Raw genomic sequence first — 260,237 nt, forward strand, 5'->3', positions numbered from 1 at the left:
TTAACACCCCCTCTTCCCGCCCCCCAGCTACTCGGTCTCCTTATAACCCTGCTATGCCAGGCATGCTCACACTGTCTCTCGTTCTCCATTTCTCTTCCCCTCTCTCTCTGTCTCTCTGCTCTACTCCTGCTTCTCTCCTGCCCAGGTCCAGTCTGGTGGCCATGTTCTGGCTACTGCTTTCTTGCTCTGCTCTAGACTCTCCATCCTCGGCCTGATCTCCCTCTCCTTCCCCTTAACCATACGATGGAGTGGCCTTGCCAACCGCTGGGTGAGAAAAGGAAGCCAGACCGGCAGGTGCTGACTGCATCCAACTGTGCCTTCTCACCCATGGCTTCGCAGTCTTTGTTCACGGCCATTGGGTTGTTAGTGTAGTCACTTTCCTCTTTGTGGCAAATTACCTGACCTAAGAAATTCAAGGGAGAAAGGACGTATCTTCCCTCCTGGCTTGAGGCTGCCATCCATCTTGGTAGAGTTGGTGGGCAGTGGCTGCTTGGAGCACAAAGCAACACATGGTAAGTACCCAGCTCATTTGCTCTGTGCTGTCCAGGAGCACAGCCAAGGGAATGGTGCCACCCACAACAGGCAGGGCTTCCACCTCAATTAATCCAAGATAATCCCCGATAATCCCCGATAATCCCCGGGAGACATGCTCAGAGGTCCGTCTCCCGGGTGGTTCTGGATCTCATCCAACTCACAGTTGAGATTCACTATCATAGATGTCAACCTGTAGCCTCACGATCGTCAGATGATTGCTAACGTGTAGGCATTGCATTCACATCCATGACTAAAGGTAAGCTGACAGGAAGGGATGTCCCCAGCTGAGCGTGTCCCTTCTGTCAGAGACAATGGCTTACTAAGAAACCACTCATCTCATTGGTCATCGATCCCATAGAAAATGAGGCTTAGTGACCAGGAGAGAAACTTGAGAAACTGTAGTGTCTGGGGTTGGAAGGAGTGAGAGAGAAGCACGGAGAGAGGTGTTGGCAACCAGTGCAGAAACCCTGTGGCTAAGTGCGTGTTTTAAAATCCTTGTTCTGTGTGTGGAATAGAGAGACTAGGAGCCAGACAGACACCTTGGTAGTCAGACAGATAGGGAGAGGGGCCGTAGCTAGTAAAGATAGTGAACTTCAGGGTGACCAGCTGCTTCTTCACCCTCCTGAGCCGAGACAAAGGCCTAGCAGCTTGAACAAAAGTCTTGTCCTCTTTTGACTCTCAGCAGCGTGCCCACTGCTGATGGGCTGGACCAACCCTGATCAAGGGCTGGATCACAACAAGCTTCCACACAGTGTAGGTCAGTCAGCCATCCTGTCTTTCCTCAAACCAAGCAAACTTAAATTAGGGGAGGGAGATGTTAAAACCCCAGGCCGTGAGAAGAGCTGGATGTTTTTGATTTTGAGTTCCCAGCTCTGCTTTTGCTGAGGGCCTTTTTCTCTGTGTGCATCTATGGTGAGCCGGTGTTTCACCCCCAGAACCTTCACCACTGATTCTGTCTGCTCCTGTTTGCCGTACCCAAGGTTTCTCTGCTGATATCTGGCTCTGTTCCATATGTTCTATGCCTTTTCATCCTTCAACTGGCTGAGAAAATAAATCTGATCATGACCTAGACTGTAACATTTCCTTACTGGGTACGGGAGCGATGCTGAGACAAATGGTGTAGAACTCATCCAAGATGTATCTGTCTTGAACCCTGACACCACAACTGCACTGGGTTGGAGGAAAGGTTCCTTCCACCTGTCTTCCTCGATATCCGGCGTGTTATGGCCATTCAGGGGAGGCAGAACACAGCCTGTCATAGGGGTCTCTAGGTGTCGTCCTCTAAGAATGGATACATTTCGAGGATCTCTGATTTCCACGGGGCTCTGGTGTAGCCTGAGCAGCCAGTGTTTGAGCTCTCTGAGGGGAAGCCGGTGCAGAGCAGGTAGGCGGGGTCTCCCACTCGACCCGTAGCAGCACAGTGCCAGCCGCAGGGGCAGCCAGCTGTGGTGAGACAAGTACTTGAGAGAAAGCTGTTCCCAGAGTGCTAGCGCTCAATAGAGCAGCCACTCTCAGACGAGTTTCAGTGAAATAACCCCTGCTCTTTATTCCGTGTGGACAGGGACCTTATAAACATTTTGGGAGTAGGGTGGGATCCGGGGCTAGATGCTTCACGTTAGCTCAGTCCGAGGTGTTAGGGATGCTCTATTTGCACGGAGAAGTACTTCAGGTGTTGTCCCTACATGGCTGGCAAGGAGCTGGCTGCACAACTGCCGTTCTCAGTTCTGAGATTCCCCCGGGGTTTGAGCCTGTTCAACCTTACCAGTTCTACGTAGTAATAATATTTCTAATAAATCCGGGCACGGGGTTACTGCCCACCTTAATGGCTTATGTTCCCGAAAGAAAGACACGCACGTGGCCTTTATATTTAACAGACCTTACGCAGCACAGTAGCTGGGACACTGCATAACCTCCACGCTGTTAGAATCCGCCTCCCACCCAGAACTCCGAGTTACTACTTATTAATTACTCTGCTCCATCTTGGCTGCTCTTGACCCAATTGAGCTGCCCTCTGGGTTATGTTCTCTTGGCCCCTTTATATGGCGCCTCTGCTTCTCCCTCCTGCACCTTATCACCCTTCCATAGCGACCTCTGTGTCTCCTTCCTCCTTCCCCTCCCCCTCCCCTCCCCCTCCTCCTCCTCCTTTTGCTCCCAAGCCCAGGAACCCTTAACCCTGCCTATGTTTCCCCTCCACAGCTATTGGCTGCTGGCATCTTTATTTGCCAATCAGAGTTAAGTAGGGGCAGGTTCCCAGAAGCTACTTCAGCAGGCCCTCCCATGCAAACAGTTTTGCGGGACTCAATTAGCTTTAGAATGTAAGCAGCTTGGGTTCTTCTGTCCCGTGGCACAGGTCCACTCACCCCACAGTTAAGAGTTCAGAACTCAAGGCAAGAGCCAGGGGCAGACTGGGAGGGGAGCACCCAGACCTCAGGGTGATGAAGGCAGTGTTCTGGCTGTGATGACTTTTGTCAGAGTCCTGAAGGTCTCCACCCAGCTCTGGAGAGGATGCCAGGCTCTGGAGGAAAGGCACATTGTTTGCCAGTCAGAGGTTCGATCCTCTGAAACTGCCCACAAACCAAAGGTCTTCATCTGCAGCCCCCAGCAAGTTTTATGTCCCCTTTCCCAGAGCAGGACACACTCAGGCCATTCCCTTCTTGGGGAATGTGTGTGAGTCCTGGAGATATGACCTAGTGCTCTGAGCTAGGCAGGAGACACAGGAATGCTAGAGTCCCCATGTGGGGAGGGGTCCAGAAAATCCCAGTGTGCCCGCTCCCCTTTGCAAGCCCTACGCTGCCTTGGGGCCCTGGATTCGCAGGACCCCTTTATGACGTCACCATCTTGGCAGAAGTGTCAATACCTGAGAAGAAAGTTGCCCTCTTCCCTTTGACTACCACACCACTGAGGCCACGGACCTCAAAGTGGGGATTTCCTGGGACTCTCATGCTGGGAAAAGCAAAAGCCTAAAGCCTGGTGCCAGCCCAAAAAGGGGCCATGTCTCCAGAAAAGAGAGCTCACAGTTCCAACAGTTGGTCATCTCTAGGGCCGTCTTGCCTAAGGGACTGGAGCTGGACTTGAAAGCGCAGGAATTCTGGGGTAGATGAGACGGAAGAGGAAGGCTAGGTGAAGCCTCTTGCCAGCAAGAATATAAGAAACCAGCTTAACTAAGAAGTAAGTCTAAGTCCTTTCTCACTTCCCAGTGGTAAACCTTCAATTCTCTAGGAATTTCTTCAGAAACCCCATTCAGTGAGGGCCATGTCCTAACCCCTTAGGGCTTATTGTTTTCATTTATTAGATTACAGTTCCATTTGAGGCATTGCCACCGTCCCCCCCACCCCGCCATAATCTCAGTTACCGAAAGAGATTTCCCGTAGACAAACACCATCAGCCTGTCAAGCCACTGATTGGGGACCACAGGTAGCTGTTGAAGATATTTCAGTAAGGATGACATTGGAGGAAAGGTTGGAGAGACAGACACACAGGGGGTTGGGGGGAAGAAGGGAGAGAGGAACAGGATGGAACAGGGTCTGAATACAAGTAAGACGTACAGAAACAGGACAGAAAGGGGAAACTAGAGGAGAAAGAGATGAATAAGGGGCTGGAGAGATGGCTCAGTGGTTGAGAGCACTGGCTACTCTTCCAGAGGTCCTGAGTTCAAATCCCAACAACCACATGGTGGCTCACAACCATCTGAAATGAGATCTGATGCCCTCTTCTGGTGTGTCTGAAGACAGCTACAGTGTACTTATATATAATAAATAAATAAATCTTTAAAAAAGAGAAAGAAAATAAGATAGAAGCATAGAGGGAAAGAGCGCTGGCTGTTTCTGAAGGACCTGGGTTCGATTCCCAGCACCCACATGGAGATGCACAACTGCCTGTAACTGCAGTCCTGAGACAGCCGATGGCTTCTCCTGGTCTCTTTAGGCACCGGCCATGCAGGTGGAGTATACACAGATATGCAGGCAAAACACCCATATACTTAAAAGTAAAATTAAAAATTAAAAAGAGGGCCAGAACCAAGACAGGGCAAGGTGAGAACTTGAGGTTAGAATGAAGAGGAACCAGCAGGAGAGGGAGAAGGCCCTGAGGGAAGGAGAGGGGGTCAGCAAGGGAGAGCTGGGAGAGAAGCACAAGAGTGGGAGGGGCAGGGGGACATTTGCAGATAGAGCACACTAGGTCACAAGCAGAGAGGCTGTGGGGAACTCAGCCATGTTTGTGCTGGGACCTGGAACACCTGAGTCACCAAGCTCTCCCAGGCTATATCCCTTACAAGCAGGTGGCCAATTCGGGCTGTTTGTTTTTAAACAACATTTATTGCTTTCTAACAACAAAATAAAAAGAAATCAAAACAGCTCAGTGGTTGTAGGGGACTTGCCTCATGTGTAAGAGGCCCTGGGTTCCTCCTCTAATGTGTGTAGGCTGGGACAGTGGGAACAAATGTTTCAGGACCGAACTCTCCGCAAAGCACGAAACACACACAAACCTGGACAGCGTTCTTGTAGACACGTCACCTCTGTTGTTCCTGGTAGGAGACATTGTTTAGTAAAGATTGTTTTAGTCAACTGTTGGAGCTGGCTGTTCTCTGGCCAGTTTTAGGTGAATCTCCAAGGTATCAACCACTAAAGTGCACACTCATCCAGCTTTAGTGGCCCAGCCACCTCGCCAAGCAGATGGAAAAGTCCACAGCCCTGGACTGGGGAGGGGGCCTGGGCTGCAGGGCTGAGGGCATCAGACTTTGGTCACAGACATACTGGAAGCCACAGACCCTCTCACAGCCTAGACCATGCTGTCGCTTTGCTCCAAGGGAAGAGGAGAGGTGACTCAGGCCTGCCGCCTCCATGTTTTGCACCTCCTTGGTGGACAGGAGTTTATGAAGCCATCTTATGACTCAACAACTTCTGGCAGGGTGCAGCCGTTCACCCTATGGGGTAGACACAGTCTGACAGAGGTTGGCCTGGACAACTTGCTTCAAGAGCAACTCGTTTCCGTCCCGCAATTGGGGGTGAGGGGAGGGGGATCTGGCCTCAAGAAGAGCCAACCCCCATTCTCACAGACATAGGCCTCTTGTCATAGCCAGTCCTACTTTGGTGGGACACCCTTAACCCTGCCCTCCTCAATATAGCACAGCCATGTCCTCAGGCCAAAGTTTCCTATCTCCTTCCTACCTCAGAGAAAAGGCTAGCAAAAGCAAGAGTGGACCTGTCCTGACAGCCAAGCTGGAATCGTGGTCAAGCCCATCGCAACCTCACACCAACAGTGTCCCAGCATTTTTGTTCCAAATGGGTTCTTACCATACATGGGAGTAAAGAAAACGCAAGAGCTAAGAATAAATAATTTATTGAAACTGGAATAAATATGTGGACATGGTTACAAATAACTGTAAAAAAACAAAAACAAATCATTACACACACAAACCCAGGCACACACACAAACACGGTCCTTGATTGAGGGGCAGGAACTCTCTGTGGGAGGTTCCAGGACTTCCTTGTTCTCCTGCGCGGGCCGTGGGCGCCCCCAGGAGGTAGAGGACATATTTACAGCGGAGAGAACTGCCGGAAGCTGCTCATCTTCAGATCCCAATTTAAGAGCTCCCTGTGTCCCCACTGTCCGCCAAGCGCCCTCGCAGCTGCACCCCTTGCACGATCCTCTGCACCCAGGGGCGGTGAGCTAGGAGGCTGGTGTACACACCGGGCCGGTTGCGCTCCGCGCAGCCCTCTCCCCAGCTGATTATGCCCGTCAGGAGCCAGTGGTCATCCACCTGGCACATCAGGGGACCTCCAGAGTCGCCCTGCCGAGAAGAAGGGAAGTCAGGAAAGCCACGCCTGCAGGCAATGTGTGCCTCCGAGGCTGCAGTACTGAGCCGACCGTTCTGCGAAGGCCCTAGAAGAACAGGCTTTCCAAACAGAACCACTTCCAGTGGCATGCCCTCCCCACAACAGGAGATAAGACTGCTTCTGTTTTACAGGTTTAAAAGGTTTACACCATTGGCAACATGGGCACTGCAGCCAGGCCAAATGCTGGCCACCTCAGGGCTAACTACACCACCATCCTACCATCCTCATTTAGTCATGTGACTAGCCCTTGAGGTCAGGGTTCTGAACCACTGGGCCCTCCCCAGAATAACAGCTGCCAACCCACGTTTTACTGCTGAAGTGCTCTGTACACAACCCATGTATAAACAAGAAAAAGTCCAGACAGGCTAAAGGGGAGCCAGCCAGAGAGAGGTGAGACAGGATGTCCCCGGGAGACTCTGAGAAAGGAGGCATAAAAAGAGGTGGGTGGTTTCCCAAATGGGGCAGACAAAGGGTGGCACTCACCAGACAAGCATCCCGCTTCCCTTCCAGGTAACCAGCACACAGCATGTCCTCGGTGATGGCTTCCTGGCCAGCTCCCCGCCAGTACAAACTTTTGCAGAGTTCAGGGTCGATGATGGGCACCTTCAGCTTCTGAAGGGTCTGAGGGCGGGGCAGGGGCACTGGGGAGGAAGGAGAGAGTCAGGCCCCGTGTGAGCATCTAGTCCCCCTTTCACCCAGCAGCATGTCTCAAAGGTAAGTGGATCTGCTCCTCAGAACCCTAGTCCCAGACTCTCCAGCTCTTGAATTCAAATTGGATGATAGCCCTAGATTCTGCCTTCAGTCAGCTCCCTGATGCCCACGGGGGCTACACAGCAGGATGGTGGTTCTGGACTTCCTGCAAGGGCAGTGTGTTTGGTAGCCCCTAGGTTCTGAATTGCATCTGCCCCACACCCTCCCTAGAGTTAGTCTGAAGACCCCAAAGAAAGGCTGCGACTGCAGAGTTCTAGCACCTGCCCATGCCTGAGCGACTCTGGACCCAGATCCAGGCTGTCTCCCTCCCTGTTGTCAATGCCCTGCTTCTCCTTCAACTCTGTCTTCTAGGTCTCGGCCGTGTTGTCTTCCACAGATGACTTCTGTTTGTCTGGGCTTATCCCAGGCTCTGTCTACCCCAGTCTCTGTCTGTCTGTCTATCCCAGGCTCTGTCTGTCTACCTCAGACTCTGTCTATCTATCCCAGGCTCTGTCTACCCCAGTCTCTGTCTGTCTGTCTATCCCAGGCTCTGTCTGTCTACCTCAGACTGTGTCTATCTATCCCAGGCTCTGTCTATCCCAGGCTCTGTCTGTCTATCCCAGGCTCTGTCTGTCTATCCCAGGCTCTGTCTGTTTGTCTAGCCCAGTCTGTCTATCCCAGGTTCTGTCTGTCTGTCTATCCCAGTCTCCGTCTGTTTATCCCAGTCTCAGTCTGTCTACCCCAGGCTCTGTCTGTCTATCCCAGTCTCTGTCTGTCTATCCCAGTCTCTGTCTATCCCAGGCTTTGTCTGTCTACCCTAGGCTCTGTCTGTCTATCCCAGGCTCTGTCTGTCTATGTCTGTCTAACCCAGACTCTGTTGGTCTATCCCAGGCTCTGTCTGTCTATCCTAGGCTCTGCCTGTCTATCCCAGGCTCTGTTTGTCTAATCCAGGCTCTGTTGGTTTATCCCAGGCACTGTCAGTCTGTTTGTCCCAGGCTGTCTGTCTGTCTACCACCTGCCTCCCTCTTGCTTCTCTTCTACTTCTGCTTCTCCTGTTTTGTGATCGTAGGTGATATTTTCCAAACCTCCAGACTTGGTTTGAAAATTGGGCTTTATAGGAATAAACTACTTTTCCTTCTAGGAATTTTGCTTGCTATTCACAGATGCTGCCAGCAGGAGTGACCATTCCCACGTGTGCTGGCTACATCACCATCTTGCCAGCCTGCTCTTCACTTCTACCCATTCTTGTGTCAATAGCTTTGCAAATGCCTCTCTGTCTCTCTGTGTGTGTCTCTCTGTCTCTGTCTATCTCTGTGTGTTTCTCTGTCTCTCTATCTCTCTGTCCCTCCCCCCCTCCGCCCCATAGGGTCTATGTAATCTTGACTGTCCTAAGAACTCTCTCTGTAGACCAGGCTAGCCTCTAACTCTGAGTTCTGCCTGCCTCTGCCTCCTGAGTGCTGGGACTGAAGATGTGTGCCACCATGCCCAGCTTTTTCTTCCTTCCTTCCTTCCCTCCTTCCTTCCTTCTTTCCTTCCTTCCTTCCTTCCTTCCTTCTTTTCTTCCTCCCTCCCTCCTCCTGCTCCTTACCCTCTTCCTTGCTGCAAGTCTCTATTGTGCTTTAAAATATGGTCAAAGATTGAACTAGACATGACCTAAAAATTGGCAGTTGACTTTTTGTGAGTTCACTTCTCCAGTCCCCAAATCATCTTTTCTCTCCTCTATAATGTACACACATATGGTCTCTACCCTCTCCTATCCCTGGAATCTGATCTGAGTGGCATCTGCCCTCTATCCCCAGCTATCCAAGATCTCTCTGGAGTTAGAGGGAAACTGCACGCACCTCCGTCCTGGATGCTTCCCCAGCCGGCAATCCAGCAGTTAGTGTTGGGAAGGAGATGGACAGAGGAGTCAGGTAGGCAGATGGGCAGGATCCGCTCAGAGAATTGGATGGGGCGTTCCAGGCGCACCAGGGCAATGTCTGCATGGGTCCCCTCCTTCCGAGAATACCTGGGGTGGGGCAGCACCGAAGCAATGCCTACTTTCTGAGACCTTGGGCCTGGGTTCCCTAGCTTCCAGGCCCCCAACAATACTGAGTACGGAGATGGTTTGTCCATATTGCTGGAAGGAGAAAGAATGAGATGTCAGAGAGGGAGAATGCCTGGTCCAAGGGCGTCAAGATCCCTGAAGAGAGGCCTGGGCAGCCCAGAGCCTGAGGTAGAAACTCTGGGTCCCAGAGAGTCGAAGGCAAGCCCGATTCCCCGTACCTGCTAAAGCAGTGTGCGGCTGTGACCACCCAGCGGTTGGTGAGCAAGGAGCCTGCGCAGTGGTGGGAGCCGTTCTTGAGGATACTAACGATCCAAGGCCACTGGGCATCCGTGCTGTCCTCACCTCCCACGACCCTGTTCAGCTGCTGCGGCTTCCCACAATCTGGCGACCCTGGCAGAATGGATGGCATCTTCCATCATCTCAGTAGACACGGTTGCCTTCTGACTTCCCTGCCAACCACCCCTGTGCCCTCCGAGGCCTCAAACCTGTACCCAGCCCAGCATGTGCCCAGCACAGTCTACTGCTGCAGGAGGCATGCTGCCTGCCTGCCCTGTCCCTGTCCCCTTCAGTTACCAGGGACTGGCCCTTCTCCTCTTCTCTCCTTTATCTGGCCTTCCCTCCCACTCCCCTTAACCTTGATTTCTTTGGTTCTGTTGGCCCCTTCTGTCCTCCCAGCCTTCTCTCTGCTCGGTCTGTCACCTTGCTAAGTCCTTCTCCATCTCTTCTCACCTGTATCCATCCCTTCCCCCTCAATCTCACACTCCCCTCTGACTGGGGTCCCCACTTCTGACCTGCCCTTAGAGTCAGACACGAAGACCATCCACACCACAGCCCCACCCCCACCCGCCCAGGCAACCTGCTCACACTCACCTCGGATGTTGGCTGCACTGACTGTGGCTGAGGGCAAGAGAATAAAGAGGGTTAGGCCTGGTGGTGATGAACCCCGTGCCCCATGCCTGGGGATCCCCTACCTTCAAGAACAGACTCATCCTGGGCCCTCCAGCAGTGTTCGATGTCCCTCGACCTGTCTCTCTCTCTCAGTCTCTCTGCCCCCCCCCTCTCTCTCTCACACACACACACACAGATTTTCTCCCCCAGCTCCCATGAAAGCTAGGGCAGCTGTCCTCCTGTTCCAGAACAGAAGGAGACCCAGGATGGAAACCGTGGAGGAGGAAACAGGAGATGGAGGACATAGGGAAGCGACGCTGACAGGTATGATAACCCACGCAGATGAGAGAGGAGCTCGCGTGCATTCAGTCCTCATAGCTGCTAGGGAAACTGAGGCATGGGCCTTGGGGTCAGACCACATGCTAGAGGAAGGGGAACAGAGACAGAGGCATGGCAAGATGAAAGGAGACAGTGGCAGGGAGAGAGAAGGAACTCAAGGGAAGGAGCTGAGCTGAGCTGAGCTGAGCTGGCAAACAGGAGGTGACTGTAGGCAGGAGGGAGGAGAGGACGTGCGGAGGAGGAGCAGGTCCTCGGGGCTCACCTGTGGAAGTCAACAGCACCAGAAGGATTAAGGTCCTGAACTGGTCCCCACCCAGTGCTAGGGGAGGTCTGGAAATCACCATTGCAGGTAGGGGTGGAGACCCAGCAAGGCTGCTGACCGTCTCAAAGCACCTAAGGGCTGTGTTGGTTGAGACTAGCAGGACGGGTGGCTGTAGTGTGTAGGGTTCCCCACAGGTGGCCCCAGGTTTTATCCTGTGAGGTGGAATGCTGTTGGACCAGTCCCCCGGGTGGCTGAGACTGGGCCACCCAGACTGTGGGTCAAGGAGGTGGGGCTGCCGGAAGGAAGCAGCTGGGCTTTAGGGGTGACACCAGTAGACTGGACAGGGTCTCTGGCTCCGATGTATGCCCAAGGTGCACCCTGCAGTGGGGTAGGAAGAGACTTGTTGGCTGTCTAGGGCACGGCTTTTACACCGACTGTCCAGGTAGGCAGGGAATGATCCCTGTAGCTTGCAGAGTGTTTGGGGTAGGAAGTGACTCAGTCTGGAATGGCCTTTGGCTGGGGTTGCCAGGGGGACCTTGTTCCTTAACGGCCCATGTCCAGGGCCCTGGTTGCTTCCATGACTCAAGCCAGACACTTGGGGCCCTGGAATCCCGTTAGCCCACTTCCCCGAAAGCTATGACTCAGGCCCCAAAGGGGTAGGCATGATGTCCTCTTGGCCATTTGGCCAAGCTGTCCCTGGCACTTCCTCTCAGTTGTCCCTGTAGGTGAACTTCAGGTGACTCATTTCTCACCTGAACTCCAGGGAGCAGGCCAACCCCAAAGCAGAAGTCACAGCCTGTGCACCCCAACACACACTTGAGAAGAACTAACCCTATGGTCACGTTCACCCCATGGGACCCCCCACAAAGGGCCAGGGAGCTGAGCTTTGGGAAGCTGGGGTGTCGTAGGCTGGTGTGAAGTGTCCTTGACTCGTGACACCTTCACCTCAAGCAGGAACCAGCGACATCACCCCAAACAAATGTGTCCCTCTCCCCAGGATCGGATCTGGCTGTGAAGGAAATGGGGCTTAATGAAACAGTACTGCAGTCTGAAGCTGTGCCCCCCACTTTGTGCTGTCCCCAAGTCCCCTCATTACCCAAGAAACCCAGGCCAGCTCATGGAGCTCAGTAGACTAGCCGCTGGGTTGACTTGGGAACTTAGTGCCCCACCACCACCACCACCACTACCACCACCACAGGATCGGAGGTGCCCGACCCTCCTAGGGGCAGCCCACAAAGCTTGCTCTGAAGAAAAGGCCATGACTTTAGCTGCTGAAGAGTAAGTGTGGGAACGGATACAGTAAAACTGCACCCAGAGAAAGAAAGAGAAGTTGGCCTCTTTCCACTTCTGGCCCAGCCACAGTTCTCTTGGGAGTTCCCTGGCCTAGGTCTCCAAGCTGCCCAGAGCTGAGACCCCGCATAACTTTGTTTGGATACTGTGAGCTGCAAGCAGGCTGAGGTGTGTTCTATGGGTCACTGTGAGGGGAAGGAAGCAGGTCAGGGTTAAACCTGCAGGCAAGATGAGACAGAGAACCCCTGCCCCACCCCACACCAAACATGCAAAATGTGTGGCCTCAGGAACCCCAGTGGTGCATTCTTCCCCTCCTAGGATTGTGGGTGTCACTACAGGAGCAGCCAAGATTCAGCCAGCTTCCCTATACACCCCCAAGGCTATAGAGCAAATGTGGGGGGAGCACTCACTCACCTAATCACATGTCCCCCTCGGGGCCACTTCTGCACCCTCATCTGCTCCCACACTACTCTAATCCACTCCCTGTGACACGGAGGGCCTTGGTCACCCCAACTCACTCCACAAACATTTCTTGGGCCCCTGCTGTTTGGCATACCCTGAGCTGGGGTCACTGGGACACCCAGCGAGGAATGAGGCTTCGGTCCTTTCACACCACATAGGAAACTCACATCTCCCAGGGGTGGGAGGCGGGAGCTGAGTAATAACATTGAGGTACTTGAGAGGTGGGCAGAAGCATGGGCCTAGAAGTGAGCCCTGGAGGAAGGGGCCTCTCCCCCAGCCACTCTCTGATCCAAGCCTGCTCCTTGCTGCACACTGGGTTTCAAGAGATGTTTGTCGAATGAATACACGATTGTGGAAGATACAAGGCTGGAGATCAATAGCCCCAGCATCTGCATTTCCTCTTCCCTTCCCGGGTTCCTGACTCACTGTCCTGGGGACCTAAGAGGCAGACACTTCCCCGGTATGTTGCCTTCTTTGAGAAGGGTGATCAAGAAGAAAACCCCAGCAGAAGGACTCTGTGGGAGTCATAGCTAGATGGAGATTTCCTGGTATAAGCTCTGGGAGAGATACTCTCCTCCCCGGGGAACCACTGGATACTGCCCGTTTCCTAGGACAGAGTGAAGAGTCGGTTCTCAAAGTCCCTGGCATGATTCAACATTCAGCAAAATATTTACCGAGTGCCTACCATATGCCAGACTCACAACCAGCATCCCAGCTGGGCATCTTCATGCTATGCAAGAGATGGATGAGGTAGGTGCCCAGCCCTGCCACCCACACCACGGGTCCCTGCCAGCCTGCTCAGGGAGACCAGCCAATTCACACTGAGGTGTTGATGGCTGACGGGGCTGCTGGAACATTAGCTTGGTAAGAACAGCTGCAGCCAGCAATGCTGAAACCGAAAAAGAAAAAAGACGGTGACTCAGATGTGGGCCCAGGGAGTCAGGGGACAAGGTTATCTATTCTTTATCCAACCAAAGGCTAGAGGGCAGCGCCTACTCCTGCTGGACCTTGTACAAAGTCCTGGAGTCATCCACAAAGGGAATAAAACACAACCAGTTAGGTCAGTCACCAGGCATTATTGAACATGGTGGGGGGTGTCAGAAGGGGGAGGGTCAGGAGAGTTGGGGGGCTTGGAGAGGTCTGGGAGGTTGGGGTATGGGGGCAGGGCACAAACCAAACCAACATCTGCTCTGGTGGCTAAAATGGAACTGGAAAATAAGTGAATTGGCCAAGGCGGTGTCTCCTGTTTGTGATTCTAGCACCCAGGAGGCAAAAACCAGAACATCTCTGCAAGTTTGAGGCCAGCCTCGGCTATACATAATGAGTTCTAGACAGGCCTGGGCTATGACATGAGAGACTGTCTCCACAAAGCGGGGGTGGGGGTGGGGGTGGGGGTGGGGGTGGGGGTAGGGGTGGGGGTGGGGGTGGTGGTTCGTGGAGATGTAGCTCAGTTAGTGAAGTGTTTGGATTGCACGAAGTCCCGTTCTGTCCCCCAGAACCACAAAAAGCTGGGCATGAAGCCACACGCCTGGAATCCCAGCACTAGGGAGGTAAGAGCAGGAAGATTAGAGACTCGGGGTAATCCTCGGTTACATGGTGAATTCAAGGCCCATCCTGGGCTACATGTGACCCTGACTCAAAACAAACAAACAAACAAACAAAAAAAACCAACATGACAAAACAAAGTCACCTCTTCTAGTGGGTGTCCGGCATCACCCAGTTGATTTACACCTCATTGTACCCCCAACCCGGGCCTCAGTTCATCCTCCTGTGAAAAGAACCAGCCTGCAGTCTCGTGGCCTCCTGAGAAAAGGCTGTAGGGCTAGAAAGGGCTGCCGGCCTTAGTCTTCATTGGCTGAACTTGGAATCACCCAGGAGACACGCCTCTGGGTAAATCTGTGAGGTGTTTCCAGAGAAGTTTCACTGAGGGAAGAATCATCCTAAATGTGGGTGGTGCCATCCCATGGGCTGGGGTCCCAGGCTCTCCTATTACGTCTTCATGGACATGATAAAACACTTTGACATGGGTTGGGGATTTAGCTCAGCGGTAGAGCGCTTGCCTAGCAAACGCAAGGCCCTGGGTTCCGTCCCCAGCTCCGAAAAAAGAGAAAAAAACAAACAAACAAACAAAAAAAAACACTTTGACATGAGAAAACTTGAAGGAGAAAGGGTTCTTCTCTTCCTTCACAATCCAAGGTATAATCCATCGAGGCAACAGGAGTGGGAGGAGATCACGTGACACCCACAATCTGGAAACAGGGGGATGGAATGCATACTGGTGTTCACTTCCCTCTCCACAGTATACAGCCTGGGATCCCCTGACTAAGATGGCTTTCCCCACACCAATTAGTACAATCAAGGTAATTCCCACAAAGGCTTGCCCATCTCCCTGGTGGGAAACTATCCTATCAGATTGCCAACACAGACAGGACTTAAAGGGGAAAAGGAAGTGGCCAGCTGAGCAACATCATCCATCTCTTCCTGCTTCCTGAAACATCATACCCAGACACCTCACACTCGCTGCTACACCTTACCGGCCATGTGGACTGTTTCCCCTCAAACCATGAGCCCAAACCAACCTCTTCCTTACGTCCATCTGTTGGGTTGTTGCAAGAGCTGCTCCCTTCTGGAGATGTAAACAAACGTCTATCCCCTCCTTCCAGGGTCCCAGTGACAAACCAAAGTACACTACAGCCCAAGTTATGGACCCAAGGAGTTTACTAGGTTCATGTACAGATCACAGATCTTACTTTATAGAAGCACAGGTGGCCTCAAAGCTGCCAGACTACTGGAAAACCTCACCCCTGAGTGGCTGTTGAGAACCCCACCTCTTAGCTAATCCTCCCGGCCTGTGGACTCTAGCATCAAAGGACACACGCAACTAAGGTAGAATTGCATTCACATGGCCAGACAGTGCAGGAGGGGACAGCTCTCTCAGGAGAGAGTCTAATGACCCTGTCCACCCCTTCCTTCTATAAAGCAACATCAATCAAGCCTGATCTCGGGGTTTCTTGCAAGTCGTCACAGCAATCCTGGTGAAGATGGGGGCTATTACACCCGGAAGCACGCGTATCTTGTCCCAGGGATGAGAGAGGTAACTAAGGTAGAAAATTACTACCAGTGAGAGGGTCGTCACTGTGAAGAGCGTGACCACGCAGGCCTCAGGACTGGATTGTGAGAGGGCAGAATGGCAGCCATTTTCAGCCAGAAGAGAGCGCAAAGTGGCTCAAGACAAAAAAGCAACGGACTAAGGTGTTTAGTAGAATGTCCGACACGGCATTCAGGCTGCAGCATGGTGACTGCTCGCTGCTTCTAACCAGTTCTGCCAGGGGAAAGTTCTAAATAGGAGGGAAATGCGCAGTTTGATAAGAAAACGGTCCAAGTTTGAAGACGGAGGAAGGATAGATACAGAATGCGGCCGTGGATGCAGAGGTTAGCACCGCTCTGGAGAGACCCTGAACTCCACCCTGAGACAGACCCTCTTTGAAAACAGGACCCCGTCATAGTGAAGGCTGTCAAACGTAAAGGTGAGACTTCACGTGAGCGAAGGGAGCCTGGAAGAACACCACGGAAGGGCTCCCTGCTAGACAACTGCGTGGGCAAGTTCAGCTGATAAGACTCACGGAGACAAGACAACTTCCATTTTATGTCCAGATCATGGAAGCCTGTACCAAGGCTCCAGAAAAACCACTGAGGTCAGGTAATGTGTGGCAAGGTTGGTTTCCCTGCAAGGAGTCTATTGTGCAACGCTATGAAAGTGAACCCTAAATTGTACCGGAGCCCCTAGGGCACTGGTTCTCAACACACAACCCTTAGGGATCCCACAACCCTTTCACAGGGGTCACATATCAGATATCTTGCATACCATATATTTGTGTTACAATTCATAACAGTAGCAAAATTACAGTTAGGAAGTATCAACAAGAATAAGTTTATGGTTGGGGTCACCACAGAATGAGGAACTGAATTAAAGGGTCCCGGCATTAGGAAGATTGAGAACCATGGCTCTAGTTGACCATGCCAGGGCTCAGACATCCACCAAGGAAAACTACAGGCACAGAACAGACCTGACCTGAGAGAGGCGTATATGGGCCGCAGGCTACAGAACTGCAGGAGGGGACTACCTAAGCCTATTGGAACCCACACGCTGCTGCACAAGCTCCAGATGCCAGACACGGAACTGTAGGGTTTTCCCTCAGAAGTCCCGACGTCGCTTTGGTCCACCTCTTGCCTGCATTCTTCCCTTATGGAATGGGACTGTATGCTGTGTGCTGTTCACTTTTGCAGATTTACGTAAGCACAGATCGAACACGCAGGTGCACCTATCTGTCCGTTGTCATCACTGTGCAGCCTGGTGTTGGCATCAGTGACTCCGATGGTCAGCCATGCTGCCCTTTCCATGATGGCTTCTCGGTTCTTGGAGGAAACTTTGCAAATGACTCAGCACAGTAAAGTAACCGAGGCACATCGGGAGGACTTCCAGCTCCTGCTGAGGAACAGAAACTTCCTGAACCCAATAGGCAGCATGCGTTTGGTCTTCTTGTTCTCATAGCCAATTTTGGGCATCAGAACCTTGCCCTTGAGTCTTCTCCACACCCAGCTGCTGACACTTCGGGATTCCTGCCAGCCCTGCTTCATTTTGACACATCCGTCTGACTGGTGCCAGGTGCACTTCTTGGACCTCTTTTCAATGATCTTGGGCTTCCTGGGAGGTTAGAGGGCAGCCATGATGCTGCACAGGAGGTCGCAGCCACCTGGCAGGCAGCACGGAGGGAGAAACTACTCTGTAGCATTTTATATTGGAAATGTATAACATATATCTTTATTTTACAGGGATTCAAAGAGACAGGTACAAGTCTCAGAAGAGATTCCAGCTTTTCTTTTTTTTTTTTTTCCGGAGCTGGGGACCGAACCCAGGGCCTTGTGCTTCCTAGGCAAGCGCTCTACCACTGAGCTAAATCCCCAACCCCTCCAGCTTTTCAACAATATTGGAACTATTAAGATTTTGGGGACTCAGCCAGGCTTGATGACACGCACCTTTAATACCAGCACTCAGGAGTTAGAGGCAGGTGGATCTCTGAGTTCAAGGCCAGTCTGGTCTACAGAGAGAGTTCCAGGACACCAGGGCTACAAAAGAAACTCTGTATCAAACAAACAACAACAATAACAAAAACGACTTGGGGCGGGGACTCATACAATGAGTAAATGTGAGTCTTGAGGGAAAGGCTGAAATGTTACAGATAAAGTTAATTGGTTTGGGTATCAGATTGAGGAGGAATGGGCTTTTGATTGTGATCTTCATTGTCAACTACATCAGATTTGGAATTACCTAAGAGACACACCTTGTGGCCTGCCAAGGGTATTTCCAGAGAGGTTTAACTGAAGTTGGAAGGCACAACTTGAACATGGGCATTACCATCTCATGACCTGGGGGCCCAGCTTGAATAAAAGAGGGCCTAATGACCACCATTCTCTTCTCTCTGCCTCCTGACTGACAACTTGACACAACCAACCTCCTCACATGGCCACAGGCTGTGAGCCACTCCACACCTTCATGCTGCGAGGGACTGTATTCCCCCCGAACCACAAGCCTTCCTTAAACTGCTTTTGTTGGATATTTTGTCCCTGTGGTTAGACAATAAGTAATGCACAAGCTGAGCATTTACTGATCCACTTGGGCAATGAGCTTCAGGGGCCTGGTCTGGTAGACCCTAAGAATACTGGGCTACCACTGAGGTGCTCTCCAACAGCCTTTCATCACCTTCACATGACAATGTCATGTCACCCACTTGATCACACTCCCAGCTGGTCTGGTAACCTGTTTCCTTGGGAACCTACATGGCCCTTGGGCTTCTCTACCTCTCTAAAACTTGGCTCTATCAGGACCCCGACCAGTCCTAGGTTGTGGTTCCGTCCCCTCAGAACCCTCCAATGTTCCCATGCCCTTGACCTCATGTTTTCTTAGCCTTTGTTTAGGCTCTTCTAGACTCCCAAAGCTCTGCCCCTCCTCCCCTTTCCCCAGAAGCCCACTGTATTAGCTACCTTTCTGCTGCTATGATAAGGCAGCCCAACCAAGACAACTCATGGAAGAGTTTGTTTAGGGCTTACAGTCCAAGAGGGTTAGAATCCATGATGGCAGAGCAGAGGCAGCAAGCGAAAAGTGGTAGGATCAGACGCAGAGAACTCACATCTCCAGCCACAAACAGAAAGCAGAGAGAGCTCATTTGAACCTGTAGGAGTCCTTTTGAAACCTCAAAGCCCACCCCCCACTAACATACTTCCTCCAGCAAGGATGTACCTTCTAATTCTCTTCTAACAATCACTAACTGAGGACTAAGTTCTCAAATGCTGGAGACTTACGGGAGACATCTTATTTAAACCACCACATCTGGTCCTACGCTGCTCCTTCCACAGCTCTCCTGAAGGGTGGGGATGCCAGGATGGGGGCTGCCCAGTACATACCCATGGGGCTGCAGATACCTGCGGGATCCTTTCTGTCCTCTTCTACTTTCCAGTGCTGGGCTGTGTGGTCTGAAACCTTCCCACCTCTGAGAACAAAGCTCTCCCTGACCTATCACATGACTGTCGTCTCAGCGTTTCCTACAGGTGGAGATTAAGCATCTCTCTCCCTGCTCAGCCTTCCTTCCTGTCCTCTCAGGGATCCCTCCTGGTGGGGCCCTTAAACTCCATCATCTACCAGCCCCTACCTTCTAAACACTTTAGAACTTTAGCTGTCCGACTCTGCGGATGCTGGGCTTCTAGAAGCTCCATGTTATGTGACTCCCATAGCATCAGGCTGGGGCTGCCATTCTGGAGTGGACAGTATGGCGGCTTCTTCCATTTCCCATGTGTTCACGGCTGCACTCATCCCTGCCTTTGGGGGCCCCTTTGAGTCCCTACTTTCTCTGTCTTTCATAAGCAGCTTCCCTGTAAGATCTTGCCTTCCAGAAACTGCCTCAAAGGTGTGTGTCCAGCCTCTGTGTCTTGGAGCATTGACCTAAGTCTGGTGTGATGATCTACACCTGCGGTGGTCCACACTTGGGAAGCTGAGGCAGAAGGATTATGGGTTTCAGCCAAAGCTAAGTAAAAAGTCCTATCATGAGAGAGAGAGAGAGGCGCATTTGATGTTGAGATAAAAGCTATATAAAATAAAAAAAAAAAGAATTGCTGTTAGAGTTCTGAGACGTTTACCGCCTTTTTCCACATTGACTTGTGCTTCTCCTGGACAATACACAGCAGCCTGGGATGGGCTCTGGAGAAGAAAGTGACCAATCCTCCTGCAAGAATATTATTGAGCTGTTCACCGTGGGCTCCAGGACCCTCATGCTCCTCCCAAATCCCAGCCTGCTCTCTCTGCTGGAGGAAATAACTATGTGCTTCTTTGTGGGTGATTTGCATGATCTTGGGTGAGCTTAGAGTTCCCTTTTCATCTTGTTTGCCCTTAAAATCACAGGCTAATTAAAATAATGCATCCTCTGAGGGCGGAGCTCAGTGGTAGATAACTTGCCCACTACGTGGAAAGGCCCACATCCCATCATGCTCAGCACCATGACACATTTAAAAATAGACAGACAGACAGACAGACAGACAGACAGATGTAGGTGTGACCTCAGCATCCAGGAGACCAAGGCAAGAGGACTGCAGCAGGTTTCAGGCCCTCTGGCCAGTCAAGGCAGAACCCTGACTCAGTAGCATAGAACAGTAGTAACTTGTGATGGGCCTGTCGGCAGGGACCGAAGCTAAATCTCCAAGTATTTTGCAAACTTCAAGTGGTTGGCATCACATTAGCATCTTGATAAGGCAGGACAGCAAATGCCACAAAACTGGAGGACAACCCCTGAACAGAGCCAGAAGGTCCAGGGGGAGGCAGGCACAGAATCCAGCCGGGGAAATGACCCAGAGAAAATGGGCTACAGATACACAGGGGTGCCCTTGGCCAAGATAAACTGTTCCTCACACTCCTGGTGACTCACGCTGACTCACTGGACAAGAGGTAGGGCCTATGGGTTCTGAGACAGAGGTCATGGCCGAGGTTATCGCCTAGCCAGTGTCTGATTCTTACAGAGCAGTAACTGACTGGCCACGTGGGGTTTTAGCCTGACTGGAGGAGAGGTACAAAGCAACAGTCCTGCTTCTGTTCCCTGGTGAGCTGTAAACATAGCTGAGAACTTCAGGTCTCTGTCTTGGGGGGCACCTCTAAGCCACGGCCTAGCTGTCCTCCACCCCAGGCGTGACCTGGGCAGCCACGTCATGCCTGCCACAGAGGAAACATGGAGAAACCAGCTTGGGCCACCCCCACAGGGTGGGAGCCACTTCCCAGCCTGTTCCTCCTCCCCCTCTTCCCTCAAGGGAAATGAGTGGTTCTGCTAATTGCTACTAATGAGCCACTCCGGGCCAGTCAGAGTGGCTGTTTCTGCAGCCAGGAGGCTGACAGGGTGGGGAGCTGCAGGTGTGAGGAGCAGCAGCCTCAGGGAGTGGCCGCCCTGGGTGCTGGGTGGTCCCCGATCCCCACCTTCCATACCTGTCTCTTCAGGCGTGACCTTCGTTCTGGGGGACCTGAACTCTGAGTAGACGTCTCAAAGAGAGTCCTTTGAATCAGATGCTCAGAAATTGGCACCATGCTCCCCATTGCTCAAGACACGGGTTAGGGAATCATCCTTGATTCATTTCTTCCTCCCCACCTACATCTGTCTTCCACATTGCATGAACACTGCGAAGGCCTGGAAGATCCCAGTGGATCCGGGAACTTTCCCCATGGCCACAGACCCCACGGATAAACCCAGACACTGCAACAGCCCCATGGCTCAAGCTGTTCTGATGAGTAGAGAAGTTTCCCCAGTCAGAGTGTAGCCACACAGGAGGTGGAGCTCAGGGATCCGTGCAGAAGAGAGAGAGGAAGGACTGTAGGAGCCGGAGAGGTCGAGGACACCAGGAGAACACAGCCCACAGAATCACCTGAGCAGGGCTCACGGGGGCTCACAGAGACGGAAGCAGCAAGCACAGGGCCTGCGTGGACTGCACAGGCATCTGCCTATGCTGTGGTTGCTTAACTTGGGGTTTTTGTGGGACTCCTAGCAGTGGGAGTGGGGTTCTGTCTCTGACTCTTCTGCCTGCTCTTAGGACCCCTTTCCTCCTACTGTGTTACCTCTTCCAACCTTGATGTAAGGGTTCACGCCTGGTCTTATTACATCTTATGATGTCAGCTCTGGGTGATATCGCCAGGGTCCTGCTCTTTTCAAAGGGAAATCGGAGCTCGGTGGATCTGGGGGAGAGAGGAGGTGGGGGCAACTGGGAGGAGTGGAGGAAGGAGAGGCTTCCCTCTGGATGGATCGTATGAGAGAAGAGTAAACAAAAAGAAAAAAAAGATATGCATTCGGGCCGGTGTGGTGGTCTTTAGGTTAGAACGGCACGCGCTGCCGGATCTGACAGCCTGAGCTCTACGCTAGGACTCACACGGGGGGAGGAGAGAGTCAAGTCCTGTAACCTGACCTCTGTTTTCTACATATATGCTGTGGTGTGCCAGTGTTAATGTGTATGCACATGCATGAACACACACACACACACACACACACACACACATACACACACACACAAATGTAATTATAGCAAAATTTTAAGCCATCCTCAGCTACGCAGCAAGACCCCAGGCCATTCTAGGCTCCTGGAGGCTCTGCCTCAAATAAACAAACTTACACAAACCAAGGTTAAATCTAGTTTTCCAGTAAAAGCCTCCTGTAACGCTGCTTTGGGAGGGGTCTAAGCCGTCGGCCAACTGACCCTTCTGACTGCTCTGCCTTCTCTCCTTCCTGCTCTGGGCTCTTTCCTCGGCAGTCACCCTGAGTCACTCTGGTCCTGGATTTCCTCTCTGCCCCTTCCAACCCAGGGCCTTTGCATATGCTGCAGTGAGGCTGAGGCAGTGAGGCTGAGGCAGTGAGGCTGAGGCAGTGAGGCTGAGGCAGTGAGGCTGAGGCAGAGTGGCTGAGGCTGAGGCTGAGCAGTGAGGCTGAGGCAGAGTGGCTGAGGCAGTGAGGCTGAGGCAGTGAGGCTGAGGCAGTGAGGCTGAGGTGACAGTGAGGCTGAGGCAGAGTGGCTGAGGCAGTGAGGCTGAGGTGACAGTGAGGCTGAGGCAGTGAGGCTGAGGCAGTGAGGCTGAGGCAGTGAGGCAGAGTGGCTGAGGCAGTGAGGCTGAGGCAGTGAGGCTGAGGTGACAGTGAGGCTGAGGCAGAGTGGCTGAGGCAGTGAGGCTGAGGCAGTGAGGCTGAGGCAGTGAGCAGTGAGGCTGAGGCGACAGTGAGGCTGAGGCAGTGAGGCTGAGGCAGTGAGGCTGGGGTGACAGTGAGGCTGAGGCAGTGAGGCTGAGGCAGAGTGGCTGAGGCAGTGAGGCTGAGGTGACAGTGAGGCTGAGGCAGTGAGGCTGAGGTGACAGTGAGGCTGAGGCAGAGTGGCTGAGGCAGAGTGGCTGAGGCAGTGAGGCTGAGGCAGTGAGGCTGAGGCAGTGAGGCTGAGGCAGTGAGGCTGAGTGAGGCTGAGGCAGAGTGGCTGAGGCAGTGAGGCTGAGGCAGAGTGGCTGAGGCGACAGTGAGGCTGAGGCAGTGAGGCTGAGGCAGTGAGGCTGAAGAGCCTCAGCCGTGTCCAGAGTTGGCCTCTTCTCCTCAGGCTCAGTGCGAGTGGCATCCTTTCTATTACTCATCCCTGCTTGGAAAAGCAAGGAAGGCTTGAGGTAGAAGACGAAAGCACCGGGTAGGAGCCACCAAGGACAGGTTGCAGCGTCAGGCTGCACAGGCTCATCCCTCCTTTGACCATGAACATGAAGTGATTTGAGTCCTCTTTAGAGCACGTCATACATGTACCTTTACAAAAGGCTTCATGTATTTTTATGTGTATGACTCTTTTGTGTGCACAAATGTGTGTGTGCTTGGGACAGTCAGAAGAGGGCATGAGATCCCTTGGAACCAGAGTTACAGACAGCAGTGAGCCACCGTCTAGGTGCTGGAAACCAAGCCTGGGTCCTCTGCAACAGGAGAAAGAGCTTCTAACTGATGAGCCATCCCTCCACAGATGCTGCACGTCTTAGCAGGCTCCTCCACTGACTGAGGAGTGCCGTCTCCACGGTGGCCTTAGGGAAGCCATCATGGTGCCTTTTGCAGACCATTCATTTCTCCCATTAAAGCTTTGTTCATTAGTTTATTTATGACGGCATCTTGCTAGGTAGCCCTGGCTGTCCTGGAACTCACTATGTAGACCAAGCTGGCCTCCCACTCACAGACATCTGCCTGCCTCTGCCTCCTGAGTGCAGAAATCAAAGGAGTGCACCACCACACCAAGCTCATTAAGGTATTCTTTTTTTTAAAGATTTGCTTATTATATACAATGTAGCTGTTTTCAGATACACCAAAGAAAGCAACAGATCTCATTACAGATGGTTGTGAGCCACCATGTGGTTGCTGGGAATTGAACTCAGGACCTCTGGAAGAGCAGTCAGTGCTCTTAACCACTAAGCCATCTCTCCAGCCCTCATTAAGGTATTCTTAAAAGTGTTGTGAGTTTTTATTTGTTTTCGAGACAAGGTCTTACACTGTAGTAAAGGCTTGCCTATCTCTTGCCATGTAGCCCAAGCTAGCCTTGAACTTGTAGCAATCCTCCTGCCCCGGCCTCCAGAGTGTTGGGATTACGGGTGTAAATTAACAGGCCCACAGTAATGTACTTGTGGTTAACAAATTTACTCTAATTGCGGTCTCCGTGGTCTGAGCACAAGAACTGACTTTGAAAGGCTTTGAAATGGTCACAGGGTTCCGTGAATCATCCTTTGCAGGAATTTGGTCTGCAGGGTTGTGTGTGTCTTTGTCTTCTGCTCAGCTGTTCATCCCCTTCGTCTGATAACGAAATTATTTCAGGGGGCAGAAGATGGCTCAGCTGGCACAGGTGCTTGCCACACAAATCTTGCTGGCTGAGCTTGACCCCTGGAACATACAGAAAGAGACAACTCCACTGAGCTGTCCTCTGACCTCCGCGTGTGTGCTATGGCACACACACACGCATTTTAAAATGTCACACACATGCATTTTAAAATGTCACACACATGCATTTAAAAATGTCACACACATGCATTTTAAAAATATTCTAAATGCTGTCTTTGATTGCTCTGTAAGGTAACAAACAGTTTTAAGATTTATTTTTATTTATTTATTTTATTTACTTACTTTTTTTTTTGAGGCAGGGTTTCTCTGTGTAGCCCTGGCTGTCCTGGAACTTGCTCTGTAGACCAGGCTAGCCCTGAACTCAGATATCTGCCTGTCTCTGTCTCCTGAGTGCTGGGATTAAAGGTGCCACTACATCCCGCTTGTTTTTATTTCTGTATTTGTGTGTGTGTGTGTGTGTGTGTGTGTGTGTGTGTGTGTGTTTATGTGCACATATCCAATGTATGTGGGTACCCAAGGAGGTCTGAAGAGTGCTGGGGTCCCTGGTGCTGGAATTAGAGAAGCTTGCAAGCTGTCCAATATGGATGCCAAGAACTGAACTTGAGTCCTCGAGGAGAGGGGTAAGCATCCTTAATCAAGCCCAAGCCCTGCCTGGCCCCCCAACCTCTCTCTGATGCTTGTAGGTTCAGATGAGTGCCCTGAGATGCTGCCCCAGCACCATGCCTGCCTGTCTGCCGCCATGCTCCCAGCCATGATGGTCATAGACTTACCCTCTGAAACTGTAAGCGAGATCAGAATGCGTTCTGCTCTAAGTTGCTGTGGTCACGGTGTCTCTCCACAGCAGTAGAACAGTGACTAAGACAGACAAAGCACACATGCACATAAAAAAGTCTAAAACAATTAAAACTCACCAATAAACAAAAGGAAAATTTTTTCAAAAATTTTACTTAATTCAACAAGCTATAGACTGTATATTCTATATATTTTCTTTTTATATTATTAGATGCATACTACTACACTAATTGGATTTAAATTATAATATAACCTGGCACCTTCCCATGCCACAGGGCCATTCATGACATGGCTATTAATGCCTGTATAACATGCCACTGTAAAATGCAACAGTGTTTACTTAAGCTTGTATCGTCTCAGACTGGACAGACATTCCTTTGAACTGTTACATATAATGTCTCAAGAAAACCTGCCCAAAAATCCTTGAAAGCATCTCTAGTTACTTCCTCGAGTTGGGAAATAGTTAGGTCAGAGGTAATACATGTATTTGCACCTGTCAATAATGTATTTTATCAGATCATGCTCAGGAAGGAATAGCAATTCCTCTCTCTGTCTGTCTCTGTCTCTGTTTCTCTGTCTCCCTGTCTCTCTCTCTGTCTCTCTCTCTCTGTCTCTCTCTCTGTCTCTCTCTCTGTCTCTCTCTCTGTCTCTCTCTCTGTCTCTTGTCTCTCTGTCTCTCTCTGTCTCTGTCTCTCTGTCTCTCTCTCTCTCTGTCACACACACACACACACACACACACACACACACACACACACACACACACTTTTCCTCTTTTGACAAGATATCACTATGTGTCCCAGGCTGGCCCAGAGCTCAGGACCATCCTGCCACCATCTCATAAGTTCTAGACTTGCAGGTGTGTGTCATCCTACATCTTCTTTTTCTTTACCACAAAAAAAAAAGAAAGAAAAGAAAAAGAAAAAGAAAGGAAAAAAGGGAAAAAGAAAAAGAAAAAGGAAAGAAAGAAAAAATAAAAGAAAAAATATTTTTTTTCTCATATCCTGGTGAGGTTTGAAAAATTTGTCTTTCTTGCCCTTGAGCCAGAAGTCACTTTTGGGTGGCTAGTGATTTGGCCACAATGCCTGTGGAGAGAAGAACAAGTCTGAGGGCAGAGTGAACAGAAAGTGCCTCTCTAGGAACAGAAGAGGCAGCATTTCCTCAACTCCAAAACGGAGGGTCTGATGCTACAAAAGGAACTCAAACACTCAGGAATCCCTGGAGCAGATGTTCCAGTGACAGATCCCAGCCCTTAGGAACCAGAGGCAGGAACTGATCTCTGATCAGAGTCAGTCCCTCGCCCGATTCTGCTCTGCACGGGCTGCACTAACAACCTGAAGCTGCCGATTCCCGTAGTCCCACAGCAATGTTCAGCCATTGCTCTCAAAGGGCTAAACTGGATGGCAACAGTGACTTGCTCAAGAGCCACTTCCGGGGCTGACACAGGTGGCTCAGCAGTTGTCAGCTGAGCACTCGTTCCTCTTGCAGAGGACCCAGGTTCAGTGCCCAGCACCTACAGGGTGGTTCACAATCATCTGTCACTCCAGTTCCAAGGGATGCAGCGCCTCCCTCTGACTCCCCTGGGCACTGGGCGTGCATGTGGTTTGCACACACATATGCAGGCAAAACACTTGCACACAAAAATGAAATTGAAAAATCTTAAAGACATTTTTAAAGATGAGCCATTTCCCTAAGCCTCCCAGTGTCCCCTGGTGCTCAACTGCCGTATACGCTAGACTTCTCTCCGATTTGCCACGAGAGTGAATACGGCTGGGTGAATGTGGTGCAGGCCTTAAATCCCAGCAGTTGGGAGGCAGACACAGCAGACAGAGTTCTGTGAGCTCCATGGCAGCCAGGGTTTCAGAGTGAGACCCTGTCTCAAACTAACAGCTAAAAAGTAAATAGATATCTAGTAGATGCCTGCTCAAACGGGGACTTCCAGCGTCTACTGCAAGCCTGTTCTGAGAGCTCTTGGCCTGTAAAAACCCTGCGTGCTGAACACTGAGTACAAGAAGTGACCCAAAGGAGTCCCAGACGTCGTAAGCTGGGATAATGGTTAGTTTTTCTAATTTCTTCTGCTTCCTCTCAACCTGAATTACTCCAAGTCTTTCCAAAGTTGCCTCCTATGGGCCCGTGATCTCCCACAAGGTTTGTAGTCTCATATTTATAGTTTGCAGGACTGAGGTGCCCCCCGGAATCATCTGGAACTCTGTTCAAAACAACCGAGGCAGCTATGCTCCACACAGCTTGCCCGCTTGACCACTCTGTCCAAGGTGCCACCTCCCCTGCTGTATACCTGAAGACATGAGCTCAGAAGAGCTGGCCCAGCTCACACGGCTTCCTAGTAGGAAGGCTGAGACTCACACGTTCAGCCATTTTAAGATCTTGACAAGCCCTAGGAAGCGCAAAGCCCTGGGTTCGGTCCCCAGCTCCGAAAAAAAGAACCAAAAAAAAAAAGATCTTGACAAGCTTGAGGAATTATAGTTTGGAAACACCCTCAAGTAGCCTCTGTACAAAGAAAACAGTGAGCTCCAGACTTTATGCCTTGTGTTGCGGTTCACAAGTGGACACATTGTGTTTGGAAGACATTTAGCAACAATTTGTTCGTTACTTTGACACAGAAGTAAGTTTCTGAGTCTTAGACCTTTGCATCAGCCCTTCTTGGTCCTCATAACCAAAAAAGAAGCCTGAAACCTTAGCCCAATCCATGTATACACCTACTCCTCCCCTGCAACTGGGCTCACTGTAACAGGATATCTCTGTTACAAATAACAAAGTCCGTCTTACTCCCCATAATGGCAACAGATAAGTAAAAGTGCTGGCTCATGCTGTGTCTCTGCCCTAGGGAGGCGAAGGAAAGAGAATTAGTTCAAGGTTAAACTGGGTGTCTTAGTCACTTTTTTTATTGCTGTGATAAGAAACCATGACCAAAGCAACTTATAAAAGAAGGCATTCATTTGGGGCTTGTAGTTTCAGAGGGTTAGAATCCTTGGTCATCATGGGATGGAGCACAGCAGACGGGGAAGCAGGCAGCAGGCAGGAGCTCGGTGCTCACACCTTGAGATGCTAGGCAAGCCTCTACCACTGAGCTAAATCCCCAACCACCTGGGGAACCCATTCTCACTCAAACCACCACACTGGACTACAGAGCAAGTCTGAGGCCAGCATGGGCTCAGTGAGACTGTTAAAAGAATGAACCAAACCCACTACGTGAAGCAGTATACTACGGATGCCTTGAGACTTAACTGGTCCAGGAAACACTTGTCCAGGAAGGCAAACTTTGTAAATAACCTTACTGTTGAGTGCAGGAAAATCCTCAACCACAAGACTTTCCCAAGACTTGGAGGCCCTCCCACCATGATACACTAACATGATCCTACCCAATCCCCCCCCTCTCCCAGGCCTTGTAACAAAAAGCCCACCTTAAAGCAGACCCCCAAACCGCGGTCCCCCATCTTTTCCCTCTCCATCTTCACTCTAGGCAGAGCTCTTTTTAACCCGGTGCACATCAAACCCCACCGTTGGACCAGCCGGTTGTCAGTAGTGTTTTCTAGAAGCTAGTTATCTGATGGGGTTTAGACACAGAAGCAGGCATCTCTGTGGACGAAACCTTGACACAGCAAGTTAAACGCTCGGCCGGAGACCATGAAATGGTGGGAGCTCCTGGAAAACCCGGCCTTCCTTCCCTAAACCACCTGCCCCCGCTGAGCAGGGGCCTGTCCTGTGTTGCCCAGGTGCTGTCTGTCGGGGTGACTCAGGGGAAGTGCTCCTCCCTTCGTAATCCTGCTGGGCAAAAATATAAACTAAGAGAAGGTGGTTAATTAACTCCAGCCAATTAGTGTCTGGACTCTGCAGATGCCCAGACAGGAGGAAGAATGGTCACCGGGAGGTCACACCGGGAGGTCTGATGCGGGCTATCAGAGATCAAGGCAGCTGATGGGTAATAGCTACAGGGACGGGGGAGGGGGGCGGCTATTGGGGCGTTACTCGAATGCCAGGGGTACTTAGCAAAATGCTCATAGAGAGCCTGATAACCAGACTGAGAATGAGACCATAAACTGTCTTTGGACGTCCTCGGATCCCCACCATCTCTGTGCATGACCCAGAAAGGCATAGCCCTCTCTCTGGAGAACAGAGCAGGAAGGGAAACAGCCAGCTACCTGGTCTCAGGTTGCCAGCTGAGAATCTGTGTCTGTTGCCACCTAGCGGCCGGGTGCAGTCTCAGGCCTCGCTGCTCGGACGGCTGAATCCCTGATGCATAACTGAACCTCTAGAGCTGGTGGTTAAATTATAGTGAATTTTGCTAAACGGATATTAAAAACATTTTGAGAGTGTTAGCCTAGCATGCTCAAAGCTCTGGGTTTAATCCCAAGCACATAACACACTCACACATTTGAGGGGCTCCAGGAATAGCTCGCAAGTGGAACACTTGCCTTGAGCCTGGTTTCCATCCTCACTACTGCAAATATAATTGTGTACGCGCGTGCGTGCGTGCGTGCGTGCGTGCGTGCGTGTGTGTGTTAAATATTGAATTAGGATGCTGGAGATTAGGCGCACTGATTGCTCTTCCAGAGGACCGGGGTTTAATCCCCCAGCACCCACAAGGCAGTTCACAACTGTCTGTAAGCTCCAGGAGATCTGAGGCCCTTTTCTATCCTCCTTGTGCACCCGGCACACATGCGGTGCATAGAGATGTATACTGGGCAAAACACTCATACACATAAATAAATATCTCAAATTTTACATTTCATTAGAAGCCAGGCATGGGGGCTTCATGCCCCTAATTCCTTGAGAGGCTGAGGCAAGATGATTGCTGTGAGTTTAAGGCCAGTCAGTGTTCTAAGCCAACCTTAGCTCCAGAGTAAGACTCTTCTCAAAAAGGAGGGCGGGTGGTGAGCCAGGTGGTGGCAGACGACTCTAATCCCAGCACAGAGGCAGGTGGCTCTCTGTAAATTCCAAGCTAGCATAGTCCACTGAGCAAATTCCAGGACACCCAAGGCTACACAAAGAAACCCTGTGTGGTGGTTTGAATAAGCTTGGCCCAAGGGAAGTGGCACTATTAGGAGGTGTGGCTTTGTTGGAATAGGTGTGGCCTTGTTGGAGGAAGTGTGTCACTGTGGGGGCGGGGCTTTGAGGGCTCCTAGTGCTCAAGCTCCGCCCAGTGCAGAAGAGACCCTCCCCCTGGCTGTCTTTGCATCAAGATGTGGAACTCTTGGCTCCTTCCTTCTCTAGCATCATGCCTGCGTGCACAATGCCATGCTTCCCACCATGATGATAAGGGACTGAAATCGTAAGCCAGACCCAACTAAATGTTTGCCTTTATAAGAGTTGCTTTGGTCATGGTGTCTCTTCAGAGCAATCAGAACCCTAACTAAGACACCCTGTGTCTTAGCCAACGACAGCAATAAAATATGTAGTGAGTTTGGGGGCGGGGGGACATGGCTGTTTCCAAGCAGACGGCAAGAGGAGAATATTTTGAAATGTCTGGAAAATGAGGAGGAGAAAAGTCAAGGCAGGGAAGGTACTTGAGGTACAAGGTGAGGGCGAGGAGACTGGTCCCAGATCCGCATCTGTGCAAGCCACTTCTACAGCAGAAGGAGCCAAGGGTTGGAGTCAGGATGGGGCCGTCACCACTTTGGGCTGCAGGCTTTGGTTGCAGGCATGCTCTTCCTCCTCCAACCTCAGTGAGTCCAGGGATACTGCGTTTACACTGAACCCATGCTGACCCTCTGTGAGCTATGAGCACTGGGACCTGCACAACAGTGACCAGCAATGGTATTCTGTGGCTGCACCGTGCGTCATGTGCAGTCCGGGGGTGGAGAGGAAGGACTAAGACCTGTGTATGCCTCCCTCTGTCATTTCCTCTCTGGTTACCTTGCCTGCACGTCTTTCCTGCTCCTAAGATACCACTGGCTTGAATGTGTTTGGGCATTTGGAGGCCACTGAGGGAGGTTTGGAGAGTCCACGTGCTATACCTGGGGCAGGGGGATGGCAATTGACAAGATGGGAAAAGAAAACACAGAGCTTCAGGTTTACCGAGGACTGCAGGGAACGGCGGATTCAGCAGAAAGTTCGTTGTCCAAGTCAAGCTTTCGATCATGAGGGTAAGGATAGGCTCCCTGAGCTAGCAGATACTAACGGAGAGCCTGGGTAAGCATAGAGTTTTACATAAACAAGGAAGTCATTAAGTATAAATACACCCCAGGTGGACAGTGTCTCAGACATAGCGTCTGCCTCTTAAACTTGCTGGGGCACCTGGTTTTTTTATTTTATTTTATTTTTTTAACTCTGTCCATTTCAGAGCAGTGTATACAAGAACTACATTTGGCAAACGGACAAGTGCTGACTCAGATTCAGTCCAATGAATGCTTCCCAAGGGCTGACCTGGGAAATATTAGTGCAGGGTTAAGTGCTTGGGCCTTCAGGATCTGCCCTTGAGGCTCTCTGTCCAACAGAGCGAAAGGTAGGATGAAGCATCTGGCTTGTAGGCTATGGGGAGATGGGCAAGGGTGAGCTCCTGGGAACCCCACAGGAAGACACTGCATCAGCTTGCAAACCACAGAGGCTTGCTGGACGGGGAGATGACTGGCTAAGTCTAGAAGACAAGTATAAGTTAACCCTGAAAAGAAGGAGATCTGAATTAGTGTTACTATTGCTGCACTAAATCACCATGACCAAAGCAACTTGGGGAAAGGGTTTATTTCAGCTTTGTTGCTACATCACAGTGTATCTTCAAAGAAAGCCAGGGCAGGAACCTGGAGGCAGGAACCAATGCGGTGTGTTACAGCATATCCAGCAATAGCCCCTTCTGTCCGTGCTTCTTTGCTAGCAATTGCTCATTGCAGTGAGTCATTGGTCTGGCTAGAGGCCTCTGCTACATCATCGATTCTGGAACCTCACTGGGACTTCTCTCAGATATCCTATGTTGCCCTGTGTCATGGAGATCCTGTAGTTTTGGATCTGTTGGGACTGACCCCTTCATGACCTCCAGCAGTTCATCAGTGGGTAGATGTTGGAGTGAACCAATTCAATGCCCTGGATCTGGGCCTGGGAGATATCTGAGCTAGTCAGCCTGCCAGTTCTCCCTACTCACCCCACCAGAGTGAGCTCTCCTGCCCTCAGGCCCTCAGGGCTGACTCTACTGTGCTGCCCAGGGGAGGTGCAGGAACTGCTCTCCTGAGTGCTGCCGCTGGTGAAGGACCCTAGCAGGGCCAGCTCTCCTGCCCACCACAGATGGCAAGGGCAAAAGGGAAGGGAGGGGATCTCCCCCTTGTGCACGCCACCACACAGCTGACAAGAGATGGGGCCAGCTTTCCCATGCTCACACCCTCCAGGTCAGCTTGCCACTACCAGGTCTACTATGCTGCCCAGGTGAGGGGTAGGGCCAGCTCTCCGGCTCTCACGACCCTAGGACAGCTTTTCCAACTGTCACAGGTGGAGAGGGGCAAGCAGGGAGGGTACCTCTCCCTGATTCATGCCACTGCATGGGAGACCAGTGGCAGGGGTGGCTCTCCCATACTTACAACCTCAGGACCAGCTCATCCACAATTCCTGCAGCCAGGACCAGCTCTACTGTGCTTCAGGGGCCCACTCTCCAGAATACTGCAGCTCCCACAATGCCCAGTCAAGGGGTTGGGGCCAGTTTTGCATATCCCTCAGACATCATGTCCCCTGGCAGCAGTCCAGACCAGGGACATTTGCCTGGTCTTTGGTAGTAACAGATCTCTGCTCCTGTAAGGCCATGGACCCAGACGTGGCCCCAGGTGGCATCACTGGCCATTCATTCACATCAGGGTGTTCCTCACTACCCCCCAGTCTCCAGTTCTACCTCTCTTCATTGGGCACACTTCCCTCTGTTTCTCTCTCTTCCATTTCTCTACCACTTACTTGCTCCTCTTAGTGGCACGCAGGGTCTCTTGAGTGTCTGGGGTCATCTCAGGAGTCTTGAGGGTGCTCTTATGGCCCTGGGCAGGGGTCTTCTCAGGCATGGTTTGTTCCCCATGTCTGCTTTTTTTTTTTTTTTCAGAGCTGGGGACCAACCCAGGGCCTTGCGCTTGCTAGGCAAGTGCTCTACCACTGAGCTAAATCCCCAACCCTGTCCATGTCTGCTTTTTATCAGGGACCATTAGGCTACTAATCATTCGGATGTTCAGTGAGCATAGACATGGCCTGTCCCCTCTGCCACCTACTGATACGCCTGTGACATGGCAGCCATACCTGCCACACCTCTAGGGGCAGTGCCTGCAGGTAAGTCTTATGGAGGCATTTTCTCCATTTGGAGTCCCTCTTCTCGAATGACTCTAGCTTGTGTCAAGTTGACACAAAGCTAGCCAGCACAACTGACTGCTTGTCAACTGGATACACAAATGCAACACTATTGAATAGCCTTTCCTTCATCTCCACGACCTCAGGTTAACATCACAATAGAGACGTAGTACATATAACTCTAAAAGTTCCACAGCCTTCAAATTTTCAATACTTCAAAAACTGTCTCTTTAAAATATCCATTGTTTCTTTTATCATCCAAAGCCTTGACGGGCTTGGGGGCACACACGTTTAATCCCAGCGCCTGGAAGGTAGAGGCAGGCAGATCTCTGAAGTGAGTCTGGTCTACACAGAATTTCAGAACGGCTTAGAGCTACCCAGTGAGTCCCTCTGTCTCAGAAAAACTAAACCAAGCTAAACTAAAACCAAACTCTCTCTCTCTCTCTCTCTCTCTCTCTCTCTCTCTCTCTCTCTCTCTCTCTCTCTGAAAATTCAAAGTCTCTTCTTTCAGGTCAGCTTCTCAACCGGGCTCCTGTAAAATAATTTTTTTTAAAAATCAGTTAAATAGTTTCTTATTTAGAAAGGGAGGAACCAGGGCATTTCAACCATCTGAACAGGGCAAGTCCAAACTCCAACAGTATAAATAGCTCAGGGCCCAGTGTCTGGGATTTATTCGTGATCTTTTCTCCTCCAAAATGGCTTGGTCACTTCTGCAGCTCCACCCTCTGCAGCCCACACAGCAGCTTGTCTTTCTAGGCTCCGATTAACTGGATGCCACAGCTGCCGCTGTCCTTGGTGGTCGTCCCACGGCACTGGCTTCTCCAAAATGCTGGGATCTGCTCCAACTGAGGTGTAACAGGGCCCTAGAGCATTGCAGGTCCCCATAACTTAGCACAACTGACTCCATGATGGAAGTACGATTCAGGCTGTAAAACTCAGCACGTAGACAGCGCCGCCTGACAAAACCAAAGCAAAGACCTGATCTATCAGCGTCCATAGTTCTGGGGAGGTCTCTAAATGAACTAACCTTGTTTTTGGCTTCCGTAGTTCTGATGCTGGCTAACTATTCTTGCTAACTGAAGTCTGTCAACCAAACACTTAAAAGCTCATCCTGAGAAAGACGCTACACTGGAATCCTTAATCGCCGGTGTAATTGCTGGCCAGCTAATAAAGACCTTCTTTTGGTTTCAACCCATCTCTCTGGTGGATACCCCAAAACAGATGCTGCACCTCTACCAATGGCTCATTCAGGGACTCCAGCTCTGCCACACAGTATCAAACCTCAGCTGTTCTCCATGACCCCTGCAATCCTTTCACACCCTCAAAAGCAGTAGCACGCGGGATACGCTCACACATCACCAGGTTTCGGCTACCAGCATGAGTTGCTGCCTTTAGGCCACACAGCTCCCTTCATGTACTCATGTACGTGCTAACCCTGAGAAAACACTTCCCAGAAGGTAGATTTCACCCCAAGGATGCTGGTCTCTCTCTCTCTCTCTCTCTCTCTCTCTCTCTCTCTCTCTCTCTCTCTCTCCTCTCTCTCTCTCTCTCTCTCTCTCTCTCTCTCTCTCTCTCTCTCTCTCTCTCTCCCTCTCTCCCAGCTCCTTTTTATTGTTTCATTCTCTCTCTCTCCTCTCTCTCTCCTCTCTCTCTCTCTTTCCCGTCTCTCCTCTCTCCTCGGTCCCTCTCATCTTCCCTGCCCCTTCATATCTGCTCTCTACTCTTGCAACGTGCCCCCCCCTGCAAAAAAAAAAAAAAATGAAAAACAAACAAAAAAATAAACAAAACAAAGCATAAAAACCACCTCATGGTGGAAACTGCAGTGTGTCACAGTGGATCACACAGACCATCCCTCTGTCCACATTTCTTCACGTGCAAAAGTTCATTGCAGTGAGTCACTGGTCTGATTGGAGACTTCTGACTTCTGTGACACCATCAATATTGAGTCCTCACCGGGACTCCTCCTGGTTATCCTGTTGTTGCCCTGTGGCATGGAGATCCTGCAGCTTGGGAACAGCAGGACCTGCCCTTCCACATGCAACAACCGTTCACAGGTGATGTAGACTCTGGGGTGGGCCAACTTAAAGCCCTGGATCTGGACCTGGTTGGGAGATGATCTGTATAGCGGCCAGCTCCCGCTATCCGCACCACCAGGGTGAGCTTGTCAGCACTGTCCTGGTTAACCGACCCAGTGTGGACAGCAGCAGAAGGCAGGGTCAGCTCTCCTGTTCTCATGCCCTGGGGGCTGGCTCACCCACACCCATGCCTCCAGAGCCAGCTCCGCTGTGCCACCCAGTTGAGCGAGGTCCAGGACACGTGCTACCAAGTGCTACGGCCACCGAAGAGCAGAGGCAGCTCTCCCACTCTCCCGAGACCAACCCTAGAGCCAGCTCTCCTGACTGCTACAGGTGTGGAGGAGGGAAGGGTATCACCTCTCTGCCAGCCCCATCCCTTATCTGAGGAGAGGTGGGGCCAGCACTCCTGTGTGCAAGACCTTGGGCCAGTTACCTACACCCCTGCCACTAGCGCCAGCTCTGCTGTGCTGCTCTGGCAAGGTGCAGGACCTGCTTACCCGAATGGTACAGCAATCAGAGGGCTGAGCGCTCATGATCCCTGGGCTAGATGCTGGTCTCTTCTTAATCACATGTGACTCAGACTCCAGACTCAGCCGGGCAGCATCCATTGTTCCAGCCAAGCAAAGTTTCCACCTTAGTGGTTCTGGTCTCTTATTAATTGTGGCTGATTTTTTTTTTTCAGTCCAGCTAACCAGGACCACGGATTCTTCTTTTTTTTTTTTTTTTTTTTTTTTTTTTCTTTTTTTTTAGGAGCTGGGGACCAAACCCAGGGCCTTGCGTTTGCTAGGCAAGCGCTCTACCACTGAGCTAAATCCCCAACCCCAGGACCACGGGTTCTTAATTCATAACATCGAATGGTTCCCATAATGTTTAAGGGTCTCTCAAATTTCACCCTAAAACATCAAAAGCCAGGCCTCCATCATCTGCATTTCTCTCAATACCCTTATCTTCCAAAGCTCCCATCAAATAGTCCTCTGAGCTCTGGCAGCACAAGAACCTGGAGGCAGGAGCTGATGCAGAGGCCATGGAGGGGTGCTGCCTCCTGGCTGCCCCCACTCTTTTCTTGCTCACCCTGCTCTCTTACAGCACCCAGGACTGCCTGTCCAGGATGGCATCACCCACAATGGGCTGGGCCCTCCAGTATCCATCGGTCACTAGGAAAATGCACTACAACCTGCTTACAGGTGGATCTTATGGAGGTGTTTTTAAAACTGAGAATCCCTCTTCTCAAACGGCCCTAGCTTGCGACAAACTGACATAAAACTAACCAGGACAAAGGCTGAGAATGTAACTGGCAGAGAGTGCCTTACCAGAGAGGAACAAGCTAAGAGCAAATGTCAGAGCAGCCGTACCAGATGCCTACTGTGAGGGGGAGAGCTGTGGGATGAGAGGCTAGGGAGACCAAGGCAGGGTAGGAAGGGGATGCGGAGATGAGGGTGAGCCATGGCCTAAGGCCCTGGAATTGCTAACATGAGATGGCAAACAATGCATTTGATAAGTTTATTGGTTAAAAAATCCATCAGAAACATTAAGAATTATTATTATTTTTAAATAAAGAAGCCTCTGCATATACATTACAGCCATGAAGTTTGGTCTTGTGGGAGCAGGGGCTGTCTCTGACTATTTGTTGTTGGGGCCCTTTTCCCCATACTGGGTTGTCTTGTTTAACCTTAACTATGAGGGGAAGTACCTGTCTTATTACAACTTGATAAGCCATGTTTGGTTGAGATCCCTGGGAGGCCTGCCCTTTTCTGAAGAGAAAGGAGGAGGAATGGATGTAGGAGCTGGAAAGGATTGGGACTGGAAAGAGGAGGGAAGGGAAAATGCAGTCAGATGTAAAAGAAATAATGATAGATGATGATAGATAGATAGATAGATAGACCGACAGACAGATAGATGGTAGATAGATAGACAGACAGACAGACAGATAAATAGATAGATAGAGACAGATAGATAGATAGATAGATAGATAGATAGATAGATAGATAGATAGATAGATAGATAGATAGATAGATAGATAGACAGACAGACAGACAGACAGACAGGTAGATAGACAGATAAGAAAAGGTCCAGGGTACAGATGTATACCTCAGTGATAGAACACATAGCTACCATGTTTTCAAGGCCCTGGGTTCTATCCCCAGCATCACAGAAGAATAGAAATAATGTAGAGAAGGAGGAGGAGCAGAGGGAGGAGGAGCAGAGGGAGGGAGCAGAGGGAGGGAGGAGCAGAGATAGAACACACAGCTACCATGTTTTCAAGGCCCTGGGTTCTATCCCCAGCATCACAGAAGAATAGAAATAATGTAGAGAAGGAGGAGGAGCAGAGGGAGGAGGAGCAGAGGGAGGAGGTGCAGAGGGAGGAGGAGCAGAGGGAGGAGGAGCAGAGGGAGGAGGAGCAGAGGGAGGAGCAGAGAGAAGAGAAGACAAGGATGGAGTAGGAAGAGGAAGCTGCAGCCCACAGCTATGGAGGTGAAGATCTGGGTCTGTGGAACCCTGAACCCCTGAAAAGGCTGAGGGGAGGTGACCCTGAAAAGGCTGAGGTGAGCAAGATGTCTGGCCGCAGGGCTGGTCCTTAGGAAGACGGTGTGCTTAAGCTCCACTCTGTTCTGCTCTTCCCGCCTTCCTGCTGTGTTCTGGCCAGAAAAGCAGCCTGAGACTCCAGGACGGCTGAGGGTGTCTGACACTACATCGATGCACACGACAGTGACAGACAGACAGACAGACAGACAGACAGACAAGCTTTAACCAGGTATGGTGGCACACACCTACAGTCCCAGCACTAGAGAGACGGGGGCAGAAGGAGTCAGTGTTTGAAGCCAGTCTAGATTATAGAGGGAGAGCCTGCCATGATAGATAAAAAACCCTTCTCCAATTTAAAATTAGATCAACAGAAGACATCTCTGTGACATCTGCCAGGGTTTGAACAGGAATGTAATCTGGAATAGGAGTTATGTGTAGGGATTTGTTGTGACACGACTTCAGAGGGAGGGTGGGGAGCTGCCACTCAAAGACTTCTGGCACCAATGTGGAGGAAACTCATGGTAGCCGAGAGGACAGGCAAGGAAACATTTAGCACAGTTCTGGGGTCGGGGAGGGGAACTGGAACCACATCTGATCTCTACCTCCAAACATGATGTCATGGGTGACATCAGAGCAGAGCAGGCAGAGCAGCCCACCCTCACCTCCAGGCTGCACCCTTGCTGTGCCTGGACTCTGAGCAGTTCCTGAGGAGAACTCAGATGAGACTACATGTAAGGAACGGTGAACATTTTTTTTTTTATGGGGCTGAGGACATGGCTCAGTCAGTGAAGTGCCTGTTTTGAGGGTGTGAATTTAAATCCCTAGCACTAGGTCTCATGTAAAACCTGGGTGCCACATGTGTAATTTTAGTGCTGGGATTGGGGCAGAGGCAGGGACCCCTGGAAGTCATTGGCCAGCCAGATCAACCCAATCAATGAGCTGCAAGTCCAGTGAGAGACTCTGTCTCAAAGAGTAAGGTGGAGAACAGAGGGTGGTGACACACACATTTAATCCCAGCACTTGGGAGGCAGAGGCAGGTGGCGCTCTGTGAGTTCTAGGCCAGCCTGGTCTACTTAGTGAATTCCAGGCCAGCCAGAGCTACATAGTGTTGGAGTCGAGGGAGGAGTGGCTTCCCTAACGACACAAACACCAATCTCAGTCAGACAAGGACGGCTTATTGCATGCACACCCTAAAACGGATCGATCAGGGCTGTAGCTTAGAATTCCAGGCTGAGGCTATGACCGCCAACATTTCACATGAGCTCATGTGCAGGTGCAGGAAACGATGCCCTGGTTGGTCGGCTCTGACTCAAGCTATTTTGACGAGGTAGACAGAACCGTTCTAACTGACTTTTATTCTGATGGGTTCTAAGTGAAGCTTATGGTGGTCAAATTTCTTAAGATTAACAAACCTCAGAACATACAGAGCATAACAGGGGATGTGGTCAGCATGACCCTGCTCTGAGTCAAGTTGTTTTTCTGTGTCAATGACTGGCAGGCAGATTACCGCAACAATATGAAATATCTGGTGGGCATAGAACAAAATGGCTTCAGCTATGCTAGGGCAGGACAGGGCTCAACACATAGTGAGACCTTATTTTCGGAGAGAGAGGGAGAGAGCAAGGAAGAAAACCAATATCAACCCCCTGGCCTTCACAGGTACATATGCACTTGAACACACACACACACACACACACACAAACACACACTCACGAACATGTACACACATTCACATATTTTTTTTTTAATAGAAGGAAGAATGGAAGCAAAGAGAAGGAAAACCATTTTCCAGGCAGGCCTCATCTGAAGCAAGCTACTCCTAACAGCACTAACTGCAGCTCAGAGAACTCCATCTTGGAGCTCTTTGAGTTCTTTGAGCTCTCCCATGGCTCTCTGGTTGCCACTGTCCCCTCTGACCCTGCTGGGGTCTCATTTCCTCTTCCCCTGGTTTGGGTTCCTTTCCTTGCATCTCAGGAATTCCTCAGCTGAAATCTTGTGCTGGAGCGAATCCTTTAGTAATCTCATCCGGTTAAAAAGTCAGCGCAGTGGCAGAGTGCACAATGGTGCCAGTCCTCTCAGACCGGAAACTCTTAAATCAGCGTCCCAACCTGTCGGATTGCAACCATGGGAGCACTGTAATGGGGGGGGGAGGGATTGCAACCCTGGCAATTGCCCTCCAGCATCCCTCACCTTGCTATTCTGGTGGTTCCTTTTGTCATCACGGTGGGAACCCTGCTGCTCCATTGTTTTTGTTTTTTTTTTTTTTTTTTTTTTTTTTTGGAGCTGGGAACCAACCCAGGGCCTTTTTTTAATCCCCAACCCCTTGTTTTGTTTTTTAATAGCCTCCTTCTTCTGTTTACTTGGTTTCTTCAGTCGGAGGCTACCTTTCCTCAATGGCGTCCAAGAACTAATTGTGTGTGGAAGTTTTGGGGTAAAGTTTTGGGGAGTTTCATGCACGAAGCAGTCTCACTCACACCTGAGAGACTGATGTCACTGCTCCTCAGTCCCCAGCACCCTTCCCTCTGCCCCATTAAAAACTCCTGCACTGTGGCTGTGTGAGCCAGTCACAAAGCCCGAGTGAAGCAAAGCTGGAAATGCCCTGCCTTGGACATTTCCACAGGATAGAGTGGGAAAGCTTTGCTCCTCTGGGCTGGGATTCCCTGAGGACAGTGGAGCCGGCAACAGGCACCTACCTCAGGGAGTCACCTCAGAGTGCTGTGCTTGCAGGCGCCCCAGAGGTAGGCCCTAGGGGATGGGATAGGTGATACATACCCCGTCCCTACCCTGAACTCTCCAGTTCTTCCTCCTGTTAGAGTATCACAGGAAACCCCAGGATCCCACAGCATGACCACCCACCACAAACCCCAAGTATAGGTTAGATTCCTATCTTGGAAGGGAGTCACATGACTTCAGAACGGCTTAGGTATGGCCAGACAGAGTGCAGACTTTCTTCTTGGGTGCTGTTGCTGCCAATGTTATGAAACTAAATTTTTTTGGTCAGGTAGGGTGATGAACAATTGCAATCCCAGGAATCAGGAAGCTGAAGCAGGGGGTTACCACAAGTTTGAGGCCATTCTAGGATACATAATGAGTACCAAGTTAGGACTACATGCTAAGACACTGTTAGCCGGGCAGTGGTGTCCCATGCCTTTAGTCCTAACACTCAGCAAGCAGAGGCAGGCTGATCTCTGTGAGTCCAGCCTGGTCTACAGAGTGAGTTCAGCATCCAGGGCTACACAGAAAACTCTGTCTTGAGGGAGAAGAAGAAGGAAAAGGATCGAGGAGGGGAGGGGAAGAGGGGAGGGGAGGGGGTAGAAAACAGGAAGAATGGAGAGTGTTCAATTTCAAACCCCTTACAGTGCACTGAGCTGTCTATTTACCCCCATTTATCATATCAAAGCAGACCTGGCTTCCAGTTTCTTTTCAGCAAACCTACCCTGAACTCTCTAGCCCAGAGGTCCCATAGAAGTTCTTCCTTATATAATCCAGACATTTTGGTTACGTGGCTGCCATTTTTGTACCTGTGGCCTCGTGGCTACTGCATCTCCCACCCCACCCCACCCCACCCCACCTCTATGGACCAGTTCAGTATGGTCAGGTCCACTCTGGACTCTCCCAGACATCCCTGCCCTGCTCATGCTCTCCCACATGTCTCTAATAAGCTCTCTTCTCCACCACACCTAGGAGCAGCCAGGTTCTTTCCTTTTTTCATCCACCAGATGACAGAGAAGAAGAAAGGAAGTGTTGATCCCACTGGCTGAGAACAAGTTCCCTAAACAATTTAAAGCCAAATTTGAAGGAAGTTCTAATTAAATACTGGCCAGGTCCAGATCCAGGTTCCCAGGAAAACGGCCCTGGTCACATTTTGCAGGGTCTTAAAAAGGCAAAACCCAGAATTCACCACATTTCTCACCAGATCCAACCAGAGGCAAGCACACGCTCTTACATATTCCCCACCTACGGACCTCCTTGCCCACGCGTGATCAAGCACATCTGCTGTAGTTGGAAAGCAAACTTGTTTAGGGACAGGAAACACTTACATGGCCTGTCGCCTCCCACAAACAATACCATTTCAGGGAGCATCTGTCCTTGGGCAAGGGGCTTACAGGTTACCAGGCATTTTTGTTACAGGGATGTCTCAGGCAAAGTAATTAAAACTTAAAACGTAACTTTGTCTCTCACAGAAGGAAGGCATTTTAATACTTTTTTCTATTCTTTTTCTTTTGTTTTTGCTTTTTTTGTTATTGTTGTTGTTTTATTTTGTTTTGTACTTTGAGACAGGGTTTCCCTGTGTAGCCCTGGTTATCCTGGACACTTCGTAGACCAGGCTGGTCTTCAAACGCAAAGATCTGCCTTCTGAGCGCTGGGATTAAAGGACTGTGGAATTATTAAAAAAGATGTGGGCAAGGGGTCAGGGTACCTTTGGCAGGGAAGGGGGACAAAATGTACCCTTGAGAAATTACGCCACACAACAGATCAGATGTAAGAGGTTTATTTGGGGAAGGGAGAGGAATGGAGACCTGGGGGATAGAGGCTGAAAACAGGGAGACAAAAAGAGGGGGCAGAGATTGGAGAGGCCCCCTCCAATCTGAGAGAGAGAGAGAGATCTGGGGTGACTGGAACCCTTTTATCCAAAACACATACCTGATGCACCTGGCAGGTGACAGATGACGACCTAAGTAGCTGGCAGGTCCCTGAGAGCAGGCCAGTGGAACAGCATGTGCCACCATCGTGTGGCTGATTTAACACTATTTAATAGGGGCTAGAGAAGTGGTTCAGCAGTTAAGAGTTGCTTTTTCAGAGGACCCGAGTTCAGTACCTGTTAAGTCCGAAAGCGCCACATGGAGACGACCACCACGTATGCAATTGGCAAGTGTTCTTATTTCCCAAAAGCAAGAAGGCTGTGCACAGGGGTTGGCCACTTACAAAAATGGCGACAACCCCAGACACCCCAGACTCAGGCCTTTTCATGGGGAACTAGGGGAACTTTAGCTAGGGTTAGGTAATCTAGAACTTCATTGGTAGGTGCTGGGGATGTTATGGGAGTCTGTTCTGACTGGCTTGCGTCCAGGTGATCAGTCGACTGCATTCCTGCGTCATGAACATTTAACCACAGGCTGAGATACACAGGCTGGTCTTTGGATGGGGGATTTTATGGCCTTGTTCCTGAAATGTATAGTCTGTTCCTGGAGATGTTGACTTACGGCCTAGCTCCCGGGACTGATGACTTAGGCGGGTTTATGGTCAGTCCCTGAAGTGGATGACTTTTCTTCTGAAGTCAGTCCTGGCTCTAACATGGAGCACACATCATCTTCTCAGAACCCAGGACCCACACCCGGGGTAACCGCCTCTCACCCTAACTTCAGGGAACCCAACTCCCTCTTCTGGCCTGAGCACTTCCACATATGTAGCAGACACACACACATAAAAGAAAAAAAAAATATAGAATAAATCTAATCTTTTCACAGTTGTACTTTCTGTAAACCTGTTTTTCCTTCCTTCCTTCCTTTCTTCCTTCCTTCCTTTCTTCCTTCCTTCCTTCCTTCTTTTCCTCCCTTTAACTTTTGGCTTTTTGAGACAGGGTCTCTCTTATCTATGTAACTCTGGCTGTCCTGAAACTGACTGTGTAGACCAGGCTGGCCTTGAATTTACAGGGATCCACCTGCCTCTGCCTCTGCCTCTGCCTCTGCCTCTGCCTCTGCCTCTGCCTCTGCCTCTGCCTCTGCCTCTGCCTCTGCCTCTGCCTCTGCCTCTGCCTCTGCCTCTGCCCCTGCCCCTGCCCCTGCCCCTGCCCCTGCCCCTGCCCCTGCCTCTGCCTCTGCCTCTGCCCCCGCCTCCATCTTCTCTGCTTCTGTTTCTGTCTCTAAAACAAATAAACAAACAAACAAAAAATTGTTTTGTTTCAGATAGGGAAGACCTCACTATGTAGCCCAGGCTAACCTTGTTTGTTTTTTGTTTATTTGTTTGTTTTGTTTTTATTATTCTGCCCCCAGACTCTTGACTGCTAGAATTATAGAATTACAAGCAGGTTTAGTTGTGCAAATGTAACATCTTTAGTCAAAATGTTTTTTCACAGCCTGGGCTACATAGTAAGTTCAGGGCTAGCTTGGGCTACATGACCCTTTCTCAATATAAAAAACAATTCCCCAAGGCCAGTTCCATAATCACTCTTTGACCCACTTCCCTGCAGCCTTGCCTAAGAGCATTCCTCCGGGCTTTGCTAACCAGTGAGTGACAACGGCCGTCCCTTTGCATTTAATTTGCATTCATTTGATTACTAAGGTGAACATTTCCCGCACTGTGTCAGCCAAGTTAGCTTCCTCTCTGTCACTTGTCTCTTTCCTTCACCCATCTCACTTCTAACCTTGGCAATGCTCTAAAAGACCAGCGAGACAGCTCAGGAGGAAAAGGTGCTCTCCACCAAGCTTGCCGCCCTGAATTCCATCCCTGGAACACACATCTGGTGGAAGGAGAGAGTTGATTGATGCATGTTGTCCTCCGTCCACCCCCCTCCCTCACATGCACACACACGCTTTCATGAACACACACTGAATTAACAAACATAAATTAAAAAAAAATTTAAAAATTAAAAAAAAGACCAAGTGCTCCAGAGAGCTCCTTATGGCGGAATCCCTCAGATCCTTGTGTGGCGGTCAGTGTGTAGAAGCATCTAGCTTTTTTGTTGTTGCTGGCTGTGTATTCCAGGTGCGGGGGATGGGAGACGGGAAGGAGGGGTCCGGCCCACGGTTAGTGGGAGGGACCCAGATGGTTTCTCAAGCGTCCAGCTTCCTCTGGACCCACACGCTCACTTCTGTTGCTCACCTGACTTCAAGGCAGAGTCGTATGCAAAGTATTTGCTGTTAGGGGAGGAGGGAGAAAACTAGAAAGGGCTCTGCAAGGAAGCCCTTAGCTTCAAAGAGTCAGAAACTGCCTCAGAGTAGGGCTAATGGGTTACTGGATGTCTGCCTGATGTGTGGCCATGGTTGCTTTGAAACACTTTATACCGTTTATAAGACCTTTTCCCTCAACCGTTTATGTCTCCTGGCTATGCCCAGGCTCCAGGGTGAGTCCTCTATTTGCTTCTGTGTCTTCTTCCTAAAACTACTGGGAACCTAGGTACCTCTTATCCAGTGCTTTCATGAACATGCTGGGGAAAATGAGCAAATAGACAGAAACACTTGCCAGTGGAGGAGGCAGAGGCGGGTGGATCTCCGTGAGTTCGAGGCTAGCATGGTCTACAGGGTGAGTTCCGGCCCAACCTGTCTCAAAAACAAAAACAAAAACAAAAACAAAAAAAGAAATAACAATAATTAAAAAAATCAAAACAAAACAAAGAATAAAGTAAGGAAGAAAGGAAAGAAGGAAGAAGGAAGGAAGGAAGGAAGGAAGGAAGGAAGGAAGGAAGGAAGGAAGGTAGGTATGAGTCCAGAGTTCTCTTCCCACAGCTTTGTTTTCTAGCATTAGAGGTGCCTGGTGTCCGAGCACCCACCCTGAAACACAGGGACCTGGATGTGTAGGAGTTGTAGGGGAGGTGGCAACCACTGGGGAAGTCCTGGATGCGGATGCTACCGCCTCCAGGCATTATGGGACCTGGAAGAACAGATTTGTGGTGCAGAGATGTGCACAGCAGACAGAGACCACACAGGAGTGGCGACGGCCACCAGAGGGCCCCACTCTGCACAGCAAGCCCGGGAGACCAAGGCCATTGCACTTCATGGGACCCTGCGCTGCTACCCTGTTGGACGACTGACCTCCCCTGGCTCACACCAACAGGGTGGTGCGACGCTGCACCCTCTGCACCAGAAGGGAAACTGAGGCAGAGCTAGGCCCGCTGTCCAGTGCTGCTCCCTGGCCTGGCAGGATCTGCTGTGAGACATTCAGGATATGGTCCTGCATCCTGACTCCTCGGCTTGGAGGGAGTGGTCTTCGGAACTTCTGTCCAGCTCCGCCCGATGTCAGTCTCGTGCCCCAAATAACTTCCTCCCAGGGATACTTCCGCCGCGGCCTCACGTCCCGGAGCCTGACGGGCGCACCCAGGGCAGGAACCGGACAGCCACCTTGCCGGTCACTATGCCGCCTTCCCAGAACAGCTCTTGCCGCGCCCAGAAGGTGCAGCTCCCGACTGGCAGGGGCGGGACAAAGCTTCCTATTCCCTGAGCCAATCTGCAGATGTGTGTTTGTGTGTGGTCCAGAAGCATCGGCCGGGGCTGCGAGGGGGGGGCCCTCTTGGTTGCACAAGCACCCTCATCTTAGTTCTTCAATGTCTACTCCCCCATCAAGGCAAATAAATCAACCTTGGGCCACAGGTGTCAGATTTAAAAAGTAGGTGCTCAAGTATTGAATGAATGAATGAATGAATGAATGAATGAATGAATGAACGAACGAGTGAAATGGAAGGCCTCTTGGATGGAGTAGACTCTGCCAACTTAGGTGGAGCCTATGGGCAATTGAGGAAGGCAAGGAGTCCTCTGTGGTCAGCTCATATGGGGGGGAGCAACACCTTGCTACCAGAATCCTGGAGTGTACAAAGTAAGGGGTCTGGCCCCTGGAGTTCAGGGCCGGGTCATGGAGTTGGTGTTCTGGGCACCTCCTTCCTTCTAAAGAGGAGCTGGGCAGGCAGGGTTGACAGGTTGGGTGGCATAGCCGAGCTGACACTCACCTCCGGCATAAAACCTCACTTCATGGAGCCTGCACCTCTGTAGCACTAGGGAGAGCTTCTGTCACTGCTGACCAGGACTCAAACGGCCACCAAACCAGAGACCATGAGGCAGCCCCACATCACTGCCCTGCTGCTGTTGCCGCTGCTGCTGAGACCTGGTGAGTTGCAGTGTTGGAGCGGACGGCCCTGCTGCCATCTTTCTCTGTAGGGACCCCTCTGTTCTGCTCTGACTTCCATCGGAGACCCCCCAATCCCTGCTCCTGTCTGAGACTGAAAGGAACCTTCTCTTCCCAGAGAATACACTCAGTTCTCAAATATTCCACCTCAAGGACCTGGCTGGGGAAAGGGCACTGTGGGAAGGTCTGGCAGAGTATGTGGCTGTGGCCTTGAGAGGACCCCCAAGGCAGGGCCTTGGCTAGAGTCACACTACCATCTTCCCAGAGTCTCACTGTGTGCCATGCTCTGAGCTTCGGGCTCCCCTAGAAGCCGCTCTTCCCATTCCACAGATGATAGAGCCTCTACACCTATAGGATTTGAACCTAGGCCTGCAGACTTCCAAGTCCCTAGGCTCACGTGAATTGTGCTTGCCCTCTGAGACTAGGAGCCTTCAGCCAGATTCTGAAGGCTCGACAGAGGGCTAGGGACAAGAGCTGCAAGCCGCAGAGGGTCCCAGCTCCTGCCTTGAGAAGGAGAAGCAGACGCCCCTGTCCATTGTGAGCAGGGGTCAGCAAGTTCTAGTCAGGTGCTCTGCCTACAAGGTCCTTTTCTGTGGGCTGGGCTCCTCTTGACTAGGGAAACTCTCCCACATTCCTGGGCCAGATGGGCCAGCTCAGCAGCCAGCATGCTTCCGTGTCCTCACTTCACCTCCCTGGGCCAGCCCAAGTTACACCAGACCATGTCTCGGCCGGGGCTCTGGGGTTAGGAGGACATTCGTGGGCATCTCTGTGGGGATGCCCCTACCTCCCCCGCTGTCAAGGAATGTTTCTGTCCATGGCCTCTAGCAGCAAGAATGATAGCATTGAAAGCCCATCTCCATTGGGTGTGACACCCTGCTGGCTCCCGTGGGTGGATCAATGGAGGTCACTGCCAAAGCACAAAGCATCCTGCCTTTGGCTCACAAACTGCTGTATCCTGAGGCTGGACCCCTAGGTGACATGCTCACTTTAGCCCAGGGTGACCAGCACCCCAGTAGGCTGCTCTCGCCTTTTCTCAGCCACTCCTATTGGAGGTCCAGGACGGACACAGACTGTCCTTAAGACTCGTAGAGCCTGGGAGCCTCAGCCTGAAGGACTAAGCTGCAGCAGAGACAACGGGAGATGGGACTGGCTGGAAGGAGAATGCATAGAAGGCTCTTGCAAGTTCCAGGAGGAAGGAGGAGGAGGAGGCTTGCAGTGGATCTGTGCCCTTGAGGTCAGAGAGCATCAAGGCAGTATTGCAAGCTGGCTCTCTGGGCCTGGAGAGATCAGTTCCAACTGAGTTCTAACAAGACGGCCGCTCTCTTTGCTCACATTTGCACTTTCGTTTTATAGTATCTTAAGATTTTATTTTTATTTATATGTATCCCTCTTTCGGTCTCTGTCTGTCTCTTTGTCTCTCTGTCTCGTGTGTGTGTGTGTGTGTGTGTGTGTGTGTGTGTCTGTGTGTGTCTCTGTCTGTGTGTTTAAGTGAAGGTTGTTTACCTGTGGAGACCCCAGAGGGGTTGCTGGATCCCCTTGGTGCTGGGAACTGAACTGGGATCCTCTGTAAAAGCCAGAGATGCTCTTAACCAACAAGCCATCTCCCCAGCCCTTTATTTACTTATGGATATTTTTTTACTTGTATGAATGCACAAATATTTGCATGTTTGTGTGTGCGAGGTGTGCATGTAGTGCAGAAGAGGGTCTCAGATCTGCTGGAACTGGAGTTACAGACGTGGGTGCTAGGCCCTGAACCCAGGTCCTCTGCCAGGACACTAGGTGCTCTCAACCACCCAGGCGCTTCATTTACATAGAGACAAGGTCTTATAACATTGCTTCAATCTCATTGTGTAGCTCAGTCTGGCTTTAAACGCCAGCCAATCCTTCTGCCTCAGCCTCTTGAGTGGTGAGCACTGGGTAACGGCTGCGATGGACATACACTATGCATTTCGTTGTAAAGGATACCTTGTGAACACGAGCTCACAAGCACACAAGCCAGAAGTGCAGAGCACAATCCCTGCTTCCCACGACATAGGCCCCTATCTGCTTGACATCCTGCTTTAAGAAACATCTGGTCTGGTCCCCAGGACTCGCTACCTCTTGTTCCTCTATGTTCTGGTTCCTCTGGGTTTCTGGCACTGTGATAAAATACGACAAAATGTAACCTGGGGTGGGTGTGGGAGGTAAAGGGCTTATTTTAGCTCACTCTTCCTGGTGACAATCCATCATTTTAGGGCAACAGGAACCTGAAACAGTTGGTCACATCCAGAGTGGGGATAAATGAATTCATGTATATTCACTTGCTTATGTTTGCTCAGTTCAGGACCAACCCACCCCCTGTGCCTAGGGAATGGTGCCATCCACAGTGGGTTGGGTCTTCCTACATCAATTAACTTAAGATAAACACCCCCGCAAGGGTAAACCCACAGGCCGACCCAATGGAGATGATCCTATATTGAGACTGTTCCCAGCTGATTCTAGTTTATATGCAGCTAATCGCCCTGTCCACAACTGAACCCTATCCCATCACCAAGCCCACATTCTGGATCTTGGCTTCCTGTAGCATTGCAAGCTGCATGGCTGGGAGCCTCCCAGGGAAGACAAGTCCAGTGACATCCTTAAGGGCTCTGGGCACTGCGGGTCATGTATGGATCAGTATAGCCATTTGCTGTCCCTTTGACCCTCCGCATCCTAGAATGGTTTTCTTTTCATCCATCCCTCTGGGCTCAAGTGGTGGGGCTTGGAGAAAATGTGACTAAGAAGGAGGAGGGACCTGACCATGCTGAAACCCCATCCAGTTCCCCAGACCTAACCAAGGGATCAGTAAGTAGGAGAATACAGCCAAAGGTCTGGGGGAATCTGAGGCTGGAATGAAGCTTATGGAGGTTGAGCAAAGGGTGATGAACCCTAGGAATGGACCCCATTCCGATGCCCTCAGAGCTGTGCTATCCTCTTCTCTGTTTGTCCCCCCACCTTGATGGTGGTCCAGTGAAGATGGTCAATATGGTCATACTTGGCAACAGGGCTCAGTCCTCAGGAAGTACAGTCCTGGGAGGTGGTTGCTAAGCCAACTCTACTCCCTGGAGAGCAGAGAGTGACCATGGATGTCTGGACCTCAGTTGGATTTAGAGAGAAGAAGACTTGATCATTCTGAAAGACTGAGAGGAGCCCTGATGGACAATCTGTGGAGGCAACCTCCAGGGTTTCCTCTGTTGTCCAGAGCTGAGCCTTCAGAGAGTAAAGACAGACAGACTCTACATCTCTAGGATTTGAGGCCTATGCACTATCCGCACCTCTGTACTTCAAGACAAATACTGGGGTGCAAGGTGGAAGAAGAGGTCCCTGTGTGCACAAGAAGGGTGTCAGCCTGCCCCGAGCAGGAGGTCAATCCCCTGGTTGTCTCTCCTTGTCCTCAGTGGACAGGGACCTGCGATGAGGCAGGGGCAGGGAGGAACAGACCTTGGCTTGGTAAAGTTGGCTGATGACCCCCCCCCCTTTTCTAATTTGCAGGGACTGAAGGGGCCGAGGCTATGAGAGGTAAGTGGGATCAACTGAGGCACAGGAGTGGCTGGACATTCACATGCACACAGGCGCGCGCACACACACACACACACGAGGAGGAGGATAAGACTAGGAGAGATGCATGGGGCAGCAGGAAAGCCAGTCAGAGTGGCCAAGCAGAACTGGAGTCCAGAAGGCAGCGGAAGAAAAGATCTCCCGTGGTAGAGGCATGAGGGACAAGTACCAGGATAGGTGACACCTACGCTGCTGAGCCATGACTCTCTTTTGGCTCACCGACCCCTTGTAAGACATGACATACAGCCACCTTTCAGGGACCCATGTCCAGCTCTGGGTGTGACTTTTCCTTGTCACATCAACCTTCCTGATCCCGGATTGGGTCTTGTCACCTTGTTATAAGTGAGAGGTCTGAGGTTCATGGGAAGGCAGAACTAGAAAGGGCCATCCTGTATCAAAAGCCTCTGGCACTTGGGCCTCTGATCTGCCAATGTCCTGAGTGGCTCAGGGGCCAGAAGAGGCAGAAAACTGACAAAAAAGTGAGAGCTGGCAGGTGGGGTTTGGGGTGGAGCTGGAACCATGGAACCAGCCCCCTCCTTCAGAGAGTGATTTCATGTTCTTCCAGCCTGTGGGCATCCAAGGATGTTTAACCGGATGGTGGGCGGGGAGGATGCCTTAGAAGGTGAGTGGCCCTGGCAGGTCAGCATCCAGCGCAATGGAGCTCACTTCTGTGGGGGCAGTCTCATCGCACCAACATGGGTCCTCACTGCTGCACACTGCTTCTCCAAGTAAGTAGCCCTGACCCTTTCAGCTTCTCACCAGTGGTTGGGACAAGACAAAGCCTGTGCGCACAACTGTTCAGCACCACGGACAGCACTTCCAGCTGCACACCCCACCCCCACCCCATGCCTGGTCCAGTAACACCCTCCATCTTCCAAAGTTTTCTTTTACGGAAAGGGACAGACAGCCCAGTGTACCGGCTGTTCTTGTAGAAAACCGATGTTCAACTCTCCACATCCCCATGGTGGCTCACAACTTTCTATAGCTCAATTTCAGATAACACCCTCTTCTGACTTAGGCAGGCTTCAAGCATGCACACAGTGCATGGACAAAAAACATTCATAGACATAAATAATTTAAAGTTTTCCTTTGGCTCCGACCCTGTGCCTGGAAGCTGCAACTACTGCCCAAGTTCCTGCTCTACCCGCTGCTGTCAGTGATATCTGGGCTCCTGTTCTTGCAGGCACAGCCCCGCCTCCCTTCACACCAAATGAGAGCTCTCTCTGGTTTGGGGATATCAGATAAGCCTAAGATTTGGAACAGAATGTCCCTCTTCCTCAACCCATTTAAGACCATCTCAGAGGATAGTTCCCAATCCACACGTCCACGTGAGGCACTGGCCTTGGATTTTCAGGGTCTCCAAACATTACACCTCTTTCCTCACAGATCTGAAATTCCTCTCTTCCTTTTATTTATTATTGGGTGTTTGGGGGTGGGGCACGTGTCCCAGTGTGGAGGTCAGAAGACAACATTTCAGAGTCGGTTTTCTCCTGTCACTACGTTTTTGTGTGGACGTGATAAAACCTGGGCATTTAGGCTTGCACAGAAAACACCTGTACCTACTGAACCATCTTGCCAGCCCCTGCAATTATTTTAAAAAGCTCAAAGGTGGCCTACCTGGAGCTCAAAGGCAGGCCTTGGGCTCACTGTACCTCAGAGGGGTGTGTGTGTGTGTGTGTGTGTGTGTGTGTGTGTGTGTGTGTGTGTGTGTTACAGTAGGCTTTTCAGGTAGGATTCTTAGTGCTCCTGTCTTACAAATGAGGAAACTGAGTCACAGGGAACTTGTTAGGTCACCTGGCCACCTGGTAGCCAGGAAAAGATGTTGCAGGGGGCGGGGGGAGGATTTTCAGATTCTACAGTCTTTATCAGGGAGATGACATTTTACTCATGCAAAGAGAAGTGTCACATACTGTGGGTCCCTGTCCTCGTGGAGGAGAGTACTCACTCACACCAGCTCTGCTCTTTCCACTAGCACATCAGACATATCCATATACCAGGTCCTGCTGGGGGCACTGAAGCTGCAACAGCCAGGACCACATGCCCTGTATGTCCCCGTGAAGCAGGTGAAAAGCCATCCTGAGTACCAAGGCATGGCTTCCAGTGCCGATGTGGCTCTGGTGGAGCTGCAGGTGCCTGTGACCTTCACCAAATACATCCTTCCCGTGTGCCTGCCTGACCCCTCGGTCATCTTCAAGTCGGGCATGAACTGCTGGGTCACCGGCTGGGGCAGCCCCAGTGAGCAAGGTGAGGGGGACTGAGCTAGGGGAAGAAGGGAGATAAGTCTGAAGAAGGGCCAGGTCAGCTTTCCTGTTGATGCTGGCATGCATGGTTTCTATTCACATGGGTGGGTGGGTATGAGTGGAGCAGGAGCTGCAGAACTGCTGTGCACATGGGAGACAGGAGAGGGAGGCATGCAGGCCTGGGTCTACTACTGAGGGAAGAAACAGTCCCATTAAGTTTTGAGGAAACCCAGGGAGGGGCAATGAGCTGTGGTTCTTGAGAACCCAGAGCCTCGGGATCCTGACTAAGACTGTCCAGAGCTGCAGGCTGCCTTTCCCTCCCCAGACCGACTACCCAACCCACGGATCCTGCAGAAACTGGCTGTGCCTCTCATTGACACGCCCAAGTGCAACCTTCTGTACAGCAAGGATGCTGAGGCTGACATCCAGCTCAAAACCATCAAGGACGACATGCTCTGTGCAGGCTTTGCAGAGGGCAAGAAGGACGCCTGTAAGGTAGTGTATTATGGCAAAGGCGTTAGAGAAGCAGTTCTCAAACTGTGGGTCCTGACAACTTTGGGGGTCGAATGACTTTCACACGGGTCACATGTGAGATACCTTACATATTCAATGTTTACAATTCCTGAGTGGCAAAATCGGTAGCAATGAAAATGACTTTATGGTTGGGGGTCCCCACAACAGGAGGAACTGTGTCAAAGGGTCACAACATTAACTGGGTTTGGGAACCACTGTTCTAGAGGGAGCTCAGCCCAGGTCAAGGGGTAGACTGGGTTCCATTAGCTGGCAATGATAAGCAAGTCTTGGGTCTGAAATGGGGGCCCAGAAGCTGCATTTCCAACAAACACCACACTGGGTGTATGCAATGTGCAGGCTTGTCCGTGAGAGAACCAGTGGGGAGTTTCCTGGAAGGGGGCTTTGTGATAAACACACAAGAGTACACAGGACCTCTGTGAGGCCAGGGTGGGTTCTGATGGACCTCTGCTTCCCCACAGGGTGACTCTGGAGGCCCACTGGTGTGCCTTGTGGACCAGTCATGGGTGCAGGCTGGGGTAATCAGCTGGGGAGAAGGCTGTGCCCGCCGGAATCGTCCAGGTGTCTACATCCGTGTGACTTCTCATTACCAATGGATCCATCAAATCATCCCAGAACTACAGTTCCAGGGGAGAGCCGGCAGCCAGCAGCAGCAAAGAGACCCCCGAGGCTGGCAGCCCCTGGCAGAGAACTCCGCCCCCTGCCTGGCTGCCCATGCAGTTTTGCTGGCCCTGGGAGCACTGATGCTTGGGATCCTCTAGGGCTGCTCAGCCCGGCAGGTGGAGCCCCACCCACTGTACATTTGTAAATACTGTCCCCCATCTTACATCCCAGCCACTTTTATTTATGTTCACCTCCAGAAAAAAAAAGAAAGAAAAAAGAAAAAGCACCACGGACTGTGTGGGGATCTTTGCGGGGCTTTGGAAGCTAACCTACTGTGAGCTGGGAAGGTTTAGAGGGCTTGGTTCCTGGTGAGGCAGGACCCTTGCAGGCACACCCAAGCCAGGATGCTCCTGACCCACTTGCCCTGTTAGCACCCCACAGCTGCCTCACCACCTTGAATACCAATGGCTGTCCCATTTCAGCACTGCAGACGGTGACAGATACGGGTGGGAGGCAGGTCACAAAATGCCAGAGGCTTCAGTAAGAACCACACAGAGGTTGGGCAGAAGCACATGCTGGGGGCACAGCCTCCAATCTGACCCAACCTCTCTAACATCATCACACAGAGGACCCGTCCACTCTTACACTTCAGGAGTCCCCTCCAGGGGCAACACAGACTTTATGTTCTTCCCTCGAACGAGCGCTGAGGCTCCTTTCTACTGGTCCATTCCTGAACCTCAAACTCCTCACTTTCTAGTAACACAGTAGTGGGGTGGAAAGGACCAGACACTCACAAACCCCACCCTCTCACCGTGCACATTCACATGTGTTCACCTATGCGCTCACGGGCAAGCCTGACTTGCTGCAGGCACTGTTAATTACCAAATGGCTGTCAGGTGTGGTGGCGTATCACCTTTAGTCCCAGCATCCAGGAAGCAGAGGCAGGAAGAACTCTATGAGCTTGAGGCCAGCCTAATTAATATCAGGAGTTCCAGGCCAGTCTGTTCCAAGCTACAGAGTGAGACCCTGTCTCAGGAGAAAAAAACAAAAAACAAAACCCCAGAATGGATCACTTAGCACTTACAATATACCAGACATGCATGAGGAACCCCTAGTTCCTCTTCCCACTGTCTGCTCCGTGGTCTGAGGATGGGCTGTTGAGAGCCTTCTCTAGAGCAAACTGAGTGTCTGGCCTAAGAGTCGTCTACTCTTCCACTCTGCAGAGGAAAGCTGGTGCACTGGAGCCCAGATGAGGGTTCGGGGCAGGTTGTAGGAACGTAAGCTCTGGTCCATCACGCTCAGTAGGCATGAGTAAGTATGAGTAAGTATGAGGCACGCAGGCATCAATTGTGGGTTTGCCCTAGGAAGAATGGCTCTGTCCAAAGGTGGTGGGTGATGCCTTTCCACATGGATTCAGAAAGCTGCATGTGGGCCTAGGCTCACTGTTCCTTTGGGCCCATGGGTACCGTCCAACCAGAGGCGTGGTCCTGTCCACAGGAAGCACCTTGGTAGAAGCTCAGGCATGGGCTCTGCACAGAGTCCGGTAGCTGTGGACTACCTGGGGAATGCTGCACACACTGCCTTTCCTGCCCAGACTGCTAGCTTCCCAGAATCAGCAGAACTGCCCAAGCTGTACCCTTAGTTCCAGTCCAGATAGCCGTAAGGCTGGAAGGCTCTCTGAGGGTGACAACAGACTGCCTGCCTCTGTGCTAGCCTTCTTCTCAGGCATGCCATGTTCTGGGCTAGCCTTCTTCTCAGACATGCCATGTTCTGTGCTGGGAGGCAGGTTGGCATTAGAAGACCTCTCAGAGCAGAATCTAGACCCTTACCCTACTCAATCCCAGGAATTCACAGGATACCTCATGGCCCAGATAACTGAGCACTGTATAGCAGCCTCACCCATATCTCAGCTTGGGCAACAAGACAGCCCTTGTTGGTACCCTTGGGCCAGCGGGTCACCAACCCGGCTGGGTTGACTGCACAACAGGACACAGGATATACAAGCCTCAGGGGCTGCACAGCAGAAGTAGGGAGCAAGTCTCAGGAAACCTGGAAGAGGTTTTGCTCTAGAAGCAGGAGCACACCATACTGTCCCCCAATCTTCTGGATTGACAACACTCCTTCCCCACACTTCACGACATTAACAGCTGCTGAACACATTCATAAATACACAATTTTATTTACTCTTTCCAGGGGAAACTTAGGCATTAAACAGTAAGCTGATAAAATACGGATACCTAAAAAAGTATAAAAGTATAAATATCCCCTTAGAATTTTAGTGAATTAAGTTTTAATATCATTAAATTAAAAAAAAAAAAACAGAAACAAAAACCCCACAAGCCTATCTATTGTCAGAATCATAAACCAAACAATGCTAAGTGTCCAGCGACTCCCCAGAATATTTCCCACGGCCAACAACAGAGCTACTGCCCCAGAGTATGCTGGGGAGGACAGGGCTGCCAAGGCTCAACCAACCCCAGAGACAAGTTTTTATGAATCATTAAGCCAAACATTTAACAACAGACAACAGACCTTAGGAAAGGAAGAGGTCAGTCCTAGACACTGGAGAACTTGATTAATCAGTTACTGGCGGAAGAGAAGGAAGAGGGTCTAGGCAAGAAATTTCTGGAAGCATTTGAAACAAGCAGTGTTAGAGGCCCTGGCGTGCACATGGGCAGCCATGGCGGTCAGTTTGCACAGCTCCCTTGGGAAGCCAGGGGTCAAGAAGCACAGAGCTTGCTTGCTTGGGCCAAGTGTGTGGCCTGCTACAATCCCCTAACCAGCTGAGAAAGGTCTGTTTCAAGCCAGCAGGCGCAGCCTCTGCAGGAACCTTAGCAGCTCCAATGTCGTATCAGATGAACAGAGCCCATGCAGGTTGTGCAAAGTCCCAAACACTCCAGAAATACAAGAGAAGAACTGCATAGTTATACAAGGAAATGAGAGCCAGTGAGGAGGAGACATGTTTGCACTGTAAACATCCTGGAGTGTCCACGTGACCTGGAGTGTCAGCTCCAGAAGCCAGGTGGACAGGCCTCCCGCCCCAGCCTCCATCCCAGGCACAACAAAGGCACTGGTAGGCGCCAGCTCCCCCATGAGCCCGCAGGTGAGACATCTGAGGCAAAACCTCTATCTCCCTCCCATAAAGGATTTAACAGATCAATCCAAAACGTAGCAACACTTTTTAGGCATTTCTAAAGAGTATAAACACCGGGTGGTCTATCCACACTTTAAAAAAGGGATACAAAGTCCTCTTGCCTGGAAAATACAAATTAAGAAGCCTTGATGACCCCGGGCCAAGCTGACAGGCCAGAACAAGAGCCTGGCTCTGAAGGAGTCCAGTCCAGGGAGGTGCCCAGAAGTAGTGATAACGTGGAGACTGCCTTTGTCAGGAGCCTCAGCCGAGGTCGAGAGAAATCAACCAATCATGCGTGGAGGCAGAGCAGCCTCCCTGACTCAAGGATGTGGGCCTCTTGCTCAACAGTGGTGAGCGGCACCCACCCCCCAAGCCACAGTGCACTGGACAGGAGTTGCGGCTACTGCTCCTCCCTCCTGGCAAGGCCCAGGCTGCTTGTTGCAGGCTGTGTGTAGCACCAAGGACCCTGTCCTTCAAATCATCTTCAGGAATGCACAGGCTGGTCAGCAGCATCCTGCCTCAGTCCCACGTAGCACTCAGAAAGAACAGTGAGACCAGAGAGACTGCCGACCCAGCCCTAGCTGCCTCCCTCCCGGTGGGGACGACTGGCTCGACAGCTGGGCTGTCTCTCGCCACCCACATCTGAGGCAAAAAAGGATCCACACCCAGATCTCTAGAGAAATGATCAAAAGCAGGTTTCTTCTCACAGCCATGCTTTCTGCACATGGCGGCTCACTTTATCTTGGGGAAAAGAAAATCATTTCTTCAGCTGTCAGCATTCCTCACATCCTTGAGCCCCGTTCTTGCAAAATCTGAAAAATATCAAATGTAGAGTGAGCATGTAGGCTTTGACCAAGTACCCTGCTCAGAAAGCAGAGCCTGACTTGCTTGGCTCAGCGTTCAGAGGGAACCCTCAACTGTAGGCCAGGACCTCTGCTAGCTGACATAAGCCTCCAGGTCCCCTCATGTCCACCAAATCAACGCCAGCATCCCATCCATTAATGAGAAGTAGGTACGCCCCACTCCATTGGTCCCAGCCCTCTGCTCACCTCAGAAAACCTTCCCAAGCAAGGTCACGTGGCTGCCCTCTATAATTCAGTCTGCTAACCTGTGGCACCTGCTGTCTCCTCACTCTCGGCTCCCTCCCACTCTGGCTGGAAGGCCTGGCCTCCTTAACTATTATACTGCAGTCAGCTGTGTTACCCAGTTGGATGAAGTTCTTGGAGGCCTTTTAAAAACAGGCTGGAGCTGTGGTTGTGCTGTGGCTGAGGCTGAGGCTGAGGCTGTGGCTGTGGCTGTGGCTATGGCTATGGCTATGGCTGTGGCTGGGCTGTGGCTGTGGCTGTGGCTATGGCTGTGGCTGTGGCTGTGGCTATGGCTGAGGCTGTGGCTGTGGCTGTGGCTGCTGGGCTGGGGCTGGGGCTGTGGCTATGGCTATGGCTATGGCTGAGGCTGGGCTGTGGCTGTGGCTGTGGCTGTGGCTGTGGCTATGGCTATGGCTATGGCTGAGGCTGGTGCTGTGGCTATGGCTGAGGCTGTGGCTGTGGCTATGGCTATGGCTGAGGCTGTGGCTGTGGCTGTGGCTATGGCTATGGCTGAGGCTGTGGCTGTGGCTGTGGCTATGGCTATGGCTATGGCTGAGGCTGTGGCTGTGGCTAGGGCTTTGGCTGTGGTTGTGGCTGTGGCTGTGGCTGTGGCTATGGCTATGGCTGTGGCTGTGGCTATGGCTGTGGCTGGGGCTGGGGCTGTGGCTGTGGGTGGCTGTGGCTGTGGCTGTGGCTGGGGCTGGGGCTGTGGCTGTGGCTGTGGCTGTGGCTGTGGCTGGGGCTGTGGCTGTGGCTGTGGCTGTGGCTGTGGCTGTGGCTGTGGCTGTGGCTATGGCTGAGGCTGTGGCTGTGGCTATGGCTATGGCTGTGGCTGTGGCTGTGGCTGTGGCTATGGCTGAGGCTGTGGCTGTGGCTATGGCTATGGCTGGCTGTGGCTGTGGGTGTGGCTAGGGTGAGGGCTGTGGCTGTGGCTATGGCTATGGCTATGGCTATGGCTGTGGCTGTGGCTGTGGCTATGGCTGAGGCTGTGGCTGTGGCTGTGGCTGTGCTGTGGCTGTGGCTGTGGCTGGGCTGTGTGGCTGTGGCTGTGGCTGTGGCTGTGGCTGTGGCTGTGGCTATGGCTGAGGCTGGGGCTGGGGCTGTGGCTGGGCTGTGGCTATGGCTATGGCTGGCTGTGGCTGAGGCTGGGGCTGTGGCTATGGCTGTGGCTGTGGCTGTGGCTATGGCTATGGCTGAGGCTGGGGCTGTGGCTGTGGTGGCTGTGGCTGTGGCTGTGGCTGTGGCTGTGGCTGTGGCTGTGGCTGTGGCTGTGGCTGTGGCTATGGCTATGGCTGTGGCTGTGGCTGTGGCTTGGGTGTGGGCGTGGCTTTGGCTTTGGCTGTGGCTGTGGCTATGGCTGTGTCTGTGTCTGTGTCTGTGTCTGTGGCTATGGCTGAGGCTGTGGCTGTGGCTGTGGCTGTGGCTGTGGCTATGGCTGTGGCTGAGGCTGTGGTGGCTGGGCTGTGGCTGTGGGCTGTGGCTGGGGCTGATGGCTGGGGCTGGGGCTGGGGCTATGGCTGTGGCTGGGCTGGGCTGGGCTGGGCTGTGGCTGGGCTGTGGCTGTGGCTGGGCTGTGGCTGTGGCTGGCTGTGGCTGAGGCTGTGGCTGTGGCTGTGGCTATGGCTATGGCTGAGGGGCTGTGGCTGGGGCTGTGGCTGTGGCTGTGGCTGAGGGCTGTGGCTGTGGCTGAGGCTGGGGCTGTGGCTATGGCTGTGGCTGGTGCTGTGGCTGTGGCTGTGGCTGTGACTGTGGCTGTGGCTATGGCTGTGGCTATGGCTGTGGCTATGGCTGAGGCTGTGGCTGTGGCTATGGCTATGGCTGTGGCTGTGGCTATGGCTGAGGCTGTGGCTATGGCTGTGGCTGAGGCTGGCTATGGCTATGGCTGAGGCTGTGGCTGTGGCTGGGCTGTGGCTGGTGGCTATGGCTATGGCTGTGGCTGTGGCTATGGCTATGGCTGAGGCTGTGGCTGGGCCTGATATGCTACTAAGCCAAAACCTATAAAATGAGCCTCTAGTAGCCTCTAGGGATGGGATAGGATATGACCCCAGGCAGAAAGCCTCAGAGCTGAGAAAACCCCACAGGTAGCCACTTGGTAGCAGCTGTCAGAACTGTGAGCAATCTTCCTTTTCTGTGGTAGTAGGGAGATCTGGCTCTGGGGGGCTATTCGTTTTAAGGACTCAAGAGCAGACCATGTTCTCTCAAACTGCTCCTGCATACCCACCCACCAGCACCCTAAAAACCATGTATGCCCCTAGGAAAGAACCAATAAGAGCTGTGGGGGGCAAACATTGCCATTCTAGCACTGCAGGGAACATCACAGGTCTATGAGACAGTGTTGTCCTCTAGTCTGACAATGGCAAGCTCCACAGATGGGTAATTTCTGAATTCTCTAGGACATATGAAGGTGACTCTAGGTGCCACCCTCTTACTGATCAGCCAAGGTCTCAGCTACCATCAACCCTGAGCAGAGGAGAGCAAGCATGGGTGAGGGCATATGCTGGCAGAAGTGGCAATGGGTCTCTGACAGCAAGACCACCGACCCACACGCTGGGGCTATGCAGCACTATCTGCCTGGATAGCGCAAGTCTACCTCCTGTATGCTCCTGCCTTTCAGTCTCCACAGAGAGGCAGTTTCATCCATGATCTCTGAGAGCTGGGGCCTGCTCCAGGTCTGCCTTGTGGGCACCACTATTTCCTTCCCACAAGCCCAGAACCTCAGAGCTAGAATGACCAAAGCACGTTCTATAAAGACTCTCAGGAAGTCTAGGGCTCAGAAAGACTCTCTCCAAAGCCTGGGCACCTCCTGGTGACCTTCTTCTCCAGCCAACCTGATGGTAGGTATGGCTCCCTTGAGAGTCTGTCAGTCCCACCATGCTTTAGGTTGAGCACCTGCCATAGCTCACACCCAAGGCAGGTCACAGTTGAGTCTCCTACCCAGGTGGCTGCAGAACCCCTCCAAAGGAATGTCAGAACTGAGGTGCTGAAACATAAGCCATAGCCCTAACTGCAGATACTGGAAAGTGAAAGGGGACAGGAAATGTACCGCACTATGGCTTATATTAAATTATTATCCTTTCAGTCAGTACAGTGAGACATACCTAGAGCCAGCTACTGAGGAGCTAACACAGGAACGTCATTGGCCTTAGGGATTTGAACAACCAGTCTAGGCAACAAAGCCGGACTCTATCTCTTAAATTTCATATTTCCTTTCACCTTTTAAATATATTTATTTATAGACAGGGTCTCACTGTGTAGCCCTGGCTAGCCTGGAACTTACATAGACCTACTGCCTCTGCCTCCAAGTACTAGGATTAAGTGTGTCTCATACCTTGTCCTCTTAACTTTATCATCATCATCATCATCACCACCACCACCATCATTGTAATCTATGTACACATGTCACACTGTGTAGAGGTCAGATAACAACCTTCAAGAATTGGTTCCACCCTTACACGGGTTCTGGGAAGTCACAGTTGGGTCACCAGGCCTGCAAGGCAAGTGACTACCCACTGAGACATTCCACTGGTCCTGTTTTGTTTTGTTTTGTTTTGTGAAAGAGTTTCACTACGTAGCTTAGGCTGGTCTTGTACTCAGAATCCTCTTGCCTTAGCCTCCTAAGTGTTGGGATTACAGGTGTGTATCCATCCCTGTGTATCCAACCGTGGTGAACTCTCTTAAAGGGCTAGATTGTAAATATGTTGAGTGTAAAGAGACAAATATACAGCTGCTATATATACACTTACACAATGACTTAAAAGTCAGAAGGCAGGTGTGATGGCCCATGCCTCAGGAGGCAGAGGCAGAAGCAGGCAGTTCTCTGTGAGGTCAAGACCAGCCTTGTCTCCATAGCAAGTTCCAGGCCAGCCCGAGCTACACATAGTGAAACAATGTCTCAAAAACAAAAAAAAAAAAAAAAAAAAAAAAAGGTACAACTCCAAATGGAAAAAGACATAATTAGTTCCAGGGCTGGGATCTAAGACCACTCCTCCCTAGATACTCCTTGCTTTCAAGATGCCAGCCCAGATACCTGGATGGCCAGGTGTCTCCCCACACTCACTGTGCACTGAACAGCTCAGGGCAATAGTGAGTGCTCCCAGCCTGCAGTTGCACTGCAATGCTCCTCTTAGGCAATGCTTATGTTGCTAAGACTGGTCTCGCTCCCACCTACGCAAAGGCAATGGTCCCTGCATAGGAACCAACAGGTAGGCCCTACTGAGGTAATAGGTCACTCGGGTTCTAGCATAGATCTGGCCTTCAAGATGTAGATTGTAACAACAGGATGAGAGGACTGGGTGGAGGAGAATGTGGGGCTGAGGGCCTGTTTAATCCTAGTGGAGATGGACCTGAGTCCCTGAGATGAGAACAAAACCCCATGCATTTTGACATTGTTATACCAAGTTATGTGAGGCTATGATCTTATGACTGACAAGATGGCCACCCAGAGGCTGCAGGTGGAACTGAGTGAGCACTCATTTCTCAGCCCCAGGAAACTCCTGTGTTCACACCCTCAGCCCCAGGACATACCTGTGTTCATTCCCCCTGCCTCACATGACCCAAAGCCCCCATCCTGTCCATGGTATCCGGGGAGAGACACTATGACAGAGCAGTACCCAGCAGCACCAGCATTTCAGCAACACCTCTACCCTTGTCCCTCCTACAGGGAGCTCTATTGCAGATACATAGGTACAACTAACTATCAATGTTTCTGTCAACTACAGGACATACAGAAGCACAGAGGAGAGGTGGAGGCGAAAGTCACCAAGGGTTACGGGGAAGGAGACTATAGTGCTGGGTCTACTTAAAGGGCTGCAGAGCTCACCGTGACATTTACGTTTAATCTGAGTCACTGCCTTGGTGCCTCGTCTCCGTGTCCTCTCTGTCACTGGTGTGAACGGCAGGAAGTAAGGAAGAAGACAGCTGTCAGCCCAGGCCGAGCAGTGTAGGCCTGCAGGAGGGCTAACCAGTATATCATCCAGGGAAAAACCTTGGGGGATTCTAGGTTTGGCTGAACTGTGTAGTCCTTCACCTGCAGCAGGCACTTGCCCTTACAGCTCCCAGGCAGGCCAAGGAGCTGTGCCCTAAGGGGGCCTTTATTGTAGCCCTGGCTCCTGGGAAATGACTTAGTGGACCTGGCTCCATCAAAAGCCTACTCACTGCATGATAGAGGTGGGACCTTGGTCAAAGGGGCCGACATGGAACAACCACTGGGCAGATGTTAAACAGCCCATCAGTAAATCATGCTTGTAGAAGGGGGTTCCAGATTCACATTGGGCCCAGAGAGGTTCCCTCATAGGTGAGGTACTCTGTGTCACACAGGGGAAAGACTATACCTGATTACACAGAAAGCTCCCTTGCAAGATCTTGGCCCCAGAAATCTCCTCTAATAGCTAAGGCTATTAATTCTCTGAGACAAAAGGAGGCCCTGAGCCTGAGGGCTCTCACTGCAGCTGGTACTAGAGGCAAGGTCCTCACTCACTTGGGGCTTCCCTCACACTCACAATCAGCCTGACTCCTCACAGAAGCTTGGCCCCAACAGCCCTTACTCCTACCAATCCCATTTGAAACAGGAAAACACTGTGGCAGTACCAGGTGGTCACATGCTCAGGGGACATCTGTAGACAGGGATCAGTGTGAACATGGTAGCTGCTGACCATAGAGGACACACGTCACAGAAGGATGGCTCAGTGTGCACACGCTCCCAAGCTCCTCTCCCCTAGATCTGGCTCTCAGGGTTCCCCACAGCTTTGGGGCCCTGGGACCTACTGCTGTCAAACACACTCAGAAACGGTGCTATTGCTCTATTCAGAGCCACATATTTTTGAAGTGAGAAATAGGGACAATGAGACGACTTGGGGCCATGCCCGAAGCCTCCTCATAGTCAGAGTAAGTCCTCTTGGCAGCTGTAAAGCCATGAGGAAGATGAGCTTTGATAGAGAAAGACGGGCTGTGTTGAGTTTCATTATGAAAGCCGTAAATTTAGGGAGGAAAAAGGCTTTAAAAAAATAAATGTATGAGAGAGTCCTGGCAATGCTCACAGACAGGAATGCCCATCTACGGTTAGTTCAGAGACTCTAGAAGGTAGGGATGCCCACTTGACCTAAGACACAAGGGGAGGTTTGCCCCAAGCCGGGTGCTGGGACTCTGGCCTCCCCAACCTGCTGCTGAGCCTGAACTCTTAACACAACTCAAGCCATCCTCTGCTGGGGCAGCAGTGGCAGAGGGGCTAAGGACACAGGCTAAGGACAGGATCTCAGGACGTTCTGAGGGTGTACTGTACCAGGCAATGGTAAAGACACCTGTCACATCACAATGTGGGGTAATGTGGGAACACTGCTGAGAACTAGTTTCCTGGAGATCCCTGGAGAACTCTGCCCTCACCCCCATTTCTTAAGTCCTCACCCTAAAGACCAGGAAAAAATGGAAAGCCCTAGGGAGATAGATGCTACCAACTAAGGGTCAAGTTGCCATCATGCCTCTGAGTAAAGCTCACCATGTTCAGCCTATTCTCTCCCAAACTCATAAAGCCCCCATCAACGCCCTGGGCCTTACCATGGTCACCATGACCTTAGATTCCAGCCTAAGCAAAGCTCTTAGACTCCAAGCTCCTACTGAGCGGACTGCAAGGCTCTACAAAGCCACTACGAAATGACCCCAATGCTCAGGAACCATCCAGTCCAAACCAACAATGTACACTGTGGGGACAGGTGCATCTGTCAGCCTGAAGGCCTTCAGAGGAAAGGTCACGGAGAGTGGTCACTTGAGAATAATCTACAAGCAGACGAGGCAGGTTGCCCTCTCACCCTTGGCTAATACTGCTCTCTACAGAAGACAGAAGAGCCCAGCGGCCTGGAGGACAGGACTGAAGGACAATCTCCTTTACACACTAAAGCAAATGTGAAAGACCAATGGTGCAGCCAAGGCAGCTGCTGTGCTCTGAGGAGCTGCCCTCAACTTATGTCCCGAGACCTCCCGTGACACCCGAGGCTGCTTCCAGAGAAAGCAGCCACAGTGAAGTCCTACTGTGGAGGCCAACCAATTGGACATGAGGCTTAGACACTGGTAGGGGTGACTCTGTCCTGTGGCTGTGGAAATGCGTGCTAGAAAGACACCTGGGTTCTAGCACAACAGGTGGCTTCATGGGAAGAGCTTTAGCCACCGAAAGACCTCACAACTAAGAGTTTACAGGAAACAACTAAAGTCAGTGAGGAAGAAGCAGCGAGAAGCAGCCCCCAGTGCCTGCCCCAAGGACAAGGCCTGTCCTACGGCTCACCTTGGCTTTCTCACTTGGTTCACTGGTCGTGCCATACGGGGTGTTGTGCAGCTCCTTGGAAACCACGCACAGGAACTCAGCCTGATCTTCATTTCCATAGTTGTAAGAGGAGCCAATGCTGACCAGCTAGAAAGGAGATACAGCCTGTGACAATGTGCAGTGGCTCAGGTGTACCTGGCCCTCAGGAGGAAGAACATGGCACAAATTGTGGAAGCTCAGGGAAATGAGCGCTAGCTGTAGCCAGAAGGTTTTTCCATAGACCTAACGGGAAGCAAACCCCCAGTGCACCGTAGGAGCCCACACCTGCACCCCCACATAATTACACAACATGCTAGGACAGGCTCTCTCTGCAGATACTGAGCTTCTCTTGATGCTCCTGGCTGGGCCTTAGGGGATGATGACAGGCTACCCTGGGTGGAGGAGGGGGAGTAGTACACAGGTTAAGGTAGGTAGGTGAGAGCTGATGCCGGAGTTCATGGACAAACACCACTTGAGGACCTATTGCTGGTTGTTCTTCTATCTGACGGCAGCCAGCAACCCTCCTGGGTAAGCAGGACCTCTGCAGGCGAAGTCTAGTGTCCACCTGAGGCAGAGAATCCCAGGGCTGGGCTAGGAAGAGGCAACAGCACTAAAAGCCTGGAGCACTGAATGAGCCTGACCCTGACAGACATTGATGGTGGTATCTTGCACTTCCCTATACTCTCATATGTTCTCACACGCCTGCCTCCTAAGCCTCCAGGTCACCAAGTGTGCTACTAGGGCCAGGACCACGTCCATTACTCCAGCCATGAGTCCGAGACAAAGCTCAAGATAGACATCAAGCACATTTGTTCCTTTAAACACAAAATAGCTCAAGATAAACTGAGACCATAGCAAGAATGCCAATGTCACACTGAGGAAGCAGGAGTGGCTCAAAGGCCACTGTGGTCTCTGCTCATTTGTCTATACATCAGAAACAGAGGGCAAGAGAGAATCTACCACATGTGTAAGCTACCATACCAGTCCCTCAGCAATGGGAGACCAAGTGGTTGGAAGGGGTGGACCCCACCAGGTGAGACTGACTGCAGTGGTGCTGGTCTGGATCAGGTAGCTGTGAGAGGTCCCATTGAGGGAAAGCATAAGCCCCTGTCCCCCAGAGATTCTGTATCCTCACCAGGCAGTTCTGTTTTGACCTAACACTGCCCCTAGGTGTTCCTAGACTGGACTGGCCACTCAAAGGGACTGGGTTTCATCCTGGTTCTCTGAAAGCTTGTCACTTCAGTGCTAGTCACACTTGAGGAAGCAGAGTGTAGTTTACGAGCCAGCATGACTCAGGCTCTCTGGGTTTCACCAGAAAGAACTGATAGCACAGAGGTCCAACCAGGGAGACTGCACAAAGGTCAGAATCGAGGGGAGAGAGGACTGCCCGTGCTTTGGGTCTAGGATCTTCCAGGACAGCTAAGGACAAAGTCTTGAGGTTGGTTATGGGAGGAGACTCTCTTGCAGCCAGAAGTCACAAGACTTCAGAGCAAATAGCACTTGGCTACAAATGAGGCGACCCAGTTCACAGATCTAGAAAGGGTGACAGCTGCCTTCCAGAGCACAGCCTTTCTTGGGCCACATGCCAGGGACATGATGGGTAGGTTTCTGACGTGATTCTGATAGGGTCTGGGCACAAGACACATGCATACTCAGCCCATAAGACCTGCCAGGCCCCCCAGGAGGACAGAGACCAGGCAGGAAGCACTTAATTCAGCTCCACACACAGAGTAAGTACTGGACATGGCACACAGCATCCTCAGCGGAAGAGCTGGCATTAGGAAACCACCAGAGTCGGAGAGGACAGGGACTAGGTAATGGTCCCTGGGACCTGAAGGTTCCCATGAGCCCCCACTCCTCACCTGCTCAAACTTCCAGCCGTCTGACATGGTGGACACCATCTGTGTGAGCTCCTCCTCCTGGCACTGCAGCACACGGTACACGTGCTTCACTGGCATCTGTAAGGACAAATGCCCCATGAGGTCAGGCTCCATCATGCCCCAAGCAACCCTAGCCTTATACCATCACAGGCCAGCGTTCAAAGCAACCTTGAACACATCCACACAGCCAACCCACAGCCTCGGCAGCTGCTCCTGCAGCTTTTCTGTTCCCGTCAGACATTTCTACTCCTAACTTCCAAAACAAAATGACTCACGTTCCTCAACTTCTCGGAGCACCTGTGGCTAGATATGAACACACAGAAAACCTTTGTACCCTCATGCAGGGCTACACAATTTCTTGCTTAATCTTCCCTGCCCAACAGGGATTCTCCTGGGCAGTTCCAGGCAGACTTTGGTCTTGGATGTGGGGTGGCAGACAGCCAAGAGACAAGTCTGCTCTTCCCCCAGCACGTAGAGCACAAGGGTCCCGGGCTGCTGTTACTCAGGTGGCACTTCATGCTAGTGGCAAATGGGTATCAGCAAACACTGGCTTTGCTGTCACCCAAGTGCATCGAGTGACAATGGCTGTCACCTTTCTGTGAGGCCTGGCCCGGCCGGGAGGATCTTTTACCTCCACAATGTAGAAAGAGACTGAAGTAGTCAGATCACATAGTCCTGAGTGGAACTGGGGAAAAGGGGAAAGAAGAGGCAAACCTGGGGGAAGCTGGGGGGTTATGGGGAATCTTAGGACCTTTCTAAGGCCCTGATGATGAGGAGCCTCCTCCCTTCTAATAAACGGAAGGCTTGGTCAGACGAGCATATGTTCCACTCCCAGCCATCAGTGAGCCAGACAGGCATGGTCTAAAGGTGTACAATGGGAAAGTGCCCAGGAGACAATGAGAGGCCTTTCAGTGGCCCAAGCCTGGGTGTTGCCAGGATGCACTTTGTGAGCTGGGTGAGAGGGTGTAACCACTCTCGAGTGCAGAGCTAGTTTGCTGATAAGACCAATGCTGAGACCTTCCTCGAGGTGGGGCACTGCCTACCTCACATGGCACTCAAAGCACATACACTTGCTGGGCAGCAGAGGCCTTGAGAAGCCCAAGTCTGCCCAGCATCTGTGCCACCTGCCTCCCAGCTCGTGCTGCTCTCCTCTCTGCCATGCTGGCCACAGGCCTTTGTGCTTGCAGATCAGGTCTTGATATTCTCCCATCAGAGCCTCTCTGCTCTCCAGAATCTTCCTTCTGCTCACAAGGCCTCCCTCTCCTCTGTGCACTCACCACACAGCTTCCACAGAACTGCCTATCTCCACTGACTGCATGGACTCCCTGGCAAGGGTCCCTTCATGGCAGAGGAGGAAGAAGTCCTGGGGCACCAGGATGCAGATAGGACAATTCTGGTCCAAGGTCACATACAGAGAAGCCACACCTGCTTACATACTAAGCCCAGAATCCACTGGCGGATTAGTCACTCATCTCACCTGGGATGTTTTGCTGTCTCGTTCTCTAATTTTGTCCTTTACAAGTTTTATTAGTGAGGTGATATTGTAAAATTCTGCTTCCTCCAACACTCCTGAAATAGAGGTAAAAAAATGTGATTTCTACTAGAGCAGACCAAAGCAAGTAAGAACCTCATCCCCGCCCCGCCCTAAGCCGAGGCTCTTGCACACAGCTTATCCCAGCATCGTCACAGACCTTTCCGTTCTCAGCGCTCAGCACAGGACTGAAAATGTCAGTTTACCAGACCTGGCACCGTCACTCCAGGTGACACATGCCGGCAGGAGCCCTGGTCTCAGCCCAGACACTGGGAAACAACTGACATTTTTCTCTGCAGCCTGAAAGGTGTCTGTCTGTCCTGGCTCTTCCTGTTGAGAACCTGAAGACGCCAGAACCATGTGGAAGCCATGGACTCCTGCATGTGTCCCAGCCACAGACGCCCCATTTCCCTGCCCAGAGTCACTCCTGGCTCCAGAGCTACCCCACAACCTGCTACCTAATGTCTCACAGGTAGGACTCAAAGGTCCCAGAACTGCAGGAGCCCGGCTTCAGGGTGTGCTCATGTGCACAGCCGATGTGCACAGCCTTCAGGGTGTGCTCATGTGCACAGCCGATGTGCACAGCCTTCAGGGTGTGCTCATGTGCACAGCCGATGTGCACAGCCTTCAGGGTGTGCTCATGTGCACAGCCGATGTGCACAGCCTTCAGGGTGTGCTCATGTGCACAGCCGATGTGCACAGCCTTCAGGGTGTGCTCATGTGCACAGCCGATGTGCACAGCCGATGTGCACAGCCGATGTGCACAGCCTTCAGGGTGTGCTCATGTGCACAGCCGATGTGCACAGCCTTCAGGGTCTGCTCACGTGCACAGCCGATGTGCACAGCCTTCAGGGTGTGCTCATGTGCACAGCCGATGTGCACAGCCTTCAGGGTGTGCTCATGTGCACAGCCGATGTGCACAGCCTTCAGGGTCTGCTCACGTGCACAGCCGATGTGCACAGCCTTCAGGGTCTGCTCATGTGCACAGCCGATGTGCACAGCCTTCAGGGTGTGCTCACGTGCACAGCCGATGTGCACAGCCGTCTTTGTGTCTTGCTCTCCTACTCCTACAGGGGAGCCACACTAGACCAGGCCGGCTCAGAGTAACCCATGGCATGGCAACATGGGAGAGGTGGGGAGGGCTGAGGAGTGACGGATGAAAGGCTGCCAGGCAACAAGCATGGCTAGGTCTCCATATGACAACCGACACAGTACCAGGTCATCAGGGACCCTATGAGACCCTAAAGAAGGGCCACAATTCAACCCAGATTGACTGCCAGATACAGGAAAGGTGTCAGAACTTCCTAAGGTCTTCTTAAAATGGCCCTAGACTTTCTGAGTCAAGACAAACTAGCCTAGTGCTGTGTGTCCTGTGCTCTGTGACCAAGCAAGAAAGAATGGTGGCCAGTGAGGAGGCTATGCAAAACGCACAGGATCCCTGAGTTGATCTGGAAGAAGAGCAGGCAGGGGCTCCATACTCTACTTCCCAGGACACAGCCACATACTTCGGAAACCAAAGTGGCCATGAGACCTGGGAGAACCAAGACACCTGAAACTGTCTACACCACAGCCTTTGGCCACTTGGTGCACATCTTGGCTCCTTCAGCAATGCAGTCCCTGACGGAGGCACTTTCAAGTAACCAGCCAGCACGTCTGCCAGGTACAATGTGGAGCTCCTGTGCCTGTTAAAAACGGACAGCTCACCTTCCTCTGCGAGGTCTCTGTTAATAACCAACTTCCCGTGTCTCAGGTAGTTCAGCACAGGCCCAAAGTAGGTGGGGTCTCTGTCGATTAAGTAGGCGCCCGTTTCATCCTGCAAAGAACAAATGCTGTCAGTTCCTGTGTAGACACCAGTACTTCTGCAGTCAGACTAAGGCCAGACCACACAACAGCGCTAGCTGTGAGGATTCCACAACTGCACATGCACCTGTCTCAGGGACCTTTGGAACACTCTGCTTCTGCTATGGTCTAAAGCAAGTCAGACCGTTATCTAGATTACCTCCCTGTGTCTACTGATCTGAGCCAACCAGGTATTCCTCCAGCTCCAAAAGCCTCTGAGAAAGAGCTAAGCAGGACTGATAGCCACAATTCAATCCCTCCCCTGCCCCCATCACAGGACTGGACAGCTATGCTGTTTAGGCCAGGATGGCTTATGACACTGCCACGTAACCTAGGTAGGCTTCCGATTTGCCATCCTCCTGCTTCAGCCTCCTGAGTGCTAGGACTAGAGGTGTGTGTACCATACCTTGCTCCATACTCATTTCTAAGACTCTGGAGACTTGGGTTTTGGCGACCCACTCTCCTTGTTTTAGAGCATCTTGGAGCAGAGGTCTGAGACTGGGAAGTCCAAAGGGCAGTCCAGTGGAGAAAGCACCTCTAATACTGAGCCCCAAAGCCTACTCTCAGGAGTCTCCTACAGCAAGTGAAGCCTGGGGCGGTGGCATGTGTAAGTGACCACACAGGGTACCTTCATTTCTTGCCGAACCACAGTCCTCGGGCTTTCACAGTGACTACATTCTGTGATCAGCAGTTTGTGGGACAATATATGCACCAGCCCACTAACTCGGACCTGGTCACAGACCTGGCTGGGGTCAGAGGAAGTGTAGCATTGGGGACTACCGAAGAAGGTGATGCATAGAAGCTACAAAGACACATCCACCCCCAGGGTGTGGGCCAGTGAGTGTCTAAGGCACGGCCATCACCCATTTTCCCATCAGTAAAGCCATGCCAAGTACCAGGGACAGAAATTGACTTCATAAATGGGAAACACAGTGGCTTCCCAGACCAGAACACCGTCAGGGGCTCCTGTAGGTTCAAACCATGGAAAAATGCTATACTCACTGCCCTGTGGGAGCAGCCAGTCAGTCTAGGCACAGAGGTACAGAGGAGTATGGGGCACATGTATGGGGTTCCCTGAAACCCTTGGATATAGCTGCTCATGGGTAGCAGAGCTCATAGAGGTCTCAGCCACAAAGCAATAAGCCTTCAGGGGCTCTGTCTTCACAGACATCCATTTCTGTATTTGGGGCAATAAAAATTGGGGTTTTCAAGGGTTCTTCTCAACACTGACAGACACGGAATGATAGAAACTCACTTTTCTTAGATCAAAGGGAGAAGCCTGGGAGGCAGGGATAGTGGAAGCCAGTGGCTTGCCCTAAGTTCTCTCCTCTTCCTGGGTTCCTGTTCTACCTAATGTGATTGTCCTTATACCCTAGCCCTCCCAATGCCATCCTTGTCCCCTCATCTAAGGACAACAGGTCATACTTCCACAGGGCTCCCCATTCTGCCACCCTTTATTCTTACAGTCATAGGGTGGGGCAGGGGTGGGGTGCCTTGTGGACCCATCATCGGAGCAGGCCAAATGAAGGAGGCCAGCATTCAAAAGGGCAACGTCAGCTATTCCCACATTACAGAAAAAAGAATGGTCCTACCACAAGAGCTCTCTGCTCTGTTTATGTGGAAGTCCCCTGTAGTGTGACATTTCCACATCACCATGCTCAGGAATATTCATAGCACAGTGCCCCCTTGACAGACCACTGGTAAGTCAAAAAAAAAAAAAAAAGTCAGTGGGGCGGGGCTCATCCTGGGGCCCGATACTCTTGGGGCCTCTCTTGCCATGCTGGCCATGGCTTCAGAGTCCAGTCTCCCCTGGCAACAAGAAGCCTAAAGTCCTCCTGAATAATAAGGGGGAAGGTGGTGAGGGGGGAAAGGAAGGAAAGGGAGAGGGAGGAGAAAGCTGTCTATTGAGTGCCCTCACTCAGCGGCCTCCTGGAGGCTTCCAGAATAACAAGTGGCACAAGACTATATGAAAGTGACCCAGGCCTCCCAAGCCCTAAAGGATGAGCCATGGGCCATTATGACGGATTAGAGGAGCCATTAGCACTGGATTTGCTGGCTCTGGCTCTTGGCCTGAAAACCATGAAGTGGTACTGAGCCTCAGCCCAGCCATGTTCACTTGCACAGCTGGCCGGCTCATGTGGCTGGCTCTCACAGAACATGCCCTGTAGGAGGCAGCCTTTGGACAAATGCTTTCAAAGATCTGCTCTCTAACGCAAAGCCCCTCTGGCCTAGAAAAGGACACGTGACCAGAGGCCTCTTTCAGGCAAATGATCAGTTAGGATGACACTGTCTCAGAGCACTTGAAGTGAGATCCTGGCCACGTATGAATGTCTAATAGCCGAGGGCTGCTTCTCTCTGTCGTAGAGCTGAGGGCTCATCACCATGAACTGAAGACTTAACTACAAGTTCCAGGAGTGGCAAAGTAGGGACATGGGGACAGCAGTCCAAGGAAACTTCTTACAGCTTCAGACTTTCTACCCAGTATCCTGTGCTTGGAGCCCAGAGTCCTGTTTGCCTTAAACCCAGCCATAAAAGAAGGGCAAGTCATGTACTTCGTGGGGAATCTCCATTTGCATCCAGTAAAAAAGCACTTTAGATGTGGAGACTTCCAGAAAAGCAAGACAAAAGTAACTCAAAAAGTTTGCTGAGCTAGGCTAGAGGGCAGGATGAACCTAACACATCCATAGTCCTATGTGATTATGAAGGTCCCAGCACCAGGCCTCCTGGTCACCCAGGGAAAAGAGCACGTGCCAAGGATGGCAGGACAGAAACACATTGGAAATGGAGTCAGGGAGGTATCAGGCACAGAGTCTCAGAACACCAACTGTCACTGGCTGGAAAGTAAAGCAGTGGTACCAGGTGAGGCAGTGTGGCCTACACGGTGCTGTGTCCAGAGGGGTTCATGTCCATCATCGAAAGCAACCCGAGGAGAACAGGGTTTACTTGTGCTTACAGAGACGGTGGAGGAGTGCTGCTCAACTGCTCGTTCTCATCGCTTGCTCACCTCCTTTTATAGCTCCAGCCCAGGGGGTAGAGGGCACCACCCAGTGAGCTGGGCACTCCTACATCATTCACTGATTATGGTGGAAAAACAAAAACAAAAACAAAAAATCTGACCACAGGCTGGCCCGCAGGCTAATATGATGGGGATAATTCTCTCCAGTGAGGTTCCCTCTTCCCAAACGACTCTAGATTGTTGTTGCAAGCTGACATAAAATTGACCAACAGGGTTGGAGAGAAGGCTCAGAGGTTAAAAGCACCTGCTGCTCTTGCAGAGGACCCAGGTTTAGTTCCCAACACACACATAGTAGTTCACAACCAACCACAAGTAACTCCAATCTCAGGGGATCTAATAACCTCTTTGGCACCAAACATACACACAGGGCATATACAAAGTACAGACAAAACACTCATGAAATAATAAAATACTTAGCCAGGCAGTGGTGGCACACGCTGTTAATCCCAGTACTCAAGAGGCAGAGGCAGGCAGATCTCTGTGAATTCAAAACTAGTCTAGTCTACAGAGTTCCAGGGACAGTCAGAGCTACACAGAGAAACCATGTATTGAAAAAACAAAATTAAATTAAAAAATAAGATTAACCAACACAATTGACCAGTTGTCAACTTGACACAGAAACACATCACTGTTAAACTATAACCTTTCCTTTCTTGTTGTCCTCAAGATGTCATTAATATCGAAATCACAATATAAAACATAATGCAAACTTTGAAAGTTCCAGTCTATAAATATTCAAACTTTAAAAGTCTTGTCTCTTTTTTTATTGGATATTTTTATTGGATTTTTTTCATAAAAGTCTTGTCTCTTAAAAATATCCATAATCTCTCTAAAACTCCAAAGTCTAGGCTCACACTTAGACACTCATAGGAATCAAGGGAAATTGGAGGATCATTTCCTCTACATTTCATCTCACAGCTCTCGGGCAGTTTCTTCTGGCGGCTACTCAGGTCAGAGTAGGTTAGCTGCTTCAAAAGCCACAGACCACAGAGGCCAGAGGCTGAAGAGGTAGTGGAGTATGAGCACCACTCACCGATTCTTTAGGAGCTGTAGGTTGATGTCATCATGCAGGTGAAGGCACACAAAGTAAAACAAGGCCTGACATTGGACGAGAAGGAAGGGGGCGGGAACAGAGGTTAAAAGGAGCGAGAAGCAGGAGGAAGGAGCTGGGAGAGCATGGCAGCACATGTTAAGATTCTTCCCTGCGGGGCTGGGGATTTAGCTCAGTGGTAGAGCGCTTACCTAGGAAGCACAAGGCCCTGGGTTCGGTCCCCAGCTCCGAAAAAAAGAACCAAAAAAAAAAAAAAGATTCTTCCCTGCGCACAGATACAGGTTGTTATGAATGTTTTTAAGGGATGGGTGTGTACAGGAAAAGTGCTGTCTAGGGGTTGGGATTTAGCTCAGTGGTAGAGCACTTGCTAGCAAGCGCAAGGCCCTGGGTTGGTCCCCAGCTCGAAAAAAGAAAAAAAGAAAAAGAAAAGAAAAAAAAAAAGTGCTGTCTAGATGGGCAAATTATATCTTATCAATTGGATCAGAGTTTAATTGAGTTCAAGAGAAGGTGTGGTGGCGGGATGCACCAAGTCCGCCACCGAATTGGGATGTGTGAGCCTGGTGTGGTGAGAACCCGCCAAGGGAACTGTGAGTGAAAGCAAAGCAGGGTGGCAAGGTGCTGCACTGGAACGGCTCGCGGACCGTCCGGTTAGAGAGTCCCATGGGGGTAACATGGAGCGGCTGAGATAAATCAGCGCTAGCTCTCATGGCCCACCGGAGCCGGAACTAGTGAGGGTGTGACTGCCAGGTATGAGGATGTGTCTGTGGGAGACCTCAACTCCATAGGCCAGAGTCCAAGGCCAAAGCCCATACCCCAGTTCCCACCAGGATACACATGGCAATGCAGCTTAGGGCCCACTGTGGGAGCACTCCGGGCGATATTTATGCTTGCAAGGCTGTGCTGGGAGAGGGACTGGTGAGCTCAGCACTGCAGTCCCAGTGTTGGTAATAGAGCTTAGGGCCTCCAGCCTAACACAGCAAAGAAAACCAGGAAACACACGTCCAAATACAAGACTTCAGTTCACTCACATAAAATCAGTAAGATGGCTGTCTGTCTGTCTTATTTTTGAGGCGGTATCTAATCATTATATAGCCTTAGCTGACCTTGAACTCACTGAGATCCACCTGTCTCTGCCTCCTGAGTGCTAGAATTAAAAGTGTGCTCCTTCCATGTGGCCCCCAAGAAGGCTAGATGTTGACTACAGTAATTTGGGCCAAATGAGACAGGGACCCTATCATCTTCTATGCTAAAAGCATACAAGATGTGGAAGGAAACCAGTTTTGAAACTCAGCAGATTCAGAGTAGCCAGGAAGCAGTCAAGAGATATCACTGGGGTCTTTGTTTTCTCTTCTTCTCCTCAGTCCTGACATGAGTTAGGGAAGCCTATGTTGTATTAGTATGGTGGGAAGGGTTTGTTTCTCCATAAAAGCACCGAGTTAAGACTGCTTTCTCCACAACCATTTACCAACCCCTCCTCCCCACTTCTCAGTGGATCTGTGTCTGACCTACTTATGGCAGTACTGGCTGGAATATGGCATAAAAAAGGGATCAAGGACTTAGCTCTGAACATTCCGTGAGAGCCAACCCCCCCCCCACGCATACACACCACCAGCCCACACATGCAAGATACACACTACCAGTCCACACATGCAAGATACACACCACCAGTCCGCACATGCAAGGCAGGTTGCTGATGCCCAAGTTGGCACTGAGTGGGCGTAATATGGAGGATGAACCCTAAGCCTGAGCTACTGGCCACTGAGCCAGGAAGGGCAGTTTTCAGGCCTCTGAGGTGGTTCCCCTGGCTGTGTCAGAGTAGCTGCCTGTGAGCATCTTCCCCAAAGGAGCAAATGGGCAAAGGCCAGGTTAGACCCTCATCAAACATGCTCCCAGGAGGCCTAACTCCACAAATCAATTTCTAAAGGAATTAGACAACCTCCAGAAACAAACCTGTCTTAAGCCTTGTCTCTGGTGGGGAAAGACCTAGTGAGAGGATGACCATTAGTCATTTAATCAATACACAGTCCCAGCTGGAGTCCTTTAGGGCATGACCCCAACACAGCCTCTAGATTGTGGAATAACGTGCAGACAAAGGTTGAAGTCACTATGCCTCGGGCAAGCCTCTAAGTTGAAGATGCAGCTGGAGAGTGTCACAGAAGGTCTGTGGTAGCTCCTTGACTCACTCTCAAGGCTCAGGTGCACCTGCACCCATCCCAATGGAAGGGACAAGGCGCAGCCACTAAAAATGAATTAAAATAAAGAGTGGAGTGTTGTGAACTCAATCTGGAAGAATACTCCATCAACTGTCCCACTAAGTCAAAAGGGCATTGAATTTTGTATGTGCCAACATGCATAATCAACCTACTTTTGAATGCGAACTCTGAAATTATCCCTTTCCAGTGACATAGCCACATACAGACCTTGGTTTGCTTTATACATATTTGCCGTATCTTTGAGCCAGAAGAGGTCTTAGACATCACCAATTGCAAATGAGGAAACTGAAGTCCAGAGACCCAGAGCTTGGGAGAGACATTCAGATTTGTAGAGTGAGGCCGGAACTGCAGACTCCTGCTTCTGGGTTTCCACTGCACACCAGCGCCCCTCCCCACTCTTCTCAGCTTTTCCCTCCAAGTACACTATGGTAAGGAGAGCTGAGCTCTCATTTCCCTCTCCTTGTGGAACCCATGCTGCCCTGAGTTTACCTGACTACCAAAACAACCCCGGAATGGGGAGGGAGGGGACCACAACACAGAGGGCAGACTTCTGAGTGAGATTTGGGGGTAAGGGGTATGTTAGGACTCTAGCTCATTGTGACCCTTAGTGTGGCGTGGGAGATCTCTCAGATTTCAAGAGTCATGACTTGAGGGAATGTATTCCTGCCCCGGATGGCACATTAATTACTCCTGTCCCTAGTTGAGAACTAGAATTGAGGACAGTGGCAAAGCTTGCAAGATGTGAGATTTGTAAACTGGACTCCACAAATGAGGCTTCTGAGACTTTCTGTGGAACCAGAATGCTTGGAATTCAGCTCCGTGAGCTGAGGTCTGTTGCAGTGTCCTAAGGATTTGCTAGACAGGAGCCTTCATGGGGAGAGACTTCCCAACTGCACCAGAGCCCACCTCTGTGTAAATAACTGCCCTGAACATCTGCATGGCCACAGGAGGGTTCTCCACTCTTCAGGTCCCTTGGGTGGTCTCCCCACTTGTACACTGGGTACTGAAGACTACACACAATCCTCACACACTTTCTGCCAGTGAGAGTGTGTGCTTAACAGGGTGCTGCCGTCATCAGCCAGACAGCAGAGAGGAGAAACAGGAGATGACACTGACAAGGATTGAGGCCAGCTGTGCCCAAGGGGAGCCTTTCCTGGCTCCAAGGTCTTCAAACCCGAGCACTGGCCTCTCATTGTTGCTAACAGGTCAGCAGTCCAGGGCACCCTGGCCGGGACAGCCCAAGCAGAGGTCCACAGCTCACCTGTCAAGTCCCCTCGTTTCTCCTCTCCCTTCATTAAAGACTATCCAGCACCCAGTAGGGCTTACCTTTCCTCATCTGCTTGAATCATCAACATCAGCCTGTAGTGAGGAGCTGACCACTCAGGCTTCGTTTGCAAAACTAGGTCCAAAAGTGTGAAGGTCAAGTGCCAAGCGAGAACCCCCAGAACAAGGGCAGTGGGAAGCTGGGGCACATCTACCCTGAAATGTTTCGTGGGCACTGAATGCTGCATCAAGGCTCCATAGCTGTATTTCCTAAGCCTAAAGGCATCAAGCATCTTCTAACAAAACAGTGCTAGACAGGGCAGCTCTGCTCCTTCCACAGCAAGCTGAGAACAGGCTGCCCCCAAGCAAGGCCCGGTGCCAGTCAGCTCGCACCTAAATAGGGGCAGCCCGCTGGATTTAGCCACACAGACTCTCCCACTGGCTAGTAGCCCAGGGGATGCAGAGGAGAGAATCACTGAAAAAGCAAACTGTAGACAGCTCTGAAAAGGAACCACCGTGAAGCCTGCACTGATGCCTGGGAAGCAGTAGATGCCTCCCTCCCACCCCTAGGCCTCTGCTCCTGGAACCAGGAGCAGACTCTCTGAGAAGGGCTGGCTGGCAAGTGTCTTGGCCTTACTGTTTTCTTCAATCCTGAACTTTCAGAGCCAAGCATCCATACCCCACCCGTAGGGGAATGACTAGCTCCAGGCTCTAAGACACTTGATGTGGCAGAGCTGGCTGGTAGCCAGCGTTTCTGATCCCTGTGCAAAATCAAAGCAGGCACTGCTGTGCTGGCCAAGCACAACTGCACTGCACTAGTAGTGGACGGAAGAACAAGGGATTTGCACCTGGCAGCCACCTCCCTGTCACCTCAGAGGATACCCTGAGACCCTCAGACAGATCCAACTCCTCATGAGATGACAAGTTCTCTAGGCCTGCTCAGGACTGAGAGGCTTCTGAATGAGGAACATTGACAGAGGTGAGCAGACATAGTGAGAATGGGCAACAACTGCAAAGGGGGCGAGGGCACACCACCAGGATGCACCATCAGGACCGAGAATACTCAGAGCCACATCCTTTTGCACCAAAGAAATAAAACACATGCGGGCCACAGACACCCACTCACAGCCTGTGGCCAATGCCACTCTGTCCAGTGCCCAGGATGCTCATGGGGATTCTGCTGGCTAGTTTCTCTGATTTAGTTACATAGAACAGCATCTGCCATTTATACTCTAAGTAATCCCCACTTCTCTTGCCAAGCCACTGATTCAAAGATAGTTTCCCCACCTACATTCCATCCTTAGTCTGTAATATTCCTTTCATATCTTTCTAACCCTAAAACTCACCAGTACCAATTGCACCCAAAGTGGACACAGAGAAGGACTGTAGGGACCTGGCTGTAGTAACACTTTCCAAAGACCCACCTGGTGTAACTATGTCTACCAGCTCAAAACCGGGACAGTGGGCCTATTCCAAGGGCAGAAGTTTATATGCAGGTGGCGTTTTCTCTAGATGTGCCTCTGTCAGAGACAGAACTCTGTGTAGTTCAGGAGAGCTTCCAACCATACAGTATTTGCTGCTGTCCTTTTCCTCCTTAAGCATTGTCACACTAAATCACAGGCCAGTTGAGCTACAAACAGCAACTCTGTTTCCAACCCACCATGGGATGCTGAAATATAACCAAAATGGATCAAATATCAAGCCTTTACAAAGCACTTCCCATGAACAGATTAGAAATATCACACCTGGCCTATCCCCAAGGGTAACACTGGAGAGAAAATGACACACAACAGCAGATGCTCAAATGCACAACACAGCCATAGTCCCGCTGGAGAGTGTCCCAAGAGGAAGTAAGAATTCTGTCTAGAAAAAGAACAGAGCAATGGGCTCAAAGTTGGCCCCTGAAATAATAAGTCAAAGGTCTAGGTATACAAGGCATGGTGTGTATAGTTAAGTCCCCATGCTGGGCCATGAGGACATGGGGAACAGGTATAGCCCAGAGGACTGGATATAAAGGAAGCCCTGAATGTGTTTGTATTCTATCCCTTCTCTATCCCCTAGCAATCTGTCAACATTGGAAAGTATCTTCCAGAAACTTATTTCCCCATAGTAACTTATGGCCTACCACCCCAGATAAAGGTCTGTCTTTGGTGCTCTCCCATCGTGAAACCCAGAATGTTCCTTTGGGAACTTCTCCCCTTAAATCTGCTCACCAGGTCCCATCTTGGCATCACATTCTGCAAAGGTGGGCACTTAATAAACATCAGTCAGATGCTGTAGGAATCTTCCAGCAGGTCCTTGTTAAAGTTCAACTCTAAGGAGTATTTGCCAGGTATCCTTTCCTTGATCTTAACTATGAGGTCAGAGCTTTGAGAGCTTTCCACGTGAATCAACATCCTGTTTATCTTCCATCATGTAATTAATGGCCTCCAACTGTTAACACCCCTTCCCTTCTAACCTCCTTAGGACTTAATTATTAAGGAGGAATCACTTGGGACACTCTTTCATCAGAACCTGGTTGGAGGCATGGGCACACTGCAAACACAGAACATTTATAGATTTTTCCTATTTGAACATTCTACTAACACAGCTAATATGAATTAGAGCTAATCTTTCAGGTAACCTGTGACTAAAAGAAGCACTATCGACCATGAAACCAAGACTGTATCTATTATATTTTTCTGGAGACATGGTCCATGTAGCCTAAGCTAGCCTCAAACTCCCAATTCTTCTGCCTCTACCTCCCCAAATGCTGGGATTACAGGTGCTGCGCCTTGTGCCTGCGGCTGTTACATTTTTATGTTCTGAACTGTAGTTTTATAACTCAAAAATTAAATGTTACTTAGACAAATACAATTTAATTTATCTTACATTATGTGTATGAGTATTTTAAATGCCCATGCGTTATGTGTAACATGTACGTGCCTGATGCCAAAGGGGTCAAAGAGAGTGTCAGACTCCCCAGACCTGGAATCATAGATTGTTAAAAGCCACTATGAGAAGTTCTGAGAATCCAACCTGGGTCCTCTGTAAGAGCAAGTGTTCTTAACCACTGAGCCAGCTCTCTAGTTCCTAAATAATAAACTTTTAAAAGCAACTAAAATATATTCGGATAATCTTCCATTGCAATAAAGAAAAAACGCATATCCACATAGACACACACACACACATTTATTTATGTATGTGTGTGGGCACACAAGTACCATAACAAGCAACGAGAAGTCACTGTACAATTTTTTTTTTTTTTGGAGACAGTTTCTCTGTATAGCCCCAGCTATCTGGGAACTCATTCTGTATACCAGGCTGGCCTGGAACTCAGAAATCTGTCTGCCTCTACCTCCTGAGTGCTGGGATTAAAAGCAGTGCACTCCCACACCAGGCTTTTTGTATATGAATTTTTAATGACTTATTTTATGTGCATTAGTGTTTTGCTTGCATATGTCAATATGGGTCTCGGATCCCCTGAAACTGGAGTTACAGTTGTGATGTGGGTGCTGAGTATAGAACCCAGGGTCTCTGGAAGAACAGCCATTGCTTTCAACCACTGAGCCATCTCTCCAGCTATTTTGTTTTGTTTTGTTTTTTTTGAGTCAGTGTTTCTCTGTGTAACCCGGCTGTTTTGAAACTCCCTCTGTAGACCATGCTGGCCTCAAACTGATATATCGGCCTGCCTCTGCCTCCCAAGTGCTTGAATTAAAGGTATGCACGGCCACTGCTCAGCTCAGAATATAACTTTTCAGAGTCAAGTGTTTCTCCTTCCACCTTGTAGATCCTAGAGACTCTAAGTTGTCAGGCTTGATTGGCAGCTTGTGCCATCTCACCAGCACAATAAGGATAACTTATAAAATAATCTTAAAAGACAGTAAAATGAAGAGATATATTTGACTTGAACTGTGCAGAAGTCAAACAATTCTAGATCCATTGTTCCAGTGCTAAGTAGGCAAAAGACACCAGAAGCCAATGGCCAAGGCTGATTTAAAATTTAAAATCTGATTTAAGAGATGCTTGAGTAGAAAGACAAGAATGATTATAAATGCCCACTGTTTGAAAAACCAACAGTAAAACATACAGCCTCAACTATAAAAAGAAAACACCAATGACCAAAGCCTATTTCTATCCTTCAGACTTCTGTCATCTTCTAGGTCAATTCTCTACGAGTAAAGAGATTTGGTCAACTCAGAAATGGGAACAGCTGGGAGGAATGATATGAGGGATATCAGTATATCTCAAACCCTAACTTCGTGATTATTTTGCAGTAACTCAAGAATTCTTATTTCCTGATCATAATGCCAGGTCTCACTGTGAAGGTGCTCTGTCAAGCTGTTTAAAGTACAGCGGGCTCCAATCTTTCTCGAAAACCTCCTGAGTGGAAACTTTCAGGTGGCAAGGCACAAAATCAAGTGCCATCACGTAAACTGAACCAGAAAACTCAGTAAACTGTCTAGGAGGAAAGGGGAGAGAACTATTTTTCCCTATATTTCGGTCCTGCACAATACTTATTTCTCAGTTATGCAGTATATCACACAACTTTTGTAATGATAATAATCGAAATACCTTCTATTACCACAGGTATAACAGTATTAGCGTTTAGTTAAATTAAAACTAAACAAACCACAAACTAAGCTGGAAATTCCTACTCTTTTCAAAGTCAGTGGGGAAACAAAGTCTGAAAAGCAGATCGAAATGGATTCTCTCTACCTGGTCTCTCTTTCACAATCCTAAGGTTTTTCTACACCTGGCCCCGAACATAAATTCAATACAAATAATTCATATATTAGAAGTAAACTGACACCCTTGAACATTTTTACTCAGGAGGTACCTTCTAAGAGCTGCGATGCCTGTTCTTATTATGGATGAGAAGGATGAAGCACAAACTCTGCAAGTCACTGGAAAAAAGGTAGCCACTGTGGCAACCCTCATGGCCTACGTTTATTTAAACGTCTGGAATGTGAAAAGACCAGATGAATGCAAAGGGCTCTCAGGTTCCAAAGCCAGCAAATAGTTGGGCGGTGGTAGTCACACACCCTGGGCAAAACAATCTAGGGAGAAGAAAGTAGGGACACAGCAAAGCTTGGGTCTTTCTCGACCGAAGAACATGAAAAGCAAGAGAGGCACTGTTAAACCTGAGGCAGGTGGGTACAAGAGTGCCATCCTTCCCCCGGCCCAGGACGCTAGGCTGAGTATGCCCGCTTCGCTGGGCGCCCTCAGTGTGGAGAGAGGTGTGTGCCGCGAGTGGCTACCGGGCGGCCAGACCCCTGTTGACCCGCGAGGCCCTCACCTTGTCCGAATCTAGGTCGGGGTCCGCCTGGCACAAGCGGTACAGGAAAGACTTCGGGTCCCGGCACAGCGTCTGCCGGGTGGTGAGGAAGTAGGTGCCGCCGACGTTGAGACGGACCCACTTGGACACGCCACTGGGGCGCTGAGCCAGGGCGCCGATCCCAGCGCTGCAGCGGCGGCACAGGCCGCCCCCCAGCCCCGCCCCGAGGCCGCTCGGAGCCGGCGGTAGCAGCTCGCAGTGATTCTCCGCCATGATCCTAACAAGCCCCGCCACAGCGCCCCTTCGCCGGAAGCGTCCGTTCTTTAATACAGTCCCCCGAGTTGGCCCGCCCATAAGTACGCCCCAATAAAGTGCCCGCCCAGGTCTCATGTGCAAGACGGAAGTTCCGGCTCGAAAAGCAGACCGGAGATTACAGCTTCCGGCTGGAGCAAGCCTCGGGCTCTCACGGGCATCCTAAACTCAAGACCCGCCCCCACCCAAAGAGGATCCAGGACAGAAGAAAGTGTACACTCTACATGCTTTTATTACAAGACTACCGAGCATACGAGGGAAATCCATCATCCGGTAATTACATCTAAAGCACAGATATTTGAAAAAAAAAAAGAATAGTTGTTTCATTAAATTATATGATTAAACCATGACCAAATAGAAAATTTATATAATAAAGCCAGGAAAAAAGTTGTAAAATATAGTTTACAATAATTATTCACATTCAAGGCTGTACATCAATACATACAACAACGTGGCCCCAAACATGAATTCAATCCAAATAATTCATATATTAGAATTTAAATAATACAGACTGAACTAGAGGCCGACAATAGCCAGCAAATAACCTTATATAAGAATAAAAATACAAAAGTGTATATCCTAGTATCATTGCATTATCTGTTTTCATAAGTATTTTTAATTTTTCCTTTGCCTGTACATCACAGTTACAGCTACAGACCAGGTAGAGAATATTACATATGTTCTAACTGACTGCCACCAACCTGAATGACAGCAATAGACTATTGATTCATCCTACTGTATGTGGCTAGGGAATAGCCGCAGCAGCTCTAAATACTGTAACAGTTTTTGATTTGTGCCATGTTCAATCACACTATGGTCATAATGGAGGCTTTCGCCTGCACAGTGACCCACTTGCAGTCACTAACCCAGATGATTAAACTAGGGTGGACTACATGAGGAGGGGAAATTTTGCCATTTGTAAAAATTTCTGTAAAGTTTGGATTCTTCATATGGAAGAAATGAATTACAGGGAATTTTCAGGTATGCATATTGGCTAGTTCATTTGCTTACCGCTGCAAACGTGCTTGAAAGAGCTTCCAAGGCCATTGTTCCACATTCTAACCTACAACCCTTAAGTGTTAGGCCAGAAGCCACTTATCTTCAAAGGTTCTGAGAGTCGTCCTAGCCCCGTCAAATCTGTCAGGACCCTTATCATACACTCTGCCTAAGAGGCGCTATACCCATTGGCATCACCATCAGTTTATGTTGGGTTTTGCATTAAAACAAGTGGAAAAAGTGTATGGCAGCATCTTTGCCATACTCAAGAGTTGCTGTGGCCTCCCAAGTCTCAGCTATGAACACCCTGGGTCTATGGAACAGTGGGGAGAAGCCTTGAGGCAGAGAAAGGCAGAAAACTGATTTCTGCACATCTCCAGCCCTAAGCTCTGACAGAGTCAAGTAACACTGAGTATGGTGCCCAGAAAATCTCTGCTGCATGTTTCAACATTAAACCTGCAGGCCCCAACCCAACAGAGACGAAGATCTTATCCAATTTGGGTGGACACTGTAGTTACCTGCTGCAGCACTGTAGCACACAAGGTTTACATAGCGTCAGCTGGGACAGCCATGCTTAGCAATGACAAAGCCTGGCCACTGTGCTGTCCTGAATCAAGACCTGAAGTGTGGAGCAGGGACATTCACAAGTGTACTTCTGGTAAACCCAAATCATCTGTGTGGTTTCTTTTCCAAGAAGAGCTTTGTTATTCTGCTTTGCGACTGATTCCCAAATGGCCCAAATGCATTTGAGTCTATAAACTTAATTATGAATTATCCATTAGGCATGTGGCAAGGTCAGTTCAACACTTTATCTCTGCTGACTGTGTAGAAGCAGATTCAGTACCATCGTGGACACAAAGTACAAGATTCTGAAAACATCACCAAGCACTGGGAAGCCTTAGCAGCGAGGATGGAAAGTTAACATGCAGGAGTAGATTGTTGCAATGAAAATGAAGAAACTGGCTTTTGGAAAAGATCTGTCACAAAGGAATCTGCAGTAATGACATTTTAGCACTAAAAAGAAAAGAGCAGTCCTAGTCACACTTTCTTGGGAATACACAGCTTGGTAAGAACTGATGTGTTCAGAATCTGTAGGACACAAGGAAGGTAGGTTTGTAACTGGAACTCAAAGCATCTAAACATCAGACCAAGGAAGAGGAAAAGCTGTGAAATGAACAAATTATTTTACCCAAAAATACCACTTCAGGTATGTGAGGAAGGGGTAAAATCAGAATAAAAATCAAAGGCTTATAAGTATACTCACCACAGCATTATTTAAATAGCAAAAAAACAAAACACAAAGAAAACGCAAAGACCACCTGAATGTTTTACAACAGGGAAACAATTGGATAACTTATAAATTTACAACCATTTGACTTTACAATTATCAAAAACATGCTTTTGAAGAACTACTCGTGGCATGGAGAAATGCTCAAGAGGAAATGTCAAGTGAACAAGCTGGATGTAAAGGATGAATGTTGTGTGTGTTCCCAGTTTGGTTTACAGAGCAAACAAGGACTAAGGATGCACACCAGTGGTAGAGCACTTGCTTAGCACTCCTGAACCTCACAACTCAATTCCCAGCACTGGAACAAAAAAGTTAGGGAGAACAGGATCTACATGAAAATGCTCACAGTGGTCTCTGAATGATGGGCCTTCCTTTTTTCTTTTGCTTTCAGAAAACATACACTTCTTTAAAGAAAGCACACAATTACCTACAGCCCCTTGCTGGCACTGGGAGTGTGTGCACACAGCTGTCTTCAAGGTTACTTCAAGCATGGATCTCAAACACTAGGGTGGCCCACAGAGGGCTGCAGCAGGTGAAGTTTCTATCAGCTTCAGCCTAACACAAGCCATCTTTCTCGAAGTGGTTTTTACTGCATCTACCAGGTTTTAGCTCAGAATGACAGTTTGAGCCATGATGGCACTCCGTGGAGTGGAGAAACTCAGCTCTACATGGGGAGCCCACAACCCAGCTGGAGCACAGAAAAACAGGTAGAAATGACCCATTTAAGCTAAGTTTCATCTGTGATGCCAAGAGAAGCCAGTGATCAGTGGGCTGTGAGGTACAGTCTACTGTACCTAGGTAGGAGAAGCCAGACAGCAGTCTTCAACTTTATTTCCATCCTTGCCATTCTTAGGACACATGATTTCTAGAGGAACTATTAGGGCATTTCTTTCTCTCCTTACATACATCCTCCATTTACTGCTGTGTACACACACACACACACACACACAGAGAGAGAGAGAGAGAGAGAGAGAGAGAGAGAAAGATGTACAAACTGACAGCCACATCCTGTCCTACAAAGTAAGGCACCTGCACACGGGGTGACCGCTCTAAGGATGACTGGAAAAAAAATGAAGGTGATTTAAGCCAGGGTGAGAAAAGAAAAAAATCAAGGAAAAGGGAGCAGTAAAGACAAAGGTGACCCAGGAAGAGTTCGGCTGTTGTAGCATAGGGTGGCCACCTATTACTAACTTAGCTGAACCCTGATTTTGGAGGTTAGGGTGGTGCTTGGTAAAGCCCAGGAGGTAGTATTGCTCTCCAGGGAAGGAAGCAACAGAGGATCTCCCATATACAGCCAGCCATGTGATCTAATTCAAGCGAAGCCTCAGTCCTGTGGTCCCCTGTAGTTAAGTGCCCTCAGAGATGCTTTCCCTGTGTCTGCATCCACTGGAGAGGCAGGAAGCCACTCTTACATGTGCAAATGTAGGATACAGGGCACTCTGAGGGCTAAATGGCCACAGGCATGAACAAGAACAGGACTCCAAGGAGAAACTAGACAAATGTACTTAGCTAACACAGGCTCTTCAAAAACCAAGAGTGCCCACTCTCACTTATAGGCTGATAGTATACTAGGCCATACCTTTTCCCTGGGTTCTACAGGCAAGTGATGCCCTGCTCCTGGGTCACCTAAAGTTCTTATCACACAATCGAGCTAAGTCTAAATAAAATCTCTGTTCCCATCCAGCACCCCTGCCACAGCACAATGGCTGGCTTTTTATCTACACTCTACCTCAGTTTAAAAGAATCACTCTTAAAGGTTTGAACATAGAATCTTTCCCCCTCTCAGTTTAGATGGCCTGGCCCACAGGCAGTCACTGTAGACAAAACCGGGGTAACCTCTGTTGTGGGTATTTGGGAGTGTCTTTGTTAAAGTTAACAGAAATGGCAAAATTGTTGCTGCCTTTGGAACACGGGAATCTGAGGTGTTGCCGTCGTCTGTGAGGGCAGATGCCCACTGTTCCCCACTAGACCAAGGGCCAACTTAGGGACATCTTAGTCAAAGAGAGGTACAGCCAAGTCCCTCAGAAGCATTAAGCAAGAAATGCCAAAATATCCCAGGCCATCTATATTATAGAACAAAGCACTGTCAGTTTAGCATCAAAGAAGTGTCCCAACACTGGCAAAGAATGCCAGCATAGACAGGCTCAGATTAAGAGGGCTGTTCTGTGAGCAAGACAGTGGTAACATTCTTTCCAGGCAAGGCCCACACTTTATGGTAGTAGGTGGTGACCAGGCAACATGAGAAGGTTTTCAGATTTTCAACAGTTGTGAAAATGAAGCTAGCTGAGAAATGTTTACCCACAGCATCCCAGGCGACACTTGGAGGGATACTGGCACACACCCTAGAGTTTTCTCAGTGCCTGCCTCATAGGGCATGTGGTCTACACACTTAGAACTGTGCATAAACTCCCAGGAGGGGCTGCTGCCCCACTTCTCTACATGGAAGTGGTGGCCCAGGCTGGATTCTCCATAGTACTTCCAGCCTTGCCCAGGTTCAGGACAAGATTCTGTGTCTGAAAAGGATCTAGTTGGTGTTACCTAGGTGCTGGTATGACAGCAACCCTTTTGGACATGTGCTTGGCTTGGTGTCTAGTTCACGGGATAAACTTCTAGGAAGTGGAACGCTAGAGCAGAGCCCAGGGAGGGCACCTGTAACTACAACAGCCTTCATTCTTCTCACCATACAACCCGCCTACTATAAGGCAGGAGCGCAGAAATCCTGTCACCAGAAACACACCTGACCAAACCTCTAGGGCCATACAAGGGATTCAAGGAAGGGAAAATACACACAAGCTAAGAGCCCTGTACCCACAGTAAGCTGGTGACTACCCCAGCAGAGGAGTGAAGAGGCTCCTGGTGAAGGATTCTGCAACAGTTGGTGTAGGCCAGATACACTCAGTCCCTCAGTCACAGCAGGAGCTGTGTGTCAGGTGGGGAAGGGTAGAGGCAGGCATGCGGTTCCTGTGGATGCTAGGAGGGGCTGGTGATGCCAAATCTGGCCACTGGTCTGGGCAGAAGCTGGGCTACCGTGCAAGGAGCTGGGTCTCCATGGTCACAGCAGTGCATGGAAGCCACCACAGAGCACAGAGAGCAAGCAAAGCGACCCTGAATTCCTGTTTGTTGGCTATTTGTTTTGTTCTTTGTGTGATTGGGTTCTTTTTTTTCTTCTTTTCTTTTAAATAAAAAAGCTGCAAGGTTTTTGCCATCTATGTTCTCCTTGAGATGGCTGGCAGGTGGTCTGGAAGCGTCCTGGGTGGCGGCCGAGCCGCGCTGAGGCAGGTGTCCTGGCAGCGATAGGCAGCCCGGCCGCAGGCCACGTCACTGCACAGCAGCATCTGGATTGCTCTGGTACTGTTGCCTCCAAACCTCCTGGATCTTTCTGCACCACTTGTGAGCATTCCCGCTTGGATCCATCAGGTAATACGTCCTGTTAGGCTGCAAAACAGAGCATCTGCTGTCCCTCAGGGAGTCCCCCCACCCAGCCTGTCTTGCTGTCAATACTGCCAGCACCTTTTTGAAGCCAGTGGGCACAGTGGGCTTCTCCACTCTGCAAGTGCAGAAACTGAAGTATGTGGGCAGGTGACCAAACAAAAGTAAAAATCAAGCAGAGAATATCTCCTGGCCCAATTCATGCCTAAGTTGTTCACATAGGTCTGTCTCTAAGACACAAGAGGCTGACCTGAGCCTAGATGCTTCCTTGGTCAAGCAAGGTACACTTCCAACAGAGATTAGAAGCCTGTGATGAGACTACAATCATACGCCTTATAGGGACAGACTCACCGTGTGGACGAAGAAAGTTTTAAAATTCTTGGCCTCTGGTCGGAGTTCTTGTGACCATGGAATTTCACCTTTTAAGACCTTGTTGACAGGATCGACATAATATAAATGTGGCCCTTCTGTGAGTAATAACTGTCGTCGTCTTGCAAATAAACCCTAGTACAAATAAACAAACACAGATGGAACCAACTTGTAAGTCGCTCAGGACACAGTGACTGCCAGTCACCTCCCCATTCACCTGAGAAACTTCCTCCTCAACCTGGAACCTAGGTTCAAAAGATTACATCAGGCAAACATAAGCACAGGTCGCTGCTGTTTAGCTCACAATGTCTAGCTTCAATGGCTAGGTTGTAGAGCCCTGGCCCCTCAGCTTTTCTAAGGCACAGAGTCCAGCCCTTGGCAGGCCAGGTCTCAGCCCACCTTCATGGAGATTCTCATTTCTTAAGTATACAGAGCCAAGAAGGGTGTTCAGAAGGTTCCTGTTAGCAGTCTAATGCATTCTGCACTACCTGATGTCCAGAAAATGTAATAGACCACAACCTCTGTATTTTCAAATCTTCTAATGAAAAGACTATTGGCTGGGTTCTGAGAAATGATCTATCCTCCTCAATGTGACAGAAACTTTAGCACAGTGAGATGGGCCTTGTGCAACCATGCCCTGTGGTCAGAGCATAAGGCTGGTTTTCCACAGGGCTGAAATGCTTCCCTAAGAGTCTGAGTGTTCCTGGCTTTAGAAAATCTAGAGATGATCTCCAAAGATCATGCCAAGATGAAGAATGCCATATCTAGCAATTCATGGCAGGACCCCAGGATGAAGAACTGACTTGAGATAGAAGCAGTAAGAAGTCACAGGATAAAGAGGATCAGGAAACCGACTCACCTTTCGCTTATCCACTGGGCCCATTTTTAATATTAGATTATTTTCTACAAACTGGTGCCTAAAAAGAAAGAGGAAGAAGAATTAGGCTCTGCAAACCCACAGGGCCTCTGTACACTTTGTATCTGTCACATCCTGTCCTCACCCCACTCCAAACACACACTCTCTTCAGGTCTAGGAGATACCCCAGATGCAGTGACGCAATGTGGGCAGACTCTATCTGTGAGTAAGGGCCATAATCTATTCCTGAGATCATCTTCTAGTTGGAGATACCTGCACAGTAGAGGAAGGTTGGGGAGATAGTGCGCAGAAACAAGAAACCACCACCACCACCACCACCACCACCACCACCACCACCACCACCACCACCACCACCACCACCACCACCACCAGCACCAGCACCACCAGCACCAGCACCACCAGCAGCACCAGCAGCACCAGCAGCAGCACCAGCACCACCACATCAAAAAAGCTGCAGTGAGCCTGGGTGTGCTGGCAACAATTTTAATATCAGAACGTGGGACACAGAGGTCAGAAGATCAGGAGTTTAAGGTCAGCCTGCCTATATATCAAGTTCTAGGCCAGCCTAGAACACCCCTCGTAAAATAAAGAGCCAAAACAAGACATGCTAGATGAAAAAACCTTCACAGAGGTTTGGATACCACTGTAAATCAGTATTAGAATCTGTAAATTACTTTTCAAGCCAGGGCACCTAAGAGTGCCTAGAATCCAAAGTTATATAGAATCACAAATCCTTTAAAGATAGCTTCAGATGTGCCTAGTCTTACTGCAACTTGATATGCCAAGGCTTGATATGCAACTTTGAATTCACACAGGGCAATGTGACCCTCCTAAAGGAGGCAAACTCTGTCATCAAATGCCAAAGAGATGAAGACGCAGAGGCTAAGGAGTCCATGCTTCACCCATTGCAACTACATAATGGCAATGCAATGCAAAACTCCACAGCCTGGTTCTCTTTTCTGCTATCCACACAGACCCCAAGAAGACTGTCTAAGGACCTGAGCCTGAGGCCCTCGGAGCTTCACTGCTTCGATGCAGTATCTGGAGTGCAGTGCAGGTGTAGAACTGAGACTGGCCCGACTGGCCGACATCTCTACTGAGCTGGCTGACTTAGGTAAGGAGACCTGTGATGCTGTACAGCAGGCACTAATCTAGCCTTCGGGCCTCGTGTCATTTTATTTTACTTCTGTTTTTAAGATTTATTCATTCTCTACATGAGTGTTTTATCCGTTTGTACACAATGTATGTGCTTGTGCATCAGACTCCTGGAATTAGAGTTAATGGATGGTTGTGAGCCACTGTTTGCTAGAAAATGAACCCGTGTCCTCTCTAAGAACAGCGCAATCCTCTAAGCCACTGAGCCATCTCTCCAGCACAGGCCTCATAAACTATATTCTCCTCTAACATTCAAGGGATGTTAGCATTATTCCCTCTGGATTGTAGCTACCAATAACACACAGTCCAGAAAACTTCAGCACATGCTTGCAAGTACCCACTCACCTTTGTTTTTTTGTTTAGCTTTGCCTAGAACCATCCCAGACCTGGCCTCAATCCTCTTGCCTCTGCCTTCTATGTGCTGGGATCATGGTCATATATCACCATTCCCAGTCTCAATTATTTTATTTAACTAAAAATAATAAACATGCCAGGCAGTGGTGGTGCACGCCTTTAATCGTGCACTTTAATCCCAGCACTCAGGAGGCAGAGGCAGGCACATTTCTGAGTTCAAGGCCAGCCTAGTCTACAAAATGAGTTCCAAGACAGCCAGGGCTATAGAGAGAAGCCCTGTCTCAGGAAAAACAAATAAACAAGCAGGCAAGCAAGCAAACAAACAAACAAACAAAAAAACAACTCCACAAAAACACAGAACAATTAACCTGAACAGCAGAAGGACTCAATGGTTAAAGGCCCTTGCCATTAGGCCTAACTTCCACAAATGCTCTGTGGTGTGCACATGCACACACACACTAAGATTTATTTATTAGCGTGCACTCATATACATGCCTACAACTGATTTACTCTATACTGCCATATCATAAGTGCATCCTTCTGATTCATTTTTTAAACCGATAATTTGCGGAAATAGCCATCTGAAACAGTTTCATCAGTCTTGTTTCCTGGTGATAAAAGGCACCTACTCAATATTCTTCAAAGGAATGTAGGGGCTAAAGAGATGGCTCAGCAGTTAAGAATACTGACTGCTCTTCCAGAGGTCCTGAGTTCAATTCCCAGCAACCACATGGTGGCTCACAACCATCTGTAATGGGATCCAATGCCTTCTTCTGGTGTGTCTGAAGACAGCTACAGTGTTCTGGTATAAATAAAATAAATAAATCTTATTAAAATAGAAAGGACTGTGATAGCCAGTGCTTTATTTGTGGATCTTCCCCGTCTCTTACAGGTCTACTTTCCCCCAGTGTACTATTTTACAGTGTTTTCAGAACTTCTCTCTTCACGGTGAGATGCTCCTTTGCATGTCATGGACAGCACAGTCTCTGCAGTGATTCTACTGGACTGGGTAGGCTAATTCTACTCCAGTGGACTGCCACCCTGGTTCTCTAGTGTTCTGACGTCCTTAGAAGGTACGGCTATGATATAGCCTCCTTACCAATGTGTTGTTCTGTGAGGGTGGACAGTGTGAGCCTGAAACACTAACCTAGTTCTGCAGTTCTTACAACCATGTCTCCTGTGTGTGTGCAAACACTGTAGATGTGTAAGCCGCTATCAGGTGTCTCCCTCATCTGATGCCTCTTCTTGTCGCTCTGCTGCTGTGTTTTATGTACCTCCACCTATGGAGGTTTGAATGAGAACGGCCTCCAAAGGCTCATATATTTCAATGCTTATTCACCAGGGTGTGGTACCATTTGAAAGGACTATGAGGTATGGCTTTTTTTGGAGGAAGTATGTTATCAGAGGTAGACTTTGCGGTTTCAAAAGCTCACAGCTGGGGTTGGGGATTTAGCTCAGTGGTAGAGCGCTTGCCTAGGAAGCGCAAGGCCCTGGGTTTGGTCCCCAGCTCCGAAAAAAAAAAAAAAGCTCACAGCTTTCTCTCTGTGTCTGCAGATCAGGATGTAAAGCTCCCAGCTATTGTTCTAACTCTTACCTGCCTGCCTGGTCCCATGCTCCCAACCATGATACTAAGCCCTTAATTAAATACTTTCTCTTATAAAAGTTGTCTTGGTCATAGGAGCTCTTCACAGCAATAGAACAATGACTAGGATACTACCTTATCTTTTTTAGATTTATTTATGTATATGAGCCTACATGTATATACATGCATCATGTGTGCCTGGTACCTGTGACAGTCAGAAAAGGAACTGGAGTTACTGACAGTTGTGAGCCATCCTATGGGTACTAGGAATTGAATCTGAGTCCTTTCTGCAAGAGCAACAACTGTTCTTAGTCACTGAGCCATTTTTCCAGGCTTTCTCCACTAAACCTGGAATTCACAAATTTGGCTAGACTGGCCACAAGCCCCAGAGATCATGCTGTCTCTGCCTCCCCAACACTGAAGATTCAAGTGTGCACTGCCACATCTAATTCTTTATGTGGTTGTTAGGAATTGAACTCAGGTTCTCGAGATTGCACAGCAAGAATTGTACTAACTGAGCCATCTCCACAGCCACTTACAATTTTTTTTAAAGATTTATTTATTTATTTTATATATAAGTACACTGTAGCTGTCTTCAGACACATCAGAAGAGGGCATCAGATCTTATTACAGATGGTTGTGAGCCACCATGTGGTTGCTGGGATTTCAACTCGGGACCTCTGGAAGAGCAGTCAGTGCTCTTAACCACTGAGCCATCTCTCCAACCCCACTTACATCTTTTTAGACTTAAATGGTGATTCTGTGACAGAGAAAAAAAAATTTAAGTTATTATCCATGCTCACATTTGTATTATAAATGTTCAGTATCAAATTAATTGGTTTAGATAAAATGTACAGAAGTTTAATAGTACTTTAATATTTTTTAAATATTATTGCAAAAGAGACCAACAAACTTTACTTGTATTTCTATATAGGCACATGAATGGTCAGGATTATAAAGTAATGACTTTAAAATTAACAAATTAACTACAGCAGGTATAGCTGAAGATTGCTAGTTAGAATATAGTAGAACTATATGAATATATTAATCTCAAAAATATACATCTTTAAGCCATAATCCTACTACAGAAAATTCAAAGATAATAACATATACATTCTACGTACTGTCAAGGTGATGTCCACCCTCCAGTACATGATCACTGAAAAAGTCCACTGCACACTAGCAGCAAGTAACAGTGAGAAAAAGATAAATATTTTCTCAGATAGGAATTCCCTGAAGCTCTGCAGAGACATCACTTTCTACATAGAACTAAATTTTTTGTTTGTTTGTGACAGGGTTTATCTGTATAGCCCTGGCCGTCCTGGAACTCACTCTGTAGATCAGGCTGGTCCCAAACTCAAGAGATCAGCTTGCCTTTGCCTCCTGAGGGCTGGGACTACTACCACTTGGTTTAAGACTGGAAAGGATAGAGAATCCTAAAACCCAAGACAGCAGGCAAGACATGGTAGACTTCCTGTTCTGTCTAATGTTCACAACTCCAGGCAAAGGCAAGACCAAAAACACACATACCCATGAAAACAGTGCTTCTGGCCAGGCTCTAAGAGGAAGGGCTCCTGCATGAGACTATTGAAAGCAGGACAACTGGTGAACTCAGCATACAGAAGCCCAGGATGTCCTTATAAAGCTCCTGCTTGGAACTGTACCTAACAGCTAAAATTATTTTGATCAAAATCTTCCCTAGATTTCATAATGGGAGAAATCTTTACCAGCCAGACTTTACACAGGGATCAGTAATATCTGGAATATATAAAGAACTATAAGATTAAAGACTTAGAGAACTCAAACTGTGGCTGGAGAGACGGCTCAACAGTTAAGAACACTGACTTTTCTTCCAGAGGTCCTGAGTTCAATTCCCGGCAATCACATGGTGGCTCACAGCCATTTGTATGGGATTAGATGCCCTCTTCTGGTGCATCTGAAGACAACAACAGTGTATTCGCATAAAATAAATAATCTTAAGAAAGAAAGAAAGAAAGAAAGAAAGAAAGAAAGAAAGAAAGAAAGAAAGAAAGGAAGAAAACCCAAACTGCTGATCAATAAGTCAGTTGAACTAAACAGAGCATTCTAAGAAGAAATACTAATGGCTAAAATATGCTTTAAAAATTATTCAACAGGGGCTGGAGAGATGGCTCAGCTGTTAAGAGCACTGTCTGCTCTTCCAGAGGTCCTGAGTTCAAATCCCAGCAACCACATGGTGGCTCACAACCATCTGTAATGGGATCTGGTGCCCTCTTCTGGCGCGTCTGAAGACAGCTACAGTGTACTCATCTATATATAATAAAGAAATAAATCTTTAAAAAAAAAAATAAATTTTAAAAAAAGTATTCAACATCCTTAGCCACTAGGGAAATGTAAACTAAAACTATTTGAGATCTTATCTCATCCGAGTCAGAATAGCTACCATCAAGAAAACAAATAATGATGCTCGGTGGTGGTGCACACATTTAATCCCAGCACTCTGGACCCAGCACTCTGGAGGTAGGCAGTTTGAGGCCAGTCTGGTCTACATAGTGTGTTCTAGGACAGCCAGAGTTAGAGAGGAAAAGAACAACTCTGACTTACGTGCTGTTTAGCGTAGAAATTAGTATGGAGGTTTCTCAAAAGAATAAAATTATAGGGGCTGAAGAGATGGTCACTGGTTAAAAGCACACTCTATTCTTTTGAAAGGACCTGAGAGCAGTTCCCACAACCCGTATCAATCAGTTCAAAACCACCTATAAGTCTAGCTCCAGGAGACATGATGCCCTCTCTTGAACACTTCAGGTACCCACACACATGTGGCAGATACAAGTACATGAATAAAAAGCTAAAATTAAAAACAAGACTAAAACTCAAACTGCCACATGACCCCTTATCTCACCCCTACGATATACACAGAATGTCCATCACACAGATGCATATCCAGGTTTACTGTTCCATTATTTACAACAGCAAGAAAATGGAACAAGCCTAGCCTACATCAAAGGATGAATGGATGTGAAAAATTGGTCCATGGTGGCTCACACCTGTACTTATAACACTTCAATGGCTAAAGCAGGAGTACTGCCACAAGTTCAAGGCTACCTTGGGCTACACAGTTCATTCTATCTCAGTTTGGGCTACCAAGTGAAACAGTGTCTCTAAATACAAAAAGGAAAAGCTGCAGGAGATCATGTTCTCTCACGTGCGGATCCTAGTTCTAATTTGTGTGTGTGCATGTGCTTACATGCATGTGTTCATGTGCATGTACATATACATGTATGGGGTGGGAACTTGTGAGGACAAGTATAGGTTGTGAAACTAGAAAGAGAACCATAAGGGGCAAAGGAAAGGGGTAAGGGAAATTTCAAAAGGGTTGAGGTTAGGGGTAACAGAATAAATGTAATCTGAGCCAGGCTTTGGTGGCACATGCATTTAAGCCCAGTACTCGGGAGGCAGAGACAGACGGATCTCTAGGAGATCTAAAGTTCTAGGACAACCTGATTGACAGATAGCGTTCTAGGACAGCCAGGGTCACACAGAGAAACACTGTGTGACAGAAAAAACAAAGACTACATGTAATCTGAAAGCAGGATACTACTGGAGGTAGGAGGAGTACAAATCTGGGGGTGGCAAGGGAATGGGAGGGAGGATCAATAAAAATAAAACACATGGAAATACCATAATGAAACCATGCAAATTAAAAGATGAACAAATAAGGAGCTGGAGAGAGAGCTCAGTCCTTAAGAGCATTTATAGCTCTTCTAAAGGACCTGAGGTTGGTTTCCACACCAGGTGGCTCACAAACACTGCAATTCCAGTTCCAGGGGACCCAACACTTCTGGCTTCCTCACACCTGCACTCATGTGAACAAACACACACATACAAGTAACATTTTAAAAAGATAAAAATAGAGCAAAAGCAAAAATCCTTTTCTGTTATCCTTAATAGTACGAGCACCTTAGGAAAGAAGGAGTTAAGAGACAAATTAAACTCCCTGGAATTGTAGATTGAACTAGGAGCCAATATCTATATTTAATTTTTCTAGAGAAAATACAATTTGTCTTAGCCACCTGCATCCCCCAGGAAAAGCTACTCAGGGTTCTCCTCCACGTAAATCTTCTGAGTTTTGCACATTCTTCCCTCCGGCCTTAATAAGTCCTCAATTTTCCTCCTCCCATTACACCCAAATACATATTCCAGAGAGAACTCATTGCCACAAAAAAGGTCAAAGTATAATGGGGATAGATATGCTCAAAATATATTATATACATGTATAAAATTGTCAGAGAATAAACTTTTAAAATTTTAAAGGTAAAAGCATAAAAATACTAGAAAAAAAAGTCAGGCATCATGGTGCACATCTTTAATCCTAGCATTTGGGAGGCAGAGGCAAGCAGATTGGTATCAGTTTGAGGCCAGTACGGTCTACATTGTCAAAACTTTTTGTCCAAAAAGGGGGGAGAGGGGAGTTGCCAAGTAAAACTACTGAAGACTCGGATTTAAAACAGGAACCAGTTGGATGAACATTGTAAAGTTACAGCTAAAAAACAAAACCCATCAATAGACTGAAGAAATGCTGGCAAAACAGAGAATCACTTTCATAAAGATATAAAAAAAAAATAGGTCTCCTAATAACCCGGGAACTTCGTTCCTTTGAAAAGCACTGGTGAGGTGAGGTGAGGCAAGGACAACTAACCCAGCCGTGTCTGGCTCCCCGCACATCCTGTATTCTAGATGGGGCTGCTGATGCCTATAGTTCTTACCAGGGGTTTCCACCGGCTTGCTTTTCCAATAACAACCTTTTTTCATCTTCTGAAAACTGTAAGTCTAGTTCAAAAGAGTTAGTGTCCAAATCATGAATGTACTGCTCTATGTTGCTGCCCGACCTCTGGGGCAGGCTGGCATCCACCGCAGACAGGGAGTGGGAAGAGGAGGAGGATGACACCTGCATGCAGCCAAACTGGCTCAGGAGATTGTCGTACTGCAGGGAAGAAGGAGAAGAGAAAGCTACCTTAATTTGTCTTTAAGGCCCAAGACCCCTCCCACATTACCTGGCCCCACAGGCATTCATAACCTGGCAAGCTTACATACACTTCAAAGGCAGATGGACTGCCTGTCCCTTTTGATGTATATAGACAGATTCTTTTCCAATGGCTATTAGACCACTGAACCAAGGCAAGGCTGGGCCTTCTGCTACAGGTTCCTCTTCTGATAGAAACAGAGGTCAAAGATGGGCTATACTAAATCCTTCATCTCCAGGGAAAAGGAACCTGACACCCTTACCCAGCACAGCACCCAAGCCATGCCCCTGGCAGGGAACTAAGTAATCAGGTACACTTTCTTTTAGTCCAGGGGTCTTAGGTTTTAGAGTCACTGCATAACTTGATTTAGCTTACATTTGTTTTTAAAAATACAAGCCAGTGGTGACACAGAAAGCAGAAGAACCATTCACAACATGCTACATGGGCAGCCCAAATTCTATCTAGTACACTCCCCAGCAATGACAGGGCAAAGATTTTTGAACATGCTAAAGTTAGGTATGGCCACTCTAGACAGACAGCTAATGCTGGCTGCAGGCCTCACACTTCTGAGCCCTACCTTCCATACCCTGAGTTTCCAGAAAGAGAGCCCTGGCTACAATTCTACAGAGATCAGCCTCTACCCTCTGTAGATTCTACAGGCCCTGTGTCTACCTCCTTGCTGTTGCCCAGTGGCCCTCTGCATAGTTTAAGCTTGCACAGCCCCACAGCAGCCACAGCTCCATCTTGCTGACTTCAGATTCCCATACTAGCACTGTCTCCACTTCCTTCATGAAGGTTCTCCAGCGAGAGGAATGATGTCTCTGCTTCCATTTACATAGATCACTACCATACTTCTACTGCAGGGAGAGGTGTTCCCACAGAAACTTCAGAGCCAGTACATGGCTTCAATTTCTGACACAAACAGCACTGAAACTCAGAGTCATTTTCCTCTAGCCAACACTCAATTTAAAACCAGCACAAAGCTGCCATCCACACCACTGGGCTACCCCAACCATGTAGACGAGTCTGTCCCAGCACTCCCAAGGTCCAGTCTCACTATCTAAAGGTGAACGTTGATACAGGGAGCTATATGCCTAGATGCTTACATAGTCCTTAAACCACACTGAAAGAGCTGAGCAGCCACCCAACAAATCCAAATTGCTGTCACTCAGAGCCAGATTATACAGGTAGAAGTCAAAGCTTTCAATTAAAAAAAAAAAAAAAAAAAAAAAAAAAAAAAAAAAAAAAGCAATATCCTCTGCACACAAAGAAACTCTCCTGGCTGCTGAGACTAAAGATAACGGAGTTTATGCTTTCCTTAAAAATCACTGCCCTTACTAAGCCACTACCCAAAGACTACACATGGACTGACCCTGGGCTCCAACCTCATAGGTAGCAATGAATAGCCTAGTAAGGGCACCAGTGGAAGGGGAAGCCCTTGGTCCTGCCAAGACTGAACCCCCAGTGAACGTGATTGTTGGGGGGAGGGCGGTAAGGGGGGAAGGATGGGGAGGGGAACACCCATATAGAAGGGAAGGGGTTAGGGGGATGTTGGCCTGGAAACCGGGAAAGGTAATAACAATTGAAATGTAAATAAGAAATACCCAATTTGATAAAGATGCCCCTGAATGATGGGAAGAAGGCAGAGAGACTGTAAGCTGAAGGATTGCCTCCCATTGCTGGTTAACTTCTGCAAGGATGACAGGCCTAGCTAGTAGAGAAGATTCCACCAGCACCCCCTGACATGACCCAAAAGGACACCACCCATGAATATTTGAGAGGCTTTGGGAGGTAGGAATAGGAAATCCGGGCTCAGGGCCTACCTTCTCTGCAGGGAGCACACTACACAGAAACTGGCCAAAGTCAGCATACATGCACTTGAGTTTTATTCCCTATAAGTCTGGGCACAAAGAACATTTTAGGAAAAAATGGAGATATGCCAAATAGCAATGGCTTTAATCTAGCTTTAGAACACCCTCTTTGGGTTTGTTTGTTTGTTTGTTTGTTTTGCTTTGTTTAGTAGCCAGACTGACCATGAAATTTCAATCTTTGTATTTACTATTTTATGTATACAGGACTTTTGCTTGCACATCTGTTTTGTTTGTTCGTTCATCTGTCCATCCATCCATCCATCCATCCATCCATCCGAGAGAAAGATCGGGATGGATGGACGGACGGACAGACAGACGGACGGACGGACGGACCATGTGTGTGCCTAGTGCTCCCAAAGGGCAGAAAAGGTGTTGGATCTTCTGGGACTCAAATTACAGGCAGTTGTGAGCCAACTCGAGAGTGCTGGGAATCAAACTTACAATCCCTAGAAGGAGAGAAATTTTCTTAACCACTGAGCCATCTCTCCAGCCCCCACTTTCAATCTTCTTGCCTTAGCCTTCCTAATGCTGAGTTCACACCCTTTTGCCCCCAATCCCAGCTGCTTTGGAAGGCTTTTAAGTAAATGTTAGAATTGCTCAGTCAGTTGAACAGAATTCTATTCATGGTAACTGGTTAGAACAAGCCAAGAAAACAAATCAAATGGGGAAAACTGACTTGGATCAATGAACTATTAAAAAATATGAAGGTCATAATGAAAGAAAAGTCTGGGTAAGTGAGACTGAAACCACGGAAGCACACTGTGATTTTTTTTTTAATCTGGTTTTGTTTGTTTGTTTGTTTGTTTGTTTATGCTGGTATTTCCCATTTTTCAAGAGACAAAGTTTTAAGTACAAAGTATATTTACAGTCTTGTGTCTGTTTTCAATTCTTCAGAGATAAGCTGCCTTGAAACCAGTGACAGCAGCTGCCCACAGACCCAGGTGGTACCCCTGGGCACGGAGTAGGCACTAACTGCTGAGCATCAAGCTACAGGGGCTGCAGGCTACCCTCCCATAGCACATCCCTGGAAACGCAAATCAGGAGCATTCTGGCTTCTCTTGGAAAAATGAAAAGCATTCCAGAGTATTTTTTTTAAAAAGTCAGAAAAGCACTGAGCTAAAAGCTAGCAATGATGAGCTTCCAGAGGACCCAGTGTCAGGAAGTAAGGGATCATGGCAGGGAACTGGTCTCTCATCTACAGGTCCAGACCACATCCTGACTCCCTTCTATCTTCCAAACAGGTAAAAGCTCATTCAACTGAAGAAGAAAGAACAGAAATCGGCCTACACAAAATGTGCTGATCATTTACTTATTATAGCAAAGCAGTCAACAGTCACCGAGTCCACAATATTCACTCATACATTTTAACCAGTGATAACAAAAATTAAGGCCCCAAGTAACCATATTCACACAGCATGGCAAGCAGGATCTCTTTGCCGGGGCCATTCCCCGTGTGTGCCAGCTTACATTGCCATAGCAGTCTTCGTCATCTTCTGACATGGCTGGCAAGTAAGCTGTGAGCTTCGGAGGCGTCTGCTGGTGCAGATTCTCCCACGTGATGGACTCAAAGAATGGATGAGCTTTGAGAGGCCCGTACCCTTCCATCTCTTCACAGCCTAAACGCTTTGTGGCATCTAAAACCTTAAATGATAGCCGAGACATGTCACTGTCAGGGTTGAAATGAAATTACTTGTTTCTTTTTGTGGAAGTCTTGTCAAGCCCTCAGGCCTCCTGGAAAGCAGAGGGGCACTGTGGTCTATCCCCAGGCCTGATCATGCCATGGCAGAAAAAGCCAAGATTGATTAGGACTCTTGCCTCAGCCCACAGCTCTGCCCTTTTCTTCCCACAGGTAAAAACAAATCTCAATCTCAAAATACAGACAGAGGGCAACAACAAGTATCTTTTTAAAGTTCGCAGCTCAAAAATCTTATAAAATGATGTGACCCCTGGTAGACTGACTATACACCAGGGCAGACCCCACTCCCAAGACTAGCTGGGACTTGAAGGAAGGAAGGAAAGAGGGAGGGAGGGAGGAAGGGAGGGAGGGAGGGAGGGAGGGAGGGAAAAATTCCAAAGTTTGGGAAGGTAATAATAGAAGGAACTGGGGAGTATATATGTTGAAAATATAATGTCTGAAATTCTTAAAGAATAAGAATATTACTTTAAAAAAGAGGGAAAGAAATACTACTGGAAACAAAAGTGCAGCTGGGTGGTGTGCTGGAGTACAGGTAGATGAATCTCTGAGTTCAAGGCCAGCCTGGTTTACAAAGTAAGTTCCAGGACAGCTAGGACTGTTACGCAGAAAAACCCTGTCTGAAAAAAAAAAAATGAAGAAAAAAAAACTAATAAAAAAGCCAGACATGGTGGTGCATAAAACTATAATCATAGCACTCAGGCAGAGGCAGGAAAGTTATTAAGCATTTAGGACAACTTTTGGCCTACACAGCAAGTCTCTGTCTCAAAAACAAATAAAGGTAAAAATTTTAACACAAGGAAAAATTAACTGACTGCTTCTAAGATCAAAGAAAATGAACAATGAGGCTCTCACTGGTGAAATATATCTACACCTCTCAAAGGCTGTGTGTGGTGCAGTCACTCCTAAGCCTGCAAGGTTGAATTAAACCCATTCTCTACTGTGGAAATGAAGGAAGAGTACAGAAGGATGGCTAAAAAGAAGCAAGCCCGGGCCTCCCCATGAATATAGGACTGGCCCTGATTCCCAAGGAATGAGGAAGGAAGCAAACAGGGCTGAGATCCACAGCTTCTGAATGTAAGACGGCACATCTTTCTAAGTAAGTTCTTTCTCTCTGCCTTGTTACCTTCATCTTTAGAGTCTTCGTGTAGCTTCCTCTCTAAAGCTGGCACTGGCAGATGGCACTGAAGTACAGTTTATAGCCATGTGCCCCTGGAATAAACCCAGGCACTCAGTGGCAATCACTGAAAATGTGATGCAATGCTAACAAACATGCAAAATAATATGGGAACTTCCTGTCTCACTAAAGCCAAGAACCAGGCCCTGGGAAAGTGAAAGGGCATATGAGAAAATATTTGACTATAAAACCACTGTATACGTTTAACACATCTTTCAAAAGAATGCTCAAGAAAATTCAAAATACTTACCAAGAGTTTTTCCACAAGATCTCTTGCCTTAGGGAAGAATTTTTCTGGGAAATCATATTCCAACTTAATGATCTTCTGAAATATAAGATATTCATTTCTGTGAATTAAAAAAAAAAAAAGCTGTTATTTGGAGAAATGTTTCTCAGATCTCTAGTATTTTTATAGAACAACCCAAAGTCACCCTCGCCTCCCAGGCCAGATCTTAACTAAAGGCCCCAAGCACTGTACATCCATAAACTGTGGTGGGATTTCTGCCCAAACTGGGGACAACCAGTAGCTGTTGGCAGTGGGGTATGTGGTGATAGCTCAGAAGCCTGAGACGTGCAGGATCCCTCTTACCCGGCTCTGAATGGTGGAAGTCCTGCCACAAGCTGATAGATTATACATCCAAGGGCCCAAAGGTCTGAACTTTAAGGTAGGGAAAACACAAAGACAAATGGCATTGGTGTAATTCAATGACAAATAAGGTTCATTCTACAGTCTCTGTCTACTCCACCCCAGCTGCAGCCTCCAATTTACTCCTATTCCTTAAGACCAGAGATGTAGGAAGTTTGGAGTTTGCTTTTCCCTGTGACCTGAGTCAAATGTTACTATACTTGACAGGAACGCCAAGTGGTTGGTTTATCTCCCCTGCAGATGTCACTTCTATTGAAGGTTAACAACTTCTACCTGTCCCTTTCTCATTCTGAAAGGAGAACATAATTCACCACCAGTATCCTGCCATGCCAGGCTGCTGCAGACCAGGTATGGTGGAAGTTGCTATGGGGCTGGGAGAGACAGCTTTGTCACTGTAGGGTGATGTGCTATGACCACCTCACATACTCTATGGGCATGATTTGTGCTCACCTCAGGAGAGATGTGAGAGCTGGATCCAGGGGAGGCTCAAAAGGACCTTCCCAGGATGTCTACAATGCATGGTCTGCACCCTGTCCTTACCTTTTTGGACTCTGTCAAACAAAGTCCTGCTCTTCTTCTAAAATCATCTAGACTACTAATAGGGCTTGGTGGCACTCGCCTTTAATCTCAACACTTGAGGCAGAGGCAGGTAGAGCTCTGAGTTCAAGGCTAGTCTGGTCTACAAACTGAGTTCCAGGACAGCCAGGCTGTTTTTAAAAAAAAAAAAAAAACTTTTTAGACTGTCCATTTTATTTGTAATTATTCTTTTTTCTTGAGAGGGTCTTACTATACTGCCCAAGCTGACCCCACACTCACAAGAGTGTCAATTCATCCTCTTGCCTCAGTCTTACAAGTGTACCATTCTGAATGTCTCTTAGTAGTTCCCTCAATACAGCTATATGTTGACAGAGATGCCCAGCTACCAGGAGCCCTGAGGTTGGGCCCTCTCATGTCAAAATGCTCTCCTGGAACGTCTGGCTTTCCTGTGCTCTCTTGAGTCACTGAGATGAAATCATACATCTGAATTTGCCTTCCATTCTCAACTATCCCCAAGTACTAGGTGTATGCAGGTTTGGTGAGCTGCTAGCAGTGATGTGGGATCACAGGATATGAACAACAACCACCACTTAAGACAATAGTGCAGGCACAAAATCAAATCTTGCAGCCAAGCTCTGTCCTTGCCGGGATGTCACTAGCACTTATGAGCCAGGAACAGGTAAGGCCCTGAGATTGAACAAAAATTAGAAATCTGAGTTATAGAATTAACAGTATGATGGAATAAAAAATGATTTTATATATAGCTGGTAACTACTTTGGAGAGAGGTATTTGTTTACATTTAGTTTTTGAGACAAAATCTTATGCAGCTCAGTATGGCCTAAAACTACTGCTAGAGCTGAAGACTCACTCTAACGCCTGATCTTGCTCCTGCCTCAACTGCCAGAAGAAAAAAGTATGTGCTACCATTTATATGTGTGTGTGCACATTTTGACCGTATGCATGCATGTATGTATGTATGTATGTATGTATGTATGTATGTATGCATGTATGTATGTGCAACACGTGTATACAGTGCCTTTGTAGGCCAGAAGAAGGCTTTAGACCTTCTGTGACTGGAGTGAGAAATGTTTGTGAACCATGTATGTGCTAAGCACTGAACCTAGGTCTTCTAGAACAACAACCAGTGCTCTTAACCACTGAGCCATCTCTCCAGGCCGATCTTACTATTTTCTATGCCTGGTTTTCTTTAGTGCTTTGTCTGGGTAAAACAGGGAATGAAACAAGAAAATCAAGTAGCAAAGTAGCTACACAAAGCAGAAGAAGGGAAGGATAAAGCCAAATCACCCAAGGCCTCTCAAAGTCCCCCCTGAATGTGAGAACTTCAACAGGAAGAGCTTAGGGAGCTTCTCCTCTGTGAGATGTCTCAGCATTCCATCTTGATTTGCATTTTGGCTTTGGGAGTAGCATACCAAGGCTTTCTATAGTCTCAGCTGGGTCAAGTCTTAAAACCTTGAAGCAGGCACTGCAGAGCTCCAGCTCTGTCTGTTTCATCAGAAGGAGAGAATGTAACCCTGAGGCCAAGAGCCTGTATCATCCCCAGGGTACACATAGGTACATCAGCACTACCACAGAATACAACAGCTCAATAAATTATGATATTCTAATGCAACAGAAAAATGCACAGCCAGAATAAAGATGCATACAGATACTTTTAATGAATCAGGTGTTTCATCATCATGAAACCAAAAGAACTCATACTGGGTTTGCTCTATGACTGCATGTGTTTGAGAACGTCAAACATTCATAAATGCACCAAAAAAATGACAAGAAAAATACCAATTATCCGGGAACATACATATAGAGACTATATATTTTCTATAGTTTGTAGTAATTTATAGGCATTCCACTTAAAAATTAGGGGGAAAAAGGGACCCTCAATATTTTAGTGAGCTTCACAAGACTTAAAATTCAAAAGCAAGAGACACAGTGATGGCTCTCTCAAAACACTGTTCCTCCACCTGCATGATTTCCTCTATCTATGTCTATATATCATAGAGGACATCAACTCCACAGAGCAAACATTCAAATACATCCTCCTTGAGTACTAATGGCTCATGTGCCTGACTCCCTAGAGCCAGGAGTTGACACACTCACCATACTAGGAAGAACTGGCAGGAAAGCTGTACAAACTACTAGCTCCTGGACATGCTCTCCAAACCTTGAATCTATACCCTAATGTTGCTCCTTAATCTCTTAAAACAGTGCCTTTGACTAGAATGACCTTAAGTCATTGTCTCCCTCAGAACGGCCTCATCTTTACTCTCTAACTCTGATCTCCAAACAAATAAATGTATGGATGAATGAATAAATAAATGAGTGAATCGAATCCCTATCCCTTGGAGGCTGGAGAGATGGTTCTGTGGTTAAGAGTGGCAATTGCTCTTCTGGAGGACCATGGTACACAGGCATACTTGTAGGCAAAACACCCACACATAAAAAGCAAAACAAAACCTGTTCCAATGCCAGTCTCTACATCACTCTACACACTCAATGCTTCTACTATTCATGAGTGAGACCACCACTAAGATCCAGCCGCATCTCTCAAAAAACCTCAATGCTCTGACCACTGGCAGGCCGACTCCAGGATGATATGCTCTGGGCTAGAACTTTCTCCCTTCTGTCCTCCAGGGCTCCACTCACCTCTAAAGAGCCCAAGACTCTACAGTAAGCACATGGCTGCTAGAATCCCATGGTATGGCAGCCACATTTGTCCACTGGATGGCTTTCTACCCAGAAAGCAATAATCAGCAAGGAATTATAAAAGTGGAATGCATACATATAAAGGAAAAAGAAATATTTTTTAAAAAAGCACAAAACTGATGTCTTTGTGTCTCACTGTGTATCTCTGGCTGGTCTGGAACTTGCGATATAGACTAAAATGGCTTTGAACTTAAGAGTTGTACCTGCCTCTGACCTGGAGTATTGGAAATAAGGGCATGCACCATTATGCCCAGCCACTTTTGTTTGTTTAGCCACAAGGTTTTACCATGTATCCCAGTCTGGATTTGTACTCGTGATCCTCCTAACTCACCCTCTGAGGTGCTGGGATTATAAGGGATTCTTTGCTGTACTGGATTCATACTGCACTACTTAAGACCTACTAAAGCTTCTCTTTCAAATAGTGATTCCTTATGATCAAACCTAGTAGATACCACAGAGAGAAGGAAGGGCAGTTGTATTAAAAACAAGTTACCTTTTACACGCCGACTTCTCTGTGAGCAGCTCTGGAGAAACATACTGCGCTGTTCCTACAAATGAATTGGCCCTAGCTAGAAGGTGGGGGGAAAAAAGAAATATTCTTGAAAATGCAATCTGTGGCTCCCCATCACACTGCCCTTCTTGTGTATCCTTCAAGGTGTCCACATCTAACTATACAGAGGGAAGCTGGTCATCAGCGTAGCTGGTCACCTGGAATAGACTGTGCCATCAAAGGACCCTACCTAAGGATACCTACTGGACCCTATCCAGCCGGCACCTCCTACCTAACAGCCAAATGCAGGAAGTACTCATCATATTCATCCATTATCTTGACACTAAGCAAAGCAATGTGAGGGCAAGGGTCCTGTCTGTGGTGCACATTGCTGGACCTGTGGTACCTAAATATGCATAGGCAAGTATACAACAGGCAAAACCAACTACAGGTCAGAAACCATCCTCTTTTTAATCACCACTAGTTTGGGTATTTAGGGTAGTAGGGTAATGAGACTTAGGTTTCTAGCCCAGGGACCCTCTACATTCCACTGCCTATAATCTTGGCCCATGAGACACCTGTCTGCAAGCTAAGGGTGAATACCATCTGCTCTGAACCCACATCAGAGGTCCACCTCCCATTTATTCCAGCCTCCTGAGGAGCATGAGAACTCAGCTTCCATGTGGCAGATAAAGCAGGGCTACATTTTTATACTTTTAAAAGTGATACAGAGTACTAAGATTAGTGTTATGCTGAATTATCAAATTCTGAAGAAAAGCTACTCAAAAAAATACCCAAAGCACAGCCTAGCTGAACAGCTCATTCACATCCTACTTCCAGGTCTCAGGAAGGAAAAGTCAGCATAGGCCTGATCAGAAACAGACAGACCCTCCCAACAAAGAGTTAAGAGATGGGGTGGCTATTTGATTCAACTTTTTAATGGATAATGTTCAGACTAATATAAGGTTATACCAAGCCTATAAAGTCAGCTTTGTTGGACAGACAGATGACTACTACTTACTAGGAATGAGTCAATCAGATGCAGGTTATCAGGGCATCTCAGCAGTGAAACAAGGGACAGCAAGGGCACATACTACACCACCTGCAGAAGTCTCTTTCTGGAAAGGCAAGGCTTGCTATCCCCAAAGGGTGGGAGTAAATATGTTACCAGTACATGAGGAGTACACAGAGGTAAAGAATAGATAAAATCTGACAAAGAACATTCATGAGAACAGCAAAGTTCCCTGAAGGGAAGCCAGCAAGCCATCTCCTACAGCACCATGTGAACAGAACCTGCTTCATTTCCTGGACACTGTATTTTAGCTGCAGCTGCACTCATCCCTGGCCCCCACTTAATAGCTTGCTGTTTGTGGAGATAGGTCAGACGTTTACTGTACTGAGCTCTTGCATGCTCTTTTCCAAAAAAGCAGTCATAACCATAAAAGCGCATACTGCAAAGTTCTTATCAACTCTTCCTTCCACTAACACAACTGCTCCAAGCCTGTGGCCAACCATATCGCACAGGACCTTCCTTAATAGTCTCTCTCACATTGAGACCCCCAAGTTTAGACAAAAAGGCCAGGCAGCTCTGAAGAATAAAATGCATCTTTGACTCAAAGATCCTTTACAAGGTCATTATTACCTTTCCAGCTTTCCTTCCCCCAGAAGCATCCCCAGTGGGTTACTATCTCTACTCGGTGCTATGGCAGTCTTCAGGTGTCTAATTGTTCTCTTTTCTATACCTCCAGATGAGCAGTTTTTCTATCTCCTGAGGCAGTTAATGACAAGCCATCTTACTTTTCTGGACCAAAAAGACTCCCAACAGCACCTCCCCTAATAATAAAGGCATTAGAAGGTCACACAATGCCATATGCTAACTCTGAACAGGACTTGGAAAGTTGGTGATTATAAACAGGTAACATTTTCCCAGAGCCTCCTGAGGCTGCCTGGGCCATCACAGGCAGCTGTACATATCAGATGGGGGAGACAGAAGGGTAGGTAAGAGGAAGGCAATGGAATCCAGGATGTGCTACACAAGACATCACCTGTAACATATAAGGTGTCACCAACTCTACCCCTAGCTCACAAGTGACCTGACATGACGGCCTACGGAGCAAGAACTTTCTTTGGTCCTTCCCCTACTACTAGAGTTCACAAACTGAAGCAAAGGAGCCAAAAGGAATCGCTGCAGTCGTGACGAGGACCATACAGTGCAATGCACTGCTCTAGCCTAAGTTCAGAACAGGGCTCTGTGAAAATAAAGAAAAATTGAGCAGACATACCTTGTTTGCTGTCTGGGGATAATACTTTGGCTGTTCCAAAATCTGTGATCTGGATGTGCATGTCTTCGTTTAACAAGATGTTTTCTGGTTTAAGGTCTCTGTAAAAGAATTTTACCTTTGAGAAAACAGGTTTAAAAGTAGCAGCATTATCACATGTTCGACATTTTGATAGAAACAAAATAAAGTGATGAATCTTTACCTTTACAAGGCTAAAATCCAAGAACGCAAGCCCAAAGTTCACATCAAACAAGTCTCAACAGCACAGATATAGGCACCTCAAAATCATTTTATAGCTGTATCACTTTATATCATTTTATAGCTGTATCACTTTATCTTTATCAAGCCGGTGAGTTGTTAAACTTAACAGATCCGGCTTCCAATGGCCACCCTGGATTGTTTCGTCTACTATTTTAGGAACATATTATTGACTTAGTTTCTTAGTTCATAAAACACAGTTCCAATTTGCCTTTTATCAAAATGAATAAAAAAAGTGACCAGAATTATTAAATAGACACAAAAGTTGTAAATGACAAAATCAAAAGCACCAAACACCTGAGCTGCTAGTATCACAGGAAGACAGCACCCAAGACATGAACTTTCAAAGAGCAAGGTCCTTTTACTTCTAGCTTGTGTACAGCTTTCTCAGTGAGTCACAACTGAAGACACCTACATCATAACTTGTATAAGAGCAGCCACTGCGGAGCCCAGAGGAGCGGTGTGGATTATTTGTATACATCAGAGCCATCGGCCCGAGTCATCACAGGAGCTGTTCTGTACACACCACGCAGTGCCCATTACCTGTGAATGATGCCCTTGCCATGCAAGTACTCTAAAGCAGACACAATCTCAGCTGTGTAAAACCGGGTACAGGTCTCATCAAATGAACCGATTTTGCGGATGTATTTGAGTAGCTCTCCATTTTTGGCGTAACTAAGGCCAAAATCTGAATATTTTATGGTTAAGGAAGAATGGAAAAATATATTTCTTTTCTAAAAATTAACCTTAAAATCCAGTAAGAACTGTCTTTTCATCAAATGTAAACTGAAGGTACCTATGCTCCAAGATAAGTTGCCTTTTTGGGGGTCAGATCCGGGTCCCAGCTCCAAGCACAGAACTTCTAAGACACAGTCCCTGAAAAAACATGAACAGCACCTTTCAAGCCCAGGTGCCCTTCTAGACAAACGGTCCCAGAGGCCACTGTGGCCTATGAAAGGAAGCCTCTAGATGGCTACAGAACAGGACCCAGGCACCAACATGTGGAAGGCTTTAAAGTGCAGAAGGGCACAGTTCTGAAAAGAGAGTCCTAACAGAACCCTGAATGACTGCCACCATTGTGAGCCTTGCCTCAACTTGCTGTACTCCACAGGCTGGGCTAACAGTCCTTCTAGGCATAAAAGTGCCATGCTTTATAACAATCTTAGTTTCCCAATTCACTTCATCTATTTGAGAAACACCTGCTGGGAAGATGAGAAATAACCATTCCTGGCACCTCCATGCTGCAAAAGGCACTGAAGACTGACAAAAAACAGCTCCAAATGAGTAGTCATTTTCTCCAAACACTAAACTTGTGTTTCTTACTGGAAATCTCTAGGTACGACACCTCTCTGGCAGCCTAGGTCACAAGGGCCCAAATGCTGACTAGCATTGATGAGGCAATGATGAGGCCAAGCTTGAAATTCATACAAGAAGCCAACGTGAAATTCTTGTCCTTTGCTGGCTTTTCTCTGCCAAGGCACTGCTACCAACAACCAAGGAAGGAGCCTGAAGCTCCTCTGTAGGTAAGAAAACAAACCCAGAAGAGACAGGACTATAACCAAAGCTGGTAAAGATGCCCCTGCTGGGGTCATCTCTGACAACCTATGCCTCTCAACTCAAAGTCTGACAGACACCTGAAACATGTACTATGGAGAACAGAAAGGGTCTTAGGTCCAGTTGTATCCTGTCTGCCCCCTCAAAAGGGAGGCTGATACCTTGTCCTGGCTAGTTTTGTGTCAGCTTGACACAAGTAATCTGGGAAGAGAGAGACTCTCAATTGAAAAACTACCTTCTTAAGATTTGTCTGTAGGCAAGTTTCTAGTGCACTTTCTGAATTAGTGATTGATGTGGGAAGGCCTAGCCCATTGTGGATGGTACCATCCCTGGGAAAGTGATCCTGGGGTGTACATGCTGAGCAAGCCATGGGGAGCAAGACAGTAAGCAGCACTCCTCCATGGCCTCTGCCACAGCTCCTGTCTTGAGGTTTCTGCCCTGATTTACTGTCCTGACATTCCTCAGTGAAGGACTGTGATGTGGAACTGAAATAAATCCTTTGCTCCCCAAGTTGTTTATAGTCATGGCATTTTATTATAGCAGCAGGAACACTAAGACATGCCACGGAGCCACCAGTTCTGGCCTAACATAGGCTAACAGCAGAACCTTTCTAGTTAGGAGTCCAGGTATAAGGTCATACTCTTGATCACATGGTCAAGAGAACAGGGGTAACTTCTCACTCTTTCCAGCTTCATGGTTTTGCCCTTTATCTGACCCTTCACTGGTTCTGATTTCTGTGAGAGGAACACCTATGGGTCTCAGCTCAGAAGGGAAGCAGATGCAAGTTTTAGCTCTTAAATATAGCAGGCGCCTGGGATTATTTCTCAGGCTAATGGTTCTCTGCAGTCCTATCATTCCCTATTCCATGAGATTCTTGTAAACCTCATCAATATAATGTGTGTCCTAAGAACATCCTCCACTCCCATGCAAGTCAGTGCTCCTGGGTGGCAAGAGCTGTCACAAACTGGGTGAGCTCCTGGGAGGCCTTAATAAGGGCTTTAACAGAACCAGGGAGCCTAAAAGTCCAATATGTGCAACTGGAGGAACCTGGTTGAGAGATTAAGCAATTGACTCAAGTTCACAAAGAAAACAATGGACAGGACCAGAACCCAGTTCTCTGGTCAGAAGCAATGGTCCTTACTCTATGCTACAAATGAGGCATCACAAGGACAAGCAGGTGCAGATTGGTCTGGTGGGAACTCGAAGATAGTAAGGTAGAAAGCAGCTGAGTCTGAGATCTCTTGGTCTTCGTCTGTGTGTAAAAAGGAAGGTTCCCCACAGTTTAGCCTCTGATCAAGTTAGAACTATGCCAAGATAGGGAAGCCTTATGCCGGACCTAGCCTCTGGGCTCACTTTTCCAGGGCCTCACAGTGTATCTGATGAAGAACCCTCAGTAGTCCCTGTGTGATCCATCTGATCCAGCTGTCTGTTTTCAATCTATAGCAGGTGTCTCCAGGCTCTGCCTCATTTCAACTTGTACTGAATGGGTCTGGGTCCATCCACAGTCTCTTGAAGGTACTGAAAGGAGAATACACAAGGACTAGTCCCTCTCCTCTACTTGAAATTAATGACTAAATAAAGGGCAGTGTCATAGCATATCTGGGAATTTCTTCATGCAAGTTTCAGTATTCTTTAATAATACAGTGTATAGTAAGGATTATCAATGAGGCAGAAGTCACTGGATCTCATTCTCATGGCAAGTAGGAGAGCCATTATGACCCTTTGGGTCTCAGACCAAGAATAATATGTGCCATTAGACAAAGACCTAGAGTTCTTTCCACCTGAACTGACATGGTCAGTCCCATTTGAAAATCACATAGCAAGAACATTCTGCTCTGGCTTCTGAGCTCTGATCCAACACTGTGTCCCTGACAGAAAATGAAGTCAAGCATTTGTGACTGATTCTGTCTTGGTTACCCAGTCTTGATGAAATCTGGGTATCTCAAGGGTGCATGGGACTAGAAGACTTGGTTTCCAGGTTGTAGAAGTGTGAGGTGGTGAATCTTTAAGAAGCAGGATTTACTGACGTATGTGGATCGCTGAGCTCCTGAGACTCACTAGTCATTGGAAAGTCTGCAAAGACGACTGCCGTGAAAGAAGCAAACCCAGGCGCACCTACTCAACTGTACTTCCCAGGCTACTATATACAGGGCTACAGCATGCACCATGCATCCCATCTGGACGGCCTCCAAACTATGAACTAAACAAGTCTCTTCCCTTCAAAGAGCTAGATGCCCCAGGCATTTTGTAGCAATGTCACAAAGCTGACTAGTAACAGAGCTTCAAGGCCAATAAAATACATTGTTCTGAACATTGGCAAAAAAAGTTTAGGCCTTTAGACAGGAACAATTCTGGGTCAAAATTTTTAAGTGGGTAGGTGGGAATGGGTGGGGTAGGGTGAAGAACTCGGGAAAGGGGACCAGGAAGGGGAGCAACATTTGGAATATAAATAAATAAAATAATTTAAAAAAAAGTTTAGGGCTGGAGAGATGGCTCAGTGGTTAAGAGCACTGACTGCTCTTCCAGAGGTCCTGAGTTCAATTCCCAGCAACCACATGTGGCTCACAGCCATTTGTAATGAAATCTGATGCCCTCTTCTGGGGTGTCTGAAAACAGCTACAGTTTACTTATATATAAGAAAAAAATCTTAAAAAAAAAAAAAAAAAAAGTTTAGGCCTGGGCCTGGACCTCCATCTTGTTTGTAAGTACTGATTTCATGAACTCAAAAAGGGGTACTTTCATGCACAGGGGACATAAAAGAGGAATCAACACAGGTTCAGAGACATGTAATGAAATATAAAGAGATCACTGACGACTGCTAAGTGAGCCCTGACAGCAGAAGTGGGGGACCAGGCATACTGGGACCAGTAAGCTCTACTTGCTTTAAAGACCATCACCACCAACACATCTCTTCTCCTGGAACCTACTGAACCTTCCACCAGTACTCTCTAAGACGGCCCTCTGGAAAGAGCCCATTTGGTCTGTCTCTACTGCCTTGCTATGTCATGAACTTTGCCCCCCAAGAAACTGCCTGTCCAACTTTTAATAACTTGCTCATGGAATAATCCTCTGATCAGGCACAGACCACATACTAGACTGCCAGCCCGGAAACCTGGCAGGCCCTCATCAGAACCTAGGTGATCTGGGCCTGAGTCTCCGTACTCCCAGAGGCTTCTTCTAGGTAGCTGGTCAAGTGGGTAACAATTCTTATCTGTGTATCACCTCCTCATGGGTCCACTCAGACCTCAAACAAATGCCACGTGCAACAAATGACAACCTATTCCCATCTAGCCACTGGCCAGTCTCTCTGGGTTCAGTAACAGATGACAGTGTAGACCAGGCTCTGAAGGCAAAAAACAGCAGAAACCTAACTTTGCTTTCTCCAAGTCTGGACCAGAAGCCACCATAGTCAGAGCAAACCCCATATTCCTCCACACTAGGAGAAAAAACAATTGGTATCAGAACTTCACAGCTCAGAGAACTGGCTCACTTGGGCCCCACATGCTTCTGCCCTCCATATCTACAGGGCTCAAAGACACCCACACCTGTCCTTCCAACTGGTCCTGCTACTTGGACATTTATGACATAGTTTTTAATAGTCTGCACAAACTCTCCAAAAAGTATAATCAATTTCACAAAGAAGGAAGAGCCTTCCCTTGTCAGCATTTTACCATCTCCTTAAATGAGCCTTTGAAATGGAAAATGGGGGCTGGGGATTCCCTGTAAATGAGCAGGCCCTTTCCCCAAAAAAAAAAAAAAAAAAAAAAAAAAAAAAAAAAAAAAAAAAAAAAAAAAAAAGAACCAAAAAAAAAAAAAGAAATGGAAAAATGGATGAAACACAAGCAGTTATATAGCAGAAGCCAGAATTCAATTATAAGTGAAAGCCAGATGGTGAGAACATTGGTGCATACCTTTAATCTCAGTACTTGAGGCTGAAAGGCCAACCTGGTCTATAATGAGTTCCAGAACTGCCAAGGCTATGTACTGAAACCTTGGGGGGGTTAAAGACAATAAGCAAAAAGGAGAGGAAAGAGGAATGTGCACAAACGACTATGAACATGTGTGCAAAGTGAATCTGCTGGAGAGGCAGGCTGAACAGCTCTCAGGAGCTAGAGGGGCTGAGCAAGCCCAGCAGACATAAAACTTCAGGAAGATATAGCACCCCTGTAAGTAATAGGATAGGCTCCTGTAAGTCACTCCTAAACTTCTTTAGTCAAGCTGTCCTTCTGACAACACTCAGTAACTCGGATAGAAGAGGATCTAGAGAAGTTAGTGCTTTTTTCCTCTCGGACCCTCAACTTTTTAAAACCAGGAGTCAATAATACCTACCAGACACTCCAGACAGAACATTTGCTAGAGGAATGAAGAAACATTTCTACATCAACATCCAGCAACCACGGCTAAAACACTCCAGTCCATTGAGTACAACATTTATCAATGAACACTTCAGCACTGTGGGCATGTTGGTGCACCTCGGCCATGTGCTGGTGCTGGTGCTGGTGCTGCTGCCTCCAAGGGGGTCAGCACCCACAGGGATCTGTGCCGTGCCTTTCCTTTCCAGGAACAAACAATGCAGCCACTAATCTAAAACACAAGGTGGTTTTCAGACCATGGTTTGCACTGACCATGCAAAGGATACACAGCTTTTCGTCGTCCTGAAACGTAAAGTAAAGTTTCACAAAGAAGGGGTGATCCAGGCGTGACATCACATCTCTCTCTCTAGTTACATACGGGACTTTGTTTTCTTTTATTATATGACGTTTCTCCAGAATTTTAACTTAAGGTAAGAGAGAAGCGAGTTTACTAATATTAGAAAAATGTAAACGAACAACGGCAAAACCCAGTAAATTTATAAAGGTAACTGGCATGAACTGAAGTTGTCCCAAAACCACCCACCCAAGGTTAGAAGGTTTGCAGACTAACCTTGTCATAGATTCTAAACTCAGTACAGGCCCTGTCCCTACCCAGGCTACCATACATATGAAAGTGGAACCACCCCTGAATCTTAGACACACAGCTCATGGGACTTAGTACTTACTAGCATATTCTCTGGAAGTGGCCAGTTCTCGGGCCAGAACAACCTAGTTTGGGGAGAAAAAAGATAATGTAAGAATGAGGTCAGTCTGATAAGCACTGTCGCCCTGCACGGGCTGCCCAGCCTGTGCACAAGATTTGAAGTTACATTTAAAGTCCTACTGGATTCTGTGCGAACAAAGAGCAGAAAGCCACTGCTTGTATTCATACATTCTAATCGTTAACAGCAACATAATAGCAAACGTGAAATGGTAAACAGTGCTTGTGCCACTGTTTTCAAATGTTCTCAATCAGCCAGCTACCAAAAGTTCTCATAGTACAGTCCAAGTATAAATTTAAGAACCAATAGGTATGGTAGTGCACATCTATGATCTTAACACTTGGGAGCCGGAGAGAGGCAGGAGTCCAAGCTCCGAGCAACCCTGGGTTACACAATGAAATCCTGTCTCAGCATCCTCTATCCCAAACAAACAAAAACAGAATTTGGTTGACTGACATGTCCTAAAACAATCACAAGTGGGTACTAGAAATTTCTTTGGAAAAACTTCCAAGAATATATCTTTTCAGCCGGGCAGTGACAGCACATACCTTTACTCTCAGCATCCAGGAGGCAGAGACAGAAGGATCTCTAAGTTTGAGGCCAGTCCTGTCTATAGATCAAGTTCCAGAATAGCCAAGGCTGGATAGAGAACCCCTTCCTCAAAAAACAATAAAACAAACAAGTGAAAGAGAAAAAAAGAGAACATGTCTTCTTACTATAGATCCTAATAAAGAGCTGTCATTGACTTAGGCTTCTCATGCATTTCACTTGATAGCATGAACACAGTTAGGACTACTGTGTACCAAGAGGTAAGACAGCACAGACTCTTTACAGAATGCCCTCCATACAGACCACATCTCTGCCTGTGCCACCCACTTCAGGGACAGAGTACCGGGAAACCCTGGGCACACCTCAAGTACCAGACTAAAAACAGCTGACAGGCCCAAGGTTTAACCAGAGCCTACAAGGGGCAGCTTTGTCTAAAAAAAGCTTTTCCCCAACATAGTCAATAAATATACACGGAGGTGTTCTTTTAAGACACTTGCAATGATGGACTGACAACCAAAGTACAGAACAAACATGGCCCTAAGAAATCACTACGCCTGGGTAAAAGCTTTAGAAAGCAACAGGCGAGGGTCACTTGTCTTCTGGTATTAAGTCACATCCTATGAAACAATCCTGGAAAAGCACTGAGATGCCCACACCACCAGAACAAGGTAGGACTGTATGTATTTAAGTAGAAAGAACTCAAAAAACTTTCTAAAGGAACACACTGTATATTCTGACTCCAGCCATGAGGGTGAAGGGAGCCGGCTGGAGTAGTATACTCCTCCAGGATGAAGATTATATATATTCACACTCCTTTATGAGCATGTGTGCATGTTTTTCTTTGTATGGAAAGCACAACAGTTTATTGGAAGGGGCTGGAGGGTTGTTTTGCTTTGTTTTGTTTTGTTTTGAGATACAGTCTCACTATGTAACCTTGGCTGGCCTAGGCTGGAGCTCACTGTGTAGACCAGGCTGGCCTTGAACTCAGAGATACACCTGTTTTAGTCTTCTGAGTGTTAGGATTAAAGGCATGTGCCATCACTCCCGGCTTGTGATCAGATTTCTAAACTTAGCATTTCATAAGCAGGTTTTCCACAGAACAGAGGCTTCTAAAGAACTGCATGGGACATGTTGCTCCATGTCACCAGGGGTGATGTCATTACTATCTTGGATGTGATAGAGTACTTGGGAGCCTGTCTGCTCTCTAGCACTAATTTCAGGTAATCTGGTAACTGTGTGTCCTTTACTCCTCCCCTGGAAATCCAATTTAAGTGTTCACTGTTTCAAGAAGAGAGAGATGAATCAGTGTTACGCCTAATCTGAGATCCAGAGCTACAGATTCCAAAGAGCAGGAAGGAGCCTGCAGCTTGCAGCGCTTTCTTTCCCAGGTGCCCTCACGGCATGAGTTCAAAATGGCACTGAACAAGGATGACTGTGCCACCAGGAAGAGTGGTGCCTAATTTACAACCCTGTGAAGATAAATAGAAAGGAGTAAACTGAGGAAAAGAAGAACTTCACTAGACTATCATCTCTAGCTGAGTGCAAGACCCATGAATCACAAGCAGTTCTCTTTCTGCGAGGTGTGGTGGTACCAAGGCACAGGAGTGCTCTTCATGACTGGAGGCTCTTTTCACACAGCCACAATCCTTCTAAGTTACTTCTCCAGAGTTGCTGATTAAGACCTAAACCTTACAGTATGAGAACATCAAAGTCAACTTAAGATGAGATGTTAGGAAGGTTAAGTAAGCTATATTTCATGTTTTATTTTTTAGACTCTAAAAAAGAGTAAGTAAAAAATTTCAGCCAGTCATGGTGGCGCTCATCTTTAATGGGTGTACTGAGAAGGCGGAAGCAGGTAGATCTCTGTGAATTCAAGGCCAGTTTAAGCTACATAAAAGCTTTGGACTAGTTAGGGCTAGGTAGTGAGACCTTGTTTCAAAAAAATAAAAAATAAAAAAGACTAAATAAATCTTAAAAAGGAAAAATCTAAAGGGCTAGAGAGTGGCTCAGGGGTTAAGAGCATTGTCTGCTCTTCCAGAGGACCGGAGTTCAATTCCCAGCAACCACATGGTGGCTCACGACCATCCGTAATGAAATCTGATGCCTTCTTCTGGGGTGTCTGAAGACAGCTACAGTGTACTCATATACATAAAATAAATAAATTTTAAAATAAATTAAAAAGGCAAGAAGAGAACACAATTTCTCATATGGAATCTTCAAAAAGTCAGGTATAAGGAAAATTAGTTGTTTAGGAACTCTTCAAAACCCTGGAGTACCTATTTTAGACTAGAGTTGGAACACTGAAATCTATTTCATTGAAGAGTATTTTTAATTGGGAGTGACCCGTGCCTGGACCACTCTGCAGCAATACCCACCCACTTGACCTGGTGGTTAGAACAAAAAATCTGAAGGCCAACTCCCGACAAATACTTACCGCATAGTTTTAGTTGCTACAGCAAACGAAGAAAAACAGGCCAAAGGGGCAAAGTGAGGGGTGGGTAGATGTTACTGAATGTTACCAAAAGTCTCCAAAGAGATACTAACTCTGATTCTAACTTTCAATCTAAGGAACTTTTAGCTTCCTATGGCCTGTCCATTAATTAAGACAGGGAGACACAGATGCTATTGTTTATCTGTCTTTGAGACAGGCATTTAGTATGTTGCCAAGTAGGCCTTGAAACTTCCGGGTTTAAACTCATCTGCCTCAGCCTCCTTAGAATAAGGAATAAGAGGTATGGGCCAACACAGACAAAATCCAGTGTAACTATGCTTTCTTCAGGTGGTCTGTGAAGTAGGTATACTCCCTCCAAGACTCTAGTGGCATTCACAGCAGGAGACAACCCACAGGGGCATAGGGAGAACAACGCCAAGTCAGTCAGGTGTTCTCAGTAGTCAGTGATCCCAAGAGAACCCTGTGCTCAACAAGCAACAGCAGCAGAGGAACATACTCACTGTCGAAAAAGAGCCCTCGCCAAGAATTTTCCCAAACTTGAAGTCTTCAGGGCGTTTCTTGCGAGGCTGTGGTGGCAGCTGGGCAGGGTGCTGCTGCAAGGGGTTGGTGCTTGGTCGGGCTTCAGCTGTGGTGCCGTCCATGGTGGATCCCTGCCTGCTAACACCACTAGGAATGCCAGGGGACGAGCTGGGCTCAGTCTGGGACCTCACCATTGATGGGGATGGGCAGGAACATAGCACCACACTGGACTGAATGGGCACAGCGTCATACTGCAGACACAGAGGAAAGAGGTAAGAGTCAAATGGCTCTATTGTCCTGAGCAGATGAACCAAGTACAAGCACTTTACGATACTGCTGAAGGCAGTGCAGTACATCTGACTCTGGGTGTCCACTGGAGCCAAAGTTCCTCCCTCCCTCTCCCTTGCTCATATTCAGGCATATTCTCACATCTCTCTTAGCACTACTCCAACACTCCCCAAGGCCAGGCTAAGGAAAGCAGATATAACATTGTACATTTATAATTCTGGAGAATGTTCACTTTATACAGAGACACCCAATGCTGGCAAGACTTATGCTAAAGCAAGAATACTCATACAATTATGGCTGGCACCCAAAGCTGGTGTTACTGCTAAAATGCTTTTGGAAAGCAATTTGGCAACTGTCAACCAAAGGATTATAGAACTGTCAATGAGTCAGAAATGTGAAATATGAGAGGAAACACACAGTTAAAGTTGGAAGCATAAGCCAGGTGTGGTATTGCACACCTGAAACCCTAGCATGCAGAAAACCATGGCTTCTGAGCCAGTTTGGGTTACATACATAACAAGATCCTGAACCAAAAAAGGAGGCAGGAAGGAGTCACTGAGAAAGGAAATAAGTGTTCAGAGCTAAACTGGCAGTATGCAAACATTGCACCCACATCCATAAATGCCGTCTCTTCAGCTCTGCCTTTGGCATGTCCTCATAGTGGTGACACTATCCTAACTGTAAGACTGAGAAAATATAAGATCAGTCAGTAAATTACTTGATTTGTAAGCATGGAACCTAAATTCAATCTGCAGAATTAAAACAAAACAATGTGGGCTAGGTCTCTAACTCAGTAGTAGAGCAGGTGCCTAGCAGCATAAGGCTCTGGGTTCAGTAACTAGTACCTAACTCTCGCAACAAAATCAATAAAAATAAGAAAAATCCAAGTTAGTAGTCTATCCTTATAATCCAAGCCCTGGGAAAGTGGAAATAAGCAATGCCTGGGGTGCTAACTGGCCAGCCAACTTAAGTCTAATTGTCAAAACTGAAGTCAGGAAGACCCTGTTATATGATGGATGGATGGATGGATGGATGGATGGATGGATGGATGGATGGATATAGGCAGGCAGGCAGGCAGGCAAGCAAAAAGGTGTAAGAAAAGGGTAGACTGCACTGTTGAAGGCACATGTACCACACACCCACACACATATTATCATAAAATGAACTCAGGCTAGGCACTGGTGGCACAGACTTTTAATGACAGCACTCAGGGGCTGAGGCAGGCAAATCTCTGAGTTTGAGGCCAGCCTGGTCTACAGAGCAAGTTCCAGGACAGCCAGGGCTACATAGAGAAACCCTGTCTCAAAAATAAATAAATAAATAAATAAATAAATAAGTTAATTAATTAAAAATCAAGTGAACTCAGCATAGCCAAGTTACTTGGGTGCTGGTCTTTAACAGTCCTCCTCCCTCAAGAACTCCAGGAAACTTTCATAGCTCAGTTCTAGAATGCTTGCCTAGAATACATGAGGACCTAGGTTCAATTCCCAGCACACCCAAAAGAAAATTTAAAAATATACAGCTGGATGGAGTTAGGTCCTGAAATCATAGTTATCTCTTAAACCGCCTACCTGTTCTGTAAAACAATTACATCAAGGTTGCCACCGACCAAAAGGTGACCCATTCAAAAACTAAAAGCAGGCTGCTTGGAAAAAATAAGCTAACCCTAAGTTTTCTTAGGCCGTGAGTCCACATGTCACACAATGAGGCGGGCTGGTTCTTTTCTTTCTTTTGTTCTTATTCTCTCTCATGTGCCCACCCCATCCTTTTTTTATTTTAAGCCTAACAATATAACTCTATGGGCTAAGTAGACTAGTTAATTTATGTAAACATGGCAGTATGTCTGCGTATGATTTAATTAGGACAGACAAGGATGATTGCTTTCTAGATAAACAGAGACGAAACACAGAACCATAAAGAAGCCAGGACTCTGGAAACACAGTAGGACAGGTGTGCACACAGTAAGACAGGTATGCACATCGTAGTCAAGAACAAGCAAAGGAAAGCTCAACCACCCGGAAGAGCCAAAGGAGATGCTCATCCTGAGATGGCAAAATGCTTAAGAAATCTAGACAGGACATTTTGTGACCTAAGCATGTGAGTATGGAGGTGGAGAGGGAGAGCAGATGGTAACACGGAAGGGAGTCTTGCCCACCCCACAGTGCAGTGTGTGAACCTGGGCTTCTTAGAGCAGCCTCCCTGGAAGGCCAGGGTAGCAGCGCATACTCCTAGCTAAGCAACCACCATCAATAGCCCTGTACCTGCAATATGGTAGGGGAAAGGACTTTGTCTCTCGGGGGTGGGGGTGGGTTGTTGAATCATGCCAGGCAAAGTACAAAAATATGAAGAATCTAACCAAATACATTACTAATGAAATATGACCAACTGACTATAATAAGGACCTAAGAATCTCAGCAGAAAATTAACTTTTCATTTTCTTGTGTTCTGAACATTCTCAGTGAAATCTTCAACAAATGTAGAGTTTAGTAAGTTGAATAAAAAGGAACACAATTCCAGCCAAGTATTTTCCACACACAATACCTGTCAGACAAGGGAAATGGCTTAATGGGTAAAACTCTGTGCTGTTCAAACCTGATTATCTGAGTTTAGATTCTTGGAACCCAGGTAAAAAACCATATACATACCATTGTCTGTAATCTCAGTATTTTTATGGCAGGATGGGAAGTAGGTAGAATTCTACAGAAGCCCTTAGACCAGCTAGCCGTAAGTATGCAGTAGAGTAACCAACAGTCAAACTTTGCCTCTAACAAGGTGGGCAATGCCTACTGACACAGGAGGGTGACCTCAGGTACACCCACAGATGGCACAAACACAGAAACACACACACAAAAATAATAAACAAAAAATTTCTGTCTTAGAAATTCAACCTAATAAAGTTGAGTTAACAGCATTTTAAGAGCAGATTAAAACTATTACAAAAAAAAGGGGGGGGGCGTGGGTATGGCTGTATGGTAAAGCACTCACCTGGAACGTACAAGACCCTGGTTCCATGCTCAGTACCACTAGCGAAAACAACTTAAAAGTCTAACGTTGCTTTAGATATTACAGCAAAAGCTGAGAACTACTCAGATGCTCAAGAGAAAAGTGATAGGTAAATCAGGGTATGCATACTTAGGAAACATGATGCAGCCCTTAGATATTAAAGGTACAGAAACCTGGTTATCCAACTGGAGGAAGGTTATGTTAGAACCACCTGTGCCTTTCTGGAATTTTTAAAAAAACAAATACAAATATGAAACAACTTCTAATTAAATAAAGTCCAAGAGAGCAGCTCAGTGGTAGAATGCTTGTCTAGCACATGGATTCCCAATACTAGTGTGTGTGTGTGTGTGTGTGTGTGTGTGTGTGTGTGTGTGTGTGTGCGCGCACGCTCACACGCGGGCACAGTGAAATACATGTATAAGGCAGAACTGGTTGAATAAAAATAGTAGACTCTATAGAAAAGTGATGAGGGTGAGGGTGTTGGATTACAGAATATTGCTTGAGTTACATTTTAATAGAACAACATCGAAAACCAAATTAAGTAAATTTATTTAACTTGAGCCTAATGGTTTCAAGGTCTGTGGTGGTGAAAAGGAGGCAAGTAGTTTTCTGTGATGAACTTCTACACACTCAAAAAGCTAGACTTAGCCACATATGGCAATGCACACCTTTAATCCCAGCACTTGGGAGGCAAAGTCAGGCAGATGTCTCTGTGAGACCAGCCTAGTGTACGGAGTGAGTTCCAGGACAGCCAAAGCTACACAGAGAGACCCTGTGTAGCCAAAGCGCCAAAAGTCAGCGTGCTATGGAAAATTTCAGACATAAACTTTTGGTGTTTTGAGATAGGATTTTATGTAAGCCGGGATGGCTTGACCTCCTGATACCACTGCGGATTACAGATATGAACAACCACTTGGGCAAAACGTAATTCTCTCTTCTCTTTCTTCCCTCCCACCTTCCCCTCCACCTTCTACTTCCCCCTCCCTCCCTCTTGGGGAGACAAAGTGTGTATAGCCCTAGCTGCCTTAGAACTCTCTATGTAGACCAAGCTAGCCTCAAATTTAGAAATCCACCTGCCTCTGCTTCCTAAATGCTAATATTAAAACTGTGCACTGTCACGCCTAACTCAAAATACAAAAATCTTAAGAACTAGGTTGTGACAAGCTGACCCGGGATCTGCAGGCCTAACTACACACCAACATACTTACTGAACCAACGGACTCAGGAAAGGAGCCAACTGAGCTTCTTGAGAGCAAACCTAGGGTCTCACACATGCTAGGCCTGCACTCTATTACTGAGTTACACCCCAGGCATCCCCAGTAGGGGACAACATCATCCCTTCATATCAGGATCGAAGCTCTACAAGGTGCTGAGAGTCATTCAAGAACAAGGAGTTTCAAAGAGCCTGCCACAATGGCTGCACAGATGGTACCACAGGCTGCAGGCATTCTTCTGGAAAGAGGACAAGAGATCACAGAAGAAATGGGCCTGACAGTCCCCCATCAAACGGGTTGTTTTGGGACAGAAGACCTTGATATCAAACACCCTTTGAGGGATACAAACAATAAATACTTGTACTGCCTAAAGAACATTTACTAAGAAAAGCTATCCTTTTCCTTCAGCTCATGCTTCCTGACTGCTAATTTTACAGTTCTGGCCCTTGGAGAGCCCACTGGAAGACAAACACTGGAAGCTGATACGTGGACCTGTGGTTTTTAAGCATGGGCCTCAAGAACCTTTTTTTCTTTACCATCTGAGTGGTTTCCATGGTTACAATAAAGGTCTCCAGAACAGCTCAGAGAAGAGCAGTATGTCCCAAGATGAGTCTGTACCTGAACTAGGTTCTACTGACCCCTTGTCCAAGCACCTACCTAAAACAGTGTGACCAATGGCTCTTGGCCCCTATGGCAGCTGCTAGCCAGAGTAGGGCTCACTTCACAGAGCACAACCTACCCCAGCAGACTCCAAACACCAGACAGAATGGACTCAGAAAAGGGCAGAGCATTATTGGGCACAAACCCTGCCAACTTCCTTTTTTAACACCCATCCATACATGAGACAGCAAGTGCCACAGAAAATGCCCAGTTTACCTAAGCAAGTACGTAAGAGGTTAGGAGGTACATGAGAGCTGAGATCTGAAGAACAGGAAATCTGCACTTGTTACTACTGGTGGTGGTTATTAGAGGGAGTGTCAAGAGTAAAACTTAAAAACAGATCAAGAAAACCACAGGTAGGACATTTTTCAAAGCAGGCATTTTTTTCACTACAGAACATAGCCATCCAGATTTGGGCCAATGCAAAAGACATCAACCCTCATCCCCAAAACACATGGTCAGTTCGGATGTGCCACCAAAGCTACTTTCCCAAGAAAAGTGCCCACGTCCAGTCCACAAACAACTGGCTGGCCAGATTCTGTATCCTGCTCTTAACTGCTAACCTATATAGCTCAGCCACACCTTGAACGTTTCAGTGGAATTTTACTTTAGGCTTGAGTGATGCTGTCAGGCATCTTAAAGGAAAGTTGTCAGTGTTAAGTGTCTTGTGTTCACAGCTAGGAAATACCTGGGTTGAAATTCCTCTGGTGACAGGCTCTGGGAAGTATATGGACTATAAGTAGGCTTAGGCAGACTCCTTTCCTTTAGGTTTCTGACTCGTCTCATTTGTATTCTGGAATGGCTTGCTGTACCATAAAGAAACAGGGTGTTTTTAATGCCAGCTAGATACAAATTCTTAGGTGTCTCTTTCTTCAGTTTTGTGCTAACAGTTCACTTCACTTGTAATAAATACAATCTTAAATCAGGAAAATACTAGGCATAATCTCACAGAAAGTAAAATGCCAAAGACTGGCATTTGGAAACAGCACTGTCAAGAAGAGTTCCATCCAAATTTTTGCCAAGAGTCCAAGAGAAGCTGGACCAGAAAGTGAGGAATGGTACCTAGGTGGCACTTCCTCAGGCACAAGTCTGGGTGTCTTACTAGATTCATTGCTGGAGGTCCACAGGTGAGGAGGGAGTCCTGGGTGGAGGGGGAGTCACAGGTGAGGAGGGGAGTCACAGGTGAGGAGGGGAGTCACAGGTGAGGGAGGGAGTCACAGGTGAGGAGGGAGTCACAGGTGGGGAGGGAGTCCTGGGTGGGGAGGGAGTCCTGGGTGGGGGGGGGAGGTCTGGGTGGGGAGGAGTCACAGGTGGGGAGAAGTCCCCAGGTGGGGAGGAGTCTGGGTGGGGAGGGAGTCCTGGGTGGGAGGGGGGAGTCTGGGTGGGGAGGGAGTCACAGGTGAGGAGGGGAGTCACAGGTGAGGAGGGGAGTCACAGGTGAGGAGGGGAGTCACAGGTGAGGAGGGGAGTCACAGGTGAGGAGGGGAGTCACAGGTGAGGAGGGGAGTCACAGGTGAGGAGGGGAGTCACAGGTGAGGAGGGGAGTCACAGGTGAGGAGGAGAGTCACAGGTGAGGAGGGGAGTCACAGGTGAGGAGGAGACGGCAAGCCGACTGCTTGGCAAGGGGACAGCTCCTGCCCAGACATTTGGGCTTCTGGCATCTTTGCCAAGTATGCTTCACGCTCTGTGGTGCCACCTCAGCCTGAGCTGGTGCACCCATGCCTTTCCTCTCTGCATCTGGCATCCCTAGCCTTGAGGTCTGTACTTTTTCTGTTCTGAGGGGTGCCTACACAGTGCCAAGCTCCAGAGGAACCACAAGCCGCTGGAGACCTATGTAGGTTCTTAACAGGATCTGTTCACTTTTGGGCTTGGTCTATCTTTGTTGCAAGGGTGTCCTCTTCTTTCTAGGATGTTTAATGGGGTCACCAACTCTGTCACCTGACTGCCATTAACTCTCTCTCCCACATGTGAGAATATACCAAATCTAGTTCTTAGTAGGTTTTACGCTAATTGAGAGCCTCTGGGAAAGAATGTTTGCCAGTTTCTCAGATAGAACTTTGTGCTGTTAGTAGCATGTGTTCCTCTTGAAGGACTGGCCTTCAAACATGGTCCTGTACCTGACAGCCCTTACAATGGCTGCTTACCAAGAGGACCTTGGTTCAATTTGCAGTACCCACATGATAGTTTATAACAGTTTATACCTTCAGTTCCAAGGGATCTGACATCCTCTTTTGGCTTCCACATGGTATACAGACATATGCAGGAAAAACACCCATATACATAAAATGGTAAAATTTTAATTGTTTTTATGTATATGGGTTGCTTGCATATGTGCCTATGTACCGCAAGCAGGTAGTGCCTGTGGAGATCAGAACCAGATATCAGAGCTCCTAGTATTGGAATTGCAGACTGCTGTGAGCCAAGATGTGAACTCTAGGAACCAAACTTAGGACCTCTGGAAGGGCAGCCAGCAAGCCTCTTAACCATTGAGCCATCTCACCAGCTGCTGATTTTCTAAAATATTTATGCTTATGTATTTATTTATTTATTTTAAGTATAAAAGCTACTTGGGAGAAAAGAGTCACGCAAGGCATATTTCTGTGTGAGTTCCAGGCCAGCCTGGTCTACACAGCAATTTCCAAGCCAGTCAGGGAGACATAAAACAATGCCTCATAGATAGATAGAGATAGAGATGGGGGGTGGGGGTAGAGTGCATGCTCAAAAGTAAAAATAAGTTTTTCTTTGAAGGTACTCGGCCCTTCATTACAAATCAACAAAAACTAGATGTCTTTGCTGCTGACACATGTCGGAAGCCCCCAGCATGTCATAGGCAACTACGAAATGCTCTGAAGCCTGAGCTAAGCCAACCTCACATCAGTTTTATAGACAAGAAATAGGCTCAGGCAAAGTCAGAGGCAGGGTACATAGTAATGAAATGCAGAATTACAATGGGTGGCCCTAGAAGAACAGGAAAAACGGTACCCTGCTTGGAAGCACACCATGGATCAGTAAAGACCACCATCTACTTCTAACCTAAGAGCCCCAGGATTCTGCTGCCTTCACCCTTGGGCACTGCATTGTTTACAGAGCTCACAGCATGTCATCAACTCCACAGCCCCAGAACATTTTTTTTTTTTTTTTGGTTCTTTTTTTCAGAGCTGGGGACCGAACCCAGGGCCTTGCGCTTCCTAGGCAAGCGCCCTACCACTGAGCTAAATCCCCAACCCCGAGCCCCAGAACATTTAAGAGCCAGGATCTTTAGCATATCTGCTACAAAGAGCACAGAGCAAGGAGTGACTTCTCCAAGTATGTCACATTCCCCCAGGCTCCTTTGTATCCATTCAAACATATCCATTCATTTTACTCATCAGTTTCTCCAAGGATGTAAATTAAGGCTCCTGGGGCCAGACAGGCATGTCCTCTTGGTCTAGAACCACCCAGTTATAGTAATGCGGTGGCCACCCAAGATATGGAGAGTTCAGGGAGAACCAGGGCAGACGTGGTACTATGAGGCTAGACCATGTTAGGCAAATGTTTGGACAAAGTAAAAGGGACCCAAGGAGGGTGAAGCTACTTTTTAAAAAAGTTTTACTTTCCTCCAAGGTTTGAAAACCCCCCATAAAAAACCATTCTGAAATCAACACCAAAGTGATAGTGATAATGGAAACTAATTTCTGAAGTAATAACAATAGGTTAAGTCTCACATCCTGCTTCCTAGAATAAACACTACATAAGACTGCAGAGTCTAGTCCAGTACTCTAAACTAATTCCAATCACCAAAGATCCAAAACACTTCAAAACAACTCCAACTGCTAGTGCCGGGTAACTGTTCTGTATTGCTGCAGCACTTTGAAAGAACAACAAACAAAAGACAAAAACAAACAAAAACACCACTAACAAAGAAGCTACACATAATGACAGTACTATTTCTATGGGAACAGTACACTTTCAATCAAGAATGTCTTATTGGAGAATGGAGAGATGGTTTAGTAGTTAAGAGCACTGACTGCTCTTCCAGAGGTCCCGAGTTTAATTCCCAGCAACCACATGGTGGCTCACAACCATCTGTAATGAGATCTGATGCCCTCTTCTGGTGTGTCTAAAGATAGCAAGTGTACCTACATATAATAAATAAATAAAATAAATAAATAAATCTATCTTAAAAAGAAAAAGAAAGAGTGCTTATTGCTCTTGCAGAGGACATGGGAATTGGCTCATAACTATCTGTAACTCCAGTACCAGGCAATTCGATGCCTTCATCTAACATCCTTGTGCACCAGATATGTATGTAGTGCACACACACACACACACACACATACACACACACACACACACACACACTTTTTTTTTTTAAATAGCAGACACTCTTGCTAGGATCTGACCATATAATCAAGGGATGCAAAAGCTCAAAGCTATATTTTCTCACAGAGGACCTGCCAGTGTAAAGGCTTGGAAGGCAGCTCTCAGCTTAGCAGTCTAGGCATGGCTACTATATAGGCACTCCAAACAGAGTCTCTGGGTACCAGACAGGGACCTCAATACCCTAGGATCCCTTTTGGAGTAACTTCAGGCATCCTCTAGAATCCTAAAGAGGTAAGCATGAGACTTATCACCATAAGAACCCAAGCACATTCTGATACCAATCTAACTACTAGCTAGGCCCATATGGTCATGCACCAACCCTGGGCTCCTGATGAGCCCAGGCCATCATCTACTGGCAACCTAATGCATTCCTGGAGTTCTGCTCTTTCTTCCTGTCTTGGCTATAGTGTACCAGCTAAACTCCTCTCATGGCCTCTCCTTGGCTGAGTGATATTTACATAGCCAATATGGTTGTACCTCCTTCAATGTGTCCTAACATGCAACCACCACTATGGTTTAATGACTGACTTTACTTCTGTAGTAAAAGGTTATGACAGTTGCAATATCACATTTTAAAGCATCAGCTAAGAAATGGAATGCCTGAGGGAAAAGCCCTCGAGTATAAAGTCTATATGCTTATTGTACTAAACTGTTATTAGAAAACAGCACATCTTGTATAATTTTTAGGTGGGCGATTAAGAGTTATACCGGCTCTCTCAGACTGTCACCACACTCTATAAGACATACTGCCCAGCAGGCCACATGCCAAAGAGGTCTTGCCACCTCTTCTAACCGTTTCTGAAGAGGCCGTGCAGCCAGAAAACCTAGCTGATTTGGGTCTGGAGGTGAGTCGCCCCATATGATAACCCAAAATTATGGTAAACTGATATCTCTGATTACTCCAGAGATAAAGAAATTTAAATTTCTGGAGAAACTTAAAGCAACAAAGAGCCAGTCTACTATTCTCTTCTCTCCGGAAGTCAGAGTAGCTCATTCACCAAAGCTAGGTGTACTGACACACACGTGACCCCAGCACTTAACAGTATCACCAGCAGTCTGAGCAAATCAGCCTGAGAAAAACTACATTTCAAAGAAAACAACAATTTAAAAAAAAAACCTCTGACTAATCTCAGCATTCCAGAGGCAGAGGCAGATGGACGAGGGCCAGCCTGGTCTACACAGAGAGTTCCAGGCCAGCCAAGGCTACTTGGGTAAGATCTCATCAAAAGCAAACAAAACAAACAAGCAAACAAACAAAAAACACCTCTGCCTCAAGGCTAAGAAATGGCTCAGCAGTTAAGATCACTGGCTGCTTGCTCTTCCAGAAGATCCTAGTTTGATTCCCTGCATCCATATTGTGGCTCACAAAGATTTCTAACCCCAGTTCTAAGGAATCCAAGATATACATGGTATGCATATGTGCATCAGAGAAAATATTTGTACACATAAATGTATACACACATATATATGATACGCATATATGCATAAGAGAAAATATTTATACACATAAAAAGAAAAAACCTATGTCTGTCCTACAGACACCTTATTTCCAAAACTACATCCTCAGGCAAGTGGTGGTTGTACATGCCTTTAATCCCAGCACTAAGGAGGCAGAGGCAAGTGACTCTCTATGAGTCTGAGCCAGCCTGGTCTGCAGAGTGGGTTCCAGGACAGCCAGAGCTACAGAGAAACCCTATCTCAAAAAAACAAAAGAAACAAAACAAGCCACATTCTCTTCCCCCCCGTCACAGCCTTTCCAACATATATCTATACCCTAATTCCTAGTCACTCGCTTTTGAGATCAAGAATGGAAACTTCAGGGCTGGAGAGATGGCTCAGCGGTTAAGAGCACTGACTGCTCTTCCAGAGGCCCTGAGTTCAAATCTCAGCAACCACATGGTGGTACACAACCATCTGTAATGGGTTCTGATGCCCTCTTCTGGTGTGTCTGAAGACAGCTACAGTGTATTCAAATAAATAAATAAATAAATAAATAAACAAACAAACAAACAAATAAATCTTTTAAAAAAATATTATTAAAAAAAAAAGAATGGGGGTTGGGGATTTGGCTCAGTGGTAGGCGCTTGCCTAGCAAGCAAGGCCCTAAGGTTCAGTCCCAGCTCGAAAAAAAAAAAAAAAAAAAAAAAAAAAAAGAATGAAAGCTTCAGCTAGGCACGTTGGCACATACCTTTAATTACTTGGGAAACAGAGGCAGGCAGATCTCTGAGGTCTAGGCCAGCCTGGTCTCAGGACTACAGAGATAACCCTGCCACAACCACCACCACCACTGCTGCCACTGTGGCACTTTCACACCTAAAGTCTACTACCTACTATGCCTTAGTATCCTGGTTCTAAGTGAACTGGTAAAATATGCCTGACATTCTCTGAGAACTTCCAACTTGTCACCCAACTTGTCACACACACACACACACACACACACACACACACACACACACACACACCCAAGTACTGAGTTCAACAGTCTCATTCTCAAGAAGTAGATAGCTCAGTGAGACAGCCAGAGAGATAGCTCAGTGGGGAAAAGTGTTTGCCATATCAAACCTGATGACCTTAATTTGATATCCAAAGAGCCCACACAGTGAAGAGAAAATCGTCTCCTACAAGTTGTCCCCACCATTGTCAGAACACAATCAAAGAATTCTGAATGCTTATGAGAAAAGAAAACAAGGCCAGAGTCTTGTGACTACAGTTTCTTCAATAGCCTGGAACTGTTCTTGGAATATGTTTGTCTCTGCCGTACAGAAGTGAGTTGACTCCAGCTGTTGTCATTGGTATGTCTCTATGGAAAAACATGGTTTTGCCATGTGCGGCTTTTGCTCATGTGATTCTTCTTACCTCTGAATAAAGCTGGCTATTGTGTGAGACTTTAGTCCACCTCATTTTTAGGCTCTGCTCTCCCAGGTTCATGTATCCAAGCAGAGCAGAAAACACAACATATATGTGCCATGGCACATATTTGTTTACATACATGCACAAAATAAATAAAAATTGTGAGTATAAACTCATGGAAAATTAATGAGATGCACATTAATTTGTTTTGGGTTTTTTTTGTTGTTGTTTTGTTTTATTTGGTTTGATTTGGTTTTTTGAAGCAGGGTTTCTCTTTGTAGCCCTGGCTGTCCTTGAACTCACAGAGATCTATCTGCCTCTGTCTCCCCAGTGCTAAGATTAAATAAAGGCATGCACCACCATGCCTGCATGCCTGGTGACATATTCATTCTTTTTTTTGGTTCTTTTTTTTTTCGGAGCTGGGGACCGAACCCAGGGCCTTGCGCTTCCTAGGCAAGCGCTCTACCTCTGAGCTAAATCCCCAACCCCGACATATTCATTCTTAAAGAGATAAGAATACAGAGGGTCATGGGAATGGAAAGATGCCTCACCACTTAAGAACAGTGGAGGCTTTTCCAGGATACAGGCTTGGTTCCCAGCACCCACATGCTGGCTCATAACCAACCATCTAACTCCAGGTCTAGGGGATTCGATACCCTCTTCTGGCCTCTGAGGGTACTAGACATACATGTAATACACAGACATACACGTAGGCAAACTACTTTCATGTCCATAAAAAATAGACTCAATAGAAGAATGCCACACATTGCTGTCCCTGAGTGTTTTAAGAAATCATCTATGAAGCAACTCAAAATTGCTAAATGCAGCAAACATTTGATCAGCAAATACACTATGATACAAACAAATGATTGGTGGGTTTCTTCTCTACCTTCTCTCAAGTCACATATCAGACTTCTTGAGTCTTCTAGAGCTAGACAGTAGCTTCACTAACCCTCTGGAGACTAATTTCTAGGTACATAGCACTTATTTTTGCTAAATGTGGAACCATACAGTTTTTAAGTACCTCATAGTCCCGAAATACCTGATAGCAAGTTAACCTTGCATGGGGCAGCCTGGTCTACCCAAGGATAGAGGCTTCAGTACTGATGTTCCTGATCAAGATGGTTCTCAGGTATTTAAAAAAAAAAAAAAATCGGGTCAGTCCATGCCTTTAATCCTGTTGAGGGCTACTCCCCTGGCATAGCTGTAGCCATTTTGTTTCATGCCTGTCAGCTATTTCATATTGTTGTGGTAATATGCCTGCCAGTCACTGACACAGAAAAATACCTTGACTCAGAACAGGGTCATGCTGACGACATACCCTGTTATGTTCTGAGGTTTGTTAATCTTAAGAAATTTTTTTTCTTTTCTTTTTTTTAGGAGCTGGGGACCGAACCCAGGGCCTTGCGCTTGCTAGGCAAGCGCTCTACCACTGAGCTAAATCCCCAACCCCCAATCTTAAGAAATTTTACAACTATAAGCTTCACATAGGACCCATCAAATTAAAGGTCAATATGAACTGTTATATCTAAAATGGTTTGAGTCAGGGCTGACCACCACGCAGCACTTCTACCACCTGTGTATGAGCTCATTGCTGTTTTTGTGGTTTTGGCCTTTATAAACTGGCCCTGAGAAATGTCCAGCTTGAAGCTTACAGCTATTGCCCTAGTTGGTCAGTCTTTAGACGTGTGTTCAATAAACCATCCCTGTCTGTCTGAGATTGGTGTTCGTGTGGTTTGTGGGGCAACTCCTGGACCCCCCAAGAAATCCCAGAACTCAAGAGGCAGAGACAGGTAGATCTCCTCTAAATACAGAGTTCCAGTCAAGCCAACAGTTACATTTCTTTTTCAAAAGAAGGAAAGAGGGTACATCGATTATGCAACCACTCTAAGGAGAATTTTTTTTTTTTAAAAAAAATCCATGTGTTACTTTAGGGGAAAGTAAGACAAAAACAACATCTGGTACACAACAATCTACCAATGAGTTAACAGTGACAGTCTCTGAAGAAAGGACAGACTGTAACTCTTAACCTTAACAGCTACAAAGGACAAAGGATGTTCTGGAGCAGAAGGAACAACAACAAGAACAGGCTCTAGAAAGGAGAAGATGTGGGCAGGAGGTCTTGGTGGGGAACATACATAAGTTTCTGAAGAACCTTATTAATGAGACAACATGAGGTCCTTAAAGCCTTTTGGACTTCCAGGTTCGTTCATTCAGTTATCTGCTCATTAATTTCTTTTGGAATGAGTGATTAAACACTAAGGGATATTTGCTAAAGAACAGATAAATGAACCAGTACCTTCAGAATGCAGATTTGTGTACAGAACAGGAAGAAATCAGCAACTATGAGAATTGTTTTAGAAATAGCATGATAATTCAACTTATGGGCTTAAAATTCCATTGCCAGGCCTGGAGAAATCAGTGATTAAGAGCACTTTGCTCTTGCACAGAACCCACATTCAGTTCCCAACATGGTGGCTCATAATCATCTGTAACATCAGTTCCAGGGAATTCAAAGCCTTCCTCTGGCCTCTGTAGACAACAAGCACACATGCAGCACACACACACACACACACACACACACACACACACACACACACACACCCACACACACACACACCGGGACAGTCATACACATAAAATAAACTTTTACAGAAATTCCACTTTACTGCCAAAAAAATCTTCAGTAAAATTTAGAACAAATATCTACTTAGAAGCTTTTCTAAGTGCAAACTATTCTTAACCAGAAAACAATAATAGCAATAGGTTCTTGCTTTTGCTTTGCTAAAATTAATTAACATATTAAAGTTTACTACAAGAATAATTGTGTTTCTAATCTGAAATCACATTATACACCACTTAAACATGAATCTTTCCTTGGGAATTAAGTTCATTCAACAAATGTTTTCCCCCACAATCTAGTCTCAGAATCAGAATGATGTTTCAGGGTCTACAGGCACAGAGCACTTCCCTTCCAGATTAGAGCTCTGTCCCTAGCACTCTGTAATCAGTCTCCAGCTTTAGCCCCAGTTCCTTACAAGAACAACCTTGGTCTCCAGGACACCAAGTCAAATGCTGAGATGAACTCTTATATATGAGTACTTATTATGCAGAAAAAACCTTCTTCCAGGACTTCTAAGTGTGTGTGTATGGGGTGAATGAGAGAACACACGCATGCATGAGCAGGTATTCCCCTAGTGTCTCAGACTTATTCAACCACAGCCCTCCAAGGTAGTCTATGATCTGACAAGCTAAAGTCTCTCAGCTCCTCCAGCCATGTTATTGCTAGAGTTAGACTGCTTCTAGTCACTTACATTGACTCACTGTGCTCTCCCCTCCTACTGCCCTTCAAGTCTATCCCAAAATGCATGGCTTATCCATTACCATCAACAGTATCTCTCCAAGCAAGGTGCACGAGTCCTTGGGAACTACACAGGGCCTGTTAGAAAGTTCCAGAGTCCTGAAGACACTGTGCTTACCCAGTATTTCCCATGTATGAAAATATAACCATAGTAATATGACTATTACATTTGAAAGACCCTAAAGGGAAAATGCTGGATTGAGTCAAACTTTTGTTTTTACTTAGAAGCTATTCTGTGTTTGAAATAGAATAACAAAACCAGTCCCCAAAATACTATTTGACTAACAGAGTGAAGGCCATTGGACAGGAATTCCTTCCAGCAGAATCAAGAGCTCAGTTTCTTATCCCTAACCATCTTTCTGCTGGGCTCCTTCTTATAGCTACACATTCTGGATAAAGAAAAAGTTTCTTACTGAAGTCAATAATGACCAAGAAAAACAGTGGCTCTGTGTCACTATGCATGGCTAAGTCCAGAGGAGAATTTCAAAACATTCTCAACATATACAGAAACATCTGTAGATCTTTCTATACAAGTATGACACTCACACCTCTACCAATTTAGAATTGTTGTCACCAGAAACAGGAAGAAAAGGACAGCCTGGGATTTCACATTCTTCCAGCTAATTCTTGAGTACGTAATCACAGGTTTCAACAGACCATCTGGTCCTCTGCCTATCAGCCACTGTTGGCGAAGACCCCAATTATCAGCACCCAGAAAATGTCACCCTTTTCTCAAAATACCTCCCCATTATATGCAATGCCGGTCTATCTTCTGATCCACCCTACCTTTATGTGTGTTGTGTGTACATGTGTATACATGTGGGGATACATGAAGCCAGAGTTTGTCATCAGGTGTCTTCCTCAATCACTTCTCAACAGCGTTTTTTGAGATGTTTTTCCGCAAAACCTGGAGGTCAGCAACTAGCTAGGCTGACTGACCAATGAGCTACAGGGATTGGCCTGTCTCTAACTTCCCAGCACTGGGGTCACAGATGCTTACCTGGCATTTTACATAGGTGCAAGGGATCAGAACTAAAGTCCTCATGTTAGAGTGGCAGGTACTTTCCAGACTGAGCTATCATCCCAACCCCATGTGGAGAGGAGACTCTAGACCAACGGTTTACAACCTGTGAGTCATAAGCCTTTTGGGGGTCAAATGACTCTTCCACAGGGGTCACATATCAGATATCCTGCATATCAAATATTTATATTACAATTCATAACTAGCAAAATTAGTTATGAAATAGCAATGGAAATAATTTTATGGTTGGGGTCACCACAACATGAGGAACAGATTAAAGGTCACAGCATTAGGAAGATTAAGAAACACTGCTGTAGACTGAGACAAACAAACCAAAGCCCTGATTTTCTGACATGCCTGTCTTCCAAAATCAAATTCTGGACCTGAAGAAATTCTAGCCTTGGTCAATCTAAAAAATAAATAAATAAATAAATAAATAAATCCATCCAACAAAAAGGCTGACACAGTGGCATGGGTCTGTAACTCCAGCTACTGGAAAGCTGAGGCAGCACCACTGTGAGTTTAAGGCCATCGAGGACAAAATAGAAAAGTCTGAAAACAAACATTTAAGTTGGACACGGTGTCACAAGAACTCAGAAGCTGAGGAAGGAGGGTCTCATGAACACAACCGGCTTGGACTATAATAGTGATCGAAGTTAACCTGCTCTACTTAGCAAAATTGTCTTTAAAAAAATTTTTTTTAATTAAAAGCCTCAAACAGCCCTCACTCATATTTGTATGTGACTAAAGGCAAAGGTCATACAATAAATGGTCCTGTAGTTTTACCTGAAAACAAATCTGAGGAGGTGTCAAAGCTAACCACAAAGATCACAGAAACCAAGATCTATGCTCCCTGCTGAGAGAGCAGCAAGAGCTGAAGTATGCAGAAGTATGATGCAAAGCACCATCTCCAAATGCAGCAGGAGACAAGGATCTGGCCCCGGGTTTTTAAAAAAGAGTCTCAGGCTAGTGAGATGGGTCCAAAGGTAAAGGTACTTCATTTAACTTTTCCTTTCAATTGACTTCAATTCCTGGGACACATCTGGTAAAAGGAAAGAAATGACTCCCAGAAGTTATCCTCTGACCGTACACATGTACTGTGGCACACACATGCCTACATCCACGTAAAATAAATAAAAGTAACTTAAACCTTAATTTGTTGGGGTTTTTTATTTTTTTTAAAAGATTTTATTTATTTATTGAATATAAGTACACTGTGGCTGTTTTCAGACACACCGGAAGAGGGCATCAGATCTCATTACAGATAGTTGTGAGTCACCATGTGGTGCTGGGAATTGAACTCAGGACCTCTGGAAGAGCAGTCAGTGCTCTTAACCGCTGAGCCATCTTGTTTTTTGTTTTGTTTTGTTTTTGTTTTTTTGAAACAAGGTCTCTCTTCATAGCCCTGGCTGCCCTGGAACTCACTATGTAGACCAAGCTGGCCTCAAACCCAAGACTTGCCTCTGCCTCCGGAGTGCTGGGGACTAAAGTGTATGCCACCATGCGCAAATTTAAATATTTTTTTAAGAGAAGCCAATCCTGTCAAGAAGAACTCCACTACTAGGATGTCTCTATTCCAACCTAAGATCCTAGAGGTGTTTAAGCCTGTAGATAGTGACTGTCTGGAGAGTCTATTACAGGCCAGCTCCAACCTCCACCAGTCAGGCTCTACAAATCCCCAGTGTCCTTCATCTAGAAGGATTTAACTGGATAAGCGGGAAAGTCTCTTCAAAAATTTTAAAAAAAAATCTATATTAAATGACACACTGAAAGCATCATGGACCACAGGTTTAATTTCAGTAAAGTCCAATGACCTTCATCTAACTGATTATGACTGACGAGTCATGCAGGATCACGCAGATCTCATGAATGCAGGAGGCATCTGGATTCCATAGGGTTCCTTATAACTACTGCATGAAAACATCAGATGGGGGCTGGGAAGCTGGCTCAGTCAGTGTTTAACAGCATTGGTTGTTCTGCTCTTCTAGGGGTCCTGAGTTCAGGTCCAAACAACCACATGGTGACTTATGACCATCTACAGTGGATCTGATGCCCTCTTCTGGTATCAGAAGATATATGTCTGCAGGCATATATACAGACAAAGTACTCATATAAACAAACAACCCTTAAAAGAACAAAGAAAACATTAGACAAATCTAGATTATGGGACAGCCTACAAAATACTTAACCAGTATTCTCTCCCACACAAAAAAAATTTTTTTTTTAAAAAATCATGAAAAATAAGAAAAGTCACAGGAGCAGAGGGATGGAAGAGGCATTGACAGCTAAATACAACAATGGTGATCTGTGACAGAAAACAGCACTCTAGGGAAAAGTACGGAAATCCCAAATATGTCTTAAGTTCCTTCAGTAGTGCTGTCCAGTATGTTAACATCCTGGATTGGAAAGGTATTCACACTAGGCAAACTGAGTTGGGTGTTTATTGTAACTCTTAAGTCTTTCAAAATAAAGTCTATTCATTTAGTTTTTGAGACAGGGTCTTTCTGTAGCTGGCTGTCCTGGAAATGGGTATGTATAGACCAGCTGTGCTTGAACCTACAGAAATCTATCTCTGTCTCCCTGCTGGGATTAAAGACATGAACCTCAATGCTCAGCCCTACTTACAATTCTTATTTTTGTGGGATGGGGGTAGAGGGACGAAAATACACATGTAGAGATCAAAGGACAACTTGGTGGAAAATGTTCTCTCTTTCCACCTTTACATGTTCCAGGAATCAAACACACATGTCAAAATAAATGTAATTTAAAATCAAAATAATGATTTTTGTGTGGTAACTATCATGATAGCTTTGCATAAACTTATAGAACTTGTAAACGCTTTGGGTCAATATCCAATAACTAATTTGAATATAGGACCACTGAAAGAAAATAATCTGAAATAGAAAGGGTTTAGTATACCTTTGGTTTGGTTCTAAAAGAAAAGTGGGGAGAGAGGGTCTCTATGTAGCCAATGGTCCTCCTACCTCCAAAGTAGTGGGATTAAAGTTATGTACCACTATACCAGGCTTAGTATACATTTTTTTTCTCACTCTATTTTTTATGCTATGTGTATGGGTGTTTGGCCTGCATGTAGGCCTGTGCCAAAAACTAAACATGGGTCCTTCAGGAAAGTTCTAAACTGCTAAACCACCTATCCTGCTCCAGTATGAATTTCTTTTCTTTTGTGTTTTGTTGTTGTTTAGTTTTTTATTGTTTGTTGTTGTTGTTTTGTGTGTGTGTGTGTGTGTGTGTGTGTGTGTGTGTGTGTGTGTGTTTGTTGTTTTGGTTTGGGTTCTTTTGTTTTTGTTTTTGGTTTGTTTTTTTGTTTTGTTTTGTTTTGTTTTTTGAGACAGGGTTTCTCTGAGTAACAGCCCTGGATGTCCTGGAACTCACTACAAAGATAGACCAGAGTGGCTTCAAACTCACAGACTTCTGCCTCTGCCTCCCTGAGTGCTGGGACTAAAGGCGTGCACTACCATGCTTGGCATGAATTTCTTAACATTACCAACTTCTTGGGCTTGAATCTGCAAATAAACCCAGTCTCTATGCAAACAAGCTAAGTAACAAGTAAGGACTGCCTGGCCTTCCCAATCTGGACACAACAGTCCTTACAACTAGAAACTTCCTATATTCTTGGCCATGTCCCTACTTTTGGCAAACCAGATTGCCCTTCCCTTTCTTCCTTGAACTGTCCCTATCTAACCACTGGGGTGACCTTGAGGACTGGGTCTTTCCAGCAGACCCTCTAGAGCAGCTCCAAGAAGGCTAAACCTTTCTGGCAGAGCACCATTCTTGCCAGCCATAAACCACCTGAAATGTCAGACTGTTGACCTTTTCCTTCAGGCCATGAGGCAGTCAGTGGTTAGCTGGCCTCACAGGAAACAAACATCTTGCAAGCTGTCTCCTAAACAGAAATGTTTCTCACCCAAGAGTTTTTTTCAGGCCAGGAGCATGGAGTCCATTTTGTTTATGACCACTTCTTTAAAACTATCCACAAGGCACCTCCCTTACCCCTCTGATCCAGACATAGTACTCAGTGCCAATAGCACTGCACAGGATAGGCTATGCCTTCAAACAAAAAACAGCACCACTTAGACCCTGAGGCAAGCAAGCTAGCTTTCTTTCTTTCTGAACTAAGAATAAAAGGAATCCATATAAATAAAGTCTATAATTAGATACACATTTTAAAAATTGTGTATCTGATAATAATCAGTCATACCATCAGTAAAGACTATAATATGGATCAATGAAATAAACCATTAAAAAGTATCAAACTGTACCAAGAAAAAAATTAGTTGATAATAGAAAAAACATGCAGCAAATGTTGATTTCTGCAACTGTGCACAAAAGAAGCAATACATTTTTTCTATCTGGGTCCAGAATAAGTAACAGTCCATTTGGAGGAGATGTAGGATGGCTAAGTGCCCACATTCCATAGAGGAAGTCAGAAAACAGTAGTCAGGTCAGTAATGAACAGGTATATGCTTCTATGATTCCAACTTCCCTAGACTCTGGCTGTTGTGGCTCTACAGAGCAGTCTTAGAAAAAGCTGAACAGGCAATTCTCCCAAGGCAGTTCCGTTCCCATCAGTATCCAAAAGAAAAGCCCATGTGATGGTACTGCACAACAACCAGTGTTGAGATGCTAGCTCTGACATCTGACATAGCCTATCTTCTCACTGCACAGCATGCGGGACACACAGCATAGGCACCCACAAAAATGGCCTGCTCTGAAATAAGTGCTAGGAACACAACTACCACCAGGACCACCACCAACACAAGAACTGAGAATGTAACTGTGGTTCTGTAGGTGACTGCCCCAACCTAGAGAGCATCTACTCTTCTTGCTACCACAGAACTCATCCTGGAAATTATAGTCAAGCCCAGCCCAAGGAAAAGATTTTTTTTTTTGAACCCAAAGTAGCAGAGACCAGAGCAAGTCTTACAGTACTAAGGAAGGTAGTAGTATACTATTAAACTTCAGCAGACACACAGTAAACCAATCCTAAGGATCTTAAGGGAAGTGGCCTTTCTATAGAAGTACAGGGATTGGGCTGGTATCTCTGAAGCTTGAGGACAGTGATCCAGCTACATCTCAACTACTAAGGCACAGCTTCAGCTCACAAGACTGGTACTCAAGCTAAATTCAGCTAATCTAAGATTTTATCTAACATTTGATGGCTATAACTTCTTAGGGAAGATTTTAGTGTACAAAGTAAACAATATCTTTGAAAGACCACTTTTCAAGGGTTAGGTAGTTCCTGGGGAATGGAGGAAAACAAAACCAAAAACAAACAAACAAGCTACAACAATCAAGGTGACACAGAGGTACTAAAACTATCATGTCATCTAGTGGCTCAGAATTTAGTTACTTGATCTAGCTCTCTTGGCCATGGCTCTACAGGTCTAGGCCACTCTTGCTTTGAGGAGGGAAACTTCAGAGACTGGGGTGAGCATGTCCATTTTTCGAGCTATATGGGAACAAAGTCTGGACTGATGTTTTAGGCAAGAAATACAGCCCTCCAAGAGTTAAACTGTCAAGCACTGTCAACCAAGGGCACGCACCCAAATATCACTGCAGTCAAAGTTCTGCTCAGATACAGCTGACCCAAAAGCACCAACCTCTTCACCTCCTCCCATAATCAAGGAGCCAAAAACTAAACCCTTTTAAATTTCAATGCAACCAAATGTTCTGTCAGTTATGCACATACCTAGTCCTATCTCTTTTCAAAGGTAAAACTTGAAAAAAAGGGCTAAAAATACCATTTTTCTTCATTTATGATCTTCAGTAATGCCCTCGACAAGTTGAAGAGTTTGCTCAGTATAAAAAGCACTTGCCAACAAGAGTTTGGATCCCTAGCACCCACATAAAAAGCCAAGCAGGGGTGGTAGAAAACATGTGATTTCAGCACTCAGGAGGCAGAGACAGGGAATCTCCAGGGCAAGCTGCCTAGCTAGAGTAGGTAGAATTAAGCAAATTCCAGGTTTAGCAAGAGACCCTGCCTCAATCCATAATCGAAGAAGACATGCAAAAACTTTGAGCCTCTGCACCACTCAGGTACCCTGTACACACAAACATCCCATACACACACACACACACATACACACCATACACACACACCACACACACAAAGTACATAAAAGAAGTTTCAAGTGCCCTATAAAAATCTATAAATAACCTATTCCAACACTACTTTCAAGTTGAGTTTTATTGCCACTGTCGTTGTCTAGCAGTCCTAAAAGACAAAACAGTTCTCTTGCCTCAGCCTCCTGAATGCAGGGATTAGTGGCATATACTATCATATTCACAGCTTTGTGCTGAAATTAAGTTATGACTAGCAAACATTATCAGAGTATAAAAGTAATAATCTAAGAGAGTATAATACCACATTCACTAGCTGTGTGCTGTATATAGGGGCAGGGCACACTTCCCATTGGAGAAAGTTGATAAAGACTGACTCTTGGCCAGGTTGATCATGGTCAACATCTACAGCAACACATCACTTCGTTTAGTTTATTTTGTCTTTTGAGACAGGGTTTTTTTGTGTATCCCTGGCTGTTCTGGAACTTGCTCTATAGATCAGGCTGGCCTTGAACTCACTGAGATCCGCCTGCCTCTGCCTCCTAAGTGCTGGAATTAAAGGTGCTACTATCTTTGGGCAGCAATACATCACTTTGATAGCAGATACCCTTGATGTAATAAGATGAAAATAATATTTAACCTCCCACCCCCAATTCTTCTCCCCAAAACCCATAACTCCATTCTGACCATAAGGATATATATACCAATAATTGACATCAGATACTGTTCTTCAAAACTGCTAAGATTGGCCAGGTGGTGATATCACACACCTAAGAGCACTGACTGCTCTTCCAGAGGTTCTGAGTTCAATTCCCAGCAACCAAATATAGTAGCTCACAATTATCAGTAATGGAATATAATGCCCTCTTCTGGTGTGTCTGAAGACAGTGATGATGTACTCATATACATTAAATAAATAATACAGGGCTGGAGAGATGGCTCAGTGGTTAAGAGCACTGACTGCTCTTCCAGAGGACCTGAGTTCAATTCCCAGCAACCACATGGTGGCGCACAACCATCTGTAATGGGATCTGATGCCCTCTTCTGGCTGTGTTTAAAGACAGCTACAGTGTACTCACATATAATAAATAGATCTTTAAATAAATAAATAAATACATACATACATACATAATACATAAATAAATAATAAAAGAACAGAGAGGGAATGTGTTGAGCATATTGCCTAACTTGGTAAAGTACTGAGTTCAGAATCACAGCACCTAGGCAAAATGTGAGGTATGATAGTATGTCGGCCAGTCTTGCTGAACTGGTGAGCTCTAAGTTCAGTGAAAAGACTGTCTCAAAAATAAGGTAGAGCTAGGAAGATAGCTCAGTGGGTAGGGAGCTGCTAAGCAAGCATAAGTACCTAAATTCAGATCCCTGGCAACCAAGTAAAAAGCCAGGCATTGTACTGCATGCCTGTAATCTCAGCACTTGCCAGTCTAGCAAAAACGGTGAGCTCTAGGTTCACTGGGAGACCTTACCTCAAAAAACTAGGTGGAGAGCAATAGAAGAAGACACCCTAAATTGATCTCTGGCCTACATATACAATCATGCACACTCAACATACACCAGACACACAAAATAAAGTAGAGGAAGATAATGTCAAACCTCCCGTTCCACACTTAGGCAAATATACAAATACAAATGTAAATACAGATGGGGGGGGAGAGGGAAAAAGATAATTAGAAAAGGGAGGAGGAGGGAAAAGAGGAAAACAAAGACTGGCTGCATAGATGAATAAATCAGTAAAGTGCTTGTCATGCAGAGGACCTAAGTTCAATTCCCAGAATCCACATAAAAAGTTGGGTGTGGTGGTGAATCTGTTGTTATCTCGGCACTCAGGAAATAGAGACATGCAGATCCAGGAGCTAGCTGCCAGCCAGTCTAGCCTAGTTGATGAGTCCCAAGTCCCTGATTCTCAAAATACAAGGGTGGGTGACTCTAGAGAAATGATACTAGGAGTTGAATTCTGGCAAACAAACACCAACAGAGAGAAGTAAACAAGAGGTGATGGTGCATACCAGAATCCAAGCACTGGGAATGTAAGGCAGGAGGATGAGGATCTAAAGTTCTGGGTTAGCCTAAGAGGCATAGCAAGATCTTGTCGTGAAAGGTCTGGGAAGCTGGGCAGCAGTGGTACATGTGTTTAATCCCAGCACTGTGGAACCAGAGGCAGGCAGATCTCTGTGGGTTCGAGGCCAGCCTGGTCTACACAGATAGTTCCAGGATAGCAAGGGCTACACAGAGAAGCCTTCCTCAAAATAAATAAATACAAATAAATAAGAAGTAGAAATTGAGGGGTTGGGGATTTAGCTCAGTGGTAGAGCGCTTGCCTAGGAAGCGCAAGGCCCTGGGTTCAGTCCCCAGCTCCGAAAAAAAAGAATCAAAAAAAAAAAAAAAAAAAAGAAATAGAAATTGAGGAACAGGACTGTGCCTATTGATAACAAAGAACACCCACCTAGGTATAAGAACCAAGAGGGTAGAGTGAGAAAAGAGCAACAGGGGTCATCTGTAGGCTCTGAAAGCCAAGGCTACAGAGTTTACCTTAGAGACACAGACATGGAACACAGAACAAATGGAGCAGAACCAAGGCCTGGAGAAAGGGAAGCCACCATGAAGCATACTGGTGAAACAAGGCTATACAGCCACTGTAAATGTGTGTGAGGGGCCTTCCACAGAGGGAAGAGAAAGAACATGGGAAAGACAAGAGGCCACTGAGAACCTAGCAGCCCCAAACAACTTGGATATTTGCCTGGATATAGGTGTACATATCCATCTGTGTTATCCCTCTGCCTGTCTGCGTCTGTGTCGGGAGAAACAAAGTAACAAACCAGGAAGGAAGAGGGGGCACAAGCAAGTGGTACTTGGAGATTCAACCATCAAGTCCTTGGCATGAGGAAAAGGAGAAGTCAGAAGGAAGGGACAATAAGAACACAAAAGAGGCAATGAGTGGAGAGTCACATATATGGTAACATGCAAAGAACAACCTTGAATAAACTACAGTCTCCCTCCCACCCAGAGAAAGGTACAATTCCTAAGACTAAGGTTCCATAGCAAGGTCCAAAAGATAAAATAGCCATTGTAGGCCCTGACGCCCATGCCCAGTTTAGGTCTCCCAAAACACTAAGGGAAAACTGAAATATTAGCCCAAGAAGCCCTTTCTCACATTTCTACCTCAGGTCAAAGCTCTTGGTGAGACTCTCAGGGAATCATTTCTGAAAACCTTACCAGCCCTCTCTGACAACACCCACTATACAGCTGCCACTTAAAGCTGCAACTCCTTCTTACTCAACAAACTCAAGTTTCCAAAGAGAAAAACAGCTGAAGAATGGGGCTTTAACCACAATCTCACTATAAAGCTAGGTCTCTGGTGGAGAGCATTTCGACCAAAGTCTGATGAGACCTGAGGCGCCTGCATGAGAAGACCAGTTGTAAGTTCCCCGAGGCACACACAAGACCCATACCTCAAAAGGAACACCCTAAGCATCTAAACAGAACTTCCAGCAAGGTCTGTACACACAACCCTCACCCCTCCCCCAAATGAAAATGACTTGAAACTGATTAGCACGAAGGGTATTGATCTGTCTGTGAAATGAGGGAACTCACCAGACCACCCAAAAACAATTTGCCTACCTTCATCTGGCCCCTTGACAAAACTGCAGCAGAAATCATGTATTCATGTTCAGTAGTAAGCAGTGAACCTTTAGTATTTACTGTTCTAGCTTTTGTAGTCTCTATATAATCTAGAAACCCAAAATCACAATTCTGAATCAGACATCTTGATAGGGAGTCAATCCTTCCCAGTGGTGGTGTACACCTTCAAAACTCAACACTCGGGAAGCAAAGACAGGTAAGTTCTAGGCCAGCCTGATTTATACAGTGAGTTCCAGGACAGCCAGGGGTACATAGTGAGACCCTTTCTCAATAGATAATCAATACTTTAAAACCCAGTCCTTTATAATGAATTGAATAGCTCTTTTTGTTTCTTAAAAGGCAGATTCTCTGATTATCTTGTCCAGGCTTTCCTCAAATGTGTGAGTTCAGTTGAGTCTCCTGCCTCAGCCTTCTAACCTGACTTAAATATTTTCCTTTTTATTTTTTAAGATTAAAAAACATTTTTATGCATATGGGTGTTTTGCCTACATGTAAGTCTATCTGTGTACTTGGTGCCCAAGGAAGCCAGAACTGGGCTTGGACCCCGAGGTGGTCATAAGCTGCCATGTGGGTGGGTGCTGGACATCTAACACAGGTCTTCTGAAGAGCCAGCCAGTGTACCAAAGCAGAACCCATCTCCCATCACAATCCTTTCTCATCACAGAGAAAACACATCCCTAACTCTAAGAAAATGTTCAGTCTTTGATCTAATAGCTAGAGACTGAACATACAACCTGTTCACAACATTCAAGCAACTCTAAAAGGTCTGGCATCACACCAAACAAGTGAACAATGTGATCCAGTCACAGAAGAATGCATGACTGAGAAGATCTGACCGATATATGTCCCAAACTTACAGTTTCCACATAACACTTCCTCCCCCATTGCATTGCCCTTTGAACCTGCCTTCAAAACAACTGCACTGCATACCCCATTGCCACCTGTCATCCCACAGACAGGCCTGCAGCACATTTGCACCTGCTGAGGGCGTCACTTCTGCACCACTGTTCCTCTGCAATGACTTGCGCTCTTCAAAGAACTGAAAACCTACATGGGATTCCCTGTGCACTTCACAGAAGCCACCTCTTGGGAAGAGGAAAGCACATGCTGAGGGCTACTCTCCAAACACCTCAGACAGCCTCATCTCTAAAACACTCACATACCCATCTCTGGCTCCTACCAGGGTCAATCAGTTGCCTAGGAGCACCTCAACTCCAGCTCAAGTGGCTCAGAAGATGAGGACAGGCTGAAAATGGAAACACATGTCCCCAGGAGACACCTGTTCCTCTTCCCCAAATCTGTACTGAAAGCAGCCTAGAGGCCAAGACCGGCCTGCCTTCAGCCCTATATCTCTGCAGACAGCTGCTAGCTAAGACACTTTCCTTCTCATAAAATTCACACCAAAAACATTTTTTCAAAAGTACTCAGGCATTGGCTAGAAAGATGGCTCAGAGGTTAAGAGCACTACCTGCTCTTCCAGAAGACCCAGGTTCAATTCCCAGTACCCACACAACTGTTTGTAACCCTAGATCCAGAGGTTTTGGTACCCTCACATAAACATACTTGCAGGCAAAACACCAATGAATATAAAAATAAATAAATGTTTATAAATAAAATAAGAAGTACTCAGATGTTAAGAGCACTTCCTGCTTTTTCTTGGAACCCAAATTTGGTTCCTATCACCTATATATCAGGTGGTTTAATAACTGCCTGTAACTTAAGCTCCAGGGGATCAGAGACCCTCTCCTGGCCTTTGAGGCACCCATGCACACATGGGATGGGATACGCACAGATAAATATACACATATGATATATATGTATATATGTATATATATGTATATATATCCATATATTTTCTCAAAAAGAAGCATATATGTGTGTGTGTGTGTGTGTGTGTATATATATATATATATATATATATATATATATAGAGAGAGAGAGAGAGAGAGAGAGAGAGATAAGATAAGATAGATTTTTTTTTTCCAAAAAGAAGCATAAAACAATCCTTCCCTTCCATCTCTTATGGGGACCTTCCTGCCTTGCCTGCTGGGTCATTGCTGGAGATGGAAACACATCCTGTTCTAGGACAGACAGAGCTGCTAACTCAGGAAATGTAGCATGGCAGGCTGAAGAGATGGCTCTGCAGTTACAAACACGTTTTACTCTTGCAAAGGACAAGGATTAGGTTCCCAGCATGCCCATAGTAGCTAACTGCCATCTATAACTACAGTTCCAAAGGATCTAATGCCATCTTCTGGCCTCCAAGGGCACTTAACACACACACACACACACACACACACACACACACACACACACACACACACACACACACACACACACACACACACAAATAATTTTTGTTTGTTTTTCTGAGACAGTTTCTCTGTGTAGCCCTGGCTCTCCTTGCACTCACTCTGTAGACCAGGCTGACCTCCAATTCAGAGACCCGCCTACCTTTGCCTCTTGGCAGAGGGGATAAAAGGCATGTACCACTATGGCCCAACTCAAAAGTAAATCTTAAAAGGGGACAGGGAACTGGAGAGATGACTTAGTGGTTAAGAGCACTGGCTGCTCTTTCAGAAGTCAGATTCAATTCCAAAAACAAACATGGCAGCTCACAACCGTCTGTAACTTTACAGTTCCAGGGGAGACATACAGTTCCAGAGACAGGGAATCTCCAGGGCAAGCTGCCTAGCTAGAGTAGGTAGAATTAAGCAAATTCCAGGTTTAGCAAGAGACCCTGCCTCAATCCATAACCGAAGAAGACATGCAAAAACTTTGAGCCTCTGCACCACTCAGGTACCCTGTACATACAAACATCCCATACACACACACATACACACATTGGGTGGTGGTGGCACTTGGAAGGCAGAGGTAGGCAGATCTCTAGTTCCAGGACAGCTGGGGCTACACAAAGAAACCTTGTGTTAAACACACATACACCTCTGAAAAAAAGAAAAAGAAAGAGAATGTGTCACCGTCTAATTGTGTCACACACCTTTAATCCTAGCACTAGGGAAACGGGCAGGTAGATCTCTGTGAGTTCAAGGCCAGCTTGGTCCACGTAGCAAGCTCCAGGTTATTCAGAGACTACATGAGATCTTTATCTTTAAAATATTTTTTGATAATTTGAAGCTACTTTTTTTATGCTTTCTAACTTTCCCTGACACATGGAGCACCCTTGGAAAACCTAAAGCACCTTAAGTTTTCCTCAATTTCCCATTTCTCCCACTGACCATACCACATCTCATTTCTTCCAAAGAAGCAGGGGCCCAAGTATCACCCCAGCAAAGCACCAGCCCTCAAAAAGGGCACACCACACACAGTTTCTTCCACACATAGTATTCTGAAAGGATACACTTCAATGGGCCCTAGGGGTCAAAGAATGTAGTCATCTGCCCATAGAAATATAATGTCCCTCCATCTCCAACAAGGCAGAGGTAACATATTTAGGAGGTTCAAGCTCCAGAAGACATACATCCTGGGCGGTGGCACTGAGGTTCTCACACCAGGTGCCTGGCTAAGCTGCCTGCAGATTCTCTCTTGGGAGATCCTCACATGCTAGAGTGACACTAGGTTCTTTGCCAAAACCTGATCTGTTGTTTCTGAGTCATGTACTTGACCTCTCTTACTTTAGTTTCCTCACCTGTTAAATGGGAACAACACTACCTCTACCTCACAACACAACACAAGTGAAGTACACATCTAAATGCCTGCCCTGAGAGCTCAATAAATGGTACTTAAAATCTCTGCCCACCCTAACTGCAGACTGAGCCAGGCCTAATTCCACAGCCTCACATCATACCATTGGCTTTCCAAGGGAAAGGGGGAAAGGCTTTGAGGAAAATTAATTGAAACAGTGTCAGCAAGCCAGGTTAAAGTTCAAATGCAAATACAGTAACCATGCAAATCTCCCTGTTCTCAGACAAAAAAAAAAAAAAAAAAAAAAAAAAAAAAATCTATCAATGGAACCATCTCTGCCTTTCCTAACAGGAAGCAAGGCATATTCTCACATGTAGGGGAACTCTAGATGGCAACATGTAAGATGTAAGGCCCAGTTCTTCTCATCTCCTTATAGAGAAATCTATTGTTTATTCTATATTTTCTTCTGCTCACTAGATCCCAGTGCTTTTAACACTGAAATGCTGCCTGAAGAGGAAAAACTTGTAGACATCAAATGCCCCCCATCATGGAAGTGTCAAGACAAAATGAGAAAACACACTCTTTTCCTCTTCCCATAGACACCACCAAATACACACCTTATAGACATTGCAACAGCATCACTGTGTCAAAGTTCACTTCATAAATATCCACAGTACTGTCACTCTGACTTCCACGATTCATGTTTTTGCGCGCTAGCCCAAGCACCCCGGGGTAAAGACACAAGTGTTGCAACACCCTTTTGCCTTTCACCATTTTTCTCAACTGGAGAGGTCCTCCTCCTTTTAGAATTAGGATTAATTACCATCCATCTCACAGTAGAGGCTTATAACTTGAAGTTATGGATGAGATGCAGAAGGCTCTAGAGCCTCTGGTAGCAACAAAATTCAGTGCAGCTGTGCATGCCTCTCAAAGGGAACCCATACTTTCATATTCTCAAAGGGGCTCATAACCCTCCAAAAACATTCAAAACCACTACCACAGCCGCATCCTAGACCATACTGAACCAAGTGAGTTTCTTGGGTCCCCTGGAATAAAGAAACCTACAACCTCTTTCCCACTCGGCCCCACCCCCTGAAGAAGGTTCGGGTGAGGATCGAACCCAAGAGCTCTGAACATGCGACGCAAGCAGACTACCAGTGAACCACAACCCTGGCCCAAGGAGGTCTGCCTTTTGAACCAAATTTTGCTAGGCGTCTGACATCTTCTCATCAACCACTTCATATCTCATACAAGGTAGACACGCTGAATCCATGATCTAAGAACTCTAAAACTTAACAGAAAATCCAAGACAACTATGGATACTTTTAACAACACGGAGAAAACAGAAACGTTTCACCCAACAAGTGGTTGGTTTTGTCGCCCTAGTCCGTCCGCCCGCCCCCCAAAACCCCTCCTCCCTGTCAAACTTCGGCTGCCCTCACTGGGGCCTCTAAGCCCGGCCTCCCAGGGCTTCCCACCTCACTGAGTGTAGAACGGCAGGCAAAAGGAGTACCGAAATGCCCCGCTAACCAAGAATCTGGAAAAGAGCCTCCTGCATCAGGTGCTACAAGCAGGAACTCACATCTCCTGATTCCCAGGACCCTCCTCCAGGTAAAGACCAGAGGCTACTCCTCCGCGGGCAGGACCTCAAGGTAAGCCCAGAGGCTCGACTCCAGGCTGCACAGAGCCGAAAACAAACTTTCCAGGCACTTCCACCCCGCCCGGCCGGGTGACACCTCCCGGCCTCCCCCGCCCTCCGCGCCCTGTCAGCGCCCCCGGCTGCCGCCGCCAGCCCGTGCCGGGGCCCGCGCTCCCTGCGGCAGCCGAGAGGCACCCTCGGCCGGCGCCAACAATCCTGCCCGCCACCCAGCCGCAGGTGAGGCGCCGCCCGGCCCGCGGCACCGGGCCGCCCCGCCTCGCCCAGCAGAACCCAGACGACCGCCACGCTCCCGGGTAACGGACCGGTGCACCCTACAGCCGCCGCGCGCTCACCAGCTGGCTGGTGGTCCTGGCCATGAGCCCCGAGTCGGCGCGGGCGCCTCCCCCGCAGCGTTGCGCTGCTCCGCGCCTCCTCAGCGTCCTCCTCCCCGCGGCGGAGCCCCAGCAATGGCCGCCCTCATCCTGCGCCCGCCCCGCCGCCTGCCGCCCCCAGCGCCACCCCGCCCCCGCGCGACGCTGGGCGGGACTTCCGCGACGCAGCCGCCGCTCCTCTCACCCATTGGTCAACATAGCTATCATTCTCCGCGGGCCATGAAGGCCCCGCCTCCGACCAGGAGCCGTATTTCCGGGTTGGGGCCCGGAGCGCCTGTAGAAGGAGGCCGAGCGAGCCAATCCGAGGTGACGGGGAGGGGCCCGGTCGGGAGCGCCGAGCTGTCATCCGTGTTCCCTGTCAGGTAAACTGAGGCTCAGCTGCCAGCTGGGCAAGGTCACACCTGGGGCAGCAGCAGGGCTGAGCTCGAACCTGCTGCCTGGACGACTTGAATTTGATTCTCAAATCACGAGTGATCTGGGAGAGAAATTGGGCTATGATCTGAAGCAGAAAATAAGCTGTCTTGTCACTCCTGACGAACCTGTTTTTGCCTATATTTTGATGGATGTCTTTTTTTTTTTCTTTTTTGCTGTCTTTGTGAGCTTTCTTTTATTCTTTTTATTTCCTTTCCCAACAGGATCTCACTATCGAGGTGAAGCGCATATAATTTTTTTTTACTTTTTGTGCTTTGTGTATAGTGTATGTGTGTGTCCACTTGTGTGTGGATGTCAGGTGTCTTCCTATACCAGTCGTCACCTGAAGCATGCAGATTCCTCGAGGATGGCTGACTAGTGAGATGCAGTGATCCCCTGTCTCTGCTTTCCCAGGGGTGAAGGTACAGACATACTCCCACCATCTCAAGCTTTTACACAAGTGCTGAGGACCTGTCTGCATAGCAGGCACCTTACTGAGGCATCTCTATGGGCCTTCCCCATTTTTTTTCCAGTGTTGGAAATTGAACTCAAGACCTCATACATGCTAGATTGTCTCTAAGTTAAAGGTTTTTAAACACACCCATAGCCCTTGCCACCGTGTGGTGTGTGTGTGGTGTGTGTGTGTGTGTGTGTGGTGTTTTGAAACAGGGTCTCAGTATGTAACCCTGGCTAGCCTGGACATCACTATGTAGACCAGGCTTGCCTTCAATTCATGATCTTTCTGCCTCAGCTTTCCTAGTGTTTAGGTACAGGTAGTCAGCACCCTTTCCAGATATTTGTCATTTTTGTAAAGTCTGACTGAGTGTTCAGCTGTAAATGGGGCATCTAGAACCAGACAATAGTGGCATACGCCTTTGATCCTAGCACTCGAGAGGCAGGGCTACGCAGAGAAACTGTCTTGAAAAGCAAACACTAAATAAATAAAATGGGGCATCTATATGATTTCCCTTCCAAATAAGGCTTGAGGAACATTGGGAAAGAGGGGAAGAAAAGAACGTAAGAGTAGTACCAGGAAGCAATGCTGAGGAATGCTGATTCTGAACGTGATATGACCTTGGCACTGAGGGGGCTCACCACAGGTCTGCTCACCTGCGCATGATCAAGCCAACGCAGACAGGAGAGGACCTCACTAGGTTCACACCTATCCCAGTGGTTATTGGCAACTGATAGCCACTGGGGAAGAGCCAGTCTTCTTTGAGGTTGTGGTCACTGCCAGGTTGTCCTTGCTCAAGAGGACAACCCCACACACATGCACACATAGACAGCACTAACCAGGCCCAGGAAATTACTAAAAGATTCTATTACTACCCGCCTCACTCAAAAGAGCTTAAAGCCAGATGAAGTGGAGTGTGCCTATGGAGCCTTCTAACATGGGAGGAGAATAACTTGAGTCTAGGAGTTCAAGGCCAACCTGTGCAATATAGCAAGACTCTCTCAAAAGAAATGTAGATAATATAGTGCAGCCAACACTCATGGGATGAATTCATAATCCCGTGTAGGCAGAATGAACTGCCAAACCGGCAGTAATGGCCACTAACAGCTTCATATTGACCTACTATGGACACGAAGTGAGGAATTTCATCTCATTTGTTCTAAAGCATCCTTGACATTGCTACTCCAATTTTCAGATGAGAAAAGTGAGGCAGAGCCGTGGCAGTTCTGAGACTGCAGTGCTAGGCCCGGGAACTAGGCATCCACATTCTAGAACCCGTCTGTCAACCCCTAAGGATACAGCCCGTAGCCACCCATTCTCCTAGTCTGCCAACCATTTATAGGCCTTAAAAACAGGGGCAGGAGGGAATGGCTCAGTGGTTAAGAGTACTGGCTGCTCTTCCAGAGGTCCTGAGTTCAATCCCCAGCAAGCACATGGTGGCTCACAACCATCTGTAATGAGATCTGATGCCCTCACTGGCTGAAGACAGTGACAGTGCACTCATGTACAGAAGGTAAATAAATCTTAAAAAAAAAAAAATCAAACAGCCAGGGAGCTAGCTCAGTGGGTAAAGTGCTCCCTGTAAAGGCATGAAAACCTGAGTTTGGATCCTCATAGCCAGTGTAAAGCTGACCACGATTAAGCTCACCTATAGTCAGTGTGCCTGTGACAACAGTCCCTAAAACCCAGTTATCCCAGATCCTGAACAACAGGTGTGACATAGCCCAGCAGGCAAACACTTACTGCAAGCCTAACAGCCTGAGTTTAATCCAACCTCAACACAGGTGAGGGCTAACGCCTGGAGGTTGTTTGATCTCCATACGTGTGCCACCCATACAGGTTTGCCCCCATCGTATACACACACGTTTCCTAAATTTTTATTAAATTTATTCTTTGTGTGTATTTTTCTTGCGTGTGTATCTGTGTACCACATGTGTGCTTGGTGCCCACGGAGGTCAGAAAAGGGCGTCAAATCCTCTGGAATTGGAGAGGGTGGTGAGTCAACATGTGGTGCCCCGCAAGAGCAACAAGTGCTCTTAACCTATGAGCCGTTTCTCTAGCCCTATAATAAGTTTCTATGAGTTCAGGGCCTGCCTGGTCTTCCTGGCGAGTTCCAGGCCAGCCAAGACTATACAGTAAGACCCTGTCTCAAAACTCAGAACAATAAAACAAACAAACAAACAAATGAGACCTGTGTCAAACAAGGTGGATGATGAGGACCAACATCTGAGGCTGCTCTTTGACCTCCATGTATGTGCCTGCACTCACACACACAAACTCCCACGGAGCAGGGGTGTTGATTTAAAACAACAGGTGACCATAGCCCCTAATATCCATAAGTCTCATGCTCTCCATGCAGGTTTGATCCATCCTTCCGTTGCTCTCAACCCTGTATCAATACTGTGCCCCGAGTGGCTCTCCTGATTCCCACCCACCCCCCCAGACTCTGTTGTCGGAACCTTCCATTTACAGTTGGGTCGTTTATAGATCCAAATATTGACAGATCTCTACAAACATGCAAGACATTAAAACAGCTCCCAGCTTTCTTCTGTTCTTATGAACCAAGCCTACACCAAAATCCAGACACACGCTAACTTGCTTTCCTGGATGAATTTGTAGCGTATGAAATGAGTGGGTCAAAGTGCAGTTCGTTGCTGTAAACTGCCTGCCCCGTCCCATAGTCCCATAAAGAACATTCCATGCTGTAGCCTCATCCTTGAAACACACAAAGACACGCTCGCTCGAGGTCGATGGAGCGCTCGCCAGCCCATACCTTTGAAGGCTTTGCCAACATTGTCCTGTGTCCTTTACCCATGATGCACAGCAAGAGCAGAGTGTCAGCTTTCACCCCTTGCCTGCCCCAGGAGCAGGTACTGCAATCATCCCCACCACCCACGTAAGGAAGCTGAGGCTGCAACGATCAATCACTTTCACGGTTAAGTCACAGAGTACAGGTCTCAAGACAGACCCACCAATCCCGGTGCCCAACTACTAACCAACTGTGCTCAATTGCCTCCCACTGAGATTGATTTGGGTCTGGCTTGCCCTGAGAGAACACGAACCATTTTATGTGATTTCTTTAGTTCCCCATACCCCAAGTCAGGGTTTCTCCATGCAGCCCTGGCTGGCCTGGAACTCACTCTGTAGACCAGGCTGGCTATGAACTCAAGAGATCTGCCTGCCTCTGCCTCCTGAGTGCTAGGATTTTCATTGCCATTTTACACATGAAACGTTTTGCCAGAGTCTCCAGTAACCACAGAGTATTGATAGCCATATGCAGATACTCTCTCTCTCTCTCTCTCTCTCTCTCTCTCTCTCTCTCTCTCTCTCTCTCTCTGTGTGTGTGTGTGTGTGTGTGTGTGTGTGTGTAAGAGGGAAATGGAGAGAGATCGCACGCCCTTCCTCAGAAAGTTACCCAAGGTTGTATTCCACCAAAAATAAACAAAGGAGCAAACCAAGAAAGAAGACACGAGAGCCAGAGGAAGCAAGAAACAAAGGATTCACAGGACTAGAGTGTAGCAGGTCCCAGGTCCCTCGTGTCCATTCAGCAGTCACTGAGCCTCCCCTGTTGCAAGCACTGTGCTTGGTAATTCACTAGTGAAAAAGGCACAGAACGCTCTCCTATGGAATTCTGAGACTAATGGGGAGTGGGGGAAGCACTGGCCAAATAAGCCAATTTTATAGCATAGAGTGGTAAGTCCTGTGAGGAAGGGAGAGAATCAGGTCAATGGCATTGCGGGAGTGCACAGGGAGGAGGGAAAAGTTTAAATGGAGAAATGCCAAGCTCAGAGCTGTTGGCAGGAGGTACCCAGACCCTAAGCAAGCAGGCTTCCAGAGCACTCCAGAAAAGTACTGATTGATTCTCAAACACATAGAAAGTTGAGCTGAGAAGCTGACATAAAGAAACCCCAGGGAAACAACACGAACAGAAAAACTCTCCTAGAAAGATTACACATCCGTAGTTTGATTCTCTTTCTCGGTGCCTCCCCTGCTGTGCGAGGTATTTACAGGCACGATCAGGTACTGACTCAACCCTGAATCATCAGGCTCTCTCGACATGAGGCTGGAACTGTGGCGGGGTATTCAGCAGGAAAGCAATATATAACCACAAATGAGGACTCTCGATATAAATATACCACTGAGAAAGACGATCAGAAAAAGCAGGAAGACAGGCAGGGTACTGATTTTATCTCTTTGAGAACTATTTGTTTTGTTTTGAACTTTAGGTGTCGGGGTGTTTTTGCCTGCATGTATGTATGAGTGCTGTATGTGTGCAGTGCCCAGGACAGCCAGAAGAGATCATCAGATCCTCTGGGACTAGAATTAATAATAGTTGTAAGTTGCCCTGTGAGTGCTGGGAATCAAACCTAGTCCTCAAGAGTGCTCTTAATCTCTGAGCCACCTCTCCCGGGCCACTACTTAGATTAACAACTGATGCAAATCAAAATTGATAAAATGGAGCTGGGCATGGTGACTAACTTCTGTAATCCCAGTATTCAAGGCACACGGGCAGGAAATGAACCTTCAGAACCTCTCACTCATACATGTAAAGCTGGGGAAGAGTATTTGTGACCCCACAGGTTACAACTGTTCTGTGCTACTAAGGATTATGCCCACAGCTCACTTCTTCCAGGTTAATGATCTACCACTGAGTAACATCCTTAGTCCTGGAGCACAGATGAGAGAAAAAGTCCATGAATCTAGAGAACAAGAGGTAAGGAACATGGAGGATTTAGAGGGAGGAGAGGGAAGTGGAAATGATATATCTACATGTATTTATATATGTTTATATATATGTTGTTGTTTTTTTTAAGACAGGTGGTGATGATGAATGCCTGCCTTTAGTCCCAGTCCTCAGGAGGCAGAGGCAGGCAGATGCCTGAGTTCAAGGCCAGCTTAGTCTACAGTGTGAGTTCTGGGACAGCCAGGGCTACACAGAGAAACCCTGTCTTGGAAAAAGAGGAAGAGGAGGAGGAGGAACAAAAAATATAAAAAAGAATGAAGAATCAATGTCTTATCTGTAAAATAAGATTGTAAAATAAATGAGGGCCAAGGATATAGTTCAGTGGTGGAGTGCTTGCCTAGTATGTGTAAGGTTCTTCGTTTAATCCTGGGTACCACTAAAATAAAAAGGAGATAAAACAGGGAGGAGGAAATGGCTCAGTGGATACGTACATTACCTCATGGAGATCGGTACTGGAGTTTGGATCCCATGAACCCACTTAGTAGCTAGGTAGTGCTCAACACTCAGAGGTAGAGACAGACATTCTTGGAGCTAGCTAGCTATACTAGCCTATCAGTAAGCTCGAGAGTCATTTTAGAGCTCCTGCATCAATACACAGAATCAGGACTTCAAAGAAGACAGCCAGTGTCAACTTTAGGCCTCCATATGTGTGCACACACACATGCGAATGCATATTCATGCACAGTCTCCTGCTGACCCTAGAGATTGATATGCACTTACTACAAGAAACAGAGCAGGGCTGGAGAGATGGCTCAGTGGTTAGGAGCACTGTCTGCTCTTCCAGAGGTCCTGAGTTCAATTTCCAGCAACCACATGGTGGCTCACAACCATCTGTAAAAATGGGGTCTGATGCCCTCTTCTGGTGTGTCTGAAGACAGCTACAGTGTACTCACATACATAAAACAAATAAATTAATCTTAAAAAAGAAAGAAACAGCAAAGAGTAAAGTCAAGGAAACCAGCCAGGCCAGGTGTGGAGGCCCAGGCCTTTAACCCAACACCTGGGAAGCAGAGGCAGGCAGATATGTCAAATTCAAGACAGCCTGCTCTATGAAGTGAGTTCATGACCAGTCGGGATCACACAGTGAAACTGTTTCAAAAAGTCAAACCCAGTGTCTTTTTTTTTTTCAAAATAATAGCTAGTTAATAAACAAATCAAAATCCAACAATGGATAGCAAGATGGCTCTTCAGATAAAGGCGCTCACTGCCAAGCTTGATGACTTGAGTTCAACCCCTGGGACCTACAGAAAGAGAGAACTGACTCCTAAAAGTTGTCCTGTAACCACCACATACAGGCTGTGGCACACATGCCACACATACATACATACATACATACATACATACATACATACATGGAAAATTCTTTTTTAAAGATCCACTGAGAGTGGGGTGTGCTGCTGGGAGGTACCACTCAGTGGTCGAGTGTTTGGCTGACATGCATGAGGTCCAAGGTTCATTCTCTAGCAGGGCAAAAGTGAGATTCAGTGGCACACTCCTCGAATTTTAACAATCTGATGGCTAAGGTAGGAAGATCTCAAGTTCAAGGCCAACCTTGGTCACAGAGCAAAACTCTGCCAAAGGAGAGAAAAAAAAAATACAGTGGATATTTTTCCTCCAATACATGTGTGAAAGACTGACAAGATGGCTGAGGTAGTGTGAAGGCACCTGCTGATCACAATGACCTGAGTTATGTCACCAGACCCCTCACACAGAAGAGAACCAACTGCTACCGCTTCTCCACTCTTGCGCCGTGACACGTTCTTTTTTTTTTTTAAGATTTATTTATTTATTATATATGAGTACACTGTAGCTGTCTTCAGACGCCAGAAGAGGGCATCAGATCCCATCACAGATGGTTGTGAGCCACCATGTGGTTGCTGGGATTTGAACTCAGGGCCTCTGGAAGAGCAGTCAGTGCTCTTAACCACTGAACCATCTCTACATTTTTAAGGTAAAAATTTAATATCTAGCCTTGGTCAGCCTAGAACTCATTATGTATGCCAGGCTAGGCTTGAACTCAGAGACCTTCCTGAATACCAGGATTAAGAGGCCTGTTTTTCAAAAGTTGTGGTTTTTGGTTTCAGTGTATATAAGGTTTTTAATGCACAGTGCAATGTTGGGAATCAAACTTAGGAAGTTGAACAGAGCTAGGCAGGCGCTCTACCTCTGAATTACAAGTTCAGTTCCCAGTAAATTAATGTAAAATTAAAATCAAAATGAAGGGCTGGAGAGATGGCTCAGCGGTTAAGAGCACCGACTGCTCTTCCAGAGGTCCTGAGTTCAATTCCCAGCAACCACATGGTGGCTCACAACCATTTGTAAAAAGATCTGATGCCCTCTTCTGGTGTGTCTAAAGACAGCTAAAGTGTATTTATATGTACTAAATAAAAAAAAAAATCAAAATGAAAGCCTAAGAGGACCCAGGAAATGGTTCAGCTGGTAAAATGCTTGCCTTGCAAACATGAGAACTGGAATTATTCTGCAGTCCATCTTACAGAGGCCCCAAGTTCAGTTCCCAGCACCCAATCAGACAGCTCACAGCTGCCTGTGTCTTTATCTCCAGGGAGACCCAACAGCTCTGACCTAAGGGGATACCGGCACTCATGTGCGCATGCCACACACACACACACACAAATATTTTAAAGGCAACTGAGCAGGTGACAGGAGCAGAGGTGGAACGGAAGCAGAAGGCTGGAGGGCAATTCTCAGTCTCCAGGCTCTTCATGCAGCCAGCAGGGAAGACCTAGGCTACACTTAACCAGGTAACACCTCTTACCTCTGTAAAGACAGGGCACCTGTCTGGCTGCCCACCTCAGGACAGTGAACAGGAGGGGAGATGGTCTTACCCGGCCTGGTACAGCTCATTGGTACCCAAGTTGAGGGAGAGGAACTGTTTGTCCCTTCCCAGAATCTCTTGTGTCTACACAGTATCCTTGAGCTAAGTATGCAGTGGCTTGAGGTGACATTGTGAGGTCATGGAAGGGCAAGAGGATGATGGGAACCATCTTAGAAGGGGCTGGGAGATGTGTGGTGTGCACAGAACACTAGCTACTCATGGATCACACTGTTTTACTGGCTTAACCAATCCTCGTGTATGAGTGAGGAAACTGGAGTTCAGAGGTTAGAAACCTTGACCCACGTGACGCATCTGGGCTGTTAGATACTTTCTGTTATATAACAAATTACCCCCCAAAACACTACCTCAAGATGTTTTGGAGTTAGGAGCCCAAAAGTGACCCAGACCTTTGATTAGGCTCAGGTTTCTCAAGATGCAGCTGCAACTTAGTGTGGTAGCCTGTGTCTTTAAATCCAATACTTGCAGAGGCAGGAGGATCCCAGTTCAAGGCTAGTCTCAGATACACAGCAAGCTTAAGGCTGAAATAAGACTTTGTCCCCCAATCCAAAAAAAAAAAAAAAAAAAAAAAGACCCAGCCAGTCATCGTTGAGAGATCTAAAAGATTGTGTCGAGTTGCTACAGAGGTGCGCTGCAGATCTCAGCTCCTCCCACGTGAGTGACCCCACGGAGCTGTCTGCCTGCCAGGTTCGTTGCATCTCCCCCTAGACAAGGGATCCCACCTGGAAAACTGTCCACTTAAAGTGTGTTCACTATGACAAAAGAATTGACAAACAGGACTAAAAGTAAATTGCAATCTAGATCAGTAAAACGAGCGCGACACCCTGGCTACTAACAAAGGGGAAAGACGTCCCACTTAGGTCCCACTGTATTCTTTCCATACTCGGGCACTCCAGGTGGCCGGCCGGGGGACCCTGAAAGGAAGGAAAGGATTCAGTGGTCCCGTAGGTAGTGCTTGGTGCTACAGGCGGCTGACCCGAGCTTACAAATGGACTCTGCCTGTGTTTGCTCCTTTAGCTAAGTCCAAGGGTTTCACGCGTTCCACAGCTTCGTGCCTTGGACCACGAAGGACATTGTGATTGGCCTTTGCAAAAAAAGCCCTCCAGCGGTGGGCGTGACCGCCGCGGCACCGTGCTGCACCCACCGGTTGGGTTGAGACACTTCCAGCTTGCTGGTGCCTGCCTGGGTGGTTAATGTCGCCGGCCACACCCGACTCCAAACTAGGAGTAATCTCTGCCACAAATAACCTGGACCCCTCCTCACGAATTATCAGTGGGTCTTACGAACACAATCTTGTCTGACATTGGAGGTAAAAGGACCGGGTTGAGTCGTTTGGCGCGCGGGACTCAAACCGGAGTCCAACTGAACCTCGCAGGCTGCTGCCCAGCGCCGGCCGCCAGATGGCACCCATGCTCTCTGTAGTACCCAAGCGTTCGTCTCCCGTACACACTTAGCTGCCTCCGCCAGGAGCGCTTGTTCTGCTCCCCGACCTGTTCTGCACCTACCACTACTGTGACTCAGCTGACCTCAGGGAGTGGCTGTCCCCCAATCCACACCCACACCACAGGCATGTCTGATGCAGTACCACAATCAATTAAGGCTGGGGCGGCATCTGTGCCCCAGAAGCCCCAGGCTGGAGTAACTGGCACACCTTTCTGTGAATAGGCTGCCAGCTCGGAGCCATCCACAGGGCAAGAGTGATTGCAGTAGGAGACTAATGCCATGGGAGAGTATGTCTGGAAAGTAAAAGTTCTGGAGGTAATGGTGAGGTGAGAGCATACAGCTACAGAACTTTTCACTTAAGAGTGGCTGGAGATGACTCAATGGTTAGGAGTGCTGTCTGCTCTTTCAGAGGACCCTGGTTCAATTCCCAACACCCCAATGGCAGCTAATAGCCATCTGTAACCAGTCCCCCAGGGGATCCAATGCCTCCCCAGGCACTGCACAGTACCTATGTGGTGCTCAGACATGAACACACAAAATAAAATTAAACCGTAAGAGAATGGTCGTGAAGTAGGCTGAAGAACCGGCTCAGAGGTTAAGAGCACCGGAGTTCGGTTCTCGGCATCTACATAAGCAGCTCACAATCACCTGCAACTACAGCTCCCAGGGAATCCCAGGCTTCCAGCCTCCAGAGGCCGATGCACTAATTAAAGATAGATCCTTAGGGTTGGGGATTTAGCTCAGTGGTAGAGCGCTTGCCTAGGAAGTGCAAGGCCCTGGGTTCAGTCCTCAGTTTGGGGGAGTGGGGGGAGATCTTTTAACTGGTTAAAGGACCAGACAGAAAGTTCTGTGGTCAACATGACCTAAATGCAGTTCCCAGCATCTGCCCCTGGAACTCTAGGTCCAGGAGGTCTGACATTCTTCATCTGGTTGCACATAAATGATCATATATAAATTGAAAAAAAATTAATGTTTTTTGAGATAAGGTCTCTCTACATAGCCCTAGCTGTCCTGGAACTCTCTCTATAGACCAGGCTACCCTCAAACGCAGAGATTGTGTCTCTGCCTCCTGAGTGCTGGGATTAAAGGCATGCTAAAAAAAAATTTTTTTTTAAAGTGGATGAGGTGGTAAATTTTGAGTCTGGGGATGTAGCTCAGTTGATAGTGCCTGCTTATCACGAATGGGGCCCTGGGCTCAACCTCCAGCCCCAAACACAATGGCTGTGTGGTACACACCTGAAGCAGGGAGAAAGAAAGACCAGGTTCTCCTCAACTGCACATAGAACTCAAGGCTGGTCTTGGCTACGTGAGACATCTCAGTTTGCTGAGACTGTGCTGTCCATGCTGGCCTCCAACTTGATATACAGCTAAAGCGAGCCTTGAACTCCCGGTTCCCCTGACTCTGTCTTCCAGAAAACTGCAAGCATGCACAACTACGCTGGGCAGCTTTCTAGTCTTTAACGATTGTTCTCATTTCTAATTACATCATGTGAGTATATCTGTGTGTAGGGATGTCCAGAGTCAGAGCTCCCCGAACCTAGAGCCATAAGCAGTTGCAAGCCCCTTGACACAGGATGAACCATTAAGGGCTCTTAAACACTGAGCCACCTCTCCAACCCTGTCTTTTTGTTGTTTTTTTATTTATTTTGGGACAGGGTTTCTCTGTGTTGCCCTGGATGTCCTGGAACTCACTCTGTAGACCAGGCTGGCCCCAAATTCAGAAATCTGCCTGTCTCTGCCTCTCAAGTAATGGGATTAAAGATATGCGCCCTACAACTTCCCCACTTTAAAAAAAAAAAAAGAATGAAAACTTCTCCAGCAGCTCCAGAGCCACCGAGCCCTCTGCCAGCTGTGTTCTGCCAATGGGCAAACCTGCTTGACTCTATCTTCTGTTGAGGGAGTTTCTTCAGCCTCAAACCTTTCCCAGTGCCAGGTCCCATCACATCTGGGTGAGCTCACAACACACAGCTCACTCATCTGCGCAGCTCCTGTCTATCCAGAGCAGCTGCATGAATCCATGGACACTGGATCTGGGCAGGTCAGGGCCAGTTTTCTCCTAGAAATAGAACCCAGGACCTCATGTGCATGTCAGACAAACTCTCTACAAGCGAACTGCACCTTTACCCTTCAGACCGAGTCCTGGTCAACATTGACGAAGAGTTTGGGAGTGAGGCCCTCCGCCTGCAGGAGGTTTCCATGGGCTGGTGAGTCCTGATGGGCCGGCCTCCCACGACTCCTGCTCTCTTTGTCCTTTGTGCTCGGCACACTCCAAGGGTTGGTCAGTCATGGAGGGGTGTGGCTGAGGCAGATCCAGGTTCGTTTACTTACCTCTCCCCACAACAAGGCTGCATGATGCTGGCTTTCTTGGGCTGACAGTACCTAGTGACTGGTGGGTGTGGCTGGGCCTCATGTGCCCCTGCCCACCAGTTCCTCTCAGGCAGTGTAAAGCCCAAGAGCGTCTGATTTTGGCTGCATATTTTCATTTTCTTTCTTCCTTTTTAAAAATATTTTTCAAGGTTTGGACTGAAATCAGTTCCTTCAATGGGATTTGTATATAAGTGTATACCAGTGACCTGGGACATCTGTTTGCAACCTCCTATTCTAAGGTATAAAGTATGACACGACGGGGGGAAAGACTCACCTACCTACCTCAGGACCCAAATGCAAAGTGGAAGCAACCCAGACCTGACCCCTAGCCTCTGGTACATACTCACACATCTCAGCCATTCTTAGAGCCCAAAGAATCCCCAGGCTTGCACAGTGAAGTTTCCAGGGAGCCTGATAAACCGCATTCCCCAAGTGGGAGGAAGTCAGGCTAGGGTGCTCCTGCCCAGGTGGGCCTAACAGGGCAAACAGAGCCACAAGGGCCAGAGCTGCTCACAAGCACTAGCTAGAATGTGCCACGGCCACCAAACACGGGACCGAGGCAGGGCTTGCCAAAGCCATTGGGGTCTTTGAAAGAAGACGCCACAGGGAATGGAACTTTTGATTCTACAAGAAGGTGCTAGGCAGGTCTGGCAGGTCAGGGAGCAGTGGGTGGAGTCCTGGGCCCAAATTGGAGGCCCTTAGGGCACCCATTCCTGGATTCGCTGCTAGGTGACCCTAGGCCCCACAGCCAACATGGATACATGTGAGTGTTGCAACAGAGAACCTGGAGTCACGGCCTCCATTTTGCCCATGTAGCTTAGGGTCAGCCACCCATTACTGTCTCCAGCCTCCTCCAGTGGCTTCCCTCCAATGCCCCCCACCCACTTCCAACCCTAACACCTTCCTGGGGGTCAAAACAGATCTGACCTACAGAGAAGGTCCCAAAGAGCATCCAACTCTTCCTGGTCCCAAGTTAAGCCCCATCCCAGGTCTCAGGGCAACAGCGGGAACGCCAGCAACGCTGAACACAAGTGATACAGTGATTAACTCAAAAGCATGATGCAGACAAGGCAAGTCCCGCTGTCTGTATTTATCCAAGCCACCGCCTCCCCTCCAGAAGTGATGACTGAGGTTCTGTATTAGACATGGAGCAGGGCTCTCAGCTTCCTCCTTGGAGACCAGCTCCGTGGACTGCCCGGCCTGTCACTGTCCAGCTGGAGCCAAATGTCCTTTCCAGCCAAGACCCTCAGTCACAGCCCAGCTTCCTCTGCCTGCCACACCAGTTCACCAGAGATGTAAGTGGCCTGGACATGGAGAGTGTCGTCGAGCACCACAAAGTCTGCGGCAGAACCAGAGGGTGAGAGGAAACAGTAGGGCCACTCATACCCCTTATTTGGGGTCATCGTCCCTTACAACTGGGCCTAGTAGGAAAGTTAAGGCCCAGGAGCAGGATTTGGACTGGTAGAGGAGCTGGAAGCAAGAGTGTACATTTGGCACAGTTGGGGACAAGTGATCCCTGTAACCCTCACATGGCCTAAAATTGTATGCCAGAAAGACAGGCTAAAAGCCAGTCTGGTAACATAAGCTTGTAATCCTAGAACTCAGGAAGCAGGAGAATTACTGTGAATCGAAGCTAGTGTGGTCCACATCTACAGTGGACTACAGGCAAGCCAGGGCTATGTAAGAAAGACCCCGTCTCAAAAACCAACAGGTGAGGGCCAGCCAGGAGACGGCTGAGTGGGTAAAGGCACTTGCCACCAAGCCTGACTTAGTTAGAACCCTGGGACTCACGTGGTAGGAAAGAACCAACCATAGTAAGTTGTCTGCGGTGGGAGTAGCTCCAGATTCAACCCCTTGTATGTGTGGGGACTCACCTGCATCAGCACCAAAGTCCAGACTCCCCTTGGTCTTCTCCAGCCCCAGCAGCTGGGCGGGGTGGAGGGATGCAGCTTCCAGAGCCGACTCCACACTACAACCTGCTCAGAAACACACCACGGTGAGTATCCGCAGCCCTGCCCGGGAGCAAGTCCAAGCCTCAGCTTTTAGGAACTTGGCTTGGGAATGGCCCAGGATTCTGTAGCGGCTTAGGACAGTCCCTCACGCCCTAGACATAGGAGGCACTGCCCACCCCTCCCTTCTCCAGCCCTGCAGTGATCCGATCCTTTCAAAAGACTAGACATGGCACATCAGTTAGGCTGTATTCGGTGTTGTATGGTCACAGACCTCCTTGCCTACTTCTAATAAAAAAGTCATACCAGGCCACCAACATGGCTGCCAAATGGGACCCTGCACTCTGAGCGAGGCCTAGGCTGAGGCCCTGTGACCTCTTTCCCTTTACTGTACCACTTCTTGCCAGGATACGGCTATCTCCTTTGTCCCGGGCCATTCCCAGCCTATTTTCTCTAAATGAGACCCTGACGTTGCCCACATCCAGAGTGACACTCAACTTTAAGATGCTGCCAGATACCTGCAAAGTCCCTGCAGAACCTACTCAAAGCCCCACCACCCCCTCCACGCTGCCCCTGCAGATTCCCACTATCCCACAGGCCTAGGCCTTTCCATGCCCATGTGACCCTGCTTCTCCACCAGGTCACAGCTTCCCACGGTCCCCGTCCTGGCTCCGGTGACTGGCTGCTTACCATTCTTCAGCAGCCCGAGCTGTGTCAGGATGACCATGGTCACTTCAATCTTTGAGAAGCCACACCTCCTCATCTCCCAGTTTCCAGGTAGTTAGAGGATGTCGGCACAGAGTTCCATTTTCCCCGTCTCCCTTCTAACTTGCTCCAGGCACAGCCTCTCCCCTCAGGACACCCAGGAACACCAGTCAACTGACCTGTAGCCTGCAGGAAATGCCGGATGCAAACATCCATTGGGGCTATGCTGCCACTCAGCGTCTTGGTGCCTTGAAAGCAGAGAGGCGGGAATTGGGTGAGAGAGCTGCTGTGGGGCTGGACAAGTTCTGCCCCAACTCCAGGGAGGAGCCAAGAGACCATACATGTGTGGGTACAGGAGTCACTCACCTGCAATGTAGGCTATGAGCCCATCTACCTCCACCTCTTGCTGTCCCAGCGTGTGGCGGCCATTGCCCAAGCCCAGGGCAGGGACAGCATCAGTGACCAGCACCAGCCCTGAGGAAGGAGGTGGCTCAGGACCCAGCCAGCTGTTAACCTACCTGCCCTACCCTGCCCAGCTACTCACCCTGGGGATGGGCCCGGTGAGCAATGCGCAGGGCTGCAGGGTTAGTGTGTATGCCATCGGCAATCATCCCATAGAAGATACAGTGGCCTGGGGGCAGCTGGTCACTGGTCAGAAGCCCTACTATGCCTGGGTCACGATGGTGGAACTGAGCAGGGCAGGAGGGGACAACTGAGTGACAACAGTGGCCGCTGGGTCCCCTTCCACCCAGGAGTAGGCGTGACACTCACAGGCAACATGGCGTTGAAGAGGTGAGTGATGAAGGTGGCCCCACTCTGCACTGCTACTTCTGCAGCCCGAAGGTCAGCCACCGAGTGCCCTGCATGGGGGACCGAGGTCAGCGTCTGCAGCAGCAGAGAACCATGAGCAGGCAACCCAGACAGGAGGCCTCTTACCCAGAGATACACGGATGCCTCTGGCTGTCAGTGCCTGGATCACCTCATGGCTCCGGTCTAGTTCAGGGGCAAGTGTCACAATGCAGACGTTGTCCAGGGGACCGTACGTGGCCAACACATCATGAAAAGCATTGGCTCCAAAGGAGCGGAGGTAGGCCTCAGGGTGTGCACCCCGCTTTTCCCGGCTGATGAATGGGCCCTCCAAGTGCACCCCTGAGGGAAGGGACAAGGGTGGTTCTAGCAGTCATTCCCACCTAGCAGCCCCACCCCTCCCTTCCCAACTGGGCATTTTGAAAGGAGTTAACCACTCACCGAGGACCCCTGCCCCATGGGGACCTCCACTCTTCACAGGGATCTGAGGAAGGACCTGGGGGGAACCAGCTGTTAAAGCCCTGCCCCCACAGCCCAGCACCCAGAGGCCACAGCCCAACGAAGGTCAGATCCTCCGAGGTTAAGCCCCTGACCCAGCCCGGCCCCACTGTCCTTCCCCATAGGTGCCGAGATGGATGAAGGCCCTCCTCCCCCAGTGCTCAAGTGCAGGAAGACGAAACAACAGGGAATACTTGATGACCTGCCCTGAGGGCCGGGAGGTGAGAGCATTCCCAGGCCACGGAAACATGACTAGAGGCACCAAGGACTGCTCTAACCTGCTCTGCCCTTCAAAGTGGCTGTTGTCAAACAACTAGAACATAGTAGCCAAACCCTTGAAAACAAAATGACCACAGCCTCCCTGAGCTGCAGAACAAGAAAGCAGGGATGGGGCGACATGGGGAAGACAGGGCAGAAGCCGAGTGCTGGAAGCCGAGGGACTCAGTGCAGATGAGGACAGGGCTCAGCACTGCAGCCCAGCCCATGCTGGTCAGGATGGTCACAGCCTCAGGAAAGAGTGAGCAGCACTTACTTGGCCTTGGAGATGACCCAGTGTAGCTGTAACCCTCCCTCCAGATCCTCCAGCTACACAAGTGCTCAGGCAAAGCAGTGATGCCTCCCCACCCCGGGATTTCCCATTCCCAACAGAAGTAAAGGGCTCCTAAGATGCTTACGCTGGGAATGGTCGTGCACTTCCACAGTCCTAAGCACTTAGCAGGTAGAGGCTGGAGAGCAGGGCAGCCTCAGCTACTTAAATAGTTCAAGGCTAGCCTAGGCCACATGATACTCTGTCTCAAATTAAACAAAACCAACCCCACACTTAGATCTGAGGACACAGAGCGAGAGAAAGGCAGTCAGTCAGAGTCTGGGAGACAATCAGGTGGACTCCGGACACATCTCAGATAGAGAGGCTGAGGGAAACTCAGATCTCCCAGAGATGGCACCATGAGAAATGGGCTGGGACAGGGCTGGGAAGGAGCCTCAGTGGAGGCAAGTGAGGTGGAATACGGACACTGAGCTTATGTTCTTCAGGCTCTTAGAACAGCCAGGTCTCTCTGAGCAAAGCAAGACTCTTCCCAGAGACAGGACCTTGGCAGCACAACTAGGGGTGCCCCACAATGCTCCTCCAAAAGACTAGGTGGTCCTAGTGGCCTGCTAATGCCAGCCATTAAATAGATTCCCCCACTGAGTTCCCCAAGGAGCAGAGGAAGGAATGACAACATGGGGGGGGGGGAGAAAAAGCCAACACTGATACCCTCAGGCAATGAGAGGCCTTATATCCATGAAGCCAGAACAGGATGTCAGGGAGCAACACAAGCTCTTCAAATCTCAAGGGTACACAAGAATCCCGTGGGATTAACTCCAAGAGAAAGGCTGAGGAAACATCTAGAAAGTGGGGCCAAGAGGAAAGAAGGTGAGAAACAACCTAGAAAGCCCAACACAGAGTGACAGTGACATGGACAACTGTCGCCAAGGACACAATTCAATAGAAGAAGCTTAGAAAGCTTCAAGCCCAACTTCCCATTATGTCCAGCAGAAAGCAAAACCGTTAAATACCCTATCCCCACAAGTGACACCCTGAGATGCCAGGTCTAGGGACAAGGAAAGATCATATGAGCTTCTAGAGAGAAAGTGGTCACTCACAGGGATCAGAAAGCAAGCAGATGGCTTCCTACTTCTTAGCTGCAATACAGGAAGTCTGCACGGCAGGCACAAACCAGGCATGGTGTCACAGGCCTCCAACCCCAGCACTCAGGAGGCAGATGTAGGATCTGCGAGTTCAAGGCCAGCCTGGTCTATGTGGAGAGTTCTAGATAGACAGGACTACACAGAGACTCGGTCTTAGAAGGAACAAAAAAAAAAAAAAAAAAAAAAAAAAAAAAAAGAGAGAGAAGCTTTTAACTCTAGAGAAGCTGGTGTAGTGGTGTACATCTGAGTCCAGGAGTTAGAGATCAGTCTACAATAAAGCAAGACCCTCTCTCAAAATAAAAAGGGTAAAGTGCTACTCGCTGGATCCCAGTAGTTGGTGGCTTGGAGATGTACTTCTCTGGTAGAGTGGTAGAGTACCTAATTAGCACTTACAAGATGCAATCCTTGGCACCCCAGACATGTTTAGTTTATGAGTGCTTGCATATATGTTTGTAAAGCCACATGCTTGCCCGGCACCAGTAGGGGCCGGAAAGGAGTGGTAAATCCCCTGGGACTGGAGGTACAGGCAGTAAGGAGCCACATGATATGGGTGTTGGGAACCAACCCTGAGTCCTTTGCAAGAGCAAGTATCCTTAGCTGTTTTCCAGCCCCAAACACAAATTTTCTTACCTTCACCTCCAATCCAAACCATGAATTAGGCAGAACAAAGGCATAGCTAAGAGTGGTGGCACATGCCTTTAATCTCAGCACTCAGAAGGCAGAGACAAGCTGACCTCTGTGGGTTCTAGGACAGCCTAGTCTACATAGTGAGTTCCAGGACAGCCAGGACTACCCAGAGAGAACTCACAGACAATCAAACAGAGAATAAAGGCAGGGCTAGAAGGATCCACCACCTGCAGATGACTTATACCAAAAACTGAGAGCCAGGCACGACAGTACGTGGGAGACTGAGACAAAGGGTTAAGACTGACCTCTGGGTTGGGGATTTAGCGTAGGGGGAGGGCGCTTGCCTAGGAAGGCCAAGGCCCTGGGTTCGGGCCCCAGCTCCGGAAAAAAAAAAAAAAAAAAAAAGACTGACCTCAACCAGGTGGGGGATTTAGCTCGGGGGTAAAGCACTTGCCTACCAAGCGCAAGGCCCTGGGTTCGCTCCCCAGCTCCAAAAAAAAAAAAAAGAAAGAAAAAAAAAAAAAAAAAAAAAGGACTGACCTCAACTACAAAAATAATCTGGGCTCTTTGAGTTCTTGACTCAAAACAAAAGAACCAAAAACAGGCAAAATGGCTGAGGAGGTAAAACACACTTGCCACCAAGCTACCCCATGACCTGAGTTTAATTCCACAGGATGGGAGAGCTGTGACACCCACAAATTGTCCTGACTTCTGTCTGAATGCACACAGGCCCACATAGGCGAGTACGTGCACACACATATACACATGCACGCACACACATGCAAGCACGTATGCATACACATATAGGCACACACACATACACACACACACGCACGCATGCAACATACACATGCATGCACGCACATGTATGCACGCATGCACACACATATAGGCACACATACGCATGCACAAAACATGCACACACGCACACACACACACACAAACACACAATTTTCTAGAAGAGTACCTTGAAATGCAAAGTGAAAGCATGTAGCAGAGACAACAGGATAAATAAGGCTGGAGGGGAAGGGAATGAGGTCAATGCAGGGATAGGCAGGGTGGCAGACATCTTGTCCAAGGTGCCTGCCATCAGCTAACAGATTTGAAGCAGAAGATGAAGCGGTCAGAACTGACTTCTTGAAGCATGGCTAGAAGAGTAAACCCTACCTAGAGAAAGAGCAGGTAGTTTCAACGAACCAGACCTCGATGAAGATACCCAAGTAGTACCTGGACCAGTGGACAAGCCCCTAGGTGAGAAAGGGCCCTGGAGAAGTTAGGGAATATAGTAGCGGAAGATGTTTGAGGATAGGGTCTCCTGATTTCTAACATAATAGGGTACTACATTTTATACTCAAAGCTATCCACAGTCTTGGCCATCACCTCCTACCTGCCTCCCAAGGCCTTTAGTCTAAAAGTGTTTTCTGAGAGTCTACAGTGGGGTACCAGGAAGAAAACTTTCGGACTGTTAGCCACTACTCCTACTGAGGGACAGCCATGGCTTGCACCATGCCAGTCAAGCCTGCTGTGAGAGGAAAGATCGGTGATGGTGAAGGAGCACAGGGCAGGGCTAACAGGAGAGCATGGCCTTCCAGGAAGAGCCTGGGAGGAGAGGGGATACCTGGAGCTGCTGGAATTTGCCTGGGGGAACGAGAAACAGCTTAGCTGGTAGGAAGAGAATGACGTAGAGAAGGGTGCACATCCTGACACCTGTCACCCTCATAGGTGACTCTGGGTCTTGCCAGAGATCAGATGAAAGAACTAGGTACCCATCTGCAGTACGACAATAGGATGCCCTATTGTAACAGTGGAGTGGGAGAGTTGTGGGAAACTTCCAGAAAGAATCCCTAGTTGACATTCAAAGAATGCTTAACATTGTCAACCACCCACTGACTCTTCTCGCTCTACATTTAATGAAACTGAGGCTCAGAAGTGAGGTTATCTCAAGACTGCCAAGGGCTGCAAGTCAAGGGGCCAGAAGGAAGCCTGTGAAGCAAGGGGACGGCCCACACTCAATACCCATAGCTCCCTCCTCCGATTCTATGTCTACACACCCAGAAAGGAAGCCACAGGCAATCACACACTCCCTGATCCTGTCCTGGAAGAAAAACTGGCTGAGGCGATGGACAACAGGAACAGAGAGAAGCCGATCAAGTATGGTTAACAGCATTAATTTACTGAATTTGTCGACTGCGTTTCGTAAAAGAATACCGCGTTTTTTAAAGCACGAGTTCAGGACTAAGGGGCAAGCCCGCTGAGTCCACACCAACTGCTCTTGAACGGTGGGAAAGACTAAACCTAACGACCTCAACAAGCTTAGTTAAAGCTGGGGGAGCTGTGGGGAAGCCTTCCATGAGAATTGGAACAAAGACAGCAGACCTCCTTCTAAGATGGTGGCAGGGTGAGGACAGAAGCCAGTACACAGGAAAAGCAGCTCTTTCTGAAAGGCTTTTCCATGTGAGTCACATCACAGGCAGGTTAGGGAGGGAGAGCCTGACAAGACACAATGGCCGTGGCAGAATTCCAGGCAACCTTAGTTCAGGAGGCCCAGAGGCTGCCTACAGGGCGTTGGGAGGGCGTGGCAGATGAGAATGGCGACAGGAAATGTGAGGACAACTGCACTGGCAGTTGCAGAGACTGGCAGTGGCAGGACCTATCTGAAAGAGAGGAGGATCCCCTCAGACCCAAGTACAGGAAGACCAAATTCAGGTGAAGGAAATGGTACAGCCCTGAGGACCCCTTTGCTCAGAGGGAGAGTAGCCTGATCTCACCTTGTGATAAACCTCTGGTGGGGAGGTCACCAGGGTGGGACAGAAGGAGGTGACACCGTGGGACAGGAGCCTCCGGGCCACTAGGGCGACCCCCGAACCCACGTCCTCCGTGGCCCTGGAGAAGTCAACACCAAATCCACCTGCGGCCACAGAAAACAAGGGGTAGCACAGTGCTCAGAGCTCCTCCCCTGGGTTCCCTGGCCCAAGCCAGGCCGCACCGTTGATCTGCACATCGATAAAGCCCGGCGCCAGGATGCGGCCTCCGCAGTCCCGCTGCTCATCAGCCACACGCCTCTCCTCAAAAAACAGCTTCTCTGGGTCCAGGATTCGGCCCCCGCGCACCCACAGATCCTCCCTGAGGACACAGCAGTAGGCACTTGGATCACCACCAGGCCCTGGAACCAACCCCTAGTTCTCGCACCCAGATTGTCCCTGAATCTATTTTACTTGGTCCCGGCCACACACCCATGATAGTCCTGCCCTCCACATCCCTGGGTCCCCGACACAGCTCTGCCTCTCTCAGGGCTTATGTCCTACACTAGCTTATCAGTTCTCTACCCAGCCCAACCCTGCACCATGCAGCCCAGACCTGAGCAGCGTGCCGCCGCGCAGGATGCGGCAGTTGGTGAACTGGAGCACGGGAGCCAACGCTGCGGACTGCCCGCTACGCATCGTGAGTCGCGCTGAACCCTTTGGGCGCAGGCCGGCAGTGCCCGGAGCAGTGGTAATCGGAAGCCGGCCAGGCCGCACCACGTGACTCAGATCAAGGGGCTATCACGTGGCTGCTAGGCCCACGTGATTAAGGCCACGTGACGCAGAAACCCTCCCATGCCGGCCCGCTCCGCCCACAGAAGCGCCAGAACACAAGCCAGTCACATCCGAGAACTTTTATTGGACACAGCTGGGAGCCAGCTCTGAGGAACTCTCTACCCTCCCCCGGCTGTTCAGGGCTGGGGGCAGGGTGGCTCCATCCAAGGAGTCTCAGCAACAGGAACCCCACAAGGCAACAGTCTACTAATGATTACTATAGAGTTGGGAGACAGGGCTGCTCCACAGACGCATGAATAGGTCAAATCTTTTATAAATAAACATCCAGTGAAGAGAAAAATGACAACTCTAATTCATTCTTATACACAAGGCGCACTCTAGGGCGATGGGTGGGGTGACCAGAGGCTGAAATCGTCACTGGTCAGGGGCCTGGGTGGGAGATGAGTGGGCCCAGATGTCCACAGCACGGGGCAGTAGGGGCAAGGCGGGGCAACAGACAATGGGCACTAGGACACTGCACATTTACAAGACCAACTACTGAGGGGGCAGCTGCCCGTGCATGTGTCAGGCTGTTCCTTCTGGAATGAGGAGGGGTGATCTTTACATCCTATCCTGTGACTGGTGGTGGAAAAAGACTACTTTGTGGAGAGGATTAGGGCCACGATGAGACCGTAGAGGCCAAGCACCTCCGCAAAGATGAGGATCAGGATCATGCCCACGAACAGTCGAGGCTGCTGGGCAGTGCCCCGGACACCAGCATCTCCGACAATGCCAATGGCAAAGCCAGCAGCCAGGCCACTCAGCCCCACACTCAGGCCAGCACCCAGTTGAAGAAAACTCCTGGGGAGAGAAGAGACACAGGTTGTCAGCAATCTGCCTGTCCACAGGAAAGTGAAGCACTTCACCTGGGAGGAAAAGCCCTGCACTCACCTGTAGAGGGTGATGCCATCAGTCAGGGAGTTAGCGATAAGCACTGCAACCACCAGGCCGTAGATGGCGATGATCCCAGCCATAACCACTGGGATGATGGACTTCATGATCAGCTCTGGCCTCATGACCGACATGGCTGCGATGCCAGTGCCACTCTTGGCTGTGCCATAGGCAGCTCCCATGGCTATGGAAGGAAAAGATTAAATGAGCCCAGAGCAGCATGGAAACTACCTGGGAGCTTTCTGCATTCTGCTCCCCACGTTACCAACCCATCAGAGGAACTGAAGGCACACAGTCAAGCAAGAGCCCCCCTAAAAAACCAGCCACCACCACAGCCACTTCTCTCTTTCCACTGCAGAGCCATACTCCCAAACTCCTGGTCTACTTCTGCCTGCAGTAGTTCCTGTGGTCAGCAGGGGCTCTGCTTTGCTGTGAAACTAGACTTTGTCCCCTTCCCCAGCACTCCCCTTCCGTAGCTTGTGACCTCTGGCAAGGCAGTCACATGGAAGGGGCAGCTGGGCCAAGGACAGTCTGGCTCGAGACTCTGGCAATCTCTGTCTCACACTCTAAGCTCCAGGCACTTCCCGCATTAAGAGGACTACATCTCAGCTGCCTAGAGGCCAGCCAGTGTCTATCAGTCCCTGCTGCAGTGTGGCCTTCAAGCCTCCCCAAACAGGACACTGTTCCCCTAGTCCAACCTCTCCAAGAGAGACTGCCACCCTTTAAGGACTTTGTTTCCCCTCTCCTATCTTCAAGTCTTGAACTCCAATTTTTCTCACTTCTGCCACTTGTCCTATAAGAACTATTGAGCTACTTACATGTCTGACACAGGAAGGCTCCAAAAGCTTTGCCCAGGGCATGCATGCCATGGCCACTGTGGGTGAAGCTCTGTATAACCCGATACACAGAAAACATGGGCCAGAGGTAAAAGGGACATGAACAGCCCCAGCCACTCCTCTACATAATTTACTGATCTCACTGAACCACAAAATATGTCTACTGTGCACCCAGCACTGAGTAGGGCAAAAGTCAGAGGCCTCTGCCTTCTCAGGGCTCAAGAACAGCAAGACAGTGACCTAACACGACATATTCAGCAAGGAAAGAGAAAAGGTCATAGGGGAGCTACACCAAGGGGAGGAGGGTCTGAAAAGAGATCACAGAAACAGAACACCTAAATGGAGTCGGGAGATTAAGCAACAGAGGAAAACCAGGCAAAGGGCAAGATTCTTAAAAGCACAAGACAGTGCTAGACGAGATCAGCTGGAGAAGATGAGGTCAGACGCTTGTCTTTTCTACAGCATCCTCAGACGCCCAGACACTGCCCAACAAAGACTGGCATCTTCAGTCCCTGAGTCCACTTCAAGAGGGATTTCCTGGAACCCTTCCGGTCACAGTGCATTTCTTGGGCCCTACTAGAAGTCAAATCCATGTTGAGCTGTATAACTTAATATAAAAAGTGAGTTTCCAGGGGCGCACACTCCTGAGGACATGCTTGTAAACACCAAGAATACAGGTTGTTGTACAGTACTTCAAAGGTGAGATCTCAACCCTACTCTGTAGCCCAATAGGTGGGACTCCAAGAAAGGTGAGTCAGGTCCTTCCCCAAAGTACAGCAGGTAGACCATGGAGCTGAGGGTGAGTGACAAGAAGATAAATGATGGAAAACAGGGACACTGTCAGAGATGGGGCAAAAGGAGGAAAAAAATTAGCCTAGGCCCAGACAGTAACAGCTATGCAGAAGACCAAGGCTGATAGGCTGAAGGGAGACCTGCTGAGAACGCCAATGCAGTGCAGCGGTCAGCAGGGTCTGGAGACACTTCCAGGAAATCAACAAATACTGGGAGGAAGCCCCAGAAAACACAGAAAAGAAGTAACTGGCGGTTTCATGGAGAACATGATGAAGAAAGAACAGGATATTTGTCATAAGAGAAAAAGGGAAGTTTAAATGTGAGCATGGAATGGAGGCCTCGCAGATGTGTAAACCTTATTTAGTTAAAGAACAATGGTCTTGAACCGTGGTTAGTGAAGTCCAAGGAGGACATGGATCAGTCACTAAGACGAAGCTTGGAGTTTTCCCAACAGGAACATCAGAGGCTGGGAGGGTTTCTTTAGGTAACGGCAGGACAAAGGCATTCTACAGACTAGCACGATAAAAGGAAACAATGAAGTCAGAAGGTGATTCAACTGGCCAAGTAAGAGGCTAACCCCCACAGGACTGTGAGAAGCTGGTGTGGGTCAGGCAAGGAAAGCCTAGATAGAGCAGCCATACTCAGCTTTCACTAGCGCAGAGACACCTGTTGGCCAGCTTTAGTACATGCAGGGTCTTCACACCAGAGATCCAAGAATCTAGGTGCAAAAAAAGAGCTCTGGACAAATTCGGAGTTGCAGGAATGATGATGACACATGGTCAGGGATATTGTTGTGTTCACTGAAGCTCCCCCACTATCTGGACACAGTAAGAATGCAAGAACGATTTGCTGGATTAATTTATGAATGAGTGACAAAAATTAATCATGGGTGGCTAAAATAGGGGAATCCATGGACATATTACTCTGGGGGCAAAGAGTTCTAGAAGGAAATGCTTGGCAGCCTTCTCTAAGGAGACCTAAAGTGTGAGAACAGTCATGGTGTGAGAGAAGGAAAGGAGAAGTCCAGGCCACATCTCCCACCACAAATGATCACTTACTCCAACGCTGTGGGCACAGCAGGGCTCTCTCAGCAGCACCTGACAGGCCCAGGCAAGGGGAGGTCACCAAGACAGACAACCCTCCACTCTGCACCCTACAGGTGTTTACAGTCAACAGACACTGTTTGGAGTTCAAACTCACCAAGTACCTGCACAGAGAACCAGCCTCTCCAACTGCCAGATAGGGTGGGGCAGGGCGAGGTCAGTTAAACCAAAGACCAGACCTTCCAGGGGAGGCCCAGACCAGGCCAGACCAGTCCCCGGGGGCTGTGACTTACCTCCCTCAATCCCACATTCTTGGGTCTGGCCCAAAGGCTTTTCTCCCAGGAAGGCCAATTTTCACTAAATTTGACACTGAAGAATTGTCAAGGCCCAACTTCAAAAGCAAGGTGCCATCAAGAACCTTGCAAGGCTTTTCCTTCTCTGGGTAAGGAAGCATCACCCAGTTCCAGCCCCTCACCCCTAAAAGAGGAAGGTCATTCATTCACTCATCCCTTCATTAGGTCCAGGACTGAAGATCAAAGAGGTAGTCCTGTAGTAAATGTTAGCACTCTAATACCACCCTCTCACCCACCTTAAAGCCCAGCTCCTCAGCAACCATCCACTCAAGTGCTCCTACCTAGGCCAAACCCACTTCCATAGATCTAACCTGAGTCCTTGCAAGTTCCCAGGACCAACCCCTCAGTCCAGTTTTCCCAACCAACCCACACCGATGACAGAACTATTGGGAAACCGAGACAAGCCTCAACCGGAAACACCTGCCTCACCCAGGGTACAGACCCACCTGACCCCCCGGCAGCCAGACCGCCATAAAAGCAAGGTTTGTGGACCTTAGCGAGGAGCCAGGCTCCCTCCGGCCAAGAGGCCAGGGACTCCGGTCTTGGGCCTGCCCCCGCCTACGGGCTGGCGCCTTTCAAGATGTGATGTCACACCTGCCTGCAGAATACGGGATGTGGAGCAGGCGCAGGAGAGGGCATAGGAGAGGGCATAGGATCGCACGCCGCCCCCCGCGCCCCCACCCCACCCTCATTCCTGCTTCCCGGGACTAAGATGGCAGCCACACTGCCGCCCCACCCCCACAGAAGCGAGGCACAGGAGGCGGGCTGATAAGACCCGCAGCCTGATCAAGCCCCCAAACCCTGTGCTCCACAAATTCATCTGTCCCCGCTGCCCCCACCACCTGCGCCCCTAAGGCCAGACACCCACATAGCTGGGAATGACGTAAGGGTGACGTCACGCCCAACCCCCAGTGAGCAGCGGTCTAGAGTCCCGCATAGCTTCGGCATCCCCTGGTTCTCCTGCTGCGATGCTCACCGCTGAAGACCATGGCGGACGAGGCGCCCATGACACCGAAAAACGAAGAATATTCGGGGTTGTTCTTGATGTCAGCCATGTCTGCAAGCGGGGAGAGGGCAAGCTCAGCAGGCGGCGGCGGGCTAGGACGACGGGAGAGAGAGCGAGCAGACGAACGAAGATTCTCGAAGCGGCGGATGCGAAGGCGACCCCGCCAGTCAGGCGCTGCGCTCTAAATACCAGCACCGCAGAGCAAGATGGCGGCCGCGCTCGCGTCACATGATATGGGCCACGCCCCCATGGGCTGTACCACTTTGCTCCGGTGGGGGAGCGAGGCTCCAGGCTCCCCAGCAGCCCTTGGACAATGTATGGCCCCTGCCACCGGCCCGCGGGGCCCGGGGCCCAACGTTCGGCCTTGCCTGGATCTTCACTGGTCCACTGCTCCATGCAGACGTCTTCTCGAACCCTACCTTTTTGGGCCCATCGGCCCCGGGGCGGGGCCGTAGCGCTCCATATTAGCATACAGGGTGGAGCGAATGATAGCCCTCCTTCTCTGCGGCTGCGCGCAGCTCACCGGTGTTCGAGTACCGGTGTTCCTTTTCCCTGTGTTCCCTGCTCACAAACCTCAGGCACTCCTGCAGCATGAGACTCAGGTTAAAGTAATGGCATTTAGCAGCACTGCAGAACCCTAGAACAGAAGAGATCCCTCATGTTGGTCTTCGTTGTCTCCGCCAGCCCCCAGGAATACCACGCCCCACCCCGCCGGGCTTCAACCCTAGGTGTTTTTTAGTCACCTTCCATAACTAGGCTTCTGCAAATTCAGGCCCACCATCTTCCCTTTGATTCTGTGTGTGTGTGTGTGTGTGTGTGTGTGTGTGTGTGTGTAACCCTCACTTGACCGTCTCCTCCTGCATAGGGACCCTGATATTAGTTGAGGGTTGTCTGCCCACGAAGACGTGGACTTGACTGTTTTTCTATCTATTTTTCCTATTTTCTTTTTGAGAAAGGGTCTCACTGTGATACTCTCGTTAACCTGGAATTTGCCATGTATATCAGTACTGTGTCTGCCTCTTGAGTGCTGGGGTTAAAGGCACCCTGCGTGATGGCCTGTCAGCATTGACAACTGTGAAAGGTAACCCAGAAAGTCTCAGAAAGACTTACTTGTCCTTCCAGGCCCCATGCAAGGCCCATATGTGCAGGGCCTCCTTTCTTTTTTATTTTTATTTATTTTATTTATTTTTTTTTTTTTAGGGCCTCCTTTCTAGACCGGGATGGAGGACTGGTTTCCCTAGCAATGACGTGGCTAAGGCTGCCTCTGCCCTCCTGATACCCTTGTAGCAGCCTATGCACCCCAGGTGCCTGCCTTCCCTCTGCTTATCAACTCAGACTGCCTAGTTTCCTTTATCCTTCCCTCGAAATAGCCCTGAGCAGCCACTACCTGGCCTAGACCTCCCTAGAGGCTCAAACTCTCATTCTAAGAACAGAGATCTCTCCAAGTGGTCTTGGGGCTAATACCTCAACCTCTCCATGTAGGCAATGGAGACACCGTCCCATCCTACTACATTCTCAGTCCTACTTTTCACAGCAGAAAACTGTGTCCCCCTTCTCACCTTGGCTGAACCGGGTCTACCACACTTTAAACTTGCCCATGGAAGATCCTATGTGACTTTTTTCAGAGAGGAGGCTACAGAGAAAAGCTATAGCACTTCCTCCACCCATCTCTTGCTCCATTCTGACGTTTGAAAAGAGGAATCTTCACTCTTGACCCCAAGTCTTCACCACGCCCCTCTCTAGCTCCTTGTCCTTGCCAAGGTCACACTTCCCTTCTAAACCAGCATGCTGACAGGGCCTAGGACTGCTATCTCCAGTGCTTCCTCCCTCTCCCCCTTTCCCCTGTGTCCCTAGAGCCTGAAGAAGTCAGAAGATTCCCTGGAGCTGGAGTTAAGATGGTCGTGAGATATCAGGTAGGTGCTAGGAATTAAACAGAAGTCCTCTCCAAGAGCAGTAAGCATTCTGTAGTCCCTATGTTTTTTTTTTCTAATCAGCACTTAATATTTCACAATTCTTTGCTCCTTAATCACGTGCTGGGCCCTTCTGTGTGCATCCCTTTGCGGACTCCTATGCTCTGCACCAATTCCCTGGTCTCCTTACTTACTACTCAGAAGCCATTTTCCTACAGGGAGTCCTCCTGCCACCCCCCATGTTTCTCCTCTCCCTCCCCTAAGTACCCTCCTCAGACCCTTGCACTGAAGGTTGTTTGAGTTTTTTTTTTTTTCCTCCAGACACCAAGTAGGGTGTCCAGATCTGGCCAATTTAGGTAACAGAGCTAAACACCCACCTATATGTCAGGACCTGTGCTGAGGCATTTGAGGTGACTGTCACGCCTACTCTTATTCGGTGGTTAGTGAAACAAACCTAGAAAGAGTAAGAGCCTCTCTCTGGTCACCAGCTAGCAAGTGATGGAATTAAGACTCTGGTCTAGGGCCTGGGATCGTGGGCTGAAGTACCAGTCAGCCGCCATCTCTCACTCATTCCATACCTCCTGCCCCGATCGATATTCCAGGCACTGTGCAGGGCTTTTACTCTGAGTGGACTGTAGGAAAGATAACACAGGGGTGCATCCCTGCCTTCTCCTTCACTGTTACTTCCCCCTTGGCATGCAATCATAGGTCATGAGTTCTGGCCTGTCACTGTCAGTGGGGATTTCCAGACACAGAGAGGGAGGGGATTTGGGAATGCATGTCAGAAACCCGTAAGGAAAGGGACAGAGATAGAAGCTGGGCTCCTTAGACAGCCAATGGCACTTTCTAAAGGCCCTACAGAGGAGGCAGAGAAGAAGGTACCAAGAATAATAACATCCCAAACAACCTTAAACTGGAACGATGAACTTATTCCCGGAAAGCTATTGCAAAGAAAGACTGACTAGGCTTGGTAGCACACAGCTGTCAACTCTGCACTTTGGATGCTGCAGAAAGACTGTTGAGTTCAAGGCCAGCCTGGGTTACATTGTACTGTCTCCAAACAAAAAAGGGGTGGGGCAAAGGAAAAGAGAAAAAATAGGAGGAACAAGGGGAGGGGGAGGGAAAGGAAGGGAAGGGAGAGGAGGGGGAGGGAGACACAGTAGTCTTTACAGGAACATCAAGAACTGTGTGTCCTGGGAGGAGCCTTGCCAACGGCCTCCTTCCAATCCACCACAAAGGCATGGGGGTGGAGGGAGAGGAATGCAAGGACATGGACAGACAAGACTATATAGTGATGGCACCTCGCTCTTACTCGGGTGAGACAGAACCACATGTGGCCCAGACATGGCAGGTGGAGACATTAAACAGCGTAGATAACTGCACTATTTTGGAAAACAGAACGTGATTAAATACAGCTAGTTTGTTTTTAACTAAAAAAAAAAAAAAAGTTGAGCCATGCAGGGCAGTGGACATCTGCAATCCCGGCATTTAAGAGGCTGAACAGGATGAAGGAGATCTTGAGGCTAGCCTGGGAGATACGGACAGATCTTATCTAAAAGCATTAAATCAGGTAGCCACTGGAGGGCAGAGGGGAGTATTGCTTGATGGTAGAATGTGTGTTTGGCATACACAGGGTCCTGGATTTAATTCATAACACCAGAAATAAATACCTATGGAATAAGGACCAAAGAAATAAAGACAGGGAGGCCTGGAGAGAAGGCTGAATGGTTAAGAGCACTTGCCGCTCCTGCAGAGAACCTGGGTATCCACATGACAGCTCATAGCTGTCTTGTAACTTGTTATAGGGAGTCTAACGCCATCCTCTGGTCCGATGGTGCACATGCATATGTGCAGGTGGTCATCCACATAAATAAAAACAAAAAACAAAACAGCAGAGTAGAAACCACTGCTGCTTGTGGTGGCACACTCTTTAACCCCAGCATCCAGGACTAAGGGGTAAAAGGATCTCTATGAGTTCAAGGTCAGCCTGATCTATATAGCAAGTTCCAGGAGAGCCAGAGCTACATGTGGAGACCTTGTCTAGAATAAAATAAAACCTAATAAAATCCTATAAACACAGAATCTGTCACTTGCTGCCCCTTGACACAGTTTGACTATCACATGGTTTGCAAATCTCCATTTCCACTGTTCCTCCATATCAGACCACAAGAGACACACTAGATACATATTTTCAAGGCAGGCAGCTATAGAACTGGTCTAGAGACAGAGAAACCCTTCTCTTCTAGCAAAAATTCCTAACTTCAAGAGTGCAAGTGTTCTGACTGGTTCTTAACTCTGAAGCTGAACAGGCAGGCACTGAGGCAGCTGCCACCAGGGGGCACGGGAGGCTCCCAGCGTAGTTAGTTTACTGTAACCTTGGCTCTGGAAGCTGGTTGTCAGGCGTTGACTGACCCCTCAGTGTGCATGGCCCATCTGCCTTTGACCCTACGTTTCTCCACCTGGCAGCAGGAAGAAACTGAGTATCAGGAATGCAAAGATCAGCTGGGAGCCTGCTGTGGGAGCATACATGTCCCCGAACAAATAATGGGTTTGTTAGATAAAGGGGTGTGTACCCAGGAAGGAGTATCTGGGGCTCCATCATGAGGGCCCAGGAAAAGCCCATCCCTAAATCAAGTCTTAAAAGATGAAAAGGGCTCTGGCCTCTTGCTCTTGCCCTCTTCCTCTTTGTCCCTTCTCTCACTGTTCCCCTTCCCCCTTCCCTCCATGTGCTCATGGCCGGCCTTTACTCCTCTCCTCTTCTACTCTTATTAAACCTTTCCACGTGGAACCATTAAAAAAAAAAGAAAGAAAAGAAAAAAACCGAAAAGGTTGTTGGGTGTGGTGGAGCATGCCTTTAATTCCATGCATGGTAGTAAAGACAGGCGGATCCCTGAGTTTGGGTCAGCCTGATCAACAGAGTGAATTCAGGACAGCCAGGACTATACAAAGAAACCTTGTCTTGAAAAACAAAAAAAGAAAAAAAAAGATGAAAATGTTTAAAACAGGAAAAAGATACAATCTAGTTTTCTTTGTGTATGTCTGTGGGAGGCTTAACGTAGCCTAGACTGGCCTTGAACTCCTGATCCTCTGGCTTCTAACTCCCAAGTCCTAAACTTATAGGTGTGCATCCTGTGTTTGTCGAGGTCCTGATACCAACCACAGGAGGGTTCTGAGCAGTGACAGTAAGAGGAGAGAGCTATTTTAGGGAATGCCGGTGGTGCAGGACAAACCTTGGAGAAGCCCTGTACCATACCAGCTGTTAACTCTGTAGTGTTCAGCATTCCTGCCCTGGAGGGTGGACAGCAGGAAGACAGCAGAGCATTTTAGGATCTACAACAGAGTCCAGTCTCCAGAAGGGGCTTGAGCAGTAGTAAACAGCCCAGGCAGAAGCCCAGGAACAGTGGTTCTGGATTCATGTGAAGAACTGCAGAAAACAGAGCTCAGCGTAGCTATGCTGGCGTAGTCCTGGGGTCAAGTCCCTGCTGGCCTAGGAGACAAGGACTTCACAAACTAGGCTAGGTCTCCCAGTATCCTCTGAAGTAACCTGGAACACGGCAGGAAAGCCCTTGAACTAAGACACAGCAGAGGAGCAGACTGCCTCCCATCATAGTCACCCTTGTTGCCAACCCAAGGAAGAGAACTAGAGAAGTTGGCTGCCGCTGCTTCATGGAGAAGCAGGCATGGTCACTAGGCAGGGCAGTTGACATCTGTGTAGAGTTCAAAGAAAAGTGTTCTGCTAGGCCTGCTGGTATAGGCCTATACCTTCTTAGATGGGCTATTAGTGCAAGTCTGGGCTATGCAGTGAGCTGAAGGACAGCCTGGGTACCCTAGGACACACTGTCTCAAGCAAAAAAGTAAAAAAAGTCTGGGGCCATAACACAAGACGTCTTTAAAAAGTATATGAGCATCTAATACTTTAGATACTAATACTTGAGATACTAATAATCTAACATCTAATGAGGAAAGATGTTAATATCGACTTATGCAAATGTCCAAGTAAAATGGTGTCCTTTGGAATGAGAGATGTGCTTTTGCCTTTTGACGCTGAATTTTGTTTCACAGGAACCAAGATGACTGGAGACAGTGGACGATGATTCCTGACAGTGGTCCTTCTCCACTTCCTCCAAATGACAAGGTGTGAGGACCAAGAGGCCGAAGACAGGGTCAGGAAGCAGGTTACTGTGCCTGGCAGTGCAAACCCAGCAGAGTATACACTTGCTTCTGCGGAGTCTCCTCGTCATAGCTGTGGTGGGCTGGTGCAAGCTTTAGCTCTGGCGGACCCTTAGCCTGTCCCCCTTCTCAAGAGATGTCCTGTACAGTACATATATCCTGCAAGAGGGTGACAGGGACCTCCCACCCTGCACTCTCACGGCACAGATGCACAAGGATACCTCTTCGTCAGTTACTGATTTTATTCAGGAGTCACATTAACACTAACCAAACGTCACCAAATCACGTATTTTCACATCACAAAGTTGAATTCTGCTGCAAATCCACACGTTTGCTTTGTAAGCGTGAGTATGTTGGCTACTGATCTGGACACTCCGCACGGTAAGTTGGGGACCACGTTGTTTTCTGTTGTTTGTCTTTTTTAAAGATAAGGTCTCGATATGTAAGCTAGGCTAGCCTGAAACTCCCTGTTAAGTCAGACCAGCCTCATGCTTACAATCTGCGCGCCTCAGCCTCCTGGGAACTTCTTCCCCTTCAGTCTTCAGCTTACGAACTTTTCAAAAGCCTTTATTTCTATTTTATGTGTGTGGTGGTTTTGCCTGCATGCCTGTCTGTGCACCACTTGCGTGCACTGCTCAGCCAGTCCAGAAGAGGGCGTCAGGTTCCCTGGAACTGAAGTAAGGGATGGTTGTGAACCACAGTTTAGGTGTTGGAAATCAAACCTGGATTATCTGGCCAAGCAGACAATGCTCCTCCACCCCACCCCAGAGACAGGGTTTCTCTGTGTAGCCCTGGCTGTCCTCAAACTCACTCTGTAGACCAGGCTGGCCTCGAACTTAGAGATCCACCAGCCTTTGCCTCTTGAGCACTGAACTCAGGCATGCAGCATTCAGCCAGTGCTCCTATGAGCCACCGAGCTCAGCATAGACGCTCCTGGGCACAGGCCCGATGCTGTGGTGTGATGCACAGCAGAGGTGCTCTGGCCCCTTCACACAGGAAACAGGGCCAGGCAGCAGCTGCAGAGCAGACAAGCCACCGACCAGTGGGTGCCAAAGTCTACAGAAACCTTTTGTTTGGTTGGTTCCTGACGTGTCACAGGTCATCAGCTTGTTCGTGTGTCCACTGGCTGCTTACTTAGTCCTAGATACAGTACCCACACACTTCCTTGCAGATCCTTTTGTCTGTAACAACGTAACCATGAGATACTGCACCTAACGCCCCCAGCACAATCAGGGATCAATGTAACAAGGGAAGCCTGAAAAGCTCCATTTGTATGAGAGGAGGCTCTCCTGCAGCCGTAGCTTGAACTTGTCTTGTAGCTGAGACGATTTGATCTGCCTCCACCATCCATTTGCTGGGACATTAGACACACACCAGGCCCAGGTACGAATCTTTTTTTTTTTTTTTAAGATTTATTTACTATGTATAAGTACTGTCACTGTCTTCAGACACACCAGAAGAGGGCGTCAGATCCATTACAGAGGGTTGTGAGCCACCATGTGGTTGCTGGGAATTGAACTCAGGACCTCTGGAAGAGCAGTCAGTGCTCTTAACCACTGAGCCATCTCTCCAGCCCCAGGTACAAATCTTAACCAAAATTATCTTTTACACTTCACATGCTTTCTGGCCTGAAGTAAATACTGTGGGGAAAGAAGTGTAAGGCCTGTTTGACACTCTTGCTTGACATGGTAACTTTGCCACATAAACCTGAAGAGAGCTATGGAGGAACCAGCTCTCTCTGAGGTAGTTTCTACAGAACTTCAACCTCAATGGTGGCTTAGAAACAAAACTAGTAGTTTTTTGAGTTCTACAACTTTTTAGATTTAGTGAGGATATGAGAGAGCAGGTCTCTGTAAAACTTCATGTATTCCTGTCCAGTAGAACAACAAGGCCTGTGGTCCAGTCAGGGTCACTGCACCACAATAATTTCAGTTTTATCTTTTCCTTCATTTTTACTTTATGTGTATGAGTGTTTTGACTGTGTCTGTATGCTACATTGGCACAGCGCCCACAGAGGCCAAGAAAGAACCTAAATCCCCAGGAAGTGAGTTAGAGATAGTTGTGAGCCATTATATAGATGATGAACTGAAAAGTGAACTTGTGTCCTCTGGAAGACCCAGTGCGCTAACTCCTGAGCCTTCTCTCCACCCCACCCTATATATATATATATATATATATCTATATATATATATATATATAGGTATATAGATATATATATATAGATATATATATATATATGTGTGTGTGTGTGTATTTGTGTGTGTGTGTGTGTGTGTGTCTGTCTGTGTGTGTGTATCTGTCTGTGTGTATTTTTTAAGACAAGGTCTCATTATGTAGCCCTGGCTGGTCTGAAACCTGTTACATGGAACACGACGGCTTCAAACTCACTGGGATCCACCTGCCTCTACCTTCTGAGTTCTGAGATTGAGGGTCACCACTAAGCCAGTTGTTTTCATGTGTACAGCGGACAAATGAATGAGAGTCTATGAAACTTCCACTCAGGAATTCTGATGTAAACTGACAATCGGCCTAACACGTAGACCGTCCTAGGTTCAATCCTTAGCATCTCAAAAAAAAAAGGGGGGGGGCACAAACCATAAATTGTCAAATATAAAATATTTAAGGAGGACAGAAAACCTCTATGAACTCAGGAAATGGGTAAAAGACATTTAAAGATCAGAAATCCAGAATGCCCTAAAACAAACTGCTCTGATAAATTGGAAAAATAAAAGCAGGCAGCTTACAAAAATAGGAAAAATTAAATAGTAATTTTAGTTTAATAATTAAAATAGAGAAATTAGGTTGGATGGTGGTAGCGCATACCTTTAATCCCACCACTCGAGAGGCAGAGGCAGGTGCATGTGTGAGTCAGAGGCCAGCCTGGTCTATAGGCAGTTCCAGAACAGCCAGGGCTGCAAAGAGAAAGCCTGTCTTGCAAAACAAAAACAACAAAAATTTTATATATATATGCATATATATATGTATATGTACATGTATGTATATATATATGTATATATACACACATACATTTATATACATACATATATATATTCTTAAAATGCAAACACCTAGTGTTGTATCATAAGTTACTTTAAAAATGAGCTGATCATCACCAGGCACAGTGGCACACCAAATACGTAGAGGGCAGAAGCAGGAAGCTGAATTCAAGAACAGCTTCAGCTGCAGTTAGTTCAAGGCTAGCCTGAGCTGCATGAAACTCACAAACTAAACCAAAGTTCGAACTGATTTTCTGAGGCCCCAAAGGCATATTGTACATCTTAACAAACTTACTTAGTTTAGTGAGCGGGCTTAAATTAGATTCGGTATTTGTTTTAAAAACAAATGTTTAAATGCTGCTAAAATATAACTTCTTGTTCAATGCCATCACGTTTTGGCTTGCTTTTTTAACATCAAAAGCTAATAAATAATAGAAAACATTAATTAAATACTAAGTGACAACACTTAGTATCAGATAAGAACAGTGATAAGAATAAAAATATAAAGAAAACCATACGCCTTTTGGTAGAAAAGTCAATAATAAAGGACATTAAATTTAAAGAACTGAGTATGTTGTGGGCAAAAAGCTAAGAACTTTGCTTATGATGTAACCAGCACTAAGCATAGCATCCATCAGTCTCCTAGGGCTAGACCCCTGAGACTGCCACTGGGGCCACACAGAGCAGGAGATCCTCCACTCAGTCAGGACCCCTGCAGAGCCCTGCACATACTCCCGTTAGTTAGTTAACTTCATTGCTTCTGAAAGGGTGAGTCTCCGTGGTAATGCATGGTGAGCAGCATGACGGCACAGCCGGGGAATGTCCTGGGGGCCTTCTGGCTGGAGCCCAACTCAGAACCCAGAGTCAGTGCAACAGCAAAGTGCAAAGCTGGGCCTGACACCTAGAAGCCCAGCACTTAGGAGGCTAAGGGAGACCATGATTTTTGAGGCCAACCTAGGCTACATAGCAATTAGCAAGCTAGCCTGGGTCACATAGGGAGTTCCAGGATAGCTAAGCCACCTAGTAAGGTCTTGCCAGAAACAACAATAACCAAAAATCAAGATGGTGTTAAAAAACACCAAAGTTGGAGGTATAGGCCTGGGCGGTGGGCTCAGGGGGGATGGGCGCTGAGGCTTACACCATTCTGTGGAGGTGAGGAACAGCAGTTCTCTTCCCTCTGTAGTCACGCCAACCCATCCTGGAAGCCAGCATGGTGGAGGAACTGGTCCACTGTGCGGAATCCAAAGTTCTAGGTGTTTACCAGGTAGCACAAGTTAGATGAGGCTCCTTCCTGCCCTGCCTCTTCTGCTGCCGTGGCCCTGCTGAGAGCTGATGTGAGTCGATGGATGGAACAGGGAAGGGTGAACCTTCCCCAGCAAAAGTGAGTCTCAGAGTGGAGACAAGGGCCGGCGTGACACAGGCTGACTCTCAGGCGTGACAGACAGTCATATGGGAACGAGGCACCTGGCCTTGTGATCCAGACTTCTAGGCCCCAGCACAGCCATTTGGGCCACTGCTGCTCTCTTCCTCTGTGGACCCTCAGGACCAGCTGAGGGAGGTCACGGGGAAGTGGAGCTTGCCATACCTCGAGGCAGCACCTTTCTTGGCATCTACTGTGTACCAGGCTGGTACAGGGCTCAGGGAGCACCAACATCCAGAGACCTAGAGGTCATAATGGGAGCAGGGATAGCACACAGAAGACATGGTACGTGGTCAGCCATAGCGAGGGCTGAGGGACGGGGGCACAAGGGTGTATCAGATGCGGTGTGAGTAGTTCCAGAGAAGCACAGGGTCTGGGCAGAAGGCGGGAAGCTGGACAGGGACAAGCATGCCATGCTGTGTGGGCCTCAGTCACTATCATGACAGGGAAGGAAGCACAAGAGTCACTAAGACTACAGAACTTCAAAGAGGCCACAAGGACAAGAGGCAAAGGCCTCACTGAGTCTAGTCAGTTCTGAGAAGAACTCTGGAAATGGAGCTGACTGGTCAAGCTGGTCAAAGAAAGTCTCTCCGGAGGCCACCTTCAGGTGTGGACTCGCAGTGAGGTGCAGCAAGAGCTTCAGGCTCTGCAGAAACACAAAGACAAAAGACAGTTCTCCAGCCCTCATCCCTTCCGCAGCGCTCACGATTCCTGCTCTCCCCAATCCCATCCTAGAGCCGCAGCAAATGTAGCCCAGGGACCCTCAGAGGGACAGAGGAGCTGCAGCGTCAGAGCACCAGCAGGGGGCACCACAGGCCCACATTTGGCAAGAAGATTCGTTTGCCCTTTCCCTATAAGGGACTGGGGTTCAGAGGCGAGGAGCCTTGGCAATCGTGGGTACAGGACACCTGGCAGAGCCAGGGCCCTGGGTAGGGCAGAGGTGTCTCTTGCACAGATGCTACAAAGGGCTGAGGGTTCAACAGCCCTTGAGCTCAGAAGCAGGAGGGCTTAGGGGTCCTAACCTAAGTGGAAGGTAGAGGGCAACTGGTCCAAGCCGGGGCCAGGCCTGGCTTGGGAGACTGTAACAGCCCCACTGCACAGCAAACCTTTCCACTTTCGGGGTGGGGGGGTGTCTCACTCACTCCCTGCTCCCTGAAGAGGCAGCTGGGCCTCCGCCCCATCACCCCACAACGTGGCTCAGTCACCATCAGCGCGGGCCCGTCAGTCACTGGGTGTCGGGGTCTTGGAAGCCCCAAGCCTCCACGGCCGCGATGAGGAAGCTCTCCGAGCAGAGGGGCTGGTTGTTGAACGTGTCACAGTGTCCGGTGCGCCCTCGGTTCAGATCCCCATCGATGTAGAGTGCTTGGCCACCTCCTCCCCCTGTGGGATGTGCAGGTGACCATGCCTTTCTGCTCCAACAACCACTTCCCTAGATACCCAGCATTTCTGTCCTCGGAGGGTCTACGAAGCAGCACTCTCAGGAAATAGACCCCCCAGACGACAGAGGTTCCTCTGGGCCTGGCTCCCCACCTAATGCATGCTTCCTAACCCTTAGGTCCTATCTCTACCCGCAAACAATCCAGGTCCTTTTCCTTTGCTTAACTGAGATGTGTACTGCTACCAGTCAACAGGGACCGGGCACAGAGGCTTCAGCTGCCCACAAACCCCCTCCGAGCATGGGTAGGACCCAGACTGGGGTGAAGGAAACAGGTGCCCACCAATGATGAGGCAGTCGTTGCCCCCAGCCATGAACATGGACTCGGTCTTGGAGGGCAGGTTGAAGTGCCGGGCAGCCAGGAAAGGAGAGAGCCGGTCGGCAGGGTCTGAAGAGACGGAGTGGCTGATGAGGCAAGGACTGGCTGCAGCCTCTGAGGACTTGAAGGATGTTGCCTTGGTCAGCTCTGGGTGCTTGATGACCACCCACTCATAGCGCTGCACCTCCGGCTGCAGCTGGGGAGGGATGGTGACAGTCACAGTCACCGCCATGTGACACCTCACTGGCCACCTCACATACTCCAGAGCTACAGCCCATGTCCATCCCATGACTCTAGTGAGTGAGTCCGAGTGGGGACTGTGGCAATGGCACGTCACATTGCAGATGAGGCCCTGCTAGCTCTTGGGGTACTCACAGTCTAACCAGCAAAACCCAGAGTAAACAAGAGAATGCCTTAGGATATTCACTGCAGTGGACAGAGGAAATAAGACTGTGCAGGGTTGCCCAGGGATATGGCCTGGTGATGTCTGCCAGCCTCTGTGACAGCCCAGGGTCAGACAGTTCCCTGGCCCACTACAGATACTGGGCCTGCATTCAGCTTTGGAGGAAGACTGAAATGCTCTGAATATCTGGGAGAAGGGGAACACTTGGGGCAAGAGGGAGTGGCCAGAGGGACCCCCATGTTCAGTCCAACTCACCCTAAAAACAAAGCATTCTCCAGTCCCAAAGAAGCTCAGCTTGCCTCCGAACTTATTCCGCTCACTCCAGTCTGTTGATAGGTAAGCCCCACAAACCTGAGGAGGGAACTGGGTGAGACCGTGCCTTCCGCCCCCAGCAGCACCTCCTGTCTGGTGTGCTGAGTGACCAAGCCTCAGCTCAGGACTGCTGTATCCTGCATTCTTCCACCACTGAGGGCGAAAACGGGGTGGGAGAGGGCGGAGTTCAGGGAAGTGAACCCTCTGGGTCACTTTTGTCTTCCCCTGTGGCTTTCAAGCTCCACGCAGGGCCATACCCACACCGGGACTTGGCACCAGCGCAGTGAGCGGGCTCCTCACCTCCTTTTGAGTGGTCTTGATGAGCAGGAGTGTGGGCTCATGTCCTTCGCACTGGAAATAGAACCTGGGGGCAGAGAGCACATGAGCTACCGCCTCTGCACGCCCTCCCTGACCTCCCAACCATCAGTCTCTAGGGTAGAGAGGCCTGGGGGCTAAGCTCCTTTCCAGCCGCCTCAGTGCATACAGTGTGACTCCCCTCCAGAGAGCTAAGTGCTAGAAGCAGGAGGCAGAGAGACAGGAAAGCTCAACCGTGGATGTGTGAGGGAGGCGAGGCTTGACACTGTGGTGCTCAGGCATTCCCAGGGGCAGGAGGACAGAACTCAGTCAAGCCAAATGCTTGTGTGGACGTAGGCGGGGCCTTCAGGTTGGGGGAGGGTGGTCAAGAGTTTGTGAACTGTCATTTGAGATTTGACTGAGCTACCATGGAGCGCAGTGTGTCCCTATTAGCACACCAGGGGCTTACACAGACAGAGCCCCTTCACGACGCCTACAGAGCCCTCAGCTGCGGTACACACAGCAGTGACGTCCACAGGCGACAGGCCTGGTAATGATAGAAAGCTAGGACAAGAGGCTCTTGAGTCCTGGGCCTCAGTGGATGAGGCAGGACCTTACGAGGGTCCCAGTTCAAAGGCTAATTTCCAGCCACCCTATGACTTCCTGGAAGCGGAGTGCAGGATGTGACTCTCAGAGTGTTGGGGACCCCTCACCTGGTTAGGCTGTACCCATGCTGCAGTGACGAGAAGAGCAGGAGGGGTTGGCAGAGGGCAAAGCGCTCAGGGATCCAGGACCAAATGTCTCTCATCTCCTTCACGCTGACAATCTCTGAGCGGAAGTTCTCTGCATGGACAGCCAAGTGCACAAACTGCCTGGGAAGAGCGAGGAGGGGTCAGAGCCCACAGTGAGCACAGTCCTGACTGCTCCCCACCCTGCAGCCCTGCGGCTTTATTCGGTACATGGCCTGGAAAGGATGTCTCACCAACCCAGGTTTGCAGCCTGGCTCTGGGCGCCAGGTGGAAATGGGGTGACATTATTCCTAGAAGCCCCACCTCCCACCTGATAATGGGAGAGTGCCCAGCCTGCAGGTATGGAAGACAAAAGCCTTTTTCTTTAAGAAACCAGGACAAATGAAGTAAGCCTCCAGCAAGACAAAGCTGCAGAGCCAGCCGGGCACCAGCGGATCATGTAACGGGCATAAAGATGGACAGACAGACAGACAGACAGACCAACGATGCCTGTGTCAATAGGCTAAAGCAGCAAGCAGAAGCCAGCCCATGAGAGCCACGCAGGCCTTGGGAGACACCAAGCAATAGAGCCAGAGCTGGCTGGAAGAAAGGCAGGGCAGAGAAAGCAAGCATCGAGGTGCAGTTTCAGACCTACCTTTTAGAAAGTGAGACACTGAGAAACAGGAGGAAGCAACGGACACGGAGAAGAAGAAAAATAAAACAGACAAGGCGAGGTTAGTGGTGGGTACCGATCCCTAGACACGCCTTCCTTTGGGCCCAGGAGAAAGTGACCTCCATACCGCAGCCAGCCTTGTCTACAGCAGCCTACAGTGTCAAGTGTCAAATACCACAGACTCTTCCCAACCCTGCTCCCAGGGACAGGAAGGCCACAATCAGCATTCAAAAGAATGCCAGCCATGAGGCATGGAGCTGGAAGGGCAGAGCAGGAGCTGTTCTGATGAGACCTCTAGGAGGCCAGCCTGGAAACTGCTGACCTTCTGACCCCCTGGTAATATCCAGCTTCCTTGTCTTGTTAAGGCCATAACTGCAAAACCCTTCTTGCCTTTTAGTGTCTTTGTATCCACATGTGGGGAGGTGGACAGACAGAAGGCTAGAAGCAGACTGATGCTCAGACCTCAAGGATGCATTCTACTAAAGCTACCCACTCCACAGATGCAGTATGCACACACACACACACACACACACACGCACACACATAGAAGCACAGGCACACATCACACAGACACATACACAAACAGAAGCATGGGCACACATCACACACACACACACAGACACACACACACACACACACACACACAAACAGAAGCACAGGCACACATTTCACACACACACACACACAGAGCCACACACACGCACACAGGCACACATGCACACAATCCTGGGGTACCTACCTCTTCTGTTTGACAGTAATACCCTTCTGCCTCAGGGCTTTCTCATTGGCCATTTGCAAGAGCTGAATCTCCTTGCGGGAAAACAGGCGGATGGCAAAGGCCTTCTCTAGTAGTTTCTCAGGGGACACTGTCTTGGCAATGTCCTTGACAAACATCCGGATGTCTTGCTTTACATTGTCTGACTCAAGGGGCTGTCCTGCTCTCACCTTGTGGAAGAACTTGAGGATGGCCAGAGCGACTCGGTACAGTACCTTGTAGCCTTCTACAAGGAAGACGTCGAAAACGCGGGCAAAGTAGTTGAGGGGCAGCTCCCCAAAGAGCCATCTCTGCCAGTCGGAGTAGACCTGCAGGACGTCCTCTGACACGGCCACCATCAGTTTGTGGGCTGCCTGGCAGTACTTGTTCACCAGGTCTCCAAACGTCATACAGGAAGACTCGAAGGCCAGGAAGCTCTGGTCAATGAGCTTCTTGCTGGGGTCGTTGCAGGACAAGATGCGGCAGGCCTTTTCAAAGCACTCGGCCTCGTCAATGCTGTAGTGTAGCAGCAAGGCCACCACCGCGGGCAGGGCAGGGCAGAAGGAGATGTCGGGGAACTGGTTGGCGATGCACAGGAGGATCTTGCGCACGGCCCCCTCACCCCGCGGGTTCAGGCAGTAGGTGGGCACCTGAGTGTTGTCTACAAACTCAGGCAGGGGCAGGCTACTGCTGCTGTGCTTGCCCACAATCTTCCCCACGATGTCGCTGTACACGCTGGCGTCGGGTGTGACCGTGCGGCAGGGGATGTCCCGGATCAGACGCTGGTACACTTTCCCCCGCAGGGCGTGGCTCTGAGCCCAGTAACCCTGCCGCGCCAGCTGCTTCAGCTCCTGTAGCTCGGTGTAGTTCAGCTCCTTTGGCCCCAGGTCCTGGATGGATGCGTCCATCTTGTCCTTATCCACAAAGCAATTGTACCCTGGGGAGTCCATGGTGCCCCGTGTGCCTCGGTGGCAGGTCCCAGGCTGCCAGGGAGGGGACAAAGAACAGCTAAACCCTGCAGCCCCGGCTTCGGGGGTTTTCTGTTAACCAGTCGGTCATCCCACACAGCCTGCAGGATTGAAAACAATTTTAGTGAATGCATTGAAAGTTCACGTTTTAAAGGACTTGGTTTTTTTTTTTTTTTTTTTTCATTTTCTAAGGACTAGGAAGATAAATAATTGCTCGGAGAAGTCATCGCTAACTTTGGAGAACAACTTGTTTTCACAGAGTTCATGCAGAGAGGCCGCATGTTCCAGGCCACGAGAAGCCGAGGACAGGTTCCCAGCAATGCTGTGAAAGCCTGACTCTGTGGGCCGGAGAGCCGGCTGGGTGGTTAAGGGTGCTGACTGCTCTTCCAGAGGACCTAAGTCTAACTCCCAGCACCTGCCCAGGCAGTTAAACACCGTAACTCCAGTTCCAAGGGGTCCAGCATCCTTTATGTGTGGCACACTTAATGTGTGGCAGACAAAAACTCATACATAAAATCACAGGATAAATCTTTTCTTTTTTTTTCTTCTTTCTTTCTTTCTTTCTTTTTTTTTTTTTTAGTTTTTTAAGACAGGATCGTGGATCGTAGCCTGGGCTGTCCTGGAACTCTCTTTGTAGACCAGGCTGGCCTGGAACTCACACAGATTTGCCTGTCTCTACCTCCTCAGTGCTGAGATCGAAGTCATGTGCCACTGTGCCTGATGATAAATCATTTAAGATTATTTTATTGACCTGTATGGGTGCTTTGCCTGCATGTGTATCTGTGCACCATTACATGCCTAGTGCCCAAGGAAGCCAGGCGAGGGCGTCAGATCTCCTGGGACTAGAGTTCCAGACAGTTGTGAACCATACGGTGCTGAGAACCAAATCCGAGTCCTCTGGAACAGCAGCCAGCGCTTTTAAGCTCTGAGCCTGTTCCAGTCCCAACCTCCATCTTTTTTTTTTTTTTTAAAGATTTATTTATTTATTATATATAAGTACACTGTAGCTGTTCAGACACACCAGAAGAGGGCATCAGATCTCATTAAGATGGCTGTGAGCCACCATGTAGTTGCTGGGAATTGAACTCAGGACCTCTGGAAGAGCAGTCTGTGCTCTTAACTGCTGAGCCATCTCTCCAGCGCCCCCCCCCAACCTCCATCTTTAAAAGTAATCTTCAAAAAGATTTAACAGAAAAAAAGCCTTATTTTGCTACAAACAGCTTTCTACTTGGGAAGACCCACTTAGACCACCGTAGCCTAGGGGCTGTCTGAAAAGGGACAAAAGACAGAAGGAGCCTGCCGGGCGATGCTTGCTCTCAGCCTGTCGGTCAGGCTCCAATCAGCTGGGCTGAGGACATCCTTGTGTTCTGACTGCCATGCTGGATGGAATACTAGGCCAGCACTGGGCCACTGGGCCACAGCCCAGTCCAAAGGAAGAGGTTCTAAACCAGCTGTATCTTCATTGACCAGCAGCTTAAAAGCTAAGCTCCAGACAGGTAAATTCCATCAGAAGCCAAGTGAGAAATAGAGCCTGGGGTTGAATTCTGTAGTGCCTGTGTTGAGGGACAAGTGGAAGGTGCCACAATTTCAAAACCAGACTTTTCTAGCTTCAAGGAAACTACAGCCAGAAGTCTTAGGGGAGATGCTATCTCACTGCACGGCAGCCACTGGGATCCAGTCACACACAAGAGAAGTGGGTGAGCGGGGTGTGTGTGATACTCATGCTTGAAACACCAGAACTCTGGAGAAGAGGAATCACCAAGATCATGAGCTCAAGTCCTGCCTGGGCTTCACGGGAAATCCAAGGCTGAGTTACACAGTGAGCCCTACCCCAACAGCAGATAAACAGGCTTTGGAGAGATGGCCCGGTAGTTAAGGGCATGGACTGCTTTTATAGAGGATCTAAGTTCAGTTCCAAGCCCACATGTCAGGAGACTCACAACAGCCGGTAACCTCAGATGCAGGGGATCTGATGCCCTCTTCTGACCTCTGTGGGCACCAGACAAACACATGGTACACACATGTGCACGCAGGCCAAATAAAATACATTTGAAAACTAAAAGCAATCAGGGATGATAGCACACACCTTTAATTCCATACCTGGGAGGCAGAGACAGGCAGATTTCTGAGTTTGAGGCCAGCCTGGTCTACAGAGTAAGTTTCAGGACAGCCAGTTCTGTTGCACTGAGGAACCCTGTCTCAAACATCAAATGGATGGATGGATGGATGGATGGATGGATGGATGGATGGATGGATGGATGGATGGAAATCTTGCAGGACATAGTGTTTAAGTCCCATCCTGGTTTACTACAATGAATTCTTAGCTATATAGTTAGACCCTGTCTAAACAAACAAACAAAAATCAGTCTTAGTCTTAGACAAAGAAATACAGGCAACTAAGGAATGCTGGGAGTTGGAGAAACAGTTTTCCCCAGGGAAGAGCCCTCCAGTTGGTTTTGCTGAAACCTCCAGTGGTCAGTCCTGAAATCATGTACATACATAAGAGTGAAAGTGTATGAACTGAGCAGGTTGCAGCTACATATTGTCTAGTATGCACGAGGCCTTAGCTTTGTCCTCCAGCAAGAAAACAAAGGGAGGAGAGTGGGGAGAAAACAAGAGGAGAGGGCAGTGGAGGGGAAAGGAAGGGGTGAGGGGGACTAGGAGCCCATGCGCAGTCAGCTCTAATAGCCCACTGACTTGGGTTCTGAAGCTTCCACCAAAGGCTGCCGTCCCGGGCACATAAGCCTGATATCCCCCCACATACCCTGGGCTGACCTTTCTGATCCAGATGGTAGAGCTGTCCAACAATGCCACAGGGGTCCACTTCCGTGAGCTTTGGTAAATGTCCAAACCACTCTGCTTTCTCTTGCATCTAGAAAATTCGACTTGAAAATAAACAGAAAAAGAAAATTCTACTGAGTTAAAAGAATTTTATTTATTTATTTATTTTTATCAAGACACGGTTTCTCTGTATAGCCCTGGTGGTCCTGGAACTCACTCGTAGACCAGGCAGTCCTCGAGCTCTGCCTGCAGAGTGCTGGGACTAAAGGCGTGTAACACCACACCCAGCAGAATTATAATGTAATTCCCACTGTGTGGGGCTAGCTAAGAAAACACCTGGATTTTATGCTTTTTCTCTGTTTGGTAAAATATATTCTAACTACCATTTTAACCATGTTTAAAAAATCTGTGTCTCGATGCATACATGTTGAGGATCAGAAGACAAACTTGAGTGTTGGTCCCTGCCTTCGGCCTCTTACTGACTACTGCACACACCAGGCTAACTCCACGAGCTTATGTGATTCTCCTGTCTCCGGCCAACCCACCTACCGCTGCCTTAGGGCAGGCATTACTACGCATGCTTCTGAGTCCAGCTGTATACAGGTTCTGGGGATCTGAACTTAGTCCTCATGCTGCACAGGAAGCAGCTTATCTGCAAACCATCTCCTCAGTCTCCATTTTAACCACTTTTAAGCCACTTCAGGGCTGGAGAGATGTCTCAGTGGTTAAGAGCATTGGCTGCGGGTTGGGGATTTAGCTCAGTGGTAGAGCGCTTGCCTAGGAAGCGCAAGGCCCTGGGTTTGGTCCCCAGCTCAAAAAAAAAAAAAAAAAGAGCATTGGCTGCTCTTTCAGAGGACCTGAGTTCAGTGCCCAGCACCCACATGGTGGCTCACAACCATCTGTAACTCCAGCTCCAGGGGATCCGATCCCTACTTCTGGCCTCCATAGGCACTGGGCTTATATGCGGTGCACAGACATATGTACAGACAAAAGATGTACACAGAACACAAACAAACAAAAAGATGCTTCAGTGGTGCCAGGTGCCTTCACAGCTTTCACAGCCAATGCCTCCAGAACTGCTCCACCTCCCTCATCGTCCCCTAGCCCTAGCGTGACCTCTCTGCCTTCTTTTTTAAATTACCTGGTTGCTCTGCAGAAGCAGCCGATGCTCTAAACACTGACCCAGCTCTCCTGCTCCTGCCTGGTTTTTGTAAAACGACAGTCTTTGCAGCACATTCTGGCTTTAAGGCTGTGATCATCTCGCCACGACCTCCAGAGTTGTGAAATTCCAGCTGCATACCACCATACCCTGGTACGGAATTTCCTTCCACTTAAAAGGGGGCAGGTGTGGTGGTTCATGCTTAATCCCAGCATTTGAGAGGCAGAGGCAGGTGGATTTCTGTGAGTTCAAGGTCAGTCTGGTCTACATAGGGAGTTCCATAACAGCCAAAGTTAGAGACTCACTGTCTTAAAAGAAAAGAAGAGAAAAGAAAAGAAAAGAGAAGAGAAGGGCTTAATTCTTTTTATGTGTATGAGTGTTTGCCTGCATGTTTGAAAGAGGATCACGATTGTGTGGTGCCAGTGGAGGCCAGAGAAAGACATTGGATCCCCCGGAACTAGGATTACAGCCAGCCTTGAGCAATCATGTGGGTACCTGGAAGGAAGCCACATCGTCTGCAAGAGCAGCAAGTGCTCTTAACTGCTAAGCCATCTCTTCAGCCCCCATTGATAAGTCTTTGTAGGGTTCAGTTCTTTTTTTCATATTCATCCCTAATTAAGACAAGGTTTTCTGGGGCTGAGGGTGTAGCTAAGTGCTCTAGGCCTTAGCCATGACTGAAGCCTTGAGTTTAATATCTGGCACTACAATCAAAACCCAAAACGGATGTAAGCGTTATAATCATATTAAATTGATTTTCATTGTGTGTCCCAGTGGGAAAGCCTTTAGTATAGCAGGACCAGTCCTGGTGCCCGGCCAGCACCTCCTTCCTCTTGCAGTGCTCTGAAATCAACGGGCCCACCTGCCTGTCTCCCCTCAGCCATGCCCACACTGCATGGTTTCCTACGTCCGAGTCATCAGTAGTGTTTGGTCCTGGGGCTAAAAAACTACAGAGCCACCACAGGCCCACTCTGTCTGGGTGACAAGGACCTGCTCCCTCGGAGCAGAATAAAAGCATTTATAAATAGAACAGGAGTTCAGCGGAATAGGCCAGCCTGCTCCAGTCGAACACTAAACTGAGACCTGCAGAAGTCACGGAGGTACTGGGGTACTGCTCAGAGAGCTCCTTCAGGAGGAAACAGACAGTGCTGTGTGCTGTAACAAGAGGTCCAGGGATGTGCTGGAACCAGATCGAACCTGAGGCAACGAGACCCAACAATATGAGATCCTCATGTCCCTCCCAAAGGGACCCAGGATGTTACTGGGGCCACATGAGGCGTTTCTCCAGGCATCTGTAATATGGGCTCAGCTGCCTTGTGGTTCCAGAGGATCTGACACCCTCTTCTGACCCCTTAGAGCAAGAGGCAGATATATGGTGCACGTACATAACATGCAGGCAAAGCACTCATACAGATCACATAAGATAAAATTCAAAAATCTTTAAAGATGGGTTCAGGATGCTTTTATCATGTGATAAAAGGATGTGTAAACAGGCTGGACAGGGGGTTGGGGATTTAGCTCAGTGGTAGAGTGCTTGCCTAGCAAGCGCAAGGCCCTGGGTTCGGTCCCCAGCTCCGAAAAAAAGAAAAGAAAAGAAAAAAAAAAACAAAACAGACTGGACGGATGGCTCAGAGGCTGGGAACATTGGCTGCCCTTCTAGAGGACTGGGGCTTTGATTCCCAGCACCCACATTACAAGAGACACAGGGGAAATGAAGTCATGAGCACACAGGTGCTCCACAGATACACGTGTAGGCAGAACACTCATACACAGAAAATAAAATCAAAACTACATCAATTAAAAAAAAAAAGGGGGGATTAGGATTTAGCTCAGTGGTAGAGCGCTTGCTCAGCAAGCACAAGGCCCTGGGTTTGGTCCTCAGCTCGGAAAAAAAAAAAAAAGGACGAAGCAGTGGGTGGCACAGCTGTCAATCCTAGAGACAGAGGCAGGAGGACCTCTGAGTTCCAGGACAGCCTGGTCTACAGAGTCAGTACTAGGACAGCCAGGGCTACACAGAGAAACCCTGTCTCTGGAAAAAAAATTTTTAAAAAGAATGCATAATCACAAAAGGTCAGCTAAGACCAGATTACAGAGCAAAGCCTGAGAGTACTGCTCAGATCATCACTCTAGTCCCAGCTCCATCAACTGAGAGCCGGCTACCACTACTGCTGTGGGAACTGGCCTTTAAAACCTTTTCTTACATTTACACACATATTACAACTGAGCCACATTTTCTATAGATTGGTCATTAAAATGGGGGAGTGACAAAGGCAGGAAATTCATCAAAAACATGAAATAAACCAGGCCTCCCCCACCCCCCATGCTTTGAGACCCTGGAGGGCCTGAACTCACTACGTAAGCCAGCAGGCTTCACACTCAGAGACAAGCCTGCCTCTGCCTCCAGAGCACCGACCTCATTCTTTCACTTTTGAGACAGGTTCTCAGGTCACCAAGCTGGCCTGGAACTGTCTGCTTAGCCCAGGATGACCTTGAGCTGCTTCCTCCTCAGGAGAGCTGAGATTACAGGCGTGTTACTACGCCAGGCTCTTTCCACTTTTTCTTTTCAAGGCTAAGATCCAACCTAGGTTCTCTTGCATGCTAAGTACACGATGTCCTCCCTGAGCTCACCCAGGCCCAAGGGGATGAGGCTGTCTAGATAACCTGACTCTTTCTCTGTCAGTCTATCGGCTGGTGGGCTGCTGTCACACTGACTTACAGACCACACTCCTCAGACAGACATTGCGTGACGTGGTCAAGGAGAGGGGGGAGCAGGTACAAATGAGGCTAGCGAGAGGACTGGGAAATGAGGCGGGCCTGGCTTCCAAGTCCAGATTTAGCTCCTTGGGCCAGGCCTCGCATCTCCACACGGCAGTGGCTCTGTGGAACACCCACCCTTAGAGACACTGGCGCTCAGTAACAACTCTGAGTTGAGCACTGCCTCTGGGCTCGCTGGGTGGGGTGACCTTAGGGTGACACAGCAGTCGCAGACCCTGGGCAGGCGCCGCCACTGTGAGCACTGCTCTTCAGAGGCCACTTTCCCTCAGCCTGAGGGCTGGGGTTGTGATTTGTCAGCACAGACACTGCACTGCATTGTCTCAAAGTCCCTCTCTGCACCCTCAAGTTCTCAACAGAGAAGAGCTGGTTTGGCACCCTAGGCTGGCCTCCTCTCCTCCAGTTCCACGAGTTTGGAAAGGGAGGCATTCAGTGCCTCGGGCCCTCAGCTCTGGGTCTCAGAAGTAATTCCCAGAGAGCAGGAAAAATGTTACTCGACACCTGTTAGATGTATGGAGTGACAGCTGGTGACAGTTTCAGACAGTAGGGTCTCCATATAGTGGGTCTGTAGGGTAATGGCTACTTTACTGAGGGCCCAGGTGTGAGCGCCTCCCGAGAGATGACATCTGAACTGGGGTAATGGGACTGCCGCAGCTGGGAGAGGAGCTGAGCAGTGTTGGGGATAGTGTGAGGAGGGCAGGTACACCCTGAGGAGGGCAAGCTCCAAGGAGAAAATGCGTGGCCAGAATGTACAGCCAACGCCAGAAGCAGTACGGCCAGTGTGGGGCAGAACATGCACACACGGATGGTGCCTGGGTTTATGCTAAGAACGGGCGGTGGGGCAGGAAGGGCATGGTCTGATAGAGGGTTCTGCTGTGAGGTTGAACTGAAACTGTCTTCTTTCTTTCTTTCTTTCTTTCTTTCTTTCTTTCTTTCTTTCTTTCTTTCCTTTCTTTCTTTTTTTAAAGATTTATTTAGCTGCCTTCAGACACACCAGAAAAGGGCATCAGATCTCATTACAGATGGTTGTGAGCCACCATGTGGTTGCTGGGAATTGAACTCAGGACCTCTGGAAGAACAGTCAGTGCTCCTAACCGCTGAGCCTTCTCTGCAGCCCAGAACTGAAAGTGTTTAAAGATAGTACTCCCTCAGGAGACACCTGCATTTCTCTTTTGAGGCTGCACTCAGTCTTAGGCCTGGCACTTGATACGCAGGGGCCTCTGGAAGAGATATCCCAGTGGCCATTCCTGAAGAGAGTCGTAGTTCTCCCACAGGCAATGGGGCCAGAGCTTGAGTTCTGTGGTGTCCCCTCCCCCACCACACACATACAACTGCCTCTTTAAACAGCTTCACTTCCCCTTCCTGCCATGAGCTGCTTCTGTCCCCACTCACAATCCTCTCCTGGCGTCTACATGTCTACAGCCTTTTCTTCACCAGCATGGTGACCATTTGAAAGGTTAAGGTAACTGAAGATGGGAAGTGTCTATTTTAAAGAAAACAAACAAACAAACATGTGGAAAGAAATACTCTTTAGTTCCCCAAAATGTTGTGTTGCTGGTCGGATGGCATTGCCTAGGAGATGCCTGCAACACAGGGCACTGGCCTGGGTTTGCCAAGGGTAAGAGCAAAGATCAGGGAAGCTGCAGATGTCGCAGAGAAAGTCAAACTCTTATCTACAGTAAAGTCTTTGTTCTGCCCTTTGCCCACAGAAGAGCAGGCTGAAAGGGAATCGTGCTCATCGGGCCTGGCTTCACTGACACACCATGAGTGGCGTCCCGGCAGGTCTCTGGCAGGACGTGGAGCTGGGTGGTAGTTTGAATAAGAACAGCCCATAGGCTCGTGTTTGAATACTTGGTCCTCAGCTGGTAGAACTGTTTGGGAAGGATTAGGAGGTGTGGCTTCGTTGGAGGAAGTGTGTCACTGGGCACAGGTCCCCACCGTTCCTAGTTGGCTAGCTCTCTTATTAGTGTGTTCTCTCTCTCTCTCTCTCTCTCTCTCTCTCTCTCTCTCTCTCTCTCTCTCTCTCTCTCTCTCCTTCATGACTTCATGATTGTGGATCACATGTAAGCTCTCTGCCCCAGTGCCATGCCTGCCACCATGCTCCCCACCATGATGGTCACAAATTCACCTGAAACAGATTCTTTCTCCTGTGAGTAGCGTTGGGTGTTCGTGTCTTATCACAGCAGTAGAAACATAACGAAGGCAGGTGGGAAGGAGGAAAAGGGAGCGTGGGGACAAACGAGCCCCATCCTGGATAGGGACCAAGTGGTTGGCGCCTTCACACCAGAGGCCTCACCTCACCCCAGCTTCAGCCACAGAGGCTGCCTGCCAAAGATGTGGCTTCACAATCCATCCTGTTCAGTCAAGGGGCAGCCTGACGGCAAAGGATCACTCCACATCAGATGAATGGGACAGGGGAGGGACTGGAGAGTCCCCTGCACAGGAGGAATGGCCCTCCTGAGATCCGGGCCTCTTCACAGTCAGCTCTGCCCTAGCTCCTTTCTCAGCAAGGTCAGGTCCCTTTCCAACACCACCAGGCTGTCCCCAAACACGGCTTTAGTCATGAGACTGCACTTCTCACCTCTTTTTCCAAACAGGTAGATTTGAAAACAAACTCCTTATCATGTGACATACAGACTGCGCCTTGAGGATTACCCTGTAACACACCTGCACACTGGGCCTCCCTTCCTAGCTAAGTGTCTTTGTCACGAGCAATGGAGGAGCCAACAGTAATAACTCCCTTTGCTCCAAACTTTTATTCATTCCACAAACCTTTAGTTTAGAGCCCTGATGGCCCCAGAGACCCACAACCATAAATACCTCAAGTCTATAAAGATGGGGTGCTGATGGGGTGGGGTGGGTGAAGACAAAGTACTGAGGGACAGCATGGCGGGAAGAAAGGTGGGGGAGGCACCACTAAGTTGGGGAGTCTTTGGTGGGTATGGGGGAGCTGGTGTGAAGTGAGAAGCAGGAGAGGTTAAACATGTGACACTCCAGATCTAGAGTTAGAAACCACCCTGATGTCTGTGTTGGAGGTGTCAGGGAGGAAGGAGGGTCCAGCTGAGAGGGTGGGGGGAAGGGCTATTAGTAGGCCATGGGATTCCTCAGAGACAGCTTTGGGCAGAGCCCAGCAGGTTTCCTATAGTGCCGATGGTATGGGGAAGGCCCCCATGCCCACATAGAACCACCAAAAACAAAGACAGCCTGTCCTAAGGGAGTACTGCACCCCTGTCCGGCGTTAGCCTATGCTCCTTCCCCCAGCCACAGGAACAAGCTGACTGTGACCCAAGGCCCTGGCTGACTGAACCTTAGTCACCAAGTCATATGCTGGGCAGGGCCCAGCTTTTTTTCTCCAGTCTTAGCATCCCCCACGCTTTCCTGGAGGCCAGAAGCAGACGGAACATCAGATAGGGATAAAGAAGGCTGGGCCCCCATCCTGAGCATATGGGGAACCTAAAGCCCATCAGGCATCAGAGATAACACTGGACGACAGAAGGAGGACGTGAGGCACTGTGGGCATTTCTATGTGATAGATAAGCACACATTGCCCTCATGCTGGTCATGCAGGCACAAGTCAAAGTATGTTCATGCTTGAACATGGGAAGAAAGGAGTCCACCAGTTCTGGGGCGGTGCAATATGTGGGTCACTAGCGAACACAGCCAGACACCATCATCTGCTTGGCACTGACCATGGCTCCAGGGCCAGGGGAGGCCATGGCTATGCTGTCGGGGGATGGGGAAGACACAGCCACGACCGCTGTGATAGTGATGGTTTGCTGTCTGGTGAGATGCTCGGAGAGCCAACATGCTGAGCGGCTGGCCCAGCGGTGAGTGGTGTGGGAGGGTTCAGTGGCTGAGAATAGAGATGTCAGCAGGTAGCATGCAGGAAGGGCATCTGGGGTGGCAAGTGTGTGGGGCAGGTGCTGGGAGAAGTGTGATGACAGGGAGGAGGGGAGGAACACTACAGGCAGCTGCAGGGGCCAGGGCTGGGGTGCCAAGCCTGACAGCAGACCTGGACCAGGAGGTGAGCAGCAGAGACAAGAACAGAGGTATCAATGAAGAACAAGTGGCAATCGCACCTTCTCCATACATGAACGTTCCTCATATCCACCAGGGACATTCAAGGATGTCCCCCTCCTCCAAGAACCTGCTGAATACTACACAGATACACACAACCTCAGGACGCTGTCAGGGATCCTGGGCACTGGGGGTGCTGGATGCTCCTCCTATCCTGAGACCTCAGCCCTGGCACAGAAGAAACATAGAAAGAAAGGGGCCACTAGGGGTTGGGGATTTAGCTCAGCGGTAGGCGCTTGCCCACGGGCGCAAGGCCCTGGGTTGGTCCCCAGCTCGAAAAAAAAAAAAAAAAAAAAAAAAAAAAAAAAAAAAAAAAAAAAGGGCCACTAGCTAATCCATCCGTCCCACATCCAGGGCTTTCTCTCACATGCCTCTCAGGTCCCTGGCACCTGACGGAGTAGGGAAGATACAAGAACAAGACACCTGACAGCGGATTGTAAACGCACTAAGAATCAGGACACACGTAGACATGGTGTCCCGTGAACAAGACGAGAGAGCACAGCTGTAGGATGTGCTTGCTGTGTTCAGGAGAAAGTAAAGGCTTAACTTCCCATGGGAGGGGGGCACATCACAAGGGGCCCCGTCTACTGAGGACGGGGGTCTGTCCCCATCCTATAGGAGCTGATGCCACCAGGGCACTGAGATGGAGAAGCACAGGCTGCCATTCTCCAGAGATCCATCTTTTGACAGGAAACAGGATACAGAAGCAGCAGCCGTCAGAATCACTGGACAAGTGTCAGACAGCAGCTTGACTACCTGGGGGCTATTGCATTTAGGGTACGGGCCACCCTGGGCCTTCCATGCAGAATGTCACGGTGGAAGAGGTCCTGCATGGACAAACTTCCAGAATATTCCCTTGGAGACCTAGCCTCTGAGCCACGCTGCCTAGAGACACTGGTCTTCTGGCTTTTCAACCTCACCCTTTTTCTTACCCTCCGCCCACAGGACCCTCTTTCACCCTCTTCTGGTTCCTGAGCTAGCCCATGGCATCCCAATCACCACTGCATGCCCCTCTATTCTCTGTAGGCATCCCTCCGACCTCCCTTCACTAGGCTCTCTGCCTCCGGTCCACAGCCTTGTTCTCTGTGCTGCTAACACTAGAAGGGTGGGGTGAGCAGCCCTACCTCAGGCTCCCGTTCCCCCTCCCCCAACCACATTAAAAAAACCCTTTACATATATACTTAGGTCATCCAACCCCATTCTACCCAGAGGCCAAATACTCACAAACACTGTCTGTCTCTCTCCTCTCCCGCCCCCAGTTTCTCACTATGGAGACCTGCGAGTCACATATAGACCAGCCTCGAGCTTATAGAGATCTGTCTGTCTCTGCCTCTCTGGCTCCGGGATTAAAGATGCCGGGCCTAGTACTCTTTCTTCAGGCCTTGCCATACAGAGCACTCCTACCCAGGAGCACGGGTCCCTGTCTACTGGCACCTCCACTGTGCTCCTTAGCAACTAACCTAGACCAGACACAGCAAACCTCAGCTCCCACCCGTCTTGTCCTCCTGTCTCTGAGCCAGGCAGGAGGAGGCCACGCTGAAGCACGCTTCTCTACACCTACATCAGAGCTGGGGGTGGGGGTGGGAGGTGGATTAAACCATCTGCTCATGGGACTTGAGTGTGCTAGGCTCTGGCTGCTGCCTGGTAGGTCTTCTCGCTCGCCTCCAGCAAGCTTTCCCCCCACCCCCCACCCCCCACCCCCACGTCCTCTGAGGAAGGCTGGCTATCAGGCAGGAGCATCCTTTCCTCCCCAGCCCAGCCCAGCCCCTTTATCTGTAGCCTCACCTGGTGAGATGCACCCACACGGGCCCTTCCAAGGTTCCGATCTCACCTCCCGATCTCTTGATTCCCTTGACTCTCACTGAGGCCCTACTCTGGCCCTGCCTCTTCTTTTAAATTCCTTCAGAGTCACACACATAGCAGGCAGCACTTGGGTCCTTTAGGACCTCACTACCCAGATGCTACACATAACAGACACCTTGGGCCCTTATCTCTCTAAAGCACTCGTAGCTGGCGTGGGTCCCTGCTCCAGCTCTCCCTGCTGTTCTGGTCCCTCAGTGTCACTGCTGTAGTCTGGCTTCGGCCAATCCTGAGCATGTGAGCTCCAGCCCCTTACCTCCAGCTGCTCCCTAGGTATCCCGGTATCCCTAGGTATCTCGTGACCTTCATGTTCCACAGCTCCACGGCAGCGCAGCTCAGATCCTAGCACTGCTGCCAAGCCCAGGGCTTGTCCTGTCACACCTCATACAGGAGATCCTTGCTGTCCTCCGCCCTTCCTGCCCCTCCCACAGCAGCTCCAGGGGCACTGACCCTGCACAGTGCCCAGGTACGATCGGAAGGCAATCCCTTCTAAAGGAACATGAAGGAGGAGAGGCAGGACATAGTTGTCACCTTTCTTTCCAATCAAATCTCCTTCCAAGTCCCTCCAGTGACCTTCCAGTGACTCTCCACCCCCTTCAGCGCACTGAGGCATGGTGGCCATCTGCTTGTAATGTCCCCCTCTTCTTCTAGACTGTAACTCCCATACCCAAATGTCACATTACACCCTGTGTGCCTGGGAAGGAAGAAACCAGAGAAGGAGCTAGGTCGACTTGGGCCCACGTTAATTTTGAAGGCTGCATAACAGTAGGAAGCCTTAATGACAAACGTGTCCTATGCGGTGACCCCAGAAGGCAGGGTGTTTGCCACCCTCACCCTAAGCACAGCATAGGAATTTCTCAAGTGTTCATGGTGACTGGCACTCACAGTCGAGTCCCTGAGAAGCTGGGTACAGGGAACTTGATAGTGGGCCTTTTGCGGGTGGCACACAATGGCAGGCGCGTGCTAGGTACAAAAGAGATGTAACCAGTAACGAGGCGTGAGTCACGGCGTCACGGGCCAGCTGGACGGCTTGCTGGCTGGAAGTTCAGACGCAGGTCTTCCTAAAGATGCCTCAGATCACGCGTGTGGACTTCTGAGACGCAAAATTACCCAGCCGCTCTAGACACCCCTTTCACGCCCACAGCCAGAGGCTAGAGCTGTGTTTTCCTTCCCACAGCAGGTCAGGAAAAGAGCTCCCAGCATATACGGAATGAGAATCTGAGGAAAAGAATTCAGCCAAGATGTCAGCGGCACTAGAATTCTGACAGACCTAAGTTCTAAGTCAGGTGTCTGAGACAGGTGTGCCCTGCAAGGCTAGGTACACGGGCAGGTTCTCGGCAAACACCTTCAGACCGAGAGAGACAGCCACCCGGGAGTCATGGAGCCTTAATCATTGTAATAGGCATGCAAGACATGTTTCCTGCATGCCGAAGTGCTAAGTACCGGAGGACAAAGATGGGAGGCACTGCCTCAGCTCTCAGGAAGCCCTGATCAGGACGGGATACTGATCAAGGCATTCCAAGGTACAGGCACTACAACTGGAAAGCAAGAGTATAAGAGCCGAAACAATACCCAGAAAAAGCTTCCTAGGGTCTGTGTCTACATTAGCCCCAGGCAGTGGCACAGAAAGCACCATCAAAGGACAAAGCCACCAAGCACAGAGCTCCTTCTGAGTCTAGGCACTGTGTACAAGGAGGGCATAGGCCAGTGAGTATCTTTACGGTTCAGATCAAAAGGCAGTCTAAGGGTGGAGAGATGACTCAGTTGGTAAAGGGCTTGTTAGAGAAGCATGAGGATGTGAGTGTTCAGTCCCCCAGAATCCACATAAAAGGCTGGATGTGGCAGCCATACCTAACATACCACCACTGAGTTGGTACAGACAGGAGGATCAGTGGTTCTCACTGGCTAACCCAGCAGAATTGGAAGACCCAGGTCCCCAGGAGAGAGACTATCTCAAAAGATAAGGTGGAGAACAATTGAGCAAGACATCAAATGCCGAACTCTGGCCTCCACACATAGGAACTCACGTACACGCATGCACAGGTTCCAGGGGAAAGCACAAACATTTAGCCCAGCTCACAGGCTCCAAGGACAGTGACCTTTGTGTGCTGTACTGGGTGGGAGCGAGGCTGGGGGGAGTGCGTGAAGAAAGAAAAGACCTGCAGGGTAGGAGTATGTCCCAGAACCCAGTCCTTCTAAGGGTCCGCAAGCTTCCAAGACAGGAGCGGTGGAAAGGGCCCTGCGGGGAAGGATGGTCGGTAACCAGCAAACAGGAACAAAGTGATTCAAGATGAGGCTGATGGAATGAAGGGAAGGGCAGCCTTAGGCGAGACGGGGACAATGAGTGACCCTTAGAACAGCAAATCAGTTTTTATTCATAATAGACTCACCTACCAGTCAACATCCAGAGTCTCTGAGAATGTGTAGAACCCAATTAAAAAACCCGTGCAACATGCTAGAAGACGACTCACGTACCTGTAATCCCAGCATGCAGGAGACCGACTCAGAAGGATCATGGGTTCGAGGGCAGCCTAGGCTACATAGTGGGTTTCTAAATCCCCAACCCCCAGAGCCTGTTTCTAAAAACCCAAAACCTAGTTTGCAGACAGAGTTCAGTGGTAGAATACGTGTGTAGCATTAGACAGAGGCCTTGGGTTCAACTCCCAGGACCACAAAAACAAATGAATGACAAACCAGGCACGACAGACGTGCGGAAAGAGCTTGGTGTGCTCCATGTTTAGTCTGTCACCTGCAAAGGAAAACCTCCCAGGCCGAATCACTGCAGCTCACACAGTCCATGGACCAGTGCTCTGAGGCTGTAGGCAGGGGCTTCTGCAGCACTATCAGTTTTCCCTTATCCTCATGGCCCCCACAGTGTAGGAGACTGCAGTGGATACCACAGGCTTGGTCTCCCTTACTTCTTACCAAAGAGCTGCCTTTTCTAAGTCTGACTCCTCAGAGGCTGGTGGCAAGGAAGGAAGGAAGGAAGGAAGGAAGGAAGGAAGGAAGGAAGGAAGGAAAGTTCCTAGGTGGGTTTTTTCCTAGAGTCCGGTGAGTATACACAGAGAGGTCCAGCCAGTGGTGTGGAGAAAAATGGGATCTTTTGAGATAAGAAGCACCCAACCTGGAGGCTCCCTGAGGCAGACAGGAAAAGCCCCTAGAAGGTAGTGGAGCCAGGGAAGGCTGTACCTTTGACGCTCAGAATCGTCCTTTTACTCAACAGACAACCTGGGTCTCTATGACAGAAGCACAAAGCCCATCACCTTACTCCACTCCGCCCACAAAGCAGCAGGCTACCAACCAGCCTTTTCCCTTGCCCAGTGTCTTCAGCAGTCTGGATGGAAGCCCAGCTTAAATGCCACACAGGAATGCTCTCCGCTCTCGAGCCCCATGTATATACTCTTTGGCTCCAGACCAGGAGATGCTCACCCACTGTCTGAATGGCACCTCTCTAAACTCAAAGCCTTATTCCTCCCCAAGCCTGTCTCTCTCTGTGTTGTATGCAATGTAGCCCCGGGCTGCCAGTCACCCCATATCTTCCTTCACTCGGGCAGCTGCTTATCTCGGTCTTGCCCTTCTTATGATTGAAGGTACCTCAACCGGCCCCACCCTCGGCGCACGCAGAAGCCCTTCTGGTCCCAGAACACATACATCTGATCAAGTCATTCACAAGTCTCAATCTTCTGAAGCTTCCGAATCTCACTCCCCCAGCACCTCCTCACACCAATCCATTTTCCTTTCTCTCCCCACCCCTTTGGTTCTGGGGGTTGAGACTAGGGCCCTGTGCACAATAGATAAGATTTTTATTATAGAACTATGCTCACCAGTCCTTTCTGTTGTTTTGAAGGTGAGTTTTGCTCTGTATACCAGGGCGGCCTAAAACTTGGTCCTTCTGCCTCAGCCTCTCTACAAAGATTAGAACTGTGTACCACCACACGCAGCTCCTCTGGTCTTGGGCGCTGAATGCAGAGCCTTGTATGTACAGGTAGGCACTGCTGAAGTCTGAATGCAGTAAACACATATAAAAAGGACAGTGAAAATTCCCAGATAATGAATTCAAGCTTGTTCTCAGTAAAAGGCCTGAGGGCTTTAAAAAAAATATCTCCATTTAGAAGGTGACGGCTACAAACAGCCACTGAAATGAGAAGGCTGTTTGTAAAGGGCTTCTTTCTTCCATTTAGCGTTGTCAAAACAGAGAAGGTATGCTCAAACAGGTAGAACATTGAACACGGCAAATGCTGCCTTTTTTTTTTTTTTTTACAACCCACTTCATTGTCTTGTGTACTTTAAACTAGAAGCCATTAGAAGGCAAACACTTTACTATGTCTTCTGAGGTTGGCTCAGTCTCTAATAAGGATTAGGAGCAACTGCTGTGTGCCCAAGGTCACTGAGACTTGCTGGAGAGTCCTGGAAGGTGTGGTTACTCAGAGCAGGTAGGAAACACAGGCAGGTGAATTCGCACTCCCAGGGAGGTGATTTTGATTGTTGTTATGAAAACCCTGCCTAGATTACTAGATTACTTCTGCCACCCAAAAGGTCACCCTTAATCCAGTTGAAAGCCACTACATTGCTAGTTCACTAGTTGACATTGCAGCATTCAAAAAACTGGTATCTTTATTCCCTCCAACAAGCACTTCAAAGACTGCCTGGCCGACTGAGTGCCAAGCCATGGGGGAGCAGAGACAACACAATGTGGCTCCAGGCCTAGTCACACAAAGATTAGATTCTAAATATGGCTGTCACTACCCAGTGCATCCCCTAAAGTCTTTATCTGAGTACTGAGGAGATTAGGTGAGGATTAATCATCAGAATAGAGGAAGCACATAAAGCCATCATAGCACTCAATATGAATGGTCACCATCAAATATTTTAAACTTCTTGACCATTTGTCATCTGGGTTGATCTTGACACCAACCTAGGCTACACAGAACTGACACCAGATAGAGCTTGAGAGAATAGAAATACAGTCATTTCCACAACGATCCAGTGAATAATGACAGGTGCCTATTGGGGGGGGTCGTAAAAATGAGAATGGAGTCATTGCCCCCAAGTAGATGCCACATTATGGGACAGTTGTACCAACTGCCTGGGAGTCACCTGCTGATCTTCCAGCAGAATGGGGTGAGACGAGAAAAATCATTTTGAGCCTTTGGAAAGACAGAAACACAACTGACAAAAACAGCCAACTTACACCTGCATACGTCTTGGCTGGGTTAGACAATCTTTGGCCTTTAAAGTTAGCCCAGTGAGCCCCCATCCAAGAAGGACAGAGCACAACTGTTTCTGAACTGAGCCAGCACTGGCAAGGAAAATCTGTGGTCAGGCTGCCAGCACCCAACAGACTGATTTCTGTCATGTGTAGCCCACCCGGTGTGGTGCCAGCTCTGCCCTCCAACTGTTATTCAAAACTCCAGAAGCACAGGGCCAAGCTAAGGCACAGGTGACAGTGGCAGATCAGGGACACTTGCTGGATAGGGCTCTCAGGCTGGGAGAGTACCCAAGCGTCAGGAGGGCAGCTTTGTCATCTTTGGCAAGTGAAGGGCCCGAGTTGTCGCAGGTCTCCGAGGGCAAAGGTATATGAACATTGCTGCAATTTCGAACGAATACAGAAAGAGGATTTCCTATTCCGCAGGGACGGAAAGTGCCTCAAGGGAAGGTTGACACAGAGGCAGTTCTTTCCCACGACACAGAGCCCAGAGAAGGCAGCGACGATCAAAGAAAGCCAGGCCTGTCCAAAGGGGTCTGATTCCGGGGCCCACGTCACGCACGCAGCACTAGACTCTGGAGCCCCCTAACCCGCAGCAACCAAGGCACCGAGCACAACCCGTGCCCCCCTCCCTCAGTACATCGGTGCCGCCGGTCAGCGCACGGTGGCAGTGACACCCCCCACACCCCGCGTCCAGCCGCCACGCCCCCGCCGCGCACCCACCTCGGCGCGCCGCACCGCACCGCTCCCTTCAGCTCTCCGCTGGACCGCGCTGGCTTTTCTGCGCACGCGCGCTGGCGGCCCCGCCCCACAAGCACGCGCTTGCGGGCTGCCCACCCCGAGCGCCCCGCGTCCCGGCGCTGCCGGCTCTGAGCATGCGCGCTCGCGCCCGGCGGCGGCCAAGTCGGGAGCATGCGCTAGCCAAACAGCGGTTCCCGCGCTAATGGGCGGGGGCTCGCCTAAAGAGGTGGGGAGCCCTAGCGCCTGATGCAAAGTCATGGACAACTAGAACCCCGATGGCTGCCCATGGAAGTCGCCTCTGGTCCGGTCACACGTGAACCTGAACTTCCCATTCTCGACGTCCAGTCTTGAGCGGATAGAGTGTAGGGTTGGCTCCTAGCTAGGGGCAGGACCTGTGTCAAGGAGCCAGGAGGCCAAGACTAGTAGTCGAGGTAGAAAGCGACAGCTGGATGGACCCCAGAGATGGGGACAACAGGACAAGAAAGACATGGGACACAGGCAGAGATGCAGCTGCAGATGGGGACACAGGCACGTGACCCTGCGGATGGGGACACAGGCACGTGACCGGCAGAGGCAGGCCAGAATGGATATGAGGACAAGATCCACGATGTTGGACAGAGGAGCCTACAATGTACATTCCCGGCTGGAGGCAGAGACATAGCTGTCTTGGCTGTGCAATTGAGCCGCAGCCCCTGCAGCTGTGTCCAGGCGTCCATGGTGGCAGCAGTGGCTTTGGGGAGGTCGGAGAACTCTGGTGTATCACAGCATCGGAGAGTTGAGGAAATCACAGTGGCCCGTGGGATGTGCTCAAACCCCGAAGGGATGATCCTAGCATCCCCTGGGAATGGGCGGGTTCACACCTTTAAGAGACGTCGGGTATCCAGATACCCTTTGTACTGGGCAACCAGGGTGATGAGATCAGGGCCCTCTGAGGGTGACGGCTGCCCTAGGAGCCTCTAGAGAGCTCTTAGGGGGCCTTCATACTCCTCTGAGTTGGGGGTGGGATACCGCCAAATAAGTTTCAAGCGGGTATGGGGATGGGGGAAATTAGATGGCGATGCACGTGACACTTCCAGCAGGCTAATGCTCTGTTGAACGCGCCGCGCCCAGTGATAAGAGAACTGAGCCCGCCCAGTCCACGCCCAGCTTGCAGGTTCAGGCGGTCCCGCAGCGTCCCCGCCGCTCTCTCCTCTGCAGCCTCCGCAGGCGCCGAGTCCAGGCGTCCCTCCAAGGCAGCACGAGGCTTCCACGGGCAGCACTGAGTCCCGGTCCCCGGCCCGCTGGGCTCCCAGCTGCAGCCCCGGGCCCATCTCCCAGCAGCAAGTAGCGCCGGCCGGGCTGGAGGCGCGGGCAACCGCAAGCCGCATCTAGGGTTGGTACCCACAGCGCGCTGCTCCCGCGCCGAGCGCGCTCCTCGCCGCTGCGGAACACAGCAAGCACCGCTACCGGAAAGCGTGTCCACGCGCCGCGGGCCTCGCCGCGCGCACCCACTGCCACTTGCACCGCTGCGAGGGGAAGGGGGCGTGGAAAAGCGATCAGGTTAGGTGGGGCTGGGCCGGAGGGGACTGTGTAGAGAAGTATAGAGTGTCCAAGTGGCTTAGGAAAGACATGAAGAGGCCACCCACTAGAGGGAGGTACATTGAAGACACAGCTGCCAAAGCCCGCATCAGTGAGAGAGACCCGAGGAAAGAAAGAGCCTTGAGGTACAGCCAGGGTCAAGGTATTCAAAGGAGTTGGGGGTGAGATGGAAGGGCTGGGGTGTGGCAGCCTACCATAGTCCTTCCGGCAGAACTTCTTGAGGCTGATTCGGTAACTGCCACGCGCAGGTCTGCAATGTGACTCACAGTCTGGGGGAAAGAGTGGAGACTAGCCTCTCGCCCATGCCTCTCGCCCACACTGGTCTGCTTTAGCTATAGCCCTCTCCTCCAAGGTCATACCAGCCTGGGTTCTGCTGTCCACTCACCCTGTGGCTCCACAGGACTGCTTTCTTCAGTGGGTCCAGGGACAGGAGTCTCTAAGGAATGTGGGAGAACAGTCTATGATGGGATAGTAGGGACATCTGAAGGAAGGGTTTGGGGGACAGTCAGTTTCTGATGTGACTTTGGCTGAGGTGACTGAGACAGGGCAAGGTCACTCACTGACACAAGGTGCGACAGGAGAACGGCTCTGCTGGAAACCTGGGGCGCAGCGGTTACAGGTGAGGCCGGTAACGCCATCCTTACAGGGACACTGGCCTGTGGTCTGGTTACAGGTTTTGCCAGCAGCACCAACTGGGTGGCAGTCACAAGCTGAGGACAAAAAACGAGGAGGCTCACTCAGAAGAGCAGCGGGGGGTTCTGGGGGAAGTAAATCATGAACGCATGCAGGTGACAGGCTCACCTCTGCAAGCACGACGGTCACTCAGGACACGGCCTGGGTCACGATAGAAGCCCTCCCGACAGTAGTGGCAGTGACGACCAGCAGTATTGTGCCGGCAATTGAGGCACACCCCACCACTGCGGCGGCCGGACAGTCGGTACAGCTCCATGTTGAAGCGGCATCTTCGGGCGTGGCCATTGCACGAGCAAGCTGCAGGGAAGGAACAGTCAGGGGCAGCCCTGCCTGGCCGGAAGTCCCCAGGCTACCCTCCAAGGCCTCACCAAGGCAAGCGTGGGCTTCCTGCCCTGTAGCCCGCTGCCATGGCCTGTCGCAGTAGAAGGGCTTGCAGCGGCTGCAATCAGGGCCCTCTGTACCATGCTGGCAGTCGCAGACCAGGTGGCCATGGGTGTCCATCAGACACCGTGAGGAATGCCCATTGCACTTGCATCGACCTCCCACCTGAAGCTCAGTGGCTGAGTAGGAGTAGGGGACTGTGCCCCCACCATCCCTGGTGTCTCCCTGAATGGCTGGCCTTGTGAGTACTATGCGAATATCTGTGGCAGTCACCCAGTCTTGGAGCACGGGGCTGTTGTCCAGGTCCAGGCCCTGTGGGCTGCCATCCTGCACACTGAAGGCCAGAAGGCCTCCACCATCAGGCTGAGCCTGGGGGGCTGGGAAACAGAGGGCTTCTGGCCCTGGACCAGCAGGGCCATCAGCAGGAGCAGGCGGACGGCCATAGTCCAGGCTACAGCTGGAAGAGAAGAAACCCAGGGGGACCCAGCTGCGGCCATGGTCCTGAGACTTAAGCAGGGCCACGGAGGTTGGGGGAGCTGAGCAAAAGCGCAGGCTCACGAAGACTAGCTCAAAAGCCTTCCCCAGGGGCACCGTGAGGGTTACGTTGAAAGGTGCCCGTTGCAGCACATCGGAGCGCCAACAGAGAGGACTTGCAGTGCCCGGAGCTGAGGTCAGGAGGTCTGCAGAATGTGCCCGCTGCGGGTCCGAGGAATCGCAGACGTGATTGGCCGGCCTCCCGCACGTGCTGGACGCCAGCACCTCTCGGCCCAGAGCAGCGTTCACTAGGCCAGGAGTACAACAGCGAGGCTCCCTAGCCTCATCATAGCAGGGGTCGGCAGAGGCCGGCAGCCCTGGGCTCAGTGCAGCGGAGAGCGTGCCCGCGGTCAGCAGCAGCCCCCAGGGCCAGGTGGGCATGGCCGTGGCCGCTGTGAGTCAAGCAGCCAGCTTCCGCCCTCGAGGAGAGAGCCTAGTCCGATACTCTGCGTGCCGGGTCTTCAGTGCCAAGATAGCAGAGCCCCAGGGCCGCCCCAGCACAGGCCAGAAGTGGGAGCAGCCACCCGCACGCCTGGGGCCGAGCACAGGAGCAGGGATGTTGGCGAGTCCTCCTGCTAGGCCTGGAGCGTTGACAGGAGTCGCCCCCGCTCCCGGTGCCTCCGCCCGCGGAGGCCCCACCCGCCGCCGGCCGCCAGCACTCACCCACGGAGGGCCAGGAGGAGCAGGTCTCCCGGCCTCCCGGGAAGGGCCCTGGGCGGGCGGGGCCTGGGGCGCCGGGGCTGCCGCCTTCTTCTGGCTGCAGCGAGAGCAGAGGAGCTGTGCCAGAAGGGGGTGGGGGGCTCAGCAGGAGCAAGCCTGGTCCTAGCCAGGGGCGGAGCTGCTTGGGCCGGGAAGGAAGGAGGGGAGGGGGCCTTGTCCCGACAGCCAGAATCAGAAGCAGATTCAGACATAGGCTGGGCCAGCGCGGGAGGGGGCTGGGAGGCCCGCGATCCGGGGGAGGGGCTGGAGAGCCAGGAATGCACTGACGGGAGGGGGCAGCTCAGCCTTGCAGCCCGTGAGGGACCACCCAGCAGGGTCCTCGGCCTGAAGCCAGGCTTTGGCTGCTCCTGGGGTGGTGCCACGTGCTGGGCTGGGGTCTGGGCCACTCCTCCCAGAGGCCCATCATGCAGGCACAACCTTAGGACTGAAGCTTGAAGTTTTGGATGCTACCCAGAATGGGGGAAGACAGTTGGGGCCGGTGTTCTTGTTGGGTATCCCCAAGGCAGTAGTCTGTTCTAGCAGTAAGAACGCAGGTCTTACTTTAAATCTGAGCCGTTTGGATTTCTGGCTGTGTGGCCTGAGTTCCTCAGTTTCTTCATCAGCCAAGATGCCTATTGTTCGCCATGCTTCGAGGAGTTGCTGGGAGCATTCGATGGGCCAACATAGACAGCATCCTAAGCTAGGTGCACTAGGGAGCATCTGGATTCGGCTAAACCCTGAGGTCACTGTTCTACAGTGGATCCAGCCAATCTCTTAATCTTAAACACTCCCAGGTATCAGGGTATAGTTGTGTCATATGATAGCCCCAACACCCAGAAGGACTTGAAAGCTTGGACACAAAGTACAGCCTATGTGATGGCCCCTTGAGGTTCAGGGTGTGTTCACCTGTTGAAAGCCCCTGGGGAAAGGTAAGGAGTGAAGTTTGATGAATGGAGAGGATCACAAATAAGCCAGATTCAGAATCCCTGAACCTGACAGTCTCCGCCTAGTAAATTTGGATAGGAAAATAGGCAGATGCCCCAGATGAGTTGGGCACAAGTTGGAGGTGGGCAGCTGTAGCTGAGAGGGTCTTGCCTTTGGTTTGACAGACTAGGCAGCGCTGGGGTGGACTCCACAGAGTGGGTAGGAATACTGTCCCATCTTGGTGGAGCAGTCCTGAGGTCCAAACACCTGGTTTCAGAATGGAGGCTGACCACAGGCCAGTCCCTGCAGCTGGTGAGAGGCCATGTGGGGATGCCTGTGTACTCGGAGCTACCCTCCTGAACTGAAAGTGTTCCTGACAGTAAAAAAGGAGAGAAAGAGAAGCACTCGGAAAGGACTAGTGAGACAAGAACACTGGACTCTTCCCAGGACAGGGGCTGCAGCAGAGGCAGGCACTGGGAGCAGCAGTGTGGCAGGTTGTAGGACACTTGGTTCCCTCTGAGAACAGCTGACCCCAGGTACCTTCCCAGGCCTCCTGTGCACACTTTCAGGGATGGGTAATAGACAAGCAGACATCCTAGAGTGGATATTGCCCCTCATCTGGACAACCACAAAGCCTTACCTTTCACCTTCCTAAAGTGAATAGTGTGTCCTTTACAAGTAGTCATGGGCTGGAGCTCTGCTCTGCTCTGCTCTGCTCTTCGGCAGGCCAAGTTCAGGATTAGCCCTTTCCAATCACCTTCTTACAGAGCAGTGGTTCTCAACCTTCCTAATGCCGTAGCCCTTTATGTTTGGGGTCACCACAACATGAGGAACTGTTACACTACCTCATGTGGTGACCCCAATCATAAAATTGTTGTCATTGCTACTTTGTAACTGGAAATCTCCTACTGTTACGAAATCCATGTTTCCGCATGGTCTTAGGTGACCCCTGTGGTTGAGAATCAATGTTCTAGGTCCTTCTAGCCCCCAGCTCCATAGCTCATTGGGATGGGAGGAGCCCTGGTTGGGATGGGAGGAATGGAGAGTAGCTTATGCTTGAGAAGCCTGGGGGCAAACCCAGGCTGTCTCTGAATTTCAAGACCCCTGCTAGACCCCCCAGACATCTACGGGAGGTGGGATAGGGGAACAGCCTTTCACCCTAACAGTGAAGTAAACTTTATCTCCAGCTCAGCTCCCTGTGAACTGTGGCTGTTGGGGTCTGCAGAGTGTGTGATGGATTCTGATGTGGGTGGAAGTTGGTGCCTGGTGATCTCAGCATTTATCAGGTCCTGGGGGATGGAGAGGGGACAGGGGCTCAAATGGCCATTGCATCACCAGCTCTTCAAGGAGGAGGCTGTGGGCTTCAGATCCGTCTCCTAGAATTGCGCTCTGCACACCCTGCCTGGCCCCCGGGCTACTCTTGCAGATGGTGGGCTGGGCACTGGGATAGCTTTCTCTGGTCTCCAAGAGCCGCTTATAACTCTCTGTGGACCCAGCCACCTGCCTCAGCCCCTGATTGAGGCCTCTTAGGCCTCTCATCTCACTATTCCCTACCCCCTCCAGGCACTTTCTGGAACAAAGAGGTCCTGCCTCCTGCCTCACACCTGCAGCCGCTGCAAGCTCGGCACACTCACCCCATTGGGTAACAGCAGTTGGTTTGAGGGGGACAGAGGATGATAGTGTTTGACAGTTTCAGGCCGCAGGGAGCTGCTGACCTTTCAAATAACCCCCTGGCCAGCCCGGGTCCAACTGTTCCCTTCAGACCCTTGCCACCACTTCTTCTTGCCTTGCACAAACATTTACTGAGTGCCTATTACACCTCAAAGAACCCACAGGTAGTGAGGAAGGCCAGCAGGTCTACACTCTCCGCTTCACCCTGTTCCTTACACTCTCCGTGTTCTCCACACTCCAAGCGCAGACTTTTTTGCAAAACTTTCCACACTGTCAGGCCAGTTGGGCGGCAGCAACCAGCCCTCCGTGTTGAAAGCGAAAAGCTGAAAAGCACCGGTTGGTGGAGGGAGGGTGTGAGGGGGAAGGGCGGAGAGGGAGGAGGAAGAGTAAGGGTGGTAGCCCTCCCTACTTCATGAGGATTTAGAAATAAACAGTTTAGGGAGGGGTCTTCTGTGTCTTGCCAACAGTGAAACGCAGCACCCTTTCTCGCCCAGACCTTGCTGGGAGGTGGCCTCTCACACAGGCTCACGGTTCCCGGGGCTCCCGCTGCTCCACAAGCCCAGCCCTCCTCCGCCGAGCTCGCCAGCACAGAAAGGTGGCGGTCAGGAGTCCAAGGCCGACGCTAAGAGCAGCCAGCGACATGCTCTGGGGCAGATCCAGGCAGGGCCCGCACAGCGAGAAGGTGATGCCCGTGCCAGCTGCACCGGCCAGCACCGCCAGGGCGCCGAAGGGCAGGATGCAGCGCGACCATGAGCTCCCTGCACCGCCGGTGGCCAAGAACAGGGCATGCACAGCTCCAAAGGGTTCTGGGGACTCCAGACCTGGCTGGGTGGGCTCAGGCAAGGACTCTGGTGTTCTCATGTTTCCGACTAGGTGGCCGACCGTGCTCTGGGGTGGGGATGGGATGGCAATGGTAAGGATGCCCACCACAGCCTTAGGTCACATCCTGGACTGCCACGTAGGAGCCAATTGGTCCCTGACGCGGTGACGACACCAGGACGCCTGGGAGTTCCACCGCCTCCTCCTGGCTTTGGCAAGGAATTGGGTGAGCAGGGTGGTGGGTAGTGGCTAAAGTGCTTCCACTGTTTTCACAGAACCCTTCACAAACACGGCTTCTAACTCCACCCAGGGTACCTCTCAGGGGTTGAGCACTTAGAACAGTCGGCTGGACACTACCAGGTAGGGTCATGTAGTCTAGGCTGAGCTCCCAAAGCTTGGCCAGGGGCAGAGTGGGCAAGGCCCTGCCATTCTTTGGTTTAGGATCAAGCATTGGTTTAGGAGCAATAATAAAGCAAGGGAACCAGCCAATGGAATAATTCCAGGTAGCCTGTTACAGAAAGGGATCCTGGGGTGGAGAATGACCGGCCTTAGGGTTAAGGCCACCTCTAGATCACAGCAGCGGAGCATAAGGTTTCCAGGGAGCCGTAGACTGACCAAAAAAAGGGCTGGGTTAGTCTAATGGATGGCTCTAGTCAGGGGCATTCTCCTGGAGCTGGGTGCCAGCTTGACAGGGTTGAGTAGCCGCCTCTCTCCGCTGAGAGATTCCTGGGTTTTGTTCTGGGAGACACTTCTCAGTTCAAGGAAGTCCATGGTTTTTCATGTTCTCCTTCAGTCTCTAATCACTCCAAGCCCTCAGCGGGGCTGTGTTCTGACTGATTTTGGTCAGCAGGACTGACCTTTACAGACTTTTCTTTGTAAGGACCTCCTGCTGGTAACCAGAGGAGCAAGGGCTTAACCATTCTCTAGTCGTTTCCTTCACCTTCAGACTTCCTTTAGGCTCTCCTAAGGCTAGGTTTTACTTCCTTTCCAGTCTGGTGAGGCTCCAGGGCTGTACACACATGGAAGAGATGCTTGGGGTGTGCTCGAGGGCTCTGAAATGCACTCAAAATCCCAGCTCGTGTGAAACAGACGGGAGGGCGAGGAGTTGGAGACCGGGCTGAGCTACGCAGTGAGATCCCGTCTCAACAAGACAGAACAAAAATCTAGGAGCCTGGGACTGAAGAAATGGCTCAGTGGTTAAGAATGCTTGCTTAGGGGTATGGGGTACTTTATCTCAGTAACTTTAATCCCAGTACAGGCCTTTAGTCCCAGTGCTCAGGAAGGAGACAGATGGGTCTCAGTGAGGCCAACCTGGTCTATATATTGAGTTTCCAGGCCAGTGGAGACTACACAGAAAGACCCTAAGGAACACACAAACAAAAAGAGCTCGTGCTAATCTCTAAGAGGACCCACATTCTGCTTCCAGCATATACATCTGACAGGCTTTGACTCTAGCTACAGAAGATGCCCTCAGTTTTGGAGTCTGCAGGAAACCGTACACAGGTGTCATACACCCACAATTAAAAATACATTTTTCTTTTTTGAGACAGGGTCTTAATACATAGACCAGGTTGGCCATAAACTCATTGAGATATACCTGCCTCAGTCCCTGAAGTACTGGAACTAATGGTATTGGGCACAAGGACCAACTAAAAATGGTCTAAAAAAAAAAAAAATAGGGGCTGGAGATGGCTCGGTTAAGAGCGCTTGACTGCTTGGGGATTTAGCTCTCAGAGAGCGCTTGCCTGGCGGCTGAGGCCCTGGGTTTGGTCCCCAGCTCCAAAACAAACAAAAAAAAAAGAGGTCCTTCCAGAGGTCCTGAGTTCAAATTCCAGCAACCACATGGTGGCTCACGACCATCTGTAATGAGATCTGATGCCCTCTTCTGGTGTGTCTGAAGACAGCTACAGTGTACTCATATATAATAATAAATAAATCTTAAAAAATAAAAAAATAAAATCTAGGAGCTGGAAAGATGGCTCGGCAGTTAAAAGTAGTTGGTGCCCTTGTAGAGGACCCAGGTTTGGTCCCAAACATCTATGTGGCAGCTCTCAACCAGTGTAACTTAAGCCCAGGGTATGAGGCGTCAGCTTCTGCGGGCATCGGGTACACATGAGGTGCACATTTCCATGTGGGCACCCATATTTAAATCTATTTTGTGCACACGGGTATTCTGTCTGCAGGGTGTATGTTCACGTTGTGTGTGCAGCACTTAGCAACGCTGAAGAGGTCACTGGGTCCTTTGGAACTGGAGCTACAGGCAGCTCCTAGTCACTTAACTGCAACCCAAACCTCTGGGGAACAAGCTGTCCTTGAGACTCTTGCAGGAAGCCGTCCATGATGGAAACCCCAGTCCAAGACTGCAGAGACTACAGCCCTGACCCCTGCCCTTTCTCCTCCTCCTAGGGGAGTAACAACTCCTTACATGGAGGCGAAGCCTAGGAGGGGACAGTGCCCTAAGTGAGGGACACTCTGCAGGAAGCCGAGATCCCCACAGGCTGGTCCCAGGTGACAACTGGGATGGAGTAGGTGGGGTAGTCAAGCCTGTTCTGCTGTGGCTTATGGCTTTCACGGATACTAGGGGACAAATGTTAATGTTTTTTGTTTTTTTACCTTCCCTTATGCAGAAAAGACAGACATACTTTTGAATTTTTACTTGATGTACCTTTCCTTCATTTTACTTAAACAGCGTTCAGGCTGGCCCTAAACTTAGCCTCTTCCTTCAGTCTCCCCAGTGGGATTACAGGCATACTTAATTGATACAATTCTTTTCTTTTATTTGGATTTTTAGGACAGGGCTTTTCTGTGTAGTCCTGGCTATCCTAGAATTTGCTCTGTAGACCAAGCTGGCTTTGAACTCACAGATTCACCTGCCTCTACCTCCTGAGTGCTGGGATTAAAGGCGTGTACCTCCACTGCCCCGGGGTTAGATACAACTCTTAAAACCACAAAGAATCCAAAAGGTATGATATAATTTAAATACTTATAGGTCTACAGTGAGAGAAAGGAGAGGCAGCCAAGGACTGCCCCAGGAACACAGAAAGCTGAGCCCTGACCAAGACGTCTGGTGGCTAAGAGGAGCTGGGAGGGAGGGGGGATCACCCAGCTTTCCCAGTGAGGTGCTAGCTCCGTGCTCTCAGCTCCCCCAAACAGGAAAATCTCCCTCAATCCCTGTTCACTACATTGCAGCTGAGAGGAGGGGGCTCTCCCAGAGAGGCTCGTCTGCCCAGACTGCTTAGTCAGCAGGGTCATCTCGAAGGACTGTGAGGAACTGTTCGCCTCCCTCACAGAGCAGACTGTATATAACCCGACACAGTGCCAGCCAAGGCGGTCTTCCTGGCTCCTGGGTGTTTATCAGAGGGAGGAGTTCAGCCATCAGAACCTGAGGAACAGTACAGAGAAAAGGCCTCGGTGGGCAACCCTGGGATAAGTTTCCATCCTCTTTCCCTCCTCACATTCTAAACATCCTGGCCATGAGGATGCTCCGGCTCACATGTAGGCCCAGAGGCCCAGTCACAACCTATTCCAGTCCTTCATCTCTTGAGACTGACCCTGGGGGTGTGGGCGGGGGTGGGGGCGGGGTAAGCGCCAGCCTCGGCAAGGTCACTGGCTCCCAGGAACCGGGTATACATCACCACCACCTGCCCTGGAAGTACCTTTTCTAGATGGATCTGCTGGTCTAGCATGGCCACTCGAAGCTTCAAAGTTGCCAAGGTCTGCAGCTCCTTGGTGTTAGAGTAGAGAAGGAGCTCAGGGCTCCAGGAAGAGTCCACCTCTCCTTCACAAACTGACGAGACCTGAGTGGGCTCCTCTGCAGGGCACACTCCTGGAGGCTGTTCTGTCACAGCTGTGAGAAGAGACCTTTGTAGTCTCATGGGGTGGCAGCCATCACCAAGGTTTCTACTCTTCTTACAGGCCAGAACTTAACTTTCCAGGCACCTCTTCCCTACTCTCAATCCTATGCTTTGCTCTAGGGGATACAAAGCTGTGCTTTTAAACCAACCTAGACTAAGTCAGGTGGTGTCTATCGCATACTTTGAATCCCAGCGCTTGGGAGGCTGAGGCAGACAGATCTGAGTTCAAGGCTACGCTGGTCTATAGAGTGAGTGTCAAGACAGCCAGGACTGCACAGAGAAACCCTGTCTCAAAAACCAAAACAAAACAAGGAGACAAAAAAAACCAAACCAAAAAAAAAAAAAAAAACAAAACAAAACAACCTAGGGTATAGCGGCCTGTGGTAGGCTTGGTGTAATAGGTTTATCTGCGGCTGGGCCCTAGGCTGATAGCCCTTCCTTCAGACACAGGCAAGGCAGGTTAAAGTGCCTGAGATCTGTCTTGTGCGTTGTGTCTTCAGAAGCTGAATACTATTCTCCAGACCGCACTGTAACCTGATATTGGGGTGCTGTATGTATCAATGTACTGTGAAGAATGCTCCCCATTAATTCATGATTGGCCAATACATGGCTGGGGGGTTATGACTGGGCAGAGGAGGAAAGGGGGCAGGACTGGGAACTGAGGGAGGAGGTGGGTGGGAGGGGAGAGGAAGAGAACAGAGAGAGGAGGAGGTCACCGTCCATGGGATGGACCAGGAGCCCGTGGCCAAGAGAAGTGCACCCCGAGGACAGACTGATGGAGCAGAAGCAGCCCGGGAGACAGCAGATTGACAGGTGACTGACATTTGTGTGGTTTTAACAGGTGGAAGGATTAGAAAAGCTCAACACTGGGGTTGGGGATTTAGCTCAGTGGTAGAGCGCTTGCCTAGCAAGTGCAAGGCCCTGGGTTCAGTCCCCAGCTCCAAAAAAAAAAAAAGAAAAGAAAAGAAAAGAAAAGCTCAACACTGCTCAGCGCGGTGCCTACAGCTTGTGAATAAACCATAATTTGTCTCTGTGTCATTTACTCGGGATCTGTACATCCAGTCATGGGGTAGAAACCCCCAATATTTATTTCAGAATAGCAACCCCCTCAAGAAAGATAATTCCTTGCTTTACTGGACCCGAGTTCAGACCTCAGCACAGGCAGTGCTGGGCTAAAACCTCACCTGCTTGCAGCGCCTGTATCCTGTGGAGACACTGCCCAACAATGGTCTGCAGTCCTTCCAGGGTGAGCAGGCATCGGTACTCCTGCATCCAGTCAGTGGGGGCTACACAAGTTAAGGGGGGGTCAGGCGGGATCCGTGAGGGTCCTCACACCCTACCTGTCCCTCTTGCCTTCTACCCTCCACCCAAGTCCAGGCAGGACCACTGACCTGCTGCAAGTTCCTTCTGCATATGACGTCTCAGCAGTGTACAGGCCTTTCTCAGGCTCTGGGCATGCGCCTCCACTTCTGTAGCACAGGGCCTGTGGCTGGAACAGCCTGACTGTTCAGTAGTTAGGGAAGCTGGTCTGTGGCCAGACCCCACCCTCCCACCATTAGTCTGGAGAGACACCGTTGCTGTGACACAGGCCACACTGGTCCTCTCCTAAACCTGCCAGGTTCAGAGCCTGTTCCAGCATCCCCAGCTCTCCTGTGACAGTAAGGATACAGCCATCTGGAGTTTATGGAGGAACTGAGTTTTGGTGGCTCTAGTGGCATCTGTGGAGTCATTGGTTTCTGTAGAGCTGAGCTGGGCCCACAGGCTGGAACGGGCCCAAAGGTACCGCCAGAGGAACAAGGTTATTTTAACTAACCAGAGTATACCTCAGGAGGCAGGGACACATCCCCTCCCAAGTGTATGGCTTTGCTGGGTGGCAGGAGGGGGCAATCGAAGCCTAAGGGAACCTAGAGATATTGACCAAAACCAGGGGCACAGTGCAAACATCTGCGAGGATGAGCGACCATTTGACCCACCGAGCACCTCTGCGAAGCAGGGCCTGTTACAGTCATTCCAGAAGGAAGAGGATCTGGAATTTGGAGACTAAGTATCATGTCCAGTCCTTAAAACTTGAAAGACTGAGGGCTGGAGACTCAGTGGTTAAGAGCACATGGTACTTTAATAGAAGACATGAGTTTGCCTCCCAGCGCCAACTTCAGGCAGCTCATAACCACCTGTGACTCCAGATCCAGGGGATCTGACTTCCTCTCCTGATGGCCTACTCACCCAAACACACACGCATACTACATTGAAACAAATGAGAAACAACAAACAAAAGCTTGATTGGTTGAACTGGGACCTTCAAAGCTGCTGGGCCCAGGCTCACTGTGCCAGCTCAGATGAAGCAGGGTCTTGGCGTGCACAGGGACCAGATACAGTAGAAGCAGAAAGACCTGTGGGAGGGTTTCGTTTGCCCATCCCAGTGTTGGTAATGTTCTCCAGTCTCTGTCTCCACTCAGCCTTACCGGGAATTCCGAGAAGATGCCTTCCTGAAGGCCACAGGTAGCTGCAAGAGAGTCCTGTAAGAGAGAAGCCAATGCTAAGAGCAGTCTCTTCCCATTCCAAGGCTGTCATTCTTACACCTGGCTCAGAACCCATTAGGGGTGAACCTTCTCACCTCCTCTCCCTTTTACAGTCTAACTCTGACAAGCTTTTAGGAAAGGGCTTCCAGAGTAGTGTGGGTGTTAGCCGGGTCCAAAGAGAAAGCCCTGCAGAGCCAGCCTATCTAGAGCGCATGGGCTGGTCAGGCTCCAGAGCAACAAATCTGATACCATCCCAACTAGTTGTTCTACCCTGCCTGCTTGAGTGCATGGCCCTTATGGGGTGGCACCTGGGGCTTCCTCACCCAGCTCAATGCCCTGTCAGGATGGAAACAGATAAGAGAAGGCGGTGTCTCTAGCGAGGGGCTGGGAAGCTTACCCCTTCTCTTTTAACGTGAAGAGTTCTGTGGCATGGCCAACAGATGATGGGGCCTGATCCCTGAGGCCTGGTCCATACCCAGCAGTTTGGTCTTGTGTTCTTACTTGGGTCCTATCTCCCCTTGTCTGAAGTCTGCACTCAGGGTAATCCTTGGCAGAGGCTGTGGCCCGTCGTATGCCCTTGGTGGGTCTTGCACCTAATGCACGACTCCCAGTCCTGCTGGGAGCCTGAGGATGGGCAGAAGCCGTGGTACCAGAAGTGGCTGCCTTAGATGTCAGACTGGGGGTCCTGTCTCTTTGTCCAGCATTGGACACGCCTTTCCTCACACGAACAGCCTTCTCCAGTGCCTGGGTCAAAAGTTCCAGCTCCTCAAGGTCTTGAGAACTCGGTGTACACGCTATGAACGTCAAGAACCATGCAAGAATTCCTAATCACATTCCCAGGATGGATTCCCCCATGACAGCAAGCCAGAGAATGATCAGGGACAGCACCCGTAAAAAGCATGTTTACCTGGACTCGAGTCCTCTTCCTTGGTTTCTGGAACTGGAGACGGGGTCCTGGTTGGTTCCCTGCAAAGAAAGGGCAGCGATGGCACGGTCCAAACAGATCCTATCTCTAAGCAGATCCCCATCCTCACACCCGGTTGGATAAGGGGGAGGGACAACAATGGCAACCGGACTATAAAAGTGTGCAGTTGCTCTTGGTCTTCTAGGCCCTGGGGCTCTGTATAGTCCTGATGGTCCGAGGAGGGACTGGCCAGGAGGTCCATGGGTCCGCATACCAGACCTGCAGCAGCCTCCTGGAAACGCGCAGGCTTCGCTCCAACTGCCGCTGTTGATCGGCGCAGGAGTCCAGGGCGCCCTGCAGCTCAGCTACCAGCCTGAGAACAGGTACTAGGTGAGCCTCGGAACCCCGCGCCCGTCTGCCCCATTCCCTTCGGTCGCACGAGACTCACCGCTGAGCGCAGTCTGCCGGTAGCAGGTAGTTTGCTTTAACGCCAAGCATTTTTTTCTTGCCGCCACAACGGAGTCCCGCGCCTTCCGGGCAGAAGGCCGCCCACTTCCGGCTAGGCTACCCAATCTTGAGCACAGCGTTCAAGACCGGCTAGCTCCAAAGTGCCAATCCGCCTCAAGCTCCACCCCACCACCCCAGGCTCCTCCCTAACCCCACCCCCGGGGCGGCCAAAGAAGCTCTGTTGGAACCTCGACCACGCCAGGTTAGATAAGACTCGCTCGTTTCCGATCTGGGTAACCAGATAATGCTCTTCTGGCAGGGCATCCGTGACCCTCTAATGTTTGGTTTTCTGCCTTATCCAGGTTTTGCCGAACCTGCTTTGAAAGGAGAGATAAGCGGTCTTGCTGACTCCAGGGTGACTTAGTAATCAAGCATGTGGACGGAAGATGATAGAGAACTGGGCCGAGGAACAGAAGCAGAGGAATGGAAGATAGGTGCGGGAAGTGAACAACGAAGTCCAGGGAATCTGGAGCATGTGGCACTTAGCATAAGTCTGCCAAGCTGGCCTACGTCATGGCATGTTGTGCAAGGGACAGATGAGTGACAGATGAGGAGGGGAGACTGAAGCCCAGAGAATGCAGTAGATAACCACAAGCAAACACTACAGCTAAGGCTCGGCAATGGCCTTTGTCCTCAAAGATCTACCAAGTTAGGTCAGCTTCATGGTTCATATTGACTTGTTTGAGACCGGCCTTATTTGCCCTGGAACTCGATCTGTAGACCAGGCTGGCCTCCAATTCACATAAAACCATCTGCCTCCTGAATGCTGGGGTCAAAGACATGTCCCACCACCGTCCAGACTTGTGTTCCACATTGAAAGCTATTTATTTACCATCTACTCCATTAATAAAATTCACTTTCACTGAGACAGTCTCAGGAGGCCCAGAAAGGCTTCTAACTTGTCAGAATCTTGCATGCTGGGCAAGTCCCCCGTCAACAACCCAGACTCTGTAGCACAGCATTTGAAGCAGAAGCTCATTTTTTTTTTTTTGTTCTAAACATATGGAACCCTTTATGAATTTGAGTGTCATTCTTGAGCAGGGCCCACGCTAAACTATTGTCTAGTTTAGATGTGCTGAAGTGAGTAGGTTGTTTTTTTTTTTTGAAATGGGGTCTCATTGTCTGAACTCTGTAGACCCGCCTGTCTCCCAGATGATGCTCTTTCTGAAGCAGTAAGTGGTGTGTGTTATCAGTACACTATTCTATGTTCCAAGTCGGCTTGTATGTGCAGTTGGATCTCAGGGAGTTCAGCTGGCCTTGGATTCCCTATTCAAGCTGAGGATGACCTTGAACTCACGACCTCCCTCTCCATCTCAATATTAGAAGGCTTCTCTGTCCACACACAGCTTGCATCTGAATCCAGGTCCTCTGGTTGGGCATATATGCTCCAAACCAAGGGTCATCTCTCCCACCTCCTCCAATCTTAGAAGCCTGCCACTAGACACAGCTTCTAGGGCATTGGATCCCATTACAGGTGGTTGTGAGCCACCATGTGGTTGCTGGGAACTGAACTCAGGACCTCCAAAAAGCAGTCGGCGCTCTTAACCACTGAGCCCCTAGGTTTGTTTCTAACGTGAAAAATGTGGTTGGCTGCTGGAAGAAATAAGGGCAGGGAACAGCGCCCAGTAGAACTGGAGATAGTAAATTATTAATTCTAGAGCCTAAGAAGTAAAGTAACCCTAGTCTGTCTAGATACAAAGAGCGCAAGAAGGTTTTGAGCCCTGTGTCAGGGAAGGGGACTGAGCTGCAGGCAGTCCGAGTGACGAATTTAGGGTAGGATAAGGGCACTCCTCCTTACAGTGGGCCTCCAGGAGAAATCAGAGGACCCAGGCGTGTGCCTGGAGTAAGGCCTCCTGCAGGTACAGGCTGGAGGTGGGTTAAGACTTCAAAGTCTTTCATTTATTTTATTATGTGTATGCATGCCTCATGTAGACCTGGTGGCCACAGAGGTTTGAAACCTTCGAACTGCAACTGAGGGTGATTGTGAACTACCATGTGGGTGCCAGGAACCACACCCAGGTCCTCTCCACAGTAACAAGTATTCTCACAGGGGGCCATCTCTACAGCCGTTGTAAGTTGGGACTTTGACCAGGAAACCGTGGACAAGGTGGGAGGCAGTAAAGGGATAATTACCACTCGTGCATTAAGACTCTTCACATTTAATCCTCACGACATTCCTGTGAGGTAGGTATTTCTGTCCCCTCAGAGAGGAGGAAACAGGTGGACACGTGCCCAGGAGAACACTCAGGCTACAATCCAAACGCCTGGGCTCTCTCCGCCTCACTGTGCCTTGGCAGAGCGGCCAGAATTGTGTCGACAGTAGTCAAAAGAGCTGCCTTCAGGGCTGAGCAGAAGGCAAGCAGAGAGCTAAGGAGTCTCCGTCTGTACTTGTGGCTCAGGGGTATCTGGGGCACTCACTCCTGGTGCTTTCTTCAAGAGGAGACACTTGGAGGGCCAGCGTATCTGCTCAGGCTTCAGCCAGACTCCTCAGGTGCTGAGGACGGCTGCCTTGCAAACCCAAGGCCTTCCGCAGGAGGCAGAGCATTCTCTGACAAGCTCAAAGGGACCACAGGCCCTTTCTGGTTCCTTCCCACGGAGTCCAGCCACAAAACCGGCAACTCTTCCGACTTCTCTCACCTCCTGCACCTTTGTGGATTTGGGTATTACAAGTGACTGTTTGTGGCTATACGCTAGAAAGATTCATTTTTCATAAGGAGAGAACATGAGGCTAGAACCAAGGGGCGGGCATCAGTTTCCTTTTCCTGAGGTCACATGACCCAGCCCAGGCTGACCTGGAGCTTCTGGTCCTCTTGCCATACTTCTGGCTGCTGGGACTGCAGTGTCGGGCCACCATGCAGGGCTAGATTTTCACTTTTCAGTTGAAGCTCAGTGATATTGGGGATCTGTTATCTTTTTATTTAATACTTCTATTTCAATAGCTTCCTTTTTTTTTTCCTCCCCATTAGAAGAAACGTAGAAATAAAGACGGGCAAAGAATGGCCTAGAAATTCAGTGCAGAAACACGGTCGGTCACATGGATACGATGGGACACAGACAAATCACTCCGGGAGGACAGATTTTGAAAATGAGCTCAAAGTGCCAGAGGGAGGGACAGGGACGCCTGTGACCCCAGCTTCAAGGGCCTCACACCTCACCATTAGGCGAGAGTCAACACTGATATGCAGGGACACAGGCTCCCTAGGCTGAAGGGGTGAGGGGGGACAGTGCTGTGTTCAGTTGAGAGCTCCCCGCTGGTCTAAAACAAGACCTGCTGGCGGGGGTTTGAACTGTGTTAGGTTACCCAGGCTAGTATTCCAAGGAAGTTGTCAGCTCCTGGCCTCAGATAGTGAATCCCAACACGGAGGCTCATGCTTCCCGACAGCAGGACACAGAAGGGTAGAGAGGGATGGGTTTCACAGGTGTGCCAGGACTGCCGGGAGGCTGCTGTCCAGCATGTAGAGGTTGAGCTTTTTCACCTAGCTCGATGTTCTGAACTTGCACTGAACTCCCCTAAGGAATCTGTTGCTCTTCTGGATCTATACAGCACCCATCGGCAGTGTCCTAGTGAAACAGCGGCCCTCCCTCAGTAAACATTCAGCGTGGCGAAGGCTAGCACACTCAGAACTTCAGGAAGCCCAGGTTCGTGTCCTCGTCACTGTGCACCGACAGGTTTTGGCGCTTTACCGGTTGCTGGTGAGCACCGCTCTCTGGGGGGTTTGGGGGACGACACTGTAAACATGACTTCTTGGCCTGATGGTGGCAAGGCTTTGTGCTTGAGTGGCTTCCCACAGAGAGCACTGAGGTAGATCGGGGAGAGCCCACCATGCCACCATCCAGGGAGCTTATGGGACTTGAGCTGCTGACAGAGGAGTAGCCTGAGGTCGTGACATCCTTGCCCGGATCTCCCCTGTTGCAGGGAAGGGGCCAGGGAGCTGAGGCTGGAGGTGCCTGGGTGCCTGGTGCTGGGTGGCTCTTGTCCTCTGGCCACACCTCCTCATCACTGGACTCCTGGCAGCAGTGTTCTTCTGGGTTCAGGTAGACCACAGTGACGTCAAGGAGTCCACTGGGAGCTGTAACTGTGAAAAATTCGGGGTACCTTTATAGCATTATATAGTATTAGAACTAGTGACCCTATAGCTGCTCAGGACTGGGTGGCCCAGGGTTTTGCTTAGGTAAGAACCCTGTCTGTGAGCTTGGCTCTCTCAAGCTGGGAATGGTCCCCTCCCCTTCCTTGATAACTCATGGGGCACCAGAAAGTGACGTCACCCATCTCACTTTATCTGAGTGGACACAAAAGCAAGCAATTGGAAATTACAAGTGAAACTTTCAGAAGTCAAGTCTTCCTGGCCAGAACATAGGGAAGCAGTTTATACACTCACGCGCACGCACGCGCACGGGAAACTAAGTGTTCTATGCACAACTCCAGACAGGGTCTGCCTAAGTGAGGCCCTTCAACTAACAGACCCAGACAGAGATGGATACAGGTTAGACATCCTCTCTCCCTGTTGGGTGGGGAAGACAGTGTGTCGGGTTCACACGTTTCTCCTGGTTGCAGTGCCAGGTGGCCCTGGGGTCACATGTCACCTGTATGTCCCATCCCTTCCCCAGCAGCACTCACCATCCCCCTCCTTCTCGCCTTCGCTCTCCTGGTCTCCCTCATAGCCGGAGCAGCAGTCCAGGCTCCAGTCCAGAAGGCTGCCCAGCAATGTCTCCTCCTGGTTCGATAGTTCTGCGGTGGGCGTGGTGACAAAGCTGCCCCTGTCCTCCTGAAGGCTGTTCTCTCGCTTCCTGCAAGGTAGGGAGAGTCCATGAAGCCCTGGTCACAGATGGCAGCACCTGGAGAGCCGACGTGGTGCTCTCTACATGTGCCTTACCGCCTATATGCCCCTGGCTCTCATCTTGTGTTCCACAAAATACCCATGAAGCTGGAGCAGATGGGAGCCCTCAAGGGCAAGGGATCAACTGGAAGAAGAACTGGGTGAGGCCAGGCCTCGGTCTAGGCCAGCTTTGGGCCCCGGGCCCTTCTTGTAACTGGCAGAAAGACTCCACCACCCTTCAGGGTTCTAGACGCACCAGATAGGGACAGTGTGGGTGTCTGACTGCACAGTCTGTCTTTGGGGAAGGTCATCGAACCTGTCTACCTGGGGTCACGGCTGGAGAACTACAGTGCAGTCTGCCTCTGGGAGAGCCTACCACACTCACCAGGCCTTCTGCTGCTGTCTCTGGGGGGAATGTCCCATGTTACCCATGTGGCTGTCCCATGTTACCCTGGAGGTCACTTTGGAAGCCCCTTCTGAAGGGGCTATGAAGGACCTTCTAGAGAGCAGGTCTAACACTGAAATTAGGCCCTTTAGAGAATCAGTGATGTGATACACCGCTAGTGAGTATACGTGTCCCCAAGGGTAACCCTGTCCCCAAAAGTCAAGAGGACCAAATACATAGCATGACGTAAAAATGTGGCCCCCTCGGAAGGACCCAGATCTCCCCACTCTACAGAGAGGAAGATGCTGTGCTGCTTCTCTTGTAGCAGGTATGAAAGGGGGTGAACCCCACACTGCTGCCTCCTCATGTCTCCTCGCGACCCCAGTGCCTGAAGCCAAGGACCCACCCACCACAGAACACTCATGGCTCATATGCCCGGTACCACCCAGCCACCCAGTGCCCAGGTTTGCTCAGGAGCACACAGGGCACTGAGGCACACGAGGCAGGGCTAGCCCAGGGGGAGCCTGAGCGTTGCAGGACCCATAGTTCAGTGAGTGGGTGAGGTTGCTATGCTGGGAGGTGTGGTCAAAGCGCTGGTCTGTGAGAGGAAGGACAGACCATGCTATACATGGCCAAGGGCAGAGACCAGGCGGGCAGCTTTCAAAGACATTACTTAGGTCAACCCAACTACCATCTGTGCCATATATCCTGGGGCAGAGAGGACCAGGTGAATAACGGCGTAGGTGGAGAGAGACCTGAGGAGACAGACAGGCTCGGGGTGGGGCGGGGTGGGAAGCAGCGATGTTCAGGGACAGGCCAAGGCCAAGGCCAAAGCCCCTGGGTTAAACCTGGGAGCCGCTAAACAAGCTGCCTTAGGAAGTCTGTACAAATGGTTACTGTGTCAAGAAGGAACCTCAGCCCTGACATCCGTGAGAGAGAGAGTGGCACGGTTGCAGATGGACAGGGCAGACTCACCGTTTGCTTCTCCTCCCGGAGGGTGAGCTAAGGAAGGTGTGGATCTCCCCTGAGCTAGGGAAAGACGGGGGCTCTGGGCTCTCCTGTTTCACCCCTAATGCACTGCACAGTTCGGCATAGCTCAGTACCTGTAGGGAGGCCAGAGTGAAGAACCACACAGCAACCCGGGCACCCCCACCAGGAGCCTAAGTGACAGAGAGAGGCCGTACCTCTTCCTGGCTGATCTCCTCATAGCACTTATCCTCAAACCGCTGCTTCACGGCCGTCAGAGAGACTTGTCTGTAGTCTTTGGGTGCATCATCATGGAAACTGGAAAGGGACAGAGACGCTGACATGTGACCCGCAGAGAGGACAGCAAGCTTTCAAAACCGACCCCACTACTAAGGACACACAGGAAGACTGGCAGCTCCTCAGGGGGTTAGCTTCCCGAGAGACAGAGACACGAACAACCAGAGAACACGCACAAGAGTGTTTATCCCACCTCGGAGCAGTCAGAGGTTGAGGTGTCTCATGTATCCACCAATGGTCAGACGTACAAAGGTCCATTCAAACAGTGAGCTTTACTCAAGCACTGACACACGTAGAAATATGACCCTGAGATGGGATGGCAGACTCACACAGTGGGATACTGCCTGGCTGCCTCATTCGGTGATGTCCCGAATGGGCAAAGCCACAGACGTCAAGCAATGAATGGATGCTGGGGCCAAAGGAGTTGGAAGATTGCCAAGTGACAGCTAAAGAATGGAGTTTCTGGGGCTGGAGAGGTGGCTCAGCAGTTAAGAGCCCTGACTGCTCTTCCAGAGGTCCTGAGTTCAAATCCCAGCAACCACATGGTGGCTCACAACCATCTGTAATGGGATCCGATGCCCTCTTCTGGTGTGTCTGAAGACAGCTCAGTGTACTCATATATAATAAATAAATAAATCTTTAAAAACAAAAAACAAAGAAAAAAAAAAAAAGAATGGGGTTTCCTTTGAGGGGTGGTGAGAATGTTCTAAAATTGATTGCACAATTCTGAATACACTAGAAGACTTTAAATGATCAACTATTTTATTCCTTTGGTTTTTTCGAGACAGGATTTCTCTGTGTAGCCCTGGCTGTCCTCAAATTCAGAGGGATCTGCCTGCTGGGTTTAAAGGCGTGCACCACCACTGAAAACTTAAAACAACTAGAGCGGGGAGAGTATATACTTAGCTTACATAAAGGCCTGAGATCTATCCCTAACACCAGAAAAACACACACACACACACACACACACACACACACACACACGAAACGCCCTCTCTTCTCACACACACACTCAAACATTTCACACACATCACTCATACACACATACCTCACCAAAATCTTTCACACACACACACACACACACACACACACACACACACACACACACACACACAAACTTCTTGTGGCCAGCAGCAGGTCACAATCCGTACAAGTAAAGGTGGAAGGCCAAGACACTGAGCCTTTGACAGTCACCCTGCTTCCTTCCTCAGCCATGGTCTGGGCACCACAGGAGAAAACAGGGAAGTGTAACGCTGACAGGTCCCCATCACTGGAGCCCAGTGGGGAGGCAAGAGGGCAGAGAAGGTGGATTGTTCTAGAGAGCTCAGATTTTACCCTGGGAGCCAAGAAGGAGACTCTGGGCTGAACGGAAGGAACGTGCTCTAAAGAGGTAGCCATGGCATCACCGTGATCACCAGAGAGATCTCGAGGCAGGGGACTAAATGCAGGGAAAGGACTTTGGACGAAGCCACCAGCAGGTTGCAGAGGTGAAGGAGAAGCCCTCAACACTACCTCTGGGAGGAACACAGTGGGAGAGCAGCAGCTCAGACAAGCAAAGCTTAGACTAGCCTTAGATCAGGAGCCCTAGATTAGCTGTGGATACTGGGAGCGGTTAACTTCCTGGGGGAGAGGATCCAACCTGCCTCCTCAGGGCAGAGGTCATGAGGACAGACGACCAGCAGGCCAGCTCGGCCTAGAAGAGGGAGGACCTCAAGGAAGGATCAAGAAATGGGAGGAGCCAGGCTGCAGGCCAAGCTGAGAAAGGGCAGAGGCATCCACAGGCAGACACAAACCCAGCCTTGTGTCTGCGACACTCCCCTTAGAGCCAGCAGCCCAGTATCTGTCTGCATCTGCCCGTGTACCAATGTCCCCAACCCGGGACATGGAGATGCTTTCCTCAGGGACCCTAGCCTTACCCAGGTACCACACCCCGCCATCCTCCCCACCCGGTTTCTGTCTTTAAAATGATGTATGTATTTTTATTTTGCCAGCAGGCATGTCTATGTAACTCAAGTGCAAACGGGGCCCATGGAGGCCAGAGGACGGCACAGGAAGCTGTGGAAATGGAGTGCAGGTGGTTCTGAGCCTTCAGGTGGGTGCTGGGAACTGAACCCAGGCCGTGTGGAAGAGCATCTTACCAACAGAGCCATCCCCAGCTCTGCCCACCCCAACTCTCCGTTCTATAGTCGATCACTACCTGACAAGCTATCGGGACTGTGTTATTCTGGGCCTTTTCTTTCTTTTTAAAAATTCATAAAGTACATTCTGACCATAGTTTTCCGTCCCTCCATTTCCCCCCAGATCCTTCCCACTCCCCACCCAACCAACTCCAAGCCTTCTTTGCTCTTTAGGAAACAGACAGGCACATTAAAAAAGAAGGCAACCAGAATGTTAAAAACACGCTAACCAACACACACACACACACACACACACACACACACAAACAACACAAAAAAACTCATGCACACCAACTCACACTCATGTTAAAAACACGCACTCACACACACACACACACACTCATGCACACGCACTCACACTCATGCACACACACACGCACACACACACACACACACGCACTCACACCCACACACCCACACACCATAAAAACACAAAATGAGGAACCGTAATTTACACAAAAAACCCATAGGACGAAAATTGCCCTAAGCAATGAGACAAAAACAAACAACCTGGACACTAAAAATACCACCGAGCTCATTAGTGTTGGGGCCTAAGGTTGAATAACCTGAGAGCCCATGAGAGAAAACTGGTTTTTCCTATCCTGGCCTTTTTCTAAGTACCCAGAAAGGGTCCTGTGAGGTGAGCCAACGGCCTACACAGGGTGAGGGGGCAGGAAGGAAGCTGCCCAGCACTGGGGTCTGAAGCACTGAAGGTGGGTAAATGGTCAAAGCTGAGACGTGTGGGTGCGCCACACTGACGGTGGGGACTCCTTGCCTACTGGCTTCCTTTTCCTCAAGGAGACTGGTTCTGTGTGGACATAGAAACAAGTCTAGCTCTGGGACTTTAAAAATGCCAACCTGGGGCTGATAAAACAGCTCAGGAGGTAAAGGTGCTTGCTGCACAAGCGGGATGAGCTGAGAGTTCAAGTCCCAGGACCCACAACAGGGTGGAAAGAGAGAACTGAATTGTGAATCTATCTCCACACTCACACATGTGCTCACACATCCTATGATGATGATGATGGTGATGATGGTGGTGGTGGTGGTGGTGGTGATGGTGGTGGTGATGATAGATACTAAAATATTTTTATAACTTTAATATAAACCATTATTAATAACGATTTTAAATGTCAGCCCCAGGGAAGACAGTTTTGGCAGGAAGCATTGTGTGGATTGAGTGACAGCTGCCACGTCACGTGATAAAGGGAAGGGCTGATGGCAGGGAGCTAAGTCTCATCAGGGAAGTGTATCTTACAGACCCGCCCCCACCATCTTCCTTTCTGAAGGCAGGGTCTTGGTGTGCAGTCTAGGTATTGTGGGGATGTGACAAGTGGCTCAGAATGACGGGGACCGTCCCACTTAGCTCTTTCCAGTGTTGAGAGACTACAAATGCCGACTTGGACTCACCACTTCTTATGGAGGCTCAAGACGCAGGGCGTGAGGTCGCTGTAGGAGAACCCAGTGAGGTCCCACAGCTGAGTGGTCCAGGGCTGTGCTGGGGGAAAAAGCAGGCCAGGATTGTGACAGCACCCCACAATTTCCACAGTTCTGATAGTTTTGTAACGTATACCCAGACTCAGGCTTTTAGTCCCTTTAAAATACCCTTAAGGGCCAGTAAGATGGCTCCGTGGGCAAAGGCACTTGGCCAAGCCTAATGACCCCAATGACTTAGAACTGATTCCTGAAGCCACATGGTGGAAGGAGGACCAACTCCTGGAGGTCATCCATCCTCTGACATAGTGCTGGGCGTACACACATATGCACATATAAATTAAATATAAATGAAAAGTCAAAACGAAAACTAAACTATCATGAAGAGACTCCATATAAATAAAGTACACGCACTTTTGAAAAACTATGTACTGCTTCATCTGGAACCATCACCCCGAAACCTCCACCCCCACCCCAACTGTTTTTGATCCACACTTCGGCTTTCTTCTCCAGGATAAAGGAGGAAGTGTGTATTCCTCCCTTCTGACCTCTCTTACTCAAGAACTTCCCCAAGACACCAGGACAACCCCCACCTCCCCAGGAGGGTCTCTCCTTACTGTGTCCATGCATCAGTCTGGCCAGGAGCAGGGCGGCAGAGGCCAGGCGGGCTGGGGCGTAGACGGACAGGCTGGTGTGCAGCAGGGTGAGCTCACAGAGAAAGCTGCACAGGTGTTGAGTTCTGGGTGCGACAGGGACCAGTGTCAGCAGGACCTCTTTATAGTCAACCACCGTAGGGATCTAGGGAAGAGGGAGGTAAATGTCACGGTAGGTGTTACACTGAGGCACAGCCCAGCAGGGGTCTGGCCTAGATGTTCATGCTGGGGCCCGAGCTCAGGGTTTCAGGGCACCTAATGACACAGCGCACGCAGCCCGCACGCAGCCCGTGGCTTCCTGGTGTTTTCTCCACAGCAGTTAACGCTCAACTGGCTGTAGCTTCTCCCAGTGCCTCCCCTGTGACCTCAAACAGGAAGAAACTTTTGCTCAAAGGAAAAAGTTAACCCCTACTTACCCGAATCTTCCCTTCCAGGGCGGAGATGATCTCCCCCATCACGCGCACCAAGTCCTCGTATTTATACGTGTTGTCCGTGAGCCACACAGCCTCTCTAATGGTCAGGATCTCTTTGCTGATGAACCTGGAACACAGAGGTGGGCTCTCAGTCTTAGGCTGAGGGACGATGGCTCAGAGAGCCTCTGGGGAGCCCCAAGGCATGATGGGATTGCGTCGGACTTAGGTGGCAAAAGGATCCAGTTGTAAAAGACTATCAAATCGCATTTCGGGTGCTACAAAGAGGGGGTCAGAACAGGACCCACAGACCAAGCAGGAATGGCATGGCTGCAGAGCACACACAGATAAGAATGTACAAGTGTCAGGTCCCAAAGGTAGCCTGGGACAAGTCTCTCTGAGTCCCTGCAGCTCCTCCCAGCACTCTTGCCCCACCCCTACCCTAAGCCTCTGCAGCCCAGGGGCTGGCCTTTCTTTCTAACAGCTTCTGATTCCCACATAAACCAACCAATTTGTAATCTATTCTTCTGGTCCCCCAACCCCTCTGTCCAGCTCCCTTCTCCGTTCTGTGTCTCCCCTTTTCCCTCCCCTCTCATGGCATGATCTATTCTGCTGGCCATTTTCAGTCTGGACTCTTCTAGGTAGGTACCTCTGGCTGTTCGCTTCCCTCATAACCACCCAGGAGCTGTCATGTCCTGATTTTCATCCAAAAAAGACCCACGAGTGACACTGTGACTCAGCTTTTTCTCTTTCTGACTTTAAGGAGGAGGGCTTTTTTTGGGCTTTGTTTGGTCGTGCTGTGGTTCAAAGCCAGATGCAGACCCGCCAAGCAAGCACTCTAGCTTTTAAACAACCCCTTCAGCTCCTGTCCTATCTTCTGACAGTGTCTGAGTATAAAGAACGCAAATGCAAAAGCAAGTAGGTGGGCTCCTGGGAGAGGCAGCTGGAAATAAGGGCCCAGAGCACGGGAGACGGTAGGCGGCAGACAGCAGACAGCAGACAGCAGACGGTCTACACACAGCCCGCCCAGTGTTTGCCCACAGAAATCCTGACTGCCCCTGAGGCAACTGGGCACCCTGTTCTCTGCTGTCCACGATTAACTAACGATCAGGGACACTCTGCTCCAGTGGCCCCACAAGCAACCTCCACAGCAAACGTGGATTGCCGCTGAACCTTGGCACGAGGCAGCAGTTCCACTAGCTTGCTGACTGACTGGTCAGGAGGCCTGGGATGTAAGATTCGGGTCATGGAACTTATTTGAAGAAGGCCTGGGACGTGGTAAGGTGGGCTTTCTCCCCCTTAAGTCCACAAGTCCTCCTCCTGTGGTCACATGACCATGCCTCTTCTAGCCAGCACACGGACACCCGAAGGTACTACAGTGTCTACTGTGGCTGGATATATGCTGCATGCCTTCCCTCCCTCGCAAAGGACGCCGGGAATGACATTATTGTATTAACACAATTGAAACAGGTAAGGCAAGATTCATCTCCCTTAAGAAGCAGCAACGAGGACACAGAGGATGGTGGCCTCTGCACCTAGGAGGAACCAGCGCTTAAGTACCTCAGCCCTGCCAGCTTGGCCAAGGGGTTTCTCACCGGGTACAGATGACCATGCAGGCGATGCCCAGAAGCTGGAGCTTGTATCTGGGGACCAATCTCCTCCGTAAGTACCGGTCTACACACTCCACTGTCAGGTGGAGACACAGGCTTGTGAAGTCCTTCATGGTGGCAACTTCCACCAACCAGTCGATTAGAATGTACCTGCGGAGAGAGGGACGTCCGTGAAAACTAGGACCAGTGTCACATCTGTTCAGCCCAAGCAAGTGGCCTCATCATTTTGAAACCACTGATTTACCAATTCTACGTAACCCACGGCAACTCCCGGGAGGCTGGTTGGTGGGTTCGCACATCTCTACGGCCCAGGCCCCAAAGCCTGCACATTCCCAATGTTCACAGATCCGAGTCAGCCCTTGGCTACCGAAGCATTGGGTGAGCTCAATCCTTAGCTGCTCATAGGCAGTGGGTACCAAATGGGCAGCACAGCGGGGCTGGGGCAGATCACAGCTCTCAGAACCAGACAGAGGTTTCAGGGCTGCTCGGCGCCATCAGCCACCATCCGGACCCTTGGAACAATGTTCGGCAGAGGACCAAAGAGCTGGAAATCCCATGTAGGCAAGAGCCGCTCAGTGTCTGCGCTGGTATCTTCCTAGTTCCCTCATCCGAGATGGATGCCCAGACACAAAAGGCTGACAGAAGTGTCCTTCTCTACCAGGGAGTTAAAACCTAGGGACCAGGGCCGTAAATAACCACAGGAACAGCTCATAAGGATTCCCTACTATGCCCAATGCCCCTTTGAACATCCTTGTTTAAAACAGAGGGGCTAAATCAACAGGAAACGAGAGAAAAATCGTAATGATGTAGACTCTTGGGAGATAGGAGGGGCAGGCTTCATCTCAGCTTGGAGTAGTTGTCAGAAATAGAAGGAAGGAAGGGGAAGTGGGCTGAGGTGGTGAGGAATGGGACAGGCAAGGTCTACTCCACCCCGCTCACCCCCAAGAAGGGTCAGGCATTTGAGGTTTAATGTAGACAGGAGTGAACGGACTAGGAAGTTCCCCTAAGCAGACGTACTTAACAAGCTTAATAATCTGACCTCATTTTCTTTTTTTCTTTTTTTTTTCTTTTTCCTTTTTCTTTTTTTTAGGAGCTGAGAACTGAACCCAGGGCCTTGTGCTTACTAGGCAAGCACTCTACCACTGAGCTAAATCCCCAACCCCCTGGCCTCATTTTAAAAGTCATCTTTACATTTATTTTGCGGGTATGTGGGTGTCATCCCAGGTAAGTGGAAGACAGAGGCTGGTTCTCTCTTTCCACCACACAGGTCCCAGGAAGTGAACTGGTGAGCTGGTGAGCTGTCTTACTGGTCCCAGTGATCTGGGTTTTTGTTTTGTTTTGTGTTGATTGTTTTGTGTGTGTGTGTGCGTGTGTGATCTGTTTTTAGATATCAGATTATCGGGTTATCAAGAGTGCTAGGATTAAAGGCATGCATCAACCCGGGGCTTCCCAATGAGACTAGGATGGCAGGGCACAGACCCTCTGGGATCCACCCGTCTCCACTTCCTCAAACCCCCAGTACTGGGTTATCAAACTCAAGTCCCCGTTCTTGAGCATCGAGCAGATTACTTACCGAGACCAACCCCTGGCCCCAGGACAATAATTTTTTAAAAAAGATTTACTAAACATAGTTCGTGTTCCAAGCAATGCCTGCAAGGGGCCAGAGGTTTCCCATCATAAATCAAAATTCTATTTGAAATTTCGGGTGAAAGCTTAAAACGCCATTCACGTGTCCCTAATTCTGGTTACCCTCAAACACGCTCTATAATTTACTGCGTTACCACTAATGTTTGGAGCTTGGAAGAAAGACAGTTGTGCTGGGTATCACAGTAGCTACCCCAAAGGATGGGATGGCTGAGAAGGGGGTGGGGAGGGGCTCGCCAGCTCCGTAAGTCTCGCTCTAATCACCGAGTGGCACAAAATATACTGAGTATAAAGAGAGCTGTAAAGAAAAGGTTATTCCTCACGAATAAGGTGCTGGGCTCAAAATCCAGGCCCTCCCCTATTCAAAATAGTTGTATTTCAGCTTCAGAAACTGGAGGTATGAGTCTCATCATTTCGAAACAATGTTTAGAACAATTTAACCCGCTCCTGGGCTTTAAAGACTTTGGTGGCTTACACCAGTACTCCCAGAACAACAGGAGGCTAGAGTAGAATAGCCAGAAACTCAGGGCCAGCCTGGGCTACAGCAGGCCTGGGAAGATGGTTAAGTATTTGCTGAGTGAGCATGACCACTGGATCCAGAACCCACGAATACACCAGGTGTGTGCGGTGACCAGATGGTAAGTCCAGCTTCCGAGGCTGGGGTGGGATTCCCAGAGCAATGCAGCTGGCTGGCGCTAACTGTGAGGTGAGCCGGGGTTTGTCGGAGACCCTGCCTTATGGAATATGCTAGAGCAATGGAAGATTGTGACATCAAGTTTGGTTCACACGTGCATGTACACACATACGCACCCTACATACATACGCACGGAAATGGGGGAGAGTAAAAAAAAATATATCATTGATGTGGGGCAGAATTAGTGTCTTCATCAGAGTCCTAAGCAGCGCACATGCTCACAGAGTAAGTTGGTAAAGGAATGGCGTGTTGCCGGGGACAGGAGACATAGGTTTTGCTCCGCCACCAGATCAAACAAACGCAAGCTCTTGAAGGCCTCACCTCATGGTGTCACTGAGCCCCTTCTGCACAGAGAATATCTGCTGCTTGTTGACGGCCTGGGAGGCTTGGAAGAGCTGGCAGACTGACTCACTGCAGGCCTTCCCTTCCAGTCCAAGCTGGCTTCCTCCTGCACAGGCTTTGGCCAAAGCCAGCTGTGGGGAGACACAAGTGCAGTGTAAGCCCTGGCACGGCCACACCTCCGCCCGTCTGAGCCTCATAGCAGCATGGCTAAGATCGCTAGGACTTACTTTTAAACTGAACAAATAAATAAAAACATCTTTATGTATATGAGTGTTTTGAGACATACGTGTATGTCTGCCCCACGGGCGTGCCTGGTGCCCAAGGAGGGCAGAGTAAAGTGTCGGGTTCCTAGAACTGGAGTTACAGGTGATTTTGAGTAACCATGTGGCTGCTGGGAAATGTCGGCAGGTCCTCTCAGAGAGCAGCCAGAGCTCTTAACCACGGAGCATCTCTCCAGCCCCAAGTTTTGTTATGAAATGGTGCATCGATGGTCCTGAAACAAGTCAGCACTTAGGAGACACTGCCCAGCACCCACAGAGACTTCCGTTGGTCACTGTCAACAACTTTTACGCTCCTTCTGTGTCTTCCTAGGTAACTATAGCTTGGTGTATTTATGACCCACAGTTTGTCCCAGCGTCTTTCTTTCCCCACACGCAACATTACTAGTGTCTCCATTTGGAGTGTTTCTGTCTGTTGAACATCCTGTGACCGTTCAGTCCCTCCCTGCTGAGTCCACAGAACAGCTGTGGACTTTTGTCTGCACCGATCCAAGGACTCTCTCCGAGGCTCGGGCTCACTCGTCACTCGTGACAAACAGGAACTATCGTCACTAAAAATATCTTGGGTTAGAGAGATGGCTCACTAGGCCGGGATTCAATTCCCACATGGTAGTCCACTGTCTGTAACTCCAGTTCCAAGAGATCTGACACCCTCTTCTGGCCTCTCAGATACCAACGAGGCACAAGGAATGTATATGCAGGCAAACACCCACATACATTAAAAAACAAATAAAACAGATGCTACTCATTACTGACTGAAAAACAACAACAACAAAAAAAAAATCAAATAGAACACATTAATCACACAAGTCCCCAATAGCTCATTTAAAACTGTAGCTCCAGATTCGTAAACCTCCTGCCTCAGCGTCTTGAAGACAAGGATTAAGCCCCTCTATTTGGCAAATGTTATCTTTTTTTAACTTGCTGCATTTATTTCCTCTTTTCTGAGAATCTGTTATGAATCGTAATGCAAATGTTTTTGGAGATAGAAGTTGGAAGGGTAGTCAAATAAACCCTTTCCTCCCCAACCTGATTGGGTCATAGTGTTGGTGTTTCCTCACAGCAACAGTTACTCTAAGTCTCTCTCTCTCTCTCTCTCTCTCTCTCTCTCTCTCTCTCTCTCTCTCTCTCTGTGTGTGTGTGTGTGTGTGTGTGTGTGTGTGTGTGTGTGACGTGTGTGATGTGCATGTGGCGGTCAGCGGACAACTTTGGGGACTCAGCCATATGACTCTTGCGGATCAAACTCTGGTCATCGGGCTTGGTGGCAAATGTTGAGCCATTTTTTGTAAACCTCCGACATTCTTCTTCTACATGAACACAATGTTCTGTGACGGAGACCGGCCTGCACCATCTGTTGACTTTCAGTTTCTTTCCTAGTGTTTGAGTTGTTACCGGCTCCAGGGGTCAGAGATGGCTTGGAAGTTTAGGAAAGCTTACTGATCTCACAGATGACCCAGGTTCAATTCCCGGCGGCCACATCAGGTGGCTCACAACTCCAGTTCCAGGAGATCCAAGGCCCTTCTCTGGTCTCCACTGGCATTGCATGCACATGATACACATACAATCACACACATGTAAATAAGTAAGAAATTAAAATGAAAAGACTCAGCTCAGCTGGACCTGAGCTTCCCTACGTTTCCTGTGCAGAGCCTAGGCAGTCCTGCCCCACGGTTCAGAGGAAAGAGTCCAGAGCTCGGAGTCACCTGTGCTTCCCAGCAGCCCTTGGCGGCGTAGTCCCTGAGTTTCCGGAAGCTGTGGAGGCATCGTCCAGGGTCAGACATCTGTCAACAAGAGAAAGTTATCCTTACACAGACGGCTGGGTCTTGAGAGGCACTCGGAACTGCCCCATGGGTTTCTAAACATCTATTCCCACACTCTTGAACTGCACTGGCCTCCCCAACCTCTACCCCCAAATAATAGCTTCTTTTTGGGGTGGGGTGGGGTGGTGGTAGTGGTAATAGTAGCTCACTAAGCAAAAGCACTCAAACTTCTGAGAAGCCAGGAGCTGAAAAAGAATCCTCCCCTTTGTTAGCCATATTTTAACAGGGCTACATGAACCTGTCTGTGGTCTACCCCACACCAGACGAGGCCCCATGAAACTGGGCCTGTGGTCTATCCCACACCAGACGAGGCCCCATGAAACTGGGCCTGTGGTCTACCCCACACCAGACGAGGCTCCACTTACATCCACCTTTCTGTCACTTTCCCAAAGGAGGTATGAGCTGGCCAAGCATCCCTGATGAGCAGATTCTTCAAAAAGGTTATGAGCCTGCTTCCTCTTCTCTTCGTCCTGGAGTGAGGCCAAGCACAGGTGGTTTTTCTCATCTTCTGCCCAGCAGCCACCCTCTTCCATTTTCTATATCTCTAGGCAGTCAGCGGCAGAGCGCTGACTGATGGAGCCAACTATCACAGCAGAAACGGGGTCACTACGCAGCCAGCGCTCGGTGACTGACCAATAGGAAGCCTGCCCTCAGGACTCTGCGCACCTACACCACTGTGGGCGCAGCTCTGGGACAGGCAAGGCCTGCATTCACCCCTGGTGTCACAGGAAGCTCCTTAAACAGCAGGGATGGTGGCACTAGTGTCCCTTACTGCTCCTCTGCCTCCCTCGTCTTCCACAGCTTTTGCTGCGTTCACTGGAAGCTACTACCTACCCTAAACCTGCCAAAGGGATCCACAGAGCGCAGAGCCTGTTACAAACCTCAAAGGAGGCGAGAATTCTGCAAGGCCCACCAACAGGAGAGCACTCAACGCTCTAAACCTCTGAGTTGTCCTGTTTACCTCCCTCAACGGCAGTGTAAGAAAAAAAAAAAAACGCAACTCACCTCAAAAAGATTCAGCACTCTTCCCAAGCAGTGCAGTATGGAAGCTTTGTGACTCTTAAAAAATAAAAAGACAAGCTTGATTCCTGGCAGAGCGTTCTCTCCAGTCCTGTCCAGATCTCTACCCCACCACTCCCCGATTTCAGTTTCCAGCCAAATCAGTTCAAGATGCTTCTACTGACTACTACTTCTCTGTCTCTGTCTGTCTGTCTCTGTCTGTCTGTCTCTCTTTCTCTGTCCCCCCCTCTCTGCCTCCCCCACTGTTTCTCTGTGTCTCTATCTGTTTCTCTCTCTCTCTGCCTCCCCCATTTCTCTCTCTCTCTGCCTCTCTCTCTCTCTGACTCCCCCCTCAGTTTCTCTGTCTCTGTCTATCTCTTTCTCTCTCTGTGTCTCTCTCTTTCTCTGTCTCTCTCTTTCTCTTTCTCTGTCTCTCTGCCTCCCCCGTTTCTTTCTGTCTCTGTCTCTCTCTGCCTGTCTCTCTGCCTCCCCCCTGTGTCTGTCTGTCTGTCTATCTATCTATCCATCTATCTATCTATCTATCTATCTATCTATCTATCTATCTATCTTTCTCTCTGTCTCTCTCTTTCTGTCTCTCTCTCCTGTCTCTCTCTCTCTGCCTCCCCCATTTTCTCTCTCTGCCTCCCCCATTTCTCTCTGTCTGTCTCTGTCCCTGTCTGTCTCTCCCCCCCCGTTTCTCTCTGTCTCTCTCTCTCTGCCTCCCCCCGTTTCTCTCTCTCTCTCTCTCTCTCTCTCTCTCTCTCTCTCTCTCTCTCTGTCCAGTAGTACTGCAGATAGAACCAGGGCTTCCGGCGTGCTAGGCGAAAGCTCTTCTGCTAAGCTAAAGCCCCGCCCCACACTCCATCTTCCTTTGCACCTCCACTTCAGGACTTTACACGGCCCACGGAATGTACTTCAGGTTGCCCCACCCTCTGGGACTCTAACTGGACTGAGAGATGCTGTGACTTAGGGGCCCTGCCAGGACTCACTCTTTGTAATTGACACTCGGCCCTGAGGCTGTCATGGACCACGGCCTTGCAACAGCTTCCAGACACTGACCACGGCGGGCGGATGAAGAGCCAGATGAAGGGGTCCGAACCCGTATTCAATCTCTCGGCCATGCTGAAGAAGCGAGAGGCCTTCAGGCCGTTCACTTCCGCGCAGGCCTCATCCGACACAGACACTGTGGGAGAAACAGGACAAACTCATGACATCTGTGGGGGGATGGAAAGAGCAAAGGTCTCTAGTCTCTTGTCAACGTCTAAAACACAAGCCTGCCACACTGCAAAGCGCCAGACAGAAGAGCTCTGAGGGCTGGGGCTCCAATTCTCCTGGGTTTGTTCGGATAATCTCTAAGACATGGGTCCCCTTCTGGAGTCCTTCAGGAAGCCTGGATTGTGACCCTCAAGGGGATGGTGCTCCCATACCCTCTACCTTCCTCTCTAGGGAAATAACCCTGCAAATGGTTGGAAGGAAGGATTATTATAAATGAGAACCACAATGGTTGCACAACTCTAGGAAAATACAGAAACAAACCAACAACCATGAACTTCGCATAGTGTAGGTAGAGGAATGATGTCGGGTATGGTCAACTGGCGGGGTAGGGGCCTCAGTACTCCTCAATCTAGAAAAGCCCGCCAAGGACGGGGACTATAAGTAAGACACCAGATCTTTTTTTTTCTTTTTTTTTTCTTTTTTCTTTTTTTCGGAGCTGGGGACTGAACCCAGGGCCTTGCGCTTGCTAGGCAAGCTCTCTACCACTGAGCTAAATCCCCAACCCAAGACACCAGATCTTTAAGATGTATGCATTCTATACTCTAAATGTTATATACTGTGAAGTCCAGGACAGCACAGCTGAGGCTCATTCCTTGGGTGTCTTTTCAGGAGCAGTTGGCCTTGGGGCAAAACATTCAGGTTCCAGGCAAGCTGTTTGCCACATGGAGCTGTGGGGCTGCCTGTGGCCCCGTCCCTGAAGCATGAGGCACGCTGATTTCTTTCCAGGCTTCACAGGAAAGAAGCTGTCCACGCAGAAGCCTTGGTGTTACCCGGAGGGCTCAGGCTACTTTTACCTGAGCAGCCCCAGTCTGGGGCTCCGCTCAGTCATCCTTTGCTGATCTGAATTAGGAAAGGGGGTGACTTAGAACCTATGCCCAAGTGCCAATCTAAGCTGGCAAGTCTCAGAAGGGCTGAAGCTTCTGCTTAACTCAAATACCAACCCACACAGGGCCCCCTGGACTTACAGCCTTCATTGTAGAGGTAGGCGATCCCCAACTTCACAGCAGCTTCAAAATTCCCCTTCTCAGCAGCCCTAAGGCAGTGAGAGCATAAATGTTATCACTCTAGGTAGTAAAGGTCACTTGACCATAGCGCTTGATGCTGAAATACTCATTTCCTGATTGGATTTTTCCATGAAACGTAATCGAATACTATTTATTGATTGCATGCCACCATGTGGATGAACCCTGACAACCCTTTTGCCAATTGCGAAAGGTCAAGTATTTTATGATCTGTTTACATGAGATGTCTACAAGATTCCAGAGACAGAAGGCAGTTAACGGACTGCCAAGGCCTCGTGGGTTTCAGGGAGGCAGGACCAGGCCTGCTAAACAGTAAAGAATTTCTTTTTAGGATGATTAAAAATGATGTAAATTAGGCAGTGTTAACTTTGTACAACTGTGAATACACTAAAACCCAACAAATTCCACCTGAAACTCCAGTTCCAGGGGATCCAGCGCCATCTTCTGGCAACTGTGGGTACTGCACACCGGTAGTGCAAATACACACATAAAAGCGCTCACACATGCATGCATAAAAATAGATCTTAAAAGAAATAGATAAATGTCATCCAGAAGCAACTCAAGCATGGCCTCCTGTAGATGGAGGACTTCACCAGCAGCTCAAGTAGATAAGGCCCGGGAAGTAAGAGCTCAGGAGGAAAATCCTGTCCTAAGTTAATTTCTCAGGCTCAGCCCCACGCTCTGGGGAGGCACCAGCAGTCTCAGACAGTGGGCCTGGCCACTGGCAATCAGGTCACGGATTATAGGTTTGCCCCATCTGGTCCTCTCAGTCACGACTACAGCAGGGGCGTGAGTCATCCTGTGACGGATATATCAGAACTGAAATTACTCAGTTTTGAACAAAAGGAAAAGAGTGCTGAATAAAGCCTCCACGAGGAGGTGAGTCACATCTGAGTCAATCGGGAATATTCACCAGCCAAGTGGGACCCTCTGGAAGTAGGGTGGCCAGAGAACAGGCAATGACGTGGCTGGGAGCAGGGGGGGACTCAATGGGTGAGCTCTCCAGTTTCGAGGCTTTTTCTGGGGATTCGAGCAACTGGACAGCATGCCCCAAACCAGGTCCTGGGACACTAGCCAGCACACCAATACCACCAAAGGCTGAAGGGGACCATCGCTCTCAGAACACAGGCATACCTTTCAAACAGCTTTAGGTTCTGTGGAGAAGGCCACAGCTCTTGGAAGCTGGCAGATGCCCACACACTGGCATGGTTGTCCACCAGGTACTTGAGGTGGGAGTGGACCTGCAAAGCCATGAGAGCCATGTGTGAATTACTGAGGGACTTCCCAAATCCTCGCTCCCGGAGCCTCCTGAAGATGGGACGTACACAGACACCCCAGTCTCGGCGCAGTGAAGAACTCAAGTTTCCACGTATAAAAATAAGACTGCTTTGCATAGAGATAAGGAGCCAGAAAAGAGTTTCTCTGACGTTCTGAGGGGGAGGAAAGCAAGCAGCTATGCTAACAAGGAGATGAACCTGGCTTGGCAGTGCTCGCCTTCATCTCAGCACCCACTGGAGGCGGGAGGAGGCGGGGGGAGGCGGGGGCAGGCGGGGCAGAGGGTAGTCTCTGTCCAAGGGGGGAAACGGACTGGTGCCAAGCAGAACAGAAGTCCTGTGCTGAGTAATGGAGGCACAAGCGCTGGTCTGCACTGCAAGCTGCAGTCATCGAAGCCTAGGGGGGTGGCTCAGGAAATAAAAGGGTGAGGGAAGGGGAAGGGACGCGGCCCTCGAGTAGCCCAACAGAAGTGAGCTTGGTTCATCCTCTTTTTTTTTTTTTTTCTTTTCTTTTTTTCGGAGCTGGGGACCGAACCCAGGGCCTTGCAAGCGCTCTACCACTGAGCTAAATCCCCAACACCTTGGTTCATCCTTTTAAAGCCAAGTGTGGCACTGTGCACCAAACCCTCAAAGCAGACACCGACTTTCTCAAGGCAACTCCAGCTCCAGCCATCCCTCGAGCTGATGGCTCTGGCACTGTGAGGGCTACAGAGAGAATCCACGACACTTTCTGTGTTGACAAGGTACCTTGGGCTGACCTGATCTACAACCCACTTTTAAAACACAGAGACACCACACAACATGCTGGACACAGGTGCATAAGCATCCCAGCACTCGGAGGTTGAGGCAGGAGAAGCGGTCATGAGCTTGAAGCCTTGCTGTGCTATAGAAAAGCTATCTTGGGAGATGGGGAAACAGGACCTAGCATTCGAGCTTCCAACCTAAACCCAGGGCTCCAGAACTGTACAGCTGTCCAAACACAGCCTCAAACTCCTATAGGGAAAACGCCTGCTGGGCAGCAGTGGCCATGCCTTTAACCCCAGCACTCGGGAGGCAGAGGCAGTCAGATCTCTGAGAGTTCAAGGCCAGCCTGGTCTACAGAGTGAGTTCCTGGACAGCCAGGGCTGCACAGAGAAACTCTGTCTCAAGAAACAAACAAACGGCTTACCTAGGAAGCGCAAGGTCCTGGGTTCGGTCCCCAGCCCCAGAAAAAAAAAAAAAAAAAAAAAAAAAAAAAAAAAAAAAAAAAAAAAAAAAAAAAAACAAACAAACAAATGAAGATCCTTGGTTTGTATTATTCTGGGTTCCGTTGTTCTTGTCTTGTTTTAAGGTTGCCTCAGTAAGTTGCCTACAGCACGACCGAAACTATGGGTCACATAACCGAACAGAGCCGCAGAGAACTTGGCAATAGTGAAAGATTTCTAAACATGCAAAACCCCAAATATGATTGGATGAGGGTCCTTCTGCTATGCTGCGTCCCACTTCACCGCAGAATCGGTTCTCAACACACAACACATGAACGTGTGTCACACACGCTGTTGCCAACACAGCACCAGTACATACTGCCCGGAACACCTGTCAGATTACTGTATGCACAGTTTCCTGCTCAAGTAGAAAGCCATTAAATTCTGACACAGACTTTCCAGGTCTCCCTAGTGTCATTCCTCGTCCTGTAAGTATAATCTTGTATCTCTTTGGACTGTAGTCTGAGAATATTTAGTTCTTAAAAGTGGCTCTTGGGGTTGGGGATTTAGCTCAGTGGTAGAGCGCTTGCCTAGGAAGCGCAAGGCCCTGGGTTCAGTCCCCAGCTCCGAAAAAAAAAAGAACCAAAAAAAAAAAAAAAAGTGGCTCTTGAAGTTGTTGATTCATTTTTCATAAGAGAAAAACGAATAGATGAAGGGACAGGAGAGATGGTTCAGTGTTCAGGGCCCTGGCTGCTCTTGCAGAGGACCTGGGTTTGGTTCTCCGGCCCCTACCTGGTGATTCAGAATCATCCCTAACTCAGACTCCAGAGGACCCAATGACACCTCCCTGGGCAGGAGGCACGCACGCGTCACTTATGGATATACAAGTAACACACCCAGATACATAAAATAAAATAAAATTATATATATATATATATATATATATATATATCATGTGCTGTTTAAACTGCTAAATAAACTGTCTTGTTTAAACACAAAACAGACAATCCTGAAATGGCCCTAAACATACTTTTGCCTTTTTTTTTGAAGACGGGTCTCTCTGTGTAGTTCTAGAACTTGCTTATGTAGACCAGGCTAGCCTCAAACCAAGAGATCCTCACCACTGTCTCCAAGTGCTGGGGTTAAAGGTCTGTACCACCATACCCAGCTCTTCTTTGCCATTTAAAAACTCTTATTAACACTCCTCTTTATCTAATGTTACTATGTATATGGTATGTGTGCGTGTGAGTTACAGTTACGCATACACCGCAGGGTGTGTGTGAAGTCAGGGAACGATCTCCCCTGGTTGGTTCTTTCTTTCGCTGGATGACAGGCATGAATTACCATGTCCTTCTTTCCTTTTTAAAATCTTATCTGGGTACTTTGCCCGCTTGAACGAGTGTGCAGCACGTGCGTGCTGGGCCTGAAGAGACCAGAAGAGCCATTAGATCCCCAGAACTGGAATTACAGATGGTTGTGAGTCTCCATGTGGCTGCTGGGGTGGTTTTCTAGAAGAGTGGCCAGCGCTTGTAACTGCTGACACCTCTCCGGCCCCACTGTGCTCTCGAGATGCAAATTTTACGGCCATAAAAGGGTCTTTTTCTCTTGAAGTAAACATTGAGTTGTGTCAAATCTCAGGATGTAGTCCCTATAACGGAAACAGCTTCAAACACTTACTAACAACATCACGTTTGACAGGCATGATCCTGAAGGCCTGTAATCCCAGCACGTGAGAAGTGGAAGCAGGGAGATCAGGAGTTCAAGGTCAGTCGTGAACTTGAGACTGTATATCAACCAACCCATTAATAAAACCACTCTTGGGGCTGGAGAAAGAGAGCTCAGAGATTAAAACCTCTGGCTATTGGCTGTTCATCCAGAGGCCCTGGGGTTCAATTCCCAGCACCCTAGAAGACAGCTGATAATCTTCCCTAACGCCAGTCCCCAGGGATCAGACGCCCTCTTCTGGCCTCTGTAGGTACTGCATGCACATGCTGTACACAGACAGGCAGGCAAAGCACTCATACACATAAAAATTTTAAAGTCTTTAAAAAAAGTAAAACAGGGTTGGGGATTTAGCTCAGTGGTAGAGCTTGCCCAGCAAGCACAAGGCCCTGGGTTGGTCCCCAGCTCGAAAAAAAAAAAAAAAAAAAAAAGTAAAACAAAACCACCCAATTCTTTTGCATCAAAGTTTAGTGCTGACATTTAAAGACATGAAACCGGGCTGGAGAGATGGCTCAGTGGTTAAGAGCACTGGCTGCTCTTCCAGAGGTCCTGAGTTCAATTCCCAGCAACCACATGGTGGCTCACAACCATCTGTAGTGGGATCCGATGCCCTCTTCTGGTGTGTCTGAAGACAGCTGCACTGTACTTATAAATAAAATAAATAGATCTAATAAATAAAATAAATAAAAGCATAAAATCTGGAGCTGAAGAGATGACTCAGTGGTCAAGAGCTCTTCCAGAGGTCCTGGGTTCAATTCCCAGCAACCACATGGCAGCTCCTGATTGCATGTAACTCCAGTTTCAGGGGATCTGATACCTTCACATGATCATACCTGCAGGCAAAGCACCAATGCATATGAAATTTACAATATATATACACACACATATATAAACTCGAGACCTTTATGGTACCACCAGCAACCCTAGGACCAGCATTGTTTCCATATGGTAACTTACAGCTCGGACAGCCAGGATGTCCCCAACAGAAAGCCATTTCAGGATATGAAAGAGTACGTCTTCTGGGAGACTCAAGATGGTCAAGTTCCTGGGTCTTCTTTTGATTCTTCGCTTCGTAGGATAACAGAAACACTTGGCACACCTACAGTGGATCACTAAGGGGAAAACAATTCACAAGCCTTGCTGAGATAAAGAGTTGTATCTGAAGATGATTTAATAGTCACCGCCCTCCATTCACGCATGAGACTAGTCTCAAAATTAAATAAAGGGCACCACATGAACTACTCAACATCTCCCCATTCCTTTTATAGCCAGTAAGTATTCAGGGGGAATATGAGGTAACATGTAACTAGAAAGCTGGAAACGTTCTGACCTATGTGACAGCCAGAACTGGAGAAAAGCAGCCAACGTTGATGAACATCCACGATGTCTTCCTTGAACTGCACTCAAGAAAGTACTTTAGGGGTCTGGAGAGGTGGCTCAGAGGTTAAGAGCACTGTCTGCTCTTCCAGAGGTCCCGAGTTCAATTCCCAGCAACCACATGGTGGCTCACAACCATCTGTAATGGGATCTGGTGCCCTCTTCTAGGCTGCAGGTATACAGCCCAGAATTATGCAGGCAGAATACTGTACACATAATAAATAAATAAATCTTTAAAAAAAAATGAAAGAAAAAAGAAAATACTTTGGGGACCGAGAAATGGCACAGCAGTGAAGGCTGGCTTGCAACCAGTCAGTTAAGATCCCTCGGACTTTTGCTGTACGTGTCTGCTTAAGATGGAGTCCTCTGTAACTCAGGCTGGCCTAAAATTCACTAATGTAGCTGAGGCTGTCTTTGAACTCCTGGTCCTCCCTACTTCTACCTGCCAAGTGTAAGTCACCATGGCCAGCTTACATTGCTTATATGTGGACATGACTAAAAGTATACGGTTGAGTATGGACCAAGGGACTGGGAACTCAAATCAGCAGGCAGTTCTGGAGACCATGGAGTCCCAGAGCAGATCTCAGCTTGGCAGATGGTCTGAGCTGCCCAGTCCCCAAACCCAGGGGTCTGCCACACCCAGCCTACAGTGAAAATCACAACGTAAGACCTAGACAGGTGGTTCTCAACCTTCCAATCGCTGCAGACCCTTTAATACGGTTATTTCCTTGTGCTTCGGTGACCTCCCCAACCATAAAATAACTTCATGGCTACTTCCTAGCCATAATTTTGCTAGACTTATGAATCCTAATGTAAATATCTGGTATGCAGGATGTCTGACATGTGACTCCTGTGAATAGGTCGTTTGATGCCCCAAAGGGGTTATGCCCCACATATGGAGAACTGAGGCACACAGCAACTGGGCCCATTTACGCTCTTTGGAGGAGCTCTCTTCCTTCTTCCACAGTGGGTTGTTCCAATATTTACTTCAGCAGTCCATTCTTCATTCAATGTCGATGGCTTTTTCCTTTATTACACAAAAGGCCCCCACACAACCCCTTTCATGGTCCCTAAGGTCCAGCCTCCCTGTCTATAACTGCACCTATCTTTCTACCGATTTTTATTTTTCCTCCTCACACTGAGGCAAAGTGGCTGGCTGTTCCCAGGGCCTTAATAAAGCTTTCCATCAAGAGGTCTCTAAGAGACTGTCCATTCCCAAACTCTTCACCTGAGTCTTATTGGAAACCAAACGTACAGCAAAAGTCAAATGCATACCCAGAGAGCTATAATTCCCAAACATTCTAAGAATATTATCATAACAGTTTTTTGATTCATTTGCTCTAGAGCAGACAACTGGACGTGTTTAACCACTCTAACAAGTGTAATCGCACCCCCTGGTCCTGAGACTTCTTCCACAGGGTTAGATCCTGTTGCCTCTGGTGATCAAGCCGCCCGCGAGAGTCCGGACAAGATCTGAGATCGATCTATATCACGGGGATCGCCCACGACTTCACAGGTAAGTGAAATCGTAGTTTGCTGGGCAGAGAACCTAAATGGCCCGAGGTTAACAGGAGAGGCATAAGGCATAGGCGCCGGGCGGGCATTTAAACCGCGCGGGCGGGCTCGCAGTCGGGGATCCGCGCCTACCCCGTGCTTTGGGGGATGCGACGCGCCCTCCCCGGTCATAGGGGCCCGAGTCCGTTCTCCTCCGGTCTCTGTTCCGTGTGACCCATCGCCTGCCCGGTTCCCGCCAGCACTCACCACCGCCGCTCCCCATCGCCGAGCTCCCACCACTGCCGCCTTAGACCGCTCTCAAGCGCGCCCGCGCCTGGGGCAAGTGCACGGAGCGCCTCACGCAGGCGCGGACCCCACCCCCGCCCCGTTTTCAAACGCGCCGGGAGCTCCTACTGGTAGGACCACAGGGTTACGCCCCCCAGATCACCAGCCTCTCCTGCCCCGCAGGTTCTGGGCAATTGTGATTGGTTACATCAGGACGCGAATTCAAACCCTGGCTGTCTATTGGCTTATCGCTCGGAATTGACCCGCCTTCTCCGCTGGGCGGGGGACGGAGGAGCTCAGCTGGCGCCGGCGGGCTATCCTAAAAAGCCCGCCTGGAGGCAGAGAGCACTGCTCTTCTCCCTCCAAGACTTGTCCTACCTTTGGGGAGTTGGTCGTGGGCCGCGTGTCCCTCCCACGCGAGCTTCCGGCCAAGGATACTGCGTTTGGAGACGCCAACTCAAACACCGATGTGGAAATTGCTGAAGCTGGGCTCCGGTGTGGAACAGTCACAGTCTGCTGAGCGACCTATTCACTCGTGTACTTGTCCGGTCTTCTCATGAGATCATCTGCCAGAGAAGACAAGCAGTCTCTTGAGGATGGAGAGCAAGGAATAAACTCAGGCTTCTCCCCACAGCTTAGATCAGCCTTCATCCCTTCCCCGAAGCCTGTATGCTCACTGTATCCGACCTGTGCTGGAAGCTGGCCATCAAGACCTCTTGTTGGTCTGAGACAGCTAACAGAGAATGGCTGTTCACGCCACAGAATATTAGAGAACTCTAGGGCAAGCCTTAGGGTTTGCGCCCCATTGCTGCTAATCCCCACGCGGGACCCTCACACTGTCTCTTTTTCCCGGAGACAGTATTGTTTCCCAACTGGTTACTTTATCTTCCTCCTTTGAACTTTGTTACTTTGTTACCTGTCCCTGGGCAGAAGCGCTGTTTTCAGAATCTGCTTTTGGTAGACCCTGGAAGGGATAAAAAACTAAATCCAACAATGAGCAAACCCGCTGTCAAGCACATTTCAGAATCCATAACATCTCTGGTCCCCAGGTTAATCGGGAGTTAGTTACAAAGTCATCCATTGTCTTTTTTTTTTTTTTTTTTTAGCTCTATCTTGCTATCTTGTTTTGTATTCTACTCAGTTTCTCTTATTTACTTGGAGGCCGGTTTTGTTGGTTTTGATAAAGGGTCTCCAGATGTCCTAGTTAGCTTCAGCCAACAACCTGAGACTGTTTAGAATCATCTGAGGAGACTCAGTTGTGTGATTGCCCAGGTCAGACTGATCTGTGGCCATGTCTGTGAGGGACTGTGTGATTGATGACTGAGAGGTTTCAGCCTCTCACTGTCAATGGTGGTGTGCCTAGGCTGTATAAGAAAGCTAGCTAGCACGAGCTAGGGACACTGATCCATGTCCCTGCCTTGAGTTCCTGTTCTGACTTCCTTCAGTGATGGGTTGTGACCCAGAAGTGTAAGACAAATTACTTTCAGTCACGCTAGAAAGCCCCACATAGCCCAGGCTGATCTATAACTTGAGGTCTGTCCTTCCTGACTGTTGGATTACAGTTGGGTTCCACTTCACTTGGCCAAAATATTTTTATGTTTTAGGAACCAGGAGTTCCCATGGCTGTAGATCTGATTATGCTGTAGCCTGGCCCCCTGGTCCTACTGCTGTTTGAACCCCTCCGGCTAAGAGCTATGCCTCCAGAGTGTGAGGTATACCCATTCCCCATTGGGCTTCAAGGGATGAGAGGCCTCAGGAAAGTCAGCTCTTGGGAGCTGAGGATTGATGGGACTCATGTATTTCCGGGGTGTTCCCTCTGGGCTCTGGGTCAGGCACAGATCACACACTAACATCAATTTCCAAGCACAAATCAAATTTGAGGAGATTCGTTATTAAGCAAGGCAAAGAGACAAGACGGCTGAATCTGACTTGGGCAGACACTGCAGCAAAATAGCTTTGCAAGTGTTAATTTTAAGAGGAAAAATGGGGCTGCAGAGGTGGCTCAGCGGTTAAGAGCACCGACTGCTCTTCCAGAGGTTATGAGTTCGATTCCCAGCAACCACATGGTGGTTCACAACCATCTGTAAAGAGATCCGATGCCCTCTTCTGGTGTGTCTGAAGACAGCTACAGTGTACTTATATATAATAAATAAATAAATCTTTAAAAAAGAAAAGAAAAAAAAAAAAAAAAAAGGGTTGGGGATTTAGCTCAGTGGTAGGACATGCCTAGCAAACATAAGGCCCTGGGTTAAAAAAAAAAAAAAAAAAAAAAAAAAAAGAGGAAAAATGGAGGATGTCTGTGTTAGGATGAGCTAGGACATGTTGATAAGTTCTGATTGGGTATTTTAACTAGGTTAGTCAAAATA

At 49.0% G+C, this 260,237-nt stretch overlaps 10 protein-coding genes and 1 pseudogene across 12 annotated transcripts; 1 reads left to right on the top strand and 10 right to left on the bottom strand.

Moving 5' to 3' along the window:
• Positions 1-5,855: 5,855 nt before the first annotated feature.
• Positions 5,856-11,055, bottom strand: LOC116909317 (brain-specific serine protease 4). Its single transcript, XM_032912852.1, has 6 exons — positions 10,595-11,055; positions 9,976-10,002; positions 9,324-9,495; positions 8,900-9,177; positions 6,852-7,009; positions 5,856-6,322 (listed from the first exon to the last, which is right to left on the bottom strand). Exons 1-6 carry the CDS (start codon positions 10,674-10,676, stop codon positions 6,116-6,118), a joined length of 924 nt encoding a protein of 307 aa, XP_032768743.1. The 5' UTR covers positions 10,677-11,055; the 3' UTR covers positions 5,856-6,115.
• A 22,119-nt stretch (positions 11,056-33,174) lies between these two features.
• On the bottom strand, positions 33,175-33,292 carry LOC116910719 (annotated as a pseudogene).
• Positions 33,293-46,614: 13,322 nt separating this feature from the next.
• On the top strand, positions 46,615-53,961 carry Prss27 (serine protease 27). The gene is made up of 6 exons (XM_032913423.1): positions 46,615-46,733; positions 50,262-50,288; positions 50,893-51,055; positions 52,300-52,571; positions 52,893-53,062; positions 53,560-53,961. The coding sequence occupies exons 1-6, from the start codon at positions 46,679-46,681 to the stop codon at positions 53,857-53,859; spliced, it is 987 nt and encodes a 328-aa protein (XP_032769314.1). The 5' UTR covers positions 46,615-46,678; the 3' UTR covers positions 53,860-53,961.
• Positions 53,962-55,860: 1,899 nt separating this feature from the next.
• Positions 55,861-83,583, bottom strand: Kctd5 (potassium channel tetramerization domain containing 5). Its single transcript, XM_032912672.1, has 6 exons — positions 83,279-83,583; positions 70,323-70,431; positions 68,565-68,656; positions 67,070-67,165; positions 65,190-65,315; positions 55,861-57,646 (listed from the first exon to the last, which is right to left on the bottom strand). The coding sequence occupies exons 1-6, from the start codon at positions 83,528-83,530 to the stop codon at positions 57,617-57,619; spliced, it is 705 nt and encodes a 234-aa protein (XP_032768563.1). The 5' UTR covers positions 83,531-83,583; the 3' UTR covers positions 55,861-57,616.
• Positions 83,584-83,783: 200 nt separating this feature from the next.
• On the bottom strand, positions 83,784-152,727 carry Pdpk1 (3-phosphoinositide dependent protein kinase 1). Of its 2 annotated transcripts, XM_032914422.1 has the most exons (14): positions 152,575-152,726; positions 120,425-120,694; positions 116,888-116,930; positions 116,489-116,626; positions 110,839-110,983; positions 110,041-110,138; positions 107,762-107,837; positions 103,953-104,021; positions 103,614-103,710; positions 101,961-102,134; positions 98,365-98,582; positions 90,511-90,568; positions 89,634-89,786; positions 83,784-89,288 (listed from the first exon to the last, which is right to left on the bottom strand). In XM_032914422.1, exons 1-14 carry the CDS (start codon positions 152,596-152,598, stop codon positions 89,172-89,174), a joined length of 1,680 nt encoding a protein of 559 aa, XP_032770313.1. In that variant the 5' UTR covers positions 152,599-152,726; the 3' UTR covers positions 83,784-89,171. The 2 variants fall into 2 exon arrangements, with proteins under 2 accessions (XP_032770313.1, XP_032770314.1); XM_032914423.1 differs by lacking the exons at positions 83,784-89,288; positions 89,634-89,786; positions 90,511-90,568 and adding an exon at positions 94,296-94,379 and having other exon boundaries at positions 152,575-152,727.
• Positions 152,728-165,943: 13,216 nt separating this feature from the next.
• Positions 165,944-174,706, bottom strand: Amdhd2 (amidohydrolase domain containing 2). Its single transcript, XM_032912080.1, has 11 exons — positions 174,519-174,706; positions 174,148-174,284; positions 173,930-174,069; positions 168,789-168,843; positions 168,477-168,689; positions 168,312-168,400; positions 168,085-168,229; positions 167,907-168,014; positions 167,720-167,788; positions 166,761-166,862; positions 165,944-166,225 (listed from the first exon to the last, which is right to left on the bottom strand). The coding sequence occupies exons 1-11, from the start codon at positions 174,599-174,601 to the stop codon at positions 166,137-166,139; spliced, it is 1,230 nt and encodes a 409-aa protein (XP_032767971.1). The 5' UTR covers positions 174,602-174,706; the 3' UTR covers positions 165,944-166,136.
• A 95-nt stretch (positions 174,707-174,801) lies between these two features.
• Atp6v0c (ATPase H+ transporting V0 subunit c) lies at positions 174,802-180,253 on the bottom strand. Its single transcript, XM_032912082.1, has 3 exons — positions 179,628-180,253; positions 175,628-175,811; positions 174,802-175,537 (listed from the first exon to the last, which is right to left on the bottom strand). Exons 1-3 carry the CDS (start codon positions 179,704-179,706, stop codon positions 175,333-175,335), a joined length of 468 nt encoding a protein of 155 aa, XP_032767973.1. The 5' UTR covers positions 179,707-180,253; the 3' UTR covers positions 174,802-175,332.
• A 10,662-nt stretch (positions 180,254-190,915) lies between these two features.
• Positions 190,916-196,190, bottom strand: Tbc1d24 (TBC1 domain family member 24). 2 transcript variants are annotated; one of them, XM_032912012.1, is made up of 7 exons: positions 195,057-196,190; positions 194,300-194,317; positions 193,630-193,788; positions 192,923-192,986; positions 192,566-192,661; positions 191,872-192,103; positions 190,916-191,533 (listed from the first exon to the last, which is right to left on the bottom strand). In XM_032912012.1, the coding sequence occupies exons 1-7, from the start codon at positions 196,019-196,021 to the stop codon at positions 191,379-191,381; spliced, it is 1,689 nt and encodes a 562-aa protein (XP_032767903.1). In that variant the 5' UTR covers positions 196,022-196,190; the 3' UTR covers positions 190,916-191,378. The 2 variants fall into 2 exon arrangements, with proteins under 2 accessions (XP_032767903.1, XP_032767902.1); XM_032912011.1 differs by lacking the exon at positions 194,300-194,317 and having other exon boundaries at positions 195,057-196,112.
• Positions 196,191-215,702: 19,512 nt separating this feature from the next.
• Ntn3 (netrin 3) lies at positions 215,703-218,728 on the bottom strand. Its single transcript, XM_032912013.1, has 6 exons — positions 217,272-218,728; positions 217,012-217,200; positions 216,771-216,920; positions 216,596-216,646; positions 216,405-216,479; positions 215,703-216,137 (listed from the first exon to the last, which is right to left on the bottom strand). The coding sequence occupies exons 1-6, from the start codon at positions 218,197-218,199 to the stop codon at positions 215,788-215,790; spliced, it is 1,743 nt and encodes a 580-aa protein (XP_032767904.1). The 5' UTR covers positions 218,200-218,728; the 3' UTR covers positions 215,703-215,787.
• A 6,156-nt stretch (positions 218,729-224,884) lies between these two features.
• Positions 224,885-229,732, bottom strand: Tedc2 (tubulin epsilon and delta complex 2). The gene is made up of 10 exons (XM_032913877.1): positions 229,657-229,732; positions 229,483-229,581; positions 229,212-229,270; positions 228,702-229,098; positions 228,248-228,301; positions 227,454-227,547; positions 227,177-227,288; positions 226,970-227,071; positions 225,588-225,778; positions 224,885-225,313 (listed from the first exon to the last, which is right to left on the bottom strand). The coding sequence occupies exons 1-10, from the start codon at positions 229,704-229,706 to the stop codon at positions 225,167-225,169; spliced, it is 1,305 nt and encodes a 434-aa protein (XP_032769768.1). The 5' UTR covers positions 229,707-229,732; the 3' UTR covers positions 224,885-225,166.
• A 1,877-nt stretch (positions 229,733-231,609) lies between these two features.
• Positions 231,610-257,927, bottom strand: Ccnf (cyclin F). The gene is made up of 17 exons (XM_032913424.1): positions 257,854-257,927; positions 255,673-255,827; positions 251,670-251,776; positions 250,479-250,546; positions 249,228-249,421; positions 248,245-248,298; positions 247,605-247,709; positions 247,123-247,200; positions 245,121-245,272; positions 242,447-242,611; positions 240,858-240,981; positions 240,406-240,586; positions 239,765-239,852; positions 236,102-236,201; positions 235,893-236,020; positions 234,334-234,503; positions 231,610-233,791 (listed from the first exon to the last, which is right to left on the bottom strand). Exons 1-17 carry the CDS (start codon positions 257,867-257,869, stop codon positions 233,334-233,336), a joined length of 2,343 nt encoding a protein of 780 aa, XP_032769315.1. The 5' UTR covers positions 257,870-257,927; the 3' UTR covers positions 231,610-233,333.
• Between the last annotated feature and the right edge of the window lie 2,310 nt (positions 257,928-260,237).

This window comes from Rattus rattus, chromosome 9, assembly GCF_011064425.1.
Source record: "Rattus rattus isolate New Zealand chromosome 9, Rrattus_CSIRO_v1, whole genome shotgun sequence".
Lineage (NCBI taxonomy): Eukaryota > Metazoa > Chordata > Mammalia > Rodentia > Muridae > Rattus > Rattus rattus.

Coding starts and splice junctions, on each gene's coding strand:
- Atp6v0c (XM_032912082.1), bottom strand. CDS start 179,706: ATGGCTGACATCAAGAACAACCCCGAATATTCTTCGTTTTTCGGTGTC. Junction 175,812..179,627: donor GTCCGCCATGGTCTTCAGCG/GTGAGCATCGCA, acceptor TTCCTTCCATAG/CCATGGGAGCTGCCTATGGC. Junction 175,538..175,627: donor GATGGCATCACCCTCTACAG/GTGAGTGCAGGG, acceptor TTCTCTCCCCAG/GAGTTTTCTTCAACTGGGTG.
- Tedc2 (XM_032913877.1), bottom strand. CDS start 229,706: ATGCTTGGCGTTAAAGCAAACTACCTGCTACCGGCAGACTGCGCTCAG. Junction 229,271..229,482: donor AGGAGGCTGCTGCAGGTCTG/GTATGCGGACCC, acceptor CTTTCTTTGCAG/GGAACCAACCAGGACCCCGT. Junction 227,548..228,247: donor GCATCTTCTCGGAATTCCCG/GTAAGGCTGAGT, acceptor GGCCCGTTCCAG/CCTGTGGGCCCAGCTCAGCT.
- Tbc1d24 (XM_032912012.1), bottom strand. CDS start 196,021: ATGGACTCCCCAGGGTACAATTGCTTTGTGGATAAGGACAAGATGGAC. Junction 192,987..193,629: donor CATGGGTACAGCCTAACCAG/GTGAGGGGTCCC, acceptor CTCTGCCCCCAG/GTTCTATTTCCAGTGCGAAG. Junction 191,534..191,871: donor CAACGACTGCCTCATCATTG/GTGGGCACCTGT, acceptor CACATCCCACAG/GGGGAGGAGGTGGCCAAGCA.
- Ntn3 (XM_032912013.1), bottom strand. CDS start 218,199: ATGCCCACCTGGCCCTGGGGGCTGCTGCTGACCGCGGGCACGCTCTCC. Junction 217,201..217,271: donor GGAAGCCCACGCTTGCCTTG/GTGAGGCCTTGG, acceptor CCTTCCCTGCAG/CTTGCTCGTGCAATGGCCAC. Junction 216,138..216,404: donor GTTCTGCCGGAAGGACTATG/GTAGGCTGCCAC, acceptor TTCCCCTCGCAG/CGGTGCAAGTGGCAGTGGGT.
- Pdpk1 (XM_032914422.1), bottom strand. CDS start 152,598: ATGGCCAGGACCACCAGCCAGCTG. Junction 110,139..110,838: donor GGCAAGGGCATCATTCACAG/GTAATGGGCACT, acceptor ATTCTTTTACAG/AGACCTTAAACCAGAAAACA. Junction 107,838..110,040: donor ATCCCCAGACAGCAAACAAG/GTATGTCTGCTC, acceptor CCCACCTTCTAG/CTAGGGCCAATTCATTTGTA.
- Kctd5 (XM_032912672.1), bottom strand. CDS start 83,530: ATGGCGGAGAATCACTGCGAGCTGCTACCGCCGGCTCCGAGCGGCCTC. Junction 70,432..83,278: donor CCGACCTAGATTCGGACAAG/GTGAGGGCCTCG, acceptor TGTTCTTTGCAG/GATGAAACGGGCGCCTACTT. Junction 65,316..67,069: donor ACGGCTGGAAGTTTGAGCAG/GTGAGGAGTGGG, acceptor TCTCCTTTCTAG/CTGGTCAGCATTGGCTCCTC.
- Ccnf (XM_032913424.1), bottom strand. Junction 250,547..251,669: donor AACCTAAAGCTGTTTGAAAG/GTATGCCTGTGT, acceptor TCACTGCCTTAG/GGCTGCTGAGAAGGGGAATT. Junction 240,587..240,857: donor CCCTGGAAGGGAAGATTCGG/GTAAGTAGGGGT, acceptor CCTCTTCCCTAG/ATCCCTACGGTGGTTGACTA.
- Prss27 (XM_032913423.1), top strand. CDS start 46,679: ATGAGGCAGCCCCACATCACTGCCCTGCTGCTGTTGCCGCTGCTGCTG. Junction 51,056..52,299: donor GCTGCACACTGCTTCTCCAA/GTAAGTAGCCCT, acceptor TCTTTCCACTAG/CACATCAGACATATCCATAT. Junction 52,572..52,892: donor GGGCAGCCCCAGTGAGCAAG/GTGAGGGGGACT, acceptor TTCCCTCCCCAG/ACCGACTACCCAACCCACGG.
- LOC116909317 (XM_032912852.1), bottom strand. CDS start 10,676: ATGGTGATTTCCAGACCTCCCCTAGCACTGGGTGGGGACCAGTTCAGG. Junction 9,178..9,323: donor GCCGCACACTGCTTTAGCAG/GTACGGGGAATC, acceptor TTCTCCTTCCAG/CAATATGGACAAACCATCTC. Junction 7,010..8,899: donor GGGAAGCATCCAGGACGGAG/GTGCGTGCAGTT, acceptor CTTCCTCCCCAG/TGCCCCTGCCCCGCCCTCAG.
- Amdhd2 (XM_032912080.1), bottom strand. CDS start 174,601: ATGCGTAGCGGGCAGTCCGCAGCGTTGGCTCCCGTGCTCCAGTTCACC. Junction 168,230..168,311: donor TCTTCAACGCCATGTTGCCT/GTGAGTGTCACG, acceptor TGCCCTGCTCAG/TTCCACCATCGTGACCCAGG. Junction 166,863..167,719: donor GCATTTCCTGCAGGCTACAG/GTCAGTTGACTG, acceptor GTTTCTGAGCAG/GTTGTAGTGTGGAGTCGGCT.